The sequence below is a fragment of the Lynx canadensis genome, chromosome D1 (genome assembly GCF_007474595.2).
Source record: "Lynx canadensis isolate LIC74 chromosome D1, mLynCan4.pri.v2, whole genome shotgun sequence".
In the NCBI taxonomy this organism is placed as follows: Eukaryota; Metazoa; Chordata; class Mammalia; order Carnivora; family Felidae; genus Lynx; species Lynx canadensis.
The window spans coordinates 25,448,552-25,668,952 of record NC_044312.2 but is presented as its reverse complement, the minus strand read 5'-3'; the positions used below and the strand labels follow the sequence as shown (position 1 = coordinate 25,668,952).

At 47.8% G+C, this 220,401-nt stretch overlaps 1 protein-coding gene and 4 long non-coding RNA genes across 5 annotated transcripts; 3 read left to right on the top strand and 2 right to left on the bottom strand.

Annotated features, from left to right (window-relative positions):
• Positions 1–22,719: 22,719 nt before the first annotated feature.
• FLI1 (Fli-1 proto-oncogene, ETS transcription factor) lies at positions 22,720–143,389 on the bottom strand. Its single transcript, XM_030330782.1, has 9 exons — positions 143,181–143,389; positions 78,223–78,434; positions 67,188–67,342; positions 62,641–62,844; positions 53,419–53,484; positions 29,680–29,745; positions 27,935–27,994; positions 25,977–26,024; positions 22,720–24,716 (listed from the first exon to the last, which is right to left on the bottom strand). The coding sequence occupies exons 1-9, from the start codon at positions 143,196–143,198 to the stop codon at positions 24,187–24,189; spliced, it is 1,359 nt and encodes a 452-aa protein (XP_030186642.1). The 5' UTR covers positions 143,199–143,389; the 3' UTR covers positions 22,720–24,186.
• Positions 121,742–123,893, top strand: LOC115524466. Its single transcript, XR_004344206.1, has 3 exons — positions 121,742–121,836; positions 122,627–122,755; positions 123,258–123,893. It is a non-coding gene; the product is annotated as an uncharacterized LOC115524466 (long non-coding RNA).
• Positions 143,390–143,535: 146 nt separating the features above from the next.
• Positions 143,536–145,839, top strand: LOC115524464. The gene is made up of 2 exons (XR_003972106.1): positions 143,536–144,826; positions 145,375–145,839. It is a non-coding gene; the product is annotated as an uncharacterized LOC115524464 (long non-coding RNA).
• Positions 145,840–150,015: 4,176 nt separating this feature from the next.
• On the top strand, positions 150,016–157,783 carry LOC115524465. Its single transcript, XR_003972107.1, has 4 exons — positions 150,016–150,167; positions 151,668–151,724; positions 154,422–154,596; positions 157,082–157,783. It is a non-coding gene; the product is annotated as an uncharacterized LOC115524465 (long non-coding RNA).
• A 42,280-nt stretch (positions 157,784–200,063) lies between these two features.
• Positions 200,064–207,099, bottom strand: LOC115525881. The gene is made up of 3 exons (XR_003972485.2): positions 206,427–207,099; positions 200,529–200,699; positions 200,064–200,369 (listed from the first exon to the last, which is right to left on the bottom strand). It is a non-coding gene; the product is annotated as an uncharacterized LOC115525881 (long non-coding RNA).
• Between the last annotated feature and the right edge of the window lie 13,302 nt (positions 207,100–220,401).

Below are 220,401 nucleotides of genomic sequence, written 5' to 3'. Positions count from 1 at the left end.
TGTGCGGACAGTTGAGGAGGTGCCTTCCCTGGAGATTTTTCACAAAATGGGACGTGGGTCCTCAACAGGGTGGTCCGGTGAGCAGCATGGGGGATCTTTCCCCGTCCAGAACACACGTGAAAACCGCTGATGCAAAGGATGCAAATGAGCCCCTGACCCCGCCCCTGGGCCGTTGTTGTCTGCCATTACAGGAAGTGCATGTCAATCAAAGCTTGACAGGGGAGATAGAGCATTTTATTTTGGAGCCAGAAGTTTGAGAACAATGACTGGAATTTCCTCTTTCTGTCCAGCAAGGGCTGTTTGTCACTGGGGAGATAAAAGTCCAGGGGTAGGGAATAAAGGTTATCGGGAACAGCGCAACACAGAGCCGCGTAGGGGGGCGCCGCGGGAGGAGGGGTTATGGAGGAAATCTATTTCAATGCCTGTCATTGAGTTTCCATTAAAAGAACATTCAGTTAGGAATTCAAAAATAATTTAATCTCCCCAGCCAGATGCACCCAGCTGGACTCTTTGGAGCCGAGCCCTGCAGACGGGGAGATTTGTACAGGGGCTGCAGGGACTAGAGTTGCATCTCGAACCAATACATCCTTGACTGCCCTGGCTGTTGTAGAAGACGTAGGTGGCTTTCAGACTACTGAGAAACCCAAGACCTGGGCTACAGCAGAAGAAACTTACCGTAGGGGCTACTTCCTGAGTTCCTTGTATGTTTCAGGTTCTGTTTTAAACATCTCATATACATTACCTTATTTAATTTCCCCAATGACTCTATGATTCTATTTTTGCATTTATTTTTCACTTGAGGCAGCTCAGGTAAGGAACTCGTCCAGAGTTACTAGCTGGTAAACGGCAGGGCTGGAATTCAAACCCTGAGCTGTCTTGAAAGCCCATGTGCTGAAAATCGTTCAAATCTGCATCCTAACACAGCCCGCCTCTGAGGGGACTCACCAGGGCCATCAGACATTCACGTTGAACCCAAGGAGACTTGACACATATTCCTGGTCCTGTCTTACACTTTGGGAGAAACCCCTCATAGTTTAGCACAGAGTGGAGCCTCTGGCTAGTGCTTAATAAACACCTCTGGACTTACATGTTCTAGGAAGAGGTAGTGTTTAACCAGGGCCTCTGGATAATCTGCTAGGTTAGCATCTGGAAATATCCTGGGTACCCTGAAGATTTGCCTCGCCTGTTGGTGCAAACTATCTTTAGGCCTCCTGGGTATTGGATAGACTACGAGTTGGGGGAATTTAGGTAGAATCCTGGGGCCTGGGACTCCATTTCAACACAACAGCTGCTCGCGGGGGGCCTCCTGTGAGCCAGGCACTGAGGATGCAAGAATGAGGAAGGAAGGGTGGTTTCTGCCACTGCTGTAACTGAGGGGCTCAAAGCAGCCTGGTGGGCGTGAGCTGAATTGGAAAACTGCTGATTGTGGAGAAAGTAATTCCCTCCTCTTATGCAACATACATATAATGTGATATTGACATGACTGTTAACAAGACTACTGACTACCTTTCTAAAATGATTAAATCAGTTCTTGGGGGCGCCTGGGTTGTGGCTCAATTGGTTAAGCAGCCGACTCTTGATTTCTGCTCATGGTCGTGAGATCGAGCCCCATGTCAGGCTCCCCCCTGGGCATGGAGCCTGCTTGGGATTCTATCTCTCTCTCTCTCTCTCTCTCTCCCTCCCTCCCCCTCCCTTGCTCGCACTCTCTCTCTCTCTCTTTCTCAAAAACAAAACAAAAAAACCCAAAACAAAACAAAACACCACAATTCTCTATAATATGTCCTTCTAGGGATGTGGAATCAACAAATGGTTTTAAAGTTACTTGAAGTAGTTCTTTTCTCTGTGGTTACATACCCACTTGAAATAGAGTTAGGTCCAATGGTTTCAGTTTATTTCCAATTATGAGAGCTTGTTTATTGTTTTCCTTTTTGATATAACTGTTTTCTTAGATTAATTATGCAAAACAAAAATTTATGTGGTTTCAAAAAATCATAGGGCAGGGTAGAGTAAACTCATTTCTATTCTCGTGTCTTCTCTGTTCCCTTCCTCTTATAGAAAGGTAATGGTTCTTAATAGTTTTATCATGCTATTGTGTCACTTTGAAAAACATGAGCAATACATTGGGGAGATATATTGATACCCCCCCCATTCTTATACAAAGGCAGCATTGTAGAAACACTGTCCCCCAGTGTTTTGTCCACTTAACAATATATCCCGCAGATGACCATGTTACGATAATTGCTGATGATACCCCACTTTCCTTCTCTGGCTTTTGCAGAAGTTGCTGGAATCTTGCTCCGGAGGCCCCTGCCCTGCTCCTGTGGGCCTGAGAGATTGTGGATGTGGCTGTTTTGCATTCCTAAAAGACTGCCCCCCTTTGCTGAAAGCCTGCAAGGCTTACCCTGCCTGTGAGCCTGGGCTCCCAGAACCAGGGTTCTTAGCAGGAGATAATCTGCCTGGGACCAGCAGCTCTTTAGGGATCAAAACTCCCTGGAATTTTGGTTGGTTGGAAAGTCAGAACAGGTGCCCTCAAGGAAAACACCCTCATTGCTGTACACGGTCTGGGATGTCTGCTAAGGGAGCGGGGTGGGGGGGGGGATTCAATTCCCAGGGCATTCTGGGTAATCTCTTTTGATTAGGATCCAGGGACTCTTCGGAGGCTGGGGGTCCAGGAAGCCACCATTGTATGCAAAATTTCATGCACAAGTACTAAAATTAAAACAATTAAATGAATCAAATAAATAAAATGCTCGTTTGAAGCACGAAAAAAGTCCTGAGGGAGGTAGAGGTAGGGGTAGGCTTCTTGGGGATGGCACCTGACTGGGCTTAATGCATGGGAGAGGTTTGAAATAGGGAGAGGGGAGGGGCAGAGAGGTGGGCAACCAGGTGGGAAGGTTAGTCCTAGGCTAACAGAAGAACAGGATGTACATTTGCATGGGGCTTCTGGGAGGTGATGGGTGGTTTATGTGGCCACAGCATGGGTGTGCAGAGCGGAGGGAAGTAGCACTCTATGGTCAAGAGTCCGAGGTTTGGTGTCAGCCCTGGGTTTGAATCCTGGCTCCATCAGTCAACCACAGTCTCTGAGGGGCAAAGACATGATTAAATGAGTATTTTAGAAATATAGCTCCAGTGTTGGTGTGTAGGATGGATTGGAGAATAAACTGGAGATGGAAACTAGCTGTCAAGGGAGGGAAGGAAGGTGCCAGCATTCCCACTGTTCAGGAGGATAAACATGCTCAGAGACCATATGACTTGCCCAGATCACCTAGCCACATACATACAGATGGGAAAGCAGGAGCCAGACCCCAGAGCTTCTATTTTCTAGTTAGTTTAGTGTTCTTCCCTGGGCTTCCCACAGCCTTCATGCCCAGGGATTACTGGTCCTGAAAGAAAGCTCACCAGGAAGGTGGCAACCGAGGTCAGGGGATTGCTCACCAGGACCAGAGGGCTGGGAGTCTGTGTCTGGGGAACGGAGAAGGCACCACATACTTGAACTGTTTCCTTGGGGGTACACAGAGGCCACCTGCACATACCTTTGCACCTGGCATCCAAGGAGCCCAGGAAGAAGGGAAAAGGCTTGTCTCCACTGTCACAGAAGTGACTTCATCTAACCCGATGAAGTGAAAAGTAGGCGATTCACTAATTAGTGGGCTCTTGGATCACCAGCAAAATTGGTTTCAGCTGAACCAAGAGCGACATTAGAGACCATAATTATCTCGATGTCTCTCTCGGTGCCCCACATCACAACTTGAATCTGTGACCACCTCTTAAGGATATACCCTGATGAAAGCATGAAAGAAAAAGAAAAAAAAACCATAGATAATAAAGAAAGAGATATTGAAGGCAGGAAATACAATATGAAGTTCAGTGGCTTTGAAGGCAGATCTGCTCAAGCTTTGCTCTCCCATTTACTGGCCATCTTATCTAAAACTAGTTCTTAACCTTTCTGAACTACTTTTTTTCCCCAGTTGTAAATAACAGTAGTCAATACCTATGTTAAAGAGCTACTGGAAGGACAATCGTATGAAATACTATGTAACGAAATAATAGGTGAGGCGCCTAGCACAGTGGCTACCATAGGCTCCCACGGGATGGTAGTTTGAGTGATGCTAAGGTGATGGTTCCGTTGATGACGGGCAAAGACAAGGAAAGGCAGAACCTGACCACAGTGGTTCGTCCCACCCTGTGCCTTCACCCTGTGCCTGAGTCTCATCATTTCCTACTCCCTAGATTCCATCCTTTGCTTTTTGTTCCCAGCCTCGAACTTAACCTGAGGCAAGGTAGCTCACCTTCCTCCCATCACTGCTTCTGCTTCCACCTGCAGATGCACAGAACCTTACACACTTAACAGTGAACAGGACCTACGATCCTGTTCCTGATCCTACCCTGTTAGTCTGCAGGTGGAGAAACCAAGAGCTCCAGAAGGAAATGACTTGTCCAATGTGTCTTAATGGCCCTTGGAAAGCATCAGTTGCTTCTGATATCCCACCGCTTGACTAGGAGAGTAGAAACGGGTGATATTATTGAACTAAATAGAGAGGAAGGCTAAAGGGAGGGGACGCTGAGACAGTGGTCTGTCCTAAGGGAGCCTGCACTTTTCGTTAGTGCAGTGTGCCTCTGGCCAGGAGGTGGCGCCACATACCTCCAGATCACAAAGCGAATGCCGGCCCCAGAGAAAAGTTGGCCTCTGGCTGTTAAGTGGTGCAGAGGCAGCCGTGGCATACCCCAAGGGAGCTCTTTAATAGGCACTATGTTTAGAATATTTAAGAGAAATATTCTGGGTCATCCAGTCATTGCTGGGCTGACAACATGTCCGTGAAAGATTTTGAGAAATGAAATTGCGAAGTCTAGGACTCTGGAGAGGTTAGGGTGGCGGAAGAGAAAGTTATCATTTATTATGAGTCCACTAGAGCTGAGGTCCTTTGACATTTTCTCCACAATGAGCTGAATTAATATCATTATCTCCCATCTTACAGATGAGAAGACAGGGGCTTGCCCGAGGTCTGTATGTGGCTACTGAGGGCAGAGCTGGTATGTAGGTGTGTATTACACATTTATATTAATTTCCCCATATAACCCTCACCACAGCCCGGGAGGCAGGAACAGCCCAGCTATACAGGCGCAGGTCATGCTGTGTGCAAATTCCTGGGCCCTTCCCCAGCTCCTCTCTCCTGGAGGCCTGGGTTCCAATCCTGACTCTTCCCAGTGGCTTTTTTATGACTCTGGCAAGCGACTTAACCTCTGAGTTCTAGCTTTCTCATCTGTAAGATGAGGACAATAAGCAGGAAAAGTTGAGGAGAAGATCAATTGGGGAACTGTAGGAGAACACACAGTCTTCATTATAAAGCAAGATTCTAATTTACAGTTATTTTCACTGCAGATGTCTACTAGCTTAATTCACATAAAGACGTACACAAGGCTAGGTGTCACCAGATTATTTGTAGTGATGAAAAACCTAAGCGTACCACAATAGGGAAGTGGGTTAAAAGCAGTGTGGACCCAGCTAGAGTGTAATACCATGCTACTTTCAACACATATGTGGGCACTCAGCAAGGTCCTGGACATGTGCAGGAGAATAAAATGCACAAGGAGCACCATGGAGCTCATCTTCTAGGGGCAGCTGACGGGAGACACAGTTGTCAAAGGGGAGATAGGGCACAAGGGGTCCTAACCTAGTCTGGGGCACCTATGAGAGCCTGCTTGAGGAACAGACATCAAGGTTAAGCCTGAGGCATCAGGGAGAGCTAGCCCAAAGTTGGGGGGCAGAAGGTATGGATCAAGAGAGGGGAGTGCTCCTGGAACACATCCAAAGTGCAGGATGTGAGAGCACAGTGCCTTACAAATCACATTTAAAATACACGTGATGATTGTAGACAATGTTCCCCCAATGCAAAGTGAAAGAAATGTGGACCGAAAATTATACAGACTTCAGTTTTTTAAAATTTAAATCTGGAATATTTTTAAAAACATACAATTTTGTTGCATATGTATATGTGCATATACATATTTATACATATGTGTATATACACATGAAGACTTAGAAGTAACCATAAATTCACTTCATTCATTCATTCATCAAATGTGTTTGGAGGGCTGGTAGTCCTGAGATTGCTAAGTACAGAAGGGATACAAGTATGAAGAAGGTGGTCAAGAGCCCACTGTCACAGGCTTACTTTCCAATGGAGGGAGATGGGAAAAAAACAAATACATGATCCGTAAGACAGGCTACAAAGAACATTAAAAAGGGTCCAGATGGAGATGACTGGGTGGGCGGCTACTTTAGGTAAAGTCATGAGGGAAGTCCTCTCTGAGGAGATAACACTGAAAACCGACCCGGGGATGGAGTTGGCTATGCAAAGATACAGGAGAAGAATATGCTAGGCCAGTGGTCCTCATGGACATCATCTGGGGGGCTCCAAAGAATACTGATGTTTGCCGCCCCCACCTCCAGATTCCGATTTAATCCCATAGGGACACAACCTGGGCATTAGGATTCTTCAAGCTTCATGGGGATTTTTACCAGGTTTCCTGGAGACACTGATAAACCGTGAGCCTGAAAACTACCGGTCTAGATAGAAGCATGTGGAGGTGATTCGCAGTCACTATCTCATCATCTGTGGATGGTAACACGATGGTTATGTTTATTGTCATTTTTTTAATAGTCTCTATTTTGCAGATTTTCTTTTATAGCCATGCATTTTTTTTTACAGTAATTTTAAGTAGAAGATAACTCAGAGAGAATACATTATAGGGTCGAGGGGTCTAGGGGTCTAGATAAGATAAAGATCCAGGCCCCGCCTAGACCTAGGACATTTGAATTCTGACTGCTGCTGAATGAACAGCGGTGTGATCTTGGGCAAATTATTTTACCTCTCTGGGCCTCAGGTTTTTCTTCTCTCTACAATGAACTCTATAATTCCATGATTCTGTGAATTGGAGCTCTCAGTAAGCAAGAGCCAGCAGAGGCCTGAATAATTAGAAACATGACTCTATGTGTGGGGATATCTCTAAATAAGGGCCATCTCTAAACTTCCAGAGTTCTAGAGGATCTGATCAGATGCTTCTTTTGTTTTCATTTTTTTTAATGTAGTTTTCGTGTGAACTTAATATCTGTGGTTTTCTTATGCCGCCCCTGAATGAAACACGAAAAGAGGAACCATAGCCTTCTCTTTGTCCTCTTTGTCCCAGCATGACCAACCACTCTGCTGGCCTCCCTGTCCCCATCCTGCCACAGTGTCTCTGAGGCCCTGCATAGAATCGTTCAGGGCCAGCTGGCGAAAATGCCTTCTATTTGGCCTCTGAAATTTGCCAGGACTCTGCCCACATTTCCCAGAATTGTTCCCTTGCCTCTTTCGCTTTCCCCTCAAAGAACACAAACCCCAGGAGTTGGGCACTCAGGTTTTTTTTCTCCAGCCGGACCACATTCTTAAGGACTCCATTGCAAAGTGAAGAGGAAGGAAAGACAGACTGCAAGTGTTTGTTTCTTTTCTGCTTCCTGATTTCGTTCGGGCTGTGGTCAAAGCCATTAGTGTGAGGGGCTCACCCGTGGGCTCTGCGGTCACGATTTCTGCTTACTAAGAGGACAGGGAGGTATGGTGTGGTGCAGTGGGCAGAGTCCTTGAATCTAGCCTCCTCTCCTGCTTCTGCCCCCAAAGACCTATCACTTCATTGCTGTGTCTCTCAGGAGGGTCCCAGTGACAAGAGCCAGTTGTGAGTCTCTCTTCCCAGATCCGAGTTCAGACTCTTCCCATCGGTAGCTTGAAATTGGCTACCGTGCAAGCATTTGTACCCTGGAAATCAGCAAAGGCTACAAATCAGGACCCTACCCCTGTCGAGAGCAAGTTGTCAAGCATTCACCAGCACACCACTGAGGGTATGTGCCAGGCCACGCTGTGTCCACAATCCTCTGAGAGCATTTGTTGTAAGTGCAGGATCCCTGGGCTCCACTGCTGACTCTGGAGATAGAATCTTTAGGCGCCTGAGGTGATTCCAAAGACCTGCACACTGGAGCTGGCTTTCTAATGAGTAGTGGAATCAACAAATTACACATCCTTAGAGATTGTTGTTGGTTCTTGAAAAAATTCTGCTTCTGGATGCCACACGATGTATTTTCAGGCTCCGAGCAGTCATCACATCATCCACCACTAAGCTGTCTTTTTCTTGCAAATCTGGGGACAGCTTTGCTCATGACTGAGCCTGCTGACGTATTTCTACCCTGATAAGGTAATTCCTGCTCCCAGGTCTTACCTCAACCTGATCCTACGATGGGAGGTCCCTGTAATTAGCTGGCCCTCACTAGCCACGGCTTCAGGTAGCCAGTGTTTCTTGTCAGAAGTGACTTCTCAGGGGAAAGCTGAAGAGCACAAGGCATAATGAGGCACCTACCGATGTCTCTCCATCCCCTGAGTTCCCTTCTGGAACGGAAAGTCACGCTAACTCCACAGGGGCTGGCCTGTGGCATACTGCTTTATGCCACGTTGGACTTAATGGCAGCTCTTGCTATGATCTGGGGAAGGAAGGAAATTGGTGCCAAAGAGGGACAGAGGCAGGGATGTTGTACGTGTCTTGAAATTCTACTTGACAACACTTAGTACACTGCCCGCAGAGAGACCATGGCAAAGCAGCCACCAGGAATGTCTTCTGGAAGCAAGAGGACGCTGGGTTAGGGAGGAACCTGTTACCTGCAGGGAGAAGCACCAGGTCTGTAATGCCAGGACTTCAGAGCTGTGGGATTCCTTTCCCATCCCTCTCCTGCCTCAGTTGGCCAGCCGGGCCCTAGGCTCTCCCGCTGTCTGATCTTGACAGGAATGGCTTACTGTATCTATCTCTGATTTCCTTCCCGTCTCTCTACTTTCTGACCCCAGCTTTTCTATCTGCCTTCCAGAATAGCTCTGAGTTAGGCCCTTCCTGCTTCCTAGGCTCCGGTGTCTTTTTCCGCCTCCAGCCCTCCACCCTTGACGTTGGACAACCGCCTCTGGCCGCCGGGTGCGGGTGGAAGGCTCCCCAGAGCCTCTTCAAGACGTGGTAATGGCCCCGCGCTCTCGGTCTCCCTAAACTGATGGAGAGGCCAGACCCTCCCCACTTCTCTCTGGGGAATGGCCGCTGGCTCCTGAGAAGCTGGGTTGGGGATCTGGGGAGGCAAGAGAAGATTCCTCAGACCTGGGGAAGGGGGTGGGAACGCACGCCCGCTGGGGCGCCCCCGAGAGGCTGTCCGCGCTCACCCAGGGCAGGAGGCAGGGACCCAGTCTGCAGATAGAACGAAGGGCAGGAGGCAGGGACCCAGTCTGCAGATAGAACGAGAGAGAGGGGACCTCACTAGGGATTAAAGTTCAGGCTTCCTCCTGAACTGACCCCCAATCTCACCCCGAATTACTGTCGTCTTCTCCAGAAAGTGACTCTCCCGCCGCCAGGTCACGTGGGCCCCGGCCTGGGGAGGGGAGCCTGGCAGGGCCCCCCCCCCCCCGCCGCTGCGCACCGCCCCTCCCGCCTCCGCTGCCCCCCCCCCGGCCCCCCCCGCCCCCGCTCCTCCCCCCCCCCGCCCCCGCTCCTCCCCCCCCCCCCCCGCGCCCTGGCTCCGCCCCGCCCCCCACCCCGTCCCCCGCAGCGCGCCCCCCCACCCCGGTCCCCCACCCCCGGCTGCGCCCTCCCCGGGTGCGGGCGGCCGGCGTACCGCGGGGCTGAGCCCGAGCCGGCTCCGGCTGTCTGAGCGCCGCGCTCCAAGGCAGCGGGGTGAATGGACGGCATCCAGCCCGGCCGGCAACTTGAAAATAAAAATAAAACAGAGAGAAAAGAAATAAATAATAAGGAGCGCGCCAGAAAGCCAAAGAAAATACGATCGCCAGGCCCGAGCGGGCTGCGAGCCTGCAGCCGGCCCTCGGCCGCGGGCCTCTGGCACTGGAGGCGGCGGGGCCTTTGTGCTCCCCCGGCCACCCCCTGCGCGTTTCTGTCCTAATTGAAGAAACACAATCCCCGGGCTGCGCAGCGACGCGCCCCGCGGCCGCCGGAGGCCAGAAGGGGCCGCTGGCTGCTGGCGCGGCCGCCAGAACGCCCCCGCCCCGCAACAGGGACCGGCTTGTTCTTTGTGCCGGCAAATATTTATTTTGGTTCAAGTGGACGCCTTTCCACAAAGACCACCTGGTTGTAATCAATAACACCTATTTTCAGATAATCTGCCGCTCTCTAGGCAGAGCCCACGGCACTCACCCAAACAGAGACCTTTTCAAAGGACATTTTAAATGGACTGGATTCAGAGGGCTGGAGGAGGGACCCGGGCTGGGGGGGGGGGGCGGGTGGTGAAGGGCGGAGGGGAGGGGAGCCCACGGACCTGGGTGGTCAGGCCGGAGCTGGGCCCAGGCGCTGCCAGGTGGCCCTCTCCCCTGGGACCCTGATGGGGGTGGGGAGAGCTTCCAGGAATGTTTCTCCAAACAAATGAAAACCTTTCTCTGGTGGGCCAAACGTTGCTGTAGACGTAGACTTCTAGAAACTCTGACAGTAGCTTCCTCTTCCATCCCGAAGAGCATCTATTTGTCAGATCAGGACTTGGGCTGGAAGCAGCACCAAGGGCACTCCGGCTGGCCAGCCTCCGAGGAGCACCTTGCTTGTAGAGTTAGCATCAAACTAAGAGCGTCTCACAGGACAACGGTTTGTGCAAGAATGTGTGCTGTGCTGATCACCTCCCTGGGGCTGGCTGGCATGTGCGAGGTGTGGATGCAGCCTGGAAGGAGGTGGATAAAACCTACGTGGAACGTACATTCCACTGGGGAGAGACAGACCGTAAACCCGTAAATAGGCAACATACTCAGAGAGAGAGGCGTATTACAGGAACAAAGAGATATGTGAAGACGCTTTGAAAACTGTAGATTGCTTTGTGTTTCAGTTCAGAGGTGGAAACATCTCTCTGGGCTGCTTTGTCTCCTCTGTGGCAGGTGTCAAGGAGGTGAGTCCATACGGGCGGAAAACCCCAAAAGAGTCGGAAGGTGCTGCTGGCCCCATGACATTTCAGGTGGAAACGCAGGCCTGGGTAAGACCACCTACTAACGTAATTTCAGAGCCTCAGAATCCTTCATCTCGGATGGGGCTCAGTAACACCCACCTCGATGGGTTGCTGTAAGGATTAGATGAAAACTGATAGCCTGCTTCACTCCATGTTACTTCCTTCCTCCCCAAAATGCCATGTTTTAGTCAAGGTCCAGCGATGATGCAGTATCCTGGTGTAAAACGCCATTTTTAGACTTTTCATAAGATAATTTCAGATTTCTAGGTGAAGCATGGAAACCAAATAAGCCCTGGAAGCTGAAACTGGGGATTGCTTTCACGGGAGGTGCTGGGCTGGGTCCTTCTGCGCTCAGTGTCGTCTTGACTCTGACAGTAGGATTGGCCCAGCCAGTTGGTCTGGGTGCCTGCCGAGCCCACAGCCTGACTCAGGGAAGAGCCAGGCTTGCTCTGCAACATGGGACTCTCCTGGCCACCACTGTTGGGCCCTGACCCAAGGACAGCTAAGCCATGAGCTCCAAGTAAACCTTGAGGTGCTCAGAGTGAGGTGACTAGTTAGCTTAGCAAGTAAATAACTCAGCGGGCCTCCTCTCAAATATTGCAATGGGAATATGGAGAGATCGAGGCATGACATAGTGGACGGCCACAAGGGAAGATGTGAAGCAGGTGTCTTAGTCATGGGAACTTAGGAGCACGTTCTCTTGAACTCCCTAGGCTCTAGCAGCTTTCTTGTTCCAGGGCTCCATGAGGCTGTCTGTCCATTTTTGCCAGATGTCCGTCTTCCTCATCGCCATGGGTGTTTTAGAGTAAATTCCCAGTACTTGAGGAAACCAGAGTGAGTGCCTGTCCCTTACAACTCAAAGGCCCACCTTTTATTAGGCCTGTCTAAATAATGTAAGGCTGTTCTCTAACCATAAGCAGCCAGGGTGGGGAGAGGCGTATAATGGGCACAATATAAAACCATTCAGAAGAGTTGTCCTTTATCAGTTAGTAAGGGCCTCCCTGCTGTCAGAGGATCTGCTGTAAAATCTCAAGAAATAACTTCTCATATCCCAACACTGTTTTCTCTGTCCTTGGAGACGGTCGGGAAGAGGGGACAAGACTGATTTACTTAGTCCTTTGTGCTGGTGGGGCCTGGCTGGGGCTGAATTTATGTCACTGCTCTTCATTAAGAATGTGGCTTTCTCCCTCTGATGAGATGTCCCTCAGCATTGATTGTTAGCTCGGAGCTTGCTGAGAGATTAAACTTGGGCTCAGACAACCCGGTGGGGGTCGATGGCCCAGGAAAGATTATGATAAGGCAGGGGTGAGGGACAGGAAGGAGGGTGGTGTGCTGGAATTTAGGATAATTGAATTTGCTGTGCAGCCAGCAGTTATGACCTGGGTCATCCGCTGGATCTTGGGTCGTAAATCCACTAAGACCAGGAAATTCCAGGGTTAGGCCAATCTTTCCATTTTTTCTCAGAGACTAAGATGGTTGAGGATTTAGAGAGGAATGGTTTTCACCTTCTAAAGAAGCTGTGACTCTGAGCAAACTAATATTTTTGCATTACGATACTTAAACGTGTATTTCGGAAACCAAGTATCAGTCCCTCCGTCTTTTTGTCAAGTTTCTCCCAGGAAAACCAGCAGGACCTCCTATTTATGGACAATTGTCTATCTGCTCTGATTACCCAAAGTGCTGGAGGTGGAGTGGGCTCCCTCCAGGGGCCTACTGCTTGTGAATTATGAGACCCTGTTTTGACTCCAATTTTCTCTCCATTGCCTTTCGGGCATTTGCTACGGCAAAGCTGTGGGACCATTTGTAATTAACCCACAACAAACTGAACAGCTGATCTCCTGAAATCTAGGTATTTCTTGCAAAGTAAGACTTGACCTAAGGCACACTATGCAAGTAATTTTTATGGTGTCTCCAGAATTTTCTGGAAATGCTACAAATACTCCAGGATATTCCTCTTGGAATGAACCAAATTTCCCATAGGTGAGATGCTTGAATCCTCTGGGGGAATGCAGGTGTCCTAAGAATGTAGGGCAGCTTAGGGGATGACTGTGTCTTTGGCCACACAGGTTATTGTGAGGATGGAAATCCTCACTTTCCTCTGCAACCCTCTCTTCACTTCCATCTGACCAAAATCTTCAAGGGTTGGCTTTGAGCACAACCACCAAGTCTAGGATTTGTTGCTGGATTGAAGCCACTTGGAAATTTGGATCAATGGGAGTTTTGTGTGTTGGATTCTGATAAGATGATCACTGAAGTTCATTAAATATTCAGCATGGAAAGAAGACTGAGAACCATCTTTGACAGGTTTTAGCTACAATCCAAATTCAATTTGCTTTTCAGAATCAGTGGCAAGTTCCTATTTCTTCCCTATAGACTACGTCCCTTGGGAGAGACAGCTTGAATTCTTCACATAACGGTCTCAGGCGGATATCTTATGCGTTTTGGTTTCCAAGTAGTCAAATATTCTATTATGATTTTTTTAAGACAAAACTTTGAGTTATTCAGAAAAAAACTAGGTTAAGTGGAGGTTCCTAAAAAAGACAAGGACCGAGCAAAGGGAAAGGAAGTTGTCAGGAAAAGCTGGGGTATCTGGAAAGTATTGCTAAAGTATGTGTGGTACTTGATTAAATATTTCTGAAAGCCAGAGCCTAGAGGCAGTACAAGAATCATTGGGAAAGAAATACTGCATATTCTGGGGAAACCAATCAGTACCAAACACTGGCTTGGTAAAAAATGCCAGCAAATTATAATAGTGCTCTGGTCTTATACTTTAACTGTATCTCTCACATGTTTATTTTCTCTGTGTGTCTCTGGAGTTAACTATAAAGACGCGGGATAGACACCTTACCCTGCCTCTCAGACCTGCTGGGCAGCTGGGCCCTGGACATGTTCTGCCCAGCAGGTGAAGTTTGACAAACAACAGGCATGTATCAGACCCTTCCATAAAGCCACGCACTTGCTAAGTCCTAGGAATTAAACAGAAAACATTGGACACAGCTCCTGCCCTTCATGTCCTTATAGTCTAATGGAGGACACAGGCCTTCAAATACAAATAGATCTGGATCTGAGCACCGATTGATAATCAAAAGTAATTAAAAAGTTGATGGCATTCTTAACCCCAGCCTCCCTCAAAAAACACTTGTGGCATATCCGAGAGTATTGTTTTTCCACACTGGCCAGACATATCCTTCCCCATCTCCTTCCACTCTCTCCCCTGGATACCCAGCTCAAGATTATTTGTTTCATTTGGGAGTGCCTGGGTGGCTCAGTTGGTTAAGTGTCAGACTTCCACTCAGGTCATGATCTCACGGTTTGTGGGTTCGAACCCTGTGTTGGGCTCTGTGCTGAGAGCTCAGAGCCTGGATCCTGCTACAGATTCTGGGTCTCCCTCTCTCTCTGCCCCTCCTCTGCTTGTGCTCTGTCTCTGTCTGTCTCTCAAAAATGAATAAATGTTAAAAAAATTTTTTTAAAGATTGTTTTATTTTATGCCCATCCCCAACCAGCTCCTAGCTCCTTGGTCTCTCTGGTTAACTCCTATATCTTTCTTTCCTTTCTCTTGTTGTACTCTAGATTCTTCATCTCAAAAGGTGTAGGTGTGTGTGTGTGTGTGTGTGTGAGAGAGAGAGAGAGAGAGAGAGAGAGTACAGAGACAAGCAGAAACCACATTAGTGAGATTTGTAGTCCCTTGTCCTCACCCATGGCCCAAACATACATACGTTCAGCAAGATTTGTGCAGTTTTAAATGTATATTTCCAGATCTTCCCTTTATCTGCTTCTCTTCTTTTCACCTTTCCCTTTCCCTTCTTTCCCATTCATTTCTTTTCTCTCCTGAAGTATTTATTCTTGAAGCCATACAGGGAGCAGAATGAGGTAAGTATCAGAGTGCAGTGTTATCAGGGCCTGCCCTGGGGGACAAGGGTTCTCGTGTGGAGTGTCCCGGAGTGCAGTGCTAGTGTCCAGGTGGAGCAAAGACAGTACCCATGGGGGACAGGGGTGCGGCCTGTCATGAGTCAGGGCTTGAGCAGATGGAGGAGGGTGTCCCTGCAGAGGGGTGGCCTGGCTTGGGGTGTCAGAGCTTGGACAGGATGAGGAGGACATCATATGGAAGCATGGCCTGGTATGGGGTAAGGAGGGAGCCCATGTAGTGAGGTGGCCAGGGTGGGAACTGAGAGCCAGAGCAGGGAAAGGAATGTCACATGGGGGTGGGGGTACAGCAGAGATAGGAGACAGTTGCATGCAGGAGGACTGATAAGTAAATGCCTAAATTATGCTAAATGGAAGCCATGTTTCTCACTGTCAAATAAGGGAATTACAATATGGGAAGGGAAAAACTAGGGTGAACCCTGTGGTGTTAGATTGGAAATGGACGCATCTGAGTAAATGTCAGGTTTTCAATATAGATGGAGAGATAAAGAAATAACTATGGACATCAATGTCTAATCATATCTGATGGTTAATTTTAAGTGTCAGCTTGACTGGGCTGAGCATTGCCCAGATAGCTGGCAACACATTATTTCTGGGTGTGTCTGCGAGGGTGTTCCCGGGAGAGATTGGCATTTGAAACTGCAGGCCAAGTAAAGATCTCCCTCACCAATGTGGGTGGGTGTCATTCAATCTGTTAAAGGCCAGTCGGTTGGGTAGAGCAAAAAGGGGGAGGAAGGGTAAATTCTCTTTCTCTGCTTGAGCCAAGACATCCACCTTCTTCTGCCCTCAGACACTGGCATGCCTGGTTCTCAGGTTTTTGGAGTCAGACTGGGAGTTTTACCATTGCCCTGACCGCTCACCCCATTCTCTGGCCTTTGGATTCGCTTGGATTGAATTACATCACTGGGTTTCCAGGTTCCTCGGCTTGCAGATAGTACGTTGTGGGACACTTGGTCCTGACGATTGCATGAACTAACTCTTATAATAAATCCCTTCTTATATATCTCTCTCTCTATGCATCCTATTGATTCTGTTTCTCTGGAGAATCCTAACACAGCATATGTATACATGTAGATATCTCTGTGCGTGCGCGCGTGCGTGCGCGCGCACGTGTGTGTGTGTGTGTGTGTGTATGATGTATGTGTGTGTATGTACATATGCTACCTAACTCTGTCCCCTGGAAAGGCCTGGGAGCAGTGACCCTGCAATAGCAGTGAGCACACCTAGTACCCAGATTTTGGGCTCTAAATATCATTTTCCATTAAAAAGAACCAGTGATCCTTGGAGAAACAACTGATTTGGGGGCTAGGCTAGGGAGCCCCAAATACGTTGTTGGAAAAACAAAGAAGTGCTCAAAGATTGGTGGGAACATATCAAAGAGCACAGATGCCAATTTTAATGGCATCCCACTGGGGCAAGATCATCATCAGACTAAACAATGATAAGAACACATATCTAGGGGCGCCTGGGTGGCGCAGTCAGTTAAGCGGCCGACTTCAGCCAGGTCACGATCTCGCGGTCCGTGAGTTCGAGCCCCGCGTCGGGCTCTGGGCTGATGGCTCGGAGCCTGGAGCCTGTTTCCGATTCTGTGTCTCCCTCTCTCTCTGCCCCTCCCCCGTTCATGCTCTGTCTCTCTCTGTCCCAAAAATAAATAAACGTTGAAAAAAAAAATTAAAAAAAAAAAAAAGAACACATATCTAGTGGATAGAATGAGAAACCATGAGTCTCTAGAGACATAAATAAATGAATACATTGAAATTTGAAGGTGAATGAGATATTTACATGATTTCAAAGTACCTACCCACAAAACACAATACTTGTTGATTACATAGGGGAAAAATACAGTGGACAAGCTTGGAAGACACTACCTTTTTTTTTTTAATTTTTTTTTAATGTTTATTTATTTTTGAGACAGAGAGAGACAGAGTGTGAACAGGGGAGGGGCAGAGAGAGAGGGAGACACAGAATCTGAAACAGGCTCCAGGCTCCGAGCTGTCAGCACAGAGCCCGACGGGGGGCTCGAACTCACGTACCGTGAGATCATGACCTGAGCCGAAGTCAGACGCTTAACCGACCAAGCCACCCAGGCGCCCCAGGAAGACACTACCTTAATCAAATCACCAAAACGAACTTGATCAATAAAGGGATAAGTTGAAAGTGTGTGCCATCCATAAAGTGCATGGAGAAGGTAGCATCCCTCTGTGATACTGCTGTTGTAGATGCCTAGCCTAACTCTAATAATGAGGAGATACCAGACAGCTCCAAATGGAAGGCCATTCTGCAAAATAACTGGCCTGTAATATTCAACATTGTCAAAGTTCTAAAAGTCAAGGAAAGGCTCGGGAATGTTGCAGACTAAAGATGTGGGACAATAGGGCCCTGGATGGATCAGTAGGGCCCCAGGGTTATGAGATCAAGTCCCTCATCATGCTCCTTGCTCAGTGGAGAGACTGCCTAAGATTCTCTCCTTCTGCCCCTCTCCCCTGTCTCTACTCTCTTCCCTCTTTCTTAAAAAAAATTTAAAAAAATTAAAGATATGGGACAACTAAATACAACTGGGATTATGAACAGAATTCTTTTGCTGCAAAAGGCAATAGTAGGACAATTAGCAAAGAGTGAATGGTGCCCAAGATATGGACAGAAATCTGTCCGTATTTATTCCCCTCTTGAATACATCCCTTGCGCAGCTTCCAACGGCCAACCTTTCTGAAGGTATAAAATGTGCTTCTAGTTCTCACAGTGACTGTTCCTAAATAAAGGTGCTACTATCTGAAGGAAAAAGAAATCTGTCTATGTTAATTTTCTGATTTTCACAATCACACTGGATTACGTAGGAGAACATTGTTTGTAGGAAATACACTCTGCAGCATTTGCGTGTGATGGAGCCATCAGGCTGGCAACTTATTCTCAAGTGCTTCAAAAAAAATTGTCATTGTAAACTCAACTTTTCTGTAAGTTTGTGACTGTTTCAAGCTTTTAGAATTTTTTAAATCAAAATAGTATATTCATGATATACAAAGGAATTGGAGAGTGTGATTCGACTCTTATTTTCTGATATCTGAGAATGACAGACAGCTACTTACCAAGACAATACCTCACGTTTCCATAGTTCTTTTCAACATGCGGAACATTTTTACTTACAGTGTCTTACTTGACTCCTGTGACAACGTTGTACGGTTATGACGATAATCTTCATTTTACAGATGGGAAAGTCAGGCTCAGATGTAGTATGTCATAACTAGGATAGTGGAAACGACCGGCTTCATACCCAGGTCTCTCTGACGCCATCCCTGTTTTTTTAATCTTTTATTTTTTATTTGAGAGAGAGAAAGAGAGAGAGTACGAGAGGGGCAGAGGGAGAGGGAATGAGAGAGAGAGAGAGAGAGAGAGAGAGAGAGAGAGAGAGAGAGAATCCCAAGCAGGCTACATGCTCAGTGCAGAGCCCAACTGAGGGCTCAATCCCACGACCCTGGGATCATGAGCTGAGCCCAAATCAAGAGCCAGATGCTCAATCGAGTGAGCTGCCCAGGCGTCCCTCCCTGTCCTGTATGTATTCTCTTAGCGTATGGTCTGCAAACAATCTGGAGCCAAACTTACTAGGCATAAAATCCTAGCTCCCAGCCTCTACCTCTTAGCCGATTTAAAAACCCAACCCAGCATTTCTGACAAAGGGCATTTTTAGCATTCTTTCATAACAGTCTCATTTTATTTGCAGCTTCCTGCAGCTGGCAGCATGCTCTACAGACTTCAGGTATAGGCAGAGCCACCGAAGGGCAGACTCCCAAGTCGGGCACGGGGGAGGGCTGGGGTTGGGGAAGACACATGGCTCTCTGGAAAATCCAGTTTACTCCCACTTTTCATTCATTTGGAAAATGCCTTCTTGACCGCAAAACAAAATCTACCCTGCACTCAACTCCTCGAACAAAGTGCTCACCGGTTACTGAGGATTTAATAGAAGTTCTCGGAAGAGCCTAGCACATACTAGCAGATAGCAGTGATTTTAGATATACTTCCTGTACAGTATTTAATAAAGGGTTTTCCACATGTGTCATCTCGTACCTCACAGGAACTCATCACGGAGACATTACTCAGCTCCTCGGTTCAGAGGTGCAGCTGCGTCGCCTTGGAAAGGTCAGAATTTGAACCCAGGACCTGTGGCATTACATCCTTGCTCATTTATCTACCTAAATTGCCTCTCTCCTCCCACTAAGAAAACACATGAGGTAACTAACTCAGTTAAAATCCAAAAGGTTAGTTTAGCAATTGTAGGTAAGTGAGTGGTCTCACTGGAAACTTTTTCTGTTTCCCCTTAGAGCTTTTAAGCAAAGTGCAAATTGACTATGTGCTTAGGAATTTACCAGCTCAGACAGACTGAAACAATTAGACAGGAGGCCAAGTGAGAGTGAGAGAGGGAGACAGACCCCAGGCACGTGAGCAGTGAGCCGACATTCCTTTCAAAAGCTTCCCTCCATATCCTTTTGCAATTGGCTGAAGCCCTAGAGGTTTGACTGGCTAAACCACTTCCTCTCAGAAGTGTCCGTCAACCCCCAGGGGAGCCTGGGATTTGTAGTCCTGACGTCAGCTGACCTTTCATAATCCTTCAGCTGGACTCCCGGCTGAAGGAGTACAGTGTCAATTTCAGTAGCTTTCTATATGATGAGGTATCCAGTGTGCTTTTTGCAAGACACAAAGCTCGTCCTGGATAAGAGTTGAAGCCCCTGTTTACTCACCAGAGCCCAGTCCCCTGGTCCCCCTCATTCTAGTTCTTTATTACCTCCCTTCTCTCCCCCATTGACACGAAGCACCGTTTCACTGCCTCCTCCCGAGGGCATGTTGGACACAAGCCCAGCATCGCAGCTGATGTAGAGGAACCTCCAGGAGGCAGATCCCCAGCTAGGTGTGGGATCAGGGCTGGATAGCAGAAGAACCATGCCAAAGGGTTGCTGCCCCAAATGGTACCTTCTCGATAGGTTTTAAGGTAATATATTTACATGATGGTTGTTGACTCGATAGGTATTTGAGGAAGTGGACTGTGACACCAAGTCCACAGACCACCTACAGAAAACACTGCATATTATTTTATTTTTCTTCGCTTTCTATTCCCTCCCCAAACATTGCCTTGGCTTGGCAGCACCTTGGCTTAGGATACACAGATCTTCCTTTCCACCCTGGTGTTCTGGAACCTCCGGATCTCTTTTGGTCTAACCTATACCCTATCTGAGGGCCCACATTTTAGCATTACCCACGGACTAAATAAACACAGTCAACTGCATGCAGATACTACTGGTGAAATTTTAAAAATGGTCATCTTAGGTGTTATTAAATCTTTAGTGGTCATTGACCACTAAAAATGTAGCAAAACAACAGATGTCGAATTTATATCTTCCTTTGTGTGGGAGTCAACAATACGTTTCGACAGTAGAAAAAAAAATGACCTCCTGTTCAAAAGAGTGTTGACTGGCATGCCAAACCTTGGGAAAGAATAATTTCCATTAGAACCACTCACGGGCTTACCACGCTTCTGTATGCCTGGCTTGCACTGTTTATTAGACTGAACGAACTTCATGACATAGTTACAGATGGTTGAGTGGGGAAAATACTGAGCGAGCAGCCAGGATGGCAAAGAGACTATATGTCCTTTGCCACTGGTCAGGTCAGCTGGATGCTCTTGAGAAAGCTAGTAAACCCTAAATCTGGGCATTACAGGGGACTGAATGCCAGCCTTCACACCACACAGATGATTGTGAGGAGAAAACGGTGCCCTGGTCCCGTCAGGGAGGCACCGACTCCCTAAATGTGGGAGCATTGTGGACAGCAAATTCAAGAGGCAAGGTTTGGCCAAAGTTCTGAGACTGTAGAGGTGATGGACATAGGCCAGTGCTTGAATAGGGCATATAAAGAAAATCTCTTAAAAAGGTGAACTCCTGATGGTCTAAGCATCCCGTTTTCCCCAGAGCAGCAAGAAATACTTGCCTCTATTTTCCCTAATGATTACTTTGCAAAACTGATGGAAAATTGCTTGGCTGAGGTGGAGATTTGCAAAAGAATCCAGCTAAACTGCTCTTTTTTTTCTTAACTTTTATTATTTATTTTTGAGAGAGAGGAGAAGAGAGAGAGAGAGAGAGAGGGAGACAGAGCATGAGTGGGGAGGGGCAGAGAGTGAGGGAGACACAGAATCTGAAGCAGGCTCCAGGCTCCATGCTGTCAGCACAGAGCCCGACTCAGGGCTCGAACTCTCAAACCATGAGATCATGACCTGAGCCGAAGTTGGATGCTTAATCGACTGAGCCACCCAGAAGCCCCAAGTTCGAGTATTCTTAAACATACCTGGCCTTTATCGTTTCTCTTTCTATGCTTGGATCACTAACACCAAGTTTTTATTTTCTCCTTTCTTAGAAGTCACTAGAAAACCCATACATACATACTCATTCCTCTAACGACTACCTTTCTTGTTGAGTGTTGACAGCAAGAGATATGCAATGCAAAGAAAATAGGAAGAAAACATTAGAATTTCAGTTTTAATTTATTTTTATATTGCTCTTGAAAAAATTCCTGTTTTGTCTTTGTTTTGTAATATAAATGATAATAATGTGACGGTGTGTACGATTCATAAATCAATGTTCATATATTGAGAATATTTGCTTAACATTTTTTTTTGTACTGGTAGAGTGCAATTAAAAAAAATTGGAAAGAAAACTTGGAGACCAACGTTCTGGGACACATCTCCTTTCATTTAGGTAGACACGTTGTCTAGAAGGTACTCAGTGTTAGCCAGGGAAGATTACATAGATACCGATGAGTCTCATTTCCCATACCATCAAGGATTTTCCAGGCCTCATTTGTTTTCGTTCTAAAATAGAAGAAATGAAAACTAGCTGCCTAACACTGAAGCAATTTGAAGTAAGTTTCTTCCTTGAAAAGAAAAAAGACCCTAACAATATGCTCGGGTCATAAGACCCTGTCATGGGACCGGAGGAAGCTGGGCCATCTTATTTGTTAGACTATCAGGAGGATGGCCACTTGGGTTTGAGGCGCTCAGTAGAGGCAACAGACTGAAGTTAGCTTCGTTCTGGTTCTTGGACACAGATCATCTGTGGCCATGGCTTTCATCTTCTAAATCCCTTTTAGGCTGGAGAAAGATTTAAATGACATTTAAAAAAATTTCCGCAAACGTCATCAATAATGTGAAGGTTAATTTAGCTATCTACTTGACTGGGGTCACTGGGTGCCCAGGTTAAACATTATTTCTGAGTTTCTATGTGCAAGTGTTTCTGGCTGAGATTAGGCTTTCTATCTGTGGACTCAGTGAAGTAGATGGCTTTGCCCAATGCTGGAGGACTTCATCCCATCCATTGAGGGTGTGAATAGAGCAAAAGGCACAGGAAGGAGGAATTCACTCCTTTGTGTCCTGCCTGCCTGCCTGCCTGAGGTGGGGCGTTTTCCCTGCCCGTGGACTGGGATTTATACCATCGCCTTCCCTGATTCTTAGGCCTTCAGACTCAGATTAGAGCACATGGCTGGCTTCCCTGCATCTCCAGCTTGCACAGCAGGTCATCGGACCCGTTGGCCTTCATAATTTTGTGAGCCAGGTCCTCATAGTAAATCTCCACAAATACCATATATCGTATCAGTCCTGTGCCTCTGAAGAACACTAATACAAACAACAATAAAAAACCACATCGATTTTGTGCTTTCCGCTGCACACGTGAAAAAGTCTTTCGGGTGCAAGAGGTCCACAGAAAAGTTACCCTGGGCAAACCCTTTGACCTAATGAGGGGTAAATAAGAAACCAGTGTCCTTAGTTCTGAGAGAAGGCACAATTTATTTAGTCAAATTATTTTACAACATAGTCTTCATTGACAGTTGTCAGCTTAACACTTAATATAGTCTTAAAAAAGTCAATGATTACTTGCAAAATTATATATATTTTAATATCTAAAAAATATATTGCATATATAAGGCAGGAACATCCCTTGTATCCACAAGGGAAAGTTTGTTTGTTGTTTTTGAAGTTGTGATTATTGCATTATGGCTATTTACACACATCGCCAAAGCATTAAAGATTTAAATGGATTGCTTTAACCTGCTTGTGCGCACGTGTTAAAGACGGCACAGTGCTTCTCTTCCTAGTAAAGTCAGTGACTTAAACGTCCTGGTTGCTTTTTAGCAATAGTCACATTATGCTTTTTTCAAACCAGCTATAAAAACGTACAAACAGCCCAAATGTACAGATTGACAAAAGATGTACAAATTACATTTAAAAAAATAACAACGACCGATTTGATAGTAAAATTGTATTTGTGACCGAGGTCAACTCGTTTATTTATTCTTTTTACTTTTTTAATTATTTATTTTTAATACTGTGAGATATAGGAAAATAACTCTGCATAATTTATACAGTAAGTTGCCTTCTGATTGGTTGACCCTGGACTGGTGGTCTGACAAACGCACAGCGCTTGCGAATCTGTTTGTGTCTAGAAATCCCTAAGACTTTCCAAAGTTCTGGGACCCACTGTCATTACTTTAAAAAAAAACTATTTAATTCTCTGTCTTTCAGGAATGTCTGCATTTGCATTAACATTTCTTAGATCATATCTTGAGTATTTCTAGAGAGGATGGTCGGCCTAGTGCATGTCGACCACTGGGAGAAATTTTGCAATGCCCATGGCTTCTTAAATACGACACACATGTTCTTTCTTTTAAATTCCAGTTGGGTGAAAACTTCACTGGCCTTCACAACCAATGTTCCAGTTGCCATCCACTGATTTAGGTCCTGCTAAAATACGATTATAAGCTTCCTGCCTCTAGTTTCACTTAGTCTCAAACCAGAGCGTAACTGGTTAAGTCCATGATTCTTTATCATACTGAACCCTACAAGGTCCATGATGAGACCCGTGTATTGATAAGAAACTGCTTTGGTCATAAAAATACAAAGAGAAGGTACAGTTTCTTTCCTAGAACCATGATACAACCATTCCAGTAATCTAAATATTCAACTCAGAAGATGGTAGGAGATTGAGAATCCAAACTGGTGTACTGGCCCAGAAAATGATCCATCTTTTTGTTCAAGGTAGAGGAAGCAAAAGTTACCAACATTTAAAAAAAAAAAAAAAGGATTGTCTTTTTAAAGAACAAAGGTTCTATCCAACAAGAAAGAACATCCAGTTTTGTTTTCTCTTCAAGGCCACGTATGTCCTTTGGAGTCCAAAGTATCGCAGGAGGTGTGAGGAATGGGGGCTTCGGGTAGAAGGCCACCGATGATTAAGCTTCTAGTAGTAGCTGCCTAAGTGTGAGGGCACGTGGGTGTTAGGATGGCGGGGGACATTGGGGTTGGGGTAAATGCCACCCGTGGGGGAGGTCCAGTATTGGGACGCTGCTCCAAAGAAGCTGGAGGAAGTGACAGGCATGGAGGACGGGTGGGGAGGGACAAAGTTCACCTTCTGTTGATGGGCGTGGTAGGAAGGCATATAGGAGATATCAGAAGGGTACTTGTACATGGACGACTCGGTCGGATGCGGCTGCAGAGCCTGGGCGATGCCGTGGAAGTCAAATTTGTAGGCATACCTTTTGCCATGCACTTTGGTCATAATGTTTTTATCGTAGTAGTATCTGAGGGCCCGGCTCAGCTTGTCATAATTCATGTTGGGCTTGCTTTTCCGCTCCCCCCAGCGCCTGGCCACCTCATCGGGGTCCGTCATTTTGAATTCCCCGTTGGTCCCCTCCCAGGTGATACAGCTGGCGTTGGCACTGTCGGAGAGTAGCTCGAGGAGGAATTGCCACAGCTGGATCTGCCCGCTTCCTGCAGGCAGTGAGGCAGACGGGAGAAAACAGAGGATCTCAGCCTGGGAAAGCCAGAAGCTCAAGTCCCTAAATGCAAGGATCCTCTCGCCCTTCATAAGAAACCCTTAATTTCCTTTTACATGCAGAATCTACTGATTCCGGCAGCCCCTGTTTTCATTGTTGACTTGCTTTTCTGTTTGTCACTGAGGCAGCCTTCATAAGCAAGATTAGACCTTAAGATAGTGTGCCCCAAGGCACACTGGGAAAACTCCCTGTGAGTAATGAGGTGCTGGCTTCCTTAGAACTAGCTGTATGATTTGGGGCAAGCCACAAAAAAATCTGGGGCAAGATTTTTGAATCTCTTCTTCTCATCTCTGTCTACTGGATGAAGTCCCCCCAAGTATTCCTGTCAGTGTGAAAGGGACTCGGGGCCAGGAGACCACTGCCAGAGTCACAGGCAGAAGGTGAGGCCCAGGCGTCAGGCTGAAGGGACCTGGAATGTTCCTCAGCAGAGCCCTAGTGCTTGGCTCCCAGGTCCAAGTCTTACAGAGAAGAGCTGGGGCAGAGAGAAAACTAAGGCGAGAGGGAGCTGGGTGGCTCCTGCCTCCTAACCCAAAACAGGAAGGGCCAGGCACTAAAGAATGGGCCTGCAGAAACTGGTGACAGGAGTCCCCCGGGATGGGAAGGTGCGGGCTTTATTACTGTAAAGTTGCCAGTTAGCTCACATACTTGGTGATCTTGGTTTGGAAGTCATTTGAGAGCTATTCTTAATAACGAACTCTTAAAATACATTGTCAGAGTCATTTTATCTACAACTTTTCAGGGACACACCTCTTTCATAAGGCTGGATAACTGCAACACTTTCTGAAGTCAAGAATAATACGCCTTTGGAACATCTATTTACTTGTGACTTCCGGGAGGACCATAACTGAGAACTCACTGGAATTGCTCGTCTTTCTTCCCCACCCTGCCTTCTTTCCCTACAAAAATTTCTACCTGTGCCATTTATTACTAATCTCAACCTCCATGCATATATGCATGCTAATATATTTGTTTTTCCGAACTAGCCTCAGCTAATGGACATAACTAATAACAACCTAATAACAACACCCAACCTCTCACTTGTACCCTAGAGAAGCAGATGTTGACCATTTCAAGGGAAGGAGTGCAAGTAACTTCCTACTCAGGTGTCTGAACATAGGACAGAGGTCTCTGTGTGACCTCACAAAGCTATGGAACTTTCTGGAAAGAAAAACCTTCCAGGCCAAAGTAAACTCACCGGGGTTGGCTAGGCGACTGCTGGTCGGGCCCAGGATCTGATATGGATCTGAGGAAGCAAAAAAGGAAATTAGCTTCACTGTTATTAAAAATATAAAAACAACAGCATTAATAATAAGAATACCCCCGGGGTTTATACTTTTATTTCAGTATCATAGAAAAAACTGATTTCAGAAAACTTTACTACTTTTATATGCAGGCCTCAAAGATCTGGGGCATAGTTATAGTTTTCATCCCCATAATTACAGAAACATAGGATACCAGCAGTATCTTTTTTTTTTTTTAATTTTCATATTTGGTGTCTAACATTTGTCATTACCGGCAACAGAATCATGAAACCATATGGAAAGAAGCTGGCTAATACTCAGTCCTAATGAATAAGGTAAAGGATGGCTCGTTAAATGGGTTTAAAGAAAGGTCTAATGATTCTTAGTCTTTTAAGAGCTCTCTACACACGTCTGTTTTTGTGATGTAGCATTAAAAACACGTGCCTGGAAATCAGGCAGCCCGGATTCTAGCCCCAGCTATGTTGCCGACTAACTGATTCACTGGACAGTCTCCGGGTATTGTTTTCTCATGTGCAAAATGAAAGCGTTGTGCTACTTGACTCCTTAGTTCCCTTCTAGTACCAGACTTGACAAGACTGGCCAGAGTTTGTATTTGAGCTATAAAATGATTATTCTTTATATCTCAGTGTATGTAAAACTTACATGATTATTTAATTCTAAAAAGAACCTTTGTGATTCTGGTTATGTGAGGTTGGTCTTCCTTTTTTTCAAGAGAGAAAATGGTATAGAGCTGGATCATAACTTGGCCAAGCTGGCAAATGTTTGGTACAATTTTGCTATTTTTGCAAATTGTAATTGCAATTTTAAGAAAATCAACATGATCTTTAGGTTTCTGCTTACAATCATGAATTAACTTGAAGAGTCTTCAAAGCTACCTCGTCTACCCTCTTGCATCCACATATATGTGTCGTAGGTACACAGTATGACAACCAAAATATTTTTGGCAGGTAATGTCTAATTTTTTTATTGTTGAGAATTCTTTAAATCCACTGTGTCAAATCCTGTTTGGTTTGTATTTCAGAGTCAGCAGGCTCTTTCTTAACCTTCCTGATGAAATGTAGGTTAATTCTCTATTGCTCTGCCTTTGGTAGAGATAGGAAACAATATTTATCTGTCCCGAAGCAAGTGACTTGTTCAGAACTTACTCTCAGCTGTGTCACACAGAGAAGACACAGAGGTTTGGGAGTGGACACAACAGCTGTCTTCAGATATAGGAAGGCCCTTCCTACAGAACAGGGGGAAGGCTTTCCAGAGAGCAAACTAGAAAGCTTGATGGCAGTTAGAAGGAGGGCGACTTTGGCTCAAACAGTGGAAAGGAGCCTACCGAAACAGTGAACTCGTTACTTATATAAATATTCAAGTAGAGGTGAGGTAATCAAAAGACAAATGTAATAGAAGGATGTTATAGACCTAGTTTCATTCCAAGAGTCTCCCAAGTCCTTGGTTTTAGAAGTTCCCCTGCCTAATTTGTTAAGCTGACCCATTACGGGATGGGGTCATTTCAGAAGACAAGTTGTGTGAAACCTCAAAGGTTTGGACAGCAGCTTGGGAGTCTGAGGCTACAGCTCTAGTTGTCTCATAAACCAGCTGGGTGGTTTTTGGCAAATTACTTGACCTCTCTGGGCCTCAGTTTCTTTATTTTACAACATGAGGCGTTGTATCTTTTAATCTTTACATTTGTTCTATCTCCCATAGTCAATGAGTGTTTACCTGTTCTAGGGCCTGCTACTTGTAATTCACAGAGCGATTACAGGGAGTCAAATACAGACCCTCTCAGAAAGAGAAAACCGAAGACACACACTGTCTATTGTCTCAGCCATCCTCAGTTGACCACACAGAACCAATGGTTGGATAAAGAGCAAAGGAGAGATTACCGATCACGGACAGGTACCTGGTTGGGGCCTTTGTTCAGTATTCTTACTCATTGCTTGTGCTCCTGCAAGTGGGGGGCCTGCGGCAGGGAAAGAAATACGGTAAGTGGGTCCACTCTGTGTGAGGGAAGAGGAACATCTTGTTAAATGCCCTCCACAAGGAACACGAATGTGCTTTGTCATTCATTTGTTCATCCTCTCACTCTCTACTCACTCATTCATTTTAGTTTCTAAATATTTATCTGGAATCTACTGGTGCTGGCAGTATTCTTGGGGCTAGAGATTCAGCAATGAACAGCAGTTCTGGTAGAACTTACCAGAACTTACCATTTTAATGGAGAGACAATGATAAACAACAATAAACATACAGCACAGCATGTCTAATGGTGTTGCCACTGTGAACTGCATTTTTAAAGAGAAAACTTAGAGGTCCTTAATGGGACAGTGACGTATGCGCGAGCGTCACCGGCGGGTCGTGCTTCCACGTTTCGTGAGCTCCCCTCACGGAACCTCTCACATACAGCCTTTCCGCTGCCGCCATAGCTTCTCCATCTGAGCTGCTTCTTGCACAGCTTCTGGCTTACTCTGTCTCTTTCCTCACTACTCCCCTTCTTCCCACTGGTCCATCATACGATATTTAGCTGGCTCAATCTTCCGAAACCATTTCACTCCACCACTGAGATGCCTTGGTGAGTCTTCACCGACTAAAGAATGAAGGTCTACCGTCATATTACCCTTTGTGCCCCTTCCTTACCTTTCCAGAAAGCTTCCCTTTGTGCATCCTAAACTCCAGGAACCTGGAGTCCTCACTGACTCCCAGACACGTCAACCTTGCCATCTTTCCCTGGCCCCCATCTCTCTGAGGAGGGTCTGTCTTCCCCATCTCTGCAGGTCCAAATCCTCTTTTGAGAGCCAACTCAAGTGGTTCCAGGCCCACAGTCCTTCCCTGATATCACCCAGATGGAAAGAACTGTGTGTGTGTGTGTGTGTGTGTGTAACCCCTCTCCCCAGCCTGACAGATTGGCCTGGGTCTGGTTCATCTTTGTGGACCCGAGAGTGCCAAGTCTTGGGCCGAGAATAAACAAACAATGAATTGTTTGAAAGGACAATTGCATTGAAAGGAATCCTGGCTATTGCTTGGGCATCAGTTGGTCATCCTAACACCTTCCTGAAAGAAGTCTCTTCACCACTGATTCATATGCTTGACCCTTCGCTTCCTACAGGTAGCAAGGTGGACCCCTTCTGGTTAGGAGTTTATAGTCATTTTTTATCCCTACCCCCCTAATGGGAGATTTTTTGGGTCAGACTTGAGCACAGATTGATGTGCCAGAGCCCTGCCATCTCCTCCTAAGACTACCCTACACCTCAGCCACTCATGACACCAGGACAGGGATGTTGGTACGATTAAGTTCCAACACTCAGAGGAGGAAAGTCACGAAGGGCCATTATGACGTAAGTGACTGGGTCCAAATCCAGGGACCTTGCATTCATACAGAACCCAGTCCTGAGAAGGCTTCGCACTTCAAAAATTCTGAAACCAAATGCAATGCAACAAAACAGAAGGTTCTGAATGAAAATCCCATACCGTCTTTCAAGGAGCAGATATCACCAGCAGGCTTTAAATCGGCAGTTCATTTGGATGTCCTCCCCCAAAGCAGGACAACAAATGTTCACCCCATCCTGCTCTATCTCATGGTCCTGTTCTCCACCCCCCTGTTTGTAGAAAAAATGTTTTCCTCCAAATAGTAGCGTGACATTTACTTACTTTTGTTGAGGCCAGAATTCATGTTATTGCCCCATCCTCCTCTCCTGACTGAGTCGTAAGAAGGGTCTGATGAAAAACAACAGGGAGAGGTATGTCAGCATCTCCTGCTTTGCAGAAAGGTGACACGAGGATTCTCTTTTAGCGATCAGGAGAAATTCAATTTAATCAGCAATGCCTTCGTCAGCCTGACTAAGTTCCGGAAGTGTACTCCTCCGCGGGGTATGGGTGGGAAGGAACATGAATACTGACTGAAAGCTGAAGGAACAGGAAAAATCCTGAATGCGAAGTCAGAGGATTGGTTCCAGTTCTGTCCCTGCCGTCACTTGTTGTGGGACCTTGAATGAATCATTAGGCTTCCCCAAGCTTCAACCTTCTCTAACATGGACAGACAGGAACATGTACACGATTTATCTACCTTAAGGAATTGGGGTAATGTTGGGAACTGCAGGTCTGTGTTCTCCCTCCCCCACCGGCCCCCATATTCACATGTGGATATCTCATCCCCTATGTGATGTGGTGACACTAGAAGGTGCAGGTTTGGGGGGTAATTGGGTCATGAGGCTGGAGCGCTCAGGAGTGGGGTCAGTGAGTGCCCTTATAAGAAGAGGCCATAGAGCTGGCTTGTTTTCTTCTGGCTACGTGAGGATGAGAGAAGTCAACGGTCTCAAATCCAGAAGAAAACTCTCACCAGAACCCCGCCCTGCTGGCACCTTAATCTCGGACTTGAGCCTCTAGACACATGGTAAATAAATACCTATGATTTATAAGCCGCTCAGTCTACGGGACTTTGTTGCAGTGGCCTGAATGGAGGCAGGTGATAATCAAACGAGATAACGTATGTGAGGTAGCTTATAAATCTTTGTACACATATAAATTAATACAAGTTTAGAAAGAAAAACTTGTCTACAGTTGTATAACAAGGTCCTTTAAGCAGCTCTGAAGAGATGGGCCGTGTCCAATGCCCTCCACAAGGGCCCATGGTGTTCCTAAAGGCCGATTCCAGCTCCTGGCATCAGCACGCTGATGCCAGTGGCGATGGCTCAGGGGTGTCAGCACATTACAGACTCTCCATGCTTTTCCAACAATAGTGGAGAAGCCTGGGCCCGATGACCACAGAGAAGGGGAGGAGGCCAGAGGTGTGGCTGAAAAGGGGGCAGGACCAAGAAATGAGGACATGGAGAAATGCTTCCTGCCTGGAAGGGCCTAAAGCCTTGCTCCCAGGTTGCCCTGGGGAGCATTCCATTGAGCCGGAACCTTTTGTGGTCCTCACCACTTTCCCCAAAGAGTCCACAGGCCTCCATAACCATGTTCAGACCTTGCATAACTAACTGGCTGGAAGCTTCTTCTCTTCCTTTCTCAATGAGGGGATCCCCATTGCGATATTGAACAGGAACAGCAGAAGACCTTACGGATTCAGAATTATGACTTTCAAAGTCTTTCCATGAACAACAAAAAACCCCATAAAAGCCACCCGAACAAATGAAGCAAAGCCTCATCAAACAACAGCCTGGCAGGGGTGAGACCCAAACCATCCTCCTCCACCCCTTCGGAGCCTCCTGAACAAATTAAAATAAGAACCGAGAAGATGGATGGGCTCAGTCGACTGCTTGTTCTCATCGGTCGTGGCTAAGAAGAACCAAAAGACAAGGGCCGGTTTCTTGTGGCAAAACCCACGTGTGGATGCACATTCTGCCTGGCTCTGGCAGAGCCAGCCCAGTTTTTAAATTCCCATCTGTAGCAGCTGGTATGAAAAGCAAAACAGAAAGTGAGAAAGAGGGGGATGGGGATAAAGGACAGAGAAGGGGACAAAAGAGAGACAAAGCTCAACCTGCTGAAGTCGTCTGTTTTTATTTTTATTTGGCATCCCCCCCCCACCCCCGCCATCCCACAATTCCTCCTGACAATGGATTCTTCCTCTTGCCTAAAAACAAAACAAAGCAAAACCAAACCAAAATCCCAACTTGTTTACAAGCCTGGAATGAGGTGGGGGCGCTCATGAGCGTTTTCTGGGATGTCTTGCAGGTGCCCACAGAGCGTGTGCAGTGCCGGGAAGCAGAAGGAAAGGCGAGATTCTTCAAGATTTCTCTTTGGGGGTGGGGGCGGGGGTGGGGGGCGGAGACCAAATGCTGGTCAGGCCTCCAGCAACTTACAGCTGACTCTGGAACAACACTTGGACTGCACAGGTCCACTTATACATGGATCGTTTCTGGTATCGTACTATACACGTATTCTCTCTTTCTTGTGGTTTCCTTAAATATTTTCTTTTCTCTAGCTTACTTTATTGTAAGAATACAGCATATAATAGACATAACGTACAAACCGTGTGTTAAGCGACTGTTTCATGCGAATGGTAAGGCTTCTGGTCAACAGTAGACTATTCGCAGTTAAACTTTTGAACAGTCGGAAGTTAGACACTCGTTTCGGACAGTGCGGAGCCCTGGTGTTGTTCAAGGGACAGTCGTAACTGGGAGTCTGTCCTGCATTGTATTCCGTGCGTGGCCAGAGCCTGGATGTGAAGTAATATGGAACAAGTTCCCCATCCCTGCATATTGAAATAGGAGGAGACGAGTAAGATTGTGGGGAAATACAGGCCACGTGTCAAAGGAGTGGTGGCGATATTAGGGTCCACTGGCGGTTAAGGAGGGAGAGGTGAGTGTAACTGGGGCCGTCTGACTTGAGTGAGACCTCTCTGGGGAGAAGAGAGGGAGCAATCACCATGTTCAAGGCCATGGTGACAGCAGCCAGCCAAGTGAGATTGTGGGTGTGTGGCACCACCATGAAAAAGGGTGTGGTGGAGAATGGAGCTTGTGGGGAGGTGTGGGATGGATGGGAGCACCTGGGGAAGGAGGCGATTCTCATAGGAACAGAACAGAAAGTGGGATCGAAAGTGACAAGTTCACGCAAAAAGAAAAAAAAAAAATCAGTAAGTTCCAGGAACTGGTGTGTGTCATCCACAGTTCTGACTCGACTTATGATTTACTGCACTGATAAGATCTCTGTCTCAAAGTTTACTTATTGTTTTCTTCGTCAATCATTATTCTACTGAAGGCTTCCACCCTATCTGAAAGCTATGTTATATCCATTCCGAAGACCCGATTATGGCCACAGCTATAATTACCATCGACTTATCAACTTTGCCTCCTGTTCTTTTACGGCACCTCCAGGAACACAGCAAGCACACAAAGGTTACAGAATGCATGGGTGAGTTCCCGCTAACCACCCGAGGGTGGGTGATGGCTGGATTCTTCTCTAACTCCAAGTGCCCAATCCCGGTGTGAAGCCGATGCTTTATCAGAAAAGCGTTTGGTAACCCCGTCTTTCCTGCAATGCCTCAGGGGCTGTGGAGGGCTGCTGTGGGGTGCAATTCTCCCACTGCCCCACCGCAGGGGGAAAGCCTGGCTGCAAAGACTTTCGAAGACCTAACCAACCCCGGAAAGGAAGTGACAGAAACAGAGAGGCCGCCAGCAATCAGCCTGTGCATTTAACACAGCAATAAATAGCAAGAGGCATCAGCCATCAGCTGGTGTCTTTAGCCAATGGTCTCAAGTGTCCCAGTGCAGAGTGTGAAATCAGGGCAACACGGACCACGAGGCCCCTCCCTTTTGCTTTTTCATTCCTATCTCCTGGCCTGGAAAGCCCTCCCACTGGCACCTGCGTCCACAAAGGACCCCCTGGGCCCGTTTACTGAGGAGTTTCACAAATGTACTCTTTGGGCACGGGGGTTCGTGGGGACAGCTGCTACATGTAACATTTAAATGAAAACCAGTGTTTTTGGAGTAAGTCCTATTGTAAAGACAAAGCATGATGCTGGAGAAGACCCAGGCCCTGAACCAAGGTCCGGCATTCTGCCTTAGAGTGCTGAAGAACCAGGTGGCCTTGCGGATTAAATGAGATATCCAGGTAAACGCTTAGCACAGTGAGAGCGTGGAGACAGCCTCGGTACATGTTGGCAAGTAATATCATTATCGGCATCATTAGCATACGCCTAAAAAACGTTTAGCCCCAGAGACATGTTCTCTAGCCCTACCCGATACCCATTAACTTCTCCCCTCCCCCATCCCCTTACTCGGTTCTTATTTTTTCCACTTATCGCCTAATTTAATCACTCACTCATATTTGTGGTTTCTGGTCTGCATCTCCTACCCGAACGTCAGGCCCACAGGGGTGGCAATCTTTCTTCTGTTCCCTGATGTAACCGAGCACCTAGACCAGTGTCCCGCACAGAGCAAGCGCACAGTAATTCTTTGAATGAATGAATAAATAAGGCCAATATTTTGCCCTTGCCAAAGATACGCGCTTCCTCTTACTGTTTGCTATTTCACTAGCTGAAGAGAATTCAAGGCCCCTACGCTGACTTTCCTTAGGTGGTTCGAGTCTGGGTGACGAAGCATATAGGCACGTGAGCCCTGTGTGCCCTCGGGGCATAAAGGACAACAGTGCACGTACTACAAGGCATAGGCCGAAACCTTGTCCCCATAGGGAAGTCAAGGAGCGGACACCATACATCTACACGCCTGCATTTTATTTTACGTAGTTTTAAACAATGTTGTTGAAATGAGGGTTTGTGTGTTTTTTTTTTGTTTGTTTGTTTTGTTTTTTTTTCTCCTAAAAGTCACACAAGGGAAAACCTAGCAGTGTGGTCAGCTCTAGCTCCAGACACACAAACAGAAATATGTCTGTAACCGAAATGGAAAAGCCTGGACCGGGGAGTTAACCCAGCGACTCACATTTCTATACAAACACCAACCCTTCCTGGACCCGATGCCTGGCTGTGTCAGAGCCCCTGACCCCTGCGGCCAGCCAGCTCAGGGAAAATTCTCTCGTGGGGTGTTCCGGGTCCACATAGCAGCTTGAGTGGGCACCAAGCCCCGCCTCCACCCCACAGCCCCCAAATGTGTGTGTTGTCTGCGTTCTGAGAACTGTCTTCTTTTCTTTTTTTTTTTTCTTAACGTATTTTCTATTATTTATTTTTGAGAGAAAGAGAACCAGTCAGGGAGGGGTAAGGAGAGACAGGGACAGAGGGCCCGAAGTGGGCTCTTTGTTGACAGCAGACAGCCCAACGTGGGGCTTGAACTCACCAACCATGAGATCCTGCCCTGAGCCAAGGTCAGATGCTTAACCAACTGAGCCAGCCAAGGGCCCCTGAGAACTGTCTTCTGAAAAGACATGCTAAGGTAGCAGCAGAGGGTCCAGCGTTCAAAAATGTGAACATTCGGGACCAGCAGACCGGTGGACGATCTTCTAACAGGTGGCAGATGGCCTTATCAGCAGAAAAATCACCCAGACTCTGGCAAACTCACTCTCTGGCTTTATAGAATACTAAGATGGCAAATCTCATTGTGATTCCTTTTCAGAGAAGTCACCCAAAGGGCTCCAGCTGGAGCCCATGGTTTCAGGCAGCCCTAAAATCAATTTCTGCCAAAGCAGAGAGGGACCAGAAGCTTGTTCTGGAGACTCTGGGCGTTACTGGGCATTGTCGATAATTCAGCCTCACGTATATAATGGCCTGAACAGTGTCTCCATTATGTGATACTCAGTGTGGCTGAATCTGACACTAAATGGCCTCTCAGAATTCAGGAGAGCCTCCCGGAATAGAGAAATATGAGCATGGAGATTTTTGGTTTTTTTCTGAAAAGTCCCTGTTGGAAGGGGAAAGCTTTTTCTGGACATGACCTTCTCATAGACATCCCAGTGTTAACTCCGTTTCTGTGTGAAGCTTTTAAACGGGTCCTAGAAATCTGGCCAACTGACTCAGGAAAGAAAGTTTCTTTCTGCTCTGACGCCCACGGTTGGCTGTCTGAAGGCCTAACGGACCAGGGAACACGCAACCCTCCACTTTGTCATGACCTCACCCGGAGGCCCACGATGCAGTGACACCAGCACACAAGAGCCTCTCTCTTTATCCCTCACGACACGAGGCCACGCTCTCAGTTACTTGATGGAAAGAGATGAATTTTCCCTGAAACTTCTCTTTGGATTTCTGGTTTTGCCGCTGAAGCATCTGGCAACACCTAGCCCTGTTTATCCGTGGAGAGCCCGGCTTCTGAATGTAGACCTTTCAGCTGAAGAATGGACAAAGCTGTTCACGCCTAGAGCAGAGGCTTCTCTCAGTCAGATCCATACTTCCTTTCTCGAAAGAGTGAGGATGCCAGAGGAGACCCAGAGCCCTGAACTCCCCAGGAAAAAGCCAAGCCCGCTCAGAAGAAGATACATCCCCTAGACGCTTCCAGGGAAGAACCATGTGGGGGGGTGGGGGGCAACCTTCTTTGTTGTTGGGAGAAGTCTGGGCCAGACGATCCTCCAAAGCCCCTTTTCCCTGTGAGGTCCTGGGCTTTTCTGTCGGGCCCAGTCTCTGAGAAGCAGGCCCTACTGACCAATGACCCGACTCGGGCTGCTTTCTTCCCGGCTCTCCTTTGTGTTGCCTTTGACGCTGCCCCCTACTGGTGAAAGCCTGCTCTGCTTCCTGAACCTTCCCAACCCCCACCTCAGAACGGGCTTCTCGTCTGCCACTGTCTCCATGATAACGCCTGCCAGCGACCCTGCCAGATGTCTGACCTTCTGGCCTGGCTCTCCCACTTCAAACACAGTGAGCGGGCAACTAGCACCTGAGCAGTCGCTGTTTATGCAGGACACAGGAAGTCCCTGTGAAGGTGTCCTTTTCCTGTGGTAAGCCTTGGGTCTTCTCCAGGGCTTATGACACAATGTTTAGAAGCAGTTGGCCTCCGGGGACGCCTGGGTGGCTCAGCCGGTTAAGCGTCCAACTTCAGCTCAGGTCATGATCTCACGGCTCGTGTGCTTGAGCCCCACATTGGGCTCTGTGCTGATAGCTCAGAGCCTGGAGCCTGCTTTGGATTCTCTCTCTCTCTCTCTCTCTCTCTGCCTGTCCCCCACTCATGCTCTATCTCTCTCTGTCTCTCAAAAATAAATAAATGTAAAAAAAAATTTTTTTTATTAAAAAAAAAAGAAGCAGCAGTTGGCTCTAGGTTCGGATCCTCACTCTGCCATTGTACTCTGCTGGGTGATTCTGGTCAAAAGGTTACTCTGCTTTTTTGAACCGCAGGTCCTTCTTTTCTCAAAAAGATGAGGAACACGTGCTTTATAGGATTGCTCTGGGGAAACAAACATTTGATGAACAGCAATTTAAAAATATACACCATATACCTGTAACTGAGTCAATCTTCATTGCACCGCTAAAATGTTTATCTGGAGAGTGGAGGTTAAAAAGTTCATCAAGGAAGGCCTTGGAAAGGAAGAGAAACCATAAAGGAGAAGAAATAGTTCCATTCCTGTGCTCCTGAATCAGGGATCCCCAAATTGGAATCAAGTGTGGCTCTCTCTCTCTCTCTGTTTTTTAATGTTTATTTATTTTTCAGAGACAGAGACAGAGACAGAGAGAGAGGGAGGAGCAGAGAATCCAAAGTGTGCTCCTGCTGACAGCAGAGAACCCAATGCAAGGCTCGAACTCACCCACTGTGAGATCATGTCCTGAGCTGGAAGTCGGACGCTTAACCGACTGAGCCACTCAGGCGCCCCAAGTGTGGGCTCTCTTTTGAAACAAGAAATGCTTTAGCCTGGACCGTTGTGTGAGAGACACCACCCTAGAAGATGGCGAGGGGCAGTGGCTATGGGCTGCCTGCTGGTACAGTAGGCTTAGGTATTAAGAGTCTAGCATCAACCCAATGGCCAGCAACTCAAGGTCCCCGCCTGGCCGGCCTCGATGCTCAGAGCTGTGTCCTCACCTCACTTCAACCCGTTCTATAGGGGCAGCCTCGCCTTCACCTCAGTGGCATCTTATGTTCCAAAGAGCAACAGAAGATCTTGGCTTCCACTGAGACCTCAGGAGGAGGGAAATATCTAGGGAAGGCTTTCCTCAAACTTGGAACTCACAGAAAAAAAAACATCCTGGATCAGATTTCCTCTGCTCAAGGATCTTGTCCTGGAATCCAAACAGCCCCTCAGCCTCAGAACCAGCCCCGCTGCGTGGAGCATAATGGAGGTACTGTTTAAGATATTATATGTGCGAAGGGAAAAGAGGACATATGAGAAAAATGCCTGAAAAAAAAATGGATGGTTTTTAAATACGAAAAGTTTGGAAAGGCGAGTGGCGCATTCGCCAGGCGCGGCCTTGCCATAGTCACGTGACTCTCCCTGCTGAGCCTGGACCCTTCCTTCACTTTGTTTCTCCCATGGGCTCTGTGTCTGAACGACACAGGAGTCTAAATGACGTATTTATTTTGATAAGGCCTCAAAGTGGGATTTTTGGGGCCAGCCTTATGTGGAAAAGCAATCCGCACTGACTAGATTAATTGGGTGTTTGCCCACATTCCCCTCCACATTGGGCCATGTAGACACAACTGAAGTGCAAGGCTTTTGGTCAAACCTGCCTCAGGTTTTAAAAGGCTTCCAAGTAGGAAAAAGAAACGCTAACAGTTCACTTAGGGCTTGAACTTGGGCATCATTTTCTTTTCAAGGCTCTCTGGTGAGAGTCTGATGTTCATTGTTCTTCCTTGTTCTGTCTTCTTGCGAATTTTTCGTATCCCCCTTTGCCTGGCGATAATCATTTGGAAGAGAGGGCCTGTGTCTTCCTTGCCTTTGTTTCTCTCGCCCGCTCTAAGATTCCTCCCCTCCCCAATACTAGCTTATTGGACTTCATCGATATCTCCTATCCCACAACACATTCGTTCATTCAGCCAAATTTTATTGAGAGTCTGCTACTCTGCGAGACACTGCTCTACGTGCTGAGAATACAGTGACGGCTCGATGCACATCCCTGCTCTGTGGAGCTTACATTCAAAACCAACAGCAAACTACATCGTATAGGAGAAGGTGGTGAGTGCTGTGGAAAAAAGGAAAACACTGACAGAGAAATAGACAGCCCAGCGGTGGGGAGGGCCTCGCCGAAAATACGTAATTGGAGCAAAGCCTTGAGCTGTCTAATGTCGTGAAAATAGAGCTCTCCCCAGCACCATCATGTTCTCAGGAAGAGCGACCAGACGGGCCTATGTTGATCTGAAAGCCCTCCTGGAAAGTCAATGCCCTTTTACTAGTTCTTTGGTCAGTGAGAATTACTCTGTGTCGGAAGACAGCGAAATCAGTGAAAAAAAAAAAACCTGACAGTGTTCCTTTGACATTTGGGTGAGGGCAGTAAAGGGTGAGAGTCTAGTCCAGGAAAGAGTTCACCAATTTCTGCATATGTAGAATCAGGGTAATTGGTAACGCTAGGGTCTCAGCCTCACGTGGACTTAGGATTGCCATTCAGATCCAGAAACTTAAAATCCCAACACTGCGATTTGCCTTTTGACCTGCATCTGAAATGGTTCTCTGGGGCCAGTGTAGGACAAGTGGACAGGGCAGTTCATCGTGAAGGAATACTCCATCTTTGTGGCCCGGCAGGTAAGCATGAAATGCTCTCATCCCTGAGTCCCGTATCCACACAACGAAAACACGGTAGTTAAAGAAGAAGAACCATCACTTCTTGGTAGGTGGAATGCGATCTCACTTATATAATAGAATCAGAGGCTTCTTTTCAGACTGGAAGAGACCTCAGACATTATCTAAACCAGACATGCAAATTAGCACAGGCCTGGAGGCCCAAAGCCTGAGAGAAAGCATATGTGGCCGTATAAGAATTTTAATAGAAATTGAAAGTATGACTCATAGCATAAAAACTGCCATTCTCTAAACTCCCCTAGGATATTGGGCAGGACTGATAATTATTCTGCCGGCAGGCCAAAGACTTTCTAAGCTCACAGATTTTTCAAAATTATACCAAGAATGATTTTCATCTCTTTGGACAAGTAGTACCTAAATCTTATCAAGCATAAGGTCGTTTGTGGTATTAGTAAGTGCACCTAAAGATTTTCATTAGAAGGAATTCAATAACTTCTCTTTAATCTGTTCCAAGCAGGGAAACAGCTCACTGCAATTAGAAGAACTCTGGGTTGGGGTTCAGAACTCCGTCATTTGCTTCCCATCTCTGCTGGTGACCAGCTGCAAGGGACTTAATCTCTCTGAATCTCAGTTAACCTATCTGTAAAAGGTAGGTACTGGGGGGGGATGATTCTTCTAAACTTAAGAGTTTGGAAACCAAAGGGCCCTTTTAAACCCCACTGGGTTCTACTGAGGAGAAATGAGATCATGTATGTGAAAATGCTTTACATACTCCAAAGTGTCCTATAGAATTATAGCCACTATCCTGTTCTGCTATCCTGTTCCAGAGTTTAATTCATTGGAGATAGGATGTTAATCTTTCTGTGTCAACCAAAGCTAATTTCTTTTGGTTCTGTCTTTAGTGAAGCATAAGGATTGAGTAAATATTGAATTAGATTGTCAAAGACTAGATTTTTCGTCTCCAGTGAATCCATCAACTGGGTCCATCCGTCAATGATATTTACCAAACATCCTGGAAAAGAGGACGTAGGACCAAACTCACAATTTGACACTACGAGGTAATCTTGTAATTAGGTAATTAGGTTCATAGTTTGTGAGTGTGGTCAGGGTTTGAGAGGAGATTGTAGTCTTGGGGAGTAAGGAAGAAATAACTTTGAAGAAGGTGGGACTTGAAATGGGCTTTGAAAGGTGTGTTGAATTTTAATAGACAAAGTAATAATACCACCTAACTACCACTTCCTCTTTAGAGTATGCCTGACACAAGAATCTGAGCTTTATCAAGGAAGCATGTTTAAACTTTTTATTGACCTCCCATGTGAGAGCTTACAAATCCCCGAGATGAGAGAGGAAAAGCCCACACAAGTCCTGGTTAGTGTTTCTAGCTGTACTCTTTCTTCCTCAAAGACTTGATCTTTTCCCCAAAGGCTCTTTCATGAGAAATAAGTTCTTTATTTTCTTATATAGGAGCTTCTCTAAACCGAGTAAGTTGTTAACATCTATACAAAGAACTTGGGAAAAGCTTTTATATTAAAATAACAAACGATGCTATCAATGTCTTGGCTTTTCACTAGAAGATGCCCCAAACCCCTACACCTCTATCTGGCAGGAAAGAAGCTGCTCTCTCTCTCTTTCTCTCTCTCTCTCTCTCTCTCTCTCTGGAGAGAGAGAGAAGATGGAATTTGTCTTATAAGCATGAGACTAAGCAAGCTTCCTTCAAAGACTTTCCAATAACTACTTCCTCCAAACAATCTCCCTGTATAATTTCTGTATCAGTATATTTTGCAAAACAAATGCATTTGGAATATTTTGTTTCGAGGTGGCCACCAGTAGGTCCTCTGGAGCCCTTCTGGACTTCCTATTTTCTTTCCAAAGTACTTTGGGAACTCACTACTCAAAATAGCCACAGGGGTCACTTCTAGTTTCTATTATTAACCAAGACCACATGGTAATAGAAATGGAGTTACATCAACCAAGGCCAATTTCATTTTGAGTCGTAGCTATGTTATCTGGAATGGGATGAAATGTCTGAGTCAAAGTGAAACTTGGTAGACATGAGAGGCCCAAAATAGCAAGAGTCAAGAGTCTGGAGATGAATTGGAGATCCAGAACTTGAATGGCCCACATAGTCAGTGTGAGATCCTACCGAGAAACTGGCATTAACTGGGGTGGGAGCTGCACCCCACTGGGCACTGCCATGGGAGGTCCCTCCCCAGTGGCAGGGGAGGAGTTGTTGTCTGGCCGAGGGATTGGAAGGGTGCTCTTGAGGTCAAGTGGCCTCCAAATACTTTCCCACAGCCTTGCACCTTTCCTCTTTCCCCCTCCTAGGTTTACTTAAAGCCATTTTCTCTTCTTAAAATGCAGCAGAGCTCATCCCTTCATTGTCATCAGTCATTAACGTTACTGGGCAAGTTGGTGCTGATTGGGTTCTTGATTTCTCCAGGGAGCATCTAAGAGCAGCTTCAATAAACATATAAACAAAAGACATGCCCAAGGAGGGCAGGAAGGCCAACGTGGGAGTTTGTAAGCAGCCAGGACCAGGAGTAGGGGCCTGAGTGCCTTTGGGCACAGGGACAGGAAAAGGCCAAAACTGTGGTGGCAGAAAGGGTGCTGATGCAGAGCAAGGAAGGCACACTTCTTCTCCCTTAAGTATTCAAATAAAGCTCTGGCTCCCCATGGTGGGGTGATATCAGGGGACAAGATTTCGGAAGCAATGGAAAGCACTTATTCTAAGAACACAAATCTCTCAGCTCTGACTCCATCCCGGGCCCCTTCGCCCGGCACAGGTACACAGGAATTGAGAAGGGTGTGTGGGGTGGGGTGGCTGGAGGGTCCTGGCACATGTCTTCAAAATGCTCACAGGCATTCTGGTATCTTTCTCCTCCTTGAGAACCATGGGCCAATGAAGCTTATAGAGGCAAGGGATTGCTTACTGGTTGTGATTTGAGGGACGTTTCACAAATAGATTTATTAGACTGATATCTATTCACCCTCATTCTAAAAATTACGTCTGTGGGGTGCCTACATGGCTCAGTAGGTTAAGTGTCCAACTCTTGATATTGGCTCAGGTCGTGATCTCGGTCGTGGGATTGAGCCCTGCCATTGGGCTCCACACTGAATGTGTAGCCTGCTTAAGACTCCCTCTCCCCCGCCTCCTTCCTCTCAAAATAAATAAACAAACACCAAAAAAATTAAGATTAAGTTTGTTGCCATCCTTATCGATTGGCCTAGTATTCCATAATATATCGTTTCCTTGTCTAGATCTCTTCTCTTTTGCCTTTATTCTTTTAAATGTAATATTGAATACAAAAGAACGTGTAATGTCATGGAAATCGTAAAGCATATTAGTGAAAAGCACATCTGTGAAACCACCTAACTTGCTTCTTGAAATGCAGACACTGAGTCAGGTTCCTGATTTTTTGGACCACAGCAGGAATCCCTTAAGCTAATCATGTCACCTTAGTAGCTAGGTGACATCAGCTGCCTGGGAGAAATGGGCCTTTCCATGGGGTGGTGTATGGATAGGAAGAGGCAACTGTGAGGCCTTGGAACTGCCCTGTGGGCAAGAGGCTGCAGTAACAGACCCAGTTCTCATACTAGCTTTGTGATTTGGGGTTAACTTCTCTGTGCCCCAGTTTTCTCATATGTGAAATGGGAATAATAATAGTACCAACTAAATGAGGTTGTTATGAAGTGTAAACGTGAAGTGAATAGAATGTTCTTGGCACGTGTAAGCACTCAGTGAGTGTTAGCTGTTATCATTATAGGGGAAGGTGATAAAAGGAAAGGAAGGAAAGGAGAGGAAGGTTGAAGTCAGCAGGAGTTACATTTTTCCTGCGATGCTACTTTCCTTGGCTTGGTTCTCCTTTGCCTTTTTTTGCAACGGAACACACAGCCGGAGGACCCAGATGTGAAAGGCCTCCAAGGGGAGCTTAAGCTGATCAAAACTGGGCCACAAGGTGAAGGAGAACCATCATCTTGTGACTAGAATCTGCTCTCGGCAAACTCTTCCCTCTCCTCCTGGATGGGACTGATCACAGCTTCCGAAAAATCACCTTGGGGGTCAAGTGAAGGGGAGACTGGAGGCAAGGTAGAAAGGAAAGGCAAGTTCCATACCACCTCTGCATCATATGAAGTCCAAATATCACTCTCAAACTGGGAAACAGCACGAAGAGTTAGTTGTACAGTAAACTCTTGGGAGTCGTTTAAGGCATTTTGCCTATAATTTTCATCCATCGATTCAGTGGCCTTGTCTAAGACAAAGTCCCCATCTCCAAGATGCTTCAAGTCTTGTAAGACAAAAGACTACTATGACAGAATCCATTGAATGCTAAACTGGGGAAACAGTGGCTACAAGCAAAGCCCTCTGGGAACGGATGGATGATCATATCGAGGAGATATCATCTGACTTGCGCCTTAAGGTGTGGGGCACATTTCTTCTCCATCAAATATTCAACTACAACATTGGCTCTCCATGGTGGGGGTGTTTTTGGGGTGGGGGGTAGATTTCAGAATGTGGCTTTCTAAGACATAGATTGGGGTGTGGGGGGGGGAGACAGAGGAGAAAGGGTATGTGCCATTGGGCAAAGCTGTCCCATTCCTGAACCCTGAAAACACCTAGACTGTTCTGGGATATGTGCCTGTGGATCCTGCCTCGCTCAACCTGGACAGCCTTCAAATACACACACACACACACACACATACACACACACACTCACACGGAAAAGCTGGTTTTGCCTCACAATTCCACCATGTTGTGGTGGCAAAGTCAATTGATCTGAGTAACTGAAGAAGCCAAGACTGAGAGGCTCCCAACTGGCACTTCAGGCGGTCACCATAGTTGTGTGTGTGTCTGTCCCATACAACCCTGGGGGTCTCATCGTGAACATACATGTACCTCTGAATTCTCTTCCTGCAGTGTGATGTATGGTGGTCTATTTCTTTAAAACAGGCAGTCAGTCAATCCAACACAGATACTGAGGGGAATGATCATGGCAAGAGATCTTTCCTTGGATATATTTTTTTAAAAAATCCTCAAAGGAATAAAATGTATACAATTCGAATATTCCTGAGACAGATAAGCTCCTTCAAATAAGGGAACTCCTTCCTTAACTAGAACTAAAGGGGAAAAAAAAGAAATGTCCCAACAAAATTCCTCTATACCTTCCTCTAACACTGCAATGGTACAATACTGAAAGTCGTTTGCCTCATTATTCTGGAACAAATTTACACTTGTCTTAGGAAACAGGCTAAGTGTTTCCAATAATTTAGAGAAAGCATGTCCTAGTCACTGTGTGGAAGCCACACATGTGTGATAACAGTGCACACAGCACACCCATGGAAAAAAATAACAGTGCTTTTACTTAAGAGAAAGGAAGGATAATGGTTACTTAGAAAGTGTCCCAGACAAGCTGTCAAATTGAATTCAGAGAGCTGGAGTCTGACTCCGGGACAGGGCTGGCTGGCTAAATTCCCTTGGGATTGGGGTTTCCTGCCTGCTACAGTTTGGAGACAACGACTCTTTGTTTCCAGCTCTCTCTCTTTCTCTCTCTCTTTCAATCTCTCTCTGGTGAACACACACACACACGCACACACACACATACACACATACACACACACACACAAACATGTAGCTCTCCAAAGAGGGTCAGATCGAAAGCAGACAAAACATTAACTCTGGAATTTCAAAGAAAAACAGTTTAAAAAAAAGTAAAATGGAGAGAGCAAGCTACTGTCTATTCTATCATCATAAATCCTGCCTTTGGACCACAGAAACAGCACACGCTCTCTTGCTCTCGTGCACTCTCTCTCTCTCTCTCACACACACACACACACACACACACACACACATACACACACACATTCAGCAATCATCCCTGCTTTGCTAAAAATGGATTAGGGGTGTTTCACCATAAAGGAAAAACATATAATGACAAAGTTCTTAACAGGCCCTCCTGTGAGGCCTCAATACCCTTAAATTCTAAGTGCATGTTAACCATCTAACCTGCTCCATAAGAGAGGTTATTTACTCCCTAAAAATAACAGGAGCTCACCTCACAGTGGTACGCATGTTCCAGAACAATCCCCCACGTGCTGCCCTGTCTGAGGCGTGCCCACGCCCAACCCCACACTCACCCTCCCCTCCCGCAGAGACACTACACTCAGGAGGCTGCCCGAAGCCCACTCTCCCCCAAATGCTGTACTCAGAGATGCATCACCCTCATTCACTACACGACACGCACAGTGCACAGCTTTAGGAATACGTATTCTGAGCTCATCTCTGTGTCTTTTCCCATCAAAACGAAACTTCTCAAGGCATCTTTTAACTTGTGGAAAATTTCAGAGGTGTAGAAACGCAGAGACAGAAGTCGAGGGAAGCGTAGAGGGCATTTTATCCTGCTTTAACAAGCATGGACTCAGGGCCAGTGTCCTTTTAGCTCTCCTCCCACCCACTCCCCCTCCCCAGCCCCCATTATTTTGAAACAGATTCCTGGCTCTGGGTTCCTTTGCTGAGCTTCCTGTCCCATAGGGAGACGCCCAAGGGGACTTGGTCTCTCAGCTTCACGTGAGCCACCCAGAGTCCATGCAGGGCCCCCTACCTCACGCCCATGTCACCCATGAGCCCTGTTGGGAGGCCTTGCTGCTCCCACAGGGCATGCTCATACACCCCCAGAGAAGCTCCCCTGGTCCCTTTCCCCAAATCGAGCCTGAACACATATGGCGCCTCCACACTGCGGCCCCCACACATACATGGCAGGCCCAGACCCACTGATTGGTGTTGGGGTCGACCACCTTCCCCTGGTTTCCACAGCCATTTCCAAGACTACCATACTGTAGACTTCCAGGGGTGTCCCATCTTTAACTGCGACCTCGAAAATTAAATCATCTAAAGGACACCCCAGAGAGGATGTAATGCAGGGGGGATGGCAAGATCCGGTGATACATCACCCATACTCCACCACACACTATTTAATTGCTTACTGGCCTAATCTACAGATCTCTGATTCCAAGCCCTGTGATGGCAGTTGCTGGTTGGCACACCATGTTTCTGGGGCTCCGCCCAGTGTCCCAAACACGGTAGGTTCTTAATAAATGAAGAGGTGACGGAATAAGGTGGAGAAGGACGCGAATCACAGAATTTTGGTCCCTTTCTGACCAAGGTACCAAGTGACTTTAAGCTCTGCCACTTGCCTTCACTCCCCATGTGGTCTCAGCCGGACCCACATCGCCTCTGGCCTCACATCTCTTTGGGATTTGCATTTAATGATTCTTTCATCTCTCCATGAGTCTCAGAGAACTTCTTGTACGTAGCATGTGTTTTTCTAATTGATTATATGCAATTTCATTTTACTCCTTACGAGTTCCACGTGCATCTCCCCAAGAAGACCTTACGCACCGCCGGTGTCTCACCTGTGGTATTGCCACGCCAGGTGATATGCTAAGGTACCCTTCTCAGCCTTCAGCACAGTGTCAGCAAATGGGAACCCCTCAAAAATATTCTAATTATTTTGCAATAATGCCAACTATTATTACAATTCATGGAGCAAACATGGAGCACTTATTGGAAAGTCAGATACCACACTAACAAGTGATTTATGAGTACTGTATCAGCCCTCGAGGGGTACTAAAATTGTCCTCATGTTATACATTAGGAAACTGACACAGAAAAAGTAAGTGACTTGTCCAGGATCATACAGTCTGTGTACAGATCTTAAGGTTTTTTTTTTTTTTTAGCTTATTCATTTATTTTGAGAGAGAGAGAGAGAGAGAGCATGAGCTGGGGAGGAGCAGAGACAGAGAGAGAGAAAAAGAGAATCCCAAGCAGATTCTAAGCTGTCAGCATGAAGCCTGATGCGGGGCTCGAACTCATGAACTGTGAGATCATGACCCGAGCCAAAGTCAGATGCTCAACTGACTAAGTCATCCAGGCACCCTGAGGTTTTTTTTTTATATAATTTTTTAAATGTTTATTTTTGAGAGAGAGAGAGAGAGTGAGACAGAGTGAGAGCAGGGGAGGGGGCAGAGAGAGAAGCAGACACAGAGTCCAAAGCAGGCTCCAGGCTCCGAGCTATCAGCACAGAGCCTGACGTGGGGCTTGAACTCATGGACCACGAGATCATGACCTGAGCTGAAGTCAGACGCTTAACCAGCTGAGTCACCCAGGTGCCCCAAGGCACCCCGAGTTTTAATTAAGATAATACAATGCCGAAGTAAGAGAGGAATACCTACCTTAGGTAAATTCAGAGCATGAATTAAATAATTTAGTTAATTCAAATTGTCATTACATGATTGAATTAAATATGTTGAGACGATGATATGAGAAACAGCCTGGAGGGAGGAAAGAAGCCAGAGGCTTACGTTTGAGCCCTGCTCTACCCTAAGACCTGGATGACTTCAAATGAACCCCGTAATCTCTGTGCCTAGTTTTCATTACCTACAGAATGAAATAATAATAATAATAATAATAATAATAATAATACCAGTCCTGCTGTCTCATGGTGATGGCATGAGGCGCAAATGAGATAATGGATGTGCAAATGCTTGGCAAACAATAAAGGGCTGCAAAAAAGGGGCTGTTGCTATGTGCACAGGCCCCTGCCATCTGGAAATCTCCTTGAGGGAAGCCGGGCTCTTGTTAGCACGATCTTCAGCGCCAGTTAGGCATTTCTCTCCAAAGGATGCGGAAAGGTAGTTTCTCCCCCTCTCTTTCCCATACTTGGAGTGTAAGCAGACAGACTTTTTATCCATCAGCCAAGGCAACTGCTAGCGATGGTTATTCCACAGGCTGACAATCCACCCGCAGTGGAGAAGTGGTTTTGCATTTAGCAGCCGGTTCTGAAAGCCTTCCCAGGCTGGGGCAAGAAGATCAGTGCTACATGGGCCCTTGGCAGGTTTATGAGTTCCAGGAGTTAATAAACAAGGAGCTCAATATCCTCTGACTTTTGGAGAGGCAGAGGTATTTAAACAGATCCAGCATGAGGAGCTAAGGAAATGAGGGTTTAGCCATGCAAAGCAGCCCTGGACCAGAGGGGTGCGCTGATGACTGCATTTTAATTTTCCAGCTGAGAGCACTGGGGGTCCCTAAGGTTTACCCAGAAAACAAGGTGGAGTTCTGACCTGCACCCCCGAACACACTCCCACCTCCGCATGGAGGGCAGAGAGAACAGGTTTGGAGTTAGTGGTCCCGGCTCCAGGTTGCGGATGTGCTTGGTAAGGCCACTTAACTTCCAGAACCCCAGTGTCCTCCCTATAAAATCAAGGTACCAATACCATGTGTATTATTTAGATACATACGGTGAGGGCTTATAAGAGGAATTTCTGAGATGTGAAGTGAGGTGCTAATGTAAACTTGTTAAAATCAGTGATAACGATCACATCATCAATGACAATGATGAAATGAATGAATCCTGATCACGTGGTCCCTTCACTCAACCCACACCTTCATCAGTCAACCTGTAGGTCCTGTGCTTCCTTCACGAGAGGCCAGGAAAGGTCAAGATCAACCCCCCAGTGCATCTCCAGGAAAACCCTAGTCAGGGGAGGCTCTGAGCTGGGTCTCCTTCTCCTCTTTCTGGTTTGTGTCTGCACTGTAGCATAGGCTTCCCAATTTGGGCTGCAGCTTATGAGAGTAAACTGGAGAGCTTTAAAAAATTCCCAATGTGCATGTGTCACTCCTAGATATTCTGAAGTAGAATTGGTCATGTCTGGGGCCTGGGCATCAACATTTTAATTTTTTTTTTCATTTAAATTTTTCATTTTTTTGATCGTGCCAAAACATCCATCGCAGAATTTACCGTTCTATTTTTCAGTGTACATTTCAGGGGCATCAAGTACGTTCGTGTTGTGTAACTTTCACCGTTGGAACTTTTTCATCATTCCAAACTGAAACTGTACCCATTCAACAACAGCTCCCCATTCCCCCCTCCTCCTGGTCCCAGGAACCATCATTCTACGTTCCTTCTCTATGGATTTGCCTACTCAAGGTGCCTTGTAGGAGTGGAGTCGTACATTTGTTCTCGGGCACCAGTGTTTTTTAAAAGCTCTCTCAGTGACTCTCTGTGCAGTTCAGACTAGAAGGCAGTGCCAGTCAGGGGTTGGGTATGACTTCATCTTTGGGAAAAGAGAACAGTACAGGGGCATGGAAGGAGATGACACTGGGGAAAACTGTGGCCACAGGGGAAAATAATGGGCAAAGTTTCAGATCTCTGCTGCGACAACATATAGGCCAGATACTGTCTGCATGGAAATTGGGCCAGAAGGGAAAAGCTGTATTTGCCAGGGAGACCATCTGAAGCAGGGAAACCTTGACTCCAACCGGGGTTGAGTCTTTGCTGTGCTGTTGACCAGCTGTGTGCTCCTTCAGCGAACCACTTAAAGTTGCTGAACCTCACTTTCTCTCTCCGCAAAACGGAGAGAGAGTCTTAACTACCTCTCAGGATGTTTCCAGGTCAGAAGCGGAGGCAAAGCAAGAGGGTGTCTAAGGTATTACAAAACCTCATATAGACGACGGCTGTGGCTGCTATCGTAAATGGGTAACAATTGCTTCCGTCCTAATTTATTTTTTGAAAGTGCATTAGCCTTGATAAGTAAAGTCAAGCGAGCACAACTGTTTTGACTGGGTCCAATCCGTGACCATAGAATACTTCGGGTAAAGGGGCTTAGAGACTGCTATAAATTAATTTTAAAAATCAAGCCTTATTTCCTGGGCACAAATGACCCTCCGAGGGCGCAATCATTTGCAAGAGACAAGCTGGAAGGGTGATTATGCCATTTTAAAGAAAAAGGCACTCTCATTTGATAAGTGAATGGAAGAAGCACAATAGACATCATCTCTTCAACTTCTTTCCTTTGTGTGTGATGCCAGCACCTGCCCTTTGTGAGGCATAACACACACACACACACGCACGCACGCACACACAGCTCTGTTGCTCTAGAAGAACTCTGAGCTTGTTTGGGGCTGTGTGTGTGTCTTATTCCAACAACGTGGAGCCAAGGTGGCTCGGTGTTTTCTCTTGAGTTTTCCATTTAATGTTTTCAGTAATCAAGACAGCTATTAGAGAAAAAGCAGGAGAGGAAGAGAGAGAGGGAGAGAGAGAGGGAAAGAGGTGGGGAGGAGAGTGAAAAGGAAGGAGAGAGAAGCCTGATTAGCTTTGTCTTGCTAATGCACTTTGTTTTGTGGGCGATGGGCCTTTCAGACAGATTCAGACCACCTCACAAGGAGGGAGGCAACACAGAAGCAAGACAGCTCAAGTGGAAAGCTTTACTGGGGACAAAAGATGCACCTGCAAAGCACAGACTTAATGGTCTCTAGAGGCCAGGGCCGATGTTGGGAGATAAATGCCCCGGCACCACCTGAATGAGGTCCTGGCAGCGTGCGTTTGCCTGGATACTACAGTTAATTCATTTCAGAAGAGGGGTTGTTGCCCAGCAAGAGCGAGCTACTCCTGCAATAAGCCTGAATAAGCCCAGTGGCACTGCAAATGCTCGGCCGCCCTGTGCACAAAGGAGCCAAGGGAAGGAAATGCAGTATGGTAGGTAAAGGAGAGGGCTGAAAGCTAAGACCCCTGGAGGAGTAATGAGCTGCAGCTCATCAATGCAGCTCAATTCAGACTTGCTTCTAAACGAAAGTCTTTATTTTAAGCCCATTATCAGATATTCTCTCATTGGCTCGGCCCCAGTCTCACTGGTTGCCAGCAGGGTTTAGCCTGAACAACTGAAGGAACTTTGAAGGATCTCCTTCTTTTCCTTTCCTCCCCTTCCCTTTCTCCCTCTCTCCCTTCAGTCCTTCTTTTTCGCTTACCCCCTTCTTTCCAAGAGCTGGATCCCTATCCTCAAATGAAATTTTAACTCAATAAATAAACCAGATCAAAACAGTGTGGCCCTGATGAAGGCGGAGCCCTCACCTGAGGCTCTAGAACATCCCTTTAGAAGCCCAGAACTCAAGAGTCAAACCCCTACTGACTTAGTTCAGTCCTTTTATTTGACAGGAAACAAAGATGCGGGGCATGAAGTGATCTCCCCAGACCAAGCCAAGGGTGCCCTGACCTCGAATTTAATATGTTTGTCACTATAATATATTTTCTCTATGATAGACATCTGCAACATGATGTTAACTAGGTCAGCAAGTAAAATGTGGCTTGGACTGCAGAATGAGTCAATATGACTTTAGCTTTCATGGCAAAATCCAAAAAAATGTGATTCGGAAAGGAAAACAGTAGCATGAATAGGAGGGACCCAGCGTGGGGTAGGAGGCGGGGGAGAGGAAATAAATGAAACCACAAAAGTTTAAAAGCAGATTCACCATGTTGTATATTCCTTTCACTAAATTCTCTGGTTATCATCTGATTATAAATTGTTAACAGGAAACACAAAGTCCTATGTGATCAAAGGTGTGACCGTGGCCAAAACACCCATGCTTTTTGGGTCTGCCTCCTCCATAACTCACGAGGATTCTGAATCAATGTTCCTTAAGGCTTTTCTGTTAGAAGAGCTTCATGTTTCTCTGAAATCTTATGCTGAGCTATACTACATGCAACCTACATGGAAAATTTCTGCCTTCATTCATTCAATTTTACACCACATGTACATTATATATATATATATATACACATATATAATATTATATATATTTATATGATTTACTGTCATTATATATATGTACAATATATATATTGTGCATTATTTTATATATTATATATATATAATATATATATATGTATGATTTATTGTTAAATTGCTTTCCATACAACACCCAGTGCTCATCCCAACAAACTGAGGGTTGATAGGGGGTGGGGGAGAGGGCAAAGTGAGTGATGGGCATACAGCAGATGTACATGAAAAAAAAAGTGGCAAAGTAGAAAGTCAAGGAAGGGAGTGTGTTCATCAGACTCCTATTCGCTCTTTAAGCCGCCACTCAAAATTCCCCTCCTCCGTGGATTTTTTTTTTTTTTTTTTGCCTTGGGCAGATTTTTTTCACTTACATTTTTTCTCCCTTAAACCAGGTACCACGAATCATTCACTTGTTTAAATGCCTGGGATCTAACACAGTATCTGGAACAACACATCCTCACAATGTTTCGTAAATAAGATGTGGAGAGGTGCTATTGCAATCAAATCCTCACTGGTAAATACCATGTGTTGAGGTTGTTCCTGTCTCTCTCAACTAAACCAAACCCACTAGACCAAATCCCCACATCACCACTTTAAAAATAAATTGGCATTGCTAAAATTTGTTAGGGAAAAAAAGAGACCCTTAAAATGTGGCTTTGCAAGAATCCTTAAAAATCTTCATTTCATGATCTTCAACAGAGAAAAGCCCCCAACTTCCAGCTTTGAAAGGGTGCAGTCCTCGAAGAGCAACAGCTTTTATTTCATGGGGTAACAATGTCAAGTCATATCTTTGATATCATTACAAGATATTTAAAAACCTTGCTGTATTTTTTTAAATGTTTTTATTTTTATTCCTGAGAGAGAGAGAGAGAGAGAGAGAGTGAGCAGGGGAGAGGGGCAGAAGGGGAGAGAGAGAGCCTCAAGCTCAAGCAGGCTCAAGCAGGCTTCATGCTCAGTGTGGAGCCCAATGCAGGATTCGATCCCATGACCCCGGGATCATGACCTGACCTGAAATAAGAGTCCGATGCTCAACAACTGAGCCAACCAGGTGCCCCAAAACCTTGCTGCATTTTTGCAGTTAGTGCAAGCGGGATATGCTTTGGCTTCTTGCCTTGTATGCTAGAAAAATCTGAGCGGAACAAAAGATTTGGTGCTTGAAAATTAACAAAGGGAAACCTCAATAAAATGGAGTTGGGGGGCCAGAAAGAGAGACCTAGTGGGGGGAGGGGGGCAGTACCACTCACATGTCAATTACAGGAAGAATGGTCAATTATAGACTTCAACAGATGTGTCAATGACCTATCACAACAGATGAATCTCAACAGGAAAGAATCATCAGTTACAGGTTCCAACAGGGAAAGATGTACATTACATCTCCTGCAAGAAAACAGCTACCCCCTGCACCTCAGACAATGAGAAGCTGTCATCACCCCCGAACTCTTACTTTTCTCCAGTGGACTTACATTCACAACAACTCCTCCCAACTTCCTCCATGTTCTCCATAAAATAACGTTCCTCTCTCCTTTGTTTGTTGGGCTGACCTATGCTTTCCCCATAGCTTGTTTATCTTGAATTGCTATTCTCTGCCCTTCCCACATAAACCAGTTTTTGCTCATAAAATAACCACCGATCTTGTTTTTAAGGTTAAGAGTGCACCGATTTGGAGTTCCCCACGCCAATCTTAACAGCATGGAACCGTGCCTTTCCTGGGACTGAAGAAAATGCATGAGAGAACAGACTCACCTTCTTTGACACTCAGTCGTGAGGATTGGTCTGTGTGGGAGGTCGTGTTATAGGCCAACAGTGAACCTGTAAGGCAAAGCAAAAGCGTGTTATAACAAGGGTAGATCAGGAGTAGAAGATGGGAGGAGAAGGGAGTCAGGAGGGGAATAGATCCGGGTAGGTAAGAGAGACAGATGGCTCCTTGAGAGAAAGAGTTCATGGAATCCATCCTGCCTCCTGCGGGGAATGTGTTTGATTCTGGAGCTCCGGCCAGAGCTAGTTAGGACAGAATACCCGTGAGTGGGACACACACAGCCCTCCCCAGCAGCCATGTCTACGGTTCTGAAGCTCCTGGGTGTCCACACCCCATCATGGCAGGAGCACAGGACTGAGACTCTCCCTGTGCGGCCGTAGGGAAGTCTAGACTTTGATTTCTGCAGCAGCAAAACGAAGGGGTTAAACTACAGGAGGAGTTGGCAAGCTTTTTCTATAAAGACCAGATAGTAAATATTTTAGGCTTTGTGGGCTAACTGCAGTCTCTGCTGTACATTCTTCTTTGTTTTTGTTTTGTTTTGTCTTGTTTTGTTTTGTCCATGGGCCAGAGTTGGACCGATCTGGCCTGCAGTTTGCAGTTTTGCCACACCCTGGAGAAGCGGCTATACAGTTCCTGCGTGCTATGGTATCCGGTGGGTTTACAGACAGGTCATTTTACTGGTGGGTGAGATGCTTGGGTATCGGTCACTGAGAATGGAGGGGAGTGTTGGCGGTTGGGAAGGGGTCAGGATGGCAGGAGGGCCGGTAGTAACCCTCGCCTTCCTTTGCAAATGTCTGAGAGAACACAGCTGATCGTGGGGCACAATCCATTCAATTTCCAGAGTGCTGCTACCCCATCTCCTAAGATGAACCCTTAACGCGTAAGTACTCTTACCGGGCACTGCCCTAGGAATTTCACAGGGGTGACAGTTCTTTTCTGTTGCATGTAAAAACTCCCCCTTTCCCCTAAAATGGGGCTCGTTCCTTAGTTTCAAAAGAACGCAAGGGTTTCGTTTTGTGAACTGTAGGCATGTTTGCAATTCTCCTCGAGAGTCTCCTGGGGAAACTCACAAGTGCCCTCAAGACCAGGGCTGGGATGTGCTTTTGCAGACTACAGGATAAGCCTGCCATAGGTATTGGAGGCCGGGGAAGTCTTTGCAAATTTTCCCTTCCCTCTGCAGACGGGCGGCTGACTTGGGTGCCAGGGCTTAGGACAGGGGATGGGCTGGCAGACGCTCCTATTTTTAGCCTCCAGTCATGGCGGGGTTGCAGGAGCACAGCCGCTGCCTCACCCAGCTGTGGGCGTTTGGTTGTGCGCCTCGGAGAAAATGTGTGCCCTTCCAGGCCAGACGACGAGGGAGAGAATTTTACGGGAATCACCCAGCTGCCCAGCACCTATGACTTGTGGCTTGGGCGACCGTTCCTTCTAGCTCTGAAACCATTCCAAGCGAAAAAGAGGGGCGGGGTGGAGGCGGTTCTGAGACCACAATATGCCAAAGCGTGGATGTGTGCAGACCATTTTAGAAAGGAAACAGTCACGTGCGTATAATATCCCAAGAACCAGAGGCATTTGGTTAGTCCATTCTGAAAAACATCAAGGATCAGGTGAGGCTGTGACAACCTCATTTCAATACAGTTGTTATGCAGACAAGAGTTGAAAGTTAGACCTGCCTCTTAACCCTTAGCTCAGTAACCTCCCTCAATTTACCCAATCTCTCTAAGCCACAGAGAAAATGGTGTCGGAAATGGGCTGGGGTGCCTGGGTGACTCAGTCGGTTAAGCGTCTGACTCTTGATTTCAGCTCGGGTTCTGATCTCACAGTTTGTGGATTCACACCCCGTGTCGGGGTCTGAGCTGATGGTGTGAAGCCTGCTTGGGATTCTCTCTCTCCCTCTCTCTCTCTCTCTCTCTCTCTTTCTCTCTCTCTGCCTGTGCTCTTGCTCTCTCTCTCTCTTTCCATAAATAAATAAACTTAAAAAAAAAAAAAGCTTTAAAGGGCACCTGGGTGGTTCAGTCAGTTAAGTGTCCTACTTTGGCTCAGGTCATGATCTCATGGTTCACGGGTTCAAGTCCCGCGTCAGGCTCCGTGCTGACAGCTCAGAGCCTGGAGCCTGCTTCTGATTCTATGTCTCCCTCTCTCTCTGGCCCTCCCCGGCTCAGGCTCTGTCTGTCTCTCTCTCAAATGTAAATAAACATTAACAAAAAGCTTTAAAAACAATAAAATGGGCTAATAATAACATCTACTTAGCACAGTTGTTGCAACAATTGGATAGAATAATACCTGTAAAGTGCTCAAAAAAGACCTTGGTTCATAGTAAGTGTTCAGCAAATGCTAGCTGGTTATCATTACTATTTTTATACCCCTTCTCCCACAGACACCGCAGTGACATACAATGACCCCTTTATAAAAGAGCTTGCTGAGCGTTTGTCTTGTCTTCTGGACCTGGAGTTGCGGACGGGTTCTGCTGCAATAAGAAATAATCCTCCATGACTGGAAGGAGGTTAAGAAATAGAACCGAGCGTTCCAAGGGAATAGAAAAAAAGGTCTCAGGAGTAAGACCAAGAATGTCTGCCTTTCTGTCCCCGACATTCTCTCCCTCAGGCTGAAACCTCACGGCTGGAGCAAATAAAGAAAAATGATGGTCTCAGAGGAGCAAACTGCCTGAGTCATTAGTGCAGATTTAGCTGAGAGCACGAAGCTTAGATAAACCACATTTATTAAATTTTCCCCTTGGTGAAAGTTCTTCTTTGGGCACATATGAATTCCACAGGAAACTCCCAGAAAGCCAAGAGAAAGGGTCGTTTGACCTCTGCAAAGCTTGCATGAAATACATATTTCATGGTAACCTAGGAAAAGGATTTTGCCCTGAAGACCGTTCCTGGTTCAAGTTTCACTCCTGGAAGGAGGGGCTGGTTGGGGGGCATCTGGCCTCCCTCCCAAGGGACTGACATCTTTTCTCTTCTCCGATTTTTACTTGACAAGTTCTTCAGGCTACAGGGGGTGGCACGGCACACCCTTTTCTTATGGGAATTTGTTCTGATACAAGAAGGTCCTTCCTGGAGCCTCCTCTCTCGCTCTGTTGCTTTGGATTTTCTTTCTCCTGCTTTGAGGCTCCATCTGTGTAGAGCTAAGGTGAGCTCCTAATCTTTCCTGACACCGTCCTGTCGTCCTGTTGGAGTAAACAGGCTGTGATAGGAGGAGGGAAGGCAACTCTCCTGAAAGCAGTATGCAGCGGACACTTTATATCTATTCTCTCCTTTTATCCCTAACGTGAGCCAGGCAAAGCCAGTGCCACGTTCTTCTCCTTTTACGGATCAGCACTGGGAGAAGTCAAGTCATTTGCTCAGGGTCACACAGCCACAAAGCCCAGGAAGCCAGGATTCCCATTCTGGTTTATCTGCAAAACCTGTTCTCAGTCCAGCAGACCCTGCAGCCTTCAGGCTAAATCTAAGAAACAGACAAAACTCACCTATGGCGTCGGGAATCAAGACAGTGGTTACCTTGCTAGGGAGGAGTGGGGGACAGAGAGAGGGCGCAAGGGGGCTTCTGGTCTACTCCTTGACCTGGGGGGTGATTATACAAGTGAGTGGAGGGGTGTCCGGGTGGCTCAGCCAGTTAAGCTTCCGGTTCTTGGTTTCGGCTCAGGTCATGATCTCACGGTTCGTGAGTTCGAGCCCCGCATCAGGCTCTGCACTGACAGTGTGGAGCCTGCTTGGGATTCTCTCGCTCTCTCCCTCTCTCTGCCTCCACCCCACTGGTGCTATCTCTATTGCTCTCAAAATAAATAAATAAACTTAAACAACAACAACAACAACCAAGCGAGGGGATTCCCTTTGTGCCAGTTCCTTGAGTTGTGCATTTATGATTTTTACTTGACTCTGCACCCTTCAGTTAGAACGTTTATTTATTCACTTAATGTACGGACACAGGCATATAAGTATATCTGCTAATCTGGGGCCCCGGAAAGCATGAAGTGACTGCTGCCGAGAATGGACTGGCCTTCCCAAAGTGAAAGCATAAGGGAAAAATAATTTCCCCTTTTTGAGTCCATCCGTCACTGGATATCATATTAGGGATCTGCAAAAAGATGGAAATGAGCAGAGTGAAGCTTTGCAGGTGTGAGGTAGAGGCCCAACAATGGGTCTTTCTTTGGTTCTACGTTCCCCCAACGTAACTTGCTCTTCATCGGGGACACCTGGAGCCGGGGAGACAACCGTCCTCCTTCCGGTGCCAAAGCCTTTGTCTCCTGCCTATTGAATGTGGGTTTCCCTTTCTCTGGGCTGCATCAATGGCTCTGGCTGAAGTGTAGGGGTGGGGCGGGAGGAGGGAGCGGAGACATACGGCTCCATGTTCTCAACAACAGGCCCGGCTGGACGACTGAGTCCAGGGCAATCTGGTCTTTTGTTCTGCCCGAATCCTGTTCTCTTTTACTGGTCAGATCCCGGCCTGGAAGGGATAATGCTTCACCAGCTTAATTGCCCGGACCCATCACCTTTGCCCAACCATCTGAGGCTGCCGGTGGGAAGGCCGCGGAACGCAAAATGTGTTTTCCATTAAGTTTAAATTAAAAATCGGACTCAAGATAGATACCTTTTCTGCAGCCTCCCTGCTGCACGATATATCATTCTCTTGCGCCACCGCGATTTCAAAACACGGTCTCTCGGCACTTTCTCACAGGTCAGGCTCCGAAACACATACAGATCTCCCACTTTTTGTAAAACGACAAAGGACTCCTTTTCCTTCTTCGGCCTCTGGCCACCCCAAGCCCAGAACCTTCTGGGCTCCCAGAAAGCCCAAACTCCCCCCAGTGGCCCTGAGTCTGAACTGCCAGCCGAGAGGGCTCTCACTTCCTCTGAGGTCCGTCCCCCCGCGCCTTGTGACGGCCCAATCTCATTTCCCCGCAGCCCTTGGCCTGTAAATACGGCCTCTGCCAACGGGGTGTGCCCGACAGAGATACTGGTGGGGCCGCCTGGCGGGTCCAGGCTGTGGGGCGGCACCGGGAAGAAAGAAGGACAGGGTTAGCGTGGTGATAGGTTTGGCTTTAATCTGCCTCATTCCAGGAGGCCACAGGGAAGTTTCGGAAAGCATTTATCTCTTGGTGCAAATGAAAACAGAAAATGCTGTGGGGAAAGTGGCCTGGCCGGCAACATGGAAGCATCAGGGGCACGAGGCTAATTCTAAGGCAGAGAAGGGAGGTTAGCTCCCTGTCTCTCTCTCTCTCGGGCCATCTCACATCAGAGCATGAAGCTGCGGGCCGATGGCAGACTGACACTTAGGAGGCCTGGGGCTTAGCTCCCAGGCTGCTCTCCACTGGCGTCCGCCTTTGAACCAATTTCTGAAGCCCTCCAGACCTCGGTTGCTTTGGCTTTAAAATGGGGGTGATAAACAATTGTCCATGTGGTGTCCACAAGGGGGCATCCTGTCCCTGTACAGTGAACAACACCTGGGGAGACGCACACCTGAGCCCCGGTGTCCCCGGGGGACCCCAGAATCGTCCCAAGTACTGTGGGCATCCGTCCCAGCCCCCCGCCCCCACCGGCCCCCTCCCATGTCCAGTGCGGGTGATGTTACAGAGTGCGGGTGTAGGGGACGGCCACTCTGTCTGGGACGGCTGAAAAGCTGAAGTACGGAGACCAAGCACTTCCAAGCAGGCCAGATGAATCCGGGCATGCCAGGCCACCAGACGGGGCATAGAGGCACTCAGGACACCACTGTTTCTTCTCCACCCCGGGAAAATACATTTTAACATTGAAGTGTGGTGTCTGACATTTAAAGGTATAGCTCCCCTCCCAGACAACCAGAGCAAATGCTCCAGCACCTTTTGTGAAAGTGTGAATTTGGTGCTAGAGCTTCTTACCCCACACGGTTTCCTTGTTTTCTGTGCAAGTCCAGAAAGATCAGATACGTTGGAGGGATACAACGAATGTGGCGTCTTCCGACTTCCAGCTAAATCAGAGGGCCTCCAGTTTTCTTCTGTTGACTTTTCCTTAGCCCCACGGCGTTTCCGCCCCCATCTGCGTCGAGGAGCTCAGCTACTTGCGCCCCACCTCTTGCCAGAGTGGGGGATGTTTGAGCCCCGGCCCCCTCCTCAACAACAGGACAGAGGACAAAGCACCAGGAATTAGCACCCCTCTCCCCTGCCTCCACTCAGCTGCCCCAACCTCTGTCCCCAAAATACCGGCCTCCCTGCCTGAGCACAAAACATCCGCTGGAAGTAAGTCTGGAAAAACAATAAAGTGTTTGAAGGCATGTTGGTCGGCACGGGGAGGGTTCCCTGCGATCCTGCGCGCAGTCACCAGGCACATACCTCCCGCAGGGGTCTTAGCTGGCCAGACACCGCCCAACACAGAGCGTCCCCGAGGCCAGAATCCGAAGGGAGACACCAGTTGAAGAGAAGCATGAATCAAAATTTTTTTCCCATGATGGTGCATCAAAAGGCCCTTGGACTGTTACCATACTATGCTCTGGCAGGTTTTGTTTTCTTTTTTTGAGCCTTCATACAGCATTTTAATTTTCGCTTCTGCAGGCAGACATGGTTTTTCTATCATGGCACCGAGCACTTCATATTTAGCTGTTGCGCTCAGCGTCGTATCAAATAGGCACCTTGTTCCATCTCCTCTCCACCCTGGAAATTTCCTCCGCTCATAAACAACTTTCTGGAAACGTCATATTTTTATTGCTTTGGGGGCATATCTACATATGTAGTTACGGGGCCTATCTTCCTCAACGTCTACAAATATTCTTGAAACGAAAGAAGGAAAGAAGCAGCGAGGCACGCTTTTTCTTGGCCTCGTACTTGTGGCCCCCAAAACACCAACGCTCCGGCCCTCATGCTTCACGACCCGCTCACTCCTTTGCCCCTTAGTGTCTGTGCTCCTCTATCATGGTTACCAGGGGCGACCTTAGCCAATGCCTGAGCCGTTGGGGCAGGTGTTGGTCTTGCTTCAGGGTCTGTGGCTTGGGTTCTTCGGTGGCAGGAAACCCTAATGGGGACTTTGGTTGTTTATGGACCCGCCAGAAAGCAGGCCTGAATGGTTTCACATGGCATGAAGGGGAGTTCCCCACGTCAAGGCAGAATGCACTTGAACATTTCCCCAACAAAGGCATCTGCCACGGAACCCCAAATTATTGGTCCCTTAAAGTGATCGGACATACTGTCCATGTTGCTGCTGTCTCTCTCTTCTCCCACAAAGAAAGTACAGGGGCCAATGATTCCTGGCCCTCCACCATATGATGCCCAAAGAAGCAGAAAGGTAGGCTCCAACAGCGTCCTTGCTTTGCTGATCCACACTTCTTGTGCCCAACTTACGTTGCTCACTTCCAACCTCTTCCCTGCCTGGCTAGCATCGCTGCGGGGCTCTGTGCAAAGAAACTTTTTTTTTAAAAAAATTCCATAAACATTTAAAGACTGAGCAATACAGATCGTTAGAAAATGCTAATTCTCCAAAGCTCAGGAAAACTGGGTAGAGAATCGCCCCCTTTTTTTGAGCTTGTTGTTTCTTGGGCTGACCTCACGTTGCAGCAAGACTCAGACATGAGGTAACTGCTCTGGTGTTAACATACACTGCATCATCCACACTCTCTTGCTGGTTACCAGACGCCTCGGAGAGGTGACCAGAGTGCCCGGAGGCACCAGTGGAAACTTCCAAAGGCATTTAAAAAATTTTTTAATTTTATAGCCAGTGTGTGTTGCTTCCACCCCATGTAGCACGCTGCTGTAGAATGAGACAGGAGATTACAGAGATGGTGAGCTGAAGCCGCACTGAATGATGGGGAGACAACGAAGAAATAACCAACCAACCCAGAGCCCAGGAGGCCAGGAAACGCAGCCCGCAGGCACTGTCCAAAGACCTCAGCTTGGAAGGGGCTTTAAAATCATCAAGTTCCTTCATTCCAAAGCTTAACTCCTACAAGATTCCCGGCAGCTCTGGCTATTTTTTTTTTTTTCTTAATGTTTTTTATTTATTTTTGAGTCAGAGAGAGACAGAGCATGAGCAGGGAAGGGGCAGAGAGAAAGGGAGACACAGAATGGGAAGCAGGCTCCAGGCTCTGAGCCATCAGCACAGACCCCGATGCGGGGCTCGAACTCACAGACCGTGAGATCGTGACCTGAGCCGAAGTCGGACGCCCAACCGACCGAGCCGCCCAGGCGCCCCCAGGCAGCTCTGGCTATTGACGGCAAACACTGAATCCCAAGGTTGCCTGTCTATCCCTGCTCAGGGCTGACTGTTAAAAAACTCCCTCGTAGAAAGAACCCCCATCAGTCTTCCTGCAGCATCACCTCCCTGATCTCTGTGCCACCTTTTCTGGCCACAGACAAATCCTTCAGTACTTGGGGTCACTGATACACCTACCACCACGCTTGGATTTCCAGTGAAGCGTTAGGGCTGAGGCTATTAGCATGCCTGAAAGAATTGTTCCTATCTCTGTGCATACTGAATAGTAAATGAAATGCACATGGAAATGATGGGATCTTGGTGCCTGAGAACTCTGATATCGGATAAATCTTTTGAACGACTACACAGTTTCTTTCATAAAATCGCCTTTTCCAAAGCTCTTTTTTCCTTCTCGCTGTGCCAGAAGAACATGTCCAAGAGACCCTCACGCACATGGAAGGTCGGCTGCTCCCCTGTTTGGCTAGGAAGGGTGCGTAGTGAGCAGCCCGCAAAGGTGGGGTTCGGGTGGGCCAGAATGACACCAAAGAGAAGAGGAAGCTAATGTGTACGTTTCCAACACCTTAAATCCTAAACCCATGAATCTAGAGTTTACCGGAGGAACTTTGAATCATTGCACACGAAAATACCAGCCAGGCTGTCCATCTATTTATAATTCCAGGGCAAAGTAGTTTCTGGAAAGGGGTTCTCCTGGCAACTACACTCTGGCAGGCCCCACCGGGTCACAGCTCCCTGCTTTTTTCTCCAGTTCTTATTCCGCTTCCCTTGACACTACGGGACTGGGTCAGCCCCCTTTCAGGGTCTGTAGGAGCCCATGAGACCTTGGCAACTTCACAGGCCTTGACGTGTGAGGCTCCGGCAGCATCTGCCCAACAAAAACTGACTGTGGGGGGAACCAGTTTCCTTTTCCTGGATTAGCTCCATGGGAAATCGGTCTTCATTTTGACAGGGCCGTTCAGAGTCTTCTCCCAGCCCTGGGGACTCGGCCACACCCTCCGAGGGGCTCCGCTGCCCAGAAACAGACAGGACACTTACTTTCCCTGAGGTAACTGAGGTGTGACAACAGCACTTCCGTGTTGTAGAGGGAGGTGGCTCGGAGGAAGTCCTCCTTGTTCATTTTACACAGTTCCTTGCCATCCATGTTCTGGAAAAAGGATGTGTCGATCTCCATCAAGCCATACTCCTTTATCGCCCACTCCAGCCACTGCCGCACGTGCTCCTGAGTCCACAGCGTGGGGTCTGCAGAGGAGAGGGCTCATTAGCAAGGGCAGGGCCGGCCAGGACTCCCCTGCCTTCATGAAGGCTGCATATACCCTCTCTCTCCCCATCCCTCCTTCTCCTTGTCCTCCTCCTTCCCCCGTTCCCCCCTTCTCCCTCCCCCCACTCTCTCCCTCAGTGGGAAAGTGGGTTCCCTCCCAGATGGTCCTTCTAGAACTCCCATCTGGCTCCTCCACATCTGGCACTGCCTGGACCACTTAGCACTCCGGGGAGGTTCTTAGATGTCTCCCTAGGCATCGTGACAGAACATTCCCTTTAAAGTATTTGGAGGGCCATTAAAACCTTTGCTGGAGAAATGGTGGCATCCAAATGAAAGTAAACACAGTTCCACGGACCCAGGGACCAAAGTCCTCTGGAAAGGGAAACCATCTGTATCTTAAGAACATTAACGATTGCACGGGAAGAACACCGATCTCTCCGATGGCTACAGAAGGGAACACATATGTGTACACTTTTACTGCAATTCCATCTGTACAGTTGGAAAACCCAGCGCTGTGAGCCTTTAGCATAAATCCAACCTGGGTTTTCTCCTTGTGGAGACAGCTGGGTTGAAATTTCTACCAGATCATCCCCCAAACGTTTTTTTACGATATTTAAGTCCCCAGAGATGAGGGAAACGCACTGGAGAGAGAAAACCTTTCAGCCCTTCAGCCTTTGAGTGAACAAAAATAATGTGATGATGGAGGTCCTCTCCACCCAGGGGCCTCACAGCTCCTTTCTGGCTAGGTGTGTGGATGATGGGTGTGGGTATGCTTTGAGGGCTGGCGATGAGTTCCAGCAAATTCCACAGCAGGTAGAGCGCTTGTATCTTATCACAGACTGGAAGCCGTCTCTTTCCTTGGTAACCGATTATCAGCAAATCCAATAGACACCTTAAATATGCCCATCAGAAAAAAATGCCCATCACAGAAGAAAACTGCATGGCTCTTGGCCACATGAGATATCTGCCCATGTGAAACATTTAGGCGGGAAACCACATAATTAAGCAACAAATTTCATGGTGGTAGTTGAAGGAATCATGGCTAGAGGGGAATAGTGTGAACTTGGAGAAATACGGAAGGCTGCCTGGACGAGGGGAGGAGGCTTGGCCTTGTAGGCAAGCAGTCAGCCCCCAGCTTCTACCGGGCCTGCTTCCTTAGCATATTTCCCAGGAAAGGATATCTGTGCACCTTCTCAGCCCTTCACCCTCTCATTCAGAGTCTGTGAAGGTTCTGGGCAAATATGGGAACCAGGTTTGGAGGATTAGGAGTGGCCGTGGGGAAGGGAGCGAAGTTCTGTGGCCTCCCTCTCACCGAACACGAATTCCCCAGCACTTTTACTCAGAGCTTCTGCTGATCACCCTTGTTTGCCGTGGGTTCTCCCTTTCTCCTTGGTTTTTACATGTGAGTATCTAGGTGGCGGGGGCTGAGTCTGCTCTGCGAAGGGCCCAGCCTCGGCCCACGGGCGGGAGTGGTTGCTGTCCTGGCGCTGGAGGTACAAGAGATGGCAAAAGAGGAGAGAAGAGACTTTGGAGTTCAGGTCACAGACTGCCGCCCAACAACCAGTACCCGGTAACTGGCCTGGATCTGGGGGGCCTACCGTGTGCCAGCTGCCTCACACGGCCCGTGGCTCACGCATCTGGAAAATCCAGCAAAATGGCTTTTGTCTTCGTTTTACAGATTGCAAGAGGAGTTTGGAAAGGTTAAGGCCCCAACTCAACCTTGAGCCTTCCCAGGACTTCACTTGGTGGAGGGGGTGGGTCCCCCTGACCCAAAGCCCCTCCTCTTGCCTTCCCACCTGTGAGCTGTTCTGCCAAATAACAGAGCTCCTCCTAACGCTTCATTGTACAAGTCTATATGCATCTCTCTCCCTCCCTCTCTCTCTCTCTCTCTCTCTCTCTCTCTCTCTCAACAATTTCTTGGTTTGTTGACCTCTTTTACTCTCCAGAAACAACTAGGCATGGGCCACTGGGAAATGGAAATATTTTGTACCATTTAGGAATTCTAAAGGAAAACGGCACAGGTGGGCAATGGATTACGCAGCATTTTTATTTCATCTGCTCTCCTCTGCTTCATCCTGACTCCTCACTTTTAGTGTTCGAGGCCTCAAATTCGATTTTACACCATGTATTTAATTTATTTTAATATTTCCTCTCTTGCTTTGGGCTCTATCACAATATTATTTCTCTCCCTTTACAGCACAATGACTTCTAAAGCTTCCACTCTGGATCACGCTAAACTCTTCCAAATGTATTTCCTGGATGATTTAGTCCTAGTTTCTTCCCATCTGAACCTGAAACTGGTGATTAACCAGAGCCCTCGTTTATACTTGTCTCAAAATCTCCACCATAAATTCAATCAGTTGTTTCACAAATGTTTTATTGCCTTGATTTGTGGACTTGCCCAAATGAAACTTTCCCCCAAATGAAACTTTCCCTCATGTCCAGGCGGCTGGCCTGGAGGAAGCCAGAATGTCTGATGATAATGTTGAAAGATCTCACCAGAGGGAAAATAATGAAGTAAATCCATAGCCAGCGAATTCATTGCAAGAAAGGCTTTGAAAACCCTTTGATAAGAATTCACGCTATTTTCACCATTACTGCTATCATTATTATTACCTTGGTCCACTGAAGGCTGACATTTTGATATTCCTTTTGGAAGTATTTCAACACCAACTCAGAGTGAAAGGGTCAACCAAGCAGCCTGTCTGTTTGCCCCCTCTCTCCTCCCAGAAGTGACGACGAAAATGAGATGGCATCCATATTTGGTTCAGAGACAATCTCTGATGCCCTGACTCTTCAGTGCCCAAGAGTGCCTTCCCATGCTGGCCACTGTTTGGCAAAACAGGGCAGTCTGATGCCAGATGTGCAAAGGCCCGGAGAAGCTTGGCTTTGCTTAGGGGAGAGCAGCGAGGTCCCCACCCTGTCTGCATTATCGTTCCTTCATTGTCTGCTTCCTTTGATGAGAAGGGAGGAACACGGTTTTCTTGGACCTTACAAATGCACCTGAGCTAAACATTCCTGGTGTCTGAGGGAGGGAGAGAGGGAGGGGATCAAACGTTAAATGATAAAAGTAGTGTAAGTAGAGAAAGCAGTTAAATGCGCCCGGCATCTGGAAAGTGCTCAGAAAATAGGAACTACTCTCCCTCCTCCTGTGTGAAGCCGCGTGCTTGTGGAAAAGGGAAACTCAAAAAAATCCTTTATGAATAGTTTTCAGGTCCTGCAGGGCACAGAAAAATTCCTATTTTCCCAGCTCCTCCTGCCTCCCTGGGTCCCACACCTCCCACCCTCTGCCACCTTGAGTTTGGCCTGGCGCGCAGGGATGCTATGCGGCCATAGTCCTACGAGATGGTGAGACACGGCTTCCCATGGAAAATAAATACAAAAGGGCGTAGGAAGGAGAGGCTCATTACAAAACCATGCCTTCTAGGCCAACAAGCAAATTCCTTTGCACTACCTCAAAGAGATGTCTAATCCTTTGCCCTCAGACACCACGGCACTTATACTTTTGCGAATGGAAGGGGTTGTGCCTTTTTGGTCATGTTATTTTGGTAAGATTAGTTTTAATCCCTGCCCTGTAATTCACTCTGCTTAAGATTTGGACGTTCTTGCTCCTTCTACCTGGCACCGACTCTACCCGCTGCAGTTTTCAAACCCCCTTTCTGACCAGGCTGCTGAGCTAGCTGGTCTAGCTGAGGCAGAGCATCCGGCCAATGGACGGAAGGCTTGAACAATGATTTTATTTTCTGTAACCAAACAGCACCAATACCTAGGAAAAATAGGCTATTTTTACATAATGACATAACTTGCTGCACACGTTAAGGCGCTCCATTTGTTAAATATAGTTATTTCTATTTTGAAACGAAGAGAGCTGGCTGTAATTTTGGAAAGGTGGAAGCTTGCAGATGCCAGGAAGTACTGCCTGATGGACATGACAGACCTCTGCGGCCACTCTTCTCCTTAAAGGCAAGGGCGGGCCTGTCCAGGAGTTCCTGGGACTCCTTCTGGTTTCAGACGGCCTTGCCTCTGCCCTCTTGGCAGTCCTCATCCTGTGGTACCGTGTCCTGAGGTCGAGTCTATGACGTGACCTGTTTGAGGGTGGGCTCCCGGCACCTGCCCTTCAGGGTGCTGGTGACACTTGGGACACTATCTTGAAGGACAGTGGGAAGGAAGGTGAGGAAGGTAGCCCTCCTAAGTCAGCACTTCCATAGCGAATAGGGTATCAGGTAAAGGTTCAGATGCCCAACCGGGACAAGCCCGCCCTCCAACTACTAGCCCAGGAAAGTGAGGGCACGGATGCCAGCCGGCAGCCTGGTTCCCAAAGTACCTGCGGGGACGATGACCCTCCTCTCGTTGGTGGTCATGTTGGGAGGAGGGGGGCCGTTCTTCTCGTCCATGTAGCTGTTGTAGTTCATGGCGTTGGACTCGCTTCCACCAACTAGCTTGCTGCATTTGCTAACACTGCAGTCCACTGGAGACTCCCTGAGGCGAGAGGACACAAAGCCCAGAGGAAGTCATCACTCCGGCTGCCATCAGCACAGCGTGGGCAGACAATCATGGCGCCATTTCCCAGCCCCACTTGGTGCAACGCTGCTGCTGCCTTATTTCTATCCTCCACGCCGCCACCAGGGTTTTCAAATCCCAGCCCAATCCTATAATTACGGCACTTAAAAACTTTTGGCAGCTCCCTACTGGCCTCAGACTAGAGTCTGGACTTCTCAGGACCGCATCACAGCCCTCCCAATCTGACGGCAGCTGACATTTTTAGCCTTGTTGCCAGGCAACCTGTGCTCCAACAGCACTTGCCCTGGCCTTGGCCCCCAGGTAGGCCTCCGCCTCCCACCCCCACCCCGGCACTCTGTTTCTGCCATGGTTCTAGCTCTGGTCACGCTGGGTGATTGTTAGCTTAGCGGGTCCTCTTCCCCCGCTGGATTGGGAGTTTCCTGAGAGATTGACAGGACTTCCTCCTTTAAACCTCAACGTCTTACGTAGTGCCTTCTATAGGAGACGAGTGATCAATGTTTGCTGAGTGAAGTATTTCTACTGCACATATATGATTTTGATGCATTTCTTGTACCCGGTCTTATTTTAACTTCCCAATACCCATCCAACGGTTCATATCTCCTCTTTATGGTTAAGGAAACTGAGAGGTGAGGTGACTGGCCCAGGGTCACACAGCTAGTGTGACCTGAGCAGGACTCAGGTCTTCGGTGTTAAGCTCTCCCATCAAAACACCCATACGGGCGTGCCTGGCTGGCTCAGTTGGTAGAGCATGTGACTCTTGATCTCTGGGTCCTGAGTCTGAACCCCACGTTGGGCATAGAGCTTACTTTATTTTTTCATTTTTTTAATGCTTATTTATTTTCAGAGAGAGAAAGTGTGCGAGGAAGGGAGGGGCATAGGGAGAGGGAGAGAGAGAATCCCAAGCAGGCTTCATTCTGTCAGGAACAGAGCCTGACGTGGGGCTTGATCCCCTGACCCTGGGATCATGACCTGAGCCAAAATCAAGAGTTGGATGCTCAACCAACTGAGCCACTCAAGCACCCCTATTTTTTCAAATGAATTTATTTATTTTGAGAGACAGAGACAGAGAGAGAGAGAGAGAGCACAAGTCGGGGTGGGGGGGGGCAGAGAGAGAAGGAAAGAGAGAATCCCAAGTAGGCTCTGTGCTGTCAGCACAGAGCCCGACATGGGGCTTGATCCCATTAACCATGAAATCATGACCTAGGCTGAAAGAGTTGGTTGCTTAACCGACTAAGCCATGCAGGCACTCCACAGAGCTTACTTTAACACACAGACACACACGGCTGGTTGCTTCATGAAGAAGGAATAGAATCCAAGAACTTTAACCTGATAGAAAGGCTGTGGCCTTTGTGGCCTTTTGCAGCCCTGGATGCCACGCTCACGGAAGAACCAGAAGGAAGTGCAAAAGGCAAAAGTCATCCAACTCCGTCTGGATGTACGGAGCCCAGTTAGCACCTGGTGTGTTGCAACATGGGTGCAGGGAGCCTGTTCCCTGGCGCCAGCTCAGCAATGAGCAGCCGTCTGGAGATCTAAGCCGACACTCCACTTGTGGCCACCCGTGCCCGGGAGCGGGCCAGCAGAACGCTCCACATACCCCGCCAGCCCAGCATCGCGGCCCCTCCCAGCGTGCCTGGGGGAAGTGCGGTCCTGCCCTGCCCTAGCTTCCCTTCAGCCCCTCCGGCAGCAGCAGGACCAAAGGAGACAACTGGAAGGCCCTGGAGAGGCTGCAGCCGTGGTTGCACAGCGCAGGAAGCATCGGACCTGGGAGACAGCCAGTTCTCTCAAGAGCTCCAAACCAGGCCTTCAGACCAAGGAGTTCAGATAAGGTTCAGATTACAGCTGCCCAACCTTGGGCCGCAGAACGACTCCAGGCTTCCCAGGGGCCTGGCCGCTGCCCTCCTCACTCTGCTTTGGGCAGGGACCAACCATCATGAGGACTGAAGGAGCCAGGTCGTGCCAGATAGGGCCTCGCCCATCCCGCGGCCGGTGGCGGCACCTCCAGAGGCCGGGAGAGCAGTCCCTGACACAGAGGAAGGGAGTAACGGCCCAGGGTTGGGGGGTGGGGGGAAGGGAGGGGGCAGGGGTGGGGGCTGGGGGCCCAGGCAGGGCAGGGGGGCCAGAGCACATCCAATAAAAGACAATTAAATGAATTTGTCTCTTAATCTGAAAGGAAAAAAATATTGAAGATCACTTATCATAGCTGGGAGATAAATGCTCCACTGAGATATTAGAAGTCAGACGGTAATTTTTTCCTGATGTCTTACAGAGGGGAACATGGGCTGAAAATGAAAATAAGATGTATAACTTACACATGTTAGAATTTAAGGTTTTACTATTCGCCTACTGTTTTTCCAGGCAGAGAACCAAGAACCAGCCGTCAGAGCCCCAGATTGTTGAAGGTTTAATGTCCCCATGGCAGTCTGCGGAGAGGCAGTAGCACATCAGGGCTTTTCACCAGTTTGGCCCTTTGGCTTCTGCTGTTGAAGGACTTGGCCCGTCCGGAAGCAGTCCCAGAAAGACCCTGGTCCTGTGTCTGAGCGGAGCTCTGGCCAAGCTCGCCGGGTCCCCCACCCTCCTCACGGCTAACCGCAAGAAGGCGCGTGCGCGCACTCACACACACGCGCCCACGAGTACACGCGTGCACACACACACAGACATGTGCGCATCCCCAAAACACATGCACACGCACGCCGCCGCGGCCTGGCGGCCTTTCCCAACATACTTGTCCAGTGTGAAACAACCCAAGTGCAGTGGGAGTTTGCAGGATTAAGTTGGCCTTCAACCAAGGGAGCGACGTTTTCATTGGCTGGGAACCCCGTGGCAGAGGGTGGGGTGGCCAGAGCACGCGCTTCCTCTGCCGGATGCTTGAGTGCAAGGGCCGTGGGCAGGGGTGAGAGAACTTTCGGGGAGGAGAGCAACACCCAACTGGGGGCGGGCATGACGGAAGAGTGGGTGCTCTTCCGTAGGCCGTGCCCCCCATCGGCAATATCAGGGAGACAAGATTCAAAAACTGATTTCCCCTGTCAGCTGGGCCGCTGGTGATTTCTGAGCTAAAAACCGACCTCTTGCCATGCAGGGGTGAAAAGTCAGAGCCACAGAAATTGCCAAAGCGGAGCAACCCTTTATGCCATAGCCACCGATGGCAGGGCCAGGCCTTGGCGCCAGGAATAGAGAAAAATAAATGCGAAAAGAGGAAACATTTGGTAAAAGGCACCTGGTGAAAAGAGGAGCCATGAGCCCTAAGATGAGCACCTGCCGGGAAGGTGGGTGCCCAGGTCACAGGATCGGCCAGCTCCCAGAAGAAGACATCAGAAGCACAGCCAGGACCGGGGTTCTCTTGCCAGGGTGACCACTGGGGGCCGAACGGTAGATGGAACCTCCACGTAAGTTCTAGTTCTGCTTCCTCCTCGCTCCTTCCCCCCATCCCCGCCCCTCTGGATGCACCTACTCCCTGGCAATATAAGGCAAGCTGTCTGGCCGCCCACTCGTGGGTGCTTCTCCTCTGGAATGAGGCCCTGTCCTCAGTCCCAGACCCCTCCGCTAGGGGGGCCCTCAGAGAAGCTTGGCATCACCCTGGACCACTACACTTGACCAGGCCGGCCCTCCTCCGAGCGCCCAGGGGGAAAAGGAAGGAGAGCCATGCCTTTAACCTCCGGCCTGCCACGCTGCCCTCCATTCTCAAGCTCTTGGGCGCTGAGTCTCCACCAGACAGCACACGCCTTATATGCGGCCATCGGGCTTGACAGCTACTGCCAAGGGTGGGTACTGGCGAAGCCCAGCCTACAGGCTGCTCTCGGTGATGCAGCTGGCGCCTGTGAAGAGGCCCGGTGAAAACAAGAGGGAGGGGGAGGGGCGCACGGATGGAGGGGAAGAGATTTGGCCACTCAGCTTGCCTGCACGGCTGCTAATTTGTATTGAGACCTGCACTTACAGCTGACGTGAGGTTGGGGCCCGCAGGCAGCTGATAGCACTAGGACAGGTGACGAGGGGGCCTGGGGTGGCCACTACAGAGCAGGAGGAGGTGCTGGCTCAAAGAGCGTAACTCAGAGCATCTCCCTCTCAGGATGGCAGAAAGCCATGGCAGGGGAGGCCGCAGCAAAGGTGACATGGACCTTGCAGCCTTGTTCTCTCTTTTCCCCTTGGGACATAAGCTCTTGACTCTTCCCGTTCTATTTTTGTGGGTTCAGTGAACACTGCTTTAAAAATACCGCCAGCGGTTTCCCAAAGTGCCTTGCAGGTGTTAAGCAATTTAAAACAAGGTGAGAAATCTTGGGTGTTTGGGTAAAAGAAGATTTCAGAGACTTCTCCTGAAGACGACCCCTTTAGACTATGGCAGATGTCTTCTATGTTTGCAAGTGACATAACGGATAAAGGGTTAGTATCCAAAATCTGTAAACAACTTATCAAACTCAACACCCAAAAAACAAACAATCCAGTGAAGAAATGGGCAAAAGACATGAATAGACAACTTTCCAAAGAAGACATCCACGTGGCTAACAGACACATGAAAAGATGCTCCACATCACCCATCATCAGGGAAACACAAATCAAAACCACAACGAGATACTACCTCACACCTGTCAGAGTGGCTAAAATGAACAACTCAGGCACCAACAGATGCTGGTGAGGATGCGGAGAACGAGGAACTCTCTGGCACTGCTGGTGGGAATGCAAGCTGGTGCAACCACTCTGGAAACTGCATGGAGGTTCCTCAAAAAATTGAAAATAGAGCTACCCTACGACCCAACAACTGCACTGCTAGCTATTTATCCAAGGGATACAGGTGCGCTATTTCAAAGGGGCACATGCACCCCCATGTTTATAGCAGCACTATCGACAATAGCCAAAGTGTGGAAAGAGCCCAAATGTCCATACACTGATAAATGGACAAAGAAGATGTGGTATCTATCTATCTATCTATCTATCTATCTATCTATCTATATCTACAGCGGAATATTACTCGGCGATCAAAAAGAATGAAATCTTGCCATTTGCAACAACGTGGATGGAGCTAGAGTGTATCATGCTAAGTGAAATAAGTCAGTCAGAGAAAGACAAATATCACATGGCTTTACTCATATGTGGAATTTAAGATACAAAACAGATGAACATATGGGAAGGGAAGCAAAAATAATATAAAAACAGAAAGGGAGACAAACCATAAGAGGCTCTTATTTTTTTATTTTTTTTTTTTAATTTTTTTTTTCAACATTTATTTATTTTTGGGACAGAGAGAGACAGAGCATGAACGGGGGAGGGGCAGAGAGAGAGGGAGACACAGAATCGGAAACAGGCTCCAGGCTCCGGGCCACAGCCCGGAGCCTGACGCGGGGCTCGAACTCACGGACTGTGAGATCGTGACCTGGCTGAAGTCGGACGCTTAACCGACTGCGCCACCCAGGCGCCCCCATAAGAGGCTCTTAAAAACACGGAACAAACTGAGGGTTGCTGGAAGGGTGTTGGGTGACAGGAAGGACTGAAAGGGCGAGGGGCATTGAGAAGGACACTTGTTGGGATGAGCACTGGGTGTTATATGTGAGTGAGGAATCACTAAATGCTTTTCCTGAAACCATTATTACACCGGATGTTAACTCACTTGGATTCAAACTTCTTAAAATAAATAAATAATTTTAAAAAATATATCGATATACAGCAAAACAAAACAAAACACAGACATCTTCTCTACCTTCCCATTCAACCCAGAGCAACTCAGAGTGCACCCCGTGGATCCACACGTCTGTGGCCCAGGCTGGCTGTCCGTGGATCCTCCGTATTCACACAGTTCCTGCGAAGCCTCAAAGGCCACCCAAACCACACAGTTGCGTTAGGACCTATCATGTGTGTCTCCCATGTGATGTTAATGCTGTGCAACAATTAAGCAAATCTGCGTTGTCTTTAGGATTTCTGTAGGATCCGCGCACAGGCGTGTGCCTCTGACTGGTTTTTAAAAAGACATACGCAGTGGGTTAAAAGCAAACTTCAAGAAGAGAAAAAAAAAATCATCCATAACATAGCCATCACCCTAACCCCATAGCTAGTTTCATCTCCATACAGGATAGGTGCTCACAGCTTCTCCGGAACCCCGAGGACAGCTTCCCACCCAGGTTATGTGTGACATGCTCCATGCTACAGGGTTCAGAACTTAAGGAAGCACCTTAGGAAGGTGTTTTGCAGTCACAGAGGCAGAAGTTACAGGGAGTGTGAGGCCGATCTTCCTGTAGGTGGAATGCGAAGTCTGTACGTGTCTCCTAACAGCGTCCAGATCCTGCTGGCCAGTCCCATAGGGGATGTCAGGGTAGACTAACACCGACTCAGAGTCTGTGTTCCAGGCACATGAGCCAAGCAGGTCCTTGCATTTCTCCTCCATAAAATACTATTCTCTCCTTCACGGGCTGTTTTCCCCAATCCCTCTGGGTGAAGCAGGATGCGGCTGACAGTTATTTGCAGACCACAGCTTGGGGTCAAGTTGCTGAAGCCTACCCAGAACCTATATGGGCCATGCTGTTTCAAGAACAACTCACTCTAGCAGATTCAGCCACAACAGGAAGATGTGGAGAAAGAGAGCCAACCTCCCACAACACGGGCAAACTAGGCTTTGTCTGAGCAACCCAGACCTCAATCTCTCCACTTGATTCCGAACCAAATGACTTAATGCTGGGATGAAAAGCAAGAAGGGCATCGTAGCTTTAGGCACAGAGAACACCTCCTCCAGAGACACAAATACCTGTGGGTATTCCAATAAGCACGAAGTGACTTGGAAGACCCAAGTTATCAGAGACTATGGAGGGAATCGTGGGATGGTCCAAAGCATTCTAGCTCAGCGCTGTCCAGTTGAAGTAGAGTGTGAGCCACATACATAATTTTCCATTTTCCAGTAGTCGCATTTTTAAAATAAAAAAAACCAGGTGAAATGAACTTAAAAATATGTGAAAATATATTAGTATATGAACTCACTACAACCAAAAGATTATCATTTCAACATCATCAGTATAAAAAATAATTAATGAGCTATTTTACTTTATCTGCCCCCGCCCCCCACTAAGTCTGTGAAGTCTGGTGTGCATTTTAGATCTAGAGCACATGTCAGTTTTGGATTAGCCACACTTCAAGGGCTCAGAAGCAGCATGCGGCTAGTGGCTACTGCCTTGGACGCCACAAATCTGGTCCATGAGCCAAGAGACCCCAAATGGGGTCAACACACAGGGTTGAGGATGAGAGATTTAAATCGCCTGGCATCTATCTCATCGTGTCATTTCTTCTTTGCATGATCAAATAGTAGAATCTATCCTCAGCAAAGACGTTTTTCTGAAAACCCCTGCTCCCTGCTGCCCACCAGGCCAGCTTACATGTGGGCTCCTGGAGAATATTTACGAGGTGCTGGCAATGGCTGTCCCTAGCCTGCGTGGCTCCGAGAGCCCACGGTATCTTCTTTGTTCCCCCAGGGTGAGTGAGACTCCATCCATCTTTCTGAACCTACTCTATCACCTGCGGACGGTCGGGGTCAGGACGGGCAAATCAAAAGCAGGGGCTGCTTTGTGCGACCAGAGCCACGTAAATACCACGTCTGTTCTTTAGAGGTGTTCACACAGCTCTCCTCCAGCTGGCTTCTGGTGTGACTGCAGCCAGGGATGGCTGGCAAGCGGGTCCTGAAACTCGATTTCCTTGCCCCAGTTTAATAGGTCGGAGTGCCCTGCGGGGGAGTGAGAGGTCAGCTCGACAGTGTGGCCTCCCCCTGAGCACAGATGCAGGCTCTAGCCGAGGCAAAGTGGGCAGACCTTGGTTTCTGTCCTGGCTTGTACACCATGACCCACATGGCTTTGAAGAAGTATCTTCACCATTGAGTCTCGTCAGCCACGCATTCACTCACTCATTCATTTAACAGCTCTTTCTGGAGCACGGATCAGGTGATAGGCATTGCTCAGTAAACAAAACGAGGCCCTGCCTGCATTTTAGTGAGGGACGTGATACGAGCCAGGAAGAGCTAAGAAGAATCAAAGCAAGGCAAAGAGTGACGGGTGCTGTCTTAGAGCAGGCGGTGAGGGAGGTCTGCTGAAAGGTGACATTCAGGCACAGAGACCTGAAACAAGTGGGAGAGAGAGTCCTATGACTTGATGGAGTAGGAATGCTCCAGAAAGAAGGAATACAGGCATGAGACTCTGGGGCAGGAGAGTGCTTGGGGTCCAGAGTCTTGTGTGGCTGGTGCGGAAGGAAGGAGGGAGACAGGAAGGAGAAAATGAGTTTCATAGAAATGGGGGCCAGGTAGAAGACTTTGGGTTTTGTCACAAGGCAGTAAAGGATTTTGAGCAAGAGAGTTAAGTATTCTGAAAGGATGGGGTGTCTGGATGGCTCAGTTGGTTAAGTGACCGACATCTGCCCAGGTCATGATCTCATGTTCGTGGGTTCGACGGCAGAGAGCCTGCTTCAGATCCTCTGTCTCCCCCTCTTCTCTCTCTCTCAAAAATGAATAAACATTAAAAAAAATAAATATTCTGAAAGGGTGAGTCTGAAGGACAGACTTTAGGAAAGCAAGCAGAAGGGAAGACAACAGGGGGCAACTGAGGCAGCCTAGAAGGACAGGTGCTGCCTGTCTGGGTTGGGGCGGAGCAACAGAGGTGAGCAGTGGTTGGGATTCAGGCTACAACAGACCAAAGACTCTCCAAGGGTGGAATCTGGATTTTCAATAAGCATCAGGAAGGTCCTGTGGTTGGGCCAGTTTGGGAGGTATTGCTGAATCGCCTTCCTTGCTGCCAGGCTGAGTGCCGGCAGAAATTGGACCAGGAGCCCAAAGGCACAATGTACAGGGAGGGAGGGAGCAGAGAGGTGGCCCACAGGCCACGAATCAGAAAAGCCCAGCTCTGGTGCCAGATTTGCCTCCTCTAAGTCCTCAGACAAGGCGTCTACCACTCCCCGCCCCCAAAGCCCAATTTGCCTTCAAATGTCAAAATGTAATGGCGACATCTACCTCACGGGATCATGGTGGGAAGCAAACCATAAGATAATATGGAAAAATATTTAACAAACGATACCCTCCTTCCACTATGAGGGGCTCACTATCCTTATTATCTGTGTGGAGAGATGCTCATGTGAGGGGCTCCTGGCTCAGAACCTCCGGGCCTTCCTAGAAGGCTAGACTCTGGGAAGGCGGCTGTGATTCCGGTGACTGGTTCTGGTTACTGGGATTGGAATGTGGAAGGGCTGGGGGTTCCCACAGGCGAGTCGGAGACCAGGGATTGTCTGGGGGAGGTCTCCCCCCCAGCTGCACACTCGCCCCCTTCTCTCTCCTTCTGTGGACTTGTTTCCTTACCGACCTCATCCGCTTCTAGCGAAAACTCTCTAGAGATGATGCCCAAACCTACATTCCAGCCCCCAAATATTATCTGAGCTTTAGTTTCCAAGGCCTAGTAGACATTTTTTAGCTGGATGTTCTACTGATTGCTCCCAGGAATCTCAGAGGGAACACTGACATCTCTTCTCAAAGCATTTCCTTTCCTATGTCCCCTGGATAACATCACCATCCTTCCTAAAATCATCCAAGCTCCAGTCATTTTTTGTTCTTTCCTCTCATATACCCTCCAACCCCCAGAGACTTCAATGTTTGTCCATCTGAACCCTGCTAATTATCCCTTTGGCATGTCCTTCATGCATGTACTTCTTTTTATTTCCCTAATTATTAAAGTCGCTCAAATTCAGAACTTGGTAATCTCTTACCTGAGATATTTCACTACCTTCTTATCTTTCTGAGGCTCCCTTCCCCACCGCTGTATACAAAGACCCTCAGTGCTGTAAATGACGCTCTGAAGACGTCGAATGTCAAGTCTACGCTTAAAGTCAGTGTCTGCATACAGAATAAATTCCATATTTTCTTAGCCTGCCATTCAGGGCCCTTCATTAATTTTCATATTTATCCCCTTGTGCTATAGGCCCATTGACTTGCCCGATAGTTCATGAATGAGACTAATATTTTCTCTCTTTTTTGCTCATGAGGATCGCTATCACTGTGGAGCACTTTCTGAGTCCCAAGCACTGTCTTGGGTCCTTCCTCCACAGCATCAGACTTAACCATCGGGACAAGCCTATGAAGAAGCAGATCCTCTAGTCCTGTTCTAGGAAGGAGGCAGCTGGTGATCAGACAGCTAGATAGCTTGTCCAAGGGCAGAGGTGGGAATGAAGTCTGGGCTACCTGTCCTCCCGGCATGCCCTTCCTTGACCCTCTGATTCTTCTCTCCTTGGGCTCTCTTCCCTGCATTTCCACAAGAACAGTCTTACTGCCCTGGGCACCACCAGGTTCAACTATACTTTCCAAGTGTGATGTTTCCTCCCTTGCTCAGTGAGACCATAGATGGGCTCACCTCTGTTGTCACTTCTGGACTTTTCCCATAAGGATGGTTTGGTCACCTTTGCTCTAGTAAGACCCACCCAGAGGGGTCAAGTTTCTTCAACAGGTCAGGGAGGGTAGGTTCTCACAAGGGCTTCCCCAAGAGGGGCTCTACCTGGGCCTGACACACAATAGGTGTTCCACAAGTATCGGCAGAGGGCCGTGAGTCTGACTCTGACCTGGCTGTTGAGGGCGGTACTAAGACTTAGAGAGCCAGGTGGGTTTAGAAGCCAGTAGGGCTTCCTGGCCCTACTCTACTCCCAGCCCTCAGTTTTATAGCCTTCTCTTGTCTCAGCTTTCTAGGGACTGACTCAGGCTCCCTGGCCCAGCACCAGCAGCCACTTCGGTCAGATCCGCTTGACTCAGACACCTGGGGAGCAAGCGTGCCTCAAGCCTCCACCAGCCCCTCACCTGGCAGCTGGCCGCACCTACCCCTGGAGCTGCACAGGCCTGGTGGGCTTACCTGGATCCATTCATGTGGTCATACTCCCGCTTGACATTGACCCTCACCGGCTGATTAATCCATTCCTGCTGCGGCGGGAGGGGGTTGATTTTGTGGGGCTGGCCATAGTCAGGACTCCCTGAGGCGGTCATGTCGGCCTTGGGGAGATGGGCCGCCGCTCCGTAGGCAGAGTCGAAGAGGGACTGGTCGTCGCTCACCACCGACAGAGCCTCCTGGAGGGTCAGAGAAGGAGACCGAAAGCCCAGTGTCAGTTCATCCAGGGTTACTCTTCACCTCCTCTCCCTCTGAGCTGGCAGGGTGGCCCAGGGCTGCCCCAGGCGGTTGCCCAGGTCGCTGATTGACTCACACTCTGGGGGGCTGTTTATTCCTACGCAAACTCCACGGGTTCTCTGAAGGTTATCCCGGGTGAGGAGGGAGTTTGGGCAGTGGAGTGGGGAAGGAGGAACCATAGGAGCACTTCCACTGTTGTGTCTGCAGAAAGGAGGGCGGGGAGCCAGAGGCCAAGAGGGGTGGTCACACAGCGTGCACGTGCAACGTTCCAGTGGCACTTGAATGCCGAGCTCTGTCAGCCATAAGCAGAGAGGCCTCTGACCAGCTGTGTGGAGCTGTCAGGCTGGAGGGGGATATGAAAGTGAGCATTTACTTTATAGGTGAGGCCAGTGAGACCCACCCAGAGAGGTTAACTATCCAGCCCAAGGTCACACAGGGGAAGGGTGGGGCCCGGGGCTGTGGCTGCATCTAATTTCAGTTTCCTTATCTGTAAACAGGAATAAGAATAGCTTTTTCAGAGCCGATAGGTGGGTTAAGTGAGAAAAATCTTGGTACATACAGGTGTCTAGCTTGTAAGAAACAACCAGCAGTTTCCGCAGGGGTTCCCCAGGGTGTGCTGGTGCATCTTACACACATCCATGATTCAACTGGGAGGCTGCCTGCCTCTTGGGGACAGCGCTCTGTCATGCTTTCTTGCCTGACTCCTAGAGAGGATAGCTTCCTGTCTTAATCTGATGATTCAGTTTGCCCAGGAACGAGGGCAGAATTTCAGCTCTGTGGATGGGGGCAGTGGAGGAGAGGCCCTCTGCAAGACCCTCAGTCTTCCCGCTCATACCGTCCCATCGCCCGGAGGAAGTCTGGCCTGTGGATGCCTGAATTGCGAAAGAAAGCCTTGCACTTTGCAGAGATCGCCTACCAGCCAAAGCACCACCATAAGATTCTCCCACTATTCCAACTCACATCACATCATGGACCGGGGTGTGAAAATCACTGTATCGCATAATCACACCAAAGTAAGGGGACCGCTTTGCAGAAAAGAAGGGCACAATCTAGAGGGCAGGATTAATTTACAATCTGTATAATCTACAATTACACAATCTATAATTAGGAAGAGGAGATGGAATAATATGTGACAAATATCTAGAACAGCTTCTGGCAGGGTGCCTGGGAGGCTCAGTTGGTTAAGTGACTTCGGCTCAGGTCATGATCTCACAGTTCATGAGTTCGAGCCCCTCGTCGGGCTCTGGGCTGACAGCTGGGAGCCTGGAGCCTGCTTCGGATTCTGTGTCTCCCTCTCTCTGTCCCTCCCCTGCTCACACTCTGTCTCTGTCTCTCAAAAAATAAATACACATTTAAAAAAAGAGAACAGTATCTGGCATATAGTGACCCCCAATAAATGTTAGGTCTCATGATTACTGGTGTTCAAGTAAAGATTCTCTCAAACTACTTGTTATGGGGTCAATCATTCCCTTAAATTCACATGTTGGAGCCCTAACTCCAATACCTCAGAACCAGACTGTATTTGGAGCAAGGGCCTCTAAATGGGCCTGATTCCGTTAAAATAAGACGTTTAGGATGGGCTCAATCCAGTCTGACTGGTGTCTTTGGAATAGAATTGTTGGACGCCCAGAGTCCCCCATGTGGAGAGGCAGCAAGCCCTCTGCAAGCTAAGGAGAGAGCCCTCAGAACCCGCCAGCACCCTGATCTTGAACTTCCAGCCTCCAGAACTGTGAAAAAACAAATTGCTGTTGCTTTAGCCACCCAATGTGTGGTGTTTTGTTACGGCAGCCCCAATAGGCCACCTTTACGTAAGCCCTCCCTACACCTGTCAAATTATAGGCTGCTCCACCAGCTAAAGTCACTGAAGTCGCTGTTTCTCCTGGGGCCATTCTCAACCCCAGCAGGGCAGCCACATTTCAAAGAAAAAGGCTCTTCTGTGGCTGTTTCCTGCTGGGATCAGGGAAGAATTACTGGAACACACTCCAGGAAGTCTGCTTCTGCACCAGAAGGCTTTGGATGGTGTAGATACGGCCAGAGATGGAAGTTTCAAAGCTGAGCTACCTACCTACACAATATTGAAAGGCTCCCGTCCCCCAAACAAGTGGGTGTTCCTTGATTCAGACCTAAAATACGCTGGGATCCTTGCTCGTTTTCCACCTAGTGCCCTTGTGTCGGGCTCAGAGAAAAGCTGTGCTGCCTGGAACCACTGTCTTATGGTTATTATATCCATTCTCCATGTCAGTTAGGGATCAGACCTGCCTTTGTATCCCACACCAGTTTTCAGTTGTCATCCAGGCCCACAGTGTTACGGTTCTAAGTTGAAAGGTTGACACTGTAATCTTCCAGATAGTTCAGCATGAGTCCCTGAAATTCCTAGGGTTCTAGACTAGGAGCAGAGATGACGTTACCACCACCTAGGACCCATAAATGTGCTTTTGGTGACAAAGGTGGAGAACACTCACCAGTTCTGCTAGAAAAAGAGACTACGTTCAAGGAATCGTGTTAATCGTACCACAGGGTATTGTCTTCTACTGTGGAGAGCGGCTTTATGCTCCGTCATGCACAAATCTTGGGAGTTTCCAATTACAGAAATTCTCATCTCCCATCTTCTAGTTTAGGGGAGAAGAAATTGAAGGAAGGAGGCCTAGGAGGCAGGACTGGGGATAGTGATGCTCTGGGGAAGCATGAAAGATCCCTCTCATCATTAGCCCCAAAGATGGTGGGCCAGGAAGCAAGAGAAAGCAGGGTTTCAAGTCCAAGGGGGCCACGCAAGGTGTCAAAACCAAGGTTCGAAGCAAAGATTGCAACAGAAAACAGATAAGACAAGTTGGGGGTTCTGGTGGCAGAGCGTGGAGAGACTTCTTAAGGAAATGAGAATGCAGACTTACAGGACAAAGTGTAGGTGTAGTAAAGGGCACAAAACCTGTCCGAACTCATTTTGGAAAGTAGCTCACAATCAGTGGAAACTCCAGTCAAGTGGCAACATCACAGGAGGAGAGATCCCTGATCTCCTCCAGAACATCTGTCGCTCCTCCTGTCTGACTTGTCTACCTCCAGGCACGTGTGCCTTCCCAACGCCTGTCTTCGTCGGGCTCTTTCCACTATGACTACACACACTCGTACACTCTGCCCTCATTCAGCCCACTTTGCGCACGGAGCTCCCTTGAAAGTCATAAATACATCCTGCCACAATCCCTGCTCCGATACCTCCCAGAGCTCGCTCTGTGTTGACCGTAGCAAATCTACTGTCATCTGCTTGTTTTCCCACAACTCAGCTTGGCCCCAGATGTCCACCCTTACATTTCATGGCTTCCCTCTCCCGCGACTCCTGCCCAGCGCTAACTGTTTCCACTGCTCCACTCAGCGGGCCCCACTCACATACACTTCAGCGGTCCTTGGGCCGTGAGTACCCTTTCTTTGTCCTTTCCACCTGCGCACATATCCGATGCTTCTCATTTTCTAAGGCAAACAAGATCTTCCTCACCCATGAAATGTTCCCTGATAATGCCCTGTGACTCATTTGAGCTTATGAAAGCCCAGTGAGAATACTGAGTGGGTAGGCGCATACACCCACACACGTACTCTCTCTCTCTCTCTCTGTCTCGTTCCCTCTTCCTCTCTCTCCCCCTCTGTTTTCTATTTCCAGTCATTGATAAGCAAAGGGCTTTTTTTATTCTTAGAACAGTATGGAGAAAAGAATTAGTGGTTGGGGGAGGCTGGGAAAAAGGAGTAAATGAGGGAAAACAGCTCCCTGTCTGGCCTGCTGGACTGAATTAAGAAGTCTACTAAGGGCAGGAGACCAGAGATGAGGGCCACTAAGTGGGAATAATAGATTTGGGCAGACTAGACCCCAAACAAGCTGATTTGAGATCCTGGTGGAAAATGAAAGCTGGGGAGGAGAACATTCTCACCATCTCTGAAAGGAACTAGCACCCTTTTGGCCATTCAAGGCTGGAGCTTTAGGAGCATCCCAAGACGACACCCCTTCTGACTGTATGGTGGGGAACCTTCTCTGAGGCACTCTAGTGGCAGTGGGCACAGGGAGGGGGGAGAGGCATAGAGGAAAAGGCAAAAACGGAACATGGCACTGGGCAACTGACTTGTGGCCAACAGACTTGTGTTAGGGACTCATGTCACGGTAAATGATATGGGTGTAGTGACGAAGGTGCCACTATTACCACATGAGGAGCTATGGAGCTGGCAGATACAGCTTTTCACATGAGCCTCTCTTGCTATCTTACGCATGTCTTGTAAAGCTGTTTACTTTTACTTCAACCCCTAAAGCTTTGAAAAGTTTATACATAAAACTCCTACTTGTACTTAAAACTCTTCACAGGAAGGACTTGTTGGTCTTCATGAGCTTTTCACTGATGAATTGTTGATGAGAATTTCATTTGGGGATGATAGACTGAATTTAGAAAGAACTTCAGCACGAAAATTCACAAGCTATTCTCAGTGACGAAGTTCCTTCAGTTTTTAACGACCTCACTGTTTCTGTTGACTTTGGACAGGACACGGAAGACAAGTTATTCTTCTAAAGACTGTTGCGTCCAGGTTGCTTTAGAGCATGCGACATAAAAATTGACTTCCACGTGAAGAAGACAGAAAGCATGGGATCCCTAACCCCTTGTGGTACTCAGTTCTACGGTTAATCCTCGGCTTAGTAATTAGATTCTGAAAAGCATCTTTCCTTTGCTAGAAAGACTAGGCCTGTAAATCAGGGTGCTCTGGGCCCTCAGTCACTGAGTCCCAGACCCAGAGGGAAGCACACAGTCCCTTGACTTCTACCACGTTAGTACCCTACTTGATCCATTTGCTGAAAAGCCCAGACAAGGGCAACTTGGAAAGGCAGCTTGAGTTCAGAGCTAAGTGGATGGCCATATTTGCCCATAGAAATGCTGACCAAGCTGTGTTAACCTTCCTTCCCATGATCCCCTGCTGGCCCAGGGAGCCAGCAGAGGTATATGGCCAACGGGGCACTCGTCTTGATACGGGACTCTCCTTACCCAGTTTGGGTGAGATGCCATTAGCACAACACTTATAATATTTCCTGCATTCTCATTATTGAAGATAGATCATAACACATATTAAGCGCAAAACACTGTTTATATGAGTAATCTGATTTAATCCTCTTAGCAATACTTAGCAATACTATGAGGGATGTGCTATTATTACCTCTATTTTTTCAGATGAGAAAATGGCTAATTCAGAGAAGTGAAATAACTTGCTCAGGTCACACAGCAAGTGAGTATGATCTGGGATTCGAATTCAGGTTTGCTGCCTGGGCACCTCCCAGGGAGACTATAAGCACTTTGAGGGTACCTCTTGAGTTTATTGAGCACAATCTTTAAAGTTGGAGAGATATGACCTCGAATCTGAGCTTGAACAGCTGCTCACGTGTGCACCACCTACTGTAGTTTATTTATACTCTATGAACTTCATTTCTGTATCCGTAGAATGGGGGATAATAACAGTACCTCACCTGCTTGATTCTGAATGAAGGTAACACGAGATAATATAAGTGAATTTCCCAAATAGAGTGTCTAAAGTTCTTAGGACATAATAAGTACTCAAATCTAAAAGAAGCCCAATGCTGAGAGATGGCATTGGGACCCTAGTGCTGGAGTTGTGATGGGGGGGGGGGGCAGATAAAGCCAGAGATCTACCTCCTTCTCCCCTGTGTGGGTTACTTAGAAGTAATGGAAGTTGCCTAAGACTCAAAATTAGCAGGTTCGGAGATAATAGTTACATTTTGAAATGCAAATTCCATGGGTTTCTGAACATACAGCCTACTTGGCTAATGTGTTTCCACTCTTCTTTTTCAGACTTCTAGGTGACACAGACAAGATTCTGTTAAATAGCTATTAGGGGTGCCTGGGTGGCTCAGTCGGTTAAGTGGCTGCCTTCAGCTCAGGTCATGATCTCACAGTTCGTGGGTTTGAGCCCCACATTGGGCTCTGTGCTGACAGCTCAGAGCCTGAAGCCTGCTTCAGATTGTGTGTCTCCCCCTCTCTCTCTCTCTGCCCCTCCCTCGCTCATGCTCTGTATCTCTATCTCAAAAAAAAAAAAAAATTAAAAAAATTAAAACAAAATAGCCATACAAGTGAGGAGAAGAGCCATTTACTGCTGAGATAATCAAAATAGTAGGTGGCTACTCGTATTGCCATTCATACGTCGTATATGCAATAAACATCAGAAAAATGCCATGTGAGTTCACTAAAAACAACAACAGCAAAAAAACCCTTTACTTTGGAATTTGTCATATATATCTTCTTTCTTTCTCTCTTTCTTTCTTTCTTTCTTTCTTTCTTTCTTTCTTTCTTTCTTTCTTTCTTAAATACTAGCAGATGTATCTTCCCAAAATTTATTTTCCTTAGATTAAGGCAAATGTTATTTCCCATGTGCCTGTCAGTTGGGTGATAGGGGACTGTGGTCAGAGCGTTGCCACATGATGGCCTGGCTGATATCAATGATGAGGAAACAATTGCATCTCTGAAAAAGCTTTGCTGAAACAGAGTTGGAAAAGCCCTTAGCGTATCCAAAAAAAAAAAAAAAAAAGGTTTAAGACGGGTCCAGAGAATCTCCCCATTCTTCTTTTTTTTTTTTTTTTTTTTTTTTTTTTTAGGTTTATTTATTTTGAGAGAGAGCTTGAGCAGGGGAAGGGCTGAGAGACAGGGAGAGAGAGGATCCCAAGCAGGCTCTGTGCGGTCAGTGCAGAGCCTGACTCGGGGCTCAAATCCCCCAGCCATGAGAGCATGACCTGAGCTGAAACCAAGAGTTGGGCACTTACCCGACTGAGCCACCCAGGTGCCCCAGATCTCCATTTTACTCAGGAATACGTGAAAGAAATTTCTGCCGTGGTCCCTCCCGTCCACAGGAAGAATGCACCCATCATCCATAGTTATGAGTCAAATGGAGTCAGAGAAGGAAAGTCCCTGATGCCACCGTGGAGGGAGACCCTTTCCCTTGCTCACCCTTACAGTTAGGCTGAGTTTTTATGCTAGCCCAGGGAATGACCCAAGACATGGGGTCCCAAGAAGCACGGATTCTACATTGTTTCCTTTCCCCTTATTTTCCCTCTCTCCTGTCCTGAACCCCTAAAGGACAGGTTTCTGTGGCTGATGAGCTTTGCTCTAGGAGGGTGAAAGGATGTCAAAAGCAGTCACGCCAAGGTCCCTGCTGCTGCCCTCCTCGGCGGGTCCACTTGACTCGCAGACCAGGCCTCCGGAAAGCTGATCTCTGGGTCACTGCAGGGAGCACACAAGCTTCGGCTTTTTGTTACATTCTTTGCATAAAGTCACCAAGTCCCCCGCTCTTGCCAGCCAGGGAGCATACACAATTCAGACGAGAGCAAAATCCTCTGTCTTCTCGGCTCTCGGAAATCAGCAGGCTCTGCTGCAGTGAGAGCATCCAGCTCCAGGCGGGGACCTCATCACAGCCACACTGAAATACCACGAGGAGGGGGTAGCGGCTGTCAGTTCGTTTTCAAGCCTTTTGCTTCACTCTCTTCTCTACCTACTGGCCCGGTACCCACTTCTTGTTCATTATGTCGGTCCCACAGACGGACAAAGAGAAAAGAAGGCAAATTTTAAGACAAGTTGGATAAGGAGGAAGGGGGCACCAAATATTAAGCAGAAGCCCCTCTCACAGGGTGTAGAGTGGGAGCTGTCTGTGTTCATATCTGCCAGGTTGTCTTTTCCCAAAAGGGCCATAACGATATTTCCAGTCTTTGCCACTCCCCATCAGAATGCAGGCTCTACTTCCCTCCCCCCACCCCCACCCCTTGATGCCAGATGGGACTTCATGACTGTTTCAACAAACGGAAGGTGGCAGAAGTGACCTTGCTGGACTTCCAAGGCTAGATGATAAAAGGCATTACGACTTCCACCTGCTTCTTATTCTCTCTTGGGTCTCTAGTCCTTGGAAACCAGCCACCATGCTGCAAGGAAGCCCAAACCAGCCCAAGCCGAGAAACTACAAGCATGGAGAGGCCCACAGCGAGAGGAAACAAGGCCACCAGCCACCAGCCGGCAGCAACCTCCAGACTTGGGAGGGATGAGCCTTCAGATGAAGGTTTGCTCGTGAGCATAATAGTTGTTTTATGCCACTAAGTTTTGGTATAGTTTCTTAGGTAGCCATAGTAACTGGAACATTTTCTATCGTGTTCATCACCAACAAGGGAACCCATATCCAGAGGAGGCAGAAGGTGATTGTCTAAGTATCCTTTTCACCACGGTTACTGACACTGGCTTCAGGAATCAGAACCAGGACTAAACAAACGGGGTAACTGAGGCACAGAGCATAACCTCTCTAGGTTCACACAGTGAGGGAGGGTCAATCTCAGCCTGAGGGCGTAACTCCTCTGATAACCACCTATCAGAATTACCTTTAACTAGCAACGAGAAAACAACAAACAAACAAAAGGCAAACAAGGGTGACTTTTTTAAAGTAGAAAGAGGGGCGCCTGGGTGGCTCAGCTGGGTTAAGCATCCGACTTTGGCCTAGGTCATGATCTCACAGTTCTCTTGAGTTCGAGCCTCGCATCGGGCTCTGCGCTGGCAGCTCAGAGCCCGGAGACTGCTTCGGATTCTGTGTCTCCCTCTCTCTCTGCCCCTCCTCTGCCCAGGCTCTGTCTCTGTCTCTCTCAAAAATAAATAAACATGAAAAAAAAATTAAATACATAAATTAGAAAGAATAAATAGAACATGCACTATTTCATATTGTGACGCTTATAAGGAACTCCTACAATCATTACCTCATTTAGCCTTTTAAGATGTTTGTTAAGATCGTGATACTATTAAAAAGGAAATTGAGGCTTAAAGAGGTTCATACTTGCTTCACGTCCCTCAACTAGTGAATTGCCCAGCCGGTGGCCTGACTGCAGAACTTACACTCTTCCCCTAAACTAGTTCCAGCCCGTGAACTATAATCCTAGGCCGTGCCAGAGAGCCAAACCTGCCATGGAAACCCAGAGTGCTTCGCTGATTTCTAAAGTATTTCATTGAACTCTGTCCCCCCTGCTCCCCTTCACTCAATCCACCCACCCACCCCCAACTTAAATTTTCACTCGCTGGGGAGGGGGCTCTGCAGCGGGCGACCCAGGGAGAGGCAGCCAGCCAAGTTCCTAGAAAATGGAATTAGAATCCTTTGCAGATGAAAGTACTTTATTTAATGGAGTTTAATAAATTAAGGGAATGAGCCTAAATGGGTTCAGAGAAGAGGGTCTCTGTGTTCTGTAAAGGTATGCCATGTAACAGAATCCAGAGCTGTGGCCTTGTGTTAATCACGATCCCCATTAGATGCTTCTCCAGGTCTCCCGTGGGTATCTACCTTTGCCTGTTGACTTTGAGTTTTTACAGTCACTGTTTTGACCATAACCACATTTAAAGGGCATCTCTAAACATCAAAGTTAAATTCTCCTCCCACAGAGAATGATTTTACTGCTGAAAAGAAAAAAGTGCTGAATATGGAAACTGACAGGAAGGGGATAGAAGGTTAGTCTGAACCCCAAGACAGGAACGTCTTATAGAATGCTTTACTTTCTGTTTCTTTCCAATGGGTCTGACCTCTCTTCAACCTGCTTTTTCTCGATGACAAAGGTGACAGCAAAAGGGTCAGCGAAGATCTGTTATGTAGAGTTCGTTACATCTGACCATCCAGGAGTCAAGCTCCTCTCCCATAACAGGGACTGACCTGACCCCTGAAGTGGATCCCATGGTGCCGCAGGGGCAGAACCGAACTGGGCTGGGAAGCTGAGGCTCACTAAGGTTAGGAAACATAAATGTTCACTTCTGTGAAATGGAGCCTATGTTCTCCTGCCAGTTCAGAAGGGCTGACGGGGGTAAATAAAGCCCTCGCTGGTGCAACCGGGGATGATGGACAGAGCTGTCAACCCCAGATGCCATGGGGAGAGGTGGGTAGGGAAGGCGGAAGTCCTGGCAGGTGACCCAGCTGGACCAGTCTACCAGGTAGACTCCTGGTAGACCAGTAGTTCCCTACGTACTTTTTTTTTTTTTTTATTGCTGCACATCACTTATATTGGGACAGTATTCTGTCTGACTTCACAGGGGAGGCTGTTCCAGTCATCAAAAATACTGGAATATTTCCATACCACTGGCTCCACTCCCTTCTCTGTCTGGGGACCACTAAAGGGTCAATGACTCCAAGACAAAGGATTGGTGCCCTAGTGCCCGTGACATACAGGTGGTTATGTATCTGAATGTTTCTCCGGATCTGGAGGGTGGTTTTCTGACTACAGAGGTGTTGGCGAGTGAGGACCACTGAAGATCAAGATGGGGCAGGGAGCATGTCTGCTTCAGGAGGGGTCAAAAGGCAAAGGGTGGAGGAAACAAACCACTTTGGCTCTGTCCTCACCCCGTAGGGTGTTGTTTTACAAATGTGTTCTCATAAAAGGCACCGGTTACAGGTTGGGTCAAAGCAGAGCGTTACTGGCTGTGTGAATTTGGGCAAACTACCCAAGCTCTTCGTTCCTGGAAAATTTTAACTGTCTTCTATCAAATGTTTAAGGCTCTCTGACGATGGCGAACGGCCTCACTGCCCTGACCACAGAGAGCTGAGGGCTTGGAAGAAGCATCCTCTGTGGGGAGAGGCTGCAACGTTTCCTCACAAAGTCTGCGTTTCATTCAGTGCAGGGGCTAATAGAATAGCCTCAGAGCCAGGATAAAATTCCTGACCTTTCTTACTGCTTGAGAGTGGGAGCACTAAGAATCGTCCTTGGAATCTTGTCCTTATGGGTCTGGCTTGGTAGCTGGACCAAGAGGATCTCAATCTGGTCTGTGGGGACCAGACGAGACGCTGAGTGACAAAGGGAAGGGGGCAGTGAGGCGATTCAGATCTGAAAGGATGGGCTCCCCCAAGGGGCAGACAGCTGTCCACCAGGGGGTGGAAATGACACTTTCCACAACGTTCGTAAGTGCCAGGGAGAGGAGGAAGTAGATGGCAGGTGCCCTTGGGTGCTTCTTTGACTTCTGGGGTCATGGGAAATTTCCCATCCTTTTTCTCAAAGACCAGCTCTGCTGCTGGAGGTGCCCTGAGGAGAGGAACCCCAATCAGTCTTATTGTTTGTTTCCATTCCCAGTCGCTTGCTCCATTCTGAACACCCCGTCGGTGTGCAATAACCTTTTTTAGTGGATAAAATCCCTGGAACTGGTAGGAGACAAAGAGACTCCTGGCCCCTGCCAGCACCTTGACCACCACTTAGACTTCCCATTCTATCTCTTGGCCATGAGCAGTTTCGATTAAGCCCTGGACCCCAGGCTTGTCCAGTTTTTGGTTTTTAAACAGCCACACCCAGTGTCGATGTCTTGTTCAAATTTAAACACAAAGCCACTGACCGATCCTTCTCAACAACCACTTGAGGGCCCTATTCCTAGAAGCTATGATCTTATCTGACAATTGCCTCGTGCGACAGTTTCCATGGCAACTGGTGCCCTCATAATCACAGGAAAACCACAAGGAAACATGCACCCGGGGGTGGGGGTGGGGGTGGGGGTGGGGGTGGGGGTGGGGCTTTGCTCTCTTCCTTCCAGCTATACCCGGGGAGCACCCTGGACGGGGGAGACGAACGCAAAACCAGCCTCAAGAACCGGAGGGTCCAGTCCTGTGCACACCAGTTGGGAAATGTCTGCCAGCCTCAGCTGGCACTTGCCAGGGAGAATGCCATTTCACCGCGATGGGCAGCTAGGTGTCGCGCAGGGGACTCCATTTTATTTCATTTCCTCACGAGACACTGGGAACAGAGGAGCCCCTGAATCCATCTCGTAGCTCTTAATGGCTGTCTCCTTTCCCTGATTCACGCTTGAGGAGTCACGCTTGGCGACCTCACGCCCATCGAGTCCTGAGTGTGCAATACTTCCAACTCTCACATCTGGATGAACCATGCTATCCAAGGTGCTTAGTCCTCTTGTGGTCCCACGGCATACGGTTACCATATTGTTGCAGTGACATGTGGCAAAAGCCCTGAGGATGGAGATGATGGAAGGAGGTGGTGCCTAAGGAGGTCCTTTCCTGGGCTGGCTCGGCAGGCCTGACCTGCCTCTGCCTAGCTTGTGTGCTTTATTTTATCCTGTTCCCTCTGGGCACCCTCTGCTCACGTTTCTGTCCTCTTCACTATTCCTGCATCCTGCCCCCATTTCTTCTCTCCCTCTCTTGCTCCTTCTGTTGCATTTTAATGTTCTGTTAACATATTTTTAATGTTTATTTAGTTTTGAGAAAGAGAGACAGAGCGCAAGCAGGGGAGGGGTAGATAGAAAGGGAGACACAGAATCTGAAGCAGGCTCCAGGCTCTGAGCTGTCAGCACAGAGCCCAATGCGGGGCTCGAACCCTCGAACCGTGAGATCACTACCTGAGCCAAAGTCGGACACTCTACCGACTGAGCCACCCAGGCACCCCTCCCTTTTTTTTAATGTTTATCTATTTTTGAGAGAGAGAGACACACACACACAGAGTGTGAGCAGGGCAGGAGCAGAGAGAGAGGGAGTCACAGAATCCCATGCAAACTCCAGGCTCTGAGCTGTCAGCACAGAGCCCGATGCGGGGCTCGAACCCTCGAACCGTGAGATCATGACCTGAGTCGAAGTTGGACGCTTAACCAACTGAGCCACCCAGGTGCCCCTTAATGTTCTATTTTTAATAGATTCTCCTCTTGTTGTATAAGACCCAGCACTCTGAACCTTTAGACGCCTATTCAATATACACTTCTTGACTGCTCTTTTGGTGTCTGCAAATACCTATGTGAAAACCAGCTGGCTTTTTCCATCACTCGAACCAGCTATCCCTGCACGGCACTGCCTTTCCTCGTCAACCCTGCCTCCTCAGGTCTCATTTACCCACCACACTTTTATGGAGGACCCACTGGGGGTCAGGCATTCGGCTAGGCACAGGGGATACAAAGATAAATGAGACCCCAAACTCGCACACTTGCCCTTAAGGAGCTCAAATCTGGGCAGAAGACTGATCCACACTTCGATACTTATGTAGGGGTGGGACGAGAGGGCAGTGAGTGAGGAGCTCAGGGAAGGCTTCCTGGAGGAGGTAGAGCCTGAGATGGGTGAAGGGGACCTTCCAGGGCGCCTCAAGTGCCACCACCTCCAAGAAGTTTCCCTGCCTCCCGCAGCCCCCCACTGTCCCCTCCACCACTGAGTCATCACTTTATTCTAGACGGCTTTGTCACATTGCTTTTGTTTTCATTTCGCTTGTGCCATAGAGGGTAGTTTTTCATAGGTTCACATTCTGTCTCTCTAACCAGACTGTAAATCCCTCAAGGACGGGTTTTCTTTGTGGCTTTCCATAGGCCTTATTAACCCTTAACTAAGTGCCTCGATTCCCTCCTCCCAACAATGGGCACAATGACAGGACCCACTTCAAGTGGAGTGGGTTAGCATATGTAAAGGGCTCCCCACTGGGTCTCTGCTCTGAGAAGGGAGTGGAGCCAGGCTGACCGGATCTGGACTCATCTGGACTCGACACTCACCACTTGTTAGTTCTGTGACCTTAGGCAAATTCTTTAATCTCTCCGTGCCACAGTTTCCTTTTCGGTAAACTAGGGATGATAATAATTGTATTCTAAACTCATGCCTGTCACATAGTAAGCACCCTCTGAGCTTAATCTTCTGAGTATGATTCACAGATTCTAATGTAAGAAAAGCACATCATTTCCCTGGGCCTGTTTCTCGCGACATTAGACTGACTGAACTAGATGATCCACAAGACCCTCTCCAGTGCGGTGTAGGATGGATCCTCCAGCCCCATTTGCCTGGGACCGTCCCAGTCTATGCCGATTGTTCCAGAAAATGTTACATAATACCTCCCTTCACTCTCAAAATTATTCCCGTTCGGATGATGCATCGGATGGCCAGCCTAGCTATGAGCAAGCTAAGAGATCTCAGTGTATCGTAGCTTCATGGGACCACTGCCCTCCCTTCCAGGGAGGAGGTAAGGGGAACCGAGGACAGCCTGGTCTATGCACAAAAAGCCAAGCATCCGCTCCTCTTGGAGCTCAGGCTGCATCCCCGGGACACAGCTGGTCTTTCGGCTGGCAGCCGCCCTCAAGGCAGTCGCCCACTGGGTTGGCCTTCATCCTTGCTTGACTTGAGTGCCAAACCTAGGCAGTCTGGCACCGGGCCTCCTGTCTCTCGGCATCCGTCTATAGGAAAAGCAGATATTTTGTGAACAAGTCCCGCCATGGCCTTCCAATGAAAACATCTCAGTGGGATTACATGGAGATATTTTCTTTGTCAATCTCAGTAAAGCTATTTGCACAGAAAGCCCAGCTGAAGCCCACTGACAGTTCCTGGGGGACTTGGGACTGATTTAGTTACTCTATAAAGGGTACTTAGTGTTCTACTCTTGGACGCTTCTGAAGGTATCGGCCTTGCCCAGTAGGAGCCTGTCTGTCTCTCTCAAGGGCATGTGTCATGGTGGCAGTCAGGCTTAATCCTTGATGTCTCAGAAACTTAAAGGAAATGGGAAACTAGCCCGCCAGGTGGGGATGCCCTGAGGAGATGTCCAAAAACCTCTTCAGCTCCTTTTTCCTTCTCGGTTCCCTTAACTCCAGGCTCCATTGTCAAAGGCTGTCAAGTTCTTATACTGCCGCTTCCGCTTAGTTTTCTGCGTGGTTGAGATCTCCCACGTTCATTACGGGCTCGGTGATTTCCATAAGGAGGCCAAAATCAATGATGTCAACCTTCCCAATCTTGCCCTTCTCGGGAAACTGGGAGCAACATGTCCCTGGGGGAACCTCATAGGCACCTTGCTCCTTCTAATCCTGACCCAAAGAACAAGCCTGAATGACTTTTCAAACGTGTTAAGGATTCTGGAAAAGAACGAGAACGTGCTCTATAACCTCAGTCTTGCGATAAAATCAGAATTAAGAAACAAAATGTGACGGGGCGCCTGGGTGGCTCAGTTGGTTAAGCGCTAAGGTCATGATCTCATGGTTCGTGAGTTTGAGCCCCATGTCAGGTTTGCTGCTGTCAGTGCAGAGCCCGCTTCAGACCCTCCGTCTCCCACTCTCTTTGCCCCTCCCCTGCTCATTCTCTTTCTCTCTCTCTCCCAAAATAAATAAATAAACTTAAAAAAAAATGTGGGGTGCCTGGGTGTCTCAGACGGTTGAGCGTCCGACTTCAGCTCAGGTCATGATCTTGTTTGTGAGCTCGAGCCCCACATTGGGCTCTGTGCCGACAGCTCAGAGCCTGGAGCCTGCTTTGGATTTTGCGTCTCCCTCTCTCTCGGCCCGTCCCCTGCTCGTGCTCTGTGTGTGTCTCTCAAAGATAAATAAACATTAAAAAAATTTTTTTAAGAAGCAAAATGTTTATGTAAGCTTATTATTTTTTTGTCTTTATTTTTTTAGAGAGGCAGAGCGCAAGCAGGGGAGAAGGGCAAAGAGAGGGAGAGAGAGATTCGTAAGCAGGCTCACGCCCAGAACAGTGCCCAATGTGGGACTCAAGCTCACGAAAGTGAGATCATGACCTGAGCCAAAATCAAGAGTTGGGTGCTCAACTTACGGAGCCACCCAGGTGCCCCAATAGATTATTCTTCTGCATAGAAAGACATGGAACTTGTAAATTTATCTTTTAGACCAACACTGTCCAATAGAAATTTCTGTGATAGGAGATATTTTAAAATCTGCACTGTGCAACAGAGAAGTCACCAGGCCTGTGTGGCTATGGAGCATTTGGAACGTGGCTAGTGCGACGGAGGAACTGAATTTTAAAATCTTAGTGAATTGTAGTTCATGTCAATTGAAATAGCCACGTGTTACTAATGGTGACTACTGTGGCCAGCATAGGTTGTAGATACCTGTGCTTGGTGGCCAGACTAGGCGCTACTCAAAACATGCAAAAGTCACGTTGGCTATTTCCTTAACGTGTCCGTCCTCTCTCTTTAGGGGAGCGTGAACATATTTGCCGCAAAAAAAAGCATTCATTCGTGGATGCATTCGTTCATTTAACAAGTATTTATTGGGCATGTGCTATGTACCAGGCTCTGTAATAAAATTCAGGACCATGTCAATGGAAAAATGGCATCACAGAATGTTAATAGCATTATTGCTACTAGAGAATTAGGACATTTGTAGAAACTTCCCCCTACCCCTGATCTGACCCTAGCTCTTCAGGGAAGCAAATATCAGACAAGCACGCAGATGCCTTTGTAAATGAGAGGGTCGTCCCTGGAAGGTAAGTAGCAAGGAGCAGCTCCAAATCTGCTGTGTAATCACAGCCTGTGCCTCGGGGGCGGGGCTGGAGATGGGGGAGGGGGAGGGTAGAGTGAGAGAGGGAGAAGGGGAGAGAAGATCCTGAACTTAATACGGCAGGAATTACAGTCTGCTGTGAGGATTAAAGTAAATAAGAACGAGGCTCATAAAAGAATTTTGGAAAGTGTAAGGTACCCGCCCTGTCACTTTACCACAGCTCATGTAACAATGGACCGTGTCTTCTGCCACGTGTAGCATCCCAGAAAGCAATAAAGCAGCTGAGCCACTGCCTCCCGAGAAGGTGGCAGGACTCGAAGTACTGAGAGATGGCCCAACCAACTGTCAAGGCAGGGGGATTTCAGAGGAGGCAAGCAGTGAACTGAGCAGGAATGTGGCCGAGGGGCAGGGCGTTAACACTTCATCGACTATCAACAAATGTACTGCAGGGACTTTCCTGGTCATAAATAGCCAGCTAGGACCTCGACATTTCATCTCATCCTCTGAAGAGCATATAGCAGAGAGAAGGGGGCATAGACTCGCCGCCACCACCCTCAAAGGCTGTTCCCAAGAGATTTGGAAGGGCACCGTTCTCCATTTAGTAAAATGGAGTTGTGGCTCTCTCTGCAGGGTCCTCTAACGAGATACCTAGATCTCCAGTGATCTGGAAAAAGCAGCGGTAAGGTGCCCCTGTATCCTGACTGGCTGGAAGGCAAACTCTGCTTCTCCTCGGAGACCCAGAGCCCACGTCTGAGTGGGCCGGTGATTTTACGTTCAACCGGAGCTTGCAGACTGTGCGCTCCTGGCCTCGTAACACATCCCTGGTGCTTCTCGAAGGTCCAGCCCTTGGGAGAGCAGCACTCGACTAGCACAGCTTGGGGGCTCTGGTGTGCCAATGCTGCCTGGTAGCCCTTCCCTTTTTCCCTTTAGGTTAACAACAACATTTGCATGAAAACAGGATCTCTGCTGCTGCACATTCCCTCCCTCCTCTCTCCCTCCCTTCCTTTCTGGTCACCCTGTCTCCGTCTCTCCCAGGCTGTGGTTCAAACATCCTCTAAGCCATGACCCACCAGCGCAGCCCCATCTGACCATTACAATGCTCCACGTGACCATGACCTCACCCCTCTGAAGGGAGGATTGTATAATACTAATTCACTCCACGTCTCTACTGTCCACATTTGATGGTTGAGAAAGACTTGCTCTAAAACATTCACTCTTGTAACCCAAAGGGCTTCCCACACTGTAGTTTTAGAGGGGGTTTCCCCTTCCCTCCCAGCAGATCAGTCCTCATAATTATTTTAATATAGGCTTATGGGAAAAAAAAATTGTGTTCCCTAGGCACACAGAAAATTATGGGGCAAGGAGGAGAGGAGGGGATCCAGGCAAGGAGAGACCAGAGCGACCATATTTACCAGGTATTGTTCTTTGACAACCCAACATTGTTCTAAGATTTCTCTGACTTGTTTCCAACACTCTCAATGGAATAATTCTATACGCACCAAATGTAAACTCCAAAGGGAAAAGTGAAGAGATGGAAAACTGTCATCGTTAAATACCCTTATTTGTTGTGATAACAGATGTACTCTTTCAGTAAATTGTTCAGATCCTATGTGGGTCCCTCGAGAGCTTTATAGAGAACACCCGTCAGTTTAGAGACAGCCCGATCACTCTCCCTTCGTGTGCATATGTTCACCCATTCCCAAATATTTATTTCAATACACAGCTTCTCTTCCAACTCCCACCTTGGGTCTGAGGATTTCTTGGGGGATTACTCTCTGCACTTGTGGAGCACAGCCATGCATAGACGTCGATAGCAAGGAGGCATCTATTTCCTTCTACTATCGGGGCAAGTGAATCAAGGCCCATGTGTCTCTCACACGCGGGGACAAGAGGCCCAGCTGGAGGGTCTGGCCAGACCCGATGCAGCTCAGACATGGCCCTTTGCTCCTGCAGCAAGAGGAAAATCCTGTCAAAATGGCTTAACGATCTTCTAATATTTCCATGCAATTAAGGCCACATCTGTCTCCCAGGCCCCCACACTCCTTTGCTAGTGCACAGACATGAACCAAACAGTCTGTCTTGTCGATCTGGAAGGTAACAAAGAGCTCCATTCATAACTGTAGGCACTTTCGCCATGTTTTTTTTTCAAAGTAAAATAGAGTTTTCACTTTGAGAATAACCTGTGTGGCAAGCAAGCGAAGGATTTTTCCCCCCTAATAAATCAAATTCAACAGCCTAATAAAATGCTGGCTCCCCCATTCCCCCCCACCCCTCCCCCCTCCCACTGTCCCACTCCCTGCCAACAATCCCTCTGAATACAGACTAATGGGCGCACCCAAAGATGGTAAGGGGTGGTGAGCTGGGAGCAGGAAGGGAATTCAAACACCTTTTGAAGGTGTGATGGGTTTGTCTGGCAGATGAAGTCCTGAGATGGGTGGGGGCAGGTAGATACATAGCCTTCCTTCCCCTCCCCCACCTCACCTACTTGCTCAGCCTTTCCGGGCTGGTTTCAAAACACTCCTTTTCTGCTGCTGCTCCCTTTACCCCACTACCCATCCCCAGGCATTGGGTAAACCCTCTGCTTCCTTCTTTTGCATGTGGAGGAACAAGACAACCACGTTCCAAGGGATGGAGCAAGTTGGACCACACCTGCTGCTGAGCCCTGCAGGAGCTTGCTTCTCCTCAGAACAAGGCTGAGAGATCTCCCCGGTCTTTGAAGCCTCCAGAGAGTGAGTTTGCAGGAGATAAGTGCTGATAAACATCGAGTTTGGTGCTTATCTGCAGCAAACACAATCTTTTGAGGTTCTCTCTGCACTCACAGGCCATAGAGACTCTAATCAGAAAACAGAAGGGAAAATGCAAAACCAAGCAGTATTTGCTGCTGCTTTTTCTTCTTCTTTTTTGTTTTGTTTTGTTTCGACCTACACACTGGAAAGCCCAACACAGATACTATAATAGAGGGGACTCCAGAGTACAAATGCAGCCCTGGGTCTTTGCTTTGTTCCATTTTTCTGTTGTTCAGACATCAGTGGAGGGGATATTTTCAGACCTGGACATAAGAGGACGAGCCAAAGATTTATAACAATGGCAACTCCCTGTAGTATTTTCTTTTCTAAAATGCTTTCGTGTGCATTATGTTATCGGGCCCCCCTGACAACACTCTAATGGTTGACAAGTAAAGAAACTGAGCCTGAGCTAGGTGATATGACTTGTCCCATGTCACAGAGCTTGAAGTGGGGGTTCTAGGAGTCCAAATCAGATTTTTTTCCTATTCATTGTAGCCCACACAGAGGCTCAGCAGATAGAAGAACACTCAGAAATGGAAATGGTCTTGAATCTGGGCATCTCACCTAGAAGCATTTGGAAAGCTTGGGTGGCAGGGGATGAGCTCTGAGCTTTAAAACACTTGACTCATGCAAGAAAGGCAGAGACGCGGTTGTCTCATATTTCAGTGCATTGTTTATACCTGATTTCTTAGTATGGGATATTCGCAAGAAACACATGTAAAAGAAATAGTGTAGAGTAGAAAGCGCACTGGAACAGAAACATGGGATCCAGAGCTCTGCTCTCTCCACTACTGACCAGCCATGGGCTCTTGAGCAAGGATTACTTCTCCAATTTTCCATTTCCCCTTCCATAAAATGAAGGAGTGGGAGAGATGGTATGTAAGGCAGAAGGGCAAAGGAAGCATGGAGAGTGTTTGCTCCCCATGAGCACATTCTCTAAAAATTGCACAACCACAATGACAGTATTATGGTAAAACATTGATGTTCTTTGTTAAGACTAAGATGGAAAGCTCAAGGGTAGAACCTGGCTACACTTATCTCTCCCAGCTCCAATGTCCTATGGTGCTGATGGGAGAGAGTCTGTAGCTCAGGGAACTACTGTTGGCTATTCATGTCCCTACAGATTGCAAGCTATTTCCACGCAAATTTTTATTAAGCAATTCTTCTCCTATTGCCAAGGCCTCCACATTATGTACATCATATTGACGATTTGCAGTTGGATAGAAAGTAAACCCTCCACAAAAGCCTCGCCAGTAACATCACAGCAAAAGTAATTGGAACTTGGCCTAAAAGATAGTTTCCTGAGGGAAAAGGTGATGCATCATCTGCATGATCTATCCCAGGAACCTCAATAAACCCTCAATGGCCACATTTAGGATGCGAGTAAGACTGAGGGGAGGGGTGTACGGTGAGGTAAGGAGGTTCTTACTTCATTGCTATTTGAACTTTTTAAAGGAATATATTATATGTATTATCTCTTTCATTAAAAATTAATTTTAGGGGCGCCTGGGTGGCTCAGTCCATTGAGCATCCAACTTCGGCTCAGGTCATGATCTCATGGTTTGTGAATTTGAGCCCCGCGTCGGGCTCTGTGCTGATAGCTCAGAGCCTGGAGCCTGCTTCAGATTCTGTGTCCCCCTCTCTCTCCGCCCCACCCTTGCTTGTGCTCTGTCTCTCTCTGTCTTTCAAAAATGAATAAACAAAAATTTTTTTTAAAAAATTAATTTTAAACGATGGGTTAAAAAAAATAACATCTTGTTCATGGCGGAGTTCATGGTTCAGAGACCGGGGCCTGGCCAAAATTCCTACCAAGGGTTCATTCAAGCTGTAGAACTCACTGACATTGGCGAGGCACCATGTTGCAGATGGCCAGTGCTCAGGTGTGGTGGAGGCCATCTAGAGAGACGTGAAACAAGCCTCACTGGTATCTATTGGATGAGTCTCACTCAGAAATGCCTTGCTTTGTGCTGTGTATTCTGTTTTTTGGGCTTTGTTTTTGTTTTTGTCTTTCAGCTCCCATTTAGCATAGTCCTGAAGATAACGCTCCAAGGTAGATCAAAGAGTTTCTAGCCTCATTTTACAGATGAGGGGAGAGAGCTTGCTGGTCCCCAGGTCTCATTCTTTCTGTCTGTTCTATATCAGGTGGCCTTTCTCCTGCTCCCATGGAGGGTCCACACCATCATCACTACATAGTGATGTAGTGATTGGATTCAACAAATTCAGTTTGAAAGGGTCTTGTCCATTTAAGAGTTAAATCTACTGGAGAAATATGACTCTTGAGCTCAGAAAGATTACCCATACTCTTTTATATAAACGTATAGACCCTTCCGAAAATGTCTGCTTGAGCATGGGGAGGAAGCCTCAGCATTATCGTCCGGTTAGTACCATCCTTTGGAATGCAAACTGGGGTCTGGCCTTGTTTGGGGTGCTGAGTCAGGCTCTACTCCCCAATGGCAAGACATCATAGTCTTTTTCATGGTCTCCCACACACACCTGCACACGCACAAATACCCACAAATTAGAATGCGTTTTGAAAACTACTAAATATTGCCCTATAAATATTTAACTCATGCAAATAGTGTTATAGCAGAAAGTATGCATACAGACAACATGGTAGCTATCTGTCTTTTCTAGAGTCAGAAAAATATCCATTCTTTCTAGTCTTCTTTCGATCGTACATACAGTATTCGATGAGCACTCGCTTTGGAAAGCCAGTGAACAACACGGTTTAGAGATGTACCATTAGCCATAAGCTCTGTGTTTGGATGTTTCAGCTACACTGGAGATTTTTATCTGTACCTGGCATGTCTTGGGTGTGTCTGAAATGGGTGTATCTCACCAAACCTCTCCAGGTTCCCACATTCTCAAGGTTGCTCAAGTGACAAAAGGATTCAGGATATCAAGCCAACAATGAGAATTTCAAGCATGACAAGAGTGCCATAGGCACCCATCTTGAGGATTTCAGAAGCCAGAGTGCTAATGCCACCATCAAAAGCTGTAGCTTATCAACTCATGTTACGCCCTTTGTGGGAAGTTTCCTGAGTCTGAGATTCCTGACTGTAAGAATTCTTATCAGGTCTTCTTTTTCTAACAGTTGCTAACTGACAGCCTTGCACGTATTACATGAATGTGTGCAGCTCATCATAATGGAAAGAAAGAACAATGTACTTACCCCAGGAGGGAGTGGGGGTTGGGGACCTGAGGAGTGGTTGCATGTTAAGCTCTAGCAGCTTGCATTTCCTGTTTAGTGGGGTTGGGCAAAGGGTTTAAATAGTAAGGTCTCACTGCTAAACCAAATAGACAGCCTCCTTGGTCATGCCCAAGGAACTGAGATTTGGCCCCTGGATACCAGATGGGGGTGGAAGTATTAGGGAACTACAGGATCAACTGCTCCCCATTTCCAGTTGCTTGCTTTTTTTTTTTAATGTTTATTTATTTATTTTGGAGGGAGTGGGAGGGGCAGAGAGAGAGGGAGACAGAGGATCCCAAGCAGGCTCCTCGCTTTGGGGATCGAACCCAGGGACCATGAGATCATGACCTGAGTCGAAATCAAGAGTCAGATGCTTAACTGACTGAGTCACCCAGGGGTCCCCTGGCTTATTTCCATTGTCCTTTGTCCTATTCCTTCCAAGGTCCTCCCTGTAAAGTCAGGTTAAACAATTTCTCAGACCAGCACATGAGACCCTTAAAGGAAAAAAATTTAAACATCTTATTCTTAATACTACTTTCTGTTTGCAGGAATCATAAATTTCTAAGGGGACCTGGCATGTAAGGGTGGGGAAGGCTGAGAAAGGCCGATGAAATTCATAAGCAGTTCACTATTTATTCTCCCAATACAGCCAAATTCAGACTCCTGGTTCATTCAACTACCTAGTAAATCACAATCACATGGGTGTTACAGTGTGACCTTTTATTTGCCTATCTTGTCTACAGACCTAATAATACTACTGATTGTCATTATGATAATTTTTGACTATCAAACTGATCTGTGAAGGAATTATACCAACTACACATCCACAAAATTCTCCTAAATTAGAGGTCAGCTCTGAAAATGAAAACCAAATGCTATCTTAGGAAGTACTTTATTTTCTGGGATTTCTCCAAATCTCAGAAATAAATTCATCTTAAATCCTTCAATACAAATGATAGCCATTATTAATTACCTTTAAGTTATTATGGAGGAACTTAAGCATAGAGCAAGGGGCCAGAACAAAGACTTGGGCTAGTTTAATTCCTGTACTCAGCTCATTCTCTGTCTCTGTCTGTCTGTCTGTCTCTCTCTCTTTTTTTTTTTTTTTGAATGTTTATTTTATTTTGAGAGAGCAAGGGAGGGACAGAGACAGAGGAGTAGAGAATCCCAAGCAGGCTCCATGCTGTCAGCACAGAGCCTGATCTCAGGAACCATGAGATCATGACCTGAGCTGAAATCAAGAGTTGGCTGCTTAACGGACTGAGCCACTGAGGAGCCCCTGTCTCTGTCTTTTTAATGGAAATGGCAGAAGATGCATCTTCTACACTTATTTCCCTCCATACTGTGATTCTAGCAATAGTAATAACTGGGATTTTTAGACTATTTTATAGTTCAAGACATTTATCTTAATAGGAGCTTTCCCACACCTATGATCTTATTTAATACCATAATTCATGGGGAAGTAGGTAGTATTATTCCCCTTCCCCATTTTGTGGATGAAGAAAGGAAGGCTCTGCAAGGGTAAGACCTCATTCCTGGTCACAAAGCTGCTAAGTACAAGAACACGAGCCCAGCACCCCAGATGCCAGAAACCCAGGCTTTCCATGGGGCCACACTTTCTCTAATGCATTCGTTGCCCCAAAACACACCGGCAGTGAGTACGTTTAATTGTTTATAGTGACACCACTTTTCTTTGCTTTGTGATCCTGCTGCCTTCGTGAGACTGTAGGTGAGCGTTAAGGTGAGATTTTTATCTGTTAGTCACCGTTTTAATGCGCAGTGGGCTCATCAGAGGCCCAGGGACACTTGCTGATTGATGGCACGCACTGGACACGAGGCTGCTGGCTTTGACATTTTAAAACTGCACACTTCCTTCAGTGACACAGCAGGCCCAAGCAACAGGCCTCACTGCCATTTCGGCAAAACTAGGAAGTGAAACTGGCCACCGAGAGCAAATGACCACCAGCCAGAGCATTAGTGCAAACCCAGCAAAACGCACTAAGAGGCAGACCTCGTGGGTGAGAAGGACAAACGCCTTTCATGTGCAGCTATCTTTGGAGAGATGTCACTCGTTCCTTCCTCCCATCCTCATTTCAGTGACAATCATCCCCAACTTTTGAAAAGGTTCAATCGTGCACCTTTATATGGGTTCTTACACAACACTCACCCCTAGACCTGCCGTTTGTGAAAATCCCGGTCTCTGCACATGCACAAGTATGGCCCTGTCTCTAAATTTTCGGGCCAAAGAATGTTCTGAGAAGGACAAGGCAGGGTTGTTTTAATGTGAAGGAGAACGCTAGTTTTGCTCACATTCTCCTCTTTCTACAGCCTCCTTCTCACGTCCTGTGTCTCCTCGAACCTGGTCAGATCTCCGGCAGATGGTATTAGAATTTTTTTTTGGTGTGTGACTGCAAAGGTGTTTTCTGTCTGCAGCGTGGAGCCTGGAGCTCTGGGAGGCTGCTGAGGCTTAGGCAATAGTAATCTGAACCCTTGCATCTCAACAGCAAGCTCTGGTCACGGTCATATGCTCAGGCTCCCCCCTCCCCCTCCCACCCGCCACCCTCCCATTATGCTGATCACAACCCAGATAGGCGGAGCTTGTGGGAGCCAACACCTCTGAAAAGCACCGGTCCCCCCAGGCTTTTTCATTCTTCTGGGCCCAGGACAAGAGGGAGAGAAAATAAGACACAAACTTCTTTGCATATGAATGCATTAAGATGTGTCTTTCTGGGTACCTTTGTTCCATCTGAAAGGACGGGAGGCGGCCAAAGAGAAGCGACTAATTAGACAAAGACAGATGGGCACATCAGAAAACATTCTGCTGGATCCTGTATTTGCACAGCGTCAGGAATTCTCAGCCTTCTACCACACATGACGTTCCTGCCCACCAAGTCCAAAAGGACAAATGTGGTCTTTGTAGCTTGACGTGAGACACTCCACAGATTGTAGACTAAGGTCGGATTTGTGGTCTGTTACTCACTTTGCTTCTAATTATTATTGCTGTTGTTGTTGTATATACATGCGTGTATATATATACATATATATGTATATATATATATATATACATACGTATGTACGTGTATATATACACATATACGTATCTATATACACATATGTGTGTATATATGTGTATATAGATACGTATATGTGTATATATATTATTATATATATAATATAATTATATATATATATATATAAACAATAACTTAGCTCTGTTCAGAAAGCTTGTCCTGGAAATGAATAGAGCTGCTGACGTGTTCCTCAGGGTACTAGCCTGGTTAGTTTCTCTGGAAGCCTGGCTCCTGAACTTGGTGTATTTTATTTTAAAAATTTTAAAAATAAAATTTTTAAAAATAAAATTCTAGACCATTCTAGACCTAGTGAATTAGGATCTCAGGAGCCAAGCCCAGGAGCCAGTACTCTTTACAGTCCCCAAGTGAGTCTTAGGCAGACACAAATCTCTGAACCCATGTTAGGTGCTCAGTGAACAAACTGTTCCAGTATCGCATTTGTTTGGAAAGTGCTGCAGAAGACACTGCTCCTCTCCTTTCCTTACAGGTTCATGAGCTATATTAGCACATGCAACGTTCTGATCAATCCTGAGGCAAAGAGGCTTTTGTATGTTTCTAGAACCCAGAGTTTGCCACGCTATTTAAAAAAAAATTATTTTTATTTTTATTTTTAGAGAGAGAGAGAGGAGAGAGTGCGCAAGCAGGGAGGGGGCAGAGGGAGAGGGAGAGAGAGAAGCTTAAGCAGGCTCCATGCTCAGCACAGAGCCCCATGTGGGGCTCCCAGGACCCTGGGATCATGACCTGAGCCAAAATCAAGAGTCAGATGCTCAACCAACTGAGCCACCCAGGCGCCCTACCACACTATTTTGAACACAGGATCCTGTTGCATAAAACAAACCCCTTTGAACATCCCTCAGCCACGTTTTGGAAGCAATGAAATGCCCTAATGGTATCTTCACCACAGGTCACTGGAGGACCCTACCTCCCTATAGGTCTCACTTTTCTTTTCCTTTCTTGCCGTAAACCACTCAAACTATCTCAAGAGGGAGGCACGCTCAAGACAGACAGCAATTATTTATTTATTTATTTATTTATTTATTTATTTATTTATTTTTGGAACTAGCTGCTTCTTAGAATCATAACCTGCTTTGGGTAGGTGTTGGAAGCAAGGTTGCATAGTCCTTCCTCCCATCTTTATTACTTATGTGGAAATATTATCTCTTCGGGGGGGGGGGCTTTCCTTGAGAGGTCCCATCTCAACGATATCCAGCCTTAAGTTCTTTTTCAGGACACTCTACCTTTTTCCTCTTCCTTCATACCACATTTCTACTCACATATTCATTTGTGCAGAAGTGTGATTGACGTCTCTCCCGCCACTAGACTAAAAGGCTATGCGGGCAGGGTGTCTGGTCTCCTTCATTTACCTGCACAGCTAGGACTTAGCACAACCCCTGGCAGACAGTAAGCACTCAATCAAAACTTGCTGCCTGAGTGAATTACAGACTTTTTAATCCAGCAACTGGCACTGGACATGTGGGTCCAAGTGATGTAGACTCACAGTGGTTCTGTCTACACATCAGGGTTTCCTGAAAAGCTTCTGAACAGTGCAAGGTTGTGCCCCACAGTCTCCTAAAGGAGTAGGAGGGTGTGACAGAATAACATGCTGACCGCTGGCTGGGTGGGTGGAGAAAGGGGGTGGGGGGCGCTGCGAGCTTTATTCTGGTCTCTTATGACTTACTCTAGGTTTTGGGACAAGTCTCTGCATGTTTTGGTGCCTTAATTCACTGTTTCGTAAAGCGGGCGTCCCGTTTGCCACTCCAAAATTACACTGTGAGATGTCTGCTTGAGCATTTTGAAATCCTAAAATGAGAGGTGATTCTGCAGTTCAAATCATGGTTACTATTTCCAGCGCTGTGGGTTTCTAGCACGTGGCTGCGACCCTGGGGTCCTGCCAAGTGATTTTTAACACAACTTCGCTCAGAAAGTGTTTTACTGATGCTGTCCCTTTAACAGCAAGAGGGCCGCTCCTTTGCTAACTAACCACCCTTTTGTACTTGACCTCTTCTGTTGTGGTGCAAAAGTTCCACAAGCAGACGGTCCTGGTGGGACATGCCTGCTGGCTCTTTGGTGTTTTTCTCACCGACATCTATCTGCAGCTTGGCAACCTGAACCCAGAGAAGACAAGAGCACACCTCAGAGACACCACAAGGTCAAGTGTCAGGGGCTTCTTCCCCTTGGGCAGTCCCCCAGCAGTGCTGGGCTAATCCAGCCCAGGTTGTCAGCAGCACAGGAAGCAGAGGGCATGGCTAATGTACATGTCACCGTGTGGCTTATGGTCACAGCCTCACCCTACCTTCGAGCCTGCACAAGCTTCAAGAGCAGCAGGAAACGGCCAAGGGTATATATATAGCCACACTGTGTTTATCCCAGGGTGCTGTTTTGCACAGATTATTATGAACTTCTTCACTGGGACAGGACATGGCATCTGCCTTTTCCGCAGGGCCTCCTGAGGTGCTTGTAAAAGTAATCAATCCACCTGAGAAGGAAGAGGGACATTACGCCTTTTTGGTTTCTTCATTTTCAAGGTGAACGGACCAGCACGTTTTCTTTTCCAAAGGATTTCCGGATCCATTCAGCCAAGGCTCAGAAAGGATGGGAAACAGCCATGGAAAAATGCAGGATTTTCGTGAGCCTCTAAATACCACCCGTCTGGGAAAATCATTCATTCCATAGATTGAGTTTCCCCTGAAACTCATTAATTAGACTTTGCTCCCTACCCCCTCTCCTCGACCCCTTAAGTTCTCCTGGCAAATAAGTAAGTCCATCCCTTGATAATGTAGCCCTCACACAGCCCTTGCTCTAGCTCCCTGGAATCCTACTAGGGCAGAGCCAACAGAAAAGCTGTGGGTACCCGGGCTTGCGGGGCCCCGGCACCGCAGAACACTTTTGTTCTTAAACGGGAGCAGTCAGAAGGAAAGGAAAAAGGGCCCTCGTTCTAGCTCCTCCCTCAGAGCAGAGTTATTCTTCATGGCTTTGGATGTGACTTCCTTGGAATTCATCGAACTCTAGACTAAAACGCATATTCTTGGGCTGGGCTGCGGCTTTCGGCTGCTCTGATTGGCCCTGTGCCACCTGCTGAATAAACACGGGGATGAGCATTAGGAACAGTGAGCTGTTGAAATACTGGTCCCACAAAGGGTGGGGGGGGGGGTAAATGCTTTGGTCGAAGGTGCACGCTTGGGTGACTCTGAGCAAATCAGGAAACTGCTCTGAGGTTCAGGTTTTCATCTGTAAAATGGGGATAAGGAGGTTGTGAAGATTCAGTGAGAGAATCCGAGTAAAGCTTTCAGCACAGCACCCACATAACTGACTCTATATAATACGGGGCAGTCCTAGCTGAGGTAGTAAGAATATGAAACCAAGGTGGGACTTTAGATCAGGCAGACTCCTGGGGAGTATAGACCCTGATTTCAGGATTTTCCACTCTTTGCGCTAACTCAGTTGACTGCCTCATTCAACATGATTAATATACTCTCTATCTGGGACTTGAACTGCTCAGAGGGCAGCTGGCTCACTATCGTTCCTCAGAGCAACCTCTGACACAGTGCCTCTTCACAAATGTGGTCTTGGTTCTTCCTATGCTGAAAAGACGTGAAACTTACACGATGCATTGTGAAAAAAAATAGGCATCCCCTTAGCGCAAATATTCTGGAGGACAGTTTAAACGTTTTCCCAACCTCACAGACCCGCCAGCCAATGCCTGGGACGTGTGCCTCCAGGCTGGCTCAGAAGGACCCAGCCCAAGAAGCAGAGGCGAATGCTTCTGGTTTCTGTCCTTCCAAAAAAGGGGGTAGGTATTTGAGTCTGTTTTTGTGTGCTTTCTACTTGGTGCATGGAGGCCAAAGGCAGTGAAAAAAGGGACCCATGTTGTGCTGAGCCCAGTACTCGTTCAGGAGTCCTTAGTGGATGCAGAGTGCCCGGGGAAACCCTCATATAGCTCCAGCCCGATCCTTTTCTTTCCCACCTCTTTAACCGTACTGAGTCTCAAACCATTGTTGAGACTCATTATTGAAAGTTGAGCACACAGTGGCAGGGGCCAAAGCCTGCGGCTGTGTGCGCCCGAGATTAAGACTTTTATCTGATCTTCGACAATTTGCAGAGGAAATCCTGTTCCAAGACTCAGAGCCCTGAGTGAAAGGTTGCCAGCAAGTCCTTCCCTCCCACCTGTGAGATAAATCAGGACACCTGAAATGTGAACACGGGCTCAGTGTTTATAAATGTAATAATCTCACTTCCTGTGACTCCATTAATCCCCCCTCCTGCCTTTTTTCTTTTAAACACGGCATAACAAAGTCTCTTGGCAGAGGCTGGCTGGGTGTCCTTAGCGTCCTCATGTATACAGGGTCACAAAGCAGAGGTGGCTAGCAGGGGACAGATGCTCCCCGCTGATGAGACCAAACAGCCCGATGTGAGGAAAACAGGATTCCCTTCTCTTTAGGAAGAGCTGGTGTAAACTGGGGAGCGAAACAAGATACTCCCTATAAATGAAGGAGGGAATCCCCAAGACAGAATTTGCTTGGGGGGTGTCTGTCCTGATTCTGTTCCTTTTCCCACCACTCCTCCTATTAGTTCCTTTACTGCCAAGCAGGAGCGGATCTGCTGATCGGCTGGCCCCCAGGTCCCCCCAGAACTGTGCTAGGTGTCTGGGGGGGCAGTATGCAAGAAAGGAAAGTCATGGAACTTGCCCGAAGGACCTCATGCTCACAGGGACCGCAGGAATTACGAACGTGATGATGTGAGAAAACAATGTAAGAGCATCAGGCTACAGGAGAACCACCCAGAAGCAGGCAAGAAAGGGAAGTCTGGTTCTAGGTACGACACGGCTGAGGGGTCTGACCCCAGTACCCTCACCTGGGCAGCAAGGGGACTCACGGACAATTCCTGAGATCTTTCTGGATCCGGCATTCCCTGATTCTGTGACAGCCCCTGCCAGAAAATTCATTAAGGATGAAGCCAGACCCTGCGGCCACCTAAACTGGAAACTGGAAGCTCACTGCCTCGTTCGTTTCCTTGTGTCCACAGGGGCAGACCATGGCCACGGCACTTGCGGGGAAGAGCGAGTCTGTGGCACCGCTGGCTCACAGGCACTTGAGGCTGTCCCCTTCGGATTCCTCTCCCTGCTGGGCTACTCTGCCCAAGGCCCAGTGGACAGAGCCCCTTTTTTGTTTTGTTCTGTTTCAGCCTGTGAGGAAAACGAACTTGCTAGTCAGTATGGAACTGTCCTGAGGGGAAGTGGGGGCTGGGAGGGAACCTTTACTTCTGCCCAACGCGGGACAGAGAGGAGAGAGGGGATGCCTCTCCTCCTCCCTCAAGCGCTGCACCCTTCTACCTAACAAACAAGCAGGTGTGGAGGTCGGGAGCCCAGCCTGCTCTGACGTGGCCACGGCCAGCCCTTGCGATGCGGGCCGCCGGGTAGAGGTTGGCGAGAGCTCACCTCACACATCTGTCCCCAGCGGCACATCCAGTGACCTCACAGAGAGATCTAGAAGTCCACCTCGGCGGGAGGATTTCCATCATGGAAACAGGTGCACAGACCTGGAGAGCTGGTTTTTAAACACCTATTAGCACACGTGGTGGGATGTGCCTGCTTCTCAAGCAGACGACCTCGCTCCCATAGACCTCGCGTGGGCACTGACTCAAGTCTTGAGTGCCCTGAAAGGCTGAACCGGGGCCTGGCCACTGCGGTTGGCACCCAGGCCTCCTGATTCCCTACAGATTCTTTCCCCTGGAGAAACGGAAAGCAGTCTTCTGTGGCGGCTTTTCTAATCCATCAGCTACCAATTCTACACCAACGGTCACCACTGCTTGAGGAGCTGCTAGTTTCCCGGCACAAAACCGGGCACTTTGTGTAAGTTTTCGCATCCCATTTCACCCCCAGTGTGGCCTTATGAAGTAATTTCCTCCATCTCATAGTTCAGGAAGGTGAAGCTTGGGAGGTTACCCAGCTTACTGGTGGCAGAGCTAAGATTTGAACTCAGAGCTGCCTGACTCCAAACCGTGCTCCTTCCGAAGTCTTTCCTTTACACAACATGCCAACTGGAAGTGAACAGTGGTATTCCTCCTCCTTGAAAATATATCCAAATGATATCACTTCTAGGTAGGGCCTCAAGTATGGCACAGCTCCCAGGGCCACCATGCAATCAATATTACCCTTCCCAAAGACAAACCACCCTCCCCCACAGGACACACTTCCTCTTCCCCCTCCTCTACCCCAGCCGTTGTCCCTCCCCTCCTTCAACCTCTACTCAGAACTTACTTCCTCCTTGAAGCTTTCTCTTATTAACCCCACCCAGTTTTGATCACTTCACCAACTTTGCTTCTCCTCCAATGCTTAGACTCAAATTTACAGGACATTCCTTTTGCCTTATTTTTACAGCTGGGGGCCATTGGGTCTTCTTCATCGAGCTGTACCTCGCCCCTCTCTTTTGTGCTCATCCCATGGTGCCTGGCAGTGAGTGCTGTCCCCAGGGGCCTCTTGGGGTGGACCTCCTTTGTCTGTGTCTGTGGGCCTAGGAGTGGCCTGCTCTCCCCATCCATGCGGCAGGGTGCAAGGACATTCTCTCGATGATCTGGCCAAATGACTCAAGTGCCCTGTTTGCTCTGGCCGAAGATGGTATTAGTGTGGAGCTACGGCAAGAAGTCAGGAGAAAGAGGCCCGGCCAGATTCATGTCAACTCTGGGAATTCTTCTTTCCAGACCTCACGCTCAATGAAACTTCTGAGGACTTTCTTTGTCTTGGGCCAGACGAGGACTTGATGCTCTAAGAGGGTCTTAGGATTTCTCCTCATGTCCTTTCTACTCCCCACTCCCTTAGAGGGACTTATTTGTTGAAATTAGCAATAAAGCAGGAGTTTGGGGCTGGGTTTGAGGAGGTATCTCTCTGTTTGATCAGTGGGGTCTGAAGGGTGTGAATACATAGGTGAGTACGAGTGGGTGTTCGCTGGGGAGAACGGGGCTGAGACAGGAGCTGGGACACAGTCACCCATGTGACTATGTGCTTCAAAAGTCCTTGAGTGGACCTAGAGTAGAGGCTGGATCTTGGGTCTTCTGCGGGAAGATACCAGAAGTAACAGCTGGTCTGATTTGCATTTGGGAAGCCAGACTGTTTCAGACAGCTCAGCTGATGCAGGGAGCCATTCCTCTGAGGGTTTTCCTGGCCAGCTAGGACTCCTCCCTCTTCCCAAACTCCTCTCCTGCCTTGTCCCCTACTCCCCCCTGCCCTGAACGCGTATAATTCCTCCCCCCTATAAAGACCCTGCTGCTGTTTCACACTCCAAGCTTCTGTCCTCCTGACACGTTAACAGGCCTCCCTCCCGCATGGCCTACCGCTTTTAGACTGGCACACACAGTTTTCACAAGAAGGGTTTTTGTGGTTTGGGTTTTTTTTTTTCCTTCATAAGTTTGCAGCTGCTAGTTTTGAAACCACCAGCCCTGGGGCAACTCAGTCAAACAGAGAGCAAGAGAGAAAGAAAAGGAGAGAAAATAAAAGGAGGGGATGAAAGATGTCTGTAAATCGTGTATTACATGCAAAAGGTCTGTGTGGTGGCCACATCCTTGCTTTGACTTCTCTGCCAGGCTTCTGTGAGTGAAGGGCTCTGGGACACCTTTGGGTGGGTTTGATGAAGGGTGCTCCTTCCCCCAGAGAGGGCCCGGGGCCTGTGCTCACAGGTGAGATGTGAGAGGCTGACATTTTTGGCCGTGATCTGAAAAGGGACCTGGCCAGTTTCCGAGGCACTGCTCAAAGACGTGCACAGGTGTGGACATACAACCTGTGCTTGCTGGGGACAGGGGAGAGGTGGGTGGGAGGAGATGGGGGAGACCCTGATGAAATTCCTGACTATTCTGTAAGGATCGAGTTCAGGCTCACCTAGGGTGTTACTTTACATTTGAAAAATAAGTATAGTTGGCCCTGAAACAACGTGGGGGCTCAGGGGCGTGGAACCCTGTACGGTTGAAAACCCACCTCCAGCTTTTGGCTCCCCCAAAACTTAACTACCAACAGCTACTCTTTTTTTTTTTTAATTTTTTTCATGTTTATTTATTTGAGAGAGAGAGAGAGAGAGACAGAGTGTGAGCAGGGGAGGGGCAGAGAGAGACGGAGACACAGAATCCGAAGCAGGCTCCGGGCTCTGAGCTGTCAGCACAGAGCCCAATGCGGGGCTCGAACTCACGAACCGCGAGATCATGACCTGAGCCAGAGTCGGTCGCTCCACGGACTGAGCCACCCAGGCGCCCCCCAACAGCTACTCTTGGCCGGAAGCCTTGTCAATAACATGAACAGGCAATTAGCACCATGTTTTGTACATTATATGCATTCTATACTGTATTCTTACAAAAAAGTAAGCTAGAGCAAAGAAAACATTATTAAGCAAATCATAAGGAAGAGAGAATATGTTTATACCGCCCTGCTGTAAACAATCCGAGTATAAGTGGGCCCGCAAGGTTCAAGCCTGTGTCGTTCAAGCGTCAACTGTATTTAGCTGAACAGAGACTTGAGGCAACACGAGGAGCCAGAAATAAACGAATCCAGAAAACACTTCACATTCGGGTCTCCCCTTGCCCCTCCCACATTCACTGTATTTGTGGCAGCTAATTATAGTTTTTATCTAAACCAACAGAAAACCTAGAGTCACAGCCCAGAGTCATACCCCTGGCCAGAGCATGGAGGCCTGTCAAGACGGTGAGCTGGCAAGCTTATTCTGGGGGGCTTTTGCGTGTTTTTCATATGCTGGCATCCCAACTTAAACCCCATAACTCTCTGTGGACCCTGATGAAAACACTTCTCCTGGGGGTTGAAGGGAGAATCAGGGTCCTATTACGAAGTTGATGAGAAAGGGCTGGTCCTCCAAATCAGGCCTGCTTCGACCTGAATGGGCAGAGACAAACCCGGGCTGTTGAGAATCTCTGCTTCCAGAACCCTTGGTTTGTGCCTCTCCTACAACAACGAACCTATTCTAAATTCATATCAGAATTATTTGTGGTCATGTTTCTCCTCACCCTCTCTCTCCACTTGCCCCTCACCAAATTTATGGGGGGGGGGGAGGGGAAGACTCTTGAGGGCTTGGGATATGTTCTCTTTGGAATTGAATGGAATATTGGTTGCCATACTGTCTTATGAAAATGTGTACTGATTTTCCTGTCACCTGCAACATAAAATCTGATTCTCTACAGCCTGGCATTAAAGTGTTTTAAGAGTCACTTCGAGTCAATTCTGACTAGTTTCCAGCTTCCCTCAACTTTTGTGGCACTCTTATTAACATGGCACGCTCTTTCCCAAGTTCATGTTCCCATTCGTGCCGCTTCCCTCTCCCTGGAATACCCTGTCAGGTACATTCCGAGTCATTGTAGAAATCAGCTCCATTGTTACCTGCACCCTGGGGAGCCATCCCCAACCCTCTTAGCTCTTTCCAGCAGTTAGTTGTTCCTTCAGTTGGTCTCCTGTGACACTTTGTACATGTTGCAAAAGCACTTCCTGGTCTTTAGCCTCTGAGTGTCCGTATACGCCTGTTTCCCCCAGGGGACGCTGAGTTTAACAAAGGCAGGGACCATGTCTCACGCATCACGGCATTCTCAATGCTGCACACTGCCCAGAAGTTGTAGGTGCTCAGTACATGTGTGATCATTAAATTAATGAAAGACGGAATGGATTCCATTCATCCATCCCTTGGAATCCCCAGTGGACTCTTCCTCTACCTGTCCTCCTTCTTTCCTTCTCTGCCACACGTAGCCACCTCCTGACGCTCAGGCCATATATGGCGCTAGGAATTCAACTCTTTTATTTCCATTTCTGAAATGTCTAGATCCTTGTGCACAAGCTTCGTAAAATTACGCGTAGCCACTGCTGCTCGTCATGCTCCTGGGCCTCCAACATTTGGAAAGATACTGATTCAGGAGGCCCTTTATTACCCAAAGATATAGACACCCATGAAGACGAGCCTTCCTGGATCACAACGTACCTCATCCATGAAGCCTTCCCACACCAGTCCAAACCCACAACGATTTTCCTTTCCTTCTGATTTTTTTTTTTTTTTTTTTTTGGCTTACCTCCCTTGTACTGCCTGATTCCCTCACTTTCTCCTCAGTTCTCTTTAATTACTCCACTGTTGTTCTGGACTCGTATGCAGTTGTCATGGATATTCTTTTCTCCCCATTCTCTGGAGACTCCCCCACGGTTCCCATCACTCGATACATGATCAGAATACAAAATGAATGACTGTGGTAGATGTCCTTAGGTGGACTTTCTGCATACTGTATCACTCTCCAGACAGGGTATCCCCAAGAGAACTTGACCTCCTCTGATTAGCTGCTGGATGCAGCGATATGAATTAGCCACATCTCAATGAGCATAATTTCTGTTATGGAATAAATCCCCAATAATTTGCACATTTTTGAACCACAGTGTTGCACTTTACGGTGGAAGCCACACCACTCAGTTTCTCAGTTCAAGTATTGATAAAAATTGCAGAACTCTTCCCAGTAGAGAGAACTGTGTCCCTTGGAGCCTGAGCAGCCATACCCCTGCAGAGCTCTCTTATACCCCAGGGCCACAGACGAGAAAGTGAATGCTTACTGTGAAGGCCAACTGTAGCCAAGTAGGCCAGGAGGGGTTTTCGATGTCTACAATCACCCAGTTGGTGTCTCCAGCCCGTTTTGCCCCTTGTCTGAACATCCTCCTCCTGTACTCCAGTGGGGCCTTCCCCTCTCTGGGTTGGGCCTCTCTACAAGGCATCCCTTGATAAATTCTCTTCTGCCTTCTCTTCCTCCCCTCCCCCACACCCTGTCAAAACTTGCTCGGTTTGCTACCTTCACAGGACCTTGCTCAGCTAAGCTTATATAGTAAATGCAACCACTCAAGTCATGTCAACCAGTAACTTTTGCGTTTTGACGTGAGCTTCCCGGAGGCTCAAAGAAACGAGCTACTGGTGACCATTTCAGGCAGATGGGATACTGGTGATGGAGTCCAAGGCTAGCCATGGACACAGGAAATCTTCCTCCCACCCTCTCCCTGCTCCAGGATGACCAGGAAGTCTCTGACTCCAAAGCTAGTCAGTGGGGTTTTAGACTAGAAGGGTAGGATAGGAGGTCCCCCACAATAAATCCCTGGCCTCGGTCACCTGGCTTCAGGGTTTGAAAAGTCATTCAATCCCTTCATTCTTAAAGTTGACCTTCTAGGGAGTCTGGAGCTGGCAAGTTTCAGATTCATTTGCGTCAACATGTTGTTTGGTTAATGCAGCTGAGCATCTAAGCCCGTTTTCTTAGAAACAGGAAATCCCAGTGTGCCAAGAGTAAACAGATCCCAGCCCCCAAAGGTTCGAGTTCATTTAGGAACTCCCTGACCACAAGGGTCTGTGGAGCTGTATGCTTGAGCCAGGCTCGCTCTCCCGCCCATAATGGATCTTGCACAAAGAAATCGGTCTCTCTTCAGCTCAGCACCTAGAAGAGCTGTGAGCTGAGCCAGGCTCAAGAGAGGCCGGGGGTAGGTTAAGGACAGGATCCTAATGTCAGACAGCATGGAAAAGTATCGAGGGTCTTTTGTAACTCAGGGGGTGTTTCCCCTGAGACCCCCACCACAGACTCTTTGATTCCAGTGGCTTGCTCATAATTCTTTGTATCTTCCACAGCAGCAGGGAATCTTGTCTGTTTTATTCTCCATCCCACCACTAGCACAACACGGTGTCCGGAACGGGAGGCACTAAGTGCATGGCTAGGGGGATGAACGAACGATTAGCTAAGTGGCACCATGAGAGTCAAGGCCTTCGTGAAGAAGCTTGCCCGTGCCGGCTTCGCAAGGCATCATGCAGGGGTCAGCCGCCATGGTCCTGAGGGGCTCAGAGAGAATTCTCGTGGGCAAACTTGTCAGCACTCAACCGGGAAGGACTGATTCTACCAAAGCGGCCGGGAGGTTCCAGCTTCTCGAGGTGAGTTGAGCAAACTCAGAGAAGTGGAGGCTGGAGAAGAAAATCAGTTGGCTGGCTGGAGGGGGAAGGGCAGGGGGCTGGCCAGGGGGGCTCCCTCCCACGGCAGAGATCGCGCTCCCTCGCCAGACAAAGAGCCCTCAGACGGCTACCACCCCAACCTCTGCCACACACGGAGAAGGGGAAAGGGCCCGGCCTCTTGCTGACAGCCAGCCCTGCTGACCCCGTTTGCTGTGAGGGGGCAGACGAGTGGCAGACGGCCGCCTCAGAGGCTGGAGCTGCTGAGCAGTGACTGAGGAGCCTGACAACAGAAGAAAAGAGGCAGCTCTTATTCTATTCTTAGTAGTTGCTTTCCACGTATGTGTAAGTCAAACATCCTATGCAAAAAGAGGCCTCGGGCAGCAGGAAATTCGGAGTTGTGGGTGTCTTTGTGCTATCACATCAGGTCCTGGGTTTGCCCGTAATCCGGTCTCCGCGGGGCTTCCGTGGGGCGAGGCCAGGGAGGTGAGCTGAGGCGGGCCCCGCCTCCCCGGCCTCTGGCTTTATGACTCAAGGGGGACTCGGTGACTTTTCTTAACATCCCTTTTTCAGCATTTCATGTGGGTTTCTTTCTAAAGGCTAGAAAGAATACTTTATTGAAATCAAAAAGAAGTAAGTCTAGCCCTGTTAAACAATGCCATCCCAGGTCCAGAAACGGGGGAGAAGCAAAACAACATATACTGAAAGCCCAGCACTTAACCCTCATTTAATGATTTACTGTGCATCCATTAGAAGTGGTGATGGTGGCTCAGTTGGTTAAGCGCCAGCTTAATCATGACCCAGGTCATGATCTCGAGGTTCGTGAGTTCGAGCCCCTCGTGGGGCTCTGTGCTGGCAGCTCAGAGCCCGGAGCCTGCTTCGGATTCTGTGTCTCCCTCTCTCTCTACCCCTCTCCAGCTCACGCTCTGTCTCTGTCTCTCTCTCTCTCTCTCCCTCTCTCAAAAATAAATGAACATTAAAAAGAAAATTTTTTTTAAAGTAATACTGTAGAATAGTATTTAATGATACAGGGAACATCTACAATTTAGTAAGAAGAGACTAAAAGGAGATTGCAAAACAATAGTGTACATATGCAGGAAACAGGTTTACAAGGATGCGGTGAGAGCTTCTCAGGGCCATGGCCATTCTGGCTCCCGCAATGGCCCGCTTTCCCTTTTAAAAGGGAAAAAAGAGTTTATCTACTCAATAAACTCTTTCTCCCCATTCTGATCTTGGGTCTCCAATTCTCTGGTGCATCTGGGGCAAGAACTGAGCCACCTGGTAACAATATGATTCTGGTTATATAAAAAGAAGGCATATATGTCTAGATATTTGCACTAAAGAGACTATAAGGAAACACACCGACACATTAACCGGTTATTTTCCGCACAGTGGGACTCCGGGTGCTTTTGTAGTTTTCTTTCATGATGTTTCCACATTTTCCAAAGTTTATCCAAAGCTGATGTATTACTTTGGAAGTCACTATTTAAAAAAAAATTCTTCAAAAAGACATAATGCATTTGGGGCGCCTAGGTAGCTCCGTCGGTGAAACGTCCGACTTCATGATCTCACAGTTCTTGTGAGTTCGAGCCCCGCGTCGGGCTCTGTGCCGACAGTTCGGAGCCTGGAGCCTGTTTCGGATTCTGTGTCTCCCTCTCTCTACCCCTCCCCCACTCGTGCTCTGTCTCTCAAAAATAAATAAACATTTAAAACATTAAAAAACAGACACGATGCATTTGATGAGCAAAAGAAAAACTTAAGCTACAACACAGAAAAGGAAAAGAAGGAGCAGCCTGTATAGCATCTGAGGCAGGTGTGCTGAGGGAGCCATTTCTCTTGGCGCTGGGTGGATTGTGATGGACCTTACCATCCTGTCCCTGACTCTCTGTCTCCCCTCCTTTCTCATCCCTACGCAGCTCTCTTCCTTCTGACCGATGACCGCGCAGGGCTCCAACAGCCCCTTGCTGCCCTGTGGCACGTGTCTGCTGGGCATGACTTTCGGCTTGTTTGAGGAGAGCAAGAAAAGCCAGGGCGGCGCAAGCAGACGTGATGAACGCAGCTCCGCTTCCCAAGGCCAATGTGAGTCTCACTTGTGGCTGGAGAGCACCTGAGATCTCTCCAGGTCCAGGGAACTCATGCTTTGTGCACCCAGAGCCCTCGCTGCCTTGGTGCAAAGCCCCACTGGAGAGTTAATTAGCAAGATGTCAGCAACTCCCAAATGCCACACCTGTCAGACACTGGCTCCCTCGGGTCCCCAGGAGAACATGTTCAAGCTGTAAGTAAGTAATATACACAGACGCATATGCTTTGTATATATGTACACAGAGATGCACGTATACACGCACGCGTACATACATGCACGTATCAGACACACACATATGAGAAAAGAGGGGACAGATCGAACGTGCGTGCACACACCCCATTTTGTCCTCACGGCATTATGAAATGGTACATTTTCTTCATCTAACTGATGAGGAAACTGAGAGTCTAAGAGGTTAAGTCACAGGGCCAGAAGTGGCAGAGCTAAGAATCTGAACCCAGTCCTGCATGTCTCCAGAGCTCTTAACCAGAGCCCCGCTTTCCCTCTAGTGTCGCCGTCCCGGCAGGCTGCTGTGGTTGTGGTACGTCCTAACGCCCCATAATTACTGGGTTCGACCCGGCCTCCAGAACAACCGTGACAAAATTTGTGGAAATGTTCACAACAGCTCTTGACTTCCAGGTTCTGAGATCAGAAACGGAAGTTTCAAAATACCGAAAGTTCGTTTATGTTGAACACACTGCTTAGGCTAAAAGCAGGAAGTCCGAGAAAGCCTGATCTCATGAGATTTTCAGCCCAATTTGGATCCACATCTGCACTTCTGGATTTTCCACTGAGTCCAACCACCCTCAGCTGCTCTGAGCTTCTGCCATTTCACCGACCCTCCACCTCCCGCACGGGGCATCGATAAGTAATAAAATCTGCTGCAATTCACGAAGACGTATCCGGTGATTGGCCGGTTGCAAGGTGGTGAGCTGGGATAGTCAGGAGCGAGGAACAATTGAAGTCTGAAAAGCATGCATGTTGCTTTTTGTAAAGTTACAAAAAAAATAAATAAATAAAGCAAAACACACAAAAGCTCGAAACAATAAGTCATCCAAATAATGGCCTTTGTTCTTCTCTTGCAGGTGCAGGAAACAAGTGGAAAGGAATCTGGCCACCTACTCCTTCCCTGCAGACCTGGCCTCCCCATTGGTCAGATTCCAGCCAGGCTGGAAGAAGGGCAGGTGGTGGTGTTCAGAAACGTGCTTTGCATCACCAGCTTTGGGGGAGCCTCAGAAGGTTGGGGAGAATCGCCTCTGTACCCCAAATCTCGTGGGGAGCGAGTCCCGCATGTCGTGGATGCGAAATCTGTGACTAGGAGAAGTGAAGTGATTTGCTCAGCATCACACATCTGGTCGACAGCAGGAGCTGGGATTAGAACTCCAGTCTACGACATCCGGGTCCCCTTTTTCCGGTTAGGATGGCTGTCCTGCCTGCCTTTCAGCACTCAAATGAGTTAATAGATGTCCTAGAGTTTGTGTGTATGTTTTAAAAATTTTTTTAAAGTTTTTGTTTATTTATTTTGAGAGAGAGAGAGAGAGAGAGAGAGAGAGCACAAGCAGGGGAGGGACAGAAAGAGAGGGAGGGAGAGAGAGAGAGGATCCCAAACCGACTGCGCGCCGTTCGCCTGGAACCCGATGCGGGGCGCGAAGCCACAAGCTGTGAGATCGTGACTTGAGTCAAAATCAAGAGTCAGACGCTTAACGATTGAGCCACTCAGGCACCCCTAGATGTCTTAGAGTGAATGTTTTCTGGGGATGCCATTATGGATGAGGCTTCCCTGTTCAGAGGCTCCCAGGAACAACCCGTCCCCACCATCCCTGGCGCCGCCTTAGATACCCCTGTGGGAACATCTGAGGGCTTTGGGATAACAAGAATCCCCCGCGCTTTGTGATGCGGACTCCTCTACCCACGGACTGGCGCACATTCCCTTGAAGCACGACTTTAACTCAGCCACACCCGACTGAAACAGTCCAGGAGAGGTGACGGACTGCATCTCAGGGCCACCTCCTCCCCAGCTCAGGCACACAGGGGTCACTGCCTTGCCTTGTAAACCTGCACAAACGGGGTGCAGAGCAGATGCGGCACGACGCCTTCAGCAGCCGTGTGGCCTTGAGTAAATGACCTAACACCTCTGGGCCTCAGTTCCCTCATCACAAGGTGGGAGTTGCGATATATATACCTCACAGGTTGGTGGGGGAACTAAAAGGAACACACGTGGATGCAGGCTCCTCCCTCCCTTCCCTGCAGTCCAACACCTTCCTTTTGGGATAAACCCCAAGCCTGCATGTCTTGGAAGCAGCACCTCTGGGCCCCAGAAGAACTGCCAGAAGCTGGAAGAAGGCTTCAGATTGGCAGCACAGAGGCTTTCAGAGGAGTTTCCTACACTTAGCAATCATCACACACACACCGCCTGACAGCAAGACCTTCATGAGCCTGCTTTTCTCTTAGCGAGTGAATTTCCTGGGCATTTCCTCTCTCCTGACACGGGCCCTGCGCTCTCTCCTCTGCCCCATCGCAGGTGCACGGGCTTCGCTGGGCACCCTGGTTCCGGGTGCGCTTGGAGCAGGGGTGAAGAGGGTAATCTCCCCCACCGCTTGAAGTTACAGCGGGAGGAAACAGGGCCTTTCATGTGGCAGGGTCGGGCATTCTCCCTGGAGCGGGTACGTTCCCCGGAAGCCAAGCCGGTGGGCAGAGGCCCAGGCCGCTGCTGCTTCCTCCCCACCTTGGAAAATTACACAGAGGGCCACTTTGCCCACTGGCTGCCGGGCAGATGCCCCGCTGCTGGCTGAAACTATTCTACCTCCTTAGGATGAAAAACAACAATGTGCCATGCCCACAGTGACCAGCGTGCCCTTTCCTCTTCCTCCTCCCGGCCCTGGAAAAAGTACAGGATCTGTAAACAAGTCATTAGATTCGAGATCCTGCCCAATTTAGACTCTTTGTCTCAGTGTTCTCCAGAGTAAACTCGTGGTCACACCCACCCAAACCAAGCAAAGCCCAGAAGGAATGCAGGGCCCTGTGGCCAGGCTAACCACAGCTGACCCCACGATGCCCAGGGCTCGGTGCACTCCCGGGGCTGGGAGGGGCCCGCAGCAAGCCCTGCGAGCTCAGGTTCCAGCGGGGAGAAGAGCAGTGCCCTCGGACCGGCCCACAGCTAAGATCCCGGTCTCTGGGTTCAATTCCCCAAAGCAGTTTTAATTTTGCAAATGTCTCCCCAAACTATCAAAAATCCCAAATCCACCACCTCCTTTGAAGTCTGGCAAGAAAACCCCCAAGATCAGCTTCTCTTTTATTCCTGTACTTCCCGTACAGGCAGGCTTCTAGAAAACAGAGGTTGGAGAAAATGAAAGTCAATGCCAAATACTAACCAGACAGAAGACTTTTCCCCACGCCCCCCCCCCCACCCTCAGCTCTGGCATTATGGGCTGGGGAGCTGGGCCCCTCTCCTGCTGCTGAAGATCTGTTTATTTTGCACTCCATAAAGGGAAACCAGGCCCTTTTCTGACATTTTGGCTCGGAGGGGGTGGGGAGAAAAAGAGGTCCAGAATTTAAACTCAAAACCAGATCAGCTTCTCTAAATCTCCTGGTGCTTTTTCTGTGATGCTTCAATGGGCCACATTGTACGAATCAAGGCTTTTAACTCTCCCAGCCCGTGATGCCGACATCTCTAACCCCTGCGAAATGCCATAAACTGCAATGACCCCTTCTTGACTTCCCACCACGCCAGTGCGCCCCAGATGAAATTAGGGACAGACGGCGCTCACAGGCAGCCTGTATTGCCAGCCTCACTGGCCTGCCTCTGCTGCCCGCCAGCAGGGAAATCTGCTGTGCCTGAAACCAGGTTCTCCTGAGCTGGACGGTGGCTTCCTTTAAACAATGAAACAGGGAATTTCCTTTGTCCTGGAAATGTTCCGCTTGTCATCCACGTTATCCTTATCAGCAGACCACAATGCAGCGAGGAGAGGCCCCAGTGTGCTCAGGACCCGGGGGGTATCATTGCAAAATGTTTTCTTCGCTTTTTCCTCTGCCTTGAATTCAAAGCATGACCTCTACCAGCGGAATTCAATCAGGTCAGCTCCCAGATTCCCCAGTGGGGAAATAAAAGTAGCACAGGCAAAGTCTATTGTTTCCATCCCAAGAAGGTAGAGACGTCGTTTTCTCTCTTTAGCATCCCAGTAGATGAGGTGGGATGGGGGCGAGGGGAGGTAATAAGAGGGCACTTAAAAATTGTTTAAGATCTCGGTAATAAAACATAGCCTAGATCCTGCACTGCCCCTGCACTGCCATAAGGTTTTCCCCAAACGTGCCTGGCATCTGTGCTTCAGTCCTTTGCCGCGGCGCTGGCCAGTTGAAATGCAATTCATTTTCTATTTGGACAAGTTTGAAACTAGATTCCCGCCCCCCGGCCCCCACCCCCCCTTTAAACAACAGGAGAGCAATACAGTTAGGAAAAGGGGTGGAGGCATGTGGAAACACCAGAAGGCCAAAGGAATTGCAAAAATAAACTTCTGCTAATGTTAACACTCTTGTATTCCAGGGAAGGCATAATTAATTGTATATGCTTAGTCACTTAGCAACCCCGAACTCTTATTCTGAAAAGCTGAAAATATTTCACATATGTAGTGAGTAAAGTCTTTGGGATCAGACAGACCCTTCTAGCTGCATAGCTTTTGGCAAGTCGCTTGAGTTTTCTATGCCTCCACCCCTTCTCATGGGTAAAGTGTGGCTAATAATAGATGTATTCCATGGGCTGCGGTGGGAATGAAGTGCTAAAATGCATTTAAATTGCTCAGGACAGTGCCTGGCTCATCAGTAACTACTCAATAAATGTTATTATTATTATCATCATCATCATTACAGATGCCTCCTGCAAGGTTGTTTTAAAGTAAAGGGCCCAGTAATTCCAGAAAAGATCTTGAAAGCCAATCCCAGCTCTGAGCCTCTCTAAAGTCTCCGATCACAGAGCTTTCTCCGAAAAGGAAACACCAGGTAAGGAAAGCCCACCTCCTCAAGGAGGTGTTTACTTGTTGCTGTTGTTTTATTTAATCTTGCGAAATGCTTTCAAGGCCGTCTTTATTACAACATGGCTTTGAGGTAAATTTATCACTGGCAGGATCTCCCCCTTCGGCAGTGAGAAAACGAAGGCCTGGGGAGACCTGGCCCTTGCTTAAGGACCCACAGCCCTTCATAGCAAAGCCAGTGAGCATGGCTTCCAGGGCTCTGTCTGCCAAACAGCGGCCTCGCCTTGCGGGTGAGGAGTCACGCCAAGCTGAGACCAAGTTGATTCCGCCAACTGGAATTCTCCAAGGTGGAAGTCAACCTCCCAGAATCCTCTTACCCTTGAAATTTCTGGATGCATGGGATATTATAAGCATATCAACCACTACCTGTATATTCTATGCTCTCAGTTAAACACTGGTGTGGTAACGTCTCCAAAGGTCATTGTCCTCTTACCATTTTCTTTATTACACTCCACTTGCCTTGACTGCAGAAGAGAGAAGCTAAGAAAACAGCTCATGGACGCACAGATAAGGCCTGGAGGGACCTTGGATAGAGTGACGGAGCTTGTGATGCTGAACTTAGCCGTGCCACGGCGAAGCTGGGGAGGAAAGCAGCCATTTCATTCATCCGCTAATTCGGCCAAGACAGATTGAGGGCTTACTTCTCTTTTAGGCTTACTCCTCCTTATCATTCAAGGGTCACCCTCAATGTCACTTCCTTAGGGAAACCTTTGACCTCTGAGACTAGGCCAGGTCCCCAGGTTATGCTCCCCTGAAGCACCCTGCACTTCCGTTTTCACAGAGCTCTTTGCTCTGAAAGCAAATGGCTCAGTATCTGTTTTCCCTCCATCACTGTAATGTGACGGGGCAGGAGCCTCGCCTGTCTTTACTACCGTATCGCAGCGCCTAACATAGAGAAGGTGCTCGCTAAGTACATGAACCTGTGCCAGGTGCTGAGGTCTCCAGGAAAAACTGGCCGAAAGTCTGCCCTCAAGGAGTTTATGCAAACATTAAAAACCCATGCTTAACGCAGTATGACAGGAGTAACTACAAATTGCGACGGCCACACAATTGTATTCTACACACACTTCCTCACTTCGTTCCCGACAAAATCTAAAAAGAACAAACGTGGAAGTTTTCAACCCAAAGGGACGTTTTTCTGAAAATGCACGAGGCACAGAAATATGGAGCTAGTTATGGAGCCTATACGTAATCGGGATGAGACTATGAGAGACTCTAACTGGTCGTTCACTGGGGCCTGTGGATTGATCTGTATTTTAATTCATCCTTTCTGGAGGGCAGGCAAGTATAGAAGCAGACCACAGTGGTTCGTCACTCCTAAAACCATCCCGTAGCACTAGGCTTCAGGGAACTTTGCCTTGTTTTCTCTGCAGCATCGATCCATCCTGGTTTTAAGCAATTCGACTCAAAAATGCATGCCACAGATTCAGTGATGGGCATAGGACTGACCTTCACAGTGATGTCAAACTGAACACTTTCTTTTTTTTTTTTTTAAGTTTATTTATTTATCTTTGAGAGAGAAAGCGTGAGCAAGGGAGGAGCAGAAAGAGAGGGAGAGAGAGAATCCCAAGCAGCCGCCACACTCTCAGCGCAGAGCCTGATGTAGGGCTCCAACTCGCAAGCCATGAGATCACCACCTGAGCTAAAATCAAGAGTTGGACGCTGAACCCACTGAGCCACGCAGGTGCCCCAACCTGAAGACTTTCTAAGTAAAAGCCACCACAGGTCCACTCCTTGTTGTGTGTCTCCTGGAGAAAGACTAGGGTGTTTATTCCTCTTGCTAATTTCTGAAGCCACATCAGGTATAGCATGTCCTATGTTCCTATTATCCATGGGTGAGGGCCACAAAGGAAAGAGAGAACTTGCCTCCTGTCTCGGAGATGTCAGGCTTTTGGATCTTGGTAACTGACAGTACCACAGAACAGTACAAACCAAGGGAAAACTCATTGGAGGGAAATTGGGGTTTCAAAGAAGCCACTCTAGCTAGTTCTTTTTAAAAATAAGTTGGCTTGTTAATATTTATACTTAAGGAGAAATCTTCCTACAAGAAATTATAGGGATCTGGGAACTAGAAAAGCCAACCATCTATTAATAGGATGGAGTCCTACATAATAGAAAATCATATATTCACAGCAGCACAAAGCATCAGAACTGAAAACGACCTTAAAAATAATTTAACACAATGCCGGCATTTTATAAACTCAAATCACCATGTAGTACAGGATTCTCCTTTTTTCTGAGGTCATTTTTCAATGAAAAGGTATATGGAAAAAGCCCATACCTTTTTTGGCCAGTCCAATATACATTTACTCACAATTTGTGAATATCCCCATGATCAATTCCAAGTGCCTCCACTTTATTGAAAGGAAAAGAAAGCATTATATTCTTACAGGTCAGCATAGAATTGGTGAAGAAGCCGGGAGACTACAGAGTAAACTTACTTCCAGCTCCAGGCCAACCCTGGTAGTACCTGGATAATGCTGGACATTTACTTTTCGTTTGGTTTAATGTCAGTCCTAAGAGGAAGTGGAAGTGTTAGTCTCCATTTGGACAACACACAGCTGACTCAATAAAAAATAATCCAGGTAAATATATCCTCTGACTGAATTCAGATTTTAAGATGCTTTTGATGTGAATGATATAGACTTGTACTATCTGATAGGGAGTCACTAGCCATATATGGCTATCTAAATTTAGATGAACGAAAGTCAAGTGACATGAAATGAAAAATTTAGTCCCTCTTTCGCCAGCCACGTTGCGAGTGCTCAGTGGCCACTTGAGTTTGCGAGGCTAGTGGCTACCATATTGGGCAGTGCAGAACACAGCATTCCCACCTTTACAGGAAACCCTACTGGATGATTCTAAGACGTGTCTCTACATCTGCCACTCTCCTTTGCCTTTGAGATAAGGCTAAGGAAGTTGAGAACTACTAATGACGTTTACCAAATCCCTCACCCTAAAAATTGTGCAAGAGCCATATCTGTCATAAAGCTTCTCAAAAGAGAGATATCTGAACCTTCCACAGCCCAAGAAAAAGTTGCTCTCTTCTACCCAAATCAAATCGAAAACCAGACATTCAGAGTTACTTGGAAAAGATGAGATTTTAGCTCGTTCCAAATGTGTAAATGTTTAGGCAAGACATAGGACGTAGTTAAGATGGCGGGAGGATGAGTTTGCCCAGAACCTTCATATAATCCAACCTCACAGAGATAGACACCACTGTTAAATGAAGTGAGTTTCCTGCAAGGTGGCATTTATTTCCATTGTGTGAGATGTTCTTCATAACTTGAAATACATATTCGGGATGCTGTACCATCTCTTTACCTTCACTGTGTGGTTTTTGTCTAAAAAACAGACTCATCCTTCAACACAGCATCAAGATCTTGGTGGTCACTTGTCTTCCGGGGCAAAGAAATAGGACTGATTTTAGCTAAACTGCAGTTTCGGAAGAACTCTAGATCACTCTCTGAACAACTTAATGTCCAGCCCCACGGACTGTGAAATCCCAATTCTGTTGGCTAGGAATACAACTCTAGTACATTATTCAACATGTTTGGAAAAAAGATTTAAGGAGAAGCGCTGAATCCTCAATCCTAAATGTCTGGATGAGCACTTTAAAATGAACTGTCAATTTCATGTTCCTTTCTTTATGTCAGTATTTAGCGGCTTCAGTGTGGGTAAAATATTGGCAAATGTTCTCCCTCTCACTTCTGGTCACATAATAGTATTTGGTTGCATGGCATAGCCTGGAAGACAGAGATACAATCTCTCCTGCAGCAGTGATGACGCATGATGAGAAGAAAGACTAAGCTTGCTTTGTCTAGTCTCACGTGGGAAAACAGCCATGATTATTCCCGACTTCGACACTGACAGAGGACCATCTTTGAGACAAATTACTTCTTTCATTCTGCTGTTCTTTCACTCCCATTTAAATCAGTTAAACCTATGATGCTTCAGACAGACCAACACAACCCAAACAAATTCACAGCCGTTGCTCAGGGGAGTTCAGATGTCCAGTTCCTCCTAGACTGGAAAACGCTGCTTTCTGGAATGGGATGGTAAAGCAGAGCTTAGAGAAGGACTGAAATGTTAGCTCCGCTCTGAATGAACCAAGTTCTGACCTGGCCCTATATTGCCTTCTCTCATGACCGCAGGGACACTGAGACAAGAACAGAGGTGGTGGCACAGGTGAATCAGTCAGGAGAGCCAGTGGGGCATCTGGCCAGCTGGGGTGGGGGGGATTTTAAACTGTTCCCAAGGGAAGGTTGTAAAAGCTATGTGTGTCATATTCCAGGAGGACTCTTCAAAAACAGAGACAAACCTAAACAAAAACAAACCTGAGCATTGGTTGGACAGGAGAATTTTATTTCTCTGGTATTTTCAGTTTGACACACTCTCTTTATCAGCAGCACAAGCCTGGAATTCCTGAGGCTGCACTCATATCCTGAATTCAGTTTTTACGTAAAACCTCCATTGATTGGGGATGGGAGTTTCACGAGTATAACAATGGCCGGATACGAGGGAGGGAAAGGAGGAGTATGTGATGTTTGGTCTGTACTGATGCATTCATAGGGGCGAGTGTCTTTATGGGCAATGAGATATGAATAAGTAGCCGATTGACAAAATTAACCAAATGCAAGTAAGTCTTTGGAATCATTAAAACCAGAAAAAGCAACAAAACCCCTGGCTTCAATTGAAGAAACATTTTTATTATCTGTTATGTACAAACACTGACTCGGATGGGAAGAAAAACTAAAGTAATAAGAATTAGCATTTACCTAGCACTTTACAGGTACAAAGTGCTTTTCCTTCTGTACTTCTTTGAGTCTTACAATCGGTCAGTAAAGCAGCTGGAGAACTTCATATACCTTATAATTATTATCATTACTCTTCCTATTTTACAGATAGGAAAGGAGCAGATTAGAGAAGTTACTATGTGGCCCAAGATCACACAACTAATAAGTTGGTTTAAATCGAGATTTTGATACTTCAAAATGGCTTACTTACTTACATGGCTCCCATGAAACCATCTGCCACTCTCATAATGATTTTCAAACCCCTCCAGCATTTCACTGCCAGCCTTCACAAGATTTTTGGGCCCCCCTTCTTAGGCAAGAAGGACCACACAGCACACAGCATTCCCACATTACATTATGTGAGCACAAAGTGACATTTCATAACTCAGGCCGACTGAATATTGCTAACCAGCTCCGAAGAATAATGACAGAAGGGTGATTCCTTAGTAAAAAGTTCAAACAAGGCTCAACAACAAAAATGTTGCATGATTTACAATTGACAGTAAGAAGAACCATGTAATGAGCCACTCAATAGTCAAACTGTAGCAATTCATTAAAGCCTTGCTCCAAAAAATTCAAAGCAACTCATCACTCCACATTTCTTGCCAAATCCGTGGGAGAAGAGGGTTCCTGCTAGTAGTTTTAATCCTTTTGGGTGGATGGAGAAGCTGAGGTTTAGAAAGGGAGAGTAACTGGCCCAATGTCGTCCAGTCAGCCTAAGGCCAAACCAGGAGCAGAACTGAAATTACCCAACCCCTTAGCATTTTAGAGGGACTGATACGTAGATAGGATAAGGGGCCTCTTCTCGGGGAGCACAGATCTGCTTCGGAAGAGTCTTCCGCTAATGTGCAGAGGTGTACCCGGATAGGCTCATCATTAAAACTTTTTAATGTCTATGAGGCAGGGTGGAGGATGAGGTTTGCTCTGATTGCAGACCACTAACTCCCTCCGATCCCAAGGGAGTTGAAAGCAACATTAGCATCTGGAAAATGCCAATCCACCTGTTCCTCCTCCCATGAAACTGACCATTCAACCGACAGCGTGTTGGTGGCGTCGACTGGCTACATTAAGGACTCCTATGTTTCATGTGACACTCCCTTGAGCCTTCTAGAAGACCTGAGGTCAGAGCCACCCCTCCCTTGCAGTAGTGGGCATACCCAGTTGCCCAGCTTCAGTGATAGCCCTTATTTTTCCATAGGAGTTCACCTGCACCGAGGCATCTGTCTCTCTCTTTACCCTAGTAAATGTGCACATTTTCTGCACAATACTTAAACGTTCTCTCCTGTTTCCAATTATTTTTAACAATTAAGCATGCAAATGTCTGAGGAACATTTATTAAAATTCTGTGGGCTTTTAGGAAGGAAAAAAAGATGAACCAGCATGAAACTGAATCATCAAAGAGCTCTTACAAAACCAGCATTTTGAGCCTTTAATTGGAAGTGAATCAGAAACAGGCGTGTGAAATTTCCCATGAAATACACACAGGGTTTTAAAAATCAACGGGGGGGGGGGGGCAGGGGCGGGGGAAAGGTGCTCTGGGCAGAGAAAGTGATGAGAAGAAATGGTTAATTACGATAAACTCCAACCCAGCCCCACTACCTGGTCATGGCTTGTCTATAAGCCTTTCTGAGGCCAAATTTGGGGAAGGATGTGAGGATGACCCTGGTACTCCTTTACCACACTACAGACCCACTACAGACCCCTACAGAGATCCGCCAATCTCCAGAAAGAAGGGCTTAGAGGCCCTTGCGTCCAGAGCAGCAAATCCACAGGCCTGCGTACCTTCACTAAGTCACCCTGGGAAAATTCTCCACATGCCAGTTTCCTGAAATGACATTTCCAAAAAAGTAGTCTGCTCTTACTCCCTCCCCTTTCTAGAACAGTGCAGAAAGTACAGGCGCCCCTCAAGTTCTTGCCCCTAGAGAAGTCCTATGCTGCACCAAAGACCCTATTCGAACGGGATTACTTGTGCCCTTTGGCCCAATACACTCTTATTGAGGAGAATTCCAAGGCCCTTAGAAGAATCTCTACAGACAGGATTATCAGGGCTGGAGGAGCTGCAGGAGTTAACTCATGGATCTATGTTCTAGGATTCCTGATTGGTCACAAACCTGGTACAGGGCTAGGGGCAGAGTACGTGCCAGGAACAGAAAGGTCTGAGGCTCATACACGTACGCGTGCAGTCCCTGCCTTTCCATCTGGAGTTGCCAAAGCAGGGTATGTGGGGCTTAGTATCCCAGTAATCCCTGACCCCACTCTCACACATTCTCCTCACGCCATACAGTTTCTGAGTTATTTTCCTCTTTGAAATACCCTTTCAATCTATTTTCATCTAGAGATGATGCATTGAGGATTGGGTTGGGAGAAATCAGTATGAATTAACAATGATGAATTAGCCCTCTCATCTTAGAAATAAGTTGCTTGCCTGGGGAGCCACATTTCAGTTTCAGTTTGTTTTCCATTTCAAATCAGTGATCTTTGGGGCACCTGGGTGGCTCAGTCAGTTAAGCATCCGACTTTGGCTCAGGTCATGATCTCATGGTCCGTGGGTTTGAGCCCCGCATCAGGCTCTGTGCTGTCAGCTCAGAGCTTGGAGCCTGCTTCGGATTCCGTGTCTCCCTGTCTCTCTGCCCTCCCCCACCATTCTCTCTCTCTCTCTCTCTCTCTCTCTCATAAACATTAAAAAAATTAAAAACAAACCCAAATCAGTGATCTTTGTAGACAAAAAAATGACTTTAGTAACATTTGGTGGCTGCATGATTGCTTAGATGCCTAGCTGGTTTCTGTGCAAAGTGCCACCTTCAATTCCCTGGGAGTATTGTAGAGTTGTAAGGAAATAAGACAGATGAACAAAGAAAACATGAATTCATTAGGTCTTGATAACTTTGCTCCTGGAAACACCTTTATGGCAAAGGTGTTGTTTGGGCACATGAATACCCGAGTCCTGCTTCGAGTCTCTTTTGCCTGGTTCTCACCTTTAGACACATCATATCTTGAAGCCTCAGTTATCTTTCCTGTGCAATGGCCTCTTAGGTTCTAAGAGTTTCGGGGAGTATAGTGTAAGTTGACAACTTGTGATATTTGCACTAGGCCATACGACAGAGAAAACAGCTAGCTCCCTTGTTAGTTCCCTATTACTCTGGATTGTACCTCAGGGTCTTTCAGAAATAATGTGCACAGCAGGTGGCAAGGCTGAGTGGTAAGGAGTGACATGACATACTCCGGGCAAGCGAGGAAAGCAACAGCTTCATCCCAATTTCTGGAATTTCTTCTTCCACTGACGTCAATGACCCTTCGGAGATACTTCAAAGCTTCTTTGCTTAGATACATGTTTCTAGAGTTAGAGTTTCAAACATAGCTAGAATGAAATCGCTAATAAGAGGGTTTCTTTGCTGTTATGCTGAATTAGGTTAACAAAAGAGTAAACCTTAAACACAGAGGTGTTCCATGTGACTCTTGAAGCTGTGTACACGAGTACGGGGTTGGGGGGTGCTCGTGTAGTGTTAGTGAGGAGAACGGGTTCAGTTTCCCTCCTGGAATGGAATCCAACTACAACTAGGAGGACTCCAAGTGGCTCATGGACCCCTGATAATTGCACGTGAGGTCCATCACACTGCCGTACAGAATGATGCGAAAAACTTGCAAAGACAGGTCCTCGGCCCGACGCATTGAGAATGAAAATTTTAAAAGAATAGGTTCTTCAGTGTGAAATTATGTTTGGTCCCAAGTATCCTTGGAGCTATGGTTTTCTTTGTTCTGCCAGAGGAAAAAGGAAATACATCAGGAAGCTGGGCCAGTCCACAGGAAGTCTCACTTGGGCTGATAAAAGGAACTGATGTGAGGTGGCTGTGGATGCAGTTATAAGTCAATCAGCCTTGAAATAACAAGAAATGCTATTCAGGAGAAACGGGAGCTGAAGTTAGCCTTTCTCGATGGTTTCCTTTTAACCTTGCAAAACATTCCCTCTTTGTGTTTTGTAGAAGCCCCAGATCTGTGTGTGTGTGTGTGTGTGTGTGTGTGTGTTTCCAAGTGCATGTAGTTTGTGTGTGTATATCAGTGAAAGAGAATGAGAAGAGAGCAAGAGTTAGAACAGGAGGGAAAAGGAGAGGAGAAAAGGTAAGGAAGGAAAAGGAGAAGCACTGTAAGTCAAAGAATACGCTATTTTCTACTGAGCTACAAAACTCGGTCTTTTTTATCATCTCGTGGGCTCGTTAAAGCAAAACAGAACCTGGAGGTTTCACGGTCGCTGGCCTGCTGTCCACTACACCTGCTAGAAAGACTGGGCAGGGACTCTTACCTGGGAAAAATACAGGGCTTAGGCTTCTGGAATAAAGGGTGGTAGAGAATTGAGATATGCCATGAATCTGACAAGTGCGGACTAAGGGTGGGGTCACTTAGACTGAAGGGCATTGCCAAAAAGCAACAAAACTTACATGGTCTTCAATAGGTGGGTTCGATCTGGAGCCTGACCTTCATGGATGTATGTGTCAATCTGGCAACGTATCACAGTGGCTGAGCTCTATGAGCTCGGTAGGCAAACAGGATTAGGTTCAAATCATTGCTTTTCCACTGTCTACCGTTATGACTTTGGGTGAGTTACTCCACCTCTCCAAAACGGAAACAATACATACATCATCGGGTTGGTATAAGGATCAAAAGTGAGCATCTCTATAGAGGTTAAAACAGACATTGGCACACAGTAAGAGCTAGAGAAATAGCTCATATGTTTTTTTCTTATGACTGATTTCTCCCCCTTCCTCTTCATTGCTATCCCCTCTCAGATGGAAGGTGAGTGAGCCCCTTGCTCTTAAGTAAGAAGTAGGGAAAGACAGGCCTTGGCTAGGGCCATTGGGGGTTCATGTAAAATAGTGGGTGATACAGTTTCAAACTGAATTGGGGCCTCTCGGGGTTGACTGTGTTTTTGCCCATAGCATAGCACCACTTCCTGTTTCAAGAAGAAGAAAAAAAGCCTTCCAGAAAACTCATTAAGAGGCTCAAAATTCTTCTTGGACATCAAATAAGTCCTCAAAAATATCGTTTTCTTAAGGGTTAAGTGTAAATGAATCAAAACCAGACGAATTCAATTTCCCTTCAATTAAACAGGATTTTTTTAAAAGTCCAGGGGAAAGGCGCTTGGGGCCAAATGTGTTTTGGGTTTTAAATGAGACCAAATTTTGGGAAAGAGTGTAAGACCCCATAGCGGAGTTAGGCCCTATTCTTAGTTTGCATTAGTGCAAAGGGATTAGCACAGCTCCAGTGTCACTTGGTAATAAAAACAACCAGCTCACAGAAATTCACAAAGCACCTCCGAGAGCCCCCAGCCTTCAACTGGCCTCAAAGATCACTCTAGAATTCAGTCCCGAGATGGCAGAGAAGAGCCACATGGGCTCCAATAGAACTTCTATGAGAGGCTCACTCATTCACACCCCCAAATAAGCAATGTTTTTGAAGCCTGTCAGGGATCAGAGTTTTATGAGCGTGGGAGCTCAAAGGAAAATTCGAAATTATACCCTCATTGGATACTCGAGAAAACATTTAACATGAGAAATTGTGCATGAATTTGGAAGGACTGAAGTGACTTGCCTAAGATCCTATAACTCATTTGTGGCAGAGCCGGGGCCAGAATTCAGGTCTCTGGATCCCAGGCTGGACGATTTTAACTCTGTATTCACTAGAGTGGGCCCTAAAAGTCTCTGAGATCAGCACATTTGGGTTAGAATGCTGGTGTCTGGCCCATTTTTTGACAAGTCTGTTTCTAAAGTCCCTCTTTATTTTTTACATCCTTTTAAAAGATTTTTTAAAAAGTAATATATACTAGTGATTAAAAAAAAAATCACAGACTACCTAAGTTTATAGTGTGAAAAATAAGTCTATTTCTCCCTGCCCAGAGGCAACCACTGTTAATTGCCTCTTGCATATTCTTCCAGAAATTGTCTATGCATAACCATGCCTACGGGTGCATTTTCTATTTATTTATGTATTTATGTATATATTTATACAAAAATGGAACCACACGTTTTGTAACTTGCTTTTTTCCATGTGAAGGTATACCTTGGGGGAACCTTCTAAATCAGTGTGTCTGGACAATTGATTTTATTCCATGTAACACTTGCACGGTGTTTTCTTATATACATCCTCCATAGTGTTTTTAACAAGTTCCTTGTTGATGGATACTCAGATTCTTTCCAACTTTTGCTATTACAATGGTACAGTAAACTTCACGTACATATATCTTTCCTATCTGAGTAGACATGTCCATAAGCTAAATTTTTAGAAACTGCAATTGTTATCAAACTTCTGTAAATAATTAACGTCTCGATCGATGCTTCCAATCCATGGGCCATCCAGAATGTACCAAGCTAGAGTCCCCCCATGAGATAAGGAGTGACATTTCCCCCTTACCCTTTCTTTTCTTTTTTTCTTTGAGAGAGAGAGAAAGAGAGAGAGGGAGGGAGAGAATCTTAAGCAGGCTTCACACCCAGTGCATGGCTCAAGTCGGGCTTTATCCCGAAACCCTGGGATCATGACCTGAGCGGAAATCAAGAGTCAGATGCTTAACCCACTGAGAAACCCAGGTGCCCTTCCCCTTACTCTTTCTAACACGAGGCATTACTTTTTAAAAAAAAAAAAAATTTTTTTAACGTTTATTCATTTTTGAGACAGAGCATGAGCTGGGGAGGGGCAGAGAGAGAGGGAGACACAGAATCTGAAGCAGGCTCCAGGCTCTGAGCTGTCAGCACAGAGCCCGACGCGGGGTTCGGACTCACGGACCGCGAGATCATGACCTGAGCCGAAGTCGGACACTTAACCTACTGAGCCACCCACGCGCCCCAACATGAGGCATTATTAAGCTGTTTTAATCTTTGCTACACTGCACTCATAGGTGATAAATATTGGAATTTCATGATTTTCATTTGGATATGTTTATGCACATGCTTGAAATTCTTTTCATATGCCTATTGGCCATTTCTATTTCTTGTTCTAGCATTGTCTATCATAGCAATTTTGCCTACTTTACTGCCAACTTGTCTATCTTTTTCTTATTACCTTGTAAAAAATATTGTATACTAGGACATTTGCCTTTTTTTTATATCTGAGGAATATTCTTCAGTTTCTCATTTATCTTTGCCCTTGATTTACGGTATTTTTCTCTGTGTTAAAGAACTACAGCTGAGAAAGGGAGAAGAAGGCGTCGTCTCCCTGGCCGAGGCCCTGGTTTTCCAAAAAGGTCCGTACAACAGACTAGTATCACCAAGAGCAAAGAGACAATGGAAATTATAAGCTGGATGTTACCACTGGGAAAATGTGCCTAAATTTCTTTATAGTAAAAAGCCACAAATAAGATTCCCCCAATGAATACTGCTGATCTTGGAATCTCTAATAGTCAGAGCTTAGAATCTGGAAGCAGACAAAGCTCTATCCTCTAGAAGTCTGGAAGGAATACTGTAAGCATTGTGTTCTTGTTCTTTTACATGGAGCTCTGTTGAGCACTGTGCCCGGCTATATTATTCACTTTTGGGTTGAATGAATAAATGAAGGACTATGAATTAAGTGATAAATGCCGAAAGGTGAAATGACTCTTCAGGCATAAGAACTGAGATCTAAATATATGCGTTTATATAGATTGTAACAGCATTAACATAAAGACAACTCACAAGCTGAGTAATTTTATAATAATAACTGTTTGCATTTCTGCCACATGAACAACAGTGCAAACTCATTCATTCTCAGATCTCTTCATGCCTAAAATCAATGAATACCCATATACGCAGACCCAACAACTCTGCTACTGGAATGTTAGATTCCAGTAGACATGTGAAACCCACACGTGTCTAGAAATGCAAGGTTAGAGCTCCCATGGCACCTGTAATTCTGGCCTCTTGCATGTGTGCACTGAGATGTGACACATGGTCTTTCATTACCTTGGACACATAGCACTGTCTGAGTAAATGGGCTCTGCTGTTGGGAAAACATTTCAGTTTTCCAGTCTCCATTCTCTAGGAGGTAACTTGAAAACTTTACACACTCTGGGGTTTTGATCATGAACTGCATGGGAGGCACATTGTTCCCCAAAGGTGGGAACTATCTTAAATATGTCGGCATTTTTGGTTCATTTTTGTAGGCATAAACAAATCGGAAGGTGTTGTAAAGTGGAACTGAATGACGTGAAAATGCATCTGAACATTTAATCTCTGATCCTGCTTGGAATGATGGCGCTAACCGAGTTTCTGGTTTGCTTGGGTGAAATTTCAGTATTCCTAAATGAGGTGGATAGGCATAACCAAATTCTGAAAGTATGTCAGACCTGTCTGAATTTCCATCGAAATTTGATTTGAGTCTCAGGGAAACAACCTTTCCTTTTGTCTCTTCACAATTACTATCTGCTGACTCATTCTCAAAAGGAACTACAGTTGTACCCCAGGATAGATGGCCCAGTCGAAAAGACGGCTTGTGGTGAAATCTCTAGAACACTGAGAAAGAAGACACACTGACATGAGTGAAGAGGCAAATCACATTTTTATGAGATCTGGTGAAATAGAGTTTCTTTTCCCTTCCCTGACGCCATGTTTAATCAACAGCTATCTTAAAAGACGGCTGATAGCATGGTTTGAGTCTATCGCTGGCTTTCTAACCCTGTTAGTCACTTTTTGCGGCCTCTGACAAGTGATGGAGCCACCTCTTTCTCCATTTCCCAAGGAGTAGGATGAGGACAGGAAGGGTTCCATTCCTAAGAGATTTGTACTTGGTCATCCCTCTCTTCAAAATTTTGTGACTCCTCCTTTCTACACCTGAATTCTTTGTTACGACACTGAAGGTCCTCCGTAATCCAATTCCATCCAATCTTTTCACTTCTACCTTTGCCTTCATTTGCACCCGGCCCACCCACCCACCCCATCACCAAAGTATTCTGACTTCTAAGAAAGCCCCTGAACCATTTCTTCTTGTGCAAGTCCTACCGATCCTTCAAAGGTCCAGGATCCACCTATGCCAAGAGGCAAGGTGTATATAGGAAAAGCAGGTATTCCGGAATCAGAAATCCTGGGCTTGAAACCCAACTCTGTCATCTAGTAGCCGTCACCTTAAATAACTTACCTAACTTCCCTGAACTTTAATTTCTCCCATACAAAATGGAGACATGGTGGTATTATCTCCCAAAGGGCTATCAGAAGGATTAAAGGCAAGTGTTTATGCAAAAAGTGTTTGTGCTTTGTAAATAGAAGGGACCGTACACATGACTATTGGTGTTGGGTCTTTCTGTGCCTGTCCAGTGGAAATGGCTCTTTCCTTCCTTGAGGCTACCATAACACTTACTGCATTTCTCTGTGTACACTCACATCTCATCCTCCTGCTCAGTCTCCAGCCCAGCAGCCTTTTTGCCACTAGCATTATATCTTGACAACACTTAGTGACCCTGCATTATAGTCATGCAAAAGGCCTTGCTGATTTGCATGCTTACTGACTTGCATTAATATGACTGGCATCAGTTTATGACGCCAGCAAGGCAAAGGTTACAGAGTCTCATAAAACCAGCCAGCTTCACACAGAAAAGGTTATTCCATAGATTGTCTAATTCTGTCAAACTTCCAAGATATTGGCTCCAAGGGTGACAATATGGGGATGGAAAAATCCCACCCATTGCCTCTGGGAAACATCTCCAAGTACACGGGCTACTGATGTTGGGTCTATGAGGTCAGTGGAAGAATCAGAGTGACGTCACTTAGTAATGCCCCCCCACCAATGAACTGATACGTGAATGGAGTGAGCACTATAGATATAAATCATTAAAGCAACAGAAAATGAAGCAGAGTATAGCAAGGAAAAGACACCTGCAAAGATCTGAGGTTACTAGAAAAACTGTTATTCTGGTTGATGATTTTATGAGATTGTGTGTGTGTGCGCGCGTGTGTGTGCTTGTGTGTGTGTGTGTGTGTGTGTGCGCGCGCGCGTGTGTGTGTGTGTGTGTACACAGTAGCCAATGTCCTTTGGCCTTCTCAATTTGTCACAAAACAACAAGCCAAAGATAGAAAGACTGTTTTAACTACAGGCTAAAAAAAGAAAGTCATGTTATTCAAAACAAAACAAAAACAGGATTCTAGACCTACATAATGTAGTTAATTGTCTAAAATGAATGAAAATAGTAGATTTTCAATTGGTCTGTACTCTGAAAACCTGTCTACCAAGCTATAGATAGAAAAAGACTTCTTTCAGAGAAGACGAGGATGGCCTGAGTATTGACTTACAATTTGAGGGTATGTTTTTGAAGTTTGAGGTAGGATAAAGGCCTCAGTCCATTAGAAATCCTGCCCGGCGATTCATCATCATAAAAATTTTCCCAACATTTTTGCCCCCCCCAGGCAACTCAGTACTAGCATTAGACGACTGTTATACATTTCTAGAAGATAGACTTGGTTTAAATTAACTGCTTTTTAAAAACCAATGCCAAGTTAACTGGTTGACCCCAAACAGAAGCAGACATCGAAATCTGGAATCTTATTTAATGTGGTTGTTTTCCAAGACCTACCTACTACACAGTCTGAAAGATGAGCCAGTAAGGCATATTGTAATGCATCTGAATATATTTTACTTAAATGGTCAAATATTCAATTATTCAAAGAATTGAAATAGGAATTCAGCCCACCTGCCTCCAGTCTATAGAGGGGCCCATTGGCTATTTAAGCAAAATGCTGTACTTTTTGTTGTCTCCTGGTAATGGAGACCTTGTTTGTCTATAGGAAAATAAGGATTTCTTTTGAAAAACAGCAGTTTAAAAATCCTATCTGAAAATTTGGGACTTTTTTAAAAAATATGGACATAATTCAAGATGGTAGTGATACATTATTCATTAAATAACAGAAATGTCTTTAGTTCGAAGTGCTAGATACTTCATAATTGTTTTTATTTTTTTATTTAAAAAAATTTTTTTAATGTTTATTTATTTTTGAGACAGAGAGAGACAGAGCATGAATGGGGGAGGGTCAGAGAGAGAGGGAGACACAGAATCTGAAACAGGCTCCAGGCTCTGAGCTGTCAGCACAGAGCCCGACGCAGGGCTCGAACTCACGGACGGCGAGATCGTGACCTGAGCCGAAGTCGGCCACTCAACCGACTGAACCACCCAGGCGCCCCATGATTTTTCTTTTAAAGACTTCTCTCTCTGTGTTTCTCTGTCTACTTCTCTCATATACCCACTGCCTTCGGGATTCTATAATTCATGATAATGTAATGAAAGCAAATGAAATCTTCGTGGTGCCGTGGAAAGAACACTAGCTGGAGGGTTAGGCTCCCTGAATTCTCATCTTGACTCTGTCAGGAGTTAGCTGTGTGATCTTAGATAATTCATTAAATAACTCTGGGCCTCAGTTTCCCCACCCATAGAATGCGCACATGGAGCTCAGTAATCTGTAAAGTTCTAAAGTTGCAAACCTGTAAACTTGAATTTGAATGGCAGCAGAAGTGGAAGGAAGATTTTTGTAGGAATTATTCACAAGCAAAACAGGGGTCACCATTTGGTAATTACCTGAGGCAAACAGTTCGATGTGGTCATGGGGACAGATAAACTGACAAAGTCTATCTGGCCTGGAGTCCTCATGAATCCAGGCGATAGGAAGGTTAAAAGATAGGGGGCGGGGGGGGGGGAGAGGGAGGCAGTTCACTCTTCAAAGTAAAGGCAAGATCCCTTTCTGAGGGCAGAAGTAAAGTCTTTGTTCCCAAGTGTTCCTCACTCTGCTGGTTCCTCCTCCATTACCATCCTGAAGTTTCCCGACTGGATAAGCACTGTCCTGTCAGCGATGACCCATCCTCCTGGCCCCATCTGCCACATTGGTCTCTGTGCTGTTTTTCAGAGCCCAGCGCGGACCTCAACCTATCTTTCCCATTTTGCTCTCCCAGCATTAGGGGTTGTATGGTGCTGCATTTTCCTGAGGTAAAGGATGAAAACTGAAAGTTTCTCTGCTCGATTGTGGCTTTATCGAAGCATCCTCTCCGACCATCCTGGCTGATACGACCACATCACTTTCTATCCCCTAACCTGCTTCATTGTTCTTCAGAAGGGGTATCACTCCTGGACATAGAATTATTTATTTATGCGTCTGCCACGTCTGTAGAGTATTCATGCCAGCAGGGTTTTGATACCTGTTTTATCCTCAACACAGAAAGCAGAGCCTTGGAGCATAAAAGATGCGTGATTAATATTATAGTAATATTAATATTATGTTGAACTAATAAAATATGTCTTATGGTAAATCCCGACCTCTGATCTAATGCTCTGACCAATCGATCCCCACAAGCCCTATCCCCAAGGAGAAATTCAACTCATGTGCATTCAGCTAAGGTACTAAGCTTTCTTTAATCCTTACTCTGATTTCTGGCAAGGGAGCACCTTGGCCCCATTTTGTAGATGAGGAAACTGACATTCAAAGAACCGAGATGCCTCGCTGTAGGGCCCACAGCAACCGAGTAACAATTGAGAATGGACTCAAGTTTTTTGACTTGGAGTCTGCTGTGCATTTCTCTGTCTCATTCACCATGTCTGCATCCTCGCGGGTCGTTTCCCCATCTTTAATGGGACCGTGGGCATTGAATCAAGCTTTCCTGGATGGAAGAATGAGACTCAATTGAAGACTGCAAAAAACCAAGAGGCGGGTTTTGAAACCAGGTCATCTCTTGAGCAGCAACCCGTATCACGTGATTTTCAACACTGATAATATCACTGTGGGGAGCAGGGGTGGGGTAGGTGTTGTTTAATATCGCCGCTTAACTTGTGTGTGGCAGAAGAAGAGCAGAATGGCTCCTGAAAATTTTAGTATTCCTAACGTGATGCTCAGAGCCTTCCCAGGAGACATTCTTGGAGAGGAGAAGGGAACATGACACAGAAGGACTTGTAACAAGGGCAGCAAGATTAAGATTTTGAAAACACTGAGTTGTGCAAATTATGCACAGAATAAAAACCCTCTGCAAAGAAATCCAGACTCCCCTGGCATCCTGGAGCAAACACCTCCTTAGTGCTGAGACCCAGAGGTATTTTAAAAGATAGACATGCCTTATAGTTGAGGAAGAAATATGCAGGTGCATAAAAATCACATTCCGGAATTACTCGAAGATGATTTGTCAAGGTCACTCAAAGTGGGAACCCACATTCTAGGTTTCTGTCTACAGACCTCAATCTGTATAAAACTAGATTTCGTGAACATGCAGGTACATGTCCTTATGGGAGCATATAATGTGATATATTAGGAAGAGAGGGTTCGAAAGTTACTACTGTAGAGCTAGTTTAGTCCCACTGTTTCATTTGTACAAAGATTTTGAAGTTCACATGGGTCTAATGGACCGCGCACTCTCACACGGAGACCAGAAATCCACCGGCCTCCCCTTGTCCACTGTCCCCTGCAAAGACAGTGCTGGAATCATCTCCGGAACAGGGTCTGGGGAACATCAAGGTCCAAAGGTCACACAGGAACAGGAAACCGGCTTTCACACACTTTCAATACCAAAGTATACACCAGCAAGTCAATTCTGCAGACTTTGGGCGACCAAAGATAACTCTGAAAGTCACTGCTCTGTGGGTGCGTCTGCATAGCCGGGTCACCTGGACAGGAGACAAGGGTGCTCCTGAGGAGGGTTTGGAGGGGCTCCCAGGCTCCCACCACCCACATGAAAAAGAAGACCTTTATTTCCATCCTTGGCATGAAGCACCAGGGTCCTTAAGCCTGTTCTCACTGCCTGCCACGCCAGTCCCTGTGTGTATATCTAAAGAGGTTAGCACATCTTGGGTACACAGACCACAGCTTCCTCCATTTGCTCAGGGCCTTAGAGGTCCGAGTATCATGGAGATATTGCTTCACTTCTCCTTAGGGTGTCCACATCAAGACCCTGGAGCCATCTTACCAACCTTCCGGATCAGAGGGACTGCTTCTGGGTAAGGGGTAAGTGTCCTGACGAGGGGGGCGGGTTTCTAGAGCGGAGCATCCTTTTACCAAACCTGGGACACACAGACACTTGCAAGCACACGCCCGCAGGCAGAGAAGCAGGCGCAAATGACCAGTGGCCACCTCCACCCTCACTATAGAGACACTCCTCACCCCCACGCACTTTAAATTGGAAGAATCCAGACTCACAGAGGCTCCCCTTAACCCAGTACAACCAGTTATCGCCTCTCCAGATTTTCAAGTTCCTTCTGTTGGTGCCTTTTACCTAAGTCAGCATGTTTCAAACTTTCAGAAAAGAAAAGGAAAAAAAAAAAAAACCTTAGAAAATAAAAACCACTACTCCACCCAAATGATAAAAATCTCTTCAATTCTCCAAGCACAACATCTTAGTCTCCTCTTAACTCAGCACTGAGCGAGAAGTTGATTCCTTTGGGTTCTGGGGAATGGCGGGCTCTGCCAGTCCCCACCTCACCAGCCTAATAGTTTTTCCAGACTGACTCCTGCTTGGTGTTGCGGGACAGCCTGGAAGCCGACTCCTGGTCCCATTCATTGCTCTCGGTCCTCTAAGGTCAGTCACTTGAGGGGGTGTCCCTCCTCCCTGCTCCCGGCCCCACTTCCCGCTTCCAGAAGGAGCAGGCAATCAACACTCCTGAAGTCTGACTCGAAACCCAGACCCTCGGCCACCCCTCTGGGCTGCATTTTGCAACTCAGACCCAGGCGCGAGGTGTGTGGGGTGACGCGAGGGGGGGGGGTGGATTTGGCAGGGCGGTCGCCGGGGCCGTGGGCTCAGCGCCTGCCACCGAAGAAGGGGCTGTGCAGGGCGCGGGACCCTCTTTGGGAAACCGTGGAGCGCGCCCTGCCCCCGGAGTCGGCGCACGCCGAGGCGCGGAGAGTCGGGGCCGGGGGCTGGGGCTGGGGGGGCGGCTTGGAGCGGGGCCGCAGAGAGACCCCCCTGCCGGCTGAGCGCCGAGGCCCGCCCGTCAGTCCCGGGGAGCCGGCAGCTCCCGAGCGCCGAGAGCCGGCAACGCAAATACCAAGAGGAAGGGAAACCAGCCCGCGCTGACATGTAAACAGGGGATTCCATCTGGAGGAGCCCGCTCAGACAGACCCCCAGACACACTCACTTGCACCCCGATCCGCCTGCAACCCTTGCCCCCACTTGCCCGCCCCAGGGCCCTCCAGGCGGGGACCCGAGCTGGTGGCGGCTGCATCTCCCGCCCCCGTCGCCTTCGGCCTCGGGTAAGAAGAAGCCGGCCGCCGGGCCAGTGCCCGGCGCCGGGGCCAAGGCGCCCAGCTTGCCCGGGGGTGGGGGGAGTGATGGACCCGGGGGTCCCCGGCCCCTGCCTTGGATCTGCTCCCGGGGTCCCCAGGTTTCACGCGGACCTCCGCCCGCAGCCCGGCCCGCAGCACGTACGAGCGGGCCGGACGCGGCTTCGGGACAAGGGGCGCGGGGGGTGGGGGGGAGATCGCTGTCGGTCGTGAACCCGGAGGGTCGCGCCCGCGAGTGAAACTCGCCACCGGAGCGCGGGAGGAGACGGCGCGAAGCCGGGGCACGGAAGGAAGGGAGAGTGGCCACGTCTTCCGGGACCCCGGCGCCCAGCGCCAAGCCTGCCCGCTGCCTCACCGCCCCGGCCGGCCCCGCCGCTCCCGCGCCCACTGCCCAGTCGCTTACCTTAATAGTCCCGTCCATTTGGCCAAGTCTGCAGCCGAGCCCCCCAATATTCCACACATTGACCCGGTTACAGCCTGACCTCGCAGCCCCTTCGGATTAGCCCGGCGCGGCCTCCCTGGCGCCCTGGGCCCTCCCTGCGTGCCCCCCACGAGCGCCCTGCCCTCGCTCCCCTGTGCACGTTTGTTGTTGTAGCGGAGCGAAAAAGAGACAGTTAACCGGATGAAACTTTTTTTTCAGCTAATTTTGGGAAGTGACTTCACTTTGCGAATCGGGGAGGAAGTCCTATCTCTCTCTCTCTCTCTCTCTCTCTCTCTCTCTCTCTCTCTCTCTGTCTCGCGCTCTCCTCTCTCTTCTCTCCCCTCTGCTCTCTCCCTCGTCTTCCCTCCCCCCACACCCCCTCTTCCTCCCCTCTGCTGGTCCTGCTTTTCGCATCACACACACTATATAAATATACCCGGAGATGCCCAGATACATTCGTGCGCAGCGCACACAGGATACTTGCTCCTGGGAGATAAGAGAGAGCTGGGAACAATGCCGGGGTCCACGCCCGGCGCCCGCGTCCTGATTCCCGCAGTCTGCACCCCCACCCCCAACACCTTCCCCCAAAGTCCAAAACCAAACGCCTTTGGCCTCCTTCCTTTTCCCGGGGCCGTTGGCCGAAGGTGGCCCTCTTGACTCATTCCCTTTCCGTTTCTTCCCACAGATAGGTTCATTAATGCTTTTTCCAGCCGGAGTAAACTTATGGGGGGGGGGGGTTCAGTTTACTCGGGCTGGGGATAACCTGGAGCCTACTGCCCGGGAAGATCCGGACTCAGACCGAAGGAAACCAACCATTAAAAAAATGCATCCAATGGGAATTTTTCCACTCGGGCCCTCGGCTGCCGAGTCGCGGCAGACTCCGGGAGCTATTTCACCGGCCGACGCGGACTCGGGGCACTTTCGGAAGGACCCCACCATCGGGGGCGAGGACTAGGCTCCCAGTGCATTGTTAGCAGAAGGGCGCCCTCCGGGCGGCGCGCCTCGGCCCTTTGCTCCTGGAGAGCTCCCGGCGCCCGCCCAGGGCCGGGACCGGCAGCACCATAGGCCACCTCTCCGCGCCTTCTAGGGTCCAACCCCTCGCACTTCACCTGGACCAGATGGCCCAAGTCCCAGCGTTTGGCCAGAGCCGCCTATGCAATGCTACTCCAAGCCCCAAGAAACCTACGCTACCGCGGGACGTTCCCTCCACACTGGTCAACAGGTCTGCAGAGCGCAGCACTCAAGATCGCGGCACCGTCATCCCCACCCAGCCGTGAGGCCAGCCGACTTTTGGCCCGCCTTGTCGGCCCCCGCCACCCGGAGACCTCCCCCGTCTTTCTGCAGGGCCGCCGCCGAACCCTCCAGTTGGGGCAGCCTCAGGAGTCCGGGGCGCAGCGAGGAGACATCCCCCCCACCCCACTCCTCCCCCAGGCGCTCTCGGCCTGACTCCCTTCTCCCCAACCTCCCAAACAGGTTACCTTGTCCACGCTCTCCAGACCACGCTTTGGACTTTTTCACTTTTATTTAAGAGTCCACCCGGGGAAGGAGGAAAAAAAAAATCCAGAGGAGATCCGAGTCAATTGGAAAGAAAAAAAAAATTCAAAAGGGTGTCCACAGCGGCGAAAAAGGTGACTTATTAATTCTTTATTTCTTCTGGAGCAATTGAGCCAGAAAGCTAGCTCGCCTCCCTCCCTCCCTCCCCCCACCCCCTCTCGAAATTAGTCTCATCAATTCAGCTCCAATTTTGGGTTCGAATACAGACGCGGGTCTGAACGTGACCAGACCTGGAGTGGCGGGTGCAGCCTGCCAGCAATTGAGACTCGGTGTGCGTATGGGGGAGTGGGGTGGGGGTGGGGTGGGGGTGGGATGGGGGCCGGGCCGACCCCCCCACCTCCTGTCTGCTTCTCAATCCAGGGGTCTGCTCCGGGGCTCCCCTGGGACCGCCACATCTGGTTACCGCTAGCGGGGTCAGTCCCCCCCCCCCCTTTGCCTGGGGCCACCAGTTCTGGAGTTCAATTAAAAGAAATCAGGCTTAACCCTTTCCTCCCCTAGGCCGGCCGCCTGCCCTCTCACTCTTCCCTTCAGCTTTTCCACATGCTTTCCAGAGAGGAAAGAGGTTAAAGGGAAAGGAAGAATGAATTACATCCTTTCAAACCCCAAATTGTTTCCTTTTCAGCCCAGACTCTGCCGACCTTCAAACGACAACAGGGCTTTCAGGAGGGTGCGGGGAGACCGCTTCCCACCCGAACCTGGCCAGAAACCCGGCACCCCCAGCCACATCGGCCCTCTTTCGGGCAGAAGGGATTCCAACTCCACCACCCGGAGGCCCCCTTCCGGGTCCTGGGCAAACACTGAGGTTGCTAATGGCCACCCCACCGGAGCCGCTGCTCCCCCTTCCTGACGCACTCCTCCAAGTGCTTGAGAAGGCTCCTCTATGGCAAAAATGTTGTGTAGGTCTCTCTTCCCAGCTTCTATTGTGCCTGGCAAAGATCCCGTTACCTTCACTGCACTGATCAGTACAGTCACCCCAGTAAGCCTAGCACCCCCAATTCCTTGCAGCAGCAGCTGTCTCTCCCATTGGGAGTTGCTCAATATGCAACTAGATTAAACTGAGGACTTGCCCTCCTGTTTTCACCGTGGAGCTCAATAGCACTTTCTGTTTCTCCCTGAAAACCAAAGCTATGGCAATTTCATAATTTTGAAGATGGGGGGGGAGAGGGAGAGTGGAGGCTGGCGTTGGCATAACGGTCACCCCTTTGTGACCTACTGACTGGCACCCCTGCCATGCCTTTTGCTCTTTCTGAGCCCCCCCCAGGAGAAGCTCCTGTCCATTCACAAGGTCCTCCACCCAGAAAGGAGAATCCCCCTCCCCACCCCCCCCCCCAACTGGGAACAACAGCTCTCTGAGGCTTTCCAGACTCCCTCCACCCCACACTGACATGCTGGTGGGCAAGTGTGCCCCACTTATGTAACTCTGGGTTTGCCGCTCAGCTCCTGCTGCTGCTTCTATTTTCATCCCAAAGGGGGAAAAGCCCTAACCAAACACAACAGTAAACAAGTCTGCCCTGTTTCATGTGGTTACCACCAGACATCTGGAAAGATGGTTTGATCCTGGCAGCTCACATTGTTTTCACGAGCAGCCAAAGAGAATATTTCGAATGTTTGCATTGAGACAAATTGATAGAGAGCCTGTGGTGAAGCCGGCTACAAATGAAATGTCTTTGAGTTGGGGAGGGGAAACCCCTCCCCTTCACCCCTCTCTCCTCCCCTTCTGTCCTCTCTCCCCCCCCCTCTCTCTCCCCCTCCCCCCTTCCTCTCTCCTCTCTCCCCCTTCTCCTAGCATAGCCAGGGACTGGTTACCCCAGCCCACACACTTGCACACACCCTCTTTCCTGGCTCACCAGAGACTGTCCTGCCGGCCTTTCCCAGACTGGGCAGGGCTGGTGACCCGCGGCCGGTGCCTGCTACCAGCCGTGCCCATTGCACCAGCCCAGCCCACGTTCAAGTCAGGGAGCCCTCACACACAGCCAAGGAAGAGGGGCCAGCATTTAAAACAAAAGCTACCAGGTCTGGGGGGGGGGGGCAAGAGGGGGGGACCAACAAAAACAACTCACCACACATGTCTAAGCCTAGGGTCCACGGACAGAAAGCACGAACACGGAGGCGAGTATTTAGGAAATATTTGGGTTTTGAGCTTTTTCGCTGGAACTTCGGGGCTATGACTTGCCTCGCACCATCCGCACCTTGACAGTATTTTCAAACATGCGGAAGTCCTGCTTCCCGCGGGAGGGGAGCGGCCTGGGCGAAAACGTGTCTTGGCTCTCTCAATGTCAGCCCTTTGACCGGGTCCAAGCCTTCCAGAACGCGACTTCCTGGCTTCTTTGGTCCCAAGCCCAGGTTGGGGGTGGGAGGACGCGACAGTCGGAGCCGGGTCCCCAGGGTGCCTCCGGACCCGGGTCACTTGAAACCCCGAAAGATGCCAGGCCTGGCACAGCCTGTCGGGCGGATCCTTTCCCCTGCGTCCTCCCTCCTCCCCCGCCCCTCGGGTCCAGCGCGGCCTAGGGGGTATTCGAGCTGGCAAAGGGGGGGGGGGAGAAGGGGGGGGGGGGAGAAGCGGGGGCGCGGGGGAGGGACGGGCGAGCGAGCGCCAAAACTCCAGACTGCACAACTGCAGCTTCAAGTGTCTGGCCCCTCGCTCGAGGCCATAATTAATTTGAGATTTATTTTTATTGGAGAACTCGAGTCTCGTCTGACCTTAGCCAAACAAGGCAGCTCGAGCCGCCCCTGGATGCGCTTGAATGCCGGGGAATATTTCTGCAGGAAGGCTCTGCAGGCGCGCCTGCTTTGAATTTGTTTCTCAGACTTCATCTACTCACAGATTGAAGGAAGATTTAGAGCCTCTGCTCGCCCTGCCCGCTCCCCACGCTCGTTCTTGCCTTAGCGCCAAGCGGGTTCAAAACGCTACGTGGGAGGCCGCGGCGGCGGGAGGGCCGGGGGGGGTGGCCGGCTGGCCCGGCTGGGGGAGGGTCTCTGCGCCCAGAGCCCGAGGCGCTCGGGGGGTCCCCAGACCACGCGGCGTCGACGAGGAAATCCCAAGGGAGTCCGAGGCCGACCAGAGAGCGCAGGCTGACAAGAGGTGGAGACCAGCCAGGTGCCGGGACTCTCACCCAGCGGCGGCGCCTAGACTGGGGCTTGGGGTGGGGGCGGGGGGTGGGCGGGGGGAGAGGGGAAGGGAGAATTTCATCCCCTCCAATCTCCGTCCTTCCTGCCTCCCGGCCGCCCCACACGGCATTTATTCTAAGTACTGACCTGTGTCCTCGCAGCCCCTCTGCAGGACCTGTTGGCCAGATGCTGCCCCTGGGCCGTGTGGTGGTGAACATTCTGGGGCTCTAAGCCTCCTTTGGTCTGGTGCGTGGTGTGCATGCTGGTGTCTCCTGCACCATGCAGCAGGGGCTGAACCAGCAGGGTAGGTGGTGAGGGAGTGAGTGTAAGGAGTAGGGCAGATTCGCTAAGGGGGGAAGTGGAGGACCCTGACCGTCTCGTGGGGCGGGCGAGGGACCTTCCGAGTTGTGCCCCTCGCACCGGGATCGACTGCGATTTGCATGGCACGGGACCAGGATTCCTCTTGGGTCTCCTGCGTGCTCCACCCAGTAGCTGCAAGTTGGGACGTCCAGGTTGAAAGCCTCGCTGGGGGGCCAGGCTCCTAGGTTTGAATTCTGGCTCCGCACTTACCAGCTCTGTAGGTTCGAGCAAGCTCCTTAACCTCTTTGTGCCTCAGTGCCTTCATCTGTACGGTGGTGTTATAATAGGACCTACCCCTGGCGGTCAGCACAGTTCTGTCCTTAGCTCCACCCCTTACAAGCTGCGTTCCGTTAACCTCTCAATACCTCGGTTTCTCATCTGCAAAATGGATTACCTCCTCGGGTTGGTATTAATATTAAAGGAGTTAGTATAAATGCAATGCTTAGGACAGGACCTGGCAAATGTAAGGGGTACCTTAATGGTACCACCATTATTCACTTACTGCATGTTATGGCCTTAAAGAGTCACTCGTGTTCCTTCGCTCCCTGCCCCTTGCTCTTTCCAGCCTCATCCCCACTCTAAGGGCTGTCCTGCGCATAACCCCGTGGGCACTCCGGGGGGTTCTCAGAGCCCAGATCGCTGTCGGGTGGACGGGGTGCCCTTGACTGCTGCGCCCGGCTCGGCTTCAGGCCCTGGGCCTGGGCGCCTGGGCTCTCAGTGTTTGTCAACAACCTCGGAGCCGGGTGCCTGACGCGCAATGGCAGGGGCTTGGCAGCCTGGGACTGTTTGTGCCCCTCTGGCAAATGGTCGATGTAGGGAGCCGGCGGAACAGACCCAAGATTGTCCCTGCCACGCAGACCTTTCGCCGCCGTCAATGCACCCCTTTGTGCAACAATACAAACTTTGTGGCTGCTGAAAAATCCATTTTTCCCCCTTGAAAAGAGCTCCTGCGGCGAGCGGCTCCTTTGGCTGCCCACAGCTCCTGGACTGCATCCTCTCTCCCTGCTCCCCACTCCAGACCGCTCCGCTCTCCTGAGCCGGTTTGCTTTCTCTCTGACTCCGGGCTCGGGTCAGTCTCCTGGGCTCCCACTTGCCCCTCTAGGCTTTGTCATCCCTGAGGTTTTGGATCCCCGGGTGTGTGCAGACCGGGGTGGAGGGGTGGCTGGGGGCGGGGGGGGGGGGGGGGGGCACTTGCTGTCTTTGGGGCCGGGCTGGAAGTGAGAACTCCCTAAGCTTCTGGAACTGGGCGTGGCGGGGGTGGGAGGGGTCACAGCCTGCCTAACCTCTCCGGAAAACTGGACTTAACGAACCCCGGCGCGCTTTAAAGCCTCCCGGTGTACGCCCTGCCACTTCCTGGGGGCCATCGGTCCAGCCATCTATTCATTGATTGTCGATACATGGAGTCACTTATTTTTCATTCATTCATCACAGATTAAACACCTCTTCTCCGCCAAGGCTCCGGGACCCGGCCTCCTTCAAGTGACTATAAAACTCCTTTAGACCTTGGGAAGGGGTGGGAGTCGGGACACGAGTACCTCGTGTCAACAAATTTCCCTTTAGAGAAATGGGAGGAGGGCTGGACGCTAAAGTGGCGCTCCCCCAGGGTCGCACCCCATCGAGGTGGCCACGGGCCGGCAGACTGACCCACACTGCGGTGGCATTCCCGGATGCCGGAGGGAGCTCAGCGTGGGCACGCAGGTGGGGGTGGGGACCTCAGGGGCGGAGTTTCAGGGAGAAGGGGGCGGGGCCGGGACCCGAGGGGTAGGTTTTCAGAACCGCGGTGGGCCCTTCCTCCTCCGACCTGGGACTCCGACTCGGGCTGGCCCCGGCTCGGGGCTGCTACCCGGAAGGAAGGAGGTCGCGCCTGGGTCCCAACCCCGGGCACCCTCAGCCCCGCCCCGCTGGCGCATTTTCATTTAAACGTGCAACCCAGATGTCCTGGCCTCGGTTTGTTTACATTCTTGGGAACTGTTGTGAGTGGGAAAAAAAGTTCTATATTCTGTCAAATGTAGCAGTCTGCTCTTTGGAGGGCGGGTGGGGCCAAGAGAGGTGGGCTTCAGGACAGACGGGGTGTCGAGCCGGTGGGAGAAGCGCGTCGCGTTCACACAGCCGCGTACACACGCCCAGAGGCTCATGTGCACGCTCCCCAGTACGCGCAGACCCTTACTTTGAAACCTGTTGTGCGCCAGCGGCGCGGGCGCAGGACCCACTGGGACCCGATGCTGGCTCGAGCAGGTCCCGCGACTGGCGTCTCGGCTTTCCCTGCCCAACCTCATCGCGCTCACCCACTTCCAGTCTCCCGATCAGTGCCTACCGAGAGCGTTCCTCCCCAGCCAAGGATTTCTGAGGGTCTGTACCACCCTACGGTGGTCGGGAACGCCCCAGGCTCCAGATCCACCCGCTGAACCCTCCACCCCTTTTCCCGGGGAAAGCCGGGAGCGACCACAGGCCCGGTGGCAGAGGGGCTGGGGGTCATTACCTGTTTAAAGACGCTGTCATGTCTTACCTTGACGTAAGACGACGTGTCGGGGACTGTCTGAAACATCCTCCGTTGGTGAGGAAGGGTCAGGAAGGCCCAAGAACCAACCTGGGTGGGAGAAACCTCAGTCACCCGAGAGTACAACATGGGTGAGACGGTGGCGGGTGAGGGGGGAGGTGGTTGGGGAAGGAGGCTGGATGGCTCTGATCGCCCAGGCCAGAAAGGGAGGATCCCCGTGGTCAGGTACTGGGAGCCAGTTCTGCGTCTCTGCCTCCCGACTTCAGGCTAAGGGATGGCGAAGGTTGAGAGCCGGCTCAAGACGACCTGTGGCTTTTCCTTGCAGTCCTGTAACCCTCCTCTATCCACAGATGAGACCACCCACCCCCACTCTGACCCCGGGCCTGGGTAGTTCCACACCTAGGGACACAGGGGCCTCTCTGAGCCGGAAGAGAGAACCCTGCCCTGGTAGGGGTAGGTCTCCCCACGAATGCAGCCCAAAGCCCCAGGGAGCAGATATTTCCAGAACTGCCAAGCTTGGGCCCTCAGGGCACAGATCTTCAGCCTGCCTCCCCAACCACCTCAGGACTCCACCAGTGGCCAGCTGCCTCCCCCCTCTTCCCTGCTAGTGGACCGCTTGGGGAGAACGACTGGCTGAAGGTCCTAGAGATCTAGGGAGGCCCTTTCCCCAGCCCCGGCTCCTTAAAAGAGTTTTGAGGGCAGAGACCAAGATAGTGAATGACACAGCCGCATTTCTAGTGGCGGGGGAGATGGTGTGTGAAGTCTGAATATTTGGGCTAGCGGGTGCAAAAACCACCCTAGATGCCAGGTGCCTCTGGGTGAGTCTCTCCCTGCCTTGCCAAGTCTGGCCCTCTTGCCTTCCTTCTCTTAAACCATCTTTAACGTGGCAGCCTGCAGCTTCTCCGGCAGCCAATGTGTTTCTGATAAAGCACTTTTCTCCCCACTAACAGATTCCAGCTTTTGGCTCCTGAAGCCACAACACACACGCACACGAGTTCAGGGACCAGGTATGTTCCTTTGGGCCCTTAAATACCTCTTCCCTGCCTCTGTCCTCTCCCCGGGAGTGTCCCCGATTTTCTTTGCAACTTGGAGTGAAATTTGCAAGGAAAGTGGGGGGGGTGGGAAGGAGAGAAAAGAAAGCCCCCCCCTCCAGAGAATGAGAGAAAGAAAGAGTCCCAGAAAGCCTCCCATTTCCCTTCTGCAGCTGGAGCAGGGAGAGGCGCCACCACCCTAAGTCCCCTCAGAGATCCCCCCTACATGAACACTCACCTTAGACACCCTCGTCTGTCTGGCCAGCGGCAGCCGAACTCCTGAAACTCCAGGATGTCTGAGCTCTGAGTGCTAATTCTCTGCTACCAGAGCCCCCGAGATCCTTGGTGGTGCCGAATTAAACCTGCAGGCTGCCCGGAGTCAAGCTGCACCTTTCTTTGCAGTGTATCCAGACCGCCAGCCTGGGTCCCAGCAGGAGCTGGGGGGCCCGCAGGAACCGCTGAGCTCCTCTGTCTGTGCGCCCTGCCGCTTTCCTCTCTGCCGCCTCTCTCTGGCTCTCTTCGTCCCACTCCCCCTTCCTCTCTCTTTTCCCGTCTTTTAATTTGATTTCCGTTTTCTTATCAATATTTCAACTGCTGTCTGATGAATTGTTCTAATAGACAGCCACCCGTGTGCCCCTAGCTGCTTTTCCAGAAACCTCCGGGTGTTGCTAGGAAATGTCAAGGAACACTAGAAACCACACACATATCGCAAACGTAAAGCCAAGAGGAGACGTAGGGACCCAGGCCTCCTTTCATTTGATTATTTACTTTTTAAATGATCGCTATGCAAATAATTATTCCTAAGACTTACATAGTATGAATGAGGTCCTCTTTGATTTTTCAAGCCCTGAAGTTTGGCTTACTTAAAGGTTACCTTTCCCTTTATGTGGACCTCCCCTGAATACATCTTTTTCTGATCCACATTTTCCAGGCAGCATCTATAAGAGCAAGGTGATTTGCAAATGTCAGGGAAACAACCCTATTATGGACTTTTAATTTCAAAACCACAACATTTAACAACACCCTCGCTAAGGAGGCATTTCTGGGTCCTCGAATTTGTGTTGTGTTTTTCTTTTCTTTCTTTCTTTTTTTTTTTTTTTAATTTTGGAATGTTGCTCATTGCTTCACTCTAAGACGTGGCCTTGAATGGGGCTCCGATTGCCGAGTCTGTGCTCACATTCACTCTTTTAGTTGCCCAATCCAGGGCCATTCTCCGCAAAACAGCCCGGGCCTCGGCCTCGAGAGGAGTTGCCAGTGTTTCTCCCTCTCTGGCGGGTGGTTTTCACACCCTGGAGCTGCTTCTGAGGCTCCAGTAACCAGGAGCTTCAGCACCAGCTCCCCACCCCCGCAGAACGCTTGGCAAAGACCAGAGCAGGTGAACTTGGGAGGGAGAAGCAGGGGGGGGGGCGGTGACAGGTAAAGGTAGAGAGTGTGTCAGTTTGTAAGAGCAAAACCACAGCTTTGTGTACCTCCCAGAATTAGCCTCAGTTGCTCAAGCTTTGTTCTTTCTAGGGTGCCTAGACCCCTGACTGTTTTGGTTCTGGACACTGAGAGAATTAATTCAGTACCTGTTCCCTTTTCTCTGCCTCCCCACTCCCTACCCCTCAACTGGCTCTGGAAATTTCTGACCAAGAGCAATTGCTAGGATTCCATTTCTGGAGAAAGCACACTTATCACCCAGATCTCCCCACGTGGGGGGTATGAAGACTGGCGGCAGGGTTATTCATTATTTCCTTCTCAACAATATCCCGATTTTTCTCTCTGTCCCTCCCCCAAAGCTCAACATATTGAAACATTTTGCTGCTTACTAGGAGCAGCCCGGAGAGCTATGAGGTGAAAGGCCAGCCTGGGACCGTGACTGGGGCTGCCTGGGCTGGGGGCTGATGGCCAGGCTGCCCCCTCCCAGCACATTCCTGACCATTGCTTAGGAAAACAAGACAGGCTTGCGGAGGGGAGGGGACTGAAGTACAAGAACCGGTGCCCCCAGAATTTTGTTCCTGGGATTCTTGGAGAGATCCTCTTGCCTCCCAAAGGGAGCAAACACTATTCCAAGCAACCACAAATAAAACAGAAGGTGCTCCTGCATCCTGTACCGATGTCATGCATTTTAAACAGAGGTTCTTTTCAGGGAAGTTGGAAATTTGAAAATGAGGGCTTCAGCTATATTAGAGGAGGTGAGCACTAAACAAATTGTCTAATTAATACCTCACCATCCAGATTAAGTTTTTCCAGCCTTGGTCTTTTGTCATTTTCTTTTCACCTCCCTAGTCTCCTTTCTTTTCTTGGAGGGGACTTGTAAGAGATCACTTGAGTACTTTCTCCAGATTTCACAGTTGTTATCACAGATTTTAAATTCTTCCTTCTTTATGTGTCACAGGTGCTATCACGTCCTTATTTGTAGACCTATCTATCTGAGGTTTGCCTCTCTTCACTCGATTGTAAGCTTCCTGAAGGCAAGCATTGAGTTTGTTTTGTTCATTGCAGGATACCAGTGTCCACACTGAAATGGACAGGCAGAGAAGTGGGACAATTTCTTAACCACATGTCTTCTTTCTGAACAATAAGGAGAGAGGGGAGAAGGAAACATACAAAACAAAACCATCCTGTTGTTATTAAGGGCAAACTGACAGGGACAGTTCCCCTGAGTATACTAATTCATTTTCTGCTTTGCAGGGTTGCATGAAATCAGTGCTCATGTGTTGGCTTCCTCTTTACATACACGGTTTAACCAGGAATCCTGAGGTCATCCCTCTGCCCAAGTACCATGGGTATGGTCAGCTGATGGGGGTGTCCTCCCCTAGTTTGGTACCCAACTCTTCAGGTTGTGTGTGTGGACACACACACTCAGGTATGTGTCCTATTTCTTCCTCTTCCTATAATTTTAAGAGCCAGAATGGGCATTCACTCCAAGGATCATGCATATAATAAAATCTTGGTGGTCCTGGGAAAAACAGATGAGCTGATCTGGATTCCCTTCCAACTGGGGTTTCAGAGCTGGACATAGACCTGGAAGCCTGCCGTGTTTGTGTACGTGAGGGGGGGGTAGGGTGGGTTAAGGATGCCGAATGGGAGAAGTGCCTGCAGCCCCAACCACCCGTCTGGGAATAGGGAGGTGGGGTACGATTAGAACCCTGGCTATCTCATCCTCTGGGAAGATACAGCCAACTCCCTTTGTCACCTGGAGCCTTCAATTTGCCAGAAGAAAATTGCTGAAATTGGTAACAGCTGCCATAAGGAGGAGCCTAAGAGAGGAGAGAATGAAGGAAAAGGGGCAGGAAGACTCATTAAAGCCAGCTTATCCCTCTAACTGCTTCCAAAGGGAAAGGGTTGTGTGTGTGTGGGGGGGGGTGGTTTGCTCCATAGTTATTGCTGCCTCACCAGCTCATACCAGGCTGCTTCCTTGGGTCATAGATTTGTAATCCAGAGCCTGGTCATTAGCAAGTGACCCTGGTACAGAGTTTAGGAGGGTGGGAGATTGGAATCCAAGAAACGCTCCCAGCAGGGGAAGGGGGGGCACTTTATCTGGGTGGTGCCACCATGGGTTCTATGCCAATTAGTACTCAGCTTCCTTATTTGGCTAATGAGAGAGCTACTATTAGATCATCATGAGATGCCTTCCGATTAGAGTATGCTATAATTCTGTGAGAGTGTTTAACCTGGGAAAGGATGTGAATCAAAGGCAAATTAATGGTCTAGGGTTAGACAGAAACTTTGGGTTCCAGTTTTAACTCTGCTCCTGATGAGTAGTGTTATAAACTGAATTGTGTCCCCCCTGAAATGTATACTCAAAAGCCCTTACCACCAGTAATTCAGACTGTGAATGCATTTGGAGATAGAGCCTCTAAAGAGGTAAATAAGGTACAATGGATGGACCCTAACCCGATAGGACTGGGGTCCTTATAAAGAGATTGGTATGCAGAAATGTGGAACACAGAAGAAAGACCATGTGTGGGCACAGTGAGAAGGCCACCAATGGCAAACCGAGGAGAGAAACTTCAGGAGAAAACACACCTGCTGGCACCTTGATCTTGGACTTCCAATCTCCAGAACAGTGAGGAAATAGATTTCTGTTGTTTAAGGCACTAATACTTTGGTATTTTATTATGGCAGCCCTAGCGAACTAGAACCATGATTTGGTTTCTCCAAGCAAGTAAAAGAATTGACAGGGTTGAAACACTTTACTCAACTCTTCTGGAACCATTGTGATGATAAATATCTATTTATTGCATATCCACAGTGTTTCTGGCCATGTGTAGCCTTGTGTGTAAAGCAATATTCTGGTCTTTGTGGTTCTTTCCACCTCCCCTCCCCACCCCCCAAAATGGCTTAAACCTCATTGAGTTTCAATGTCCTCTATATTTTCTATTCCTTTCGCTCTTAATGACGGGAAGGAAGGAAGTTGCTTCCTGCTCCTCTAGCAAGCAATTTCAGATTTTAAAGGGTAGCCAACGAGATGTCACGCTCCTTATCTCTCATTATTTGTGTCCTCTTATAGCCCTTGCCAGGCTGCGAACCTAGACTGAGCTCCTGGAAATTACAAGGAGAAAGAAGTGGGAAATCTGCTCAGGGAGATAAGTCCAGGAAATGGAGGCAGTGAGTAGAACAGGGTCCCCTGAGAAGAGCTGGCCGACGGGGGCACTTTGGATTTTGAGATGTGTGTGAGCTGGTCAGGCCTTTGATTCCTATCATATACCAACACACACACGCACACACACACGCTGCCATTCACACGTACTCTCAGTGTAAAAGGGGATCTTGGAATGGGGGAACATGGGGTGCAAAATAAAGAGCATTCAGAGCAAGGACGGAGAACCAATGGATTGAGAGATCAGTGACCCGAATGGGTGCAAGAGGAAGGACTTCTCCCAGGCTGACAGATTCATCCCTCACCTCTAGCTGCAGATTAGACATATATAAAGCTTCCCAGGACTGCAGATGAAGAGATGAGGTCACTGGAGAATGGATGAGACCAAGCATTAAAGCAAAGAGGAGCCCTAAGACCAAAGACTTTTATATACATTATATTCTTTCCCTCAGGTCCCTTAGCAAGTTTCTCTCCTCCTTAAGTTATCTCTTCATGAATGTCAATTAGTTAATTTGATTTTATTAGCTAACCCTGAGCCCTGCTCTAGCTTAAATTCTTATAATTCTAAAGAGCCTATTCCTAGTCTCATCTATGGTTATACGTATTTTGTAGGTTATTGGGAGACATTCTTTGTCCTGTTCCTGTTGAAAGAACTGTGGTATTCATCCTTCATAATAACTCTAGTAAGGTTTCCGTGTGGCTTCAGTGTCTTCTGATTGAATGGAATAATTCATTCATTCATTTGCAGGGGAAGGGTCATGAGAAGGACCTGAGTGATATCACTGAGAAGGCAAAGGTTTGCAAGGACTGTATTATCTTTGCTCTGTCGACTTGGACTTAACCCTATAAAAAGAGGAAAGAGAACAGAATTAATGAAAGCATCGAGTTCGGGGTCATGTGTAGAAGGAGTCACCACCACAGTTTAAGGAGAATGAATCGGTGACTTTAAAGGCTTCCAGGCATAATTGGATGGAGTGGGACAGTCAGTGTGTCCGCTGTAACTCTGAAGTGGACGATGATTGTCTTAGCTGAAAACGAAACGAACCCTTTGGGACGCTGTTGAGAAAAATGCCAAAGAAGAAAAAGTGTGCCCACTCTGGCCACCGAAGACACTAGAGCAATGCCGTCTGAAATACAGATGCCATTTTCATTCTTCCCTTCTTGCCTTCAGAGCCCCAATTTACAGAAGAAAAAAGAAAAAAAAAACCTTAGACAAAAGTCGAGCAGGGCCAATACTAGTTACTTTTGGCACAAAGGTCTTGCGGTATGTTTTTTAATGGAGGGGGTGGGAGTGGGGTGAGGTGTGGGAGGTATTTGAGTGAGGAGAGAGATCAATAATATCTCTGATACTAACGTCTAAGGATAATCGTTTGAGAATTGAGATGCTTTTGACCAAGTACTTCCAACCTCTAGACGGAAAAGACGCTGTGTAAATACTTGTCTGATCAAATACTGGTCTGATGTGTCATTATTGTTTTTTTCAGTGACCCTCAACTTTGATAGATGGGGACAGTGGGGTCCTGGAGAGAGCATGGTCACTTAGCGTTACTTAGATGCACGTCACAGCCGAACACAAAACAATGTCCCCCACTTAACACAATAAACACTGGGGACTCACTGCCTTGTGAGTTCCTCTGAGGGAACCTGCTTTCCCTAGATAAGAGATCAAAAGTAGAGGGTATATTTTCGTTTTCTGGGTGTCTGTCTTTAAATCAGGCTTAGTGAAGCAAGGTGTCTCCTAGATTTTTGGTTGAGGGCAAGGGGACACAGGTTTTTTCCAAATCTTATTTTCTCTTTTTAAAAGGTCAGATTTGTGAGTGACACAGGGGTGAACTGAGCAACTGTGAAATTCTCATTGCTTCAGAGTGACTGGGTATTGTGGAAATGGAAAGAATAGGAAATTATATTTCACACTCCATGAAGCCTTCTTGCTGCTTCTTCTGGTGATGGTTTTGGTCCCATCTTATAAAAATGGACTAGAATGGGAGGGGCAGGATAAAGCGGATCTTGAAGAAATAGGTAAGTGTGGAATGCCCCACTCCAATCTTCCCTACTGCCTTCTCCACGTTCTGACTCAAAGGTGGGTTGGCCTGTGTGGCTACCAGAGCGCATGCGACTTCAAATTGAGCTAGTTCTGCGTGTCCTTTATTAACTCAGCTAGCCACTCAGCTAGCTAGCTGTTTTGTCCTTTTGAGATCCCTATATCCTTTTCATTCTGCTCAACGCTTTATATAAGCGCACTGGCAGTAAAAAATTAGAGCCAGGGAAGAGGGTTCCCGCTGAAAATTTTATGGATCAGCTGAGACAAGGGTCAAATGGCTACCAGGACTTCAGCTACTAGCTTGGGAAACCAGTTATTCCAATTTTTTTTAACTGAACCCCTAGATGATTCTCTTCAAGTTCACTCAGGGTAGACCTTTAGCAAGTTTTCTGAAATGGTTTCCCTGTAAGGGCTGACAAGGGGGGATGGTCAAATTTTTCAGCTGGGGAGGCTTTTCGATTTGGAACCAAACTGAATTTTGGCTTGCGTTTCTAGAAAAGAAACTGGTTATGGCTGTGGGGCCCAGAACCCCGAGAGATGATAAGCATTTGCAATCTTGAGTGCTTATCTCCTCCTGTATCTGGCCTTCTTGCATTTATAAAGTAAATCGGGAAATCTCACTACAACAGGCTTTCCTGTGAGGAGGCTGGCATTTCCTGCCTGCCCCACTGGGGACAGGAATGGAGGGAACACACTGCTGATGTTCAGGTTTTCCCATTTCAGCCCTGCAGCTGCTGCGGGGGTTGGGGTGGGGGGTGGGGGGGGGGAAGAGGGCACCCACCCAGAGATCAGCAATGGTGTGAATTCGAGCTAAGGAGGTCATTGTTTTCCTGATACACTTTTCATACAACCTTCTTACACATAAAATAAGAAAAGAAACACCCATTGTTACTTATTTGAACACACACACACATGCCCAGGTACATATTCTGCGTATGTGTGTTGCATGGATACCCAGCTGTCTTGCTTTGATGAAATTGATATATATATTGTCATATACTTCTGACAAACTGCCATTAAATTGGTTATCTTAAAATATAACCATTTGCATTTTGTTGCACCAGGGAAATATTCATGTAAATTCCATGGTGTGACATCTTAAGGGGCACCTGGGTGGCTCAGTCCGTTAAATGCTCAACTTCAGCTTGGGTCATGATCTGGCAGTCCGTGAGTTTGAGCCCCGTGTCGGGCTCTGTGCTGACAGCTCAGAGCCTGGAGCCTGCTTCAGATTCTGTGTCTCCCTCTCTCTCTACCCTTCCCCCACTCATGCTTTGTCTCTCTCTCTCTGTCTCTCATAAATGAATACATGTTAGAAAAAAATTTTTTTTAAGTTTGTAAACAAATAATGCTTTTGTAAAGAGAAGTACCTCTCCTCATTTCTTGCACTTATCTTTAGGGTAAATTTTGTTCCTTTTCTGATATATGTGCTATTGAAAAGATCACTTGTATTAATAAAAAAATTTCACCTATTGCTTCTATCAAAGATGTGAATGTATGTAGAAAATCTATTATAGTATTTATATCACAAATTTTACATAGCACTTACAGTCATGTGTGATTGGACAAACCCTAGAGAAATTCACACTCAATTTCTGAGATGAAGAAACAGAATCTGAAATAGAAATTACTTCTTTTTTCATGGCAACATTTAAATATGTTATTTCATTAAGCAACATGATTATTGTTAGCACCATCTTTTACATGGTGAAATTGAATCATACGTGAGAAACCTGAATCTCTTAGAATCATTAATATATTACTTAAGTAATGTGTTTTAGACATTATCTATAATTATGTAAGTAATTTGTCAAACTTTGCAGGGGGAGTCACAGGGCCTGGCTAGAACTCAAGTCTTTTCACTTCTTTTTTTTTAAGTTTATTTTTTATTTATTTTGAGAGAGAGAGAGAGAGAAAGAGAGAGAGAGAGAGAGAGAGAGAGAGAGAATACCAAGCAGGCTCCATATTGTCAGCACAGAGCTGGGTGTGGGGCTCGAGCTCATGAACTGGGACATCATGACCTGAGCTGAAATCAAGAGTCTGATGCTTTAACCAACTGAGCCACTCAATTGCCCCAACTGAGGCCTTTTCACTTGTACTCTTCTATTGCCTTGTTGAATTTCTATGAACGTGGTACATGAAATTGACAAACTTTCCATCTCCTTTAAGTGGTGGTGGGGTTGCTCACCATCAATGACAATTCACTGATTTCAGAACTCCCTTCTCTCTTCTTCCATGGTTAGAACACCTAGTGTTGCTTTCTGTTTCCTTTCCCTTTATCCCAGGAGGAAGGGTTGCAAAGATAAGAAAGATAGCTCATATATACTCTTCACCTACTTTTTCTCATGTTCCCATATTACATAACCATGGTGCCATTCATTATCAAAGCTTAGCATTTGTTCAATACTATTAAATAAACTTCAAACTATTCAGATTTCATCAGTTTTCCTGCAGTGTTCTTATTCAGTTCGTGGGTCCAGTCCAGGACCCCATGTTGTACTTTATTGTCAAGTGTCCTTAACCTCCTTATATCTGTAGTAGTTCTTTGGTCTTTCCTTCTGTTGCATGACTTTGACACTTTTGAAGAGCTTTGGTGAGGTATTATGTAGAATGCCTCTAATCTGGGTTTGTCTGAAGTCTTACTATGATTAGATAGAGTTATGTATTTTGGGGAAGAATACATAGGAAGAATGAGCCTTTTATAGCACATCATCCTGGAGGGTCCATGAAATTGATGTCTTATTACTGGTGATGTTGACCTTAAGCACTTGGTCAAAGTGGTATTGGCCAGGGTACTCCACTACAAAGTTACATATTTTTTCCCTTCACAATTAACAAGAATTAGGAGGGAGGTACTTTGTCATTAACAAGTATTTGGTGGGGGGGGGGCGAGGGAATACTTGGAGTACCATGCAAATATCCTGTTTTTCCTTACCCTTTTGCTCACTAATTTTAGCATCCATTGGTGGATTTCATCTTAAGCAATAATTACTGTGGTGTTCTAATGATGACTTCACTCATTCCTTCTACATTTATTAATTGGAATTCTTTTTAAAAAAGAATTGTCGGGGCGCCTGGGTGGCGCAGTCGGTTAAGCGTCCGACTTCAGCCAGGTACCGATCTCGAGGTCCGTGAGTTCGAGCCCGCGTCGGCTCTGGGCTGATGGCTCAGAGCCTGGAGCCTGTTTCCGATTCTGTGTCTCCCTCTCTCTCTGCCCCTCCCCCGTTCATGCTCTGTCTCTCTCTGTCCCAAAAAAATAAATAAACGTTGAAAAAAAAAATTAAAAAAAAAAAAAAAAAAAGAATTGTCCCTTCTCCTTTCTCTCTCCATTTCTTTTCATTTCCTTCCTCCATCCCATCCTCCTTCCTTCCTTCCTTCCTTCCTCCTTTCATCAGTATGAACTTATGGATTTGTTTTATTATTTGGATTGCCATCTATCACTACAATTTATTTTGTTGCTCCAATTTCAGATTGCTTCACTTGGGCCATTGGGAGCTCTTTCTGAATTTTTTCCTTTAGCATCTCCTTATTTTCTGGCACCACGCAGTGCTTCAGGATTATCTTATATTTTCCCTGCCCCAGGCCTGCAATCATTTGCTTCTCCAAGGATCCCTGGTTCCTTGGATTGAGAATGGTATTTAGAAACCAAGATTAGGGGTTTAGTTGTGCTACTTGCTACTAGGGGTTACAGCCTTAGTCCCTCTCAGCAGACAGAACAAGGAAATATGTCCTAAATATACACACATATCTAGATTCCTTTCTGTATCTCTCTAGTCTGCTAGCGCTGCCATAATGGAATGCCACAGAAGGAGTGGCTTCAATACAGAAATTTATTTCTCACAGTTCTGGAGGCTGGAAGTGCAGGATTAAGGTGTTGACTGAGTTGGTTTCTTCTGAGGCTTCTCACCTTGACTTGCAGCTGTCCAAGTCTTTCTCTATCTTCCTATAAGGACATCAATCATCTTGGATTAGGGCCCCAGTCTTAAGATTCATTTAACTTCAGTTATGTCCTCAAAGGCCTTTCTCCAAATATAGTCACACTGTGGGTTAGGACTTCAGTCTATGAATTATTTGGTGCATAGCAATCTGTATATATATTTTAAAACGAGCTAATGCTGATACCGCCAGCCTAGTGCTATATGGCTCATTTTGGAATTTCCTCTTTGCTTACGTGTAATTTCTGTCTGCAGCAGTGAGGAATCTGGCACTTACTATCTACAATATATTTATTTATTTGTTCAACTGTAGCATACCTATGAAGCCCTTCCAGAATGGCTAACCCATGCCCTTGGGAGAAACAGATTCACCCAACTAAAGTGTAGCAGTTTGGTTCTTTTTATATATGGTCCTTTTTATGTTTAGCTTTACAGTGTTTGGTCAACACACTGTTTCCCAAAGTTACTAGGTCCCCTTTCTTACTCAACCTTTTGGTGTGGTTATGTCAGCCACTTACAATGCAGTTGGGTTCAGTTGTCATGGAATGAATTCCATCTGGGGTTCTCCTAAAATTGGGGTTGAGTTTTTCAATTTCCATACAGTAAAACTCACTGTTCTGTATCGCATCAGTGCAGAACTATACTACTGTTTCACCACCCCCCAAATTCTTTTGTGCAGCCCTTTCTCCCACCCCCAATCCCTGACAAGCACTGGGATTTGCTTTTCATCCCCAGAGTTTTGCCTGTTTCATAATATGAACTCATACAATATGTAAACTTTGGGTCTAGCTTCTTTCACTTGCAAAGTATATTTAAGATTTATTTATGTTGGTGTATGAATTAGTAATGCGTACTCTTCATGCTGAGTAGTATTCCACTGTTGCGTAGTACTCGCTGAATGGAGGTACCACATTTTAGTGATCCATTCACCCACTGAAGGACATCTACGCCATTTCCAGTTGGGGTGAATATAAATAAAGCTATAAGTACTTGTATGCAGGTTTTTGGTTGTATGTAAGTTTTCAATTTGCTTGGGCAAATATCTAGGAGTGGGATTTCTGGCTTTATACTAAATGAACATCTAACTTTATAAGGAACTGCCAAACTATCTTTCCAAGTGGTTGTGCCATTTTGTATTCCTATCAGTAGGTTTGAGAGCTCCGTTTGCTTTTAATACTTCTGAGCATTTGGTTGTAATTTGCACTTCCCTAATGACTAACCATTCTGAGTATCTTTTCATGTGTGTGCTTGCATCTAAACATCTTCCTTGGTGAAGTGTGTTTTCATGTCTTTTGTCCAGGATTTTATTGCTAGTTCTTGTTGAGTTTTGAGAGTTCTTCATATACTCTGGAAACACAGCTTTTATCACATTTATGTTTGAAAATATTCTCATTCATTCTGTGGCTTGTCTTGTGATTCTCTTAACAATGTCTTTCTCGGGGCACCTGGGTGGCTCAGTCGGTTAAGCGTCTGACTTCAGCTCAGGTCATGATCTCACGGTTCATGGGTTCAAGCCCCACATTGGGCTCTGTGCTGACAGCTCAGAGGCTGGAGCCTGCTTCGGATTCTGCGTCTCCATTTCTCTCTGACCCTCCCCTGTTCACGCTCTGTCTCTCTCTGTCTCAAAAATAATAAACGTTAAAAAAAAAACCAAAAAACAATGTCTTTCTCTGAGCAAGTTTTAAGTTTTGATAAAGTCTAGTTTATATTTTTTCTTGTATGAATCTTGTTTCGGTTGTCATATCTAAAACCTCTTTGCCATACCTAAAGTCGCATTATTTTCCTGTGTTTTCTGCTAGAAGTTGGATAGCTTTAAGTTTTATGTTGGAGCCTATTATGTATTTTGAATTAATTTTTATATAAGTTGTAAGATATTTGTAGTGGTTCACTATTTAATTACTTAATATTTTCCATATAGACATCTGAATGCTCAGCACTATTTGTTGAAAGGACTATCTTTTCTTGATTGAATTGCCTTGGTACCTGTTCCAAAAATCAAGTAACTGTATTTGTGTGGGTGTATTCGTGAGTATTCCATTCCGTTCCATTGATCTATGTCTAACCTTTTGCCAATACCACATTGCTTTGATTATGGTAGCTTTGTAGTGAGTCTTGCAATCATAGTGTGTATGGATGTCATGAATCTTGTGACTTGATTCTTTTGCAGGATTGTTTTGGCTATTCTAGTACCTTTGTCTTTCCATATAAATTTTAGAATCATCTTGATAGCTCAACAGGACTGCTGGGGTTGTGTTTGGGATTGTGATGAACCTATAGTAAAACCAAGGGAACTGACATTTAACAATATGAAGAAACATAAAATGTGAGTGCATCTTCTAAAGAATTTATATATGTAACACTGGTGTTTATTGTTGCATCTGAACTTATTGTACGAACTTTTGCTCAACTTCGTCACTAGTGCCTAAAATGAGCCACAAGTATCAATATTTAACCTTACATAAATGGTTCAGTGCAGGGACATGAAATGTAAACATACATTTACCCTTGATTATTAAGGGATAAAGGGTAATGATTCTCCAGAATGAGGTGTGAATCATCATGCAATGCTTTACATACACCATGACTTATTTGTGCCTATATTTTGATTATATTTACAATTAAAAAGAATTGTTTCCTTTTTTATCTATAGGAGAACTCCTGAAAAAATATGTAGAAATTTGCGTATTATTAAGGGCTCGGAAAATTGATTAACAGGGCTATCAAGACTAAATTCACAACTACGTGTTCTATTAAATGTCCACCACGAGCAGTACTATGAAGGAATGTAGTATGGTGGGTAAGATCCAGCTTTGGGTCAAATAGACCTATGTTTGGGCGCCTGGGTGGCGCAGTCGGTTACGCGTCCGACTTCAGCCAGGTCACGATCTCACGGTCCGGGAGTTCGAGCCCCGCGTCAGGCTCTGGACTGATGGCTCAGAGCCTGGAGCCTGTTTCCGATTCTGTGTCTCCCTCTCTCTCTGCCCCTCCCCTGTTCATGCTCTGTCTCTCTCTGTCCCCAAAAAATAAATAAACGTTGAAAAAAAAATTAAAAAAAAATAGACCTATGTTTGTGTAATGGCCCCTCATTAACAAAGGGTTCTAACAGGCTAAAAAATTTCAAATAAAGAGTAAGTTATTTCATGTATTAAAGTACTTAGCCCAATGCCTGGAACTTGATGCTCGATAAGTATTAGCTATATGAATAAACAGCTTTTTATCTTAGATGTTTCAAATATTTGTTATTGTCATTGATGAAATTTGGTTATACCAACTCTAAAGAATTCAGTAGCTACAGTTGCTAAAGTGCATCTATTCTGAAATGTAGTCACATCCCCAGAAAAACTCTTAATTAGAAAAGAAAATCACGGAATTGTTTCCATTGAAATCAGTCTACATATAAGGGGGGTATTCAAAAATTGTTTTTCAGAAAAACCAAAAGTATAAGTGACTGAATGCTGACTGATTTTTGAACAGAGCTAGGAAGCTTGATAATTGAATTGCATTCAATTGACTAATTATTAAAGTCAGAAAGCTCTCTTTATTTATTGTCACACACACACACACACACACACACATTGTGGTAGGTTGAAAAGCTAAATGTGTTTGGCTTTAGGAATTCATCCAGCTGAATTTATAAACAATTCTGTTTATAAAGTAGGACTGTGTCCTACTTTTAGATCCATAATCTGTCAGATTTGTGGAAACTGAGGACAAAAGGAAAGCGGTTTTCAGTGAATTTTCCCACTTGGTTAAGGAGCAAGGATAGGAACACACCATCTGATTCTCAGCCCAGAGTATCGTGCACGACTTGACCCTACGGAGTCAGTTTTTTTCAGGAAGTTCAGGACAGCTCCTCAAAAGCGACTAGGCAACACCAACTCGAGGGGACCCAGACACAGGTTCACAGGGAGTTCATGAAAGGCAATGGGCCACCTGAGCCCTAGAGGATTTGTTCAGGTGCACCCTGGCTGGGGGCTCTGGGACCTGGAAGAGCTTGAAACACCCTGGGCTCTCCATGGTGGGTAAGTTTGAGGCTCTCTTCTCGGATTCCATTTCCTGCCTCTAACGGCCACAGCTTGATCGTTGAGACTTAGCCACCCGTGACTGTTGAGGGAAATAGAGGGAAAATTGAGCTGCTGCTTGTGTCTCCTCTTCTGGCACCAGGGGCAGGGCCCGAGATAACTGAACCCCAGCCAGAGCTCGCCCTTCACTGTCACCCTGTGTGTGAAAACCATTCCGTGAGGATCTGGGACAGAGATTCTGAGAACCTTGCAGGAGAGATCCTTCTATGCTCATTTTTATTTTTATTTTTCCTTTGAGCTTAGAGATGAGGAACTCTGTCTGTAATGGAGAAAGATTAAAGTAATGCATAATAAAAGGGCACTCTTTTTTTTTAATGTTTATCTTTGAGAGAGAGAGAGAGCGTGAGTGGGGGAGGGGCAGAGAGAGAGGGAAGCACAGAATCCGAAGCGGGCTCCAGGCTCCAAGCTGTCTGCACAGAGCCCAATGCGGGGTTCGAACGCACAAACTGTGAGATCATGACCTGAGCCAAAGTCAGATGCCTAACCGACTGAGCCACCCAGGTGCCCCAAGCGTTCTCCTTAATTCTAGAGAGGGGCCCGGGGAGTGCATATTGAGAAATGGAAATCGGGAGTGATGGAATTTGGAATCCTTGCCTGGAGAGGTGTCAAGGGGTTGTTCTGTGTAGACATTCGTCTCTGCTCTCCATTCACTGGCAACTTCTGCCGGTCAGTCTCCCCCGCGCTGGACCTCTGTTTTCCTAGTCTTTTAAGTGGGGATACTATCCACTCAAGAGGGATAAAAATGGTGGCCGAGGTCCTAAAATACACGTCCCAGGCCCATGTGCAAAGAACCATGCCTTAAAACCTGATTCTAAAAATTCACTGATAGCTAAAAATATCCTGTTGACACAGGCCTGTCGGCACCCTCTGATTTTTCATTTTACGTGCACAAATTTATGTTTTTCCATTTTCGTTGGCTGGGGTTCTGTTATTTGAAGGTAAGGTGTGGGAAGTCCTTCAGAGGTTCAATGGGAGACAGGGAATCGGATATAGTTTTTCTCTCTGGAAGAAACTTTCATCGAGATTAAAAAAAAAATGTTTAGGCTCCGCTTTGCTACTGTAACCTCTCGTCTTCTGCCAAATGGCAATACAACAAAGAAAGCCTCCTTTTCAAGTCTCTGGTTAATAAAACAACACAACGCAAGACAAATAAACAGAAACAGAAGGCTGGAGCTCGCATAACTCAGGGAGCACATGTGTGGAGCGAGGAGGAGCGCTTTGCTCCGAAGACCGGGGGATGTCTCCACTGGACCGCCACACCTCAGTCCCGGCCGCGGGTCCCAGGACCCCAGAAAGAAAGAGCTGGCCTGGAAGCACCTCACGAGCAAGCGGCTCTTCTTCTTCTGTTGCTCTTTTGCAACAGTCCTGCCCCTGTGCCCCCCAAGTTAGGGTTTTCTGCTCATGGAGATTTGAGTTGGGGGCTGGGGTTCTGGACGTTGCTGCTACAGACATGCTGCTTGGAACGGTTCTCCATTTGGTGCTGGAAAGTGTGGGTGTGACTGGCTGCGAGTCGTTTGGGGGTGTTTCGGGAGAAATTAACAGGCAGCTGACTTATTTTCACTATCAGATCAGCCTTCTCAGACTTCTGTTCTTTTCGTTTAGTGCTATGGTGTCTTAGGACTCACCTGGGAGCTCGGAGGGCTTGGGACCACGGAGGTGGCTGGATGTCGGAGAAGGGCTGGTGTCCCTTCCCACCCCAGGGTGGGTTCCGAGTGGGGAGCTGGGCATTGCTCGGGAAGAACTGGCATTGGAGCATTGGCATTGGAGCTGGGCATTGCTAAGGAACCCTCCGGTTCCATACTCTTCTTTTCTTCTTCCACCTGTAAAAATGCTCTCTCACCTCTGGCTTCCCCTGGCTTCCCTCCCTCCGTCTTCTGCCAGGACACACAGAGCAGTGACTTACACCTCAGGATTGAACATAAGCCCCAAGCCCATGAGGAAAGCATTTTCTAGTAGTCGTGTTTCCTAGGCATGTGGGGGAGGGTTTCCAGTTCTTCATCTCTGTTCTCAGGGGACGTCTTCAGGCCAGTGTGAGCCAGTATCTGTGAATCAGCTGCTGCTCAGATCTGGAAACAAAGAGCAAACCCAACACTTGAAGAACTGCTTCAAGAACAGGATTTATGATGTTTCAGAGGAGAAACTGCTCATAAAAAGCTGACGAGCCAACTTCTCTGCAACGTGTTAAATAACAAACTAAGGGTGTAGCGCTGCTTTTCGTTACTCGGAGCAAATGAAATGACAGGGAAGACCGTGGAGCAGTTGGTGGGATGTCTGGGACTTTGGAACGAAACCACACGGGGATCTTCATCTTTCTGAGGATTTCGTGCAGTTCGCTTCTCTTCATTTAGACCCGCTGCCTCTCCTGTTTTGGATAGAAGTGTCTCTTCAGGAGGTTTTCTGGAATGTAAGAATCCCCCAGTTCTCTCAAATGCTCCTTAAATCTTGCTTCTTGGTTGAGGGCTTTATTAGACTCATCTAGAACTCTTTTTGGATGATCACCACAGAGAAAGTAGAAGCGGGACAATTTCCTCATTAGGAAATTGTAAGTCGTAAACACCATAGTGGGTTTGATGACTGCCTACCTGTCTTCCCTTCCTTCCCGAGCTGATGTTGGCACAATGCATACCCCTTCACGCACTGCCCAAGTTTCTCAGGGATGCCTCGGCCACCCTCACCTCCAGGGAGGGGCTCAGATTCATCAGGGCGATGCTCTCCTGAACACACTTAGATCAACAGTGACCACGGGACCTTGTGTGGCCTGAGGCAAAGATTGCAGAGGCTTCTGGCAATGCTCTTTCTCGCTTTTAAGAGGAACAGTTAATAGCCACTTTTTCTCCCTCCGCCTCAGTTTCTTCCGATGGCAGTGTTATTGCCACAAGGGAAGCTGCCCTGAGGACAGAGTTGATACCCAGAGGAAGGCAGCTCGAGAACATCTCAGGGAAATGCAGCCAGAGTCCTGATTGCGTGTTCTTGGAATCTGCCTAAACTCTGGATGTCCAGTTATATGAGCAAATAAAAGCCATCTGGGTCAGCTGAAATCATCCTGTCCTAGGGTTTCAACTCTTGGCATGGTGTAGAGCTATCTGTTGGAAGAGAACTCAGGTAGGAATCCAAGGATCTAGCTGAGGGTCTCGGGCTACCACGTACTAGTGATGTGTCCCGGAGCAAGTCTGGTCGACCTTCGGCACTTGATTTCTTTGTTAAAGGGGTGTAATGATCACTGCATCTATATGTCATAGGGCTAAGAATCAGATAAGTCAGCTTCCAAATGTGTAAAATGCTGTTATTAGCATCATTTGCTGGTTCAGTTCATTATTCTATTATGATGAAAATAATAGTGGCTAACTCTATTAAGAGATTATTAAAGGGGCGCCTGGGTGGCTCAGTCAGTTGAACAATCAACTTCAGCTCAGGTCATGATCTCATGGTTTGTGAGTTTGAGCCTCGCGTCGGGCTCTGTGCTGACAGCTCAGAGCCAGCTTCTGATGCTCTGTCTCCCTCTCTCTCTGCCCCTCCCCCACCCATGCGCACGCACGCACTCTCTCTGTCTCAAAAATAAACATTAAACAAAATAGAGATTCTTAAATGTCAGGCCCTGTGCTAATTGCTTTAATGACTTAGCTAATTTAATCTATATTGCAATCTTATAAAATATGCTATTATTTCCCCATTTTGCAGATGAATAAAAGGAATTAGAGAAATTAATGTTTCTTCCCAATATTATACATCTATTAAATGGGGGAGCTTATATATATATATAATTATTCAAGCAATATCCGTGACATAGCAATTGCCACCAGCCCCAAATCCTATATAAGACTTGTTCCCATTTTCAGTGTTTTTCCATGCATACTATCATTATCTAGCTTCCTTTTATTTCTCCCTAAGTCCTTCAGCTTATAAGAATCTCCCTTTCATAATTAACCACTGAATGTACTTATCGCACTCAGCAAAGAAATGGAGTTGGTTTACACCAGACTTCTAAAGGTTTGTGTGTGTGTGTGTGTGTGTGTGTGTGTGTGTGTGTGTTGTAAGAATAGTGTTCTTGGAGCCACCTGGGTGGCTCAGTCGGTTACATGTCTGACTTCAGCTCAGGTCATGATCTTGCAGTTTGTGAGTTCAAGCCCCTCGTCAGGCTCTGTGCTGACAGCTTAGAGCCTGGACCCTGCTTCAGATTCTGTGTTTCCCTCCTTCTCTGCCTCTACTCCACTCTCTCTTTCAAAAATAAATAAATATTAAAAAAAAAGAATAGTGCGTTGGGATATCTATAATCGTAATGAGTGCTTTAAATATTTTGAGACTATTAAAATCAATGCACTTATTGGGATAACGTCTGAGATAGTGGCTTGCCAGTCACAGATTGTAGCTAGAAGTGGGTATTGCTGATGTCTGGCACTGGAACATTGAAGGTAGGTACAGATTCTATCTTCAATACCTTACTGTCTAAACCAATAGTTTTCCAATGGGGACATTGTACCCCTCCCCTACCCCCCCCAAGGGGCAATCCGGAGATGTTTTGATTGTCACAACTAGGAAGCAGTGGTGTGCTATTGGCCTCTAGTGGGTATAGTCCTAAGTATCCTCCCACAGGACAGTGCACAGGACAGTCCCCACAACAAAGAAGTATCCAGTTCTAAATGAGAATCTTGCCGAGGTTGAGAGATCTGGGTCCAGACTACCCAAGGACCAGTGCTGATGTTTCCTCTCTATACCGTTCTTGCTCGGCTAGGAGTCAGGCAACCCAGCCTGTTCTAAAGGTTCTGGAATGTTCACAAATTGACACCTACACTGAGGCGCAGTGAAGCCTTGGAGTTTGGCCGGGACGTCCTTCTACTGGAGGAGCCAGTAGAAGCCAGTAGAAGCAAGAAGGTTTCTTGCAAGAAACTGGTGACAGAAGACTCTCCCCTGCAAGAGTTGAGATGAACTGATAAACGTCTCGAACAGTGTGCGAGGGTCTTCAGGCACTTCATTTCTACTGGGACCTAGTGTGGTGAACTGACGCGCTGCCTGACTGTATGCACTCTTTCCATTCTCTTCTACCTATCCCCCGAGGTTTACCTCTATTGTCTCAGCCCCTGCCACGTTCTAATCTTGACCTCAGCACATTCGCTCCTCTACTGCCAACCCAGGTTACCATGATCATGTCTCCTTGGGCTGGAGGGGGTGATCATTTGCCTCTCCTTCTACTTTTCTCTCGCGTCTTTGCTCTGGCAGACACATCGCCTGTTACACTCACGACCTTCTTTTTGATTCACAGGCGCTTAGAACTTGGAAAAGAGTAGAATATTACAATTGCTTTTCTTTCAGCCCCCTTGCTGTAGAAGTCAGACTTTTGCTTATGGCCATGTGGATGCCTCTAACAACGAGGAGACAGTTGGGGCACACAACAAAGAAAGAAAAAAAATCAAAACGATGAACATGTCAAGATCTTACTTCACTACATCAGAGATTTCATAAGTTCCCCCCACCCCCCTTCCCCTACACTTTGGAGTTTAGGAAGGAGGTGGTGTTGGTAGAGGATAGTTTTATGGGTTTAGCCAGATGTTAGGGACATCTGGTGACTAGATGTTTGTTTTCGAAGCATTTCTGAATGTTACGCTCAGAGGCTGCGAATCGGGAAATAGAATAGGGTCTTCTCTGGCCACTCTAAAAGGCAGCACTTGCTTTGAGAGTAGAGATTAGGGACAAAAGTAGGAGAGGTGGGCTTGGCCTGGCAGAAGGTAGCTTATTCCTCTCTGTGCCTCCATGTCTGTGTTTGGAGACAGGACTCTACAGTTCCCTGATACAATAACCATGATTCTAGTTATAATTTATGGAGCACTTACTATATGACAGGCACTGTACTAGACGCTTTGCTTATGTTTTCTTATTTGCATTCAGTTTTCATATGCTAGAATCTGTGAGGCACTATAGGGGTGGCTCTTAACTCTTTTGAATCTACAATTTTTTTAATCTCTATTTTGGGGGGTGGATATCATTCTTTAGACTTAAACATACAGTTCTCACATTTAGAGATTGTAGTGTTCCCAAACCCAGTATAATATTTGTTTGGTTGGTTGTTTTCCACATGGTTTTCGTGGATTGTCTCAATTTATCCACATCTGTTGTAGTCCGGTCTTGCCGGGTTAATGGTATTATTACTTGTGATGGTGAAAGTCTTCAGGGTGAAAGGAACTTTCCCATCCCAGTCAAAACATGGGACCTTTGTTTCATAAGCTCCAGGCTCCAACTAGGTAAATCAATTGATATTTTGAAAAAGGACCAGGTTTTCTGGAGGAAATATCTCTTGGACTCAAGTCTATGTATTTGGTGTGTAAATTCATACTTTAAAAAGAAAATGCTTCCATGAGAGTATACTGGGTGTGCGTATTGGATGGAAGAAGATTGTGAACAGGATTCTACCTCTTCCTAAACCCTATGACCAAGTCCTATGGGGCAAACTGTCCCAAGGAACTGTAGGTGGCTCTTAATGGAACATTCTGTAGCATTAGACAGACATTGTTAGTGGCAGTAGGGAGAAGGTTCTGAGGTAAATAGGAAGCAAGCAAAATTGGATGACAAATGTGGAGAGAAACAAAAATCTAGAGTCTTTCTTTTTTTGTTAATGTATATTTGTGAGAGAGAGAGAGAGACAGACAGAGGGTGAGTGGGGGAGGGACAGAGAGAGAGGGAGACGCAGAATCCGAAGCAGGCTCCAGGTTCTGAGCTGTCAGCACAGAGTCTGACGTGGGGCTCGAACTCACAGACCCCGCGATTGTGACCTGAGCTGAAGTCAGATGCTCAACCGACTGAGCCACCCAGGCGCCCCCAAAATCTAGAGTCTTTCAAGAAAAGAATAGGGAGTCGAACATTAGCAGAAGGAAAAATTTCAAAGCCCAGGAGGTAGGAAAAGATCTTGACTTGGGGGCCAGAGACCAGTGGCTTAGCTAGGGTCTAGGAAAATCTCGGAGATGCAGATCCAGAATAAAACACGTGTCAGTGGTTCCGTTTGGGCTGGCCTTCTAAATACCACTCGCTTATCCCAACTGCTCTAGCGGGGCAGTCCTAGCACACGATTCAGTGCAGAATCTGATACGATCAGTGATAAAAGGCTGGGGAATTGGTGGTACCAAGGAGGAAGCCTGTGTCCTGAGGGCTCTCCTGACCTCTGTGCTCCAAGAGGATATCTCCGTTATTTGAAGACTAGAGACTTATCACAGCTTAGAGGATTTGCAAGGGATTTGACTGCTGGATTGGTGTGGGCAGGCTTACTATGCTCAGATGGGCACCGCTGGACCATGATGTCTTGTTTTCATAAACTGGGGGGAAGGATTTGATTTGTCAGGAGAGTGGGATGAAGAGGAATAAGACATACGGTGGAAGACTGGAAGTTTCTCTGTTCAATGACGTGAGTGTATCTCTTAAGATTAGGAAACAGATCTTAAGAAAAAAAACAAAACTAGCATAAGTAGTTTTGAAAAAGTATCTAAAGCAACTCTGAAGACCAAAAAGGCCACGAGTAATTCACATCTTGATTCTCCTACTTTTCTAAGACCCTTGCTTTCAGTGTTGGACAGCCAGAAATATCAAAAATTGACTGTAAACCAGGGCCCTCTTCTTCATCATCCTATAAAGGGGAAAGCTTTTTTCCAATTTGGAAATCTTAAAAATAAAGAGAATAGTTTGTGAATGGATCCTCGCAATAAACAAAGAAAACAGAATGATTCCCTTTTATGATATCAAATTTCACATACAGTTTAAATATTCTTACCACTTGGAACCAACCAAATACTTTCAGCTCTATAAAGTTTCCATTATTTCATTTAACCAGAGAAATCTGCCAGCTAATATTTTACTAAGCCTGAAAATATTTTAACTGGCCCTCTCCGTATCTATCAAGTTCAAAGGGATGGTATAATTTTTGTATCAATTCTCCATAAAGTTTAGTCCCAGAAATGTGGATTATAGTTTCAATATTTATTAAAAATTTTTGTCTATTGGCTGACTTATTTTAGGCCCATGGGCATGTGCTTTTATTGCATGGTAGGCTTAAAAATTCATACGCTCGGGTCTAGATGACTCTAGCATTTTGCTGTTCATGAAGATCATTTAAGATGAAAGGCATTAAAATAAGGTAGACTTTAGATATCTAAGCATCTGTTTAATTCAGCCCTTCTCCTCTATTACTTATTTCTGGTGCTGGGCATCAAAGAAAAAAATAAAAAGTCGGCACTGTTCTCTTAAAAATACGTCAAGGCCCCCAACTCTTTAACAACACAGGAAATGTCAAATATTATATGGATATAAATAACTCAGTAAAACAGGGTTACAGGAACATCTGGCTTTGCACAGTTCCACGCACTCGGCTGGCGCAAAGATATTTCAGTAATACTATCCAGTCGTTGGGTTGTGTGACACCGTGGGGGCACAGAAGGGAATTTGAGTGTCGAGTGAAAAATGTGCTTGTAAAAGGGTCTGAGTTGTTATCTGTCTAATCCGTCCTAATCTGTTCAGTCATTTGCTCTGGGGGCTCTTAAGAGGGAATACTGACCCCCTCTGGAAGCCGGTCTCTTAGACAGATACCCCCAGAGCCCCTGGGTTAGGGATGGAGGGCAGAAGGTTAACGATCCTCGGGACACAGGCTGCCCTGAAGATAACTGGAGAGATCATTTTTAAAAGGGACATCTTAATTTTCGGAGGAACATGCAGCTCTATTTCAGTTCTAACCTTGTGGAAACAATCTGAAGGGGAAAATAGTGACAACATCTCCTTTGTTCCTGCCAGCTTTGCCTTGTGCCCTGTTCAGCTCCACTGTTCAGTTTCCCTCCTCTCTTTACTGCATCACGTTCTCCACCAAAGGCTCTCCTTTTATTTTTAAGATCTGACTTCGTTGGATGTTGGGCAGACTACCATTTGGGGAAGGCAGTTTGTGCAATCCAGACTATTTGGTGTTCGTTTCACTTATACGCACTTAGAAGAGAAAGCAAAACCCCCAGACAGATCCACACACACCAACAGTTTCACACAAAGGCACGTAAGGGTTATGGTTTTCCTCGACGTCTAGATTGCAGGGTTCAGCGTCATCAAGAGTAGGAAAGAACAATGTTATCCACATCAGAGGGAGGCAAGGCCAGGTATAAATTATAGGTCCACATCTTAGATCCCTTTAGGCTCATTCCCAAGTACATTTTGCATGTATTTATTCTGCAAATATTGACTAATGACCACGTGCCAAGCACTGTGGTAGGTACAAACTCAAGGCCCTTCCTTGTCTTCAAGGAGCTTAGAGTCTACGTGGAAATAAATAGCAACAGTAGACTAGATCGGACCACAGTGCAATATGTGCTAAAATACAGTGAACCACCGAAAGAAAATAAACTGCAGGTAAAGACAACTTGCTTAAACATCTCCTATGAAACTTGTGAATATCTAGTTGCATTGATATCTTTCTATCCTTTCGAGAACTTTCTGGAAATCACTGATCCTTCACTAAAATCAAGTCTAGTGGTGGAGGCACAGGCAGCTAAATGGCAATGCTGTCCAGCACGAGAACAGGAAGCGGAGAGGAAGCTGCTTTCTCTCTGAAACACGTGGGGGCAATCGTACGGAGTTGAAAGAAATCGCTTTTTGTGGAGTATGGTGGGTAAGGGTGCATGCTAACCTGGTTCTTGCAGTAGTTTCCGGAGACGCCCAAAGTGCTACCCTTAAGGCATAGCTTCTTGTGTTCTTTCTCAAATGGCCTTCTTCCATTCATTCACGAACCGGTGAATTCAACCACCGCCTATTTATAGAGCACCTCTAGGAACGAAGATGTGCAGGAGGACACAATTCCTAGCTTTCAAGGAGCCCTATCACATAGAGGAAATCCATGTAAATACACAGCTACAGCACAGTGTGTAAGCGTTAAGGATCTGTGCCAGACTGTAGAGGGAGATAAAGATCAGGTTAGAGCGCAAGACCCCAAGCGGATGGGTTAGAAATCACCTGATGGGCCAGAGTAATTCTCTCACTGAGTATTCAGATGACGGATGGCAATTTCATTCAAAACCATCCTGATTGGGCCACATAATTTATTTACATTAGTTGGATAATTTCTCAGTTCCCTTTTGCTATGGTCTTTGTCGACTTGACTTGTAAAGGAATGACCAGTGAGTCAGGGGAATTACAGACTCTGCCTAGGCCACTCGTCCAGTTCTCCAGAACCTTGAGAAGGTGCTGGGGTGTATTCGCTGGGGGAGGGGGTGAGGTGGGGAGGGGGGAGGTCCCAGCCCCACACATCCAGCCCAGCCCTAGATGAACGCTGTTGAGTGTCACTTACCAACCTGCTCTTCTGCAACTTTCTTAACACCCACTTTCTCCTTCCTCTTCCCATTCTGTTCCAGGGATCTGATGGAACAAACTGCCCTCAGACACCACTGAGATCGTGACACAGGCCAGTGCACTTCAGGAAATTCAAACTGACAGGAGCCCCTGCCTTCTGCTGTTGCAAAAGTGGCTTGCTATAGCAAGACGCCAGCTCAGAGCCACGGGCTGGCTGCAACTAAGAGTTCTTGACCCTCCCTCCGGAGAAGGGAGTGCCTGGGGGGCTGAAAGCTTTGGCGGGGTTGAGATAAACACTCAGGTTAAGGCATTTTTCATCTGTTTAACCAGATCTCATTATATTGTCAAACAAGACTGCAGCGCTCACAAGAAACAGCTATGGTATTCTTGTTGAGAGGTGGGACGAGAAGGAAGAATTTATTTTTTCCACTAAGGTTAATTCCTCCGATGCTGGGAGGCCAGGCAAAGTTTTTACTGGGATGGAAATGAAGGCTGAAGAGGTGAGCTCTTGGAGTCATTGAAGGGAAGCCTGATGGCACTTCATATGGCCCTGCCTTGCCAGGTGGGGAAGAAAGAGAACGTTAGTAATAATCTTGCCTACATCCTAGGCAGAGAACTTCCCCCTTTTCAGGGCACCCACATAAGTCATCCCTAATTGCATATTCCCTTGCTATGTCAACTCTCCTTCGTTGACGCCAGGAAAATGCCACCTTGCCTTTTTTTTTCCTTTTTTTAAATAACTTCTCTTACCTTTTCCAGGTTGAGTTAAATGTAACCATTGCTTGGTCCTGATGATGCTCAAGTTAACTACATGACCATGCTACCCAGCCATGAGTCCAGATTGTACAGACCTAGTGATGATCCATGTGAAAATACTTGCAGTTAGTCCTAAAACGTGGTCTCACTGAAACAGACCATCTGCATTTTAGAAAATCCAAAGCAAATGTCTGGTAAGCGAATTCTTTCATTAGCTGCTAATTTCAATCATAATCCTATTATATATATATATATATATATATATATATATTTCCTATTTTATATTTGAAGAGCACATTCATTCTTACAGCTCATTTGTGTTCTAATCATACAACTGTACAACACAGCTTTAACATTCTTAAAGCTGTTAGTTCTTTATCTAGTTCCTAGTTACCCGTTGGTGAGGATGATCTCCCTGTACTCCTCTCCCACTTTTGCAGCCGTGATTTTAAACCTTTCCTGCTCTCCCTGTGCTTCTAGTCCCTCCACGTCCCCTCCTGCTCTAGTCTTGGGTCTTACTTTACTGAGAAAATGGAAGCCGTCAGCTGGCGTTGCCTTTAGCCGCCTGCCGCTGAACCTGCATCCTCTATCTGCCTCCGTGTTACCCTTCTTCCTTCCTACGAGGGGTCTCTTAGGATCTATTCAGTAACTATTTTACAGAGCAGGAAACATACAGAATGACCTGGAGAACTGTCCACTATCTTACAGGAAGTAAAAGGTGGTGGCAGAATTTGAACTCAGGTCCCCTGACTTTTGGTCCTTGTGCCCTTCCTCCCCTCCTTCCATTTTTAAATAGACTTTATTTATTTATTTATTTATTTAGTTAGTTTATTCATTACTTATTTTGAGAGAGTGAGTGGAGGAGGGGCAGAGAGAGAGAGAGAGAGAGAGAGAGAGAGAGAGAGAGAATCCTAAGCAGGCTCCATACTGTCAGCACAGAGCCCAATGTGGGGCTCGAACTCATGAACCATGAGATCATGACCTGAGCTGAAGTTGGGCACCTAACCGACTGAGCCACCCTGGTGCCCCGCCCCCCTTTTTTTTAAAGCGCAGTTTTAGGTTCACACTACAATGGAGAGGAAAGTACAAAAATTCCCATATACCCTATGCTCCCACAATTAATGACATCACTTATCAGAATGATACTTTTTTTTTTCTACCAAAGATGAACCTTTGTTAACACATCATAATTACTCAGAGTCTATAATTTACCTGAGGATACATTCTTCATATTGTATATTCATTGGGTTGGGACAAATGTATAATGTATCATTATAACATTATATAGAGTATTTTCATTGCCCTAAAGATCCTCTGTGTTCTGTCTAATTCATCTCCCCACCTCTGCTTTCTGACAACCACTGAACTTTCATGGTCTCCACAGTTTTGTCTTTTTAAGACTGTCATATATTTGAGGGACGCCTGGGTGGCTCAGTTGGTTCAGCGTCCGACTTTGGCTCAGGTCATGATCTCGCAGTTTGTGAGTTCAAGCCCCACGTCGGGCTCTGTGCTGACAGCTCGGAGCCTGGAGCCTGCTTCGGATTCTGTGTCTCCCTCTCTCTCTGCCTCACCCCTGCTCATGCTCTGTCTCTCTCTCTCTGTCAAAAATAAGTAAACACTGGGGCGCCTGGGTGGCGCAGTCGGTTGAGCGTCCGACTTCAGCCAGGTCATGATCTCGCGGTCCGTGAGTTCGAGCCCCGCGTCAGGCTCTGGGCTGATGGCTCGGAGCCTGGAGCCTGTTTCCGGTTCTGTGTCTCCCTCTCTCTCTGCCCCTCCCCTGTTCATGCTCTGTCTCTCTCTGTCCCAAAAATAAATAAACGTTGAAAAAAAAAAAGTAAACATTAAAAAAATTTTTTTTTAAAGAATATCATATAGTTGCAATCATGGTATGTAGACTTCTCAAATTGGAATCTTCCACTTAGAAATATGCATTTAAGTTTTCTCCATGTCTTTTTTGTGGCTTATAGTCATTTCTTTGGAGCATGGAATGGTAATCCATCGTCTGTCTGTAGCGCAATTCATCCATTCACCTACTGAAGGGTATCTTCGTTGCTTCCCAAAACATCCCCTTGGTTGCTACTCTAAACATCTGGGCAGGTTGTTTTCAACTCCTTTGGGTAAACACCAAAGAGCACAATCGCTGGACTGCATGGTAAGTGTATATTTGGTTTTGTAAGAAACTGCCCAGCTGTCTTCCAAAGTGGCTGTACCATTTTGCATTCCCTTTAGCAATGAATGAGAGTTCCTGTTTCCTCACATCCTTGTCAGCATTTGGTTTTGTCAGTGTTTTGGATTTGGGCCATTCTAATAGGTCTGCTGTGGTATCACTTTTTTTCAATTTGCATTTCCCTGATGACTTAAGAAGTAGAGAATCTCTTCCCAGGTTTATTTGTCATCTGTACGTCTTCCTTGCTGAGTTGTCTGTTAAGATGACCCACTTTTAAAAGTTTTCTCATTTTGAGTTTTAAGAATCACTTGTGTGTGTGTATATATATGTAGATACATAGTTAGATAGATAGATAACAGTCCTTTATCAGACGTGTCTTTTGCAAATGTTTTCTCCCAATATGAGGCTTGTCTTCACATTCTCTTGATGCCGTCTTTCACATAACAGAAGATTTTAATTTTAGTGAAGCCCAGCTTATCAATGCTTTCCTTCATGCATTGTGCCCTTGTGTTGTATCTAAAAAGTCATCACCATACCCAAGATCATCTAGGTTTTTTCCTGTGTTATCCTCTAGAAGTTCATAGTTTTGCATCTAAGTCTATGATCCATTGTGAGCTAAGTTTGTTGAGGGGTGCAAAGTCTGTGTCTAGGCCCCCTGTTTTTGCATGTGGATGTCCCTTGTTCTAGCACCACTATTGAAAAGGCTGTTTCTGTTCCATTGTATTCCCTTTGTGGCTTTGCCAAAGTTGAGTTCGCTATACTTACGTGGGTCTATTTCTGGGCTCTCTATTCTGTCCCACTGATAATTTATCTGTTCTTTTCCCAATACCACACTGTTTCAATTACCACAGCTTTATAGTAAGTCTTGAAATTGGGAAATTGGGTAGTGTCAGTCCTCCAACTTTGTCCTTCTCCTTCCATATTGTGTTGGCCATTCTGGGTCTTTTGACTCTCCATAGAAACCTTAGAATCAGGTTGTTGATATCCATAAAATAACCTGCTGAGCTTTAGATTGAGATCACGTTGAATCCATAGACCAAGTTGGGAAGGGTTGACACCTTGACAATATTGAGTCTTCCTATCCATGGATCTTTCTCCATTTATTTTGTTCTTTGGCTTTATTCATCAGAGCTTGGAGTTTTCCTCATAAGTATATATGTCAGATTTATACCTAAGTGTTTTCATGTGTTGGGTGCTAGTGTAAATGATATTGTGTTTCTAATTTAAGTCCTACTTGTTTGTTGTTGGTATATAGGAAAGCAATTGACTTTTGTATACTGATCTTGTCTTCTGCAATCTTGCTATAGTCTTTTAATAGTTCCAGGAGTTTTTCCTTGATTTTTTTGGGTGTTCCTCATAGATAATCATATCATCTTGGAAGAAAAATAATTGTATATCTTGCTTCTCAATCTGCATACCTTTTCCTTTCTTATTGCATTGGTATTGTAACCAGTATGATGTTGCAAAGAAGTGGTCAGAGGGAACATCCTTGTCTTGTACTAATGCCCTTTTCACCATATTGTAGTGCCTTTTAATCTCTCTCTCTCTATATATATATATATAATCTTTATATATATGTATATATATATATAAAACATTTATATATATATATAAATTGAAAGTTTGTTTATTTATTTTGAGAGAGAGAGAGAGGAGCAGAGAGGGAGAGAGAATCCCAAGCTCTGACAGCATGGAGTCTGACTTGAGGCTGGATCCCACAATCTCGAATGCTTAACTGACTGAGCCATGAAGGTGCCCCATAATCTTTTAAATTGGGGGGAGGGGGTGGCTCCTGGATGGCTCAGTCAAAGATCCGACTTTGGCTCAGGTCATGATCTCATAGTTCATGGGTCCGAGCCCCGCAATGACTCTGTGTTGACCGCTCAGAGCCTGGAGCCTGTTTCGGACTCTGTGTCTCCCTCTCTCTCTGCCCCTCCCCTACCCACTCCCTATCTCTCTCTTTCTCAAAAATGAATAAATACTAAAATTTTTTAAAATAAATAGATTAGGTAAGCAAGCATTTTATTTTAAAATGTTTATAACAGATGTGTCTGTCAAGCATCCATTCTGCCCTTGCTCATTTCCAATGGCCCTGAATTTGTGTTTGGTGATCTATATGGTTCTAAGGAATTTGACCGCAGTTCCAGCTCTAGCTTTTGAGAAATGGACCAGCAGCATCCCCTAAGCCACAGTAACTGGTTTATAAATACGCCTGTGTCCTAGCTGGTCTAATCTGAGTGGCACACAGATGGTTTTATTTGCCTTCTTTATGGTACAGTATAAAGATGGAAAGCCTGGAGCCGCTGCAACCATTTTGCCACTATGAGGGAGGTCAATTTGGGGGTGAAACTAAACACTAAACCCAGAAATAGACCAAACACAAAATATTTGCAGGAAATGAAGCCAGGGACCTGTTTAACCATAACCAAACATTCTGTTACGTTATCCATAAAATCCTGTCATTTCTAAGCCACTCTGAGTTTAGTTTTCTGCCACCTGTCACAGAAAGCATAATTGACTGATACATTTTTGTCTGATTAATATATTTTTCTTATAAACAACTCAGAAAATTCTGAAAAATATAAAGAAGAAAATAAAATTCATCAATAATTCTACTACCCAGAAAAATTATGGCTAACATTTTGGGGATGCCTTTGCAGTTTTTATTGCGGAGAAAATAAACATAAATATTATATACTAAAACTTTATCTCTTGATTTTATTTCCTGAACATTGTATTATATGAAAATTTACATTGCCCTATGTAATCATCACAAATTTTTTTTTTAAATGGCAGTATGTTTCAACCACTTATGTATATAGATATTTTTTTCAAAGCTGCTGAAATGAAACTTAGTGTTTGGGCTTATTTTTGTGTATTCTTTTGTAATATCTTGCAATTTCACTTTCTATCACTTGTGTTATATAAGATAGATATATCTTCATTAAACGATCATTTACTGAGCACTTACTACAAGCTGGTGGTAGGTTGTGGGGCTAATGCATAAAAACCAACCCCAGTCCCTGCCCTCAGGGGCCTCATAGTCTGGTGCGGAAGGCAGACATTTAGGTTTGACTATGTGTCAAACCACAGAGATAAATTCATTGTTACACAATGAGGCTTCTGTTAAAGGGGAGGGAATCTTCGATGTTAGAATGGTGTGAAGTGTTCCATGCAGAAATTGTGTTTGAGTGGATTAGGCAAAGAGAGCTGGATTGAGGGAGGGGGATGGGTAGGGGAGACTCTTCTCTGCAGAAGAACAAGAATGGGTAAAGGCCACAGATCAGGAGGTAGCCATGCACATTTGAGGATGTGGAAGGTCACCATGGTTACAATCCTGGGAGGACAGAGCGGAGGGGAGAGGCTGAGAAGAGATGGTGGGGGTGAGGTTGAAGGGGGGAGGAGAAGTTGATAGGAGGGCAAGGACCAGACCAGGAAGAACCTTCTCTTTTCTCTTCATTTTTTTCCCCCTTTTATCCTGACTGAGATAAATGGGAGACATCAAAGGGTTTTGGCAGGGAGCTGATAGCATTGATCCTTGGCCTGCAAAGCGTATTATGACAGGGTAGGTGGGAGGATACCAGGTGACAAGTTCCACCATCTAGAGTGATATGGCCATTGGTTTGGACAGGCGGTGGGAGAGGTGGAGGAGAAACTATGAGTAGGAGACGCTGATCCCTATGGAGGGGGCCTGGTGACAGGTGGATGTGGTGAGTGGAGGACACACTTTGCTAGTGGGTTCATGGGAATAGATGGAGGGGTGCATTGAGAGAGAGGGTCATGAGTATAGATAGTATGCTCCAGGAGAGACTGAGGCGAAGCAGCTCACGTGGCATGGGCTGGGCAGCCTATAGCTCACAGGAGAGGTCTAGGCTGGAGAGACACATTGTAAATCATCAAAGACAAGATGGAAATTGCAGTCTTGGGTGTGGAAGAGAGTGTCCTTCACAAAGGAGGATGCAAGTGAGATTCCCATTCACAAAATGGTCTTCAGGAACACCACGGGTTTTTTTTCTTTTCTCTGAAGTATAGTTGATATACACTATCGGATTAGTTTATATTAGTTTCAGGAGAACAATGTAGTGATTCACCATTTCTACACACCACAAAGTTACAGCCAAGATAAGTGTAGTTACTATCTGTCACCATCTGAAGTTATTACAATGTCATCGACTATGCTACTATATTACTTTTCATCCCAGTGACTTACTGATTTTCTAACTGGGAGTTTATAACTCTTATTCTCCTTCTATTTTACCCACCCCCATCCCTCCCCCTCCAGCAAACACCAGTTTGTTCTCTGTGTTTATGAGTCTGTTTCTGTTTTGGTTTTTGTTTGTTTGTTTGGTTGGTTGTTTTTGTTTTTAGATGCTACATGGGGCCCCTGGGTGGCTCAGTCGGCTAAGCGTCCGACTTCAGCTCAGGTCATGATCTCACTGCTCGTGAGTTTGAGCCCCGCGCCGGGCTCTGTGCTGACAGCTCAGAACCTGGGACTTGCTTCCAATTCTGTGTCTCCCTCTCTCTCTGCCCCTCTCCCACTCCTGCTCTCTTTCTCTCAAAAATGAATAAATGTTAAAAAAAAGATCTGTTTTTAGATTACACATGTAAGTAAACTCATATGATATTTGTTTTTCTCTGCCTGACTTAGTTTACTTAGCATAATGCCCTCTCGGTCCATCCATATTGTCACAAAAGGCAAGATCTCATGCTTTTTTATGGGTGAATAATATTCCTGTGTGTGTGTGTGTGTGTGTGTGTGTGCACGCACGTGTGTGTACTTTGTCCACTCATCTATCAACAGACATTTGGGTTGCTCAAGGGCAGATGACTGGGTGGGAAGGATAAATCCCCAAGAAGCAGCAGAGAAGTCCAAGAATAAAGTGAAGAGTGCAGCATCTTGTCGTCTATAGTAAGAGAGTGCGTCGAGAAACACAGAGTCATAACAAACATCTAGGTCTGCAGAGAGGTCTGCATGGATGAGCACTGATACATGCTCTTGGATTTTGTAGCATTTTGGCTTTTAGTGACTCTAGCAAGTCCTATTTTGGGGATATGATGGGGGCAGAAGCCCAGTTGTGGTATGAGGAGAGGTTGGGAGAAAAAGGAATGGAAACAGATCTTATGAAAAACTTCCAGGAATTTTGCTGGGAAGGGGAGCAGAGAGTTAGGGCTAATGTGATTCTCAACTTGTCTGTCCACAAGAATTATGTGAAGTGCTTTAGAAAATCCCAGTGCCAAGGCGACCCACTAGACCTAGAGTCACTAGGAGTTGGACCCAAGCACCGGGGCAGTTTATAAAACTCCCAGATGACTCCAATGCACAACCCAAACAGACAATTACCAGGTTAGAAGGAGATATGAGGTTGAAATTATATACAAATACATTTTAAGGACTGCAGAGCCTTGAATGTGCTTAATTGTTGATAGGAGGGGTCTAGGTGGGAGGGAAGAGTAGACACAGTTGTTTGTGTAATCCTGAGCTGCAGGAGAAAGAAACCCATAGAAGCAGTGGAATGCATTATGCTTTTAACTGCACCATGGGTTACCTTGATGTTTAGAAACATATTTTAATCTGCATTTCTATAATTATCCAAAGTCAAGAGTAAAGTTGCTTTTTAAAGCATTTCTTTTTTAAAAATTTTTTTCTAATGTTTTATTTATTGTTGAGAGACAGAGAGAGAGAGAGAGAGAGAGAGAGAGAGAGCATGAGTGGAGAAGGAGCAGAGCAAGAGAGGGACACAGAATCCAAAGCAGGCTCCAGGCTCTGAGCTGTCAGCACAGAGCCCGACATGGGGCTCGAACCCACAAGCTGCAAGATCGTGACCTGAGCCGAAGTCAGACGCTCAGCTGACTGAGTCACCCAGGCGCCCTTAAAGCATTTCCTATAGAAAAGAATGCAGCTAAGCATTTTCCACATACCTTTTTTCCTTTTCCTGAGTTTTTCATCCAGGTGATGGTTGCAAAATAATTATTTTTTACACACTGTATTTTCCTTTTTAAATTCACTTCTGACATTTGCATTTAATTTTGTCACCATGGTTTAAGCCAACTGTTTAGATTTAACTCTGGATGTAATTTATTTAAATGCTGCCTACTGCTATGATGTCCCTATGACATCCCCACTCTTGGTCTGAAATTCCTCCCTCATTTGGTACGTGTGTTCAAAAAGGTATAGAGCATGATGTTTTCTGAACTCTTGAGTAACTGAAAATATTTTCTTCTTACCTTCACAAGTAAAAAACAACCATAAGCATAGAATTCTTATATTTCAATATTCTCCATAAATACTCGGCCAATATTATTTTCTGTTCCACGATAGCTAACTTGGTTTCCTACCTGTATACTTGCAAGGTGTGTTCCTGATATCTTATGTTTACAACAAATTTCCAGAAGGTGGCTCTTTGTTGTTGGTCTAGCTTGGGACATGGTGAACACTTACGGTTTTGAGGACATTTTTTTCCTCAAAAAAGTGTTCTTTAGTTCTGATTCTGATTATTACTCTGGTTTGAGCAGTTTTGGTTTATTCCTCGGGAACACTGTCAGCCTTAGACACAATCTTCGTTCTTTGTCCTTCATGTCTCTTATTTTTTCTGTTTTCATTTGACCGTTTTCCTTTGCATTCGGGAAGAAGTTTTCGAGTGTATTCTCCAGTTACCAACTGTGTCCTTCTGCAATTTCCATCTCTTTTTTGCTGCCTTCAATGTACTGGGATTCTATTTTGCATTAGCTTGTAATCTTCCATAATTGTACTCCTCTCCTCTTTACCATTTTGCATTCTTTTAAAAATCATAGCCCATCTCACCTTAGGCGTTCTGTTACTATGTCAACGAGACCGTATCTTCTGGCATTCTTTCGGAGCTGTCATTTTAGAGGTCTGCTATTTTCCAGAGTCTTTAAGATGATGCAGTGTGTCTCTTGTTCTGTGACTTGTTTTTCCCAGTAAAACCCCTCGCTAACCAACATGTTTGCAAATATTCCGTATGCAGATTGCCTGTGTATGCCCTCTGTACCCTTAGGCTTGTGGTCAATTCCCTGTTTCTTTCAACCGGTCTGTTTGTCAGGCTGATATAGACTCAGGCTGTGGCTGAATTCCCAGTGTCTGCTCGGTCCCCACCCCACTGGCTTAACTGGCCCGAGAGAGCATCTTCTCCTGCCTGCAGTTTAACCTTCTCTGTCACACTGAGCATAGGGCTGCATGAACCCCCGTAAGCTCCAGCATTCGTGGCAATGGGAACTCACCCTGCTTCTGTCACTCTACGTTCGTTCCCTCGCTGTCCTTTTCTTCTCACGCTCCGGCCTTTCGGGAGGCAATGGTTCTGCTGCAGAACTGCGTCTGCAGTCCCTGCTTCTAGTCCCTGCACCCAGGTTCTGGCCAGTTTTATCCCCGGATTTGCAGCCTCTGGTGGTGGAAGCAAGTCCTGATCTGGGGAAGGGGCACACTTGCGGACGGAAGTGCCTGAACCACAGAAGGGCAGCTGACTGGCTTCCCTACTGATGCTGATCTTGTAGCCCTGAAGCAAAGCAGAGAGATGAGCAGATGAGCCTTGCTTCCCACCCCACCGGGCGCTTTCCTCCGTCAAGTTCTACACGATCTGTAGCCCATGGGTCTTCTCAGATTCTGCCAATGTCTGAAATGTTGGCATCGTGAGTTGTTCTCCTTTTCTATCTTAGTCAGAACATTAAATGGGAGGCCAGCAGAGTTTTCAATGAAGCACTTAAATTGAGGCCAGATGCCATTTTGTGCTTTTCTTTTAAAATTTGAGTGCTGGCTCCACAGAAATAAATCTCAACCGAGTAAGATGAAAGCTTTGGGCAAAGGTGAGGAAATGGTGGGAGCCGGCCCGATCATGTGCAGCAGGTGGCTTGTGGACGGGTGCCCCTCCGCACGGATCAGCTTTTCTTTTGCTGCCCTCTGAAGGACTTAACCATTCCAGAGTCTCTCGCACCTCTCAGACTGTGTAGATCTCTCCTCTCTTGGGGATTCTGAGATCTCGTACATCTCCTTAAACGGTTCCATCCCTTGTAATAGGGTGTTTAAAGTGTGCTTAGACATGAGTGCTGCTGAAGCTAACTGCACGGGAAGAAGTTAGAGGGGAGGATGCTGGCAGACCGAGACCCTTGGGGGTGCCTCAACAAGACAGATGGGTGCCCACCAGACACTGCATAGACTCAGCTGGTCGCCTGATAGAAACACCTATGGATCAACAGAAGGGAGCTGCCCGGAGGGCTCTCTGGAGTAGTTGCCAGAAGCACATAGTGTATTTGGAAGTCAGAGTCCATTCCATTCATTTAGTAGGAGCCAACCATACTTCAGAGTAGGGTATTGGGAATACACTAGTGAACATGACGGATGCTCTACCCTTAAGCAGCTTGCAGTTTATCGGGGGGGGGGGGGGGGGGGGACAAGTGGCCAGGAAACCCTATGTGTTAAGACCTGAAATCGAGGTAACTCTGTGGTACTATGAGAGAGCAAAGGAGGGAACAATTTAATCTCAGCAGATCAAGGACGAATTCCTAAAGGAAGCAATGCACAAACTCTAGAAAGAAAAAGGACATAAAGAAAAGAGTCCATATTTTAAAAAGCTCTCGTATAGAAGGATACATTCCTGGGTTTAAAAAGACCTAAGTCTGCCAGATCAAAGCAGACACCAAGATCCACTCACGTTCATGTTTATGGAAGGTACACATGTGGTGAGCAGCGAACAGCACACGTTCCGGAGCCAGACCATTTGTGGTTGAAGTCTGGCTCCATCACGTAGGAGCTGTTTGAATTTAGGCCATCTGCTTAATCGCTGGGCCTCAGCTTTCTCATCTGTAAAATGGAAATAACAGGAATACTTACCTCAAAATGTGGTTGTGGGCATTAAACGAGTTAACACACGAAAGTTGTTGAGATCAGTGCCCAGCATTGAACATTAGGTGCTGGTAGGCACATTCTTATCAACTTATGGAGCCTCGGGGGCGCCTGGGTGGCTAAGTTTGGTGAAGCGTCCAACTTCGGCTCAGGTCATGATCTCGCGGTCTGTGGGTTCGAGCCCCGCGTCGGGCTGTGTGCTGACAGCTCAGAGCCTGGAGCCTGCTTCGGATTCTGTGTCTCTGTCTCTCTGCCCCTCCCCTGCTCGCTCTCTCTCTCTCTCAAAAATAAATAAATGTTAAAAAAAGGTTTTTTTAATTACAGGGCCTCAGAGTAAAAGGGAAAATCTTTTGGACTTCCAGATGAAAAGAACACGATATGTTAAGAGTAACATCTGACTTCTTATCTGCACCCATGGACCTTAGGAGATGGTCAAAACCCCAATAACTAGCAAATCTACACCGAAACAAAAGGGATTGATAGTGGCCATATACAATAAATGCTGAATAATGATTCTGAAAATAACAGTATGGATCATACAGACTGTAAAGGACATTCTAGTAATGTCCTAGAGCTAAATATCTTTAAGAAAATGAGCTGGTAAAATGGGGAAGGAAAAACCTCGTAAAGATCACTTTTGGGGGAAAGAGGACTAAGGAGAAGTAAAATGTTTGCAATATCTCATATTGAGACTTGGAGAGAGGGAGGGAGAAAGACAGTCCTGGCAATAGAAAGAGTTGGTATTTTGACAGATGCAAAAACAAAGAATCATGCACCATGGGGCGCCTGGGTGGCTCAGTTGGTTAAGTGTCCAACTTCAGCTCACGGTTTGTGAGTTCAAGCCCCATGTCAGGCTCTGTGCTGACAGCTCAGATTCTGTGTCTCCTTCTCTCTCTCTCTCTTTCTCTCTCTCTCTCTCTCTCAAAATTAAATAAATGTTAAATTTTTTTTTTAAAAAAGAAGAATTATGTACCAGACTAAGGGCACTTGGAAAAGAAAGATAACCATTGATTTTCCCCTTTTAACATTCACTTTAATTTAGGGTTTTGATAAGCTACATTCACAATGTTTGCACTTTGAGTACAATTGCTTTTTGAGTTAGTACTGTCAATAGGACATAAATTATTTGAAAATTCTGATTATAAGAGTATAATTAATGATTGGAGCAAAGTGTAGACACAAGCGATACAGTTTATGGAGGAAGTATGGAACAATTTATTATTTACACTTGCCTTTATTTTCATCTCACTCAAACATTGTTGTTCCGTTATATCAATCAGGCCTTCAAAATAATTACTAAATTCAGACATCTTTGATATTTTTCTAACTTTCAGTATTGCAAAGACCATAGCTTTGCACATTAAAACAAAACAACAACAACAACAACAACAACAACAACAAAAAACAACTGTGGTCATTGTAAAGGTTTATCTACCAGGCCAGGAGGATAGAATATATATATTTACCAGTATGTTAGCTTGAGTTAAACTTTTAAATATTTAAACATGTATTATGTTTGGCCTCCATTTGTACACTTGTCCTGGACCCTGCAAATGTTCAGGGATGGACCCATTGCTCAGAGCGTAGCTACCACTGTGCCTTTAGTATCCTGTCAGAGACAACCTGCTTCAGTGAGCATTATATAATTGAAAAGCTATTTGTAATTCCAGTACGAAGGGGTTATAATGTATACTTACATTCCTGAAGACAGAGTTCAGCACTAGGTTGGAAAGAAGAGAAACCTTTAAACAGTGGAGGGGGGCGGGAATCTGAATTAATGAGGGATCTCCGTGGCACTTTCCGGCCACGGAGCCTTTGTGCTAGTTAGTACATTGCACAATGTGCTCTTTCTAGTGTTCGAGGGGCTCGCTGATGAATGTTCTGGAGTAGCCCTGACCCTGCTTAACATGAGATGTTCCTGTGAAGTTCCTTAAGGACACCATGGTCTGCTCATCTTTCTACTTCCAGATCTGGAATAGTTGAGACCAAGTAAGTGTTTGTTGAATTGGAAGTTTCCAGGGGTTCTGGAAGCCAGACTGCCTTGGGTCCAGAGCCTCCTTGTGGCATAAAGTTCCTGGTGGTCCCTGGGTAGAAACTCCATTTCTTTGGGTCTCAGTTCTGTTGTCTGGAGAATACTAGCACATACCTCAGAGGGTGATGGTAAAGATGAAATGAATGTATACATTCAAAGGAAACAGATCAGCGGGAACTAGAGAAACATTCGCTGTTATTATTAAGCAGGGTTAATAAATGGTTCAATTCAACACATATCAGTCGAATATCTGTCTTCCACCAGGGTGATGGAGGGCACACACAGGTCTGTCATGGGCCAGGCATTGTGCTTGGTTGTGAATATCAGCCTAAACGGGACCCAGTCTCTGCCTTTTTGGGGGTTCATATAGTAAGAGATTCAGATAATCTTTTATAACGTGGTCCTGGAAACTCCACGCCGGAGGTCTCGGGCAGGTGGAAATTATTTCCTAAAAAAGTGGGGTCGAAACTGATAGAAACTCTTTACGCTTCTTGGGGAACGTGAGGAATCAAGATCCATTCAGGTAGTAATGGCATTTGATTTTGTTTGCTTGAAATGTGAGGTATTTAAGGAAAAACAGTTGCAGGTTTGGGGATGAGCACTCATGACCAGGGGCAGTGGTTGCACAGACCACAGCCTTGCAGTCCCCATCCGTGGTCTCTGTTTTAAGGCTCACTTGGGTGTCCTGTGCGTCTTAGCTTTTGCATCCAAACGAGCACCATCTCTGGGGTTCCAGAGTGTTGCTTTATCTTTTGAAACATTTCTTCCTCTTCTAGACACTTCTTCACAAGCTTCCTGTTGCCATCAGAACCAACACATCCTGCAGAGGCTTCCGGCTCATGGATCAAGCGTGTGCAACAGGGGAGTCAAGTTGCATTGAATGCTTCCCAGAGGAGTTCTTTCTTCCTCCCTTTTTCTTCCCTTGCTGGCTTCCTTCTTGTCCCTTATCTCTGCACCCTTCCCCACTTGCCCCAAATCCTCAGACTTCCTCTGTAGATGCCAAGTGATGATTTCAGAGACTGTGAGTCCAAGGGCTTCTATTTGGGCAGGACCCTTATGGGTCTCCTTCAGCTCTGGATAAAGCAGGTATTCTGACCCAGTCATACAGGCAGGATAAATCTGTAGGTAATTAAAGAGCTCCCAAATCTCCCTTCTGTCCTATGAATACTTCCCATGGGGGAGAGGGATCTCCATTTCATAACCCTCACTCCCTGAGATCAGAGCAATGAAGACTGCTGGAGTTCCAAATGCTAAATGAGAGGAGATAAACATTACTCACTGATACCTCAGTATGCGTTAACCTCTCAGCTACCCCTGCCTCCCAGGGGTTCTACAGGTAGGAGACCCCAAACATGTGACTTTTACAGGAGCTAAGGAAACTGGAGAGTGGGGAATATTACCTGAAGGACAGAAGTGTATGCCACGGTAGAGAGTCTCTGTTGACATGGGCTTAGAGCATCTGAAAATGGAGGCAAACCGGTTTCCTCTCTCCCTGCTTCCTTCCTTCCTCTCTCCCTGCTTCCTTCCTCCCTCCCTCCCTCCCTTGCTTCCTTCCCTCCTTCCTTCCTTCCCTCCTTCCTTCTTTCCTTCCTTCCTTTCCTCACTCTCCCCTCTCTCCATTTCTCTTTCCCTCCCTCCCTTTCTCTTTCTTCCTTTCTTTCTTTCTCTCTCTTTCTGTCTTCTTTCCTTCTTTCTTTCTCCTCCCAATCTCTTGATCCTTCCATTCATTCATCTATCCCTTTAACAAGAATTCTGAGGGCTTCTCACAGCCAGGCTATGTTACTTCCACATTCTGGGGATTCCGGGATGAATATTGCCCACGAGGAGTTCAGTGCAGATGGAAGGCCAGAGCAAGCGATAATCAAACTGTAACACTAAGAAGCACTATTAGAGCTGGGGACACCTCACGCCCTTTCTGCTGAGGTCAGAGACATTTTCGCAGGATGTGTGAGCAGGAACCGGAAGGTGAATATAGATTTTCCAGGGGGGCTTGGTTAGGGAGGGACTCTGGCCAAAGCTGGCATGAGAGCCCGAACTTGTCCAGGAGGGGGCAGCTCTCTATGTGCGGGGGGGGGTAGCATGAGAGACTGGTGGAGGGCGAGGCGTGAGAACGGACCGTGCTGGGACCGTGAGGAGCCCAGTCAGTGTCTGGGATGGTGGAGCTATTGAGGGCTTAAGGCAGAAAGCACGGGACGGAGCTCCCAGTAAGCATCTGTACGCTGGGACAGTCTGATCAACGGCACTCGTGGTTTTCTTATAAAATACGTGTTTTAAAGTTTAAGGATGAGGAAATGGAAAGGAGGATGTTAAACCAAGAATGTTGAGGTGAAGAAGCACTCCGAGGGTGCTGTGAATTTCCCTCCAAGCTGGGTATTTCGAGAGGACGGAAAGCCTGCTGAGGACCTGTCATTCCCCCCTGCGAACATGGCAATCAAACAAAGTGAAGCTATGACAAATGGGGAACATGTAGTCAACACGATAATTAAGACCCCAATCCAGTAACTCAGGTTTCATTTTTCTTGGGTTTTCCTGCTTGGCTTTGACAATGTCTGAATGAAGTCTAATTCGCCAGAGCCTGCTTTGCCATCGGCTGCTGGTACCAATCTTAATTTCCTTGAGATCCATCCTTTTGTAGGAGAGGGAAGAAAAGGAAGTCTAAATATTCTGCCAGTGGCCAGAGCTGGGGAAGGGACGCTGCAGAGGGCACAGAAATTCATCTGTGGGGGGCTGTCCTTATCTGTTCCATTTTCCTTAAGGCACCATAGAGGTTTCATCAGAGATCCCGGAGGGTCTTCTGTGGGGCCACTGGAAGCGTGTGGAAATGTGGCCCAAGGATGTCATTCTCCAGAGTTAGCCTGCCAGCAGGCTCGGCCTCCCGTGGGTCCTCCGCAAGGCCTCCTGAAAGCTGGAGGTAATGGGAAAATAATCCGGTGGGGAAGGGAGGGGAAGAAGCACACGTATGACTTTTGGCACTTCCAGAGTGAGATTCCCAAGCTGCCTGTGGCGGTCTCAGATGGGCAGGAAGGCCAAGGTTCTCTCGGGTTCTCCGGTTGTTCCTGCTACGATCTGTTGTTTATTTACTTTTGCATTTCAGTGGCTTCTGATTCATGGCAGCAGGTGGGGAGAAAGGGAAAGGAAGGGACAGCAGCTTCCGTGGGGCCTGGGAGTCTCTCCCGAGTGACAGCTTTCTCACGTGGTGGCACGGAGGGCTCGCGCGTTGCAGGCACAGCGAGCGGCCACCAGGGGGCGGGCTGTCAGGGCCACAGGCGAGCTGCCGCTCTCTGTGGTCGGCGTCCCACACAGGATGGCTGCGGGGCTGCCCCAGGTTTGCCTCGCTAAACCGAAACTTCGAGAAACCAAGGGCTCTGGACGTATTACAATGTCTGGCTCTTGAGAGGTGCTCTGTAAATTCTAGAGCCCAAGCTGACGGTGGCTCAGGCTTTTAGAGCCCCCTCATTTACAGACGGTGAAAACGGCGTGACTGTATCATGCATGTTCAGAAGTCACCTCCTGGCAGAAGCAGGACATGTTTGTACCACGCTGATTCGGTTTACTTGTTTACTTATGTTTCGAGTTTGTTCTGTTGTCTTTGTGCCTGTTTCAACGTTTTTTATTTATTTTTGGGACAGAGAGAGACAGAGCCTGAACGGGGGAGGGGCAGAGAGAGAGGGAGACACAGAATCGGAAACAGGCTCCAGGCTCCGAGCCATCAGCCCAGAGCCCGACGTGGGGCTCGAACTCACGGACCGCGAGATCGTGACCTGGCTGAAGTCGGACGCTTAACCGACTGCGCCACCCAGGCGCCCCTGTGCCTGTTTCTAAAATAGAGCCAGCCGGTGGTAGTCTGCGGGTTCAAGACTGGGCAGCACGCATATTCCTTTTGCACCGTGGGGGCACGGCCGGGCTGAGGCCGGTCGTTTTTGAGGGCAGTGGGCAGCGGCGACCTGAACTTGCACATGACCACCGAGAGTAAGTGTTCCTTGTGCTTTGTGCCCTGGGCACCTGGCCTGCCTAGCCCCCGGCCCTGGTCCCTCAGCACGGCTCCCAACAAGGAGATAGCTGGTCAGGAACAGATTCTAGAAGGTAGAGCATGCGCAAAATGGGAGGGCATGACCTGCGAGACTGACAGAGGCAGCCTGAAACGCCGTTTTGCTTCCCCAAGGTCAGGTTTAATTCTGTCTTGGATCTCAGGTCAGCTTTGGCTCCAAACAAATTTGGACCAAAGCTCAGGTATTTGAGGTCAGCTACACCCGGTCACACTGATTCCTCCTAGGGCACTGGGTCACCCCAAGGGCACCCCTTCCTGCCCCGTGCCCCGTTGCCCATTTTCTCTCTCTTGTCCCATCAGTTCCCTGCTCCCCGAGCTCCCCTGTCCCTCCACTCTCCTCCCCGCCCCTTGCCACTGTAGCCACTGGAGCCCTCCATCTGGCTTCCCATCATCCTTTACCATTTTTTAGCTACATTTTGTTTTTAAGTATAATTTTACAACTCAACCTCGTGGTCTCCTCACTCAGCTAGAAGTCAGAGATTCCCATCAGCTCTTTTACTTGGTTTTAATCACCTCCTTCTTCCATGACCCCCACTCCGGGTTCAAACCTCACATCTTCTCCCTCATCGTCTCAAGCTACCTGTAAATATTTCACTCCCCAGTGCTCACAGCGGCCCTTACTCCCATTTCGCAGGGGAATGAAAGGGAAGCCTCTCAGGAGTGACCATTCCTCTATGGCCACTGGCTACTTCTCTATACCTTTCTGCACCTGTACTTCCTTCCTTCCCCTGGGCTCCGAGCAGCGGGGCCAAGTCATTCAGCTCTGCCCTCGCCCCTTGCCCACCTGCCTGCTTCTGAGTCTCCCAGGTCAGACTTCCTCTTCCGGTGTCTTGACCTCTTCCCACTGCTCACTCTCCTCCCAAGCTTAGAAACGATCGAAATTCCTTCCCATCCTTGAACTCCCCCTTTCTCGACCACACTCTCGCACCCAACTCCCACCAAATTTCTCTTTCTCCTTCCATGCACCCTTTCCAGAGCAATTTTCACTGGCTGTCTCCATTCCCTCACCTGACATTCACTCCCTGACCCCATCCAAAATGTGTCTGGCCCCAACTGATGCCAGCCTAGCCAAGAGCAGCGACGGGAAAATTATTTCCTAAGCTGTGAGCTGGGGTTCAGCAAGGGCATCCGTTAGGAAATGGTGAAGTTCAGATTCGGACTTGGGTTTCATTTGTTAAATATCTATGCTTTTCCCACAAGTTGACGCTGACGGGGAGGGGCTGGCAGCAGGTGCCTTAGATCCCTTGCAGGGTTTCATCTAAAAGGCAGGCTTGGGGGTGGGTGGCTGGTGGCTGTGAGCGCCATAGAAGTTAGGGAAAGTGGTGTTCTGGTTATTGGAACTCATGCTCACCCCTCTCTTCAGTACTCACTCCCCACCACCCTCACTAAAGCACGCACTCACCCTAGAGACCCACATGCGTCACGTTCACTATTTATCTTGCGTGCTTAGCAGAACACATTGTGTGCACCCCCAAATTCTTTGCTGAGTGAGTGGAAGACGAGGTGGAAAAAGAGGGCAATGCCAACAGTATCTCCCGGGTCTGCAAGTGGGGAGAAAGTGCCCTCCTGACTGTCAGCCCTTTGGAAGAAGACCATTCTTGGGCACTGTGTCGGGGACTCCTGGGGCCGGTGACTGGGCAAGAGAGAGAGGCAGTGACCTGTGCCCAGGCCTGGGGTGCAGCCCAGCTCTGCTAGCCCCCGACCCTGATCTGGAAAATGGGACAATCACGGTGTCCACCTCAGGGGGTTGCTGGAGACTATAGGGTATAAGCCACATGCCTTAATGTGGCTGCTGATGCTGCTGTTTGGGTGACAATGGTGACGGTGGGGATGAAGGTGATGACGAAGTTGTAATTCTGCTGTCAACACAGTGCACTCAGTAAACAACGATTGAGCACCTACTGCATACGATGAAGTGTCCTGGCAGGGGAGCACAGGGATAAACAAGGCAGCCCCCTGCCCTTGAGAGGGAGGAGCCCGGACTTCTTTAAACCTGGGGGTCACCCTAAAGCTCCCAGACTCTGTGGCTTTAGGAGGATGGCCCTTCTTAACGGGCGGACACTCCTGGCCTTGCAAGAGCCTTTGAGGAGAGACCCCTCCAGGATCTCAGGGGTCTCTCAGGGAGCCCCATTTCCTGCTCTTTTCCAGAAAGAGAACTGTCAGCAGCTTTTGACTCTGTCTTCCCGGGGCAGCCAGGGTTATGAGAAAGCCACGGGGTGGGGCCCCGGGGAAGGATCACATTACCTGACTTGGAGCCCCTGCTTGGTAACGGGAGCTTGAGAGGCCATCACTTTCCACTGCCGACCTTGGGGGGAGGGCAGACGGTCGAGGGGCCCTCGGACGAAGCCCCAGGCTTTGGGATAGTCCCTGCCCTTGGGTTCAATCCAGAAGCTCCAGGGGCTTGAGGGTGTGGTGCTGCTTTCTAGATCAACAGAGCAGTCCTTTCATTTACTCCCTGTTGCCAAATGGACTTTTGACTTCTTCTCTGTACCCAGGACCCCCAGGCGGCAGGAGGTGAAGCCCAGAGCCCAGGGCAGCCCCAGCTGTCTGCCTCGAAGAGCCACCGACAACCAGCCTCTGCTCGAGCAGGCATTCAGGCTTCTGATTTCCGATCAGTTATTCTGTTTGGGTCTTGCAGGAATCCTTGTTTTTATGGGCATTTAAAAAAATTACAGAGATGCTAAAGGTCTGGGCCATCTGGGACACGAGTCATTTCTTTCCTGACCTCTTCCATCACGAGGGGCACCCAGTGGCTAAGTTGATGTGATTTATCTTTCTTAAAACACTCAGGTACTCTAAAGGTGAATTTGGGAATGCCTCTCTTTTTTCTATTTGTTTTTGTTCATCTCTTTACCTCTGCTTCATTGCAAACTTCCTCTAAGTTGGATTCTAGTTGCCTCAAAAGTTTCATGGAGGCTTTTTTGTTGCAGTGGTTATGTGCTTGAAGTTAGGAATTGGCATACGGGCCTCCACTGCCAGCCCTACTGGTGATAAATGCGTCATACTGTCCTCAGGAAAGAGGTGATAAAAGACATTTAAACAGAAAAACTGAGGCTAACTCAGGGAAGATATCTTTGGCTCCCTGGGAGGCCACTGTCCCGTCACTTTGTCCCGGTGTCGTTCCAAATTCGGGCCAGGTGCGCATCCTGGAGGAATCCCAGGTTTCCCTTCTAAATCTGTGGCATCCACTAAAATCCGAAAAAGCCATGCATTGCTTCTAGGACAAACTACAAACCCTCAGTGGGGCACACAGGATCCTTCCCCACCCCCTCAGCCTGCCTTTCCAGCTTTGGCTTTATCCCATTCCCTGCTTCCCCCGGCATGCCCCAGCCCCGGAAAACCCCCAGGACCCACCGGGGTCTCTGAGAAAGTTCTGTGTGTTCCTCTGAAAGGGGCGTCGCTGCCCTGCTATGCCCTCTGGTAGGGACCCTCCGGCCTCATTAGAGTCATACATGCCAGGTCCCTCCTTCAGCAGTGGGCTCTGAGTGTAGCATTGTGCCCATCTCTGTCCCCCCAGCTCTCAGCACAGCGCCTGGCTCCCAGCACGGGAGCCAGGAAGAGCTGCCTGGATGGCATGAGGGGCCCAGCGTGTGACAGTGAGGGGACGTGTGGTGCTCTGACTCCCCAGGTGGGTTTGGACATCTGTTTGCCTGCGGCTCCTGGAAGGTCTCGGTGGCTCGAGCCTTGCACCAGTAGCTTTTGAGCAGAAGGGGTCTCTCTAATCGCAGAACACAGGTTCCTGAGGCCGCAGCCAAACGAAGCTGCCCAGAGGGGCATCTTCCAGTGAGGGACAGAAGCCAGACTTCCTTGAAACTCTGGCTTGTGCTTGTTAGTTGCTACTTTGGGAGGGAGTCAGCACCTCTCCTTTCTCCAAAGAACCGCCCCTAAATTTGGCCTCCTTCTGGAAGGCAGCTTTCAAGACCTCCTCCCCATAGAAGACAGCTTCTCTCTTCTTCCCTCTTACCCCCTAAATTCACCTATCCTTTTCCTTAGAAATGCAGACAAGGAATTTCTTTTCATAATAATGTGTGTGTGTGTGTGTGTGTGTGTGTGTGTAACAACATATAATTGGGAAGTCCTCCCTGAACTGAATTTTGCTATTGTCACAAGTTAATAACAATAGGGAGACTAAGAATTTACAGTAAGAGTTAACTGAATGATTTGATATATACGTAATTTATTTTCTGATGTGGTGTGCCCGTTGCCCCAATACTAGGTACTGGTTTCTCTACCCATTAATTTGACGCCTCATTTTCCTACTCGCCCACAATGAGATATGGCCTCGCATCTGTCAGGATGCTGTTCTAAAAACAACAGAAGGCAACAAGCACTGGTGAGGATGTGGAGAAACTGGAACCCTTGCGCATTGTCAGTAGGAATGAAAACTGGTGCCAGCTGTGGAAAGCAATATGGAGGCGCCTCAAAAAATTAGAAATAGAGGGGCTCCTGGGTGGCTCGGTCAGTTAAGCGTCTGACTTCAGCTCAGGTCATGATCTCACAGTTTGTGAGTCTGAGCCCCACATCGGGCTTTGTGCTGACAGCTCGGAGCCCGGAGCCTGCTTCGGATTCTGTGTCTCCTTCTCTCTCTCTCTGCCCCTCCCCTTCTCAGGCTCTGTCTCTTTCTCAAAAATCAAAAGAAGTCACAAAAATAAAAATAGAGCTACCCTATGATCCCTCAATCCCGCTTCTGGGCATGTATCCGCAAGACTTGGTATCAGGATCTTGAAGAGGTATCTGCACTCCTGGGTTCACTTCAGCGCAGTTCACAGTAGCCAAGATCTGGAAACAACCTAAATGTCCACTGACGGATGAGTGGACAAAGACGTGGCTTATACGTAGAGATGACGGAATATCACTCAGCCTCTAAAAAGAAGCCAATTCTACCACACATGACCACACGGGTGAATCTGGAGGACGTTACGCGAAGTGAAACAAGGCAGTCACACAAAAGTTGATAAAAGTTGATAAAAGCATCCTCTTTGTTATCTCTCTCTCCCTCTCTTTGTAAGGTCATTTATTTATTTTGAGAGAGAGACAGAGCACATGAGCAGGGGAGGGGTAGAGAGCGAGGCAGAGAGAGAATCCTAAGCAGGCTCCACGCTGTCAGCACAGAGACCGAGGTGAGGCTCGAACCCGTGCACCTCGAGATCATGACCCGAGCTGAAGTCAAGAGCCAGGCGCTTAACGGACTGAGCCACCCAGGTGCCCCCCTCTTCATTATCTCTTTTAATCAATTCCCTGCGTGTATGGTTATTTTTATTGGGAGGCCTACAGTCCATGATATTCTACATTTCTCTCAATAGCTAACAGAAATGGTTGAATTGTCTTTGAGCCAGAATGGCGCTCACTGACACGACTGGTGTTCTTAAAGATCACCAACCACTTCTATTCATGGATGAGGAAATGTCCCGACGGGTGAAGTGACCGGTTTATCTGGTAGATTCTACCGGACTCTTAGGTTAACATAAAATATGCACTCAAAAATGCCTGGAAAACATTTCCACAGACCTATTCTCCATGTGAGGAAATCGAGGCACAGAGAAGCCACAATGTTTTGCCTACGGTCATGCATATGCAAGTGGTTGACCAAGGACGGGAACCTGATTATGGCTACTGTTTCTTGAGCATTTATTTTGTGCTGGGCTCAGAGTTAAACAGTTGCCATTTTCTTCTCAGTGCTCCGGGGGCCCAGCCCGGAGAATGTGGGAGGCAGCACAGGGTGTGATGAGCCTAGGCCCCACGTTACACCATGAAGTTTCAAATCTGGTTCCGCCGATCACCAGCAGTGAAGGTTGGTAACTCCCTCTGGGTCTCGGTTTTCTCATCTGTATAACATGGACATCAGCACCTAAGTCATGGGTTGTTTTTTTTTTTCACCTTATCCTCTTTTACTGCACCCCTCCCCGTTGGCCTGCAGGGGGCGCCATTGAGCTGTATTCGCCACGTTCCAGGCCGCAGAAACCGCACAATTTGAAATCACATACCATGAAAAGAAAAAGAAAAGACTCAAACGCTGAGATCCAAACTGCGAAGACTTTGGTCTTTATGAGAAAACAGCTCTTGAAAAACAAAATTTCTCCCCTGCAGGAATGAGAGGATTTCTCAGAAGTCAAGTCTCTTGTAATGTGTGTCATGTCTTTTCTTTCCTCCATGTACTTAAAAAAAAACCAAAAAAACAACTATATAGCTACGTCAAAACACACACACACACACAGAGGCACACACTCACACACATACGCGCACACACGCGCACCCCACACGCACACACACTCACACAACTCTGGAGACAGTATCAATGTCAGACTCCGCAGCCTTAACCTTGTCAGGAAAGGTGTTTTCTAGCCCGACCGTCCATCCACAGAATAAAACAAATGTTTGCCTCTGGTTAATGCTAACAGGAATCCAACACGTCCGAAGAGAATGGAAACCCTGGAAAATAATTGGGACCAATTTTTCCTTTGCTTATTTGCCAAATGTGAGGTTCCAAGCTGGGTGGTTTCTCTGAAAGCTTCCAACAGGAAGGCCTGAGTGCCCGCTGTTTGGAACACGGGCTGTGCCCACCTGGGGCATTGCTACATCCACTTCCCTGCTCCCTGGCCTGACCCCGGTGCCCGCCTCTGCTGCCGGCCTCCTTGTGGTCACGGCCTGGGCTCTTGGACAATTGTCAAAGGCCCCGTGATTATCCTTTTCTCCCATAAACAGTGTGCACTGGTGTGATTTCTGTTTCTCTCAAGCGTAAGCCAAGTGTGGAAGAGAGCTCAATGAAAACCCTCCCAATCCCATCGCTTCTGGAGGCCATCTTCTGACCATCTCTAAATGGAGGCACCTTCAAAGGCATTAGCCCATTTCATTACCAACCATCTCTTGTGATGGTCTATGTTTTACAGGGGGGTACAGAGGAGGAACATAGCTTCAACGTCACACAGCTACTAATGGGGCTTTGTGGAGGTTCTGGCTCTTTTGATTGAGTCCCGGGTCTTTCAATAACCACATCCTCACTTCTGCTGAGTTGCGGCCAGGCTGAAGATCAAGTCCATTCAGCTTCATCGGCTGTCTCCCCTCCCCGTCTGCAGGACTTTCCTGGGGAGTGTGATAAGATCACCTTTTGCTCTGTCTCCCCCTGCCCCTCACTCTCCGAAGGTCGTCTTTATCAAAAACGTCCTCACTTCTGGCCTGACCATCAGGGCCAATCTGGTGGCATCTGAGATATACTCAGATCCCCCCGGGTGTCCCCCATTCTGGTCCTGGCCTTCCTGGCTGCATGGGCACCATCATCTCCTGGTCTGAATCTTCTGCTGTGTAAAATGCAAACACCCCCATAAGGGATGGCTAATTTAGTCCCCAGTGTCTTACTGTGATCTAGTTTACAGCTCCTTTTTTTGGCTGAAAAAGAACTAGGAGTGGGAGCAGAAACAGGACGGTCAGCAAAAAAAAGAAGGGAGGAGGTGCTGCCTTTCAGGGCCGCCCCTGAAAAGACACCACCCTCCGTAAACGGAAGTGGGTTGAGATAGACGATGTCACTGCTTGTTTCAAAACGCTGGTCCCACCTGATGGGCATTGAGGAGGGCACCTGTTGGGATGAGCACTGGGTATTGTATGGAAACCAATTTGACAATAAATTATATTTAATATAAAAAAAAAAAACCCACCAGTCCCACCCTCCACACCTACCCAAGTAGGCAGATCTTCACAGCCTAAGGCGGTGACCAGAGATGAATATTAATTGTACGCCCCCCACACACTTTGATGGCATCTGCAAAGTCTAATAGCGTGTGCTGTTTTCTGCCCCGCAGTGTGGGTGATCACTGACGCACCCCAGTAGTGCTGCCGGGACCAGCCTTCGCTCCACAAACACCCCGTTCTGGTCTCAGAAGGGCCAGTCACAGAAATGTTTCCTTAAACAGGACTTTATTTTTTTCAACGTTTTTTTTTTTTTTTTTTTTATTTTTGGGACAGAGAGAGACAGAGCATGAACGGGGGAGGGGCAGAGAGAGAGGGAGACACAGAATCGGAAACAGTCTCCAGGCTCTGAGCCATCAGCCCAGAGCCCGACGCGGGGCTCGAACTCACGGACCGCGAGATCGTGACCTGGCTGAAGTCGGACGCTTAACCGACTGCGCCACCCAGGCGCCCCTAAACAGGACTTTAAAGAAAACATATATATATATATATATATATATATATATATATATATATGTGTGTGTGTGTGTTTATATTTATATATATATATATGTTTATATATATACACATAACCCTTTAATTTATAAAAAGCAAGTCAAGTTCATCTATTTTTTTTTTTAAACAAACAGAGCTATAGTTAATAGTTTACAGGCTTTGACTTGGGTTTGTCCTCTTTCCTGGGTTAATGAAATGTTCCTGCTCTGCACCTTTAAGAGATCACACACCTCGCTGGGAACCTGTCATTCCTTTGAACGCTCAGCTGAAGGGTCGCTCCTCAAATGCAATCATTAGGACTTGAATCCTGGAGAATCTTTAAGCAGCAAATACCCATCCGCTAGTAACCCCAGGTCGGAAAGCACAGCCCTCTGAGGGCCACGGGGCTGTGATCATGTGCGACACATCTGAGCAATGTCCGGGGTCACTGGGCAACCCCAAACACACACAGCCCGGCCAGAAGTGGCCTGGTGCATTTTGCTCCCCAGGGGGGAGGCAGCTGGGTTGTAACTTACTGCACACAGGTCACTCCCCGTGACTCGGAGTGCAGATGACGCGTTACAATGTCCAGCGGTGCTCTTTCTTCACCACTGTCCCCATTTCTTCCCTGAGTGTTCAGCCAGGGTGGTCCCGATAAGAGCTCTGTCACCAACAGAGAGTTCTTTAACTTAACAGCCTGCGTGCAGTGGGGGCTCCTGAGCTCACTGGGGGTGAGGGGGCACAGGAGGGAGTGAATCGGCCCCAGAATGTTCTGGGGGTCAGCCTCCCCTTCATTCTTCTCTTTCTCTCCCCTGCCTTTCCTTTCCACTGTTTCCCAGGCGGGTGACTTTCCTTGTTAATCCCCTTCCTCCATAGGTGATAAAGCCCCCCACCCCCACTTCCAGCATTTTCAATCAGGATGAAGGAGTACAGGCACACTCCTTCTGGTGGTCATTCTTTGCAGGGCACCAGCAAAGACTGTCACTCAATTAGCAAGAAGAGTGGAAATTGCTTTTGATTTCTGGGAGGGGCCTGGTGCTGAGCCTCCGCTGAGTCCCAGGGTATCTCCAGATCCCAGTGGGTCTCACTGTGGCACCAGGAGCACCGGTTGGGTGGGGGAGGCAGACTGCGGACGTGGGGGCGGGGGCGGGGGGGGGTGGTTGGCAAACCCACGTGCTTCATTCCTGGATTTTTTTCTGTCGCATCTGCTGGATTAGAGCCTTGGCAACCAACCCTACCCGCTTAACAACAATTCACGGCATCTAATTGCCCTTTCCTTTTCATTTTATTTAGTAACTGGGTTCAGCCCAGGAAACTCTGGCTTCCAATCCTTGAGTGTTTTGACTCAGGGACCGTAAACCGTCTGATTTCTTGGACAAACACAATCTTGAGGAATTTTTCTCTTCGCACAATGGCCAGGCTAGGTGAATGTCATGCCATGCTTCTCCATTCAGGCCTTGGAAGGTTTTTTTTTTGTTGTTTTTTTTTTGTTGTTGTTTTCCCCCTTCCTACAGACGTCAATCTACTTAAAATAAATATTCCCTTTGGTTTTGGGGGCCCTTTCCTTTGGATTACTCACCTTTATCTCTGGGATTACAAAGCAGCTGGGAAGCAGAGATAGGGTTTATAGTGACTTTCACACAGAGCAGAAAAATAGGCCGTGCCAAGCAACCCAACTCACGTTTTAGATTTTGGTGACCCTGGAATTCACCTTTGGCTTTGAAGATTATACTCCTTTGCCCTATGGGGCCATCTACCTGTTGCTTTCCTATTTGGGGTGGCTGCTCTCTTCCTGGTTCGGCTTCCCCCACCCTGCACCCCCACCCCCAGCCGCCATATGCAACCACCGGAGTCATCTTTCTGAAGCAAATCTGGTCACGTCTCCCCCATTCCCCTTGTGGAAACCCCAGAGGAGGACTCAGATAAAATCCCACTACTCAGTCAGGCAAACTGAGTTCCATGTGCACCATGGCTGATAGGAGGTGAGGGCTGTTACCCTAGTGTTTTGGCACGTGTGATTCCTTCTGCCTCAAATGCCTTTTCCCTTCCTTGTTGGATTCTTCTGTGTCCATAGAGACCCATTTCCATTTTTGCTATGTGAAGCTGTCCTACGTAGAAGGTCTCCCCTGCCCTTCGTCCATCCAAATAGCTGCCACCTGACTCTTGTCATTATCACTTCCAATCCAATATACCACTAGCCACTTAGTTCTTCCTTTTCTTTTCATCCTTCTTGCCTTCCTTTTCCTCTTCATCTCTTTCTCCTCTTTTTTTATTTTTTTTTTAAATGTTTATTTTGGGGAGAGACAGGGCGCCTGGGGAGGGGCAGAGAGAGAGGGGGACAGAGGATCTGAAGCGGGCTCAGTGCTGACCGCAGTGAGCCCGACATGGGGCTCGAACTCACAAACCATGAGATCATGACCTGAGCTGAAGTCGGACGCTCTACCGACTGAGTCACCCAGGCACCCTCTCTTCTTTTATTTTTTAAATAGCTAATAATATTATTTTTGAAATCTCTACTTGTATGATAGCTGGCATTCCACCAAAAACAAAAGGTTCCCATGCTAATTTTTGTCTTATCAAATATTCACACTGCGTGGATTCTGACCAGGCACCTTATGTTTGCCGTCTCACTTAGATAGCACACTACCCTGGCAGTTCAACATGATCTGCTCATTTTCACACAAGATAGACTGAGGCTCAGGGAGTTTAAATTGCTTTTTCAAGGTCACACTGCCAGCAAATGGTATTATTCATACTCAGGCCTCTCTGACCCGGAAGCTGGCCCTTTCTGTACTGCCCCTTAGCAACTGCACAGTGACTGGGTATGTGCACGTGGGACCAGAGGGCCGGGGCCCCGAGTTTAGTTCTCCCGGATGCTTCCTGTGAGCTCCTGGCTTTTCTGCACCCCCTCGTCCGTGTGTGAGGTGGAAACAGATATGCTGAATGCAATCCTCCGGAAAGTTGCTAAGGGCAACAGGTTCATAATAAATCGTCCGCACTTAGCAGGCATTCCAAAAAGGTAAATGAGGACTTTGACACACTTCTCCACTCTTATTTCCTATCCCTTCCTGAATTTACTGTGTTTTCCTGGCCGGAGAAATTTTTCCCTGGGAAGAGTCAGCTGCCATGATTCTGGGCTGCTGGAGAAAACCAGGGGTGTTGTATCTTTAAACTGAGGTCAGAGGTGGGTCTGGTTGATTTCGGCATAAAAATGCTTAGAGACTCTGAATGACCAGGTAATGTTGAGTGTAGGGCAAAAATGGGAGGCTGCAGGGGAGTGGGGAGGCGGGGGGCATGGGGCGTGCTGTGGGCTGGAGCAGGAAGAGACCCAGGCAGGGGGCTGCTGAGTGAATACCCAAGGTGCAGGCTCTGATGATGTGTGCATTCTTGGTGCTCCTCGGCACAGCCCATAGATTCCTTTCAGTACTCACTCGTTTAAACACCATTTATCAAACGCTTTGCTATGTTTCAAGGGTGAGATGGACGGAAGACAAGCGAACAAACAACGTGTCCGGTGGGGATAGTTGCTGTTACTCAGGGTGGAGGCAGGTGTGACGGGGCCCGTGTGCTGACTCGGAAGGAGCGGACAGAGAAAGTCTCACTGGTCAGGGCGCTTACCTGATCCACGGAGAGATCCAGGCCCACCCACCCAGGGCTGTCCATGGTCATGGTGACTTCACGCCATTGCTGCCATAGGGCACGGGCTCTCCCAGCTAGGTTCTACTTACGGGCGGCTTTGGAGGGGCAACCTGAAACCGGGTCCTGCCGGGAAAATCCAGAGTGGGCTGCTGCCCTACTGAACCGGTAGTGTGCACTTCGGTCCCACGGCACCTGCTCAACAGCCTGTGCACCGTGAGGCTTTTTCCGGGGAGTAAGCAAGGAATACACAGCAAGAAAGCCAGCCCCCAGCAGCGGCGGCTGACTGACACTGGTCTCTCGCTCTCAGTTTCTCTCTGTGCCGCTTGCTTTGTTCCGCACTGAGCAAAGGCGGCCGACGCTGGCCGGCCTGTGAGCTCGCTAAGTGCCCGTGCCCGCCCTGTTCAGGCCCCCAGAGCCCAACCCCCCGGAGCTGGCATCGTCCCCTCTACTAAGCACAGAGCCTGCCTGGTTTTGAAAACTTCTTGCCCACGGAGTAATTCTATCTTGCCATATCTGCCCCAGTTATGCTGAAGTCAGGAGAGGGCTGTTTTGTCAAAGCTGCCTGGTGCCCAGAACATGTCTCTGAGCTTCCTACCCACCTCTTTTCTTCAAAAACAGGAAATCACCTCAGGCCAGTGTAAAGCAGCCCCCACACCCAGGGGTTTGGATTTCATTCGTGCTCAGAAAGTCGGTTTAAGACTTGGCAAGTTGTGCCTCTCCAGGGCCCAGCCATTTTCCCCTCCGTCCTCCTGCTGTCTTCTAGATTTCTCTCACTGCCCTCAGCTTCACCTGGGGATTCAGACCCTTGTTTCTTCCCTGGAGGAAGGACAGTGGTGGGTGCAGGGCGTGTGCGCGTGCGCATGCACAAGTGGGAGGGAGAGAGGCAGAGAGAGAGACACACACAGAATCCGAAGCAGGCTCCAGGCTCTGAGCTGTCAGCACAGGGTCCCATGCGGGGCTCGAACTCACGAACTGTGAGATCGTGACCTTCGCGGAAGTTAGATGCTTAACCGACAGTCACCCAGGCGCCCCCTTGCTCCCCTTTCTATATCTGAATTCCTTTCTGTGAAAATAAGAGGCCCATAGTCCTGAGAGATGGGGTGAGTAATGAATGAATGTGTTCCCTTGCTCTGTCACCAGTGACATATCCCTGCCACTGCTTTATTTGATTATCAGCGACAGAAAAATGTAATAACACTGAAAAGAATCCAACGACGAAGTGGGTTGTTGGAGGGGGGCTGGGTAGAGAGGAATTTCAGCCAAGACCCAACAAATCCAAGAACAGGATGTTGTGGGAGGGATTCGTGCTGGGTCATCTTCGATGGATGCCACCAGCGTCTTGCTTCCTGTGCCTCAGGCTCCTCTGCAAAGTGTCCTGGCGAGCAGACTGTCTTCTCCCAGCTCTTTGCTGCCACCTCGTCTGCCCCAAGACCGTCTCTGGGACTCCAGGTGTGTGCCTTCTTGGAAACACAGGTGGCAAGGTCTCTGGACCCCTCCAGGCTCGGAAATGCTTGGTGGCCGGGAGGAGAATGACCCGGTGCGTCCCAGGTCTCTTTGTGAGAGAAGTTGAGAAAGTTTACAGCTTTGTCTCGGGACATTTGCTAAGCCATGTTTTAAGAGAAATCACGTCTGATGCAACAGGAACCCACCGCCGAGCAGTGAGATGCATAGGTTCTCAGGCTCTGCGACCCTATGGGAAATTGCCCTATAGGGCCCCACAGCCTGGGAAAATGGCCTGGAGGTTTTATCGAGTGACTAATATCCTACAGGGATCGTTTGGGTCCCAGGACTTGTATCGGGGTCAGCAGCCCAGCCCCCCTTTGAGCAACACCCCTGGGACCATTCATGTCCATCTGGAAGAAGCTCATCTCTGAGTCCGATTGAGGACTTGGTTCTTTCCCACCTCTCACCCGGCCACGTGATTGACACCTCCTCTCACATTTTCTGTTGGGAAATCCCAAAGCATCTAAAAGGCAAGCAGTGATACTCAAGCTGTGGCCAAAGGTATATGTGTGTTGGGTTGGGGGGACGGGAGGGCTGCAAGAAAAGGAGAGAGAGAGAATGAAAGAAACACACACACACACACAGAAGAATGTAGAAGGGAAATGGCCAGGAAGAAGCAGTGTCTCCAAGGCCTAATACTGTGCCATTATAATTAATAGTTCTGTCATATTTGACACGATATGACAACATTAGGGATGTCTGGATTATAGAGCTGGGTGAAACAGTGTCAAAGGAACAAAAATTTCTTTCTCCCTCATTTGGGGGACATCGTCCAGCAGGGGATGTCGTATGTTCATTCGTGTAATGTGTCCCTGACCCGGGCCTCGTTCCTCATTATATAGCCAAACATGGCATCTGTTTGGTCATGTTATCCAGGGGGAGAAGGATCCCCAAATCCTTAATCACCGTGAGCTGCTGAAACCCCACTTAATTTCACACCACCAGCCCGAGTCCCTGGCAAGTGGTTACATTTACAAGATTTCATCGTTCTTCTTTTGTGGAAATGACAGCTAAAGCTTGGAGCTGGAAGAGGTCCAAGGAGGCAGAGTTGGGGATATGGAGATTCCTGAGATTTGGATAACACTTAAATGATTTGAAATCCTGACTTGTTGGCCGTATGGCTCTATTAAAGCCCTCTGAGATTCAGCCTCTCCCTGCGGGCGATGTCAGAGTGCCTCCGAGGAGCTCATACGGTTATTGTTCAACAGAGAGCCGCCCTTTTTGTCATCTGGTGAAATTGTCTAGTTTTGTCCGGTGAGACTAGGACCCGGACTGGCACTTGGCACAGGGGAGGGATTCTGTAAATACTTGCTGAGTAGAATCGACAGGCTACACGGGGCCTTAAAACCCAAGTCTGTGGATTCAGATTCAGGGCTCTTTAGAATCGATTTCACCCCATTCCTTTTTTTGAATGGGCTTCTTCTCTGCTTTCAACCACACAGACAGCAGAGGCTTCCGCGTGGTCCTTCTTAATGGAATGGGTTCTGCTGAGGATGCGATGTGGGCGCGGTGAGTCTAGCTCAAGCTGCTTCTCTGGGACCAGAGACTAAGAGGCTGAGCTGGGAGTTCTGTCCAGAAGAGGAACTGGCAGGTTATGCTCTCTCCACGACAGGCCTGGCTGGAAGCTGATAAGTGATCTTCAGAGATGCTTCCTTGCAAAACCATGACTCAGGAATATTGCTCACATCCTCAGGATGGCACGGGGCTAAAAATAAGCCATGATGGAAAAGACCCCAGTGAGAAGCGGTGGGGAGGGGGGTGGTGAGAACTTGAGAGAGCCGAGGGCAGGGAGACAGGAGATAGGAGAAAGGTGCCAGTGGAACAGGAGGACGGAGAGCAAGGGGGGGAAGAGCAGAAAGAGGGGAGGGGAATGTCTGTTGGACGAGAGACGAGCCTTGGTGCAGGACGGAGGAGACAGAGGAAGGAGGGTCCCAGAGAGAAGATGTGTCATTGCATACACGGGCTGCAAACATGAACTTAACATTTGGCATGGCAAAACAATCTGGAGGCTGGGCTCAAGGTCACCAGCTGCTCTCCTTGTCCCTAACTGAGAGCGTCCCCAGGCTCTCTCTTTCTGAGAAATGTCATAAACGTCTTCAGTTATCAGTTCTATGCTGGGACCCCGAATCTTCATCTCTGACTCTAATCTCTCACCCGAGGTGGGTCAGTATCTTCAACTGCCCATGGCACTGGGTTTCCAACGTAATTCTGAGGAGCCCTGACAATCTGAGGGGCGGGAGGTGGGGCGTGGAGGAGCCAGAGCCCCCAGAATGCCTACTTTAAAAAATTTTGTTTATTGATTTGTTTTTTGAGAGAGTGAGCGAGAAAGAGAGAGAGAGAGAGCAAGCCAGGGAGGGGCAGAGAGGGAGAGGGAGAAAGAAATCCCAAGCAGGCTGCACGCTGTCAGTGCAGAGCCAGAACTCAGAACCGTGGGGCTTGAACTCAGAACCATGAGATCGTGACCTGAGCTGACACCGAGAGGCAGACACGTAACCAACGGAGCCAGCCAGGCGTTGCCCAGCATGCACGCCTCGTTTGAAACTAGCCCATCTCATCTCCCTTTCAATCTACTGTATTAGGTTCCTCCTAAGGTTTGGCCGGCTGCTTAAAATAAATTTGGCAACCACTGACTTTTAGGTTGAAACCACCTTTGCTACAATTCAAAATGTCCCTGATGAAACGCGCCCGTCCCCCCACCATCTGTTCTGTGTCTTCCCCTTCTCTCCTCACCTTTGCCTACGACAACCGTCATCCCAGGTAGTCAGACTCCAGATCTTGGGGTGCGCTGAGGAGCGTAATTCCCACCGCCACGCAAGATCCCGTCTGCTGCCTTGGAAATGCCTTTGAGATCTGGCACTTTCTCGTCCCGTCTGCTGTGGAACCCTTGGTCCCAGCACCCAAGGGCCCAGATCGCTGTGGCACCGAACCCGCTATTCTCCCCTCCCCTTCTGTGCTGCCCACCCCTTTCTGACGAAACTTCTCTTTCCATCTTCGTTCGGTTGCTGCTCGCTCTTCAGAACCCCTCAGTGCTCCCAGGGCCTCTCATGAAAAAATCCTCCACCCGGAATTCAGCAGGATCTCTTGGCCTGGAGCTTGGCCAGTTGGAGTCATCGCTCAGACTCTCCTCTCTGATGCGAGGTGCCCACCTCCTTCATCTCTGCTCTCCCCCCCTCCCACCCCTGGAACCCTCCCCACTCTTTGTCGACTCTCCCAGTGTTGCCTCCCTTTTGACTTTCCTCAAGGCAACCTTCTCCACCTTCTTCTCTAAGACTCCCAAATCGACTTGGAGGTAGAAACCAGGGTACAGGACCCAAGGAGTCTACCTCCCAAACACACGGCAGAAGTCGTCCGTCTTTTCATTTTGCGTCGAGCCCAGGGTCAGCCTAGAGAGGACATCCCTGCCCTACCGCGTTTTCTTCCGTTCCTTGCAACGGAAAACTAGTCTCTGGCTGAAATTCTCCAGGCCCCCATGGGAGGAGTATCCACAGCAGAGCTCTGTATCCAGCCCCAGCCGGACCCTCCTGCCCTCGCCCCACCTCCCCCAGCCCTGGCCCAGATGGGAGGCCGGCAGACAAGCAAACACAAAGGACGAGGCTCTGCCGAACCCGCCTGTCTCAGTGCTGCGCCAATTTAAAAGAATTTTTTTAATGTTTATTTGTTTTTTGAAAGAGAAAGACAGTCAGAGTGCAAGCAGGGGACGGGCAGAGAGAGAGGGAGACGCAGAATCCAAAGCAGGCTCCAGGCCCTGAGCTGTCAGCACAGAGCCCGACGCGGGGCTCCAACTCACGAACCGCACGCGAGATTGTGACCTGAGCCCAAGTCGGACACTTAACCGACTGAGCCACCAGGCGCCCCTGGGCCAGTTTGTCCTCTGTCTTCTGGCTCCGCAGGAGGCTTCTCACAGTCAGTGTGGGGAGAGGCAGGGACAGATGTGGAGACAGAGCTGACAATCAGTGCAGGGAGAGCAGCAGCCCCCTCAGCGGGACAAGGCTCTGGGAAAGGCAGCTGGAGCCCAGGGGGAACAGAGTGGGTGCCATTCACCCATCCAACCCAGTGTTCACTGACTACCCCCCGGCCTTCCGGGCCTCACAGAGCTCATGTCTCCCTGAGGCCTCAGACCCCCAGTGAGGTCAACAAACCAGATGGATCTCAGGACCAGGAAGGAGCCAACAGGGCCCTGGGGTGGTAGTGACTGCTGCTTCGGACCTGAAGGTCAAGGACAGGAATAACGTTAGGTGATGCGAGTCGCCTTGATTTTCCTCCTCCTCCATCCCACTGATTATTCTGTCCATGACTTTTCTTTCTTTATTCAGCTTGGGTTTACTCTCATTTGTTCACACCCCCGTTTTCTGCTTTCCATGTTCTCTCCCTGCTGGTCCTTGTCAATCTTTGGTTTCTATTTACCAAGAGGTTTGATAGCCTGGCAGCTTTCCTTTTCTTTTGCGCTTATCTTTTCCCAGTGAAAACTCTGGAATCCCAGGTTCTGGGTCATCCCTCCAAATCACCAGATCTCACAGACTCGGAGGGGGTGGAAAAGACCTTGAAAGTAAGTGTGCCCAGTCCTTTGGTCTTCTGGCTCTCTCTAGATCTGTCTCTGTCTCTGATTTTGTCTGTGTCTCTCTTTTTTCACCATTGCCCCATTCTTTTCTCCACTTCTTTCCTCACTTGTTGGTGTTTTTATACCACCGGTCCCACAGGATGGACAGTGGTCACAAGGTAGGAAGGAAATCCTCTCTCACTCTCTGAGGCTAGCTCATCTTTCCCCCCAGGAACGAGGGAAGATCTTGTTTTAATTACCGTCTTTGATATGGGCCAACTTGATTGGCCACAGTTGCATGCCTGTCATCTCATCCTTCCCTGCTTTTGTCCTATGCCTCTTTGTTCTGTCAAACTCAGGGGAGAAGGAACTAGGCAATTTACTTTTCCTCTTCTGGAGAATAGGGAATGCAGGGATGGGGGGCCCCAGAAACGTCTGGACTGTGATTTTTGGTACGTGGTACCTAGCTTTCACTAAATCCCCCCTCCTCCCGTTTCTTTCTTGTTGTAAAATACTTTCGGCACGGAAACATTGCAAGTCAACTATGGGTGCTCGCTCTTCCCTGATTATCAAGGAAGCTAGGCTCCGTGGCCGGCTAAGTCAGCAAGCGCTGGGATACTCTGGAAATTGCACGGTGTGGATTTGAGCCACAGTGTGGCCATTTATCAGCTGTGGGACCTTGGGGAAGTTACTTCATCTTTCTGAGTTTCATGTTCTCATTTGTCAAATGGAGACAGAATAATAATTACTTCCTAGACTGTGTGTGTGAGGACTGAATCTATTAAAGGATCTAAAGTAACCTGGCATTGTGCCGAACGCATCCTCTTTAATTATTAAACACAGGCTGAACACCTCATTTGGGCAGAGCCCGGACCGTGCATTCAGGGGCCACGGAGAAGAAGCAGCCAGGACTGGGGGGATCTGGTTACAGACCTGGTCCCCTCCCCTGCCTGGGGGGCCTGGGTCTGAGCTGGAGATTGGAAGGCCGGCAGCCAGGCCCTTCTCCCCAGGAGCTGGGGCGCACATGAAAGCCTGTCATACCTCAGGAACCGGCCGCTGTGCCGAGCATCTGGATGTTCTTAGATCTCTGTCTGGATTCCTTCTGCTTGTCTTGTAGAATCACTTATCAGCAGCAAGCAGACCAGGGCTTTGGCTTTCCTCTCTGTGGCCCAGCCCCGCTGTCTTCCTATCCATAAACACGGTGGAGCAGGGGACAGGAAGGTGGCCCCAGGGCCCGCAGAGGAGGCTGCCCTGTGCGCTGTCCCTCCTGGCCACCCACCCCCCTCCTGCCCCCACCACCACAGATGCTACAGTAAGGCCTCCTCTCCTGTCCGGTGGCCCTTAGTTCCCCACACTTGCAGCTGAGAGGGGTTTAGGGATCGGGTGGAAATTTCAGAATTGTGCGGAACGTGCGAATGTTGAGAGCTGTCGGTAAGTCTCCATTCACCACACCGTTCCCTCCAAAATAGTCCCCTGTCGGTTGACTGTCTGCACCTAGAAGGACCTATTTCTCACACTAGGGTACTTAGGAAGCCGTGGGGAAGGCTGGTTGCAGCTTGGGGAATAGACCGTGCCACTGTGGTGTCCCCCCCCCACCCCGGGACTTAGAGCATGCCTTGGCCTTTGTTGCTGTTCCCCCCCCCCCCCAGGGGACACATTCCAGGCCGGGATTCCAGGCTGGGGGCAGGAAGGGAAACCATCTGGGGCAGGGGATGAGGCTATTGGACTGTGAGGTAAGATTGTTAATGGTCTGTCCTCGGTTTACTTTCTCTCAAGCAGCAGGAGACACAGTCACCCCCGTCTCCTGGCGATGCTTTCCTCGCTGGCCTTCAGGAGGGCCCTCTTTCTGGTTCTGCTCCTGCTTTGCGGTCTCCACTTGGCCCCTTCTGTGGGTTCCTCGCCCTCTTGCCGCCTCAGCATTGGAGGGCCCTTGGCTCTCGGTTCCACGTTCTTCTTTCCTCCCTGGCGAACTTGGCCGGTCTCATGGCTTTAGGAGGCAGTGGTCTAGGAGGGCCACTCTGTGTCTGTGTCTCCAGCCCAAACTCCCTCCTGGACTCCAGACGCACACGGGACACCCACAAAGTAGACTCCTTGAATTCACGTGGCCACAACCAGACGCCTGGTCTCCTGGTCATGCCCGCCTCAGTCTTCCTTCTCTCTGCCGCATCGCTTCCCGGCTTCCAGTTTTTGAGGCCGTGCTCCTTGGAGCTGTGCTTGACGCCTCTGTTTCTTGCAACCCCATCCAGCCCGTCAACAAATCCTGTTGGCTCCACTTTTAAACTATATCCAGCATCCAGCTGCTTCCTGTCCCTGTATTGCCACCGGCCCAGTCTAAGCCACGTCATGTCTCGCTGGAGCTCTGCAAATGGCTTCCTCTCCTGTGTTCTCCACCCTGTCCGTGCTGTCCTATTGGAAGCTTGCCTCCGTGAACAGACCGCGGTTCTCTTCTTCCCTCACCTTCCTTAAGTCTTGCCAGCCGTCACTTCCGCAATATGTCCCGCTCTGAGCACTCTGTATGAGAGAACGGTAGCCCCTTCTGCTATGCCCCCTTCCCAGAACCCCCATCCCTCTTGCCCTGCTTTGTTTTGCACCACAGGACTCACATTATTACTTCTTATGCCCTCCGTTTCCTGTCTTTCTTCCCTCCCTAGGTTGTAAGCCCCGCCAGGGCGGGAACGTTTGCCTCTGTGTCCCAAGGACCTGGTGACACATCACAGGTCCTCCGTCACGGGCAGAGCGTTGCTGTGTTTTTGAAGGTCGGTTTCTTCGCACTCTGGCTGTGGCCCGAAGGTCCTTAGGGATCATCCCAGACAGGATAGGGGCCCCCACCCCTCCCCTGGTGCTCTGTCAGGACCCTCTTCCAGAGCTTGTTGTCACAATTTGTGAATGCATATGTACTCGGGTCCTCGCTTGTTCGTTAGCTGTCTCTCCCTTGACCGTCACCACCTCATCGTGTGTTTGCTTTATCTTCTATGGTGTCCCTAGTACGTGGCAGATAGGCCTACAGGGAGTGCATGCTTGGTGATTACAATATTTATGTATTTACTCATTTATTTATTTATGATGAAGGATTTGAGGCTCAGGGAGGTTGAGTGATCAGCCCACAGACACGGGGCTAGGAGGGGGAGCCCACCTTGAACCTAGACCTTGTCTGGCTGGGCGTGCGCCTGTGTGTGTGCGGGAGCGTGCCAGGATCTGTGTTCTCTCTCCACTCTTGCACTGTGCCGCCAGCCCCTGCCCCCTGCACGGAGGGCTGTCCACAGCTGCCATCTCTGGTTACCTAGTCCCCGTTACCTGCTGCCACAAGAGACGCCTCTGCTCTTTCGGCTGCTTTATTCTCAAGAAACTCATCTGACACCCCGCTGCCCAGCACTGTGAGGTCCCACGACTCCCTCCTGCCCTCTAAGCCCAACCAAATCCATGGCTTCCCAGCGAACAAAAGGCCCAAGGTCCTGTCCCTGCGCACACAGAGTACACGGCCTTGGGAGATTCTGAACATTGCGTGGCAGCCACGTGAGCTACGTCCAAGGGCAGGATCACGCCTGTCCGGATGCTGCCCCCCAGCAGGAGCCGGCCGCACTGGCCTGGCCCTGTAACGCCAGCCCACCGTGGGCACAGCTGAGGGGGCCCAACCGTCCCGCCCATTGTTTCTCCTCTCCCCCCAGGGCAGGTGGCGCACTCACATCTGCATCCCACGAGGAACATGCTGGTCTTTTGTACAGGAAGGGAAAGGGCAAAGAGGAAGCAAAACAAGGGACTCTTTAAAAACAGGGGGGGACAAACTAGGGGCCGCGCTTCCAAGCCAGCTGGAAAGGGCCTTGAACTCACTGATGGGGACGGACAGGAGCAGCTGAGCACCTCGCCCCGTGCCCACAGTCAGACCCCGTTCTAACTTTGTAGCCTCTAGGAGCCCACGCTTTTCCAGAGAGGCTCAGGCCCGCCCGACAGGAGTTCAGTGCTGGCTCCAAGCACGCCTCATGAGCCTGGCCGCCTGTGGTGGGGCAGCATAGGCCTCCCCGGGGGTGCCCAGTGGGGCAGGACTGGGATAGACACCTGGATTTAGAAGTCGTGGCGAGTGCAGGGATCGGTTGGCCCTTGTGCAAACTTGGTAATGCCTGACCTGATGCACAGAATCTGAGGGCTTATCTTTCGCCTCCCTGGGCAGGAAGGTTGAGAATAAAATGGCAAATGAAATAGAATCATTTTTTTTTTTAAAGTATCTATGAAGCTTTTTTCCCCCACAGTTATAGCATTGGACACGACCATTGTGACCCCATTGGCGGTTCGGCTACTTTCCCCTTCCCAGTTGTGTATGGCTGTGTTTCACTAGCAGGAGTCACACTTGGTTCATCAACAACATTACAGAGGGCCGGGTCCAGGTCTGGGCTTCTGTGTGCGGCAGCTGGGAAACAGCGAGGTTAGGTTGGGGACTCAGGAGCTGTGAGTAGAGCCTGAGTTATTCATTATTGCTTCCCAGCTTGGCGCACACACACACACACACACACACTCCACATACACATATGCAAACATACACACACTTAATTTGCAACTGGCAATCCCTAAAGCTGCGCATTCAATGCTGTCGCTATTCTATCAAAGAAATATAGATCTGTAAATAAACTTTGCATTCCGCTTCAAAAAGTGACAGGTGTGCAGAAACGGTTTTATAAACAAGCCGAAATGTTGACTCGCTTTGCATTGTTTGCTCGGATGTTATAGGTATCTCCTGGATTGCGGGCTTTCAGGCAGATTTGGAGAGAGTTTTACAGCTGTGTTAGGATGGTTTCTTCACCTTAAATGGCTTTTGGCTTCATTGTTTTGGAGAAAATCTGAATCTATATCTTTTTTACTAAACTATTCTTAGAGCACTGCTAATACCACCTGACATCTAGACAAGAGAGGGGAAGGAAAAGAGGGAGGGAGGGAGGGAGGGAAACAGGGAAGGAGGGAGGAAGGAGATATAAAGGAAGGAAGGAAGAAGGAAGGAAGGCAGGAAGGAGGGAAGGACGGAAGGAAGAAGGAGATAGGAAGGAAAGAAAGAAGGAAGGAAGGAGGGAGGGAGGAAGGAAGGAAAGAAGAAGGAAGGGGGAAGGAAGGAAGGAAGGAAGGGAAGAAGGAAGGAAGAGAGGAAGGAAGAAGGGAGGAAGGAAGGAAAGAAGGAAGGGAGGAAGGAAGGAAAGAAGGAAGAGAGAGAGGAAAGGAAGGGAGAAAAGGAAGGAAAGAAGGAAGGAAGGAAGGAAGGAAGGAAGGAAGGAAGGGAGGAAAGAAGGAAGGGAGGAAGGTAGGAAGGAAGAGAGGAAAGGAAGGGAGAAAAGGAAGGGAGAAATGGAAGGAAGGAAAGAAGGGAGGGAGGGAGGAAGGAAGGAAGGAAGAAGGAAGGAAGGAGGGAAGGAAGGAAGGAAGGAAGGAGGGAGGGAGGGAGGGAGGAAGGAAGGAAGGAAGGAGGGAGGGAGGGAGGAAGGAAGGAAAGAAGAAGGAAGGGAGGAAGGAAGGAAGGAAGGAAGGAGAAAGAAAATGAGCCCACCTCTCTCCTGGCATGACCATCCTGTGGCTATTTCAGGGCAAGCCTACAAACCAAGAGAAGGACACACGAGTTCCCGCTCCTGGTTCTGACCTCACAATCAAGACATGGCATCCACCTAACTGTGCCCACAGATGAAACAGGCTAGCCTCCATTGCCCTCTGATCCAATCACAAATCGAGGAAGCCAGTCTCCAGCAACACCTGCCAGGGGCGTCCTGTGTAAATGGAGAGACAGCAAACCTCACGGCGTCAGAGAGAGCCGAATGTGGCAGGAGGGTGGAGCCCTTCGTCAGCCTTGGACTATTGGCTCCCCGCACCCCTACCTGCTCACACCTGTGCTGACGGGTGGGTCCCGGGGCCCATCTCCGTTCTGAGCTGGTCCTGACGATGGCCCAGAGTAGGCCAAGAGTGTGGCCTCGTCACCCGTTTTAAGACAGCATTGTCTTCAAAGACGGTATGGTCTCCTGCACCATGGAGGGCCTTGGACACACACCGCAGATGAATCCTGGGTGCTCTATAAACGTAGTGTCACGTGTCCCTCACCTGTCGTACCTGCTGCTCTTTGGCGCCGAAAGGGCGCCTTGTTTTCTCCCCCCTAATCCTCGAGTCGGCTGCGCAGACTGAAGGCACGTACCCCTGGGGGACTGGATCCAGCCTTATGTGCACCCAGCTGCTGACCGGGTCTCGTGCATGACGTCTCAGCTCCCAGCACTGCTGGTGACGCTGGCTCTTCCCAGATCGGCCCCCCGGCCAACCCTTTGCACTGAGCTGACCTCTCTGCTGCTGGCTGTTTCCCAGACTGCATCACACCCGGCTTCCCCCGCCTCCTCCCATCTGCCTTAGCTGCAAGGCCGGACAGTTTGTCTCCCAACGCTCGTTCACATGAGGGCGGCCTGCTGCTCACAGGGGTCAGAGGGGTCGGAGAGGTGAAATGCCTTGCCGAGGACCCTCAGCTAGTGGGAAGCAGGGTCTGGACAGCACCTGCTAGGCCTTGAGACTGGTGTCTGTGAATTCTCCCCTTGGAGCAGCAAACACAACCGGATCACGCGGTGCTTTGGCCGAGGCTGGACTGGGGAGCACGTTGCGAGAGGCAGCTCTAATTAGGAGTTCAATTTCATTAGATAATGAGCCGCATTCTCTCTGGCCCCAAGCTCTCCCTGGGAACAAGGTCAGCATCGTTGGCTCTACCAGACGCTTTCTGGGTGGTGCAAACGCCCACACTCCAAGCCACATGAACGAGTGGGAGCCCCGCGGATACTCAGAACACAGAAGCGGGTCAGCCAATGCAGTACAAACACACGGCCAGAGAGCAGGAACCCCACGCTCCCCTCCATGCGCGGCTGTGGCCAACAACCCACGGCCCCAGCCCGCCGCTGCAGGTGCTGATTTGCATGGGGTGGGCCTGGCCTCTCCCATGAGGTTTTGCCTCTCCAAGTTTCTTTTCTGCTCTTGGGAGATGAGCAGCCTCTTTAAAAAGGAAGAAAAACAAGACACTAGTAACTCTCTTCTTGGACCCGGGCCTTAAGGTGTTTCAAAGCCTCCCGTGGCTATTTCTGGCCCCATTGTCGTCGGGGTATGAGAGGAAGGTCTGATGGCATTTCTTTGCTTTAAAGGCAGAAACAGAACATTGTTTCTCCCGGCTTTGATTTAATGGCCAAAAACAGTTATAGGAAACTGTTCAGCAGATGTTTTATGAAACTCAGAAAAGATTGGGTCTTTTAGAAGGGCTATTTTTAGACGAATGCTTCCTACCATTGGAGGTTTGGTGCTCACAAAAGGGACAGAAAACAGGAGAGGGAAAGAGAGAGAGAGAGAGAGAGTGAGAGGCAGACTTGGAGGAAGCTTTGAACATTTTGATGATCGCATTTTATTCTTCCTTCCATTTTCAGCATAGATTAAATGTACCTGGGAATCTGCGGACGACAGGATGTAGAGGTGATTCTAGGGAGGAACGGTGCACTTTAGAGTTTCCTTTCTAAAATGAAAGTTTGCTGGGTGCAAGGGAAATCTATAGTTTCCATGATTCTCCACCTCCTACTAAATGTTGCAGCCACACGGAAATGCTTTTTTTTCTCTTGCCCACTTCACTTTCTTGCCTCCCTTTGCCTGAATTAACCTTGGCCCCTCTCACCGCATCCCTGCTTTCCTTCCCTTCTGCCTCTTTTCCCTGTGGCGCTCTCACTGTTCACACTCAGGTCGCCACAACCTCCCCCGCGAAGCCTTCCCTGACCGCTTTAGAGTGAATTGGTGATTCCTCCTTCGTAATTAGCTGGCCATATGTCAAACACTGTATTTGCTGCTTTGCCTTACGATCCATTTCTGCATCGGGCTCCTTCCTTAGGTTGTAAGCGTGATGAGGTCGGGGATTCTGCCTTCATTACCCTTTCACGCTCCCCACTAGCACTGTTTAGTGCAATCATAGCCACAGAATAAATGTGTATTAAGTGAAAAGACTGATGCAAAATAAATGGGTCAGCCAGGTTAGGGAATTTTGTCTTCAC

Coding starts and splice junctions, on each gene's coding strand:
- FLI1 (XM_030330782.1), bottom strand. Junction 27,995..29,679: donor GAATTCTGGCCTCAACAAAA/GTAAGTAAATGT, acceptor TCCCTGCCGCAG/GCCCCCCACTTGCAGGAGCA. Junction 24,717..25,976: donor CAGTCGCCTAGCCAACCCCG/GTGAGTTTACTT, acceptor CACTGCCTGCAG/GAAGCGGGCAGATCCAGCTG.